This window comes from Eumetopias jubatus, unplaced genomic scaffold, assembly GCF_037043125.1.
Source record: "Eumetopias jubatus isolate StellerSeaLion01/CBP00866 unplaced genomic scaffold, mEumJub1_p1.0 scaffold_2, whole genome shotgun sequence".
Lineage (NCBI taxonomy): Eukaryota > Metazoa > Chordata > Mammalia > Carnivora > Otariidae > Eumetopias > Eumetopias jubatus.
The window spans coordinates 117,117,669-117,406,026 of NW_028274808.1; the positions used below are offsets into that span (position 1 = coordinate 117,117,669).

General features: G+C 36.9%; 1 protein-coding gene across 1 annotated transcript; it reads left to right on the forward strand.

Moving 5' to 3' along the window:
* The first annotated feature begins 80,784 nt into the window (after positions 1-80,784).
* CXXC4 (CXXC finger protein 4) lies at positions 80,785-188,777 on the forward strand. Its single transcript, XM_088021336.1, is given in 3 exon segments — positions 80,785-81,864; positions 82,465-82,572; positions 188,529-188,777. Coding segments are annotated over 3 exon segments (1,437 nt in total).
* Positions 188,778-288,358: the final 99,581 nt, after the last annotated feature.

Below are 288,358 nucleotides of genomic sequence, written 5' to 3' on the forward strand. Positions count from 1 at the left end.
ACTGGCACAAAAACAGACACATTGATCAATGGAACAAAATAGAGAGCCCAGAAATGGACCCTCAACTCTATGGTCAACTCATCTTTGACAAAGTAGGAAAGAATGTCCAATGGAAAAAAGACAGTCCCTTCACAAATGGTGTTGGAAAATTGGACAGCCACATGCAGAAAAATGAAACTGGACCATTTCCTTACACCACACACAAAAATAGACTCCAAATGGTTGAAAGACCTAAACGTGAGACAGGAGTCCATCAAAATCCTAAAGGAGAACCCAGGAAGCAACCTCTTCAACCTCAGCCGCAGCAACTTCTTCCTAGAAACATCGCCAAAGGCAAGGGAAGCAAGGGCAAAAATGAACTATTGGGATTTCATCAAGATAAAAAGCTTTTGCACAGCAAAAGAAACAGTCCACAAAACCAAAAGAAAACCGACAGAATGGGAGAAAATATTTGCAAATGACATAACAGATAAAGGGCTAGTATCCAAAATCTATAAAGAACTTATCAAACTCAACACCCAAAGAACAAATAATCCAATCAAGAAATGGGCAGAAGACATGAACAGACATTTTTCCAAAGAAGACATCCAAATGGCCAACAGATACATGAAAAAGTGCTCAACATCGCTCAGCATCAGGGAAATCCCAATCAAAACCTCAATGAGATACCACCTCACACCAGTTAGAATGGCTAAAATTAACAAGTCAGGAAACAGATGTTGGCTGGGATGTGGAGAAAGGGGAACCTTCCTACACTGTTGGTGGGAATGCAAGCTGGTGCAGCCACTCTGGAAAACAGTATGGAGGTTCCTCAAACATTTGAAAATAGAGCTACCCTACGATCCAGCAATTGCACTACTGGGTATTTACCCCAAAGATACAAATGTAGGGATCCGAAGGGTACATGCACCCCAATGTTTATAGCAGCAACGTCCACAATAGCCAAACTGTGGAAAGAGCCAAGATGTCCATCGACAGATGAATGGATAAAGAAGATGTGGTATATATACACAATGGGATATTATGCAGCCATCAAAAGGAATGAGATCTTGCCATTTGCCACGACATGGATGGAACTGGAGGGTGTTATGCTGAGTGAAATAAGTCAATCAGAGAAAGACATGTATCATATGGCCTCACTGATATGAGGAATTCTTAATCTCAGGAAACAAACAGTGTTGCTGGAGTGGTGAGGGGTGGGAGGGAGGGGGTGGCTGGGTGATAGACATTGGGGAGGGTATGTGCTATGGTGAGCGCTGTGAATTGTACAAGACTGTTGAATCACAGATCTGTACTTCTGAAACAAATAATGCAACATATGTTAAGAAAAAAGAAAAAGAAGAAGATAGCAGGAGGGGAAGAATGAACGGGAGTAAGTCGGAGGGGGAGACGAATCATGAGAGATGATGGACTCTGAAAAACAAACTGAGGGTTCTAGAGGGGAGGAGGGTGGGGGGTTGGGTTAGCCTGGTGATGGGTATTAAAGAGGGCACATTCTGCATGGAGCACTGGGTGTTATGCACAAACAATGAATCATGGAACACTACATCAAAAACAAATGATGTAATATATGGTGATTAACATAACAATAAAAAATTAAAATAAAATAAAAAAGTAATAAATGCAGACGCAACATACCAAAATGTAGGGGATGCAGCAAACGCAGTTTTAAGAGGGAATGGTGGTGCCTGGGTGGCTCAGTGGGTTAATCATCTGACTCTTGATTTCAGCCCAGTTATGATCTCAGGGTCATGAGATTGAGCTCCAAGTCGGGCTCTGTGCTCAACGGGAAGCCCGCTTAAGATCCTCTCCCTTTCCCTCTGCTCCTCCCCAAGCTCACACACTCTCTCTCTAAAATAAATAAGTAAATCTTTAAAAAAATTCAAGCACATTGAATTTTGACACATTTTAAATTATACAGAATCAAGTTTTATTTTTAGAGAACTAATATTACTATTTATGATAGCATGCTTTGGCATTTGGCCTTCAGGGGCAATTTTTCTTTTATCACACAACTAAAATATTTCTTATAGAGGGGCGCCTGGGTGGCTCAGATGGTTAAGCGTCTGCCTTCAGCTCAGGTCATGCCCTCAGGGTCCTGGGATGGAGCCCCACATCAGGCTCCCTGCTCCACGGGGAGCCTGATTCTCTCTCTCCCTCTACTGTTCCCCCTGCTTGTGCTCTCTCACTCTCTCTGTCAAATAAATGAATAAAATCTTTAAAACTAACTAACTAAATAAAATATTTCTTATAGAAATACATGATAATATTTCTTAATAGAAAATTAGTGTTATTACCTGGAAATATGTGTATGTTTGGAAAGCGTCAAATACATGAAAACATTAGCAGAATCCATCTATCTGTTTGGGGGTGAGACATTTAAGTTATTCATTACTAATAACTCAAGTCAGATTCTTTGGAGATTCTCATTCTCAGCCAATACTGGAAAAGTGTTGATGTATATTCACCAGAAATCTGTGCTTTAAATTGAAGCTATGGCAATCTGGCCACATTAGACCATGAAGCTGGACGTGCGTATCTGAAATGGATCCATTTAACTTTTTTAAAGGAAGAAGTTGAAATCCCCTGAGGGTGTTCTTACAAAATGTAAATTCACTGATACAAAGATTTCGGCATAAAACCCTTTATTTTACCTGATGGCTTTTTAACACCATCCTTTCCTAAAGAAAGGATAAAAAGCAGGGTGAAAGTAAACAGATAACTTGAGAAAAGAGGCAATGTTTATAGAAAATATAGTGTCATTTTAAGATCAACAGGTGACGGCTGGCCTTCAGAATTCTAGAAATTCTTTATGCTTCCATTTGAGGAAAAAGAAGCCCACATATTTATGTTGGATAAACTATGTGCTCTCTGTCTCTCTCTGACTCTCACACACACACCTGTGTGTGTGTGCAAGCACAGTGGTTACAAGACATAAATAATTCTGTTCTTCCCATTGAAATCTTTGGTTAAGTTTCTTTCAGCAGCCTGGACTGCAGTGACAGTTCTGTAGCTGTCCATGATAGGATATTTGGGGGATTATTTCACCAGGCTAAGACGGAAGGGAATAGAAGTGAAAAACTGAAGAGCATAGGCTGGGAGCTGAGCTGAGCTAGTTGGATTCTCTTTCCCAGAATCTTCACAGTCTGACTTAGAGGGGTCACTATTTCAACCAGATCTCAAGGACAATATAAGATTCCGTATCTCAGAACTATATCAGGGCCTCATCCTAGAAAAATTATTTCAATTCCAGATTGTTGAAAACAAGTCCTATGTTGTGCTGAAAGTGCCCCAAGATCCAAAAGTATGCCTAGGAAATGACAAAAGAGTGGGTTTTTGTGAGGGGGGGTGGTTAGAGAGGGAGCAGATTGGGGGGTGGTTTTAGCAGCCTAAATCCCCCATCAAACTATCCTTTCCTTTCCATTTCCATGACTACAGTTTTTGGCCAAGAACCTAGGTACACGATAATAAGCTCCTAATTAACCTTCCAATCCTGGTATTGTCTCTCTCTGGTCCCTATATCATGATTAGATTAATTACTAATTGATAATCCCAGATTAGATTAATTATTAAGTAATAGTCCCAGAAATCTGATTCAATAGGTCTGGGTCAGGCCTGGAAATTTGCATTTCTGACAAACTCCCAGGTGATGATGATGCTATTTGTCCATGGAACACACTTTGAGTACAACTGCCTTACTCTGCTCATCTTACAGCTACATGGGTTTGGACATGTGACTTAGTCTCTCACTGTAAAATGGGGATGCTAACAGTATTTCATTGAACTGTTATGCAACTTGCACAAATCAAAGTATATTCCATGTTTGTAAATACTGGCAATAAAAATTAATTGGTCCACTTCCCCTTTCTCTGATTTTTCTTAACTATTCAGTCAACAATATTAATTCAGAGTCTGTTTTATGGTACTTCCTTAAAATAAATTCAACGTGGATATAAATTTAGATGGTGGTATGTTGTGGCTCTCCAATTAGATTATAAGTCACTCAGGACAGGTGGCATAGCCCCCACAAGTGCTTTGGATACAGTATGCATGTCTGGCCCTCTGTGAAGAGGCAGTGGGGTGACAGGGTTAAGAACAGGGAAGCGTGGCACCCAAGTACCTCCATGTGAACTGCAGCTCTACAACCTGGACTCTGTGTGACCTCGGGCAAGGTATGTAGCCTCTTCCTCAGTTTCACACTCTGTAAACTGGGGATGATGATAGTAGCTTCGTCAAGGTTTGCTGTATTAAATGAGGCAATGTATGCAAACACTTGAAATCAAGTGCTTTACCCAAGGTAAGAATACAGTCTGTAGGTGTTGGTTGTTATTATTAAACTCATTTTTCAATTTCTCCCAGTAGAAAGACCAAACATTTTTAAAAAGTGAAACAATGTGGAAAGAGGAGGTAGTATAAAATGCACTAAAAATATATATATATATTTTTTTCATTTTGAAGTCTCACAAGGTAAAGTTCAGTTTTCAGGTTGTTCTGGATTCACAAATATAAGTTCACATACATAAACCCTCAGCTTATATGCTAACTATTGCCACATATTTGAAAATAATTCTAAACATTAAATCTCCTTCAAATTTATATCAGCTGCAAGTATCAAAGATGAGCTCATCATCTTCATTCATGGTACACAGCCACTTTGTTCAAGACCTTTCCTGAGCATCCGCTTCCTAGAAATTGTAAAAAGTGGCCTTGGGGTATGACTAAGAAAGAAAACTCGTGTGTAGAACTGTAAACCATTGAATTAGCTATTGTATAAACACAAGGGGTGGAGCATTAAAATATACCCATTGCCACAGTATTTCCTTCACTGCTTTATAACCGTTCACTTGTCCCCCACCTCCACCAAAATGTAACTGATTCAGTCACATGTATTGTACATTTGCCATAAGCCAGTAAGAGTGCAGATATCACAACAGAAAGAAACAAATTTTAGAGTCAGTCTGCTGTGACTTTAAGTCAGATCTTCTTCAAACCAGCTATGTATAAATGGGAAAGTACAAAAAGGAAATAAAACTTGTGGATAGTATCACTTACCATCGAAGTATCATAGTAAAGATAACATTTGATAATGTATGTAGAAGCACTTGGCTCAGAGTAGGTATTCAATTAATAGTAGTTACTATTCTTTCTTGTATTCTTGGCATCTACCATGGTGAGTAATATAGCGTAGGCACTTGAAAATGTTTCTTGAAATAATCAATGTATAATTTCAGCAGCTCAGTAGTGCTTCATTTTCAGTGTTGATTAATTCCAGATCACAAATCAGCATGTTCCATAGCACCAAGTCACTAAGTCACAGCTCCCCCCACATTTTCCCTAGAAAATTATGACAACTGCAGTTCCCTCAGTTCATTAAATGAATAACCTAATTATTTGTGGGCTAGTTCAACCCAAGGACTCAATCATATATGATAAGAAATTCTGACTGTACTCTTCTGCCTCTCTGCAAGATATTTTTCCTATTCTGTTTTGTCTCCATGGAAGGCAACAAAAGTTACTTCATCTCAATAGGATAAACACCATTTAAAAGTAACTTTATTGCAATAGGATGAACCCCATCTAAAAGCAACTTCTGAGGGAATTCCACACTAGAATGTGCTACAGTGACCATAATTATTGGTTGTGATTCTCTGGTCAAGTTACTTGAAATGTTTCCAGGCCTCAGATTTCACATTGGTCTAATCGTGATGGTAATATTCACTAAACTGTGCTATAATGAGGATTTATATGTCTATCTAGCTCTTTTCCTGGGTTTTTCTTTTTCTTTACAATAACTAGTGAAGAAATCTTGATTATCCTTTTTCCTTCTGTTTAGATAGCATACTTATCGGTATGGATTGCCTCTTATGTGAAGCTCCCATTCACAGTTGTATATACTGCCTTATAGCCAGACAGTGGGGATGTGGCAGTGTCAGCTGCCTGGACGTTGAAAGTCACGTGCTCTCCCTAGAATATATAATACCAGGGCCTGGAAACAGCCGCCCAGCCAAGGCGACATTCATTTATGTGTGGCCACATGGCTAGTTCTCCCCGAAGAAATGTAGGCCAGAATGGTTAGACAGTGGGCACACCTTCTCCACCCTCTCTTCCCCATCTGCCAGCTGGATGCAGAGGACTTGAAGGCCCCAAGAAATGGTGGGGCTCTAACCCTGGATCACTGAGTAGGGAAAAGCCTCTGCTGAAAGGGAACAAGGGTACCAAACCATTACGCGAATGAGAAAGACATTTTTATTGTGTTAAGACACTAAAATTTGGGGTTTAGAGCACCTAACATTACCTTAACAGTTTTTTTTTTTTTTCAGAATGGCCATGGTATTTCTTAGAGTGTACATAGACCTGGAAGAAGACCTGATACTGAGAAAGGAGTAACACACTGTTAGATAAGTAGTAATAAGTGGAAGTTACACATTTCCAACCTTCAAGTTATAGGGGGCCTGCAGAGGTGTTTAATTAGGACTGCAGTCTTTATAAATATTGAATTAGCTGCCAATGTGTTCTAAATAGCAGATTTTCCATAAAAATGTGAACGTTCAGCCTCTTTAAAAAATTCATAGGGTTTGACTACACTGTGCCCATGTTCCTGCAATGCACCAATCAGCCCACAGGTGAAGAACAGGTGACCAGAAGGTTCCGACCATTTCCTGGAATCTCATCAGTTATTCTTGTATTGAAGCTTATGGATTCCATGAGATAGAGTCTAAACAGGAATACGGAAACCCAAATTGTAACATAGGGAACTAGTGACACAGGTAATGGAGGAGAAGAGAGAATCAGAGATGGACACAGCAAGGAGCGACTACTACCACTTGGCCATAGAGAAAAAGGAGACAGGGTTGCAGGAGCCCAGGATCCTTTGGCTCCGTGAAGGGTACTGGAACCCACAGGAGATGTGGTGGCTGGAGAAACTATGAGAAGCAGAGAAAGGAAGGCAGGAAGAACTTGACTTCCTTCTTTATTTTGCACTCCAGTCTTCTACCGTTGACTTCACCCTGCAGAGAGCCAACTTACTCAAGAGCCTGGGAGTGTACCCTACAGGGGTGAACCCTCCCCTGACACAGAGCAGAGCAAGAAAAAGACCTAGGTATCTGAAGGCAAGCAAGCACAGAACCTGGATACTCATCTGCTTTCATCATTTATATTGTCTTCTCTGATCCCTGTAAAGATTTCAGCTTGACATGTCTGTTATGGGGTGAGAAGGTACCCCTTTTAATGTCTTTTCAGAGGAGTAGCAACTTTCCCACTTATTTCTCTTCTTGTTTCAGTGCAGTAGTATTGAGAAAACACTATTTGGTTTCTTAATTTAAATTGCATTTTCATATGACATGAGAATACTTTCTCTAACCTTAAGAGTTATGTCAGGTAAGATAGAAGAATACGTACAAGAGTAATAGCTACCGTTTACGGAATGCCTACTATGTATCAGGCCCTGTATTGTGTGGCTAATTATAACAACGATATTGCAAAGTCAGTATTATTCTCCTCATTTTACTGAAGAGAAACCTGAATCCCAGGTGGGTTAAGGAAATTTCCAAGGTCACATAACTGAGAAGGAGCAGAATAGAATTCCAACCCAGGTCAGCTAGACTAATTTAGACACTGCTTGATTATTATCATTCATTATTGATCATTATTCATTCTACCTCCTAGGGTAATCTTCTTATTTGTCTTCCTGTGGAATTCTTGGTGTATGGTTGTCCTGAATGCCTGATAACCACCTGCCTTATTGTTTAGATGCCAGAGTGATGTGATTGCATAATTTAACTCTGGTTGTATGTACAATAGCAAATAAATGCTTTGACTAAGAGACTTCGCTGATAAGGCCAACACACTTCTATGAAAGAAAAGTTTGGTTGTTAAAGGAAACTGGGATTCTAGTTCAGGATATACCAATAGATGCCTTCCAACATGTATATTGTTACTGTACTGACAAAGATATAAATACAGATACTGGGAGACAGAGGAAGGTTCCAAGAGAACATATCGTTTTTGGAGAATACATAGAGAAGTTTTAGGGATGAAAAAGATTCCATATTGGGGTTGTGATATAGGTAAAATCATAACTATTATTATTATAACAAACACAACAACCACAGTTTTAGTTACCTCAGAAATTAAGTATGTGATATTTTGTTTTTCCCCCCTCTCATTTATTATTTCAGTCGGTACCCAAGATGGATAATCCAGTGAGTACTAGAGTACCTGGCCTTTCAAAGCTCATAAATAAAATCCAACTCATATAAAGGCTGAATTTTCATTTTTCCTGCATTTGAACACATAATTTAAGCTTACAAAGTATATGCATAATGTCAAATCCTTTTTGGATAAGACATAAAGAAAGGGCATTTGTGTGTTTATAAATGAGCAAGTCTAGAGAGTTGTCTAGACTCTTTAGAGCAAGTCTGTGCTGTTGTTCCAGGTCGATCCTGGGTTTTTCACTGGTTCTGTGAGGCCGCAAGGACCAGGTTCTTTCTATCTACTTGGCTGCCCACACTCAGATTCCATTCTCAGGTGGTTTCCCTATTGTGGCAAATTTGCTGCTAGTGGTAATCTGGGTTTTCTGCCTATTCATGTGGCTTGGGGCAGGGGGAGTGTCGGGGGGGTGAGGAGAGGTCAAGAGTGAAGAGAGGAGATCCTGAATTCCTGACAGGGACTACTTTCCCGGAACCTGCAGCAAGTCTCTCCTGCTCTCTCACTAGTCACCGTTGCCTTAGTCCTCCCCGTCTCTAGGAAGGGGAAAAATTAGCATGATTGGTTAGCCTGATCAGCCTGAGGAGGAGGAAAATAACTACCACAGGGCCAAACGTTTTCATGTGTAATGGTAAGACTTCCTGACGACGTGAGAGTATTTAGTTAAAAAAAATATATTTTGTTATTATAAAAATTACTTCCAATCATGTGACTCAATTTATGATTTAAAACTTCTCGGCAGCTTTAAACGAGACATTTTCATTTAAATTATCATTTTTATGTGGCCTATGATTTGGACAATTTTAATTTCTCGACTACAAGGGAGATGGGGAAAAAAAAGATCAATTACCATTCTGTGTGCAACTAACGAAAATGGAGGCCAACTGAAAAAAAAAAAACAAAAACAAAGGCTATACTAGAGATTACTGTCTGAATATCAATTCTGTTATGGAAAAAAATATACTGTGAATAACTAATACACATTTCCCTTTTTACATCTGCCTCAACCAGAAAAAAACATTTCCCATAATCATTCAAAGTAGAAGGCACATAAAATTAGAATGAATTGGAAAGCCAACTGAATTCTACTGAGGTATCTTCATATTCATATCACACACACAAAAACACAAGTATGACTTAGTTGCCTAGGAATTAATATTGGAAAATGAAATATAAATGGCACTTCTCAGGCTGACTTTTAGAAGACCAGCAGTGTTATAAAGCTCTAGAACTACTTCGTAGACTTCTAAACCCCTCCAAGATGACAGTTTCATGTTCCAAGGATAACTTGGATTTGTAAATTAATTTTACAGGCCAATGAGGGTGTCTACAGTTTTTACAGAATTATTTATGAATGTGAGAAATGCAGCAGGCAGAACATATTTGATTTTAGTAATCTGAGATAGAATCTTAAAATTAAGTTGTGTTGAATATTCTGGTGCCACCAGAAAAGAAAATTGATAGAAGAACTGTAAATGAGGAGTAATGATGAATAATATTTTATTTTGAAGAAATATCCAACCAAGTCACGAAAGGATTGATGTTAGGTATAGTCATGTTTTATATCTACATTAATCACCTGGAAATGGGAGTAAACAATATGTTCATGAAATTTGCAGATGATACTTAAATTGAAGGGTGCCGTTAGCATGCAGAATGACAACATGGGTAAATGATTTTGAAAGAGTATATATGAGTAAAAATGACCTTTTACTTTGAAAAATCAGATGAATGAAATGGCATAATTTTTTAAGAAAGTCATTCTATGAAAGGAAACATAAGGCATAGATAACATATAGAAAGAATTTAACATCTATTTACAAAAGATTTGACTTTGGTAATAATGTAATGGGGGCAAAAGCTAATATAATATTTGAGGACTAGCTCTGTTAAATGTTCTCTTTACAATTGGAGGAAAACACTGTTTCTCTCTATATTTCTGATGAGACCAATATTTAAATATTGAAAACAATCTGGTGTTTATCAATACACCCAAATATAAGAAAACAATTAAATACCTCCGAAATGAGATGGGCAATAAAAATAATTAAGGAGTTAGCCTGATGAACTTCTGAGAAAAGATTAAAATAATTAATCTTATAGTCTGCAAACCCAAGAAAAGTAAGTGCAAAGGACAGTATGTAATAAATTTCTTCACTAAAGAATAGGACAGTAAAACCCCATTCATTCAAAGTGCTAGGCATAAAACAAAAACCAAACAAAACAGTAAACAAAAACAAAGTGCTAGGCATTCCTTGGAATACTCCAGATTATCTAGTATTTCATAAAAACAACAACTATGATGATATCTGTGACAGAAGGGTAAAAAAGTAGCTGTAACATGTTATATAGCTATTTACTATGTATTCCAGGGGTCGTGTGGCAAAAGGAAGGTAATGTAGTAAGAATCAGTTATAATACCAGTAACTGCTGAACAGCTGGATAAATAGTTGTCCAAAAGGAGTTTGGACAGTGCTACCTTGGCCATGAGAGGAGGTGATGTTTTTCTCACCGGCTTTTAGGTATGGCTACAAAACCAGTGCTGTTGAGATTATCCCTCTGATGAAAGCTCAAAATTTTTCCACTCCTTCATTCTTTGAAAAACTTATATGCTTATTTTACTCAACGTTGTTTCCAAAAGTTAGTATCTTACTCATGTATTTCTTTTTTGGCATGCTATTTGTTTTGTTTTAATCCTGGGAAATACAGATGTCAAGTGTGTGCAACAGTTACAGAGGCAGGAGTCTTACCCTACTCAGGAAGAATTAATTTTAATAACCAGGCACTTGAGTGGTTCAGTCCATTAAGCATCTGCCTTTGGCTCAGGTCATGATCCCAGGGTCCTGGGATACAGCCCAGACATTGGGCTCCCTGCTCGGCGGGAAGCTTGCTTCTCTGCCTCCCTCTACCCCTCCCGCCCTTCTCCTGCATTCTCTTGTGCTCTCTCTCTCTCAAATAAATAAATAAATAAATAAAATCTTTTAAAAAATATTTTAACAACAACCAAAAAATGGGTTCTTATCCAATTTGAGGACATTGAGGTTTTGACATTTATGTCTGAGTCAAAAGTAGGGTGATCAGTAAAGACCACAGTTGCAACAAGTAACTAAAGGGAACATTCTTGAAACATTTGTTCTTTATCACCCACCTCTGTAGCTGGCTGATTTGTTCAATGAGCTGTAGTAGGTAGAGAGGAACATTTCATAACTCTGGGTAAAATGGAACAAAGTCTTCCCAATCCCAGAACACCGTATTCCTATGTTGTGGAGCAGTTTTAACATGTCTTAAAAATATTTAGGAGGAAGAAAAGACAACACACTATTAAAAAAATAGTTTAGGGGCGCCTGGGTGGCTCAGCCGTTAAGCGTCTGCCTTCGGCTCAGGTCGTGATCCCCGGGTCCTGGGATCGAGCCCCGCATCGGGCTCCCTGCTCCGCGGGAAGCCTGCTTCTCCCTCTCCCTCTCCCCTTGCTTGTGTTCCCTCTCTCACTGTGTCTCTCTCTGGCAAATAAATAAATAAAATCTTTAAAAAAAAATAGTTTAGGGGGATCTAGGAAACTGCTGAGTTAATTCTCATACAACCTTCAGGGTTTTGTGGCTTTGGGGCTAAATTCAATGATTTACAAGGCCTTTTGTGATTTGTGTCTTCCAAATCTTTCATGTCGTCTCCAGCCACTCTCTCCCAATACACACAGACACACACACAGACACACAGACACACACACACACACATATACACATACACACAGACCATAAATTACCCACACGCAAAAACTTGATATTCTCCACACATGTTATACACATGTTGTTCCCTCTGATTAGAATGCTTTTCTTCCCTTTATCTGCCTAGAACATTTCTGCTGATCCTTCAAGACGCAGTTCAAATGCCACCTCCCTTGGCAAACCTCACAGGTTTGCCTTGAAACCACCTTCCCTGCTCACTCAGGCAGAGTCAGTCGTTATTTCTTTTGTGTACCCACAATGCGTTCATACCTCATCACACTGATAACAAAACCACGACCACCACCACCACAATTGCAAGCATCACTGCTTGGGACCTAATATGCGCCAGGGACTGTGGTAGGTATTTTCAGTGTCTTATTATCTTTACAATAACACCCAAAAGTAGGTATCATTCTCTCAACGAATAACTTGAGACCCAGAGAAATTGAGGAATGCGTCCAAAGACATACAACAACTAAGAAAGCCCCACCTAAGCCACTTGCTCCAAATCTGCGTTTTTCACTTAATCGGCTTGCCTCTTCCGCAGGTCTTCCTTCTTGCCCTTATAACTGAATTTGGTAATTTTTTGTTTGTAAGAAGACAGTCATTATCTTTCAAGACCAGGCTCTGGAGCCATATTGTTTGCTTTCAAATCATGCTTCTGACTCTTACTAGTTGAGTGACCTTGACTGATTTATTTCCCCCCTCCATGCCTGTTTCTTTATCTGTAAAGTGAGGATAAAACAGCTCCTGCCTCATAGGGTGGCTTTGAGGATTAAATGAGTCAGTACTTCCAATAAATGTAATAGCACCCGCCCTGTTATAAGTACTCCATACCTCATTACAGTACTCCATACCTGTTAGCTATGATTATTGGCTTATGTATCTCTCTTTCATAGAGACTATGAACTCCTCAGAGGTAGAAATAATATCTCATTTATCTTTTCATATCCTCCACCTACCACAGTGTCTTGCAAATAGCAGCGACTTGCAATGTAGAATTACAAAAGTAGATTTACGCCAACAGTAAGTGTGTGTGGGGAGGGGTCAGAGGAGCAGGGAGGAGAGAGTCATGTGTATGACACCAATATATGGTTGCTATGAGTCACTTTTTCCTGACAGGGGAAAAAAAGAAAAAAAAGAGCCTGTCAGCTGTGGTAGACTCCAGTATTCCATAATTGCACTCTTCCAGCTGGGAAGCTACGATATATGCTGCAAAACCAATTCCCCCTCCCAAAAGGTACTGAACAGATAGTGAAAAACTCTCAAGAGCTAAAGAAGGCATGCTAAGGTGTCAGGAGCTGCTCACCAGCAGCTGCTACTGATCCCCTGTCCCCATCGCACAGAGCTGCCAATTCTGCTTCTTCGTGCTGTGCCTAGACCAGCAATCCCGAATTCGTGCCTACTACATGCAACAGTAGTAAAAAAATCTCAGAGGAGGGATATGCTTCAGTGATTAAGGTCGACGGACTCTATACGATGCTCTGCTCTCCTGCTTGTTGTCATGACCCTTTCTACTTTGATATATTCTCTGATTTCTGCCCACTTCTCCAGGATTTCAAACTGTCTTCCTCCTCAATCCCTCCAAAATGCCTTATATTCTTAGGGCCTTGTGTCCTATTATCTGTCTCCTTTCCTCATGGCTGGCTGACTCCTGAACACACTGACACAGGATATTTATCCTTGCCGTGTTTCATGCTTGATGGCACTTTCTGGTCCTAATCCTGTGCCCAGCACAGCAGCAACACTGATGACCTCCTTAGCTGTAAGGAAGCAAATTTGCATCTGTTCCCAAGTAATGGACACTTCAAACAAAAAAACATTCTTATGAAAGAAGCTGTGTAGAATAACAAATAGACAACAGTTAAGGACCTTGGAATCAGAATCAGACAGATGTGATCCAGAGTCCCAGGTCTGTTATGCACTCCTCTATAACACTGGGCAAATTACTTACATGCTACCTCAGTTTCCTCATCTGTATAATGAGGCACATAATGATGCTTATCATGTGGAATTGTTAAATCCAAATATCTAATTAATATTTACAGTAAGTTAAAATTAATATTAAAAATAGATTCCCAAATTACTGGTTCAGAGATGAACTGTGGCTGAATATATGGCTCAAAAACTTAAAAATCATCATTGTTACGAAAGTATTTTAGACCTAGAAATGATCTTAAATATCGTCACCTTCTTAAAGAGATGAGGATGTTATGAATCAGAGAGCAAGATTCATAGCTCTGTCACTAACTAATTAAAGGAAAAGTCCACATCCTAAATCCCAAATGAAGATTTTTGACCTGGATTTCATCACTGCAATTTTCAATGTCTTCATTCAGTGTATTCACATCTTCATCTATCCATTCATCCATCCACCCATCCATCCATCCATTCTTCTAGGAAATATTTACTATAGAGCATCTGCTACAATGTTAATGACATGTGTCAATCTCCATTCTGAATCCTGGGAATTTACAATCATAATCCCTACCTTCATGTGCTCTTATTCTTCCTCCTTCTACTGCTTCTTATATCACTCTTTGCTTCTGTTTCTGCCATTAGAAAATGCATTAATGGCATTTCTGCATATCAAAAGTAACCTTTTTAGAAAGACATAAGCAGCAACAAATTTCAAAGAAAAGTTCTCACTCGTAGTTAAGTGAGATAAATAGATAAACCATTTTCATCAAAACATCACTTAGAAGCCTTTAGGTAAACATTTCTTCATGCAAATATAGTGAACGGTCTTTTCATCTGTTTTTCCTATCTTGCCTTTGGTTTCCTTTCTCTCCCCTTATTACAGTTAGGTACACACCAGAACCTTAAACAAGTGTTTAGAAACCTGAAAATTTTATGTGTGTTTTAGTGGATTGTAATCCAAGCAACAGCAGTGGCTGAGTTTTATACCATTTTCGGACCCTTAGCACTTGGTAGGTGCTCAGTAAATGTATTGGTAATAACAATAAAGATTCAATGAATAGTTAGATCTTCTGCAAAATGGTTAATTAATGACTATTGTTAGCAGCTGAAACTGTCAGCCTTTTGAGTTTAATTTTTGCCTTTGTCTAGGATAAGTGTGCTTTGGGATTGGTTAGCAGATAGGGAAAGCAACTGTATGGCAACTGATAGTAATCAATGCAATTAAAGAGGAGTTGTCCCTTTCAGCATTTATACCTCAAAGTGTCCCATTTATGGCAATGCTATGTTCGCTGAGAAAGCTTTTTGACATCTTAAGAACCCTAGCTGTTTGGAAGCTGAAAATATTCAAGGTAAAAAGGATGGGAGTCTAGGTGGAAATTTTAGCTATGTGGAAGCCATTCACAAGGGAATTGTTGAAGTTTTGGAAAGACATAATCTGTCTGAATCACTCCTGAGCAGTCTTGTTTGATATAGCACTGAGTGACAAGAAGGTTTCCCCTTTTGTCACAGGATAGAATTCATTTATGTATGTCTTTGATTGTTAAACAAACAACTCACAGGTATTCTTGGTCTGGCAAAGAAGAACCAATTTGTGAGTCAGATGCTCCTCTTAAACCCCAGCAGAATATTCAGGCACCTAGCTTTCTTCCCCTCTCATACTTTCCCAGCTTCTCTCCCCAGTAAATCCACCCCATTGTTCAAGCCAAGAATCTTGGCATTATCCTCAATGTTTTCTTATACTCCACGTTCACTGCCTCATCAGGTCCTGTTGTCCCTACCTTCAAACTATATGCAGAATCAGACAACAACTCACCACCACCACTACCACTTTAGCCCATTAATCTGTGTTAATTCCACAGTTTCCTAACCAATTTTCCTGCTCTGTTCTTGCCTTCTTTAATCTATTTTCAACAAAGGAGCCAGAGTGATTCTGATAAAAGGGAGTTTGTTCATTTCATTCATGAGCTACAAATCCATTATTGTTTCTCATCTCTCTTGGAGTAAATGTCTGATTACTCACAATAGCCAATAGGCCCCTACATGACCTGGCCCACATTACTGATGTGACCTCATTTTCAACCCCTTGCTCACTCTATTGCTATTCCTTCAACACTTAGCAGGCACACTACTGCTTTAGAAACTTTGCACCTACTATACCTTCTACCTGCAGGCCTCTTTCCTCAATATCCTTATTGCTCACTGTCTGACCTCCTTTAAGTCTTTACTCAGAGATTAGCTTCTCAATGTGACCTTCCCTGGTATTTCTATATAAACTTGTAATCCATGACATGTACTTTCTATCTCCCTACACTTTTTTCTTCTTCCTCTTTGAATGCACCACTATCTAATATACTATGTATTATGCTTATTATTTATTGTCTGACCCTCAATGAAAATGTGAAGAGCTATGATGGTAGAATATCTGTTTTGTTCATTGTTAATGCTCAGAAATGCACCCAAAACATAGAAGATACTTTAAATATTTGTCCAAAAACTGGATGAATAACTTTATAGGCAGGGTCTGGTAGATTAATTACATTGATATCCCATCCAGTTAATGACCTCCTGGTATCCCTTTCATGGCAGGTTCTGGTTTCCAAAGATGGTTGCAACAATATCTCCTCTATCATTTGTTCTTCTATAATGTAATCTCACCACTCTTTCATCAAGAGGTACACTGGGCTCATAACTGTTTCAACTAGTAGGGTCAAGATAAATCCAAGGGTTGATGATAAAACCCTTTATTAAGACCTCAGGAAGATTAACAGTCACACTTCATAGGCCTTTCTAACAGAAATAAATCTTTCCATGGACTTAAGGGCATGCCTACCAGAAGGTTTCTATTAAAAATTAGGGTTCCTATGAATGTTAAGAGCATTGTTCCACAGTAGCCTGAGTGGGAGCCTCTTTAGTTGAAAGATTTTCAGAATTAGAGAGAACTAGAGAAACTGTATTTTAGGAGCTGTACTCAAGGGATTACACTTAAGAAGCCTCATCCATAGTGGGACCTGATTTAGATAATGAGCCACTGGATTTCAAGCTAATGCCATAATGCAGGTTTTGGGGTAAGGGGTGAGTGTATTTTGCTCGTTGGGGGAATGTGAATTGATGTAGCTAAAATGCAGATTTCAGCAGAGTGCATTTTTCTAAGGTGACTAAAACAGTATCTCTTATCCTACATAATCATCTACAATGGGGTCTTGGTGTACTCTCTTATCAAGAGTTGGATGCTAATTCCTCTCCCCTTGAGTCAGGGAAGGCTTGTGATTGCCCTGACTAATAAAGTATGGTGGGATATTTTCTGTATGACTTCCAGGGCTGTGTCCTAAAAGGCAATGCAGCCTCTGCCTTGTAGCTCTGGGTCTGGAGCCCTGAACTACCATGTAAAGAGATTACCTTTTGACTGCCATACTCTGAGGAAAACAAACCACATAGAGGCACCACACACAGGCTCCCCATTTAGCCCTCTTAGTCTTCAAGTCACCTTAGCTCAGGTCCCAGACATGTGAGTGATGAACCTTCAGGTGACTCCAGCCTCCAGGTGCCAAATCCCTTCTAGGTTTCAAGTCTTTCTAGACATAATGGAGTAGAGATGAGCCACCTACATTCCATCTAAATTCTTGATGCATAAAATTTGTGAGAAACATCAAATGGTTGTTTTAAGCAACTGTGTTTTGGGGGATGTTGTTATGCTACAGTAATACCTGGAACAAATCTCTTTACAATGTGACTTTGCAACTCCTAAGTGGGGTCTATTTTCCATCCCTTGAATCTGGTCTAAGAATGAGGCAGAAATGAAGGTGTATCTTTTCTAAGCCTAGACTTCAGGGGACTTGTATACACTTCTGCTCTTGGAACCCTGACTGCACCCTAAGTTTGGCCTAGCCTGATGGAAGATCAATGACCTAGACTAGCTTACAGACAATCGATTATGTGAGAGAGCCCAGCCTTGACCACCGGAGCTATGTCCTTGACCTGCGGCTGACCACAGGTGCACGGGGGAGCCCAACTAAGGCCAGAAAAACCAGCCTGCTGACTTATAGACTCATGAAAAATAATAAATGTTTATTGTTTTAAGCTATTGAGTTTCTTTTTTTTTTTTCTTTTGGAGTGGGGAGGAATAGGGAGGGTCACTACACAGCAATAGCTAAATGATATAAGAGGAGAAAGACTTTCGGGTAACTGAACTCATGCATATTTTTGAGTGGGAAAAACTATGGCTAGAACATTGAAAATAAGGGTTACTGTTTATTTGTGGTCAACAAATTATTCCCAGTCTTCTTATATCTATGCTTCTACGCTCATAGTATATAGGCCAAGAGAACCCACAGGAGGAACTATTTCTTCTATATCATCCATGAATGGGATAAAATAATTTTTCTTCTTCTTGCTCTGCTATTCTACTCCTTGTATCAAATCCAATGAACCTTGGGGGACTTTATAACAACCCGCTTCCTCTGTAGGATCAGACTTAACACATATAATGACATAAAGTGCTATACAAACAAGCAGTGTTACCATGTTCCTGAGCCTAGAACTAGAAAGAAGGAATAACTTTTAAAGTGCAGCTGAAGAATTCAAATTTTTTCAAAGCCAAATTGGAATATGGAAAAAGATTTTTAAAAATTCTAAATTTAGGTGCAATGGTTTTCATGTGTTTGGAATCTGGCAAACCAGCTTCTTCTCTGTCCTACTTTAAAAGGTTTGCATACAAGAGGAAAAAGGAGGTTTTGTTTAGTTGTAGAGGAACATTTTATGGTCCCCCCAAAATAATAATGCATGTATGTTCATATCATCCAAATGTCAGGAGGAAGAATTAAATGTATCATTTTAAGAGCATCTATTTTTAAATTAAGATACATTGTTTTCCTTGAAAAACTAAACATGCAATTTTTTTTATGTAGAAATAATTTGTACTTTTCTAATACAGGAAGGTGTCTTTTATAGAATACAGACTTTCTATCCTTGGAGTAAGAATGATACAATGGGGAAAGATAAGTTTGTGACATAATGAAAGTAAGAATAATGCAAATAATGCACTAAGAATTTGGAGTGGGTATTTTACGTTTCTTCAAAATGATGATATTTTAACGATGACTTTATAAGAATAAAAGTAACCTGCAATCAATAACTTGCCTTTTTTGTTGGCTACACATATGATAGCTGGTTAAGCCCATAGTCAACTAACTCCTACCCCATCACAGGACATAGAACATGAAGTTAGTATATGTGTAACTGTGTGTTTTCTCATTCTTTTTTTCTGAGTCAGTGCCTTCTGGAGGAGAGGGTTAGGCTTCATGTAGAAGGAAATAATTAGTTTTATTGTATTAGTTTTGTTGAACTCTAGTTTCCTCTAGAGCGTTCAGAAGGAGATATTTGGCCTGAAACTCACAGTAGATAATTGCTACAGATATTTGTTTCAATCATGAAAGTATATGAGCTTGCCATCAGAGCAGCAGAATGTGAGAAGACAAAGGGAGACTGCAAGGAACGGCAGTGTTGGAAGGTGATCGGAGAAGGACCCAAAGGAGGTGACTAGAATATAACAAGGATCAATTTGTCCAAGGAGGTGAATACCAAAGAGGCTGATAAAGTCCATTATATCTGATGACTAGGACACCATTATAAGGACATTAGCAAGGATCGTTCTGGTGGGATCACAGAGGTGGTAATCAGAGATCTGAGATGTCAATACTGTTGAGGAAACATTGTCATGGGTATAAAAAATTGTTAGGAATTTTGTATGGAAAGGAAGAAAAGAAGAAATATAGGAAGATCAAGATAAGTAGTGAGAGAAAAATGAGGGACAAGTTGCAGAACTGAAAAATTGATAAACCAGTTATTGGGATCCTTGCCTACTTTGTTCTTACTGCAGATATATCCACTTGTCATTTATGGTCTCTTCCAAATCACTGATAAAAATGTCCATCAGAACAGAGACAATAAAAGGATTCCTGAAACATGCTACTGAAATCCTCCGCCCAAAGTTCCTCTACCATTAGCTAAAACATATTCATATATCTTGTTTCAACATTTTTTTTTCACTCTGTGACATTTTCTAGTCTCAACTGGGTGACCTATAGTATACTTACATTCATGTCTCCTTTGTCTTTCATTTAAATTCTCCCATAGCTTCCCATGGGCCTCTCTACAGTTATAGAGGCCCTTGGTATTCTATGCCACTGTGCTCCCCCCACCCCCATCTTTATCTTTTAAGCCAAGAATCATTCTACTTCCACTTTCCACATATGGCCTTATCTCACAAAAGTTCAGTTCTGTTTTTCACTTCCTTAGTTTAAAATCTCAAGTTAACTAAGTTTATATACCAGACATACATGAGACGGCAAGTTTTGTTTCTCATATTGTCCCCAGTGTATGTTCTGGTGAATTATAAGTCACTTTCACCACCAATAATCCTTATCCGATATTTTATCCAACAAAGGCCATAGTACACACAGAGATTATATTTGGAAATGTTCCTCTCTCTTCCTCAAATTTTAGATTAGAATTTCCCTCTTCTCCCTCTTTCAGTTTTTAAACATATTACCTGATTTCTCAGAACTGTATCACTAGTAGATTAATTCTGATTTTTCACTTAATTATGAAAACTGGTTTATTTCTGGCAAGCAGTGGGACGTGGAACAGGAGGGACAGCAGGCAGGACCCCAGGAGCAGGTGTACAGAGCAAGAGGAGGGGAAAGAATCAGAGTTTAACATTTCTCCGCAGCCGCCTGACTGAGTCGGTACTCCCTTGACCCCTGTACCTTGTGACAAAATCTCTCTGGAATTGGTTTATCAAGAATAAGTCATCAAAAACTAAGACTTGGGGCGCCTGGGTGGCTCAGTCGTTAAGCGCCTGCCTTCGGCTCCAGTCATGGTCCCAGGGTCCTGGGATCGAGCCCCACATTGGGCTCCCTGCTCCGCGGGAAGCCGGCTTCTCCCTCTGACCATTTCCCCTCTCATGCTGTTTCTCTCTCTCTCTCTCTCTCTCTCAAATAAATAAAATCTTAAAAAAAAAACAACTCAAAAACTAAGGCTTGCCTAATCGGTTCTGAGCCCCTCTGTAATAGGACCCATATCCTCATGATTTCTATATAATTTAAAATTACTCTGCTTACCTCATTCCCAAAGCTGGCTTCCCCATAGTCTTCTATGGAAATATTCTAATTTGACTAAAGGATTACCATAAGATTCTGTGACATTCTGGCTTATTCACTTCTTTGGGTTTTAATCAATAAAGCTCTAGGATTTTTTTATTCTTTTTCTTTTATCCTATACAATTAGAATGGAAAATACTTTTTCCATATTTTGAAATTCCCCTACCCATTTTTAAAAATGTTTTTACTCGTTACACATTTGAAGAAGGCCATGAGTGTTTACACACCTCGGAGTCAGTCCTACACCAAATGAATCCCTGGACCCTGCTTGCTCTCAGTTGTTCAAGCTTCAAAAATTTTAAATCACATTTGTTTTATTGAGCCCAGAAGTGAGTGATATCGTTTTAACAGAAGCCTCTGAGAAGTATAATTGTGTCTGAGTTAAACTGGGAAAGTTGTCTGTATTGACTGAAAGAAGAAACTTGGAAAAGGCTAAAGTTTGGAAAGACTTCTGAATAATTAAGAAGAATGATTGCTAAGCCAAGTACCATATTCTTAGTTGTATAGTCTATAGAAATTGAGAGTGGGAAACAGATGGAAGTTGAGGTGTAGACTCAATATCACTGGGAATGTCAGATCAGAAATTATTTTTGGAAGTGTAAAAGGAGCTTTGTGTGTAGGAGGAGCTCCAGAGGTAGGATATGAATCCCGGGAGGTACTAGACAAAGAATGAAAAACCAAGGCTTGGGCGGTAAGTTGGGTTTATCTGCTTTGTGGAGGAGCTATTCGATATTTCTCTAAGTACTGATGACACATTTTTTCAAATCCCATAGCTTTTGAATTTTTAAATTTGAGTGCAAACTCAGATGATTTATAACTATTTCGTAGCAAGAGCAGGGAGTTTTTTATGTGATTTCCTTCACTTACGCTTTCCTCCCCACCTCTCTGGTGTTCTAGAGGTGTCACATTTATCTAGATTTAATTCTCATGTGGATTTTTGGTTCCTGAAGATCACAAAGTAGATGGAACAGCTATATGGGAAAGGCAAAATAATAAAAGGATTTACCAGACTTAAGGACCAGAGGAAGAGGTTGAACGCAAGGGGAGCTGCTGTGTGTGCATGCTTGACAGGACTTGCAGTACTCATTCAATCTTGGGGAGGAACAAAGGGCTGGGCTAGCAGGTGAAAGAGAGCAGCAAACACTGTCAGGCCAGGTGTTCGGCATTAAAACTCAGCTGTACCAGGGATCCCAGATGGCTTGAAAGAGAGGTGTGAATGAAATGACCCAGAGAAGTCAGGAGATGGGGGAGGAAGGCAATAAGCTACATTTAGGGTCCTTGCAATTAGAGGGATTTCAATCGCTTGGCAGGTATCTAAGCGATAACGAGCATTTGCATCATTCTTGAAGAGTGGATAGATCTATTTTTTGAGGAAGGATTGTCTAGCCTCTCGTCTGCAGCTTTCCACAAGCCCCTCTCAAATGTTTTCATTTTAACAGAACATGAATGTATTTAATGACTCTTAAAAGCAGAATGAAAAGCAGGATTTTTCAATTAAACATATGCTACATAATCATATGTATTATCAAAATATGAGAATCTAAAATACTAAAAACAAGTTGTCCATACTAAAATTTTACATATAACCTATTTATTATGTGTACTATAGATATAATATACTATGTATTTTAGAGAGAGAGAGAGATAGAGGGGCCACATTTGTTTCATAATGGTATGATGGTGGGTTTTTTTTATTTTTCTTTTTTGGAGATGTAAACATCCTAAATAATCATACCTATTATGTGTGTATGTGTGTGCATATCAGTAGCAAACTGATTTATTTATTGCATATGAATTTTAATTTTGCTTAACAAACAATATTGTCCATGATTTTCAAAAAGCATAAGGTAATATTGCGTATGTTTTCATATAATGAGAATGTGTGAATTTCAAAAAAATTTGATATAAATTTCATGAATATAATTCTAATTCTTCCATTCTTCCAAGTGCTATTTTCTTATCTTGACTTTTTTTTTTTTTTTTTTTGCATTTTGACTGAGATAGATGCTTGACCTATTTATTTGGAGATTGATTCTTTAAAAACACTAAACTATTTTTTGCAAGACTCCATGGCAAGAACAAAATACAGCACAAGGTAGCTCTAAAAATGCCAAAAATTGGCTTCATTTACTTATATGCTTTATGTATTTGGAAAGCTAAAAAACTGGTTCAAAATCTTAAAACATAGGCAGGTATTGTCACTAGACATAAAATATTAAAGCTGTAAGAGAAAAGGGAGGTCGTGTATCCCAATAAGGTTAACGTGAATATGTAGTTTAGTATTTATTTTATTTTATTTTATTTTATTTTTAAAGATTTTATTTATTTATTTGAGAGAGAGAGAATGAGAGATAGAGAGCATGAGAGGGAAGAGGGTCCGAGGGAGAAGCAGACTCCCTGCTGAGCAGGGAGCCCGAGACTCGATCCCGGGACTCCAGGATCATGACCTGAGCTGAAGGCAGTCGCTTAACCAACTGAGCCACCCAGGCGCCCTAGTATTTATTTTATATACTCAGAAATTATCACAAAGTACTAAACATATTGCAAATGATTATTGGGTGTCTTGAGCGTCTTGCATTTCTGCACATCTTGGGAGTAAAGTACTAACTACCCTTTGTTCTGGACCACCTTTTAAGGATTTTTTGTATAGCAAACATCCTTGGGAATTAGATATAATGCCTTCCTCCAGAGTAGAGGGCAGACATGATATCTTCCCATCATAAAGCATTCAGGACCTCTAAGTTCAAAGTTCTTCTGTAATGTAACCTATTGAGTATGAAGTTGTCACCTGGCCCCATTAGCATTATCCTGTGGCAAATGGAGCTTGAAGAACCAGGACAAGAAAATGTTGTTACTCTGACTGTTGCTATTGCTATGAGTAAGAAAGTCCTTTATCTCTATCCCAGAACTGCATGAGTGTGGGACAGCATTCATGGAACTATGGCAAGCTAGCTTGTTACCCTGAAAAGTACAGCGGAGTCTCAGATCCTTCAAAGTCCTTGAAAATTATCATTAGGAAGAAAGTACAAGTAAAGTAACCTGAAAGTGAAGAAACCCTTTACTACACCACAACTTAAATAAAATGTGTACCTCACAGTAATAAAGTAGCAGATGTATTAACTTTCAGGTGGTACAAAATTTACATAGTTGTTATAATATAATGTGCCCTACTTTTAAATAATTTTAAAGTTCTAAATAATGTGTACACTATATATGTGCACATATATACTAATTTTTAGTGATGTTACAGATTTTAATAGAAAAATCTGCTGAAATATATATTTTAGGGTTTATATTACAATGCCTATGAAATTAGAAATATATTTAAATGTGAAGGACATACTTCATATGAGTTGATAATTGCAAAATATGTGAGTTATAAGACATTTAGAATATTATAGTACTTTCAAACAGAAGTATTACCAGGTTATATAGTGAAATGAATAAAGTGTGTTAGCCTGTTCTTTTTTGATGAGCACCTCTTTCCTTTTTAGCTTCATCATCGTACATTTCTCACACTCGTTGTTCTTTTCTTCTGTATGTTCTAGTACATGCTCAAGATTTGTCCTTAAGGAAAATTATGGCTTGACTTTTCTTGGAAATCTTATATTTCAAATGGGTTTCCTGAAGAAAGGAAAATTCCTTATGGGCCAGTTTAATCAATCCAAGATGGTAGACTCTCAGATGGATAGAATGAAACTTTTCCACATATACTGACACTGACACCAGTGTCTTACTCCAGCTCATGGAGGCTGTTCCTCCATCTCTTGGGTTCATAATTACATAAATTCTGTAAAAAAATTCAACATAATAGGCATAACAAACAGTATTTGGAATCAGAAGACCTGGCCTACAAATCTTACTCCAGGACTTAATAGTTGGATAAACTGGGGAGTTTCTGAACTGCTCTGAGCATCTTTTCCCTGATCCATAAGATAGGAAAATAATAACCAAACTTCCTTCTCATAGTTGTGATGGGGATCAAATTGAATGATGTGCCTAAATGTTCTTCTAAATCATTCTGTCACATACAAATATATTAAACTAGGAAACATAAAAATGAGCAAATAACTCCTGGGGCAGAATTGAATGATGTACCTATCTAAATACTTGCCAAAATCTCTATAAGTTTATATTGCTACATAAGTCTAAAAGTTTATCAGCATCACACATTTAATACTACTGTTCTATAGTTGAGCAGTTCTGCACTAAGAATGTGTTGAAAATTCTTGTTTTATATCTTAAGAAAAAGATGCCAATGTGTGATTACTTTTCACTGCTGGCCCTTGATGAAGTTATTCTACCAAAGTACTCAACTGAAGTTAATCCTGAACAATCAATCCTAGACATAGTTTAGTAAAAATTGCTAAGTTTGTGGATAAGGAAAAATCCTTGTAAACAACAGATGAGGGAAAAAAAGACACCTGTAAAAAATAAAACATGGTGGCTGGATATTTCTGTTTCACAGTACTAAATTCCAGAACATAATCTGAAATATTCAGTTTCATAGGGCAAAAATATGACTTAAGAATTCTATGGCAAGTCAAATAGTTAACTATTTGTGAGGAATACAGCAGTTACACATTCTCTAATATGTAAGTGCTTAGAAAAACCACTCTTACCTTTATTGAAAAAAATGTTATTAGTTATGACAGTAAAGGTGAATAAATTAAACTTTAACAGAAAGTTAAAATTCTTATTTGGAGTTAAAATATGTTTATATAAACAAGCAAGTTAAATGTCAAATAATGGGGGAAGTAAAATGCTTAAATGAACCAACACAAATCCATATATTTTAATGTTATCCAACAATTTAAAAAATCACATTTAAAAATACTTAACACTACCAGTTAGAAAATGTATAAAATAATATTTAATGAAAATGTAGAAAAAATAAAATGTGGCTATCATTTCACTTCTGTCAAATCTATTAGGCACAGAGAAGGCAGGAAAAAATATCAGTATGATGGCAGTAGTAATTGCTAGGTGCCATAATTATCCATGATTGTAAATTTTATGTTACTTTCAAGGTAATGTTTAATATCTAATATGCTATCATGGCCATATTTTACTTTTATAATCAAAAATTAAAGAAAGGGACATGAGAGAACCATTGACAAATCCTATAAGAAGTAAGCATATGAAAAGCAGACCTGCAAAAGAGAATGAGAAAAAACAGATAGAGGAGGAATTGCCAAGAAAGGAGATAATATGAAGATGAAGGGAACAGCTAATAGTTTCAAATACTCTGGTGCAATCAAATAAGACAGGGGATGAAAAGAATCCACTGGGAAAGTCTAATTGAAAGGGTCTTGGGTGGACCTTTCAACAGCAGCCCCAGGCTTTTACCAGAGTTGTTTGCCAGATCCTTGGCTGCTGTAGCTTGAGGAGTGCGTGGAGTGGAGGAAGAAATCATCGTTCATTCTGTTGAGGAACTTGGCTTTGAAAAGGAGAAATACTGGGTTTTGGCTATAAGGTAATTACAAAACTAAAGGTTTTTTTTGATTTTATCCTTTGTTTGAAGATATGAAAAGTTACGCAAGAGTTGAATAATGTTACCATAGTTGTTAAAAACAAAGGATTTGGAATCAGATGAAGCAGATTTGAATTTTGGTTTCAGGAAGACTATAGTATAGAGGGGAATGTAGAGTAGACACCATCCTATCCAATGTTATTAGAAACTTTAGTTGATCTCATTTCAAATATAGACTGAAATGGGGATTCATGAAGTATGACACATAGTTTTCAAGTTTATTTTAAGGTAAAGCATATAAGGGCACACTTTTCCATTACACTTGCATATAGGTCAAAGAGTTTAGTTCAATAAATTACACTCATGAGACATCATTTATAATCTCTCAGTTGTGAATTCTATAAAGTGGAATTAAACTTAAAGCCCTTAGAAAATAAAAGTTTTCTCAAACTTTTACAGACTGTTTCTGTCCACATCTAATTCAACTATAATTTATAACTTAACTTTACCAAAACTTTCAAAGCATTCAATTTAATTTTCATAGAAATAAATTGGGGTTTTTCATTTATTTCTCTCACACATACTTAAATGGTTTACAAAATATTTATTTAAATTTAAAGTGACAAGTGAAACGTAATAAAAATAACTTTGGCGGCAAACTCAACTAACTCCTGGTAAACCTGTAACTCAGTTGGAGGGTATAGGAGCGCTCAAGGCTATGGGATGGTGGCTGATCAGTCAAGAACATTGGTTGTTTTATAGAGGAATGGAATGTTGGTTACCAGTGTTTTGGTAAGTGGAGATAGGACAAGAGAGTCTACTGTATAGAAACCAAAGTGAATAAATATCAGAGCAAGGTATGTGACAAAGGTATGTATGTGACAGAGAAGATATGTTTCTTATCCAGAGCCCAATAGTAAAAGAGCATTGTAATTAACTGTAAATCATATACCTTAATGATATATGGGACTTTCTGAAGTATAAAAATGATAAAAAACAAACAAACAAAAAATCTGGAACCACATTGACTAGATATTGAAATATTAAATATCTTTATAATATCTCTAATAAATATAAATATCTATTACATAATAAATGAGATTTTGAATGCTTCCTTTGGCTTGAAGTTGAAGAGACATAATTTGAGCAGGAATCTTTAAAGCAATTGATTGAAAATCAGAGTCCAGTGATTTTTATTTTTGAGAAACCAGTGTAGAATTTTAGTTTTTTGCTATTTCCTCACTGCAAAATTTTATGAGGCAAATGGACAGTAGATCAACTTATATAATTTTCTACTGTGATTGAAATCAGGATCATTTTATTAAAATTGCCCCATTAGTGTGCTTTCTTGCTAGCTGTATTTAAACAGAGGAGAGTGGTGTACGTCCCATGATTCCTGCATACATCCTACAGGACTACTGAGGCACATACACGAAGCAGGTCTCTGAGCCAAGGCAAAGAAGCATTTTCCAAAACAAGTGGTAGGCCAGAGGGGAAATTAAGCCATCAGCTGGGAAATGAAGAGAAACAGTAGAGAGCCAGAGAAACTGAACGATTGGTTTGCCAAGCTGGAAAATCTAGAGCAGACAGCAGATTGCAGAGACAAAAAGAGATCAGGATGAGACAGATGGTAGCTATGGGAGCTCAAGGGCCAGTTTCCAGTGTTATGAACATTGAATACTACTGCTACGTTTCTGTTTTCAGTGGGCTGTACTTCCTTTTTTTGGGATCAACCTACTGGGTCTAAAGGTGGAGTTCCTCCTTCTTGCTGCTCCCCTTCTTTCTGAGTTAACACAGGTCATCACAGCACATCATCCTCTATCCCTCATTTTACTGCTATTCTTCAGGACATTCTTTCTACCTTTCAACAATCTATCTCAGTTTATTATTCTAGCCAATAACATCTTCTTATTTTTAGACCATTTCAGTATTTCAGCAAGGATGAGATTAAGGTGAGGCAAGTACAAAATTTAAGGAGGCATGCACTCTCAGGGTCATGCCAGTTTCCCTTCACTGCCAATAACTGCAACCCCTTGATAACCTCCATGTCTTACATTTCCAACTCTTCCAGTACCCCAGTCCAACTGACTGATCCTGTTACTTTAATAGCCCTTTGTTCCCTTGAATCCTTCACTTTCCTTTTTAGTATCTTCAATTCCATCATCATCATCCCCTTATATATACACCTTCTGCTCCCTCACCCCTTTTTGGCTTTCCTTGTGAGGAAAAAAACACAGACCTGAATAAATTCAACCCTGCCTGCTTTACACTTGCACCTATGCAGTTGAATGTGGTTGGAGAAAAGCTTAAAATCATGCTGAATGCTTTTTCTTCACATTAATTTTTACTAAGCTCAAGTAGGATCTCCAGACTGCTAGGAAATCATACAGTACTTACCTAGTTTCTTTACTCTGCCACCCACCCCATGTGACAATTCCCTACCTTCTTGTCTCCTCTAGAACGCCCAGGCCATCCTTCTGCATCTAATACTAGTTGTTGATTTCGCTTTCTACTTCCTACTTCATAGCATTAAACATTGAGGAACAAAAATTACATAGATGATAGAGAGATAGATAGATGATAGATAGATAGATAGATGATAGATAATGTGTATATATATATTATATTTATATTTATATAAAGAGATTATATGTATCTCCACCCCCTGACTAGAATGTAAGCTCCCTTAGGGCAAAGATCATTGTCTCTTTTGTTCACTGATATCCTAAGAGTTTAACTATAGAGCCTGACACCCTTTCACTTTATTTAGTTTTTTAAGGTTTTATTTATTTATTTGACAGGGAGAGACACAGCTAGAAAGGGAACACAAGCAGAGGGAGTGGGAGCGGGAGAAGCAGGCTCCCCGTGGAGCAGGGAGCGTGATGCAGGGCTCAATCCCAGGACCCTGGGATCATGACCTGAGCCAAAGGCAGATGCTTAATGACTGAGCCACCCAGGCACCACCCCATTCACTTCAAATAAATATTTGTAAATGAATGAACAGAAAATATAAAAAATATTTTAAATTATGGTTTATACCATAATACATTTTAGTTTTCCATAGTTAAATATTTTTTTAAAAAATCAGAGAATTGAAATTCATAAGAAAAGGCACCTAGGTGGCTCAGCCAGTTAAGTGTCTGACTCTTGATTTCAGCTCAGGTCATGATCTCAGGGTTGTGGGATCGAGCCCCGCATTGGGCTCTGCACTGGGTGAAGAGCCTGCTTAAGATTCTCTCTCTCCTTCTGTCCCTCCCCCCTTTCTCCCTCTCTTAAAAAAAGGGGGGGAAAGAAAAAAGAAAATGAAATTCGTAAGAAAATATAAGTGTATATTTTTTTACCGTGGGTCTGAGTGATGATTTTCTAAATTCAAAATTTCTAAATTTAAAAACAATGGGGAAAAAGCACAAGGAAACCAGACCAGATCACATAAAAATTTAAATTTCTCAATGGTATAAAACTATAAATACAATTTAAAAAGAGACACACATGGTAAATATTATTTATCATGAATAGAGCTTGAAGGAATTAATGTCCTTACCATGTAATAATAAAGTAACTAAACAGCACACAAAAAAATAATTAAAAAGCTCATAAACTTAGAGAAAATATTCAATTTTATTAAGCAATACAGATTTACCATTAGAATTTAATATCTTTCAAACTGTCAAAGTAAAATAAAAATAAATGTAAATTTAATAATTTTATTAAATTTAATAATAATTAAATACTTGAATAAACTATTAATAGGTTTAATATGATTGATTAGAATAATAATAATTTTAAAACGAGGGCTATAGTGAACTAGAAACTGATTTTCCTCCCAAGACAATTTGAAAATGTATTTTAAATTTTAAAAAATTTCCTCTTTTTGATGCAATAATTTAACATCTGAGAATCATTTGGAATTCAAAAGAAAGTTATAGTTTGAAATATACATATACGAAATGATTTTATAGTAGTAACTTTCCTAAAAGCAAAAATTGGTGGGGTTGAGCTTAGCTTTACAAAAAGAAAAAGAAAAAGAAAATTTTGTGTATCCATAGCATGAAGAATCATGATCCATTAGAAAAATTTTTAAAAGAGGCTATTTTTAAAAAGAGGCTTTGATAACATGAGAAATTCATTATATAATAATTTTAAAAAAGAATATAAACTTGTAATCAGTATGCTCTCAATTCAGAAAAAAAAAGTATAAAAAAAGATAGGAAGGAAATATAGCAAAATGCATACAGCCTTTATATCTGAATAGTATACCAGTGTTCCAGGCAAGTTTGATTTTTTTTTAAGTGTTTACATATTTTTCAAAGTTTTTCCAATGAACATATTTTTTTTAAAGATTTTATTTATTTATTTGAGAGAAAGAATGAGAGAGAGAGAGAGCACATGAAAGGGGGGAGGGTCAGAGGGAGAAGCAGACTCCCTGCCGAGCAGGGAGCCCGATGCGGGACTCGATCCCGGGACTCCAGGATCATGACCTGAGCCGAAGGCAGTCGCTTAACCAACTGAGCCACTCAGGCGCCCTCCAATGAACATATTTTACTTTCATAATCAAAAAGAGACTTCATTTTTTGACAAAGAAAAGCTATAGATATAATTAGCATAACATCATAAGCAAATCACCATACCTTGGTCATATCCTATAGAGAGTTAAGTAAAATTCTATCTTTATAATTATATCCATATCCATATTCTCAGGGTAATCATTTCTGTTGACCTATATTTATTAAATATATTCCAGACTCTTTCCCTGTATTCTTGCTCTTTCCTAATTTACTTTACTTCTATTTCTAGACCCAGTCTGACAACTCGATCTCCTTCTGTCACTACCTTTGTAACAAATGATATGGGTAATTGCTTGAAAGGGCTCCTGGCAGCCGCTTTTTCTGCCTACTCTTGAGTCTCCTTCCTTCACGAAGTAAGCTTATCTGGTTCTTATGTTGCATGTCCAAGGTTTCTGCCTCTGTCCAGTTCCCACATCATAGAAATATAAGAGCCTTTTTTGGAGAGAGACTGTGGCAATTCAGGTTAGACTTTCCCCACTTCTGTTCTGTCTGGGTACTACACGCTCCCCCTCTCGACCACTTCAGGTCTATAATGATCTATTTCTAACCACTTAACATCTGAGCCATTGCAATTTTCAGGGCTTTGCCAACTGAATGCCTGATTAGCTTCACTTACGCTACTGAGCATCTTCCTCTGCCCCCCTAACTAGAATGCCCCAATATAGCCAACATCTGGATACTTCCTTCTTCCCCACCTCCCCTTTTCCTCCTGACTGTCCCTCTTTTCTCTTAAGGGGATCCTTCTGTCATTTGTTATTATCACCAGACTACCTGAGCCTCCAACCTCATCAGGCATCTCTTTTCTTAGGTATGTCTTCATCTCTGGGAATTGTTCCTTCACAATAACATTTACACAGATCACAAAAACGTTAGAATTTAATTACAGCTCAATTCTGCTTTTCTTCAAATCAGAGGATGGCTTTTGAGGTTTTGAGGCAAGGAATAGTTAACTCAGGAGAATTTTCACATTCACATTGCATGTATATGTTAACAGGAAATTATGTTATAATCAAGTATTTAAAGATCCCTGGGAAAAAGTGATGATAGGATCTTTGTTACTGTTACTGATATTGTTGTTGTTATATTTGAAACTCAGATAAGCATTCATCTTCATACATTTAACAAGTTGCATTAATTAATTGCATGAGTATAATCTATCACTGAGATTATTGTCCCATTCGTGTGAACAGAAATGCCAATTTCTGAATTTATGTCATGGCCAATGAAACCCCAGTTCCTTATGTATGTAGAACTTAATCATCAGAAGCATAAATGGCTTTACTGTGCTTCCCTCAAAACTTCATTTGTTTTATTCTTCTTCCAATCCCAAATACTTATTCATATTCTGTACACACATCCTTGAGATATTTCTGCTTAATGAAACAGCAATATCAATAAGCTCTACCACTCTATTGAGTGTAGCGGAATATCTAATATATTAACAACAATATGCTGGTTGTTATCAAACCTCTGTCAATATATCTTATAGCTACTATTTCAACAATTCTAAGTTTACACTTATATTATACTTATACATATTTGCCTACCAACTTTCCAATTAGGATGCAACCATACAACCTTAGGAAAATCATAAAAATTCACCAGTGCTTTCTTGTATAATATAAGCAACTATAGTTTCTATCATCCAATTATATATTTTAATGCCTAGTTTTTTATTTTACCTACTTCAATTGTGCTTACTATCATTTATGTTTCCAAACAATCTATCCTAAATTGCCACAATCTTTCTCAAAAAAGTACTCTTACATCTTCCATGAGAGGGGAACTGGGCAGAGGCAGAAATCTGTGTAGTGTGAAATGTAAGAAGCAGATGAGCCACAGGCAAAAGAGCTCAATTCATGACACAAGGAGACTCAAGAGTAGGCAGAAAGAAGACACTGTCAAGAGCCATTTTAAAGCAATCCCCCCACCCCAAACCATTTGATACAGGAGGAAACTAAGATGAATGCCTAAAGAAGAAAATAATCATAGGGTTCTATATATCATTCCTCTAGATAGGGTTCTAGATACCATTCTTCTCGCCCTAACATGATTTTGATGTTCCACAGCATTTCTTTTTCATGTGTATTTTTGAGGTACCTCTCTGCTTCTAGCATAGCTTCTCTCTCCTAGTCATCAGGAGGCAGTGCTAGAAGTAAACAGTGAGTCAGGGATGGTACCCAGAACTGAAGCCAGGTCCCAGGTCCACTTGTTGGTAAGTATATCCCTTAAGTTCGCTAGGTGCTAGAAGAATCTGTCTCAGCATTGGCTGCCATAAATCATAGTACTTAGATGTATGAAACTTTATTAAATTCTTTTTGGAACAAGATGGAAAACACTTTTCTATCAAGGTAATATTCAATGCTCATAGTTATTAGGTGAGGGGCTCCCCATGGAGTACAGAATCCTGCCTGGTCCTATGTAGACCAATGGGGGAAAAAAATCCTTCCAGGTGGCAGGAATTGTAGGTGAAAACCACAAAATTAATACTTTTCTGTCATCAGTGTTTTTAATATGGCTGAGTAAGCTAGAGGAGATCCAGGAAAATTTCTCACTAAGACAAGCTCTCCAGGAGTTCAACTCCTATTAATGGTTCTTTAAGATAGTCTGTAGTATGACCTGACCATTGATCTGAACCATGTTCCCATAGATAATTTTTTATTGTAAATTTGCAGATGTGGGTAGGGTAAAATACAAGGTCTGAAAACTATAGAAACAATAGCATGGGATATTCTGAGTTGAAGTGTAGAATGCATTGATTAAATAAAACCATGGTAGTTGGCAAAGTACTCTAGCCATTCTGTCATTATGAAATATAGCACCATAGGAACTGCTTTTGCATGCTATTTATACAGTGAAGCTGGCCTTTAGGTGAGGATTGTTATTTAAATAGGCAGAAGTACCTTGATATGAGGCTTGTGAAAAAATAGAGATCACTAGAGGTCCAAGGTTCAGGATACTTGGTCTTGTCAGCTAATGTTGGGAAGAAATGAATTTTTTAAAGTGATATCCTTCCATGTTAGACAGTGTTCCTATAAACAGCCCTCCTCTGTTTCACCACACTCAGGCTACACTCTCTTCCTTTGCCCCACCCTGCTCTGTGCTGGCTCTGTCTTTTGAAATGTTCAGCCAAAGCCGCACCTCCACCTTTTCTACTTTGTCCTGTTTCTTAGTTCTCCAACCATCATCTCTTTCCTGTTCAACCTCTGTCTTGTCTTTCAAATCCATTGCTTTTCTATTTTATAAACTTTGTTCTACAGAATACAACTTTTTGTCCAAAATGAAGGACTAAAGTACCTTCTTAGTGATAGGAAAAGGCACTGGTGAGAAAAAGGGTAGACTTGCACTGTTGCATTACTGCTCAGAGAGGTAAGAGCTGTTACTAGAAGCTCTGATAGAAATAGGGATATGGAAAATAAATGTAACAAATGAAAGTGTGAGAAGCTAGACTAGCTGAAACTTTCTTTTCTTTCTTTCTTTCTTTCTTTCTTTCTTTCTTTCTTTCTTTCTTTCTTTCTTTTCTTTCTTTCTTTCTTTCTTTCTTTCTTTCTTTCTTTCTTTCTTTCTTTCTTTCTTTCTTTCTTTCTTCTTTCTTTCATTTCTTTTTCTTTCTTTCATTTCTTTTTCTTTCTTTCTTTCTTTTCTTACTTTCTCTCTCTCTCTTTCTTTCTTTCATGTATGCGTATTTGTATGTATGTATCTATGTTTCTATCTATATAAATTTTGAACCAGTTCAGTTTCTTACATTCTTACTCATTACATTTATTTTCTGTACAGGCAGACATAGATAGATATAGAGACACTACTCTCTACAGTAGTGGGTTGACTATTTAAGCATCAAAATTTGTTCAGTAAATGAAAATTCACCAGTTGGCTTTATGATGTGTACATGACCAAAATTTTCTACAATATGTTGTTGTATTGGGATTTGGCCATACAAAGAAGTTTTTACATTTCAAAAACCACCTTATGGGGCACCTGGGTGGCTCAGTCGGTTAAGCATCTGACTCTTGATTTCTGCTCAGATCAGGATCTCAGGGTCCATGAGATTGAACCCACCATGTGTGGAGCCTGCTTAAGATTCTCCCTCTCCCTCTGCTCCTCCCCGCCCTTTCTACTCACCCTCTCTCTCTCTAATGCAAACAAACAAACCACCTTGATACATTTGTATTCATACCATTCATTTGAAGTTTTCACCAATGTTCTGAATTTGGGTATTCAACAGATGTCAATTTGGGAAAATTTGAGCACTTCGGTTAAATTAGTACCAAAGGTATTCTTCTGAATAAATTTTCTCAGTGTTCACTTGCCAGAAAGGATTTAGATATTTTCCTCTCAGTTCAGACTCAGATTAATCTAAGAAACATCATTGGCAAATCAATTTAATTAATTTGGACTCAGAAATTATTCTTTCTTTCCCATTATGCTTTTTGCTTATTTACAGCTATATCTCAGAGATATAGTGGATTTAGTTCCAGGCCACCACAATAAAGCAAATATTGGAATAAAGAGAGTCAAATTAATTTTTTTTGGTTTTCCAGTACATATAAAAGTTATGTGTATATTATACTGTAGCTTATTAAGTGTGCAATATTATTATGTCTAAAAAAACCAACATACATACCTTAATTTTAAAATAACTTCATTGTAAAGAAATGCTAACCATCATCTAAGCTTTCAATGCATTGTAATCTTTTTGCTTGCAGAGAATCTTGCTGCTATGGTATTGGGGGTTCACTGATCAGGGTGGAGGTTGCTGAAGGAGGGGTGGCTGTGGCAATTTCTTAAAATAAGATAACAGTGAAGCTTGTTGCATCAATTGACTTTTCCTTTCATGAACACTTTCTCTGTAAGATGCGGTACTGTTTGATAGCACTTTACCCAAGGTAGAATTGCTTCCAAAATTGAAGTCCTTTTAAACCCTACTGCTCTTTTATTGACTAAGTTAATATAATATTCTAAATTCTTTGTTGTCATTTCAACAATCTTTGTACATCTTCACCAGGAGTAGTCTCCTTCTCAAGAAACCACTTGCTTTGCTCATACATAAGAAACAACTCCTTGTCCATTTAATTTTATCATAAGATTGCAGCAATTCAGTCATATCTTCAAGTTCTACATTTTTTATCATTTCTTTTTCTTTTATTTTTATTTAAATTCCAGTTAGTTAATATAGAGTGTATTATTAGTTTCAGTAGTATGATTTTGTGATTTATCACTTACATACAACACCCAGTGCTCATCACAAGTGCCCTACTTAATACCCATCACCCATTTAACCCATCCCTCTGCCCACCTCCCCTCCAACAACCCTCAGTTTGTTCTCTATAGTTAAGAGTCTGTTTTAGATTTGTCTCCTTTTTCCCCCCATGTTCATCTGTTTTGTTTCTTAAATTCCACATATGAGTGAAATCATATGGTATTTGTCTCTCTGACTTATTTTGCTTAGCATAATACTCTCTAGCTCCATCCATGTCACTGGAAATGACAAGATTTCATCTTTTTGATGGATAATATTCCATTGTATATACACCACCTCTTCTATATCCATTCATCAATGAATGGAGACTTGGGCTCTTTCCATAGTTTGGCTCTTGTTGATAATGCCGCTATAAACATCAGGGTGCATATGCCCCTTCAAATCAATATTTTTGTATCCCTTGGGTAAATAAATACCTGGTAGTACAAATGCTGGATCATAGGGTAGTTCTATTTTTAGCTTTTTGTGGAACCTCCATACTGATTTCCAGAGTGGCTGCACCAGTTTACATTCCCACCAACAGTGTAAGAGGGTTGCTCTTCCTCCGCATCCTCATCAATATCTGTTGGTTCCCGTGTTGTTGATTTTAGCCATTCTGACATGTGTGAGGTGATATCTCATTGTAGTTTTGATTTGTTATTTCCCTGATGATGAGTGATGTTGAGCATCTTTTCATGTGTCTGTTAGCTATCTGTATGTCTTTTTTGGAAAAATGTCTACTCATGTCTTCTGCTCATTTCTTAACTGGATTATTTGTTTTGGGGTATTGAGTTTGATGAGTTCTTTATAGATTTTGGATATTAGTATCCCTTTATCGGATATGTCATTTGCAAACATCTCCCATTCCAAGGCTGTCTTTTGATTTTGTTGATTGTTTCCTTCATTCTGCAGAAGGTTTTTATCTTGATGAAGTCCTGATAGCTCATTTTTGTTTTTGTACCCCTTGCCTCCATAGACATATCTAGTAAGAAGTTGTTATGGCCAATGTCAAAGAAATTGCTGCCTGTGTTCTCTAGGATTTTGATGGTTTCCTGTCTCACATTTAGGTCTTTCAACCATTTTGAATTTATTTTTATGCATGGTGTAAGAAAGTGGTCCAGTTTCATTCTTCTGCATGTGGCGGTCCAGTTTTCCCAATACCATTTGTTGAAGAGACTACCTTTTTCCATTGGATATTCTTTCCTGCTTTATTGAAGATTACTTGACCATGTAATTTTGGGTCATTTTCAGGTTTTTTACTCTGTTCCATTGATCTATGTGTCTGTTTTGTGCCAGTACCATACTGTCTTGATCACTACAGCTTTGTAATATAGCTTGAGGTCCAGAACTATGATGCCTACAGCTTTGCATTGCTTTTTCGGGGTTGCTTTGGCTATTCTTTGTGTTTTGTGGTTCCATACAAATTTTAGGATTGTTTGTTCTAGTGTTGTGAAAAATGTTGGTAGTATTTTGAGAGGGATTGCATTAAATGTGTAGATTGCTTTGGGTAAAATAGACATTTTAACGATGTTTTTTTCTTCCAATCCATGAGCATGGAATGTTTTTCCATTTCTTTGTGTCATCTACAATTTCTTTCATATGGGTTCTATAGTTTTCAGAGTAGCGATCTTTTACCTCTTTGGTTCAGTTTATTCCTAGGACTCTTATGGTTTTTGGTGCAATTGTAAATGGGATTGATTCCTTGATTTCTCTTTCTCCTCTTTCATTATCGGTGTATAGAAATACAACAGATTTCTGTACATTGATTTTGTATCTTGTGACTTTACTGAATTTGTGTATCAGTTGTAGCAATTTTTTGGTGGATTCTTTATGGTTTTCTACATAGAATATCATGTTGTCTGCAAATAGTGAAAGTTTTACTTTTTTCCTGTCAATTTGGATGTCTTCTATTTCTTTTTGTTGTCTGATTGCTGAGCCTAAGACTTCCACTATTATGTTAAATAACATTGGTAAGAGTGGATATCCCTATTCTTGTTCCTGAGCCTAGAGGAAAAGCTCTGTTTTTCACCATTGAAGATGATATTAGCTGTGGGTGTTTTGTATATGGCCTTGATGATGTTGAGATATGTTACCTCTATCCCTACTTTGTGGAGGGTTTTTATCAAAAATGGATGCTGTACTTTGTTAAATGCTTTTTCTGCATCTATTGAGAGAATCATATAGTTCTTATTCTTTCTTTTACTAATGTGATGTATCATATTGATTGATTTACAAATATCGGACCACCCTTGCAGCCCAGGAATAAATCACACTTGATCGTAGTGAATGATTCTTTCAATGTACTGTTGGATCCTATTGGCTAGTATTTTGGTGAGAATTTTTGCATCCATGTTCATCAAGGATATTGGCCTGTAATTCTTTTTTAGCGAGGTCTTTGTCTGGTTTTGGAATTAAGGTAATGCTGGCCTTGTAAAATGAGTTTGGAAGTTTTCCTTCCATTTCTAATTTTTGGGAACAATTTGAGAAGACTAGGTATTAACTTTTCTTTAAATGCTTGGTAGAATTCCCCTGGGAAGCCATCTCACCCTGGAGTTCTGTTTGTTGGGAGATTTTTGATTACTGATTCAATTTCTTTGCTGGTTATCTATTCAGTCTGTTCACGTTTTCTATTTCTTCCTGTTTCAGTTTTGGTATTTTATATGTCTCTAGGAATTTATCCATTTCTTCCAGATTGCCCAATTCATTGGCATATAATTGCTCATAATACTCTATAATTATTTTTATTTCTGTGGTGTATGTTGTGATCTCTCCTCTTTCATTTGTGATTTTATTTATTGGGGTCCTTTCTCTTTTCTTTTTAATAAGTCTGGCTATGGGTTTATCAATTGTGTCAATTCTTTCAAAGAGACAGATCCTGGTTTCATTGATCTGTTCTACTGGGTTTTTTGTTTGTTTGTTTGTTTCTATATCATTTACTTCTGCTCTAATCTTTATTATTTCCCTACTTCTGGTTTTAGGCTTCATTTATTGTTCTTTTTCTAGTTCCTTTATGTGTAAGGTTAGGTTGGATATTTGAGATTTTTCTTGCTTCTTGAGATAGGACTTTATTGATATAAAATTCCCTCTTATGACTGCTTTTGCTGCATCCCAAAGGTTTTAGACCATCAGGTTTTCATTATCATTTGTTTCCATGCATTTTGTTTTTAATTTCTTCTTTAATTTCCACATTGTCCTTCTTTGGTAGAATGTTCCTTAACCTCCATGTATTTGCAGTCTTTTCAAATTTTTTCTTATGGTTGATTTGAAGTTTCATAGCATTGTGGTCAGAAAATATGCATGGTATGATCTCAATCTTTGTGTACTTGTTGAGGCCTGATTTGTTACCTGTATGTGATCTTCTCTAGAGAATGTACCATGTACACTTGAAAAGAATGTGTTCTCTGCTGTTTTAGGGTGAAATGTTCTGAATATATCTGTTAAGTCCACCTGGCCCAGTGTGTCATTCAAAGCCATTGTTTCCTTGTTGATTTTCTGCTTAGATGATATGTCCATTGAGGTAAGTTGGGTATTAAAGTTCCCTACTATCATTGCATTGTTATCAATGAGTTCCTTTATGTTTGTTATTAATTGTTTTATATATTTGGATGCTCCCAAGTTGGGGGCATAAATATTTACAATTGTTAGATCTTCTTGTTGGGTGGACCCCTTTATTATGATATAGTCCCCTTCTTCATCTCTCTCTCTTTTTTTAAAGATTTTATTTATTTATTCATGAGAGACAGAGAGAGAGAGAGACAGAGAGAGAGAGAGAGAGAGAGAGAGAGAAGCAGGCTCCCAAGGAGCAGGGAGCCTGATGTGGGACTCGATCCCAGGACCCTGGGATCATGACTTGAGCCAAAGGCAGACACTTAACCATCTGAGCCATCCAGGCGCCCTTCTTCATCTCTTGTTAAAGTTTTTTGGTTTAAAACCTAGTTTGTCTGATACAAGTATGGCTACTCTGGCTTTCATTAGTGTGATAAATGGTTCTTCATCCCGTCATTTCAATCTGCAGGTGTCTTTAGGTCTAAAATGAGTCTCTTGGGGCATCTGGGTGGCTCAGATCATTAAGCGTCTGCTTTCGGCTCAGGTCATGATCCCAGAGTCCTGGGATCGAGTCCCGCATTGGGCTCCCTGCTCCTTGGGAGCCTGCTTCTCCCTCTGCCTCTCTCTCTCTCTCTCTGTCTCTCATGAATAAATAAATAAAAATCTTTAAAATAAAATAAATAAAATAAAACAAAATGAGTCTCTTATAGGCAGCATATAGATGGGTCTTGTTGTTGTTGTTGTTTTATCCATTCTGACACACTATGTATTTGATTGGTACGTTTAGTCCACTTACATTCAGAGTGATTATTGATAGATATGACTCTAGTGCCATTGTATTACCTGTTAAGTTGTGGTTTCTGGAGATTTTCTCTGTTCCTTTCTAGTCTTTGTTGCTTTTGGTCTTTCTTTCCCACTCAGAGAATCCCTTTAATATTTCTTTCAGGGCTGGTTTAATGATCACAAACTCCTTTAGTTTCTATTTGTCTGGGAAACTCTTTATCTCTCCTTCTATTCTGAATGACAGCCTTGCTGGATATTTTTCCCATTCAGCACATTGAATATATTATGCCACTTTCTTCTGACCTTCCAAGTTTCTGTGGAGAGATCTGCTGCTAACCTTTGTCTTCCCTTGTAAGTTAGGGACTTCTTTTGTCTTGCTGCTTTTAGGATTGTTTATCTCTGTATTCTGCAAATTTAACTACAATGTGTCTTAATGTTGGCCTGCTTTTGTTGATTTTGATGGGAGTTCTCTGTGCCTCCTGCATTTGGATGTCTGTTTCCTCTCCCAGATTAGGTAAGTTTTCATTTATAATTTTCTCAAATAAACCTTCTGCTCCTTTTCTCTCTCTTCTTCTGGGACTCCTATGATACAAATGTTATTATGCTTTATGGAGTCACTGAGTTCCCTAAGTCTGTATTTGTGATCTAATATTTTTCTTTCCCTCTTCTTTTCAGCTTCATTATTTTCCATAATTTTATCTTCTATATCACTTATTCATTCCTCTACTTCTTCCATACTTGTAGTCATTACATCCAGTGGGTTTCACATCTCAGTTGTAGCACTTTTTTTCCATCTGACTAGTTCTTAGGTCTTTTATCTCTGCAGTAAGGGACTCCCTGGTGTCTTCTGTGCTTTTCTCAAGCCCAGCTAGTCTCCTTATGATTGTTGCTTTAAATTCTGGATCAAGCATATTACTTGTATCTGTTTCAATTAGATCCCGTGAACTTTTCTTGTTCTTTCTTTTGGGATGAATTCTTTTATCTTGGTATTTTGTCTAGGTCTTTGTCTTCTTCTCTGTGTTAGGAAAGCCCATTATGTTTCCTGCTCCTGAGAGTAATGGCTTTATAAAGAAGAGGTCATATACTGTCCACGGCCTGACACTTCAGGAAGTGTCTCTGGTATATGCTGTGTGCACTCTGCTGCTGTGTTTTGGCTGCTCTTTTCCTCAGATCAGTCCTCTGTAGAGTTTCTCCTTGCCTGCAGTGGGGAGTGTTTGGACCTTGGCCAGAGTGTGGCATGTTTTAACTAGGTGTGCTCCGGCCTGCTTGATAAAAGAGACCTTTTGTGGGGTGCATGGGTGGTTCAGTCAGTTAAGCATCTAACTCTTGACTTTTGCTCAGATCATCATCTCAGGATCATGAGATTGAACTCTGTGTCCAGCTCTGTGCTTAACATGGAGTCTGCTTGTCCCTCTCCCCCTGCTCCTCCTCATATTCTCTCTCTCTCTCAAATAAATAAATAAAATCTTTTTTTTAAAAAATGAGTTTTTTAATTCAAAAATAAAATAAAATAATAAATCTGATGCTGTTTCCACTAGAGCTGAAGCTTTGCAGCACTCTATGGTCAGTAGATGTGGTGCATTTTACGGGGGGGATGTTTGTGCTGGTCTTCTAGGGGAGGGGCCTGCTGCACTGATTCTCAGGCACACTTGCCTGAGAAAGGCAGCACCTGCAGAATGCAGTGGGGTGGGGCTTAGGGTAAGGGATTTAGGCCACCATTCTTGGTACTGTGCTACTTACTGAAGTTAGTTTATGCTGAGGGATGGAGGAGAGAAATGGCACCCACTGGCTCCTTTGTCCCCAGAGAGGCAATGCCACCTTTCCCAGATGCACTTTAAGAAGGGGGAACTGTCTCTCCCAGTGCATCCCAGGGAATCCTCAGATTGTGCCATCTGCTCACTGGTCCTTTGCCCTCCTTTTCCACAGGAGTACTGCAGCACCTGCAGGGATCCACACCAGCCATGCTGTAGACCTCTAAACTCCAGTCTTGGAGCCTTGCTGGTTGTAAAAACTCACAAAAATCAGCCCCAGTGGTTTTCCCAGTCAGTGGCTTTTGGGAAGTGTTTTCCTTGTTCAATCCCCTATGCACTGCACTCTCTCATCTCTCCATGACCAGGGCTCCATCCCTATCGCAGCACCCGTGATCTGCCTCTCCCCCAAATCACTTCTCCATACCTCCTAACTTCCATAATGTGGCCTCTTCTCTCCCTCTAGTTGTGCAGTTTGTTCTGTCAGTCCTTGGATTGATTTCTTGGGTGTTCAGAATGATTTGATATTTATCTAGCTGAGTTTGAGGGACCAGGCAACCATAGGGTCCTCCTACTACTCTGCCATCTTAGCTCCTCTTCAAGCTCCACTTCTAATTCTAGTTCTCCTGCTATTTCCACCACATCTGCAGTTACTTGTTCCAGTCTTAAAACCCTCAAAACCACCATGAGGGTTGGAATTAAAGTTTCTAAATTCCTGTTTGTGTTAATATTATGACTTCTTCCCATGAATCACAAAATCTTAATGGCATATAATAGTGAATCCTTTCCAGAGGTTTTCAATTTGCTTTGTATGGATCCATCAGAGAAATCACTATCAATGGCAGCTATGCCCTTATGAACTGTATTTCTTCAATAAGAAGACTTGAAATTTGAAATTACTCCTTGATCCCTGGGCTGCAGAATGGATGTGTTAGCAGTCATGAAAACAACATGAATCTTGTTGTACACCTTCATCAGAACTCTTGGGTGAACAGGTGCATTGTCAATGAGCAGTAATATTTTGAAATGATTTTTTTTTTTTGGTCTAAGCAATAGGTCTGAAAGGGGCTTAAAATAGTCAGTAAATCATATTGTAAACAGATGCGTTGTTATCCAGACTTTGTTGTTCCATTTATAGAGCACAGACAGAGTAGATTTAGCATAATTCTTAAGGGCCCAAGGATTTTCATAATGGCAAATGAGCATCAGTGGTAAATAAGCATATATGAACATAAATTGTCAATGAGCATAAAGTTGCCAGCTGCACTAGCCACTAATAAGAATCAACCTGCTCTTTGAAGCTTTGAAGCCAGGACTTGACTTCTCCTGTCTAGCTATGAAAGCCTTAACTGACATCTTCTATCTACTAGAAGTCTGTTTTGTCTGCATTGAAATCTGTTGTTTAGTGTAGCCACCTTCATTAATTACCTTAGCTAGATCTTCTGAATAACTTGATGCAGCTTCTACATCAGTACTTGCTGCTTCACCTTGTACTTTTATGTTATGGAGAGTCTTCTTTCCTTAAACTTCATGAACTAACCTCTGCTAGCTTCCAACTTGTCTTCTGCAACCTCCTCACCTCTCACAGCCTTCACAGATTGAAGAGAGTTAGGGCTTTGCTCTGGATTTGGCTTTGATTTAAGGGAATGTTGTGGCTGATTTGATCTTCTATTCAGACCACTGAAATTTTCTCCATATCATCAATAAGCCTCTTTTACTTTCTTATCCTTCCTCTGTTCACTGGAATAGCACTTTTAATTTCCTTCAAGAACATTTCCTTTGCCTTCACTAACTTATTTGGCTGTTTGGTGCAAGAGGTCTTGTCTTAGCTTTGACATGCCTTCTTCACTAAACTTAATCATTTTTGGTTTTTGATTTAAAGTGAGGGACATGTAACTCTTTCACTTGAACACGTAGGGTTATTAATTGGTCTAATTTTAATATTGTTGTGACTCAGGGAATAGAGAGGCCCAAGGAGAGGGAGAGAGATGGGGGAATGGATGGTCTGGGGAGTAGTCAGAACACACTCAACATTTATTAAGTTTGCTATCTATGTGGGTTCAGTTGGTGGCACCCAAAACAATAATAGTAACATCAAAGATCACTCAACACTGATCACCATAACAAATATAATAATAATGAAAAAGTTTGAAATATTGTGAGAATTACCAAAATGTGACAGAGAAAGGAACTGAGTGAATGCTCTTGGAAAAATTGCACAAATAGACTTGCTTTATGTAGGGTTGCCACATACCTTTGATTTGTAAAATATGCATTATCTGTGAAGCACATTAAAGCAGAGCTCAATAAAGCAAGGTGTGTCTGTATAATTTGAATAATAAATGTCTATGATGTAATAAATTTAGAATAACAATTAATTTAAGAATACTAGAAGGAGAATATCCAGGATACTGAAACAATAAGATCTGGTGCTTAAAGTTGCATTGTTTCAGTGTTTCCTAAAGCATGAATAGAATGTGTATATGCATGGCCTTTAACGGTGTAACAGAATGAAACATCACTTTCAAAACAGATTTGATAAAAATGAAGTAATTTCAAAGTACAGAATGACTAAAAACTCCCTGCTAATACCTTGTGATTCCACACTCAAGCACCATAGTACAGCCTGTAAGACCATGAGCATCAGGCCATGCTGAGCAATGTATAAGATTTGCTGGAAACACAGCTCTTTCAGAGATGTCTGAAGATGTAAGCACAAAATCCTTGCTCCACTAGAGAGCACTAATGACCAAACTTATTGCTGAAACTTTGGCAGAGATAATTTCACTTTTTTTAACTCTCCTCAATACAACTTAACCGTTTGAACTAATTTCCATGAAGGAGAAAAGTTCGAAGATATGTATGATGAAAATAACATCTTTAATAGAGAAGAGCTTTAGTATTCTGTGTCACATTATAGTATCTGACAAAAAGAATATAGAAATAGATCACAAAATCATTAATATTACCCCTCCCTCTTTTTTAATTTCTAAACTCCAACAGAGCACCATAGGACTTAAAAATTGCAAACAATGTCAACAGCAGATAAGGAAAGTGATAAATATGCCTGTGTGGAATGTGGCATCATTATACTGCCGAAAATGCTGATGTGATATTGGCCAATTATGTTATGCTCTCTCCTTTACCAAATAGCAAATATGTATTTTCTGTGGTTCATAGTATATCTTAAAGCCCTCCCTTAGTTTTTAGATACCAAAATAATCCAAGAACAATACCCAGATTATTATGTCATTATAGAACTACAAAACCCCTGGGTACAAGTGATGCTGGTGGGTATTAAAGACATCACATTTCATCAACACAAAACTAAAATAAAATAGTGAAAAAAATTGAAAAAAGTAGCAAAAAATAGCAAAAAAAATTGTTAACTAAAATAATTTTTACCTTTATTTGCATTTATTTCATGTTGAATTTATTCACAGGATGTAAGCTTTTGTTTCTTCAGTTTCTTCAGGGATATCTTCTTCTGTGCAATCTGTTCCTGTGACTTGGAAACCATTTGTTCTTTTTCATAAGATTACCTCAATGTGTCAGGGCAAGATCATATATGGGTTAATCTGCCCATGATGTCTGAGTGGGCGGCACATCATGGGAGTTTTAGTTCACTTACAAGTGCTCAGTGATCAGAGAATCTACATCTAAACCATCAAGTTCAGTATTCCTCTGCATGTGTAAATTCACTCTCCTGGGGCCTCTGACCCTGTGCCCACCTGACTGGTTGCATGGGCATACATACCAACTCCACCATTATAATGATGGGTTAGCTTCTGTAAAATGATACTTTTCAGATACTTGGCAGCTTTTCAGATGCATACCCTCAATGGCCTGGGCAATTTCACAGATGCTCTTAAAGTGAACACAAAGACTTGAAACTCTTGATTTGCATGATTTTGTGCAGTTTTCTGGGTTAAGTGAATAGCAAAGTGTTTTTAGGAATCACCTTAGGCCACTTGTGGGAAGAGCAAAATGAAATATTTTTGAAGAATATATTTTTTATTTCATCATGGGAAACTTTGAGAAATAGTGTTCTGTTGAGAAGTCTTGTATAGAAATTTGTTTGGTTGCCAAACAGAGTCAAAATCCACAGATAATAATGTGGAACTAAAACTTTCTATAGATAAATGAGTATTGGATATAGAATTTCTCAGGCTTGGTTGTATTTCTACTCAGGATCTTGGTTGTGTTCTCCTTCCCTCTCCTCCATGTCTCACACATATTTCATAGTTGGCTCCACACTTCCTCCTCAAATCTGTTCTCTCTTCTATATTTCCATTTTCATTGAGATACATCAATCCATTCAATCTATTCAATCCATTCAGCTAGAAAAATGTGTCATCACTCTGTCTCCAACCAACTAGCCAAGTCCTAGTGATTTTGCTTCTTAAAACCTCCGTCAATCTTTTCGTCTCACTTCTAGCCTCCCTATGATACCTTTAGTTAGGTCCTCACTTCTCTCATTTGGATTTAGATATTATTACTCAGTTTATCTGTCTGCTTCCAGTCTCTTCCTTTCCAAATTTACCCTCCCTATTAGCATAAGTGTTTCCCCTCACAACTAAGTGTCAGTCATTCTCTACTTAAATAGTCAAAATCTTGTATGGCTCCTTGCTGCCTGTGACAGTGCTCTTTATAATTTTTAATATTACAATATGTTGTAATAACTGCTAGAGTTGACATATGCAAGATATGTCAGTGTTGCAAAAGTGGGTGAAATCAACATTAATCTGTTATGATGCAAAACCTCCTGTGTGCCCTACTGCTTGTAGGAGAGATCACACCCCTGGGACAGAGGATGTTTTACAAAGGAGTGGGTGCTTAATTAAGCTGAGACTAGCACACAGGCTTTAGAGTCAAACAGTCAAAAATTCAAATTTCTGACTTACTATATACAAGACGTATATTTGAGCAATTACACCTTTCTAAGTCCAGCTTTTCACCTATAAAATGGAGATTATTATGCCAATATTACAGAGTTTCTGTGATGATTCATTAAGGCAATTGATTTAATGCCCTGAACACAGTGCTTAGCTCATAGTAGGTATTCATAACTGTTTTGCTTATCTCTGTAAAGACAAGCAGGAATACAAGAGAATGCCTTACCATGAAAAGTTATTTCAAGCAGGAAAAACACACAAAATGGTTTATCCAAGTAAAAAAAACTATGACCCATTTGAGAAATTTCAAGTGACTAAGGAACTTAAAAGGGGGAAAAAGAAGAATATAGGAGTTGAAAAGAAAGCAATGGCCTGTTTATGGAGGGCTTTATGTTCTATTTTACCCTTTGTCTCTTTCTCTCTATTGATATCTTCAAGCCTTTTCAGCTTTCTTGTCATTTTCATTCCCTTCATAACTAAGCCTAGGAACTTAGGAGACCATATTCACCATTTCTACTTCCTCAAGTCACTTCAATCTAGCATCTGGCTTCACCACCCACTGACATCATCATCATCAACACCACTAACAACTTAATGGCCACATCAAGTGGACACTTGTCAGCCCACAGCCTTCCTGAACTCTTTGAAGGATTTTGCTTTATTACTCACCTTCTGGAAGGTCACTTCCTTCTTGGTTTCACTTACTTCTTTCAGTTTTATTTTTATCTCCCTGGACCTTCCTTTTCAATCTCTTTCAAGAGATGTTAATCCTCTGTTATCTCTTGAATATGAGATTCTGTCCTTGGATCTCTCCTTTCTTCATTCTGGTTCTCTCTTGTAAAACTTATCCTCAAAGCGATTTCAGGTATCCACTAAGTACTTAAGATTCTCAAATCTAATATATATCTATAGCCCACACTTCTCTACTTGTAATTTCTGTCTCCCCAGTAGACTACTTTCTGTAACGGCCCAGATCATATCATTCTTGTTCACTCCTCTGAATTCCTGTCTAACTGTGATAGACTGCCTTTCTGTTCTCAATTATTTGCATCTTGATATATTCACACCCTTTACCATATGACTTTATAGTGCCTTCTTTAAAGACAGTACACGTTTGGGGCCCCTTGGTGACCCAGTCAGTGAGCATCAGACTCTTGGTTTCAATTCAAGTCATGATCTCAGGGTCATGAGATCAAACCCTGCATTGGGCTCCGACCTCAGCAAAAAGTCTGCTAAAGTTTCTCTCTCTCTCTCCTTCTCTCTAAAGTGAATAAATAAATCTTAAAAAAAAAAAAAAGACACCACACTTTCCCTAATACATTTATATTAGACTTAGAGAAGTGACTTGTGTTGACCAATATGGGCAGAAGTAACAGTATATTTGTTCAAACCTAGTCATAAGAGGTGTCATGTATTCCCACTCTCCCCTCTGTAAGCTTTCAGATTCTGTCATTAAGTGTTTCTACTGAGAAACCAATGTCCTTCCACACTCAGACCCAGAATGAATCTGGTGAAGCAGCGCCATCCCAGCCACCCTACAGATGTGCAGAGTGAGGCAGAACAGCTCCAGCCAAACAACAGTCTTGTGAATGATATAACAAATAAGTATTTTTTTAAGCTGTTGAATTTCAGGGTGATTTGTTATGCAGTATCTTTGTAACTACAGCTAAGAAAGAGGCTAGCTACAGTTCAATCCTTGTGATGGGAAGATAGAGAACATAGGAATAAATGCAGATAGGTTTATAGATTTGATGCTGTAGTGTTGAGGGAGTTTTTGCCTGATTACTTCTATTTCCTCAATGGAGAGTGAAGAGACATAATTAATTGAGAAGTGGACTGGGTACAGGAGGAAGGGTGAGAAGAAATTGAAATTATAGAAGTCTTGAAAGATGGGGATGCATGGTATGGGAAAACAGTTGGCTTTTCAGGCAGCCTAGTACATTTATTCATAAGTTTATCAACCATATGAATTTTGACTTTTGTGACTCATTTTTATGTTAGCTACTTACTTTTTAAAATGTGAATTTTATAATTTTCTTTTGTATTTGTGTAAGGTTTTTTCATATGTGAAGATACTATGCTTTAGCATGTTCCTTATAAATATTTTTCCTTTGGGGAGCTTGCCTTATACTTTTGTTCATAATCTTTGGCATAGAAAATATTTTATCTTATTTATATAACATAGAGGATGTTTGATTTAAATGGTTAAATCTATCCATCTCTCCCTGTGTTTTATTTTCTATGCTTCCATTGGAACTTCTGTAGAAAGTTCAGGAAAGTAAAGATTTTTTTAGCACTAGAGAATTTTAGAATTAGAAGCCATCATTTTCACATGATGAATTTCATTGAAAAAGATGAGGTTTAGAAAGGTGAGGAGAGTAACTCAGCAAGTGGTACAGCCTAGGGGAGAGAGCAGTTCTGCCTGACTCCCGGGCAGCATATGATATTAACTGATGGTCCCAGTCCCATCTCTTTTGATAATATCTAATATTCCAAAACTAGGAAGGCTCAAATTTCACACACGCTTTGTATGGCATATAGATTGTGAGAATAGAAAGATACCTTTGCTCGATGGATGATCTAGAGAATTAGATTTTGGGGACCAGTGCCTTTCTCCTGGTGCTATTGGACTACAATTCCTATCCATGATCCCTGCCCCTTATTATTACTTTCTGTGTCTCTGCAAAAGTGTTTCATGGATTCTTTTTAAATTGAACCTCAAACTGGACCAAAGATATTAGGCATTTATTTAAACATGGGGTAGAATTCAAATATCATTAAAAGTTTAAAACATAACAGTAAGAGTGGGATTATCTGCTGTGAACCTGATTATAATATTGTTGGCTATATTAATGAAATTCTATGCAGGTTGTACTTTTGCAAAGAAACTCACCTATATAACAGTATTTCCTTTCAGTTATTAGTGCAAAGAGGGGGGAAAGGGAAATAATTTTTGAGAGTTTTAGCATGTAGAAACTAATACAGAGAGATTAGAATATGGTCCTAGGAGCAAGGAGACACTTTTGTCTATTTATGTGGACTTGAAAGTAAGAGTTGCCCCTCAAAATCTTTCTTGATGAGAATTAGTCAGATATTAAGTAAACTTTCTAATTCACTAGTCACTTTGCAATAAGATCTTTAAGAAAACTGTTGAATCAGATGTTATAAAGAAAAACTTTTGTACTCTTACTCAAATATGTACCTCAAAAACAGGGGATCGTCCTGATTGTCCTCAGTTGTTACATTTCAAAAATTTACCCAGTGCTAGTCAGAAAAATTACAGCTGTTTATCCAGGCAGGTATAACTTTCTGCACATGATATAAATCTCTAAACCTCTATCCCACTAACAAGAGCACAGTAGCACTTTTACAAATGGCTCAAAACATTTTCAGCTGGCAGAGGTTCTTACCAGGTAGGAAATCTTCACTAGTCCTAATATTTACACTGCTATGATGATTATGCTTTTTTAGCTGTCAGTATCTGTATCCTGACAATAACATTCCTATGGATTATCACTTCCATTTTTATTAAAACTCTCCTTGTCAGAGAATTTTCCCTTTAATAAACATAATCTGTCTTGACCTTTGCTAATTAGCATAATGACTTGTGTGTAGCTACCTGTATGTTTGTATGCACATGTGGATCCATGTGTACTTAAAAACCTTTGGTCTAGGTGAGCTCTGTTCTCTGAATCTGAGCAGCTGTTTTTCTTAGTTGTGTATACTTTTGTAAAAACAAGCGTCTTCAGCTGATAAGAAATATATCCCAGAAAGGAGCAAGACCCCATCTGCTAAGCTTTTTATTTTTTTCTGATTTTTCCTAGCAAGAGTCTATTTTTACTTTCTATCCCTGATACTGAATAGAGCAGCTTGAATTCTATACAATGTATTTATGTAGCCAAAAGTAGAGGTGATAGGTGCAGGGGTAACTATGTGTTTTACTAGGTAACATGTAAAACAGTGAGGTTATGATTAGCCTAGCAGCATATCTGTATCTATGCAGGGTTTCTTAGTTGGGGTATGAATGACATTTTGCAAAAACTGATTCATTATTGGGCTTAATTTGTAGGAATATCCACAGGTATAATACCATCCTCGATCACTGCCAACAATATGCAAGTAATAACCCCCAGTCATTGTGAGAATCCAAAATGCCCCCACATATTTTTACATGTTTCAAAGGGGGACAGGTAACACCCCAGGTTGTTAAATAGAAGATTTCATAAAGATGTTATAGATATATTTAATAAAATTTTCCTAAGCAAATTCTTATTTTATTATTAGATCTTCTAATAACTCATCCTAAAATGTTATTTTGTTATAATACCTAAAGCATAGGACAGCAACAGCTTTTGCTCGAATGTTTCAAAAAGTGCTATATCAAAATGGGGCTTGAGCCTTTTCTCAGTGTTGGTTCCACCATGGATTTGCTCTTTGCTGCCACAAACTTTGGGTAAAAATGTAGAAAGATTATCTTTGAAAGAGAATTTTTTGCTCCTCTTTTGTTTTCACTTGAAGATTTTCTGCTTCTAACACTATCCACTACTCTCCAACTCATGGTTTAAGCACCTAATCTCCAACAGGTGAGAGAGTCTGGGTTCAGTTGAATCACCTTTCACCTGAAGAAGAGATGAAAGATCATGAGCAATGTTCCTAAATACCTGGATTAGTAGACTTGCTAGACAGGATGGAAGAAATAATCCAAGAAGAAAGCTAGAAGGTCAGAGGGAATAAAAATCAAGAATAAAATTTTGCCAATTAAGGAATATGTTATAAAATAGGAGGTAAAAGAAAATTTGAACTACTTGTGCTATATAAACAGAAGGATCATCCGGGAAGAAAAGCAGCACCATGTTCTTTGTGCAGCACTAAGGAGGGCTCATGGGCATCCCCAGCTGAGGAAACAAGCTCCTAATGCAGGAACAGAAAGGCGAACTGACACTGGTTGACTCCATGCTGAGGCTTCTGCATTAGCTCTCATTCAGATAGGACCTGGTTCCTTGAATCTATAATGGTTTATGTTTTGTTTTGTTGCTGTTTTGAAACTGAAAGTGTGGCTCAATTTATAAAGTCCATAAACTTGTTCTATCCATTTCTGCTTTTTCATGTGGCCAATGAACTACACTCTGATTACCTGGGAAATACAGAGAACCTGGAATTTTAAAAGGAGGTAACTTCATCTAATTAGATATCACAAAGTCCACATGAAATGTATTCTTTAGTTTCATTAGGCAAAACAAAGGTGGATTTCTTTCAAAGATAACTTGTACAAAAAATGTGAGTATAGCATTTATGTACACATGTCTGCATGGAAACCCAAGAATATGAGGAAAATTATTATAATGATTTATAGACTATCTTCTCCATGCAAACACTTTGCCAGAGGTGGACCTCTGGAATCTTCAGTTCTGTAAAGATTACAGATCACTAGAACACAATAGGGCAGGTACCTTTTACAAATGAGGAGAGCTGAGAGAGTTTGAATACTTAGATATCAGATGGAGTATTTTGTATAGCCAGTATTCCAACCTAGTCTGCGGATTTATAGGTCTTAATATTTTCTTCAGTTCATGTAGATTAGATTAAGACAAGAGTAAGGTTGGCATTATTACTTTTGTGGGAGTATAGATGGTATTGTTTTCATATATTTCATAAAGTTAGAAAAAGACTGGTTGAGAAATTTTGAAGACTTTAATTCTATAGATATAAGCCATGAATTCCTTAAATTATTGACCTGTGTTGATAATATTAGAACTCTCAGAAAACAAGTAGACCACTGTGGGCTTCATTAAAGAAATAAAGGAGAAATGATTAGTGAAGGAAAGTAATAGGAACTTTGCAAGTAATCATGTAATTTTGAGTTTAAATTGGTCTGTGACAGGGACATTTATTTCAGTACTTTACGTATGGTTAAAAATAAAATTTGGAAACTACTAGAATGTTCCCTTGTGTGGAGACTTGAATAAATTGTGATACATGAAAACCCTGGAAAATTACATAGTCATTCAAAAGAGAGCATTTGATGTATGTCAATTGTCTGGGACAGAATCCATGATTAGAGTGAGGGAGAAAAGCAAGATGCAGAGATGAATACATAATAGGATCTGTTACTCAGGTTGGATTCTCCAGGAAACAAAATCTCAGATAGAGTTTAGACTTTAGGGTACTTATTAGGAAGTGGTTTAGAATCAACACCTGTGGAAGAGAAGGGGAAAAGAAGACTGGGCAGAAGATGAAACTGAACTGAAAGATAGGCCTGATGAGAATCTCAGCTGATCCAGCAGGGAGGTCTGGAACTAAAATGGGCCATCAGAATGTCCCTGCATTGGGCCAGAATGGCCCATAAGTCATACTCAGTCACTTGGTGGGCTCAGAAAATGGTGTGATTTTGGTTGAGGCAGCTCTCTGCCCCTGGGGCAATCCCTGGAGGAACTGAGTGCTGAGGGCATCCAATGGCAGCATTCCCAGCGTCTAGCTCTTGGTTGAAGGGGGATCTCAGGGACTGCTTCTTGCCACCACAATACCTGAAACAAATCGTGCCTAAACTCAAAGGTGTAAGCATTTTATAAATGATTATACACACAAGGAGAAAAGTAGAATACAAACCTTGGTGCTGAGGAAAGGGATTGAACTGGGGGTGGTGCAAGTAATCAAATCTAAACAAAAGGTAAAAATATTAATAATAAAAAAAAGAAGAGACAATATCTTAGTTAGGTAAACTTAAAATATTTGTAGTGCTTAGCAGTATTAAAGGATGGTCATCTAATAGTATTTATCTCTGGGTTATAACATTACCTTTCCATTGTGCTTCTCTATGCTTTTGGAGTAAAAATAAATAGTAAAAAAAATTGCTATTTAAAAGCTAATAGCAAATTATGATCATTGGATATACTTAAAATAAGGCCTTAAGTTTTCAGAAAATAGATTTCAAAAAATTTAGGTCAAATAGCAAGATGCTCTAAAAGACAGGATGGTTTTAGAAGCCTTGGAGTTGTAAAACCAGTCACACTCTCCACAAGTTAAAGTTAATGAATTAAGTCTTCATATACAACATGCATTATTCAAATATTTCTTGGATGCTTTCAATGAGCCAGGATCTGTACTAGGTTGTTGAGTTGTGTCTAAAAGGAAAGCAAACAAAAATTCCTACCCTCAGGATGCCTGGGTGGCCCAGTCAGTTAGGCATCTGATTCTTGATTTAGGTTCAGGTTGTGATCTCAGGGTTGTGAGATTGAGTTCGATGTCAAGCCCATGCTGAGTGCGGAGTCTGTTTGAGATTCTCTCTCCTTTCTCCCTCTGTTCCTCACACTTGTGCTTTCACTTTCTCTCTGTCTCTCAAATAACTAAATAAATCTTAAAAAAAAAATACAAAAAACAAAACCCGGCCTTCATGGATCTCACATTCTATAAGAATGAGAGAAAATAAGCAATAAGAACAATAAATGAGTAAATTCTATGGTAGTTTTGAAGTTGTTGAAGGCCAGTTATCAGGGAAACAGAGACTATCAGATTCTGTGATTTTCATTCAGGGGTGTCTTGGAGAAACTCTTGGAAAGAACAGTTAAGAGAGGAGAAGGGAATTGGCACAAGTAGCCCAAAGTGACCTACTGACAACCCTAGCTTAAAGATGGAGAACACTCACTGGGCTTTTTTGGAGGCATTCTCCCTCTGGGAACATGTCTACAAGGCTAGTAGAATCTATAGCTGAGGTACCTTCAGACTGTATCTTGATTTAGGGCAGGAGAATTAACACAGTGCTAAATTAAGACTATGAAAGTATACTTTGCCCATTTGAAGTGAATAAAAATGGTTTCTTGGCCTCTTTTCTGAAGATACAGAAAAGGATTTTCTGGCCAGATTACATACTATATAATAACATGTGCCTGACATGTTATTAACTAACTTGGGCAGAGATGCCACATCTAGCAAAGAAACTGCACTTGAGATTTTTTCTAGGCTGACTTTTCAGTAAGTAGTCCACTGCAAACCCAGGATCTATCTGGTTTTGTAGGGGCCCAACTGGTGAGTTAAGTGGAGATATAATGTGGGTCACTAATCCTGAACTCATTACATCTTTAGTAATGGAAATAATCTGCTTATTCTCCCCTGGTTTCAATATAAATACATCCAAGACCATTGTGAGGGGCAAGTTTCAGACACTTTGCCTTTGTCTTTCCCACTATGATGGTTTTTAACCTATAAGCCAAGCAGCCAGTGTGGGGTATTTTCAAATGCTAAGTATGACTATTTCAATAGTGCATTCAGAGGCCAAGTGAGTCTATAAACCCAGTAGTTCCTGTGAACCCGCTGTGAGCCATGCTAGGGACTTGACTCCTGCCCCAAACAGGAGGCCACAATGATGCTGTGGTCTTCCAGGTAGCTATAGCAACTTGGACCCTGTGTCAAGAGATCTTGAAAGGTTTGGGCTCTTACCTCTCACTTCAGTGTAAAATTACCCAAGTAAGTGGCATGGTCCTTCAGGGAGGGACTGGAGAGTTGTTACTGTATACCCTTGCCATGGTTTGGAAGTTTTTTCCCCTCTGAGGTATAAGTCTCTCCTATAATCAATAATTTTTAGGTCTGAAAACTGGCTCACATCTGGAATCTGGGTAAAAGATTAACACATTTTTTATTAAGGTAACTGCATTCAGCCTCCTGATCATCCATCCTTTATTTCGGCTATACACGTTGAGCAGTACCTTTATTGGTTGTGTATATATCTTACCCAGAGACCCACCTCTGTAGCTCTCTGCAGGTCCTCTCCTGGCCACCAGTCTGATGTTGCCGTTCGTTATAATAATTGTCCCAATTAGTTTCTGACAGTTTCGGCACTGCCACCTTGCCTCTATTAACTAGAAATCCTTTGAGTATCATTGCTGTCAGTGAGCCCAGTTATTAACAGCATCTCCTACTGTCATCCCTGGCCTCTAGAGGACAGGTACCACTGAACATCTATCTCAGCAATGCCCATGCTTCTCTCACTAGCACATTCCTTACTCCTTTAGTTAGTGGAATTTTCTCCCATGAATCATAGTGATCTAGTAGGTTTTCTGACCTATTTAGTGTAACCACTCGGGCATGCCTACTTCTGTAAACCCTTTGATCCCTCTACAACTCTAAGCTACAGTAATTCTAGCACTTCTACCTGCACAGTATAATCCATCACTTTCTCTAAGCTTCTGGGAGCCCTCCCACTACTTTGTTTGCCCCTCTCCCAGGGACTTTGCATGTGTTTTAAATCCTGTAACCTGGGAGAGTGCTCTCACATCAATAAACTCTCTTTTATCCAGCATCCTCTGAATGTAATCCCACATGTACCCTCTGGGATCCAGCCAGTATATATTGGCTAGCTTTTCCTTCAGCTCACAATCCTCTTGCTGTGTTAGCCAACTCAGCACTTCCTCAAATGGGTTAGGTTGTATTTAACCATCGTTATTGGCTTAGTGATAGGAGAGGGTGGGGGTGAGGTAGGAGCATATCCTGAGAAGAGCACATTTGGTCTTGCAGGGAAGACAGCTCAAGCAACTTAGGCTAGACCATCAATTCATAAGGAGCAGTATATCATTTTAATAGTCTAAAAGGGTTCAGGAGTATCTGGAAATTGGAAAAAATTTTACAACCCAGATATCCACATCCCAGGTTCCACAGTTCTACTCCTTCTGAATCCAGGACCTGACCTGACATAACAGATCTCCTGGAGCAGAGGAATGTACTTTCTAGGAAGCTCTACTCCTCTTTAATTAGATACTGAATCTTCAGTTTTCACTCTTCACTGGCCACAGGACACCCTCTGAATTTCATACTGTTACTTATAATCACCCTCAGATTTTCCATGCTTCCAATCTATCAATGACCCCCAGACATAACCATCAAATTCCAAAGTCTTTAAAATTATTATTTTTGAGATTCTCAAACTCCTAAGAAATTATATCTGCCAGTGAATTCCATTCAATATCTATCTCTTCCCAGTTATGTACCATTGAACTTAACAATGTTTAATCAACTCCTACTGAGGAAGTTGTTATTGCAACCCACTTGCTGGTGATCCAATTCTAAACATCTCATTTTAGACTTTGCCCCTTAGAATCAATTCCAGTACAATTGATTGGCTCAATTTTATGAGACTCTGGCATTGTGTGCAGAGGAATATTGGGTCCCAGGAATGACCACTGTGAGAGATGAGAAAAGGACTGAGCAGAAGAGGAAGCTGAACTGTGATGTAGTTGCTGCAAGGAACTCAGCTAGCCTAACTTACAGGGAGTTGTAGAGTTTGGCTGACCCTTTACAGTTGTCCCAATCTGAGACATGGGGTACAGATCATTAGGCTTCTTGAACTGACCGGTCAAGTTCAGTGCACTGCCCCCTAGCAAGGACATAACCCTAAGTGAAGCTGCTTTCTTAGCTGAGAGTGACTGTGGAAGAGGAATTCAGCTTAGGATTATAGCCATACTCTCACTAGAGGAATGAAGATAAAATTTAGGCAATGTAACACATTTCAATAGGAAAGTTTTTGATAAATTTTATAGGGGAAAACAAAGTAATTATGAGAAAAAAATCAAAGTGGCAAAATCAATAACAGATAACTGGAAAATACCAGAGTACATGGAGATTAAATGGCATCTGTCTAAATAACACCCCAGTCAAAGAAATCTCAAGAGGACATTAAAAAATATTTTTAACTAAATGAAAATGAAAGCACAAATTATCAAAATTTGTGGAATGCAGCAAAAGCAGTGCTTAGAGGGAAATTTATAGCATTGAATGCATATGTAAGACAAGAAGAAATATCTATAACCCATAACCTAAGTTTCCACCTTAGAAAACTGGGGAAAGAAAAGCACATTAAACCCAAAGTAAGCAGAATAAAAGAAATACAGGCATACCTCATTTTATTGTGCTTCACTTAATTGTGCTTCACAGATACTACATTTTTTACAAATTGAAGGTTTGTGACAACTCTGAGTCAAGTAAGTTCATTGGTGCCATTTTTCCAACAGCATTTGCTCACTTCATGTATCTCTGTCAGATTTTGGTAATTCTCACAATATTTCAAACTTACTATATTTGTTACAGTGATTTTTAATCAGTGATTTTTGATGTTACTATTGTCATTGTCTCGAGGCACACAAACCTCACCCATTCATTACAGCAAACTTAATAAATTTTGAGTATGTTCTGATTGTTCTGCAGACCAGCTGTTCCCTTGTCTCTTTCCCTCTCCTCAGGGCTCCCTATTCCCAGAGACACAGTAATATTGAAATTAGGCCAATTAAGAACCTACAGTGGGCCTCTAAGTGTTCAAATGAAAGAGTCAATCAACACAATAAACTTCATTGTTGTCTTATTTTAAGGAATTTCCACAGCCACTCCAACCTTTGGCAACCGCCACCCTAATAAGCCAGCAGCCAACAACATAGAAGGAAGAGTCTCCACAAGCAAAAAGATTATGTATGACTTGCTGAAAGCTCAGATGATGGTTAGCATTTTTTAGCAGTGAAATATTTTTTAATTAAGGTATGTACATTGTTTTTTAGACAATGCTATTGCACTCTTAATAGACTACAGTATAGTGTAAACATAACTTTTATGGGCAGTGTAAGTCAAAAAATTGACTTGCTGTATTGTGATATTGGCTTTATTGTGGTGGTCTGGAACTACCCTGCAATATCTCCAAAGTATGCCAGTAATAAGAATTAGTGCAAAAATCAATGAAAATAAAAACAGGAAATCAATAGAGAAAAATCAGTAAAACCAAAATTTGGTTCTTTGAAAAGATCAGTAAAATTGATAAGCCTCCAGTTAGGCCAAGAGAAAAAGAAAGGACACTAATATCAGGACTAAAATCAGAAATGAAAGAGGGAGCATTACCACAGATCCTATGGACATTAAAGGATAATAAAGAAATACTAGGAACAATTCTATGCTTGTTTCTACTATTTGTTAAAATATAAAAACCGTCTCATGTACATTCTTTGTAGGACTCTTAATTCTATCATCTTCACTAAATTTAGCCACACTCACCATGGCAATCATTTATTCTATATCAATCCAAACACACATTCCCTCTATTCTCCTCCTGAGAAGCTAAAAATCCACTGCAAAGGTATGATCTTATTCATTTCAGGGTCAAGTGTTAATATTGCTATTAACCAATTTACTCTTCTTTAGCTTACTTAATTGAAGTCAACTGATATTCACTGAACATTTAATATATTCTAGATACTCTGTTAAATCTTGGACTCTACTCCATGCTTCCTGGAGTTAATGTTGCAAATATTACCACTGATTTTACGCATTGCATCTACCTTCACTCCCTCATTTTTACTAGATGATTACTGCATTAATGAAAACTAGAGGTAGTCAAAATTGAAATCTCTTTAATCCCCTACACTGCCTTTATAGTCCCTTATTTCTTCTCTTTACTTCTTCCCTCTTTGCTCCTTTTTTTCAGAAGACTATTGTTTCTACTTTTTCCCAAGGCTGGTTCTATCATTTGGTTTTCTGATCCAATTCTTAAATTTCCATTGTTAACTTTATAATTATTCCTTCTCTTGTATATTTTATATTACTCTCTTCTATTCATACTTTTAAAAATTGAGTTACTATTGGGGCACCTGGGTGGCTCAGTCAGTTAAACATCCAACTCTTTTTATTATTATTATTATTATTATTATTATTATTATGTTCAATTAACCAACATATAATACATCATTAGTTTTTTATGTAGTGTGATGTGGTTCATATATATAAGCATCCAACTCTTAATTTTGGCTCAGGTCATGACCTCAGTGTCATGAGATGGAGCCCTGTGTTGGGCTCTGTGCTGGGTGTGGAGCATGCTTAGGATTCTCTCTCTTCTTCTCCCTCTGCTCCTTCCCCCACCCTGCTCACTCACACACACACACACACACACACTCTCTCTCAAAACAAAAACAAAAACAAAAAACAAACAAAAACAAAAAAAACTGAGTTACTATTGCATGCCCTACATTATTCACAGCATTGAACAATTTCCCTCTTCCCATATAGCTTACCTTCTGTGAGGAGAGACAGTTTTTGAGTATATGTTGTTTATATACTGTTAAGGGGTGATAAATACTATCACAGAAAATCAAGTAGTGTATTAGTCAGAATTCTCCAGAGAAATGGACAGATATAGATATAATAAAGAATTGGCTCACACTATTATGGAGGCTGAGAAGTCCCACAATCTGCCATCTGCAAGCTAGAGACCCAGGACAGCAAGTAGTATAGTTCCAGCCCAGGTCTGAAGGCCTGTGAACCATGAAAACTAATGGGGTAAATTCATAGTCTGAGTCTAAAGGGTGATGTCCCCACTTGAAAACAATCTGGCAGAGAGCCAATTTTCTATTCCTCTGCCTTTTTGTTCTATACAGGACTTCAGTGGATTGAATGAGGTCCACTCATATTAGGGAGCGCAATATGTTTTACTCAGCATAAAGATTCAAACGCTAATTTCATCCAGAAACACTCTCACAGACACACCAAGAAATGACATTTAACCATGTATCTAGGCATATACCATATACATATGGATCTGCCAGGTTGACACATAAAATTATTTTATTTTTATTTTTTTTAAGATTTTATTTATTTATTTGAGAGAGAGAGAATGAGAGATAGAGAGCACGAGAGGGAAGAGGGTCAGAGGGAGAAGCAGACTCCCTGCCGAGCAGGGAGCCCGATGCGGGACTCCATCCCGGGACTCCAGGATCATGACCTGAGCCGAAGGCAGTCGCTTAACCAACTGAGCCACCCAGGCACCCTGACACATAAAATTAACCATCACAAGTAGGAAAGGAGAATAGGGAGTGTCAGGGTGTAGGATGATATTTTTAAAGAGTAGCCAGGTAAGTCCTTACTGAGAAGGAGTCATCTGAGTAAAAGCAGGAAGGAAGAAAGGAAATGAACAATCCACATGGATGCTAGAGAAGAGTAAGCCAAGCAAAGGGAACACTGCCTGGTCTCAAGGCAGAGCAAACCTGAGCTGATCCAGGAATAGCAAGGAGACTGGAGTAATTAAACACGGAGGAGGGGGCACCTGGGTGGCTCAGTCAGTTAAGCGGCTGCCTTCAGCTCAGGTCATGATCCCAGGGTCCTGCGATTGAGTCCCTCATCGGGCTCCCTGCTCAGCGGGGAGCCTGCCTCTCCCTCTGCCTGCCTCTCTGCCTACCAGTGCCTTCATCTCTCTGTCAAATAAATAAATAAATAATCTTTAAAAAAATAAATAAAAAAAAAAAAAACATGGAGGAAATGAGGTAGAAAGGTAAAAAGGAGCCAGATTACATAGGCCCTTTTTAGCCACTATAAGGACTTTGGCCTTTACTCTGAGGGAAGTAGGAAGCCACTGAGATTTTCACACAGTGGTATGAAAAAATTTGGCTTTTGTTTTAATAAGATCACTGTAGCTACAGTATTGATTAATAGACTGTAGGAGAGAAGGAGGAAACGAGAAGACCAGTCATGAGGGTCTCTGGCTGAGAGATGCTAGCGGTAGGAACCAGAGTGTTAGCCATTGAGGTGGTAAGAAGTGGTATGTTGTTGTTGTTGTTGCTTAATATATTTTGATAGTAGGGATGTATGACAGATAAAGAGGAGTCAAGAATGACACCAGATTTCTGATCTGAGCAACTGGAGTGATGTAGTTGCCATTAACTGACTGAGGGTCAGTTTTGGTGGCATTAGAGAGAGGTGTTCAATTTTAGAAATTTAGATGGACTTTTCAAAAAATTAGATATAAAAGTCCATCATGACTATGCCTGTTGGAGATTTACATAGTAGAGTCTTTGGGATATAGATGAAATTTAAAACCATGAGGTTGGCTGGGATAAGCAAGGGTGTGAGTGTACATAGATAAGCAAAGCATTCTAAAGAGTAGACCTTGGGTCACTTCAGGGCTAAGAGGTTATCAAGGTAGAAGGTAAACCAGGAGACTGGTTTCCTAAAAGCCATGTGAAGAAAATACCAAATGCTTTTGATGGGTCAAAAAAGAGGAAGACTGAAACTGATCTTGGATTTAACAAGGCACAAGTCATTGGAAATCTTGACAAAAGACTGACTGGAGTCAGTTTCACAGGTAAAAGAAAGAGGGAATCTGTAACATTGTATATATGTGATTCTTTCAAGAAATTTTCTATCAAAAGATGAATGAGCTCTAGGTAGAACGAGGAATGGGGTTAAAATGGGAATATACACATATACATATATGTACTATATATACATATTAAATATGTATATATGTGTATACTAATGGTAATAGTACAATTGAGAGAAATAATTTAATGATTCAAGAGAGGGGAAAACTTCAGGAATGAGGTTCTGAGGTGGGGCCAGAGCAAATAGATTAGTGAAAATGCAGAGGGTTTGACTTCAAATAGGAACACTTAGAGTTTATTCCACTAAGAGGAAAGGAAAAATGTCTGTGTACTCTTTCTAGAAGATGAGTAGATGTGATGGTGGGAGCTCATAGATTTTTATTCTTATAGTTTTCATGAACTCAATGAAAGCAGAGAACTGAAATAAAAAATAGGGAGTTGGTGTTCAGGGTTTGAGAAGAATATGAAACAGAGGAAAGAGGAAGAGTAAAAGTAGCATAATTGTTTTGCAACATTAAATGCCCACTTATGACTAATTGCCATGAAGTTAAAGTGAGACAGAGATTTGTACATTTTTTTTCCCAGCCTCTACTGACACCAACTCTTCCCAATTTCAGTTCAAGTTTTGGGGTAGGGGGGTTGTCCCCTGGCAACACAATACAAAGCAATTCTTGGACATCACCAGGGTGTCTGAGAATTAAATTCCACTTAATACTAACACTTTCTGCTTGGAGATAGCATCAGATTCCATAGGTTAAGGGTCCAGTTGTACAAATCTGCCCCCCCTACCACCACTTCACAAGCCCCAGGCCGTTACCTGAGCCTCAGATAGGAGGTTCCAGTGACTTCCTCCTGAGGTTCTTTTAATTTGCTGAAGTGGCTTACAGAATTCAGGGAAACACTTATGTGTACCAGTTTGTTAAAGAATATAATAAAGGACACAAATCAACAGCCAAATGAAAAGATATATAGGGTCAAGTATAAAGCAAGGGCCTTCATACCCTCTGAGGGCACACCACTTGTCCCAATCTCCATGTGTTCACCAACCCAGAAGCTTTCTGAACCATTTTGGGTTTTTATGAAGGCTTCATTGCATAGTCATGATTGACTAAGTCATTGACCATTGGCTGATTCAACCTCCAGCCCCTCTCACCTCCCCAGAGGTCAGAATTGTCTTGGGGGTGGGGGACTAAATGTTCCAAACTTCTAATCATGTGGTTGGTCCTCCTGGCAACCAGCCTCCACCCTTGGATGGGGTCTAAAAGTCACCTTCATTAATATAACAAAAGACACATTTATCACTCTCAATACTTAGGAAATTCCAAGGGTTTTAGGACCGGTGAGCCAGGAACTGTATGTAGACAAAGACCAAATACATATGAGAAATATATTCTTGTTGTTCACATGAGAAATATATATTTCTTATCAATCATGGTATCAAACAGCCACATTCAGCTATTCAGGTACAGGAACGAAGGAGTTACAGAGCTGTGTTTAACAAGGGTAAGGATTTTGCTTAGCAAGTTTCGCAAGAAGAAAGCCAGTGGATTAAGATATATGAAAGAGTATTCAAAATGATTGCTCATGGAAAGTTGAGAACGTTCACAAGGGAGTGCTTATAATGATTGACTAAGCTGAGTATGGAAGGAAGTGAAGGCCATGATGGGTAAGGGAAATGGTGGTAGTAGGATCAATAGATTGGAGGTCTGATGAGAAGGAGGTTGAAAGATATTTGGGAACCGAGGATTTGAGGATCTAGAAAGTCAGAAGGTGACAAGTAGACAGTGGATCTAGGGTCTGTGTGACCATAGAGGTCAGTGACTGAGGTAAGGTGAAAGAAACCATCATTGGAGGGGGATGGCGAGGCAGAAAGAGTCCTTGGAGAATTATATACCTGAATACTGAAATCCCTCAGAATCAAGGAAAGACCTGTGGTAGAGTGAGCCAGGAGCTAAAGATAAATTTGTCAAAGATTGAGGTGAACCTCAAAGTCCTTAAGATGATTTTTATTTTTTTAGATTTTATTTATTTATTTGAGAGAGAGAGAATGAGAGATAGAGAGCACGAGAGGGAAGAGGGTCCGAGGGAGAAGCAGACTCCCTGCTGAGCAGGGAGCCCGATGTGGGACTCAATCCCGGGACTCCAGGATCATGACCTGAGCTGAAGGCAGTTGCTTAACCAACTGAGCCACTTAAAAAGAACCAGAAGTAGATGGTGTGGTGTGATGGCATTAATATTAAAGCAGGGAAGGGAGGCATTGGAGAGCATAGACTAGTAGTCCATAAGTGGCAATGAAGAGCAAGGATGAACCTTCCCTAGTTCACCATGTGTGAGAGCTGCAGGGCCTGCAGTGTCTCTAAAGGAACCACATTTCAGCAGGAGCAAGAAAATGACGGGAGCTTTCAGAGAGGTTGTTGAGGACATGAGGGTGGGGGTTTGCTAATAGACAATCAGTCTCAGGAGACAGACAGACAGCTACTGAAATGTGGATGTGCAGAGCTATATGGAAATGAGAATGTGGAAAATGAACTCTCCTGGGAATCAGGGTTTCTCATTGTGACTGACCAAAGTAGTGATAAAGTGCATTGGATATGAGTCCTGATGATCCTGATAAGTTCTGACAAGGAGGCGAATATTAGGAAGGACACAAAGGTTGGAATCTATGAACCTCTCTTCATTATCTTGATGAAGGTGTGGAGACTAGAAAACAGATGGTCCTTTTTTTTTTTAATTTTATTTATTTGTTGGAGAGAGAGAGAGAGAGGGAAAGGGAGAGGGAGAAGCAGACTCCCCTCTGAAGGCAGAGCCCGACTCCCGACTCGGGGCTCGATCCCAGGACCCCGAGACTATGACCTGAGCCGAAGGCCAACACTTAACCGACTGAGCCACCCAGGTGTCCCTAGAAAAAAGATGGTCTTAACTACATGGTTATCATGTAACCACAAAGCCTTTGAAACTCTTCTCTCAAATGCAAAAAGTCCTTCTTATTGCCAAATTTGTTGGCCTCTGTATGGGACAAGCTCCAATATATTAGCAGGCACCTCTAGTTTCTGTTTTTCCATATCATATAAATAATAGTTTCCCATAAAATAAATTATAAAATAACCATGATTTTGGCACATGAGTGAGCAGACACCAATTGTGGGGTTGCGCTCAGAGCAGTAATAGTAAAAGGAATCTGCCTTCTCTTCCCAAACCAATTAATGATGAAAATAAAACTGCTCTGAATACAACCCTTGGATTGCTCCTTGGCCACTTCTTTCAAGGTTTTTTGGATTATTCAGCATCATTATTTCTGTGGACCACTTAGCAATTTAGGAATACCCTTCCTTTTGGGATTTCCTGTTACTATCTCCTTTCCTGATGACTCTTTCTGAGTCACCTTACTTGTCTTCTGAAACTTATCTGTCCCTTAAATAAAATCTAGGCATTCCAAAAATTTTATACGTGGTCTCCTTCCTGTTCTATTCTGTGGCAGGAATCTGAATCTAAAATGCCCTCAAAGGGGGCACCTGGGTGACTCAGTGGGTTAATGGGCCCACTCTTGATTTCAGCTCAGGTCATGATCTCAGGGTCCTGGGATCCAGCTGTGTGTTGGGCTCCATGGTCAGCAGGGGGTCTGCTTGGGGCTTTCTCTGCCTTTCACTGCCCCTCCCCCTGCTCTCTCTCTCTCCCTCTCACTCTCTCTCTCAAATAAATAAATAAATCTTAAAAATAAATAAAATAAATAAAATGCCCTCAAGGGACACGATATCTCTCCTCACTCCAAATCATCTTCTCCAATGGAAGTCAGAGGGACGTTAAAAACAAACTAACAAACTGCTAATAGTAAATGTCCTGTACTCAAAACATTTAGTGGCTTTTTTTTTACCATGAGAAAAATCTTTTTTCCTCAGGATAACGTTAAAGATTTTATGCCATTTGACCCTATTCTTCTTCCAGGGTTTCATTACCCATCACTTTTTCTCTTCTTGGGAGACCCTTTATGTAAGCCACATTCAACAACATGCCATTTGTGGGCTCTGATTATGTGCTGTGTTCCCTCAGCTTTTGCTTACACTATTTCCTTTACACTGAATGTTCTTTCTCCTCTTCTCCATTTGTTAGTCATTTCAATTCAGAGAAGACTTCTTTGTGAGGTCTTTCTGAAGAGCATCCCAACCCTCAAATTGTCCAGTCATTCCTGTTTGCTGCCATTGCCCTCTATTTACCTTTCCAATATAGAAGTTGTCAGAATCTGTTTTACATTTTACCTGTTCACTTAAATTCTTCTTGCGAAAAAAGAAGTGGGATGATCGTCATTAGATGTGTGTGTGTGTGTGTGTGTGTGTGTGTGTGTGTGTGTGTGTGTGTTTTCTCCTTGTCTAAGTATTCTCTGTTAGACTATTAGTTTCTCCAGGGCTGTTTTTCATTCCCTCAGTACTTCACACGACACTGGTCACATAACTGGTGGTTAAGGAATGTTTATTCAATGAAAATACGATAGGGAATAATTCAGGCTGGAAAGGAAGAGTGAATAACCATCAGCTGAATACGGAGACAACAGTAGAACTGAGTTCCACAAGGTTAAGTATTTTAAAGTGTTTTGTCTTTTGGGAGTATCGTAAAAGTTCATTGAATGAAAAATACTAATATAGGAGAGTTCACACTTATATTTCAATACTTTACCTGGAGCAGCATTCAAGTGTTATATGAAGGGTGGAGTTTGTCACTCCCAATTTATATGCACTATTGAGAAATGGTGGCTATCTTTCTCACAATCATCCTTTTAAAAAACTCTGAACAGACGTAAAGGGGAAAAATGTTTTCCCAAGTATAATATTACAAGAACTAGTCAGTCTTCCTTTTCCAAACTTTTAGGTTTAAGGGATGCTTAGACTCCTTAATTCTATTCAATTTTTTAAATCAATCACTCTTGTGCTGAATATTTTTAAATGAATATGACACTTTGCATGGATCCCATAAATAAACAAAACGTGCACAGCTTTGTTTATGTTAGGAACCTTCTGCTAAGTGTTGCTTCTATTTATTTACTTTTAAATTATGCCAGATTTTTGCAAATTTGAGTCAGTTTGGGGATCAACTTGAAATTTTAAAGACTGGCTATTTATTTTGCTTCTTATACCTTGCAAATATGTTAAAGAAACGGTTTTAATGGCCAGCAGAAGGTAAAAAAGGAAATTATTTATGATGGATTTAGTTATGGAAATTGATGTGCTGTACCTTAAAAATGTTACCACTTCTCTTAATTTATTTTAACTTCTTCACTTTCTCTGCTTTCTCCGCATATCCAGAGTTTTAAACCCTACCCGTTGTATCTGAAGATTCGATATGCCCTGATTTGTATAGGACAGCACAGAAGTTCTGAGACAAAGATGAGAGTAGCGATAGGTTGACAAAACTTTGCTAAGAAAGCCGTGTTGTTAAGAACAAGCTCTACTTACAGACAGTCATAACTGGAATTATAATTCACTTATTCACTCATGATAAAATGCTGACATCCATAAACTGACTTCTTCTTATCATCTATAATCTGGCATGATTCATGAGATTTAGGGATGGTTAGCTTTTCCAAGAGAACAGAAACGAAGTGATGGCGTTATATAAGGGCAACAGCAGACGCTGATACTCGTCACACCAGCATCTACCCAGGCCCCACCTCCTTCTTCCTCTTTCTCAATTGAACCATGATTATGTTTAGATATTTCTTATCCTCCACACGGTCATGTGCTTCAGGATGATATCGCTAGCTCCAGGGATCGTAGGTACTTGTAAGACTGAGTCAATCTCATTCTTTTTGAGAGTGTTTGGTGTAGGTGTGGGCATGTGACCTAATTTGGGCTAATGAGATTTTAGCAGAAGTCAGCCTTAGTGCTTCTAGATTTTATTGCTCTGAAGATGTAGACACAAAAAGACAGTCCTTTTCTTTCCTTGAAATCTTTTAATGCCTGGAAATGATGATTGGAACTGCTGTAGCAGTAACTGTGAGGGAAACCTGCCTGAGGGAAGAGCCAAGGTGATGGGGATGATTGAGGGAAGAGATGGAAAGAAGCTGAACCACCCATAACACACTGATTGTTCCACGCCTGAAGCCTGCCCTATCTGGGACCTCATCATTCAAACCAGTATGAGTAATTTTCTCTTACATTTAGTGAGTAGAAATCTGAAAACCTTGCTTCTCTCTACGGTGGAAGAATAAAGTTCTATTATGTTGTGTATAAAGGAAGGATATACATATCTGGGTTTCTTTTGCAAATAGATTAGTGGACAGGAAAATATCTAGAGGTTAGCTATCATTGGACCTTGTTCAAATTTTGGACTCCTGAAATTTGGTAAAGAAAGGAGTGCAAATCAATTAGTGCTGCCATTGGCTAACATTTCTTTTTCACTAATATAGGGTAGCAAACATTGCAGGGAATAGAATAAGCTCTAAAATTAGAAACTTTCAAAAGGAAATGCCATCAAATCATCATCATTTTAAGAGAGTCAAGTTACTAATAGTTAAAAACAGCTGCTCTTTCAAGCACTGCTACCATTACAAAATGTTAGCAATTAACAGAGAATAGGGTGTAAACAAGTGGTCCCTCTTTCAAAGAGCGGTTGTCCCCAAAGAAAGAAATATCATTATTACCACTATCCAATATATATTACACTTTTAATCATTTTCTTAATTTTTATTTAAATATAATTCCTATTTCAGCCAGAGTGAGTTAACACAACTAAAATTTTCATTCTGTTTACATCCCATTTTAAAAGTAGTTCATGATGGAATGTGTTTTAGGTACAAATGAGTCCACAAAAGAAGCGGGGCAGGGGTGAAAGATAAAACTGAATATGATTTTAAGCTTCATATAGTCTTGCGGGGTATAATTTCAGACGGGATGTTAATTTTTTAATACTAATTAAGGTCACTGTGGCAGTCTGGCAGTTGCTGGGTATTTTTTTTGGGGGGGGAGGAGTGGCAAGAGAGGGAGAGAGAGAATCCCAAGCAGACTCCCCACTAAGCACAGAGCCAGACGAAGGGCTCAATCCCACAACCCTGAGATCATGACCTGAGCCGAAATCGAGTCAGACGCTCAACTGACTGACCTACCCAGGCGCCCCTGTCACTGTTGTAATTTAATTGACTTATAGCTGGGAAACTGACAAGGCCACTTCTGGTCCCTAGAATGCCTTTGTGCAAATTAGACCCACTAGAACATGGCTTGGCAAGCAGCACAATGGGCTGGATTCCAGCCCCTACTTGTCCATTTGGCCAGGCATTGTTGTGCAGTGAACAGCTAGCACAAATGTACTCCAAGGCCCTGAGTTGCACATTCCAATGTTTAGCGGGGCAAGTGTTAGAGAATAGGGAGACAAACTAGAGACCCCATATCTAATCACAGCTCCAGATACTATTTCCAGAAGGAAATGTAGACACGGGGTTTTCAGATCTCCCAATATTTGGAAAAAGATTGGAGGTCTAACTTGGCTAAGACCATGAATCCAAGCAAAAGGTGTTTGAGGCCCAAATTCAAATTGTTGGGGGGGGGGTGTCTGTGACTCTGACTTGAGGCCAGTGCACAGCCACAGCTGCTTACTCACTTACTGCAGTTCTCCTGATCCTGTTGGGCTCAGGGATGTCTCAGCTCTTGGAGGAGATAGACAACAGAGAGAAAGGGAACAGAGACCATGTGCTTCATCCAAGGCAAGTCCCAAGTAGGAAAGACCATTGATAGAGATAGGGAGGGGAGGGAAAAAACAATAATGTGATATTAAGTCTGAAGAAAAAAGAAAAAAGAGTGTAGAAAATTAAGTACCATGTGGGGAGGAGGGAGTTGTGATTTTCAGGTAGTTTGCCTTTTATAGTACTGTTCTACTAAATAGCTCCAACACTCTGCTAACATTAATTAAACCTCACAAACCCTGTGAGATAGGTAATTACTATAATTAAACTGATATTTCAGATCAGTAAAATGAGACTTAGAATGGCCAAGGTCATAGTGAGATTGTGTGGCCCAGTTTGGCAGACAAACCACATGTTCTCACAACACATTACTCCCCTAAGGATGGCTTCCCTAGCTCTCTCTTCCAATCTCTCTTTCTCTTTCTCCATGTTTACATTAAGGATATAATGATAGGATAAATAAACTTGATCTTTGAGAAGTTAAACTGCAAGCTGATGAAGGAAGCTTAAAGACAAAATGGAAAAATATCTAAATGAATGAGCCAAACCCCACAAATATATATAATATGCAAATTCCATTTCAATTAATTTCATTTATTTAAAATATTGCCATTTGAATTCCTGGTTTCACTAAACACATCAATAAATCAAGAAATTGATGCACATAAAGCATTCTCCATACTATACAACAGCATAGAAAAGACTGTCATTAGTTTGGAAAGAGAACACCACAGACAGACAGAAGGAACTCTTCTTGTTGCTATAACTACGGCATAACAAAGATCAGCATTGGAAAAAACAAAAAACAAAAAACGAAAAACAAAAAAACCCTTCCTGGACTAAACATTAACAACTCAGGGACATTATCCTGAATTCTTCCTCTCAACAAAGAAAGATAATAATCCTTTATTTTGAAAAGGGTTAACTGAAGATAAACTAAACAATGGAAACAGACATTTTAAAAAATCAAGAATAAAAAATGGTTTTAATTTAAAATATAATAGTGACAGCAATATCAGACGCCTGTGTTTTTGCAAGTAGGGATATCCAGGTTACACTGGAAGTCAAAATTTCTGAGTTCAGGAGAAAAAAAATCAAAAACTTGTTATGAAAAATGTCTTTATTGTATTTAAAACTGTCACATTCAAAAATGGTGATTTCAATGAACATTGTTTAATAGAAAATGGTTTAAAATAAACTTAATTTCAAGATGTGATAGAGCTTAAGAAGCATGACTGTCCTAAGCTTAATTGTATGTCTGTAAAAAGTAAATTTTAGAAATAGCTTTATTATTAAAATTCTTGGAGATTTTTTTGTTTTAAATAATTGGGCAAGTCCTGTCAGGTAACTTGAAGATTCACAAGCCTATTTACAACATGTCCAGCTTCTGCAAATAAATTCATTTTAAACAAAAGCCCACCTCTTGTCTTCGAGCTAAGGAGAACGTTGGTCATCCGAGGTACTGGGTTTGAGGTTTGGGGTGAGAGTCAGGAGAGGAGTAAGAGAAAGGAGACTCTGTTACTTGTTTTCCGGTGTCCTGTAAATCCTGGCAGGTGAGACTCGAGTGCAGAAGAGAATGGCTGAAAGCAGAAGGAGCCCACGCTGCCACGTTGTGGACCCCCTGTCAGGAAGCATGGACTGCTGTGACACAGAGTGCTTGTTGACAGAGGTGCGGGAAGTGTTTTCTGGTCAGCTCACACTTGCCAATTTCACAAGATTTCCAGACTTCATGTGACTTTATCATTACTCATCTATCTGGAGAAATACGCTTTCAAGAAAGCACACAGCTCCATGTCTAAAGCAAATTTTCCTGGGAGAAAGGCCAATGAAGGGGGCCTTGAGACTGCCAGACAGAAAAAGAGAGACCCTGCTGAGCAACTTGGGGCTCAAATTGCAAATCTACATTTAGATCTGTTAGCATCCGTAAGCTACTTACCAGGACTTGGTGTTTTGTACCAAAATTGATCCATTATTTCCTTCACAAGTGAATACTTTGAAAAAATGTCTGTGACATTATTGCTCGTGTTTTTTTTTAATAATCCAATGAAGAAAACACACGAAATAGTCATGGCAAAGTACAAGGAAGCCGATACCTTAGCAAAACCAAGCCAGTTAGGGAGGCTACAGAGGAAGTGTTCTTCTGGAGACTTCCCTTCCTAGCCTATTATTATTTCATTTGTACAGGATTCTGTGTGTGTGGATAACTATTATACTACAGGGGCATATCAAAGATGTAATTTTATAGAAATGAGAATTTACATAACGAGAAGGAGTGCCATGAAGAAATAAGAATGGGCCTAGACCAAATTAGGCCTCGTGAAGAACAATTCTAAAAATGAACAACCAGAATAGTATTTGGTACATATCTGTCTAGTGTCCAGACTGTATGTAAAAATAGGTGAATGTGTGTCCTTGATTAGTGTGGTTGATTTGAATATGGTGCTAATGAGGCCAACGTAATGGGCTTAACCCTGTGAACCCATTATTTTCATTATCCTCAACAGTCACAGATTTTATCCTTAACAGTGGCCAGCCATTTCATAAATTCATCCTGTTAGTCATTAGAAAGACAAGGCCAGAGAGTGTAGATAGCTTGAGACAAATTTATTATTGCTGGAAAACAGCTTAAAGCACATGACCTGTTGTTGGCAGGTTAAGAGTATCAGCTTCAAATATGAAGGTCAGCATTGTGATAATGATGTATCGATATTTAATTAAAAGTGAAAGAAAATACCAGGTGTGCAGAATATTGATTTTAAGAGCTAACATTATCAAATTCCACTTGTTGAGTCACCAAGAACATCTCTAAAAATTTTCTGGAAAATGTTCACTACAGGATTTAAAAATGTTATTTCATTATAGTATAGTAATTCACTACAAGGAAAAGTCTCTTTTATGTAAATGACAGTACTTCCTCTTAGCTTATGATTCTTTAAGTAAAGATTTTTGTTTTGGTTTTTGATTTTTTAAGGTCATGGTAAAGTGAACAACACTGTCTGGGAGAAGTGGATATGCTGGGGTAGGGAGTTCTTGCAACTTATAATAAGTGATGAGATTCAAAAGGTAGGGCAAGGGCACCTGGGTGGCTCAGTTGGTTAGGCGACTGCCTTCGGCTCAGGTCATGATCCTGGAGTTCCTGGATCAAGTCCCGTGTTGGGCTCCCTGCTCAGCGGGGAGTCTGCTTCTCCCTCTGGTCCTCCCCCCTCTCATGCTCTCTCTCTCTATCTCATTCTCTGTCTCAAATAAATAAAAAATCTTAAAAAAAAAAAAGTAGGGCAAATTGGAGAAGGGCTCTGAATGCCATTGTATGAAACCTGCATTTTTATCCTACAAAGAGTGGGGAACTTACTTCCATGTTTTCTGTATGCCGCTTTCCTTCAGAGTGCATAAACAGAATGTTAGGAACCTACCATGTGTCAAGCTTGTACGAGCTAGGACACAAAACTGAACTAGACACAATTCCTGATATCAAGGATCTCAACTTTTGGTAAAGGAGACAGATAAATAAAATTCCCAGGTAGCTCCAAAGAAGAGTTAAAGAAATTATTCCCTATTTGTGTTATTGGTATATTTCTTCTATGAAGGATGTGACTATTGTATTATTATTACTTACAGTGTGAATTACTATGGAAAGAGGCAGTCCTCAGAGACTGCTAACACCATTTGGGAAGGTGGGTCCTAGAATGTTAGGTGAGAGAGCTCCACATAACTTTCCTAACCTGGATGGTGGGTATTTTTTGTGGTTCATGGGGAACACATTACTGGTTGGGGGGTTAAATGTTACTTCCAGGTTTTGAAAACACCAGCAAGTGAGCTGCTAATGCCTAAGATTTATCTCTAAGTCGGTTTATTTTATATTTATGGTATTTCTTCTGCTTGTGTTACTTAAGCTTTCTTTATTCTTTGGTGAATTCTTGTTTGAATATTCTAACCATGCTTTGGCTGTCCTACAGGTATTTAAGCAATGCAATTTATTCGTAGTTGCCAAACTTTCCCCAAAGTCATTAAGACTGCTCTTAATGGTAATCTCTAGGGGTGGTAATCAGCAAAAATGCTCTTAGGGGAAGAGGAATCTTAAGGTCAGTTCAGGGCTGTGTGGTCTATTTAACCTCTCCAGCAGGTTATTCTCTGTCCACTGTTACTCTGTGGGGGAAACTGCCAGCTATCCACCAAAATTGTTTCTCTACTCCACAGTAATAGAGTTACATCTAGGAAGTGACTGCCCAGCAGTCTTTGCAGCTGGTTGTGATATGTGACAATTCTTGACAATTGCCTGTGAACTGCAGCTCTGTGGGTCACTTCAAGACCAAGGGCTTTAAGAAGGGATTGGGCCTCCTCCATGCCCTTCTGCTTGCTTGATGTAGTTGATGAGCGGTCCTTTGGGGACCGCAAAGTCCCAAGATGGAAGCAAACTGGAACCATGAATCACTCATAGAGGAGAGTGGTCTTCTGATCTGAAATTCCCATCCTGGGCTGTTTCATGAGCAAAAAATAGACTCCTATGGTCTTTGTGCTGATACATTTTGGAATCTATTTTGTCACAACAGATAAGCTACCTTTTTAGAGATTCTGGGATAATGATGATGATACTGATCATGAGCATGATGGAAAGCAGCAATGCTTTAAAGACATTTCATAGCACATTACAAAATGTTTGAAGAGTAGAGGATACTTTTTCAGGTGATACTCAAGGTGGAATTTTGCATTTTCCCATGAAGATATAAATGAAGCCCCTGTACTCCTACTTCAGATCACAAAACACATAAAGCAGAGTAAAGGCACAAACCACTTCCAGGTAATTGCAAGCTGTAGCAGACATTTTGCAGAGGGAACAAACCTTAAGTTTTAGTACTTACAGAACCGTGGATTCTGAAGGAGAGTTAACATAGAATCAAGTGTTCTCAGCAATTGTTGCAAAAACCCTGACACATCATCTGGAGCAGGCAACATAGGACAAGGAGTAGTGTGAAACATGGCAGATATGCAAGTGGCAAAACTATTATTATTGTTATTAACAATAATAATAATAATGGATAAGAGGTAGACCAGAAAAGAGATATTTCTCTTTATCACATTTGGCTAAGGATGTAATCAATTCCCTAAGGAAAGAAAATGATGTACCATTAGGGCCATGAGGTATATTTTATAATTTGTTCTATACGTGCAATTAATGTCATATTAATAAGGGACCTATGCTCATAATTAAAGCTAAGTTTCTAGTATGCAGAGAGGGTTTATTGATTAATTAATTCCCAATCATGAAACTAGGATAAAGGTTAGAAGCATAAGGCTTTGGAAATAGACCGGACTGGGTACAAATTTTAGCCTTGTTACATACTAACATTATTTATTTATTTATTCATTTATTTATTTATTTTAAAGACTTTATTTATTTGACAGAGAGACACACAGCGAGAGAGGGAACACAAGCAGGGGGAGTGGGAGAGGGAGAAGCAGGCTTCCCGAGCAGAGAGCCCGATGCGGGGCTGGATCCCAGGACCCTGGGATCATGACCTGAGCCAAAGGCAGACGATTAACGACTGAGCCACCCAGGCGCCCATACTAACTCTATGACTCGATCTAGGTTGTCTAATTTCTATGGGCCTCAATTTACTTATTTGTAAAAATGGAAATAATTACTTCAGAGAGTCATTGCAAGGACAAAATAAAATATCTGCAGATCAGTAAAGATCTGATATAAATGGGTCATTAATAGTATCTCTTATTAATTAAGACTAAATATTCTGGAGTTTCTCCTTGGTGAGTTAGAAAAAAAAATTCTTTGGAACTTAAAGCTTATTTCCTCTCATTTGCTTAGGTTTTCATTTTGAAAGTGAGCTTGGTGTATTCTGAAAAGGAAAGCAAATTTGGCATGAGAAAGCATGGTGTTTTGATTTTAAAAATTGTTCATTTACAAACTTCAAAACTTCTATCATTGGACTGGCATTATAAATATCTTGAAAAGATGTTTAAGAATCTATCAGCTTTACGGTATGTTTTCACTCATTAAAAAGCGCCTACATTTTGCTGATCAATTTCCTATGATGCTCAGCTCAAAAAAGAAAAAAGATTAGGAAAAAAAAGACACAATCTTGATATGGTCAAGGTCAATCTTTTGAAAATTCAAATACAAAATGGTTTAAAATGTCTTTTCAGCATTTTGTCATAATAAAAGAGACAACTCATTATACTTTTCCTCCTTCTCTGGAACTACTGCATTATTCTAGAATATAGTTTTAATTTTAATACAAGACTTTATATTACCAATTTAATCAGTCTAATTTCTTTTCTACTTCTGTAGCTTCTAAGCCACTCTTAGGAAATTATTATCAAAAAAGATACCCATTTTATATATTATTTCATAACCATTTCCACTAGAGCGTACTTCATTTCAATAGTAGGATAGTATGAATCCAGGAATATCTCATTTTCTTGAAGGCAGCAGTGAAAAAGTTAATTCACAGCTGCATTTATGAGTTTTATTTATACGTGACCTGTAGTAAAAGATTTATCTGTCAATTATTAAACTATTTTTCTCAAGCGTCAAGAATTCATACTAGTATGAAATCAATTAATGCAGATATAAGAGTAGTTTTTAAGTAAAGTTTGAAATTAAAAATAGGGCAGAACGTTAAAAATCTGAGTTAATACTTGAAAATACCAGATGGCACAGAAAAGAAGGGGATTGGAAGAGAGAGAGAGAAGAGAAATGAAGAGAAGAAGAGAGGAGGGAGGGGAGAAAGAGAAGAGAGAGAGAGAGAGGGATTGAGATTGATTTTGAGATCGGTCAAGCAACACATCCCCAATTTTTTCACATTCTGGCATAATAATATTTAAAAGATCCGGACAACCAGAACACTGATCCGTTTTCCCTTACTTTAAAGACCCAAGTGATATGATTTTTTTTTTTAAGTCTTTCTGGGTACACCAGGAAAATTACTTAAAAGCCATGCGATAGGGTACGAACTAAGAGCATTCTTCAAACAAACGCGACCTTTTCTGTTTCTTGTACTCCTTTTCTCAACCCAGCCAGAAAACCCAGACAAGTTTATTTACACACACACCCGCACACCCGCGGGCGCGCGCACACACACACACACACACACACACACACACACACACGCAGAGAGAGAGAGTGGCGGAAACGCCCTCTTTCCATCCCTTCCAAACAATTATCTCTGAGAGCAAAAGAAAATAATCAACGGCCCTCTGTGCTGGGCGGCTGAGCAGGAGAGCCGGGCGCCGGGAGGGAGGGCGAACGGCAGGCCAGCAGGGAAACGTGGCTCCTCCGCCGAGGAGAGGATTTGTGAAGGGGAGCGCTGGCCCGCGTGCGCCTCTTGTTCCCCGTGTAATTTGCAGCCAATCATCAGTAGGTGTCCACGTCCCTGCGTCCTCCTCACCTCGGCGCCAATCACCCCCCCCGCCCCCGCCCCCAGCCTCTACACCTCCTCCCTCGCCTTTCTCTCGCGCTCCCCTCCCCCAGCAACCACACACACGCACACACACAAACAGAGAGGGAAGGGGGGAGGGTGAGAGAGAGAGAGAGGGGAGAGAGAGAGAGAGAGAGAGAGAGAGACTCCCCGGCTCCCTCCCTCCCTCGCACACAGCGACTGGAGACGGACGGAGAGCAACGCGCTGGGAGAGGAGAGACCACCGAGAACAGCCCCGCGCTCTCACACATACACTCACACTCGGCTCTTTCCTCTCCCCCCTCCTCCTCCTTCCACCCCCACCACTAACACCATCTCCTCCTCCTTCTCTCTGCAACAAGAAAAAAAAAAAGCCATTTACAGGTATTTTTTTTTGATCCGCATATTTATTTATCCCCCCCCCAACAGTTTGTTTACAAGTATTAAAGTTGTAATTGGGAGCTGCCAAGACACATCTGGATTTGTGTTTCTTTGTGTTAGGGGGTGATGTGCAACTAATTAAAGGCAGACTAGCAGCGTCTGCAAATTCTAAGGCTCCCCAAATAAAAAGAGACTGGTAAGTGATTGTTCTTTCTCTTTCTCTGGCTTTTTTTCTCTTAAATGTTTGCTGTCCGTTGGGATTGTAAAAGTAGATTATTAATGCTGGACTCCAGCAATAAAAGGCGTCGCTGTATTAATTTATTAATTAATCTGCACCCGCCCCTCCTCCTGAATGTTAAATATGACCTTTGATCTCTATGTCTCTGGTAGACCAGACATACAATATTAGGCATGTACAGTCACATTGTTTAAAGGCAAAACAGGATCATGAAGTATGGTTGTCTAATTTAGCTTCGGAATAGGACTACAGTTATTTGTGTGTGTTTTATTTTGTTTTTTAAAGAAAATCCAAACAATAGCTGTGGCTTAGGTACCTTTTTCATGCTCCAGAGATGCATTGATTAAACAATAATGACCTGGATACTGGGCACAATCATTTTCTACAGTTTCTGGTGGCATTAAACCTTGAGGGAGGAAGGGGGAGGTGATGGCAATAAGAAAAGCAAGGAAAGCTTCTGTTTGCAAACAGCACTCTAATACTCTGGAAAAGGGACATTAAATTATTTATTTATTTGGAACAAGGTCAAAAGACTAAAATACTGAATTTTTTCCCCCTCCACTCAATGTGGTAGCTAATGCATGGTTGGCATAACTAGTTTTTACTGAGTAGCAGTTATTATGGTCTTGCAGTTACAATGTGATTCGCAGAAACTGAAGCTATATGCATATTCTTGCCGTGTCTTCCCCTACCCCCTTCCAAGCATCAAGAATATTTAGCCAGGAGCATTTTGGGGGCACCCTTTGTATTGCCATCAGACCTCTGAAGGGAGCAGTTTTCCTTAATGCGAAACCACAGAGGTGGTTCCTGAGTGATTAGGGACTTGCTGTGATTGAAAGATGCCTGCTAGCTTCTAATCCAGCCTGGGGTGAGGTTCCTTATCTTGATTTAGTTTGCCTAATAGGGATTTGTTTACGTAAACCCCTCTTTTTAGGGCACCTCATCAGCAGGTCTTGAAGTTTTTGCACTTGGAGTTTGGGCATACATGGTTCATTAATCTAATTATAAGCATAATTACTATAATTGATATCCATTTCGAACTGAATATTTGAGACTGAGACTACTGGGCCCCCATTTAGAATTCCCTGAACTCCATATTCCAGACCAATATGTGGGCTTCAAAAGATGTCACAAAAAGATATTCTACCCCCCAAAAAACCTGGAAACAAAGAAACTGGTTTTTTTAGGTTAATATACACTTTATGTCTTTGCGTTACTTCTTAAAAGGCTGAGATGTACCTCTTCCTCTGTGATAAACAACTAAAATACCTCTTCCCAAAGCATAATAATGGCCTGTAAGCAAAGGGATGAATGCAAATACCCAGTTAACATGAAACTTTCCTTTTAAAAAGAGCAAAAGAAAGAAAATCTTTTTAATGGTTATTTCTTCAGGTAAACAACACCTTAAGGGATCTCCCTTCCTCCCCCCATCTTTTACTCAATGTAAAAACCGGTGACTATGAGAGAGCCTTAAAAAAAAAAAAAAAGAAAGAAAGAAAAAGAAAGAAAGAAAAGAAAAAAGTCCCATGCTTTCCTCTTGTCTTGGGAAGAGACAGGAGTCTCCATTAGGAATTATTGGGAATATTCTTACAGAGGCTGCAGGCACTTGGTTTAAAACCGGTGACATTGTTTGTATTATTTTAAAAAATTTGTAACTAGTCCATCTTTCTTTTCTTTCTTTCTTTCTTTTAAACAAGTAGAACACCACCCTCTTACTCCCACCAAGCCCCACCACCAAATGGCTTGTACAATTGAGACCTGTCCTTGGTCCATTGAATTAAGACCCTAACAGAGCCAGCTGTGCTGGGATTCAAACTAATGACCGCAGACACAGAAGGACACTGTGGCAGCTGGTAGTTCTTTTTTCCCTGCCTCTTTAGTTCAGATTGTATGTGGGCAGTCTCTTAGCTCTCAGTTGTATTGTGTTTGCTTACAGTTTATACTCGGATGTATTGTAGACTTTCTCAGTACTTCATTTGCTAATTTCCTGTTCATTTTCCTCATAGGGCCATTGCTGTTTTCTACTTTACAGCATTTGCATGCCCAGGCAGCACTTGTTCACACATTTCATAATGTTTAAATGCCCTCTGCTTATAGGTAGTATCGCCCTCCCACCCCTGATTTGCATGTCTTTAGCACTCCAATTGCCCTTTTCCCTCGGCATTTGTCACCCCCGTCTTTCCTCTTTCCCCGGGTATCCTGGCTATTAATACATTTTCTCTGGAGGGTTATGAGAATAGGGGGGAGGAGCTGTGGTGTGCTGTGGGGAGGGAGGGAGTGGGTTGAGAGCGTGGGGGGGGCGTGGGGGGAATGGGGGGGTCACGTCTTGATGATTGTCATGCAAACGACCTGACGAAGAATGTGGGAGCTCTCAGTGTCTGCGGTGGGGTAGTGAGGGAGGCTGTTTATTTATTTTTCATCTTTTTCCTCGTGCAGCTCGTTGGAATGACTTTCTTTATTTTAGTTGTAACAGTTGGAGGATAATGCTAAGGAAGACGCTGCCTGGGAATTCACCGTCCGTGGAAATGCGCCCCAGAGAGGAATAAAGCAGTCCTCACCTTGCTCTCCCCGTCCGGACCCACTTTCCCCTCCCGCCTCGGCCCCCACCCCAACACCACCATCACCCCCTTCCCTCCCCCCCACCTTCCCCCCTTTCCCACCCAGGTGTCGGACCAGGCGGTCCCCACTTCCACCCTGCACCCCTTCTTCCCCCCCTGCACCATGAACACCAATGTCTGCGTGGAGCCCGGGCCGAGCCCGGAGGCCCCGGGCTTGCCCAAGGAAAGCCACCTGCCCGAGGGGGCCCTGAACAGCCTTGTGGATTACAACTCGGAGATGGAGCGCTACCGCTCCTTTGCCACCTCCTTCTACAAGACCAACGGGGGCGCCTTCCCGCAGGCGGCCAAGATCGCGCGCATCACCACCCCCATCTTCCCCAGCAGCGCCGCCGCCGCCGCGGCCGCCGCGCGCATCGGCATGTCCCCCTGGAACTGCGACAACGCGGCCACCGCCGCCGCCGCCACCGCCATGCTCTGGGGCAGCGGCGGGGGCGGGGGCGGCGGCGGGGGCGGCGGCGGCGGCGGGGGCGGCGGGGGCGGTGGCGGGGGCGGCGGGGGCGGCAGGAAATCCTCCTCCGCCGCCGCCTCCTCCTCCGCCTCCTCCTCGGCAATCCTCCCCGCCGGCGGTGGTGGCGGCGGCGGCGGCGGCGGCGGCGGCGGCGGCGGCGGCGGCGGCGGCAGCAGGACCAGCATGCACCACCGAAACGACTCCCAGAGGCTGGGGAAAGCTGGCTGCCCGCCAGAGCCGTCGTTGCAAATGGCAAATACTAATTTCCTCTCCACCTTATCCCCTGAACACTGCAGACCTTTGGCGGGGGAATGCATGAACAAGCTCAAATGCGGCGCTGCTGAAGCAGAGATAATGAATCTCCCCGAGCGCGTGGGGACTTTTTCCGCTATCCCGGCTTTAGGGGGCATCTCATTACCTCCAGGGGTCATCGTCATGACAGCCCTTCACTCCCCCGCAGCAGCCTCAGCAGCCGTCACAGACAGTGCGTTTCAAATTGCCAATCTGGCAGACTGCCCGCAGAATCATTCCTCCTCCTCCTCGTCCTCCTCAGGGGGAGCTAGCGGAGCCAACCCGGCCAAGAAGAAGAGGAAAAGGTGTGGGGTCTGCGTGCCCTGCAAGAGGCTCATCAACTGTGGCGTCTGCAGCAGTTGCAGGAACCGCAAAACGGGACACCAGATCTGCAAATTTAGAAAATGTGAAGAGCTAAAGAAAAAACCTGGCACTTCGCTAGAGGTCAGAGGAGATGATTTCTTGTTTCCCAGTCTCCCCCCTTCCCTCCTCACTCCCCTCTCTTCTCCCCTTCAGGGCTTCTTGTCTGGCTTGAAGATGCAGTACCCCTTTCCTGAAGCTTCATTCAGGCTGTAAGATACAGTTGCAGGTGGTTGCGAGGGCTCGGCCTCTCAACCACCCTCCCCAGCTGCACTTCGCGTGGAACTGGCCTCCAGATGGGGGGTGCGCTCCTCCTATCTGCGGTGGTAAACTAATGTAATTGGTTTAAAAAATCAGAAGTTTCACATTCAGTATGCTCAAAAATGCCCCTTCGCGGTTTAATATGCCCCCTCCCTCTTAGTATTAGTTTTAAAAGCATCTCTGCCCAAAGGATTGGACACATCACATTTTATATAGTTTTATTGGCTAAGAGACTTATTAGTGGCCCAGTTATAACAGTGAGAACACCATTTGTGGCACACAAGCCTGTTTCCATTAAAACACCCACACAGAGTTATCTTTGAAGCTGAAATAACATGGATTCAAAAGGGTGTTCTACCCCCTTCTAGAATAATTTTTCTCTTCACCATGATAAAAATGTTTCTGTTTCCCATTTCTGCATATCTGGTATTTTTTGAGAAAGCAGAAATAATATAGAAAGCTGAACACCACCTGCAATTTTTAAGGGGATGTGACTTAGAATCAAGGGACAAATTAGTTCATTTCAGACAGGTGATGGCAATTTTATTTAAGAATTGTTTTACATAGTCTCACAAATGATTACTAAAATTTGGTTACCAAAGAATATTTCCTTTGGGCTCTGCATTTGACAAAGTAATCATTTTGTGGTCACAAAATTCTTCTATAAACCAAACACAGTTTTGATTGATACCCTAGATGGTCAATAATAATTTCTTTTTCCTATATGTCCTTAAATCAGACAGTGTACTGATTGTCACTAAAGTAATTGTCAAATTAGGCTTTTAATTATGTTAAATACAAAGAGTGATGTGTTTGATGGAAATTTCATATGGTAACGTGATCAAAACAAAAAGGGAAAAATGTACAATCATAGGTAAATGATTTTAGTGGCATGTTCAGCAAAGATGTATGGACAAGTAATCATATTTAGTCCCTTGATATCATTTACAGAGTAGGTGGCAGGATGTTCATATATACTTGAGAATTGAAGTGGTGGATTTAGCATTTGGGAGTATTCTATGGGCTGGATGATAGAATGAGACTGGCCCTCACAAGTTATCATCAGAGGGGCACTTGCACATTCTTTTTAAAAATTGTGAGCACTGCTTAAAGGAGTTTCCTCCCCGAAGGACTGGTCTTTGAAAGGATGAAAAAAAAAAAAGGAAAGTTAAAGAATTTTGTTGGAGGTTTGAACACAAATAAGATAATAGATTTGTTTAAGTTTTATTAATATACAAAGCAAAAAGCATTTTGGGATTCAAAAAAAACAGTATTATATTGATATCATTATTGATTATGATCAGTTCCATCAAAATATTACATATATTCCTCTTTTTAAGAAAACCCATCTCTTTGTCCAAAGTTTGACTTTACTCCAGGGTTGTTTATTACATGTCTTTTGACAACTCTGCTTGAACAAAGATAACAGCAATTATAAAAATGCAGGTCCCTGTTTTTTGTTAGGTGGCAAAAATTCGTTTTTAGTTTTTGAATTCTGTTTTCTGGATTGGTTTGTTGTAACTTACCTCTAGGTCTCTAAGGCCCATGGGAAATTAAAATTCAGTTCATACTAAAATTTCCTGTTAATGCCCAGTTGATAAGGAGTAGATGGCTTTTATTTTTCCACTTGAACTATATAGTATCTAGAATTACAGATTTCTTATTGCTAGTAGGCCACATCTTCAGCTAGATCCATGGCACTCCTCTGCATCTTGATTTAGGTTATGTAGTGGGTAAGACCACTGAATAATTCTGATTTATTTAGTAAATAACCCCTCTGAAGGAGCTTAGTGTGGGTACCAATAGGTTTTCTGCACAAGTTTCTATGCTGATTTATCAGTCTAGACAAACTTCACAAATTTCCTTTTTTTTCCTCCTTTGGATAGTTTTCCCACAAACTTGTTGTGATGCTTAAATTCCTTAGACATTTTGATCACATATGATCCCATAGTATTACCTTTTCTTCTTCTTTTTTTTTAATCCAAGTGCATAAAATTTCTGTTGATCTTCAGAAAATGGGGTGTGGGTGAGAAGGGAAACACATTTCTGTCTTTGTAGAGCTCTTTGAAGATGTTTTCCTAGAAACATACCCCTTCCTACCAGAGAATGGGTCATGGCTCAAGGCTAAGATTGTTAGTAGAATGCTATTTGGTGGAAAGAAAAAGTTTTTTTTTGGGGGGGGGTGGTTTTGTTTCATTTTTTTAATTGGCTAAGATTCTCTCTAGGTTATTTTAGAAAGGCAATGGCAGCCTTAACCACATGTGCAACCACACAGTTGTGGTTGTAGGGAAGCAGCTGGATGCATGTCAGAGTGACAGGGTTTACATGACTGAACCAAAGCTGGAGCAGTGTTTGCTGGTTGGTGAAAAGTCCCCTGCTGACCTGCTTCCTTCTCTAATTTGGTTCCTTGTAAGTTATCATCATCTGTGGAGATGTTTTAGAGATTGGATAGACTCCCTAGCTGAGGATAATGATTTGGGGATTCATTTTGGATAATACCTGTGGACTTCAGGTTTAAGGTCAGCAATAGTATTTGTTGGCATTAAATTGTGGATACTGATTAATATTTGCATTATAATCATTAGTTATATTCTTATTTATCATTTCAAACCTCATGTGTCCTTCTTTCCTTTGACTTATTCTCATCCCAAAGGCTGGAGGTTTAATCAGATTTTCAGGGTGAGTAAACTGAAATTAAGACAGACTCACATGGATGTGTTGGGATTCTTGCCCACATTTTTTTTGAAGCCTCCCCTCTGGCATTCCTTTTAAAACAGCCTTACTTATTTTCACATTTTCCTGCTTAGTCTCATGTTAAGAGCATCTTAATGCCTTGGAAATATATTTATAAAATCAGCCCCTTGATAATATTCCATAAGATAACAATGCACATAAAACAAATTTAGTTTTTCTGATACTGTGCACTGTATATTTGCATAGAACACTGTTCATTTAATCAATTACTACATTAAAAGTGTCACTAATTATTCAAAGCAGTTATTACAAATACTGTATGCCCTTTCTGCAACAAAACTTATTTTAAAAACTTGCATCCTAAATGATCAATATTGAACTGAGAGATTTTAATAAACATGTGCTTATGCATTATGATAATAAGTTACATAATAGCACTTTGTCTCATGCATAGGTAATCAATCCTTAGTTTTCATATTCGCAGCAGTTACATTTCTGATATGAAGATCTGACTTTTTAAAATATCCCAACCCGGTATGGCTCAAGGGATAGAATTGTCCCACGGGCAACCCCAGCCTCTTAGTCCCTGAACATTGTTCAGGTGACATGATTGATCTCTGTGGGACAGCATTAGAGACCACACAGATCTGGTTTCTCTCCCATTAGCTGATTTATGGAATTACATTAGTAAGCAGCACCTCAGGAGATTTCCCTGCCCCCACCCTTGGCTCTCAGCTCTAAGTTACACGCTGCCACCACAAGCTGGAGGGAAGGACTTTAAAAGGATACCTTATAGTGAAGGGGCTATAGTGAAGAGAAACTGAAACCTCAAGGAAGAGAACAATCTCAATCTCTTTCTTTTCTTTTCAAACTTTTCTCTCATTCAAAACATTTATCTACTGAATATACAGGCCAACAAGTTAGGTTGAGCTACTAAGGGGTTTGGTGGGAAACACCCAAATATTGCCCCAAACTTGATAACTTGATTTTTTGAAAAGTGTTTTGGGGAAGGAGGGACACATTTCTTTATATATGCTATTAAGTTCTAAGGGCCCCCACCACACAAAGGGCAGTCGTAAAATTCTGGACACAGCATTGTCTACAAGGAAGATGGTACCTGCTTCCAAAGAAATTTATTTGTAGACCCATATGTAAAATAGATGTGTCCTTCAAACTTAGCATCTATATAGTTAATGAAACCGGTCAATAATTGAACATGTTGTAAGTTTTTGAAGTTTGGTGACTTTAAAAAAAAAATGTAAAGGTAAACACAGATGTTTCATATCTTAAATTGAAACATCCACCAGTTTGTCATTTTATATCACGATTTAAAAATGAGTTCTCAATTTTTAGTTTTAAAACTCAAAAACATGCCAGTATAAAAATGTAAATTTTTGTTTTATTCTCAAAATGCAAATATGTAACTCTCAAAGGGAAAGAGGAAAGTTGTCAATCAATTCAAACAAAATCATAGTATATTAACACTAGAGTGTAGTATAGAAATAATGTAGGAAAAAAGATCCTGAGTTTCATAAATGATAAAAAAGTTCAGAAAAGTTTAGCTTTGACTAAAATCAAGTAGATTTGTAGTCAAGACATCAAGCTGTAATACAAGTCCAGAGAGATTTTCCTTCTATCACTACATTTAATACAAGGTAGTCAAAGTTGTTTTTATTTTTTATTTTTTTTAAGATTTTATTTTTTTATTTGATAGAGAGAGAATGAGAGATAGAGAGCACAAGAGGGAAGAGGGTCAGAGGGAGAAGCAGACTCCCTGCCGAGCAGGGAGCCTGACACGGGACTCGATCCCGCAACTCCAGGATCATGACCTGAGCCGAAGGCAGTCGCTTAACCAACTGAGCCACCCAGGCGCCCTAGTCAAAGTTGTTTTTAAAAGGACCATACATTTTTAATAATTCCTAAATGAAAATAATACCCCCACCCATGCAAATATCATGTAAATTCTAAGCAATCTTTTGCATGGCAATTAGGAATAGTAAAATAAAGGTAATTAAAATCCATATGTAAGTTATCCTCTAAGAATGTTTGTTTGAAATTCAACTGTCATTCAAACAAAATACAAACAAATAATCAGCCAATCAGAACAAATCAACAATAACAACTTTTAGACTAATCAGAGAAAAATATCGTACATTTTAAATAAGAATGAAAGGTGTGTCTAGTGATTAGGAAAATAAAAGTTACTTGACTTTTTAGACTTTTTGCTGAATTGATGACTGCAATATTGCTGCCTATTTTGGTTAGTCCCTTGATTCCCTGGGTGAACAGTTAGGGGTTTTCTATAGTCAGACTTGCAGATTGGCAAATACAGAACAAATTAATCAACTAGTCTGTAAGACTAAAACTGGAAAGGAGTGGAAGAAGGGTGGGTGTTTCATCCACATTGGCTCTAGTTTGCCAGGTTGGAGACTGAGGATCTATGGGGAGGGTGATCCTGGCAACCCTGTGGAATATTCTTTCTGGATACACGAGTAAAACATGAAATTATTTGCATCTGTAGAAGTGTGTTTTTAAAAACTCTTTTGAAGTAGTTGTTGCTTAGAACTGTTTGAACTCAGTTGGTTAGATTATCTGAATACATAGTTCATTTTTACCAGGAAACAACTCAGCTTTTAATTTTGCTTTGAAAAAGCGTAACAAAATGTCCCACTATCCAATAAATTTCACGAGTGGATATGCTTCCATTTTTTTACATGTATTTTTCCTCACATTATACAGAATGTTAATCTAATGTGTTCATTGCATAAAAATATCTAATCAAATTAATAAGTTAAATTCAACATTTGTTGAAAGGAAGCCCCACGTAAATATCTAAGTTGGATAAAGGACTACTTCTCTTTTAGCTTTCCTTTATTTTTAAGTTAATCTTTAAAAAGCAAAACTGAACCCAAAATAATGGTAAAATTTTTCATTTTTATGTATGATTTTCAGTCACTGATTAGACTGTAGATGATCTTGGTAGGGGCCATAGAACACTCTAGAAAATACCATTTTTTACAAAAACTTGTTTTCAAGGATATTTTTTATTGTCATCAGTGTAAATTTTGAAGATTCTACATATGCATTAATTTTGTTCCTTGTGTTGCAGTGTTTCTGCTCATTCTTAACGTAGTTCTTCATCTGGCATTATGCTATTATCCTTAAGAGTTTCAAAATTTTAGGGGAGGGGCACAGGGATGGTTTATGCTTCAGTCATATCTTGTTCCATCGCATACAAACACCTGTCCTGATATTGAATTATTCTGCCCAGTAATCGAAAAGCCTCCCTCAATTCAGCATCATATGTTTTCTGTTGTTTATTGAGTTATGTTGCACCATACTTCAGATGCGACAGCCATTTAATAATGTTGAAGACTTAGCTCTGCAGGGGCTAAAAGGATCCCAGCAGGCTTGTTAACTTCTACTCTAAAACATTATGAGAAATATTTTTTTCCTCTGTGAAACTTCAGGGCTTTCTCTTAATTTATTTTAACAGCATAAGAATCCAAAGCCAGGTATGAGAGCGAGCCTGTTAAATTTGTTCTGTTTTACTTTTTCTTAATATTTAATGCATTTATTTCACATTACATTTCTTAATAGCAAATGGCAAAGCAAAAATTCTTTTTTAAAAAAAAGTAACACTAAAGATGTATTTCTTTGGCTGATATAAAACCAAATATAAATTATATTAGGAAAGTACTCCTAGTTTCTTGACTTTTCATTTCTTTTATAATTAATTACATTTAGGCCATATGGCCACATTCTGATGATGGGTTATGGGAAGAGCTAAGAGTATCAGGTAACTTACAGTTGAAATTAGGTACATCAGCATAACTTCTCTGAACTTTGTTTCCTCATCTATAGAATGGGGATAATAGTATCCGTTAGCTTACAACTTTTTGATATTGTATGTAGGTGAGTGTACTTTGTATAATGAAAGAGGCTATGCAATTTCTCATTCCTATGTTAAAGTCCTCGATGAAAAGTAGAGAATAAGACAATTATGTTTACAGATAATTCCGTCCACCAACAGGTTACTTACAGTTTTCAGAAATTAAAGCACAGGTAGACTATGTTGTGGTTTGTGTTTTCTGAATTTTTGCTTAATCATCCAGTTCACCAAATATCTGCCTTGATTTCACTTGGAAAGAGATAAACCTGATAAACGAGTTTTCCTTGTTCTTGTACTTGCATTGTCAAATGCCCAGGAAAAGTGCACAAATTACCTAATCAAGTCAGTCAGTGTGGTGAGCCAGGTTAAATAAATTAATGCTCTTCCTCCTTCCTCACCAAAGACACACCACTGCCATTAATTTCTATAACATTTGAGAGAAAGAGAGAGATTGACTTTAACACAACACCTTCCTTTGGCTACTATTTTCTTATTTGGACAGACATGGGGAGTTATTCTAAATGTGAATTAGTTTAAGAAAATCATTGTAAGAAAGAAATGGTTAAATGTATATGAATTCTAGTTGGAGAACATATTTAATAAATATTGGAAAATTTTAGAGTTACTTTTGTTTTGGAAGATAGGTGTGTGGGGAATAAAACAGGTAGATACACATTTTGAGATAAAAAGTAAAGTAACTATGCAGAGCTTTCTTTTTTTAATAAGGAGAGGGTATTTATGAAATGAAGAAAGTTAGTGAGCAATAATAGAAAAGGCTAATGGTTTTTTGGGAAAAAAAAAAAAAAAACAGTGATAAGCCCTAAAAGATTTAGCATACTAATCCAGAAAGAATTAAAAACCAAGGAGAAAGGAATATTCAAGTCAGGATGCAATGCAGTATCTAGAAGGAACTTTGTCAAGACAGGATATGGATGTCTGCTTTCCTTCAGCAGATACAGAAGTTTTGCAGAGAGTGGAAACTATAAAAAGAGGGAAGATAATATTTTTATGACTTCACTCAATGTATCTGGTTCGGGAGTCAGAGCTGAAGCTCAAGTTCAGTGGAGTGGCAGCTGAATCAGAGACAGGGAAAACAGATTGTGTTATAGCTGATGTTATTATTTTTACTTATGTCTTTGAAACATTTGGTAGAATAATTCCAAAGTGTAACTAAAAGAGAATGCTTCCAAGATGGGTGGAAAATGGGATCCCATTTGGATCTCCTTTGCATCTAAATTCATCCTTTAGAGGACATTCTTGAGAACGTGAACAAGTATCAAACTGGGGAAACCTCTGCTGAAAGTGCTGTTTCTTGCCCAAAGACTTAAAAAAAACAAAAAAACAATAAAACCCAAAACTTAGATGATTGACAGACTCAAAAGGAGGACCAGAGGGAAAAGGGGCATATGTTTATAGATCATGAAGACTCATGGGCATCTCTGTGTATTTCAGCAAATCCAGCAAATTCCAGAGAAGATATATTTTCTCCAAAACCTTACAGAGTGAAAAGAGATGAAATACATTTTAAAAGAAAGATAGACTATATAAATTTAATTGTGTGGAAATGATGATTATGGGTGCTGGTGAATCAGTGGCAGGAACGTAACTGGTGGGGAAAGATTTGTCTATGGGAAGTGTTCTTGTGTGTAGGTTAAATGAGACCAGTGATGGTTTTAATGGAGTCAAGAATAAGGAAAGAGCTAAAATTCTCAGTTGTATGTAGAGGGATGAGAAGTGAGAAGATGTGGAATCTTCTAGTAAACATTAAATACATTGTGTGCTCTAATTTTCATCCATGAAAAACAAAATAGAGAACACTGACCTTTTCTGTCCCAAAGAGAATACAGATTGGATCTTTTAAGTAGGGCTGCTATATAGAGTTAAATTCATTATGAAGTGGAGTGGTTTTTGGATTTTCCTCATGTGATTCTCTTCACATGAATATGTTATTTGTGTGGCGTAGAGCTGTGTTTTTCAAACTGCACGTGACAGAACATTAGTGGTCCATGTGTTGGCTTACCACAAGGATTTTCAGAAAGTAGAACAGAACAGAGTAGAATATAAAATATATGAGTGCAGCACATATAGTAAGAGTGCATATTGTTAAACTTCTGTTTCAGTTTGTATGTATACATAAATGTATGTGTATGCATGTACTAGGCTGCTATGTAAAATGTATTTCTAAGTGTTGGTTGCAGTCAAAAAAGTTTGAAAAACACTAGTTTAGTGACAGCAACAACACTATTGAATGAGTCTGTAGTGAGGAAAGAAATCATATTTGTAAATGGAACAATGTTAACAAGATAAAGAGTAAAATTTAAATGTATTTCTATAAATAGTGTGTCTTTACTTCTAGGCAGGTCTGTACCTATGCTGTATGTTCATGAATACATGGTATGTTACTAAGCACATAACCCTTGATAAATTCAATTCAGTTTGACTAATCTTTAGGTAGAAACCGTTATTTTCTAAGATTTGTGGTAAGCTCTGTAGATATATACATACATATATGTTTACACACACACACAGACACTTGTTTAAGAAACTTAAACTTTTCTTCATTTTCTGCCTTTTGCAATACCCATCTAAATCCCTAACTCTATATCTTAGTCCTTCATCCAAGATACTTAGTTCCCTACTTACATTTTTAACTTTCAATCCAAGAAGTGGACACATGTAAAATGACATAATTGAATTAAAATGATATAATTGCTCTGGGAGCAGTCTCATTAAAAGCCCTGGGATTCCTTGATGCATCCTTGGCTTAGTTCTTCCCAGACCTAGATAAGAAATACAGGTTGCTTTTGATGATCTCTACCTGGTTACCCCATGTGATTATGTGGTAAGTTTTTTCTGTTAGTAGAATTGTTCACGGAATAAGAAAAAAAAAAGAATACTTGCCTTGAACATTTGAACATACTGAGAATCTACAGTATGACTTGTTATTTCAAGTATATTTTTACAGAGTAGTGGAAATCCTTGTTTGACCTGAATAAGAAAGAAGGAAGAGAGGGAGGGAAGAAGGTCAGGCAGAGTGTAATGTTACAGATCCAAGAGAAATGAGAAAGGAGCATATTGGTAGAAAGGATTGTCATGTGCTAGGTCATCTTCTTGAGTCTGGTTTAAATAAGAAATTGGTAGAAACAAAGGCTCAAAATTTTTGGCAAGATGCCATGTGTCTGGGTTTAGACCTACTAGAACTCTTCAACATTGTTTCTTTTCATTTACCATAGTGGAAAAAGTAGTTTCATGGAAACTAGTTCCCACCCCTACCCCCTTCTCATTTCTCTTTAAGAGTAATTCACTCGGGTCTTCAGTTAGAAACATAGAAAAGCCAAGGTGAGAAAACTAATGCTCCAAATTAGCGATGGTGTTTAGGGAGATAGAGGCCGTCCTATAAACAACTAATTGTTCCAAAATATCTCTACTTTTTAAGTGGTTATATAATTTCCTGGAAAATACAGAATGCACTTACAGAAAAGACTTCAGAAAAATGGAAGAAAGATGATTAATCACTACATCTTATAAATTCTATGCTTGAAAAGTTAGGCTTATTAATTGACTCTGCTAGTTAGTTAACTTTGGGAAGGTGGCTATGTTTGCACAAAGATGGGGTACAAAATACTCATAGAAAAAGAAGTAGTATGTGGAAATTCTCTGAGGAGAAATTTGAATCTAAATATTTGAGAACTTGCTCTAGCACAAGATATGCTGATATCATGGTAGCATAGAATGCTTAAGAGTATATATCCTCTTAATGAGGGAAATTAACCAAAATATATTTCTAAAGAGCTAGGTGACATGTAATAACTTGATAAAGTTAAATTATAATAATTGTTGATTATATACCTTTTAATTTTATTATTTAAAAAGAAAAAAAAAATGAGGGCGCCGGGGTGGCTCAGATGGTTAAGTGTCTGCCTTCGGCTCAGGTCATGATCCCAGGGTCCTGGGATCAAGTCCCGCATCGGGCTCCCTGCTCCTTGGGAGCCTGCTTCTCCCTCTGCTTCTCTCTCTCTCTCTTTCTCTCTCATGCATAAATAAATAAAATCTTAAAAAAAATTTTAAAAAAGAAAAAAAAATGAGAGAGACCAAAAACTCAGAGTGATTGTGAATTTGAACATTTGGTGTAATGGCAATTACATTGAATTACAATTATTTTTAAAAAAAAATTTAAGAAATACTGCAAAAGCTACATGTTATTTTCAGAAGTAAAGTTTTTAATGAAGTACATTATTTTGATGATAACATCTTAATGACTGAAATGTTTGGAATTTACTCTAAATTCCTCTAAGAAATTCATGAACATAAAACCTGCTTTGGTTTCTGAGCTGGGTCTATGGAAGTGGTTGGAATTTTGTCATAGAGGATTCTAAACCAAATGAAGTCCAGTGACTACATCCAAGATGCTAAGGAACTTAGCCTAAGAGAAAAATTTTTATTTAAGTTATTTTCACTTTTTATATAATATAAAAAATGAATATTTCTCAAATTCTCAGATCTATAATAATGCAAAGAGAAGCACTGTAATTTGAATTTCTTATGGAGGTTTGGTCTAACTATTGTATTTAATTTGAATACATGTTAGAGACTGTCCAAATCATAGCTTTGATAATTTTAAAATGTCATCTCTTAATATTTGTTATGACCTCCCATTTCCTCACATTTTACAAGAATATTTCTTCTTCTCTTCAGTTAAAAGAACAAGACAGTTCACTGTCTGCTTTAAAATTAACCAAAATTTTCCCAAAATTGTCCAACAACTTTATCACAAAAAGAATGCTGGTGGTTTTTCAATAGCTGATTAGCAATGATCTCACCTAAAGGCATTGTTGCATTAAACAGGATTAGTGGAGTGACTTTGAGGGGAGATAGAATTATCTAACTTCTGTCTCTGCCAGATAGGTAATAGGTAGGTAGGTAGGTAGATTGATGAAGATTCATTTATCATAAAACCATATATATTTGTGTATATAGTCATAAATTAAATATAAACATATGGAACATATAAATAGAATTGACTCTGTTCTAATCATTCTTGACAGTATTGACGTTATTAATCTAATTTTTGCCTTTTAATCTCAATTTAACTTCCTTTCACACTCCCTCCAAGAACTTTAACATAGGGTTAAAAATATTGTATAAAATAATTTTTCAAAAACACCTTTTTAATTGGTGGATCATTGAACAATTTTCCTCTTTCTGCTTAGCCGGTATCATCCCATTACAGTTTATTTCTATATGTCCAAGAACATTTTAATCACTAAACAACTCATTTATCATACAATAAATTTACTTATTTGTTAGAATGATGTGATTTGAAGTGTTCTTACCAAAATTAGTTGAAATATAATCCTACATAGCATTAATAACAAGAATTGCCTAAATAAAGTAGTTCATTAGATACTAGGGACAAAGGTGGGCACATTTTTTGGCCACTTTCGGACTCAGGTAAATCACGGTGGCGGCGGTAAGCTATTACTTTCCTTCCTACCAACCCATTCCTACCCTTTAGACACACACATTCTCCTTTAGACAGTTGTTTTCCTAACTGGCTCTACCAGCACATTGACCTGACTTAGCATCTGTATAACGTAATATATAAACTCATCTTTCTGTCAGTAAATGTTAGCTAGGTTTATCGTCTCAAGTCATGCTATCATCGCCTAAAATCATGCCATCACAGTAGTGATGGTGAGGGGGGTGGTATTCATCTAGGAGGGGGAGGAGGAGGAGGAGCTCTCTATTGGCAAAGTGGGAAGAGTAGCAGGAGGAACAGCCCACAGAGAATGGATACTAATGAGAAAGCCATTGCCAGTTCTCCACCATTAATCAGAGAAATCCTGGCCATACATGTCAATTTGAAAACCCAAAAAGTAGAGTTCTTATAATCTTAATATTTAAGGCCTCCAAAAAACTGGGTCGTAAAAGTTATGCAGTTACCTATTTGGTACTTTCTGTCTTTTAGAGAGGGGTCTAATATTCCAGTTAGTGGTAATTTTGATAGATATTTTTAGTTTACATCTGGATAATGGCCAAAATAAAATGTGAGTATCCAAATACTTATACAATTATATGATTAATGAATCTGAATTATGAGAAGAATTAATCTGATACATATCACATATGTGATATATGTGCAATATATATGTGACATATGTGATATCTGCACACATGTTATATATTACATAATGTATATGACATATATATTACAATAGGACAGAAAAAGAAAGTAAGTTGTAATCTAAAAAGTGGAAAGTGTTTATATTAATTTATATATTTTTAATTGAGGTATTAAAATATAAAGTTGTTTTTTATTATAATAAATTATTGGACTGTGAGATCATCATATATCATAAATTAATTGTTCTCTCGGATTTACTGATCTATTCTATACTTGTGCTTGCTAATAATTCTAGTAAAATTAGTGGAGTACCGATCTATGGTTTCTAAAGTATATTAATTATAAATAGGATATAGTAAATATTTCTGCTAAAAGCATTTTGGGGTGTCTCTAACATTTCCTAGGTATCATTTTAGATCATAATTATTAATCATCCAAAGATTTGTATTAATGTGTGTATTCACAGTCACAATATTGTATATATAATACAATTTTCCATTTCTCCAAGTAGGTTTTGAAGTTTTGTCAGTAAAAATATTGAGAACCTATATAACTTGATGTTTTAGCATTCTTTGGGAATCAAATCAGGAAAAAAAACAAGTAGTTTTTTTCACCATCAAGAATCTTTTGTTGTTGTTGTTCATGCAAAATACTCCAAATTTTTAAAGTTTCATGTGAAGCCAAAACAAAATATAATCAATTATCTAAAGGCAAACAATGATACCTACTATTATCTTTTGTAATACTCACGTACTTTCTATTGTGAAATTTCAGTGGTTCATTGAGGTTTTCAAGTTCTAGCGTGAAGAGGTCAATCAAATGCTGTGAGGTGCTCCAATTTCAAGGTCTTAGATGATTGGAGCCTAAGAAACTTATAGGGGACTCCTCACAGGAAAACACTATTTCAGAAGAGTTTGAAAGAAGCTGTATTGGCTAACTACAGATTGACATTGCTTTGCTTTTGATTGGAAAAAGCATACCTCACATCATTACATGAGAATCAGAAAATGATTGGATGACTTCCGTTTCTTTAATAGTAAAGGGGAAAACCGGAAATTATTTTTGATTAGCTTAAGAATAATGGTAGCCCAAAGTACTGACTGCAGCTTGGAAATCATTGTATTAGAAGCATCCTGTTTCACAGTAGAATTCTGAAGGCCTAGGGGAAATCACCACGACTTTTGGATTAGAAAGTATATGAAGAAATATTGGAAAGATATATTTAACTTTAGTTACAGAATTTTCTAATGTCATCATTATCTCAATTTGCATAGCCTTATACTTTCTGAAGAAGATTTCAGCATCGAGTTGTCTTTAATTTGCCCTTTGAAAGTTCATGTCTGGCTTTATTAAAATGAGTTTTGTTTAGTGCCACGCTTTACATATTGTATCTAAATATGAATAGCCAATCCCACCTATCTTTATATAGAGGGAAATGTAGATATCGTTTTGCAGCCTTCAGAAGGTGAATTTTTATTCGACTTGCCATATTTTACACAAGAGTGTGTAGATGCATCCTCAACCTGAAGATACCACCTGCTTGGCAGGCACCAAAAAAGAAAAATACCCAAATTCTTTAGGTGGCAGCTTTGGGGATTTTTATTTATTTTAGGTTGTTTAATTATTTCTTCATTGTTGATTTAACAAAAATTAAATATACCTCTGCTGGAGACATATTGATAACTTTTGTCTTCATTTTTTAAAAAGTATGTGTAAACTGTACTTGGGCTTGGATTATATCATTCTTATATACCTTATACAAAATTCTTGTATATCTTATACAGGGAAATGTCATTGCTTTTTAAAGTTATTTAGGAGGAAAACAGAAGTCATGCTTTTAAGCTCATTAGTTTAAGGTCTTCCTTATACAGCTCTGGCTTTTGTAGGGATGAATGCTCTGGAAAACCATGCTTTACAGCAATACGGGAAGGAGAACTGAGGGCTGCGGGGTTTCTCCACAGGTCTCCTGGGAGCAGGCTGCTGTATGTCAGTGTTTGCACCTGCATGAGCAGTGAAGGCTGCCTTCAACAATGCTGATCAACTCCATTCTATTCTTTACCTCCCCGCCCCCTTCTCTTCCTGGGGAATCTGGCTTTCCTGTCACTCAGGATAATGATTTCCTGCAAGCATCATGGAGATCCAGAAAGTCACTGTAATCTCATCAAGAGTGTGATTCCCCAGCTGGGACTGTTGAATTTATATAACCCTAAGGTAGCTGGTCAGGGTGCTTAATCCTCCACGTTGGTGTGCTGAGCCCCCACACCATTTGAAATAAAAGTCCTCTAACAAAGATGACCTCATTAGTTGGCAGGGATAGAGAAGATATGTCCCCAAATTAGTACAGACTTAATAAAAAAACCTATTATTTAACCAGTATTTTATGGGTGAACGCAAACAATGTTGTTTTCCCCATCTTGACCAAAAAGAACTCAGTCCAGGCGTAAAGTAAATTTCCACTGAGCCCAGTGAAAATTGGGCAGGAGGTTGGGCATACATCTTCTGTTTTGTGTGGCCTATGGAACACTAAGGAGTTTTGTTACTTTTTTAACCCTGGAATAAAATTTAGAGAAACCTGACTTCAAGCTTCTGGTGAATGCCTTGATAATTTGTTCTAATTAATGCACTAGTGGTTTTCCTGTTTTCTCACACATTTTAGGTGATTTCCCAACAAATCATCTCTAGGCTTCATGTCCTCAAAAATCTTGATATAAGGGAGAAATATTTTTTAAAAGATGCTTCCCTGCTTATCTTCACCCTTCCCCTGCAGCGGTAGACTGTATCTTTATATATGGAGCTACATACTGGCCTCAATGTATGCATAATAATACACACACATCACAGTGCTATATTTTGTCACAGGTTGTATTAGTAAAGAAAACCAGTTCTCTGCTTTTCTCATATTTGCACTATCTAATTAATTTTTGGTGCTAACAAGCATTGAGAAGTGTTTTTCTTTCTCCTCACAACAGTCACCTTTGCTCTCAGGTGGCATTTTATGAAGCTTGCTTTTTCTAAATATTGCAAATAAAATTGAGTAATGGAAAGGGGCACAGGAAGAGCAAAGAGTTGGAAAAGAGATTTCAAAATGTATCCAAGACATAAGGAGTTCACCTCATTTAAAAAATGTACTCCATACATTTTTCTGTTTATCTTCATAAACATATATGTTTATCAAGATACAAGATTATCTAAGTATATACTTACAGTCTTGTTTCCAGTTGGCATCTGAAAGTAAATTGGCATCTCTATGTCATATTCTATACATGTAAATGTGAATATATATGAATATATATGCACATGTTTATTTTTCATATGTGAATCTGTAATTGCATGGATATGTTTGGATCTAACTTATCTTGTTAAAAATGACTACATTTATATAAGTATGCATACTTATATAAAATTTATTCTTAGTTGGCATCAGGCAGCAAGCTTAGCATCTGGTATAAACGTCTAAGTTTTCATTTACTGCTTGTGTGTGTGTGTGTGTGTGTGTGTGTGTGTGTGTAAAGCATGAATATTAGAATGAATATGTTGTTTATTACTTCATATACTTCCTTTAATAATGACTAAATAAATGTAATGAGCATATACAATTACATTTATCATTCAAAAGTTAATTTTGGAAAATGCTAAAGGGGTTTTTCTCATCAACCAAATCAAATGATGGGACTTCAGGTATTCATAGTGAGCTGGAGAGAAGAAAACATTGTACCATGAGGAGTAAAGAGTAAAATATTAATAAGTACTATTTATGCAGGAATAATGGACTTTCTTGTTTGCATTTTTAGAGAATACTTCACAAGTTAAATATTTTTGTATATACATTATACAAACTTGCATTAGAATCATTGGTTTCAGGTGCCTGGCTGCCTCAGTTGGGAGAGCATGAAACTCTTCATCTCGGGGTCATGAGTTTGAGACTTACACTGGAAGTAGATTTTACTTTAAAAAAAAATCATTAGTTTGTTCTTACACATTCTTTTGAAATTTATTGACTGCGAGGACAAGTTTTTAAAAATTCTTTTTAGTGCAAATAATGAAAAGTAGCTTTGCTTTCCAAAATGGTTATTTTTTTCCATTTAAATTTCATGGACATTTTTAACCAACTAATACACTTTTATTTTTAGATGACATTGTTACACTAGGACTGTGTGAACCAAATAAGTCAAATGTGAGAAAGGAAATAAAGCTAACCTCAATCATTAAAGAGTACTTAGAGTAGAATTTTTCATATATTTTCTGAAATATGAAATTCAAGTGCTATAACACTGTCTTAAGATGTGTTTATAAGAGGTATGTGTGTGTGTTCGTGCTCTCTACCTACCCAGTAATTTAGTAACATTCAATATACCAACTTACTTACTTATTCTTGGCAGACATCTTTATTCTACACAGGATTGTTGGACTGGTCTAAGGAAATAAAATCAACCCTCTTTCATTTGCCCCTATAGGAAAATTTAGCTTATTGTTTTTTATGTACCTTCAATATGTTCTCATGTGATTCTGTTTTTTAAAGAATACAAGTATAGTATAATATTCAATACTTTACCGTTTTTCTGACCAAAAAACAACCACCAAAAAAAAAAAAAACAAAAAAAAAACACCCCACCGTAACTAAGCATTTAGTTAAAATGGTTGCTCATACTTCTGGTGCTAACTTACTACTCCTTTAGAAAACTACAGTCTTTTTATGGCGTAAAAAGATAGTTATGCTCCACTGAGTATAATTGGCTAGTATAAGTTTGTTTCATACATATGACATTAATTTGTTGAAAATGCAGACTTTCAAATAGTAGCATATATTGTCAGTATAGTTCTCATTAGATTATTTGTAGGAATGTTTAGCATTAGGAGTTGTTAAATGATAGAATTAATATCAATGTAATATTTGTTGTCCTGTCATAAATGAAATTCCCCAGAATAAAGAAATTACCTCTCTGAATTCTCTAAATATCCACCTTATATAGGATGCATATGTATGCAGCAGATACAGATTTTCTGGCTGGACTTGCTACTACTGGCTAATAGTTTGAACCTCCCCCTTTATTCTGATGGTTATCCATGTTCTAGGCTTTGTTCCCTGTATTTTTTAGACTAATGTGTTTTAATCATTATATTCAGTAAATTAGCGTTAAAGTCAACATCCTAATTTTTGTAATGTTCTAAGACTGAACATTTCTTTTTTTTATTAAATGTTGAAATATACAAGTCATTATGTTGTGTATTGCTGACTAAAAATATTGCTGAAGTGTAAAGGAGAAAAATCTAATTTTATATTGGCATAGAAAGAAAGCTTAACTTGTTTTCTTGCTCTTTTTTTATAGAGAACACCTGTTCCCAGCGCTGAAGCATTCCGATGGTTCTTTTAAAGCAGTAGTGTATCTTATTTTCAAGGCATTTGGAAGTGAAGGGCAAACTAATGTCTTGTTTTAAGAAACTGCTTAGTCCACCACTGAAGAAAATATCCAGATATTATTTTCATTTTATGTATAGGGGTTTCTTCCAAAAAAAAAAAAGGAAAAGAAAAGAAAAAAGACATATAAAAATAATCCAGGAGCTTGGGGAATTGGCCAGTCTATTTACTTTCAATACACTGATTCTTTCTTTGATGTAATTTAGCTATACTAGTGAAGTTGTTGTCTATTTTGAAAGTGGCTGTAAAAAATAAGTTTGGGTAAACCCCTGCTGTAAAATCATGTATCTTTACAAAGTACATATCTATACTTCATTTTCAAATATATGTGTTTCAGTACTGTAAACTGTACAGATAGCAGCTTGTATTTTGTGTGTTTAGACACAAGGAGACAATCATGTCTGAGCATCTATGGAGATTAACAGTTTGTACACAACAGTATGGTTCTGCGAGTTAAATCTGGAGCAATAAATTTTAGCTTTAAATATTTTTTGCCAGTTGTTTCTAGAAGCAGCAACAGCAGGGGCATGTTTTGCCATGCATCTTTCCGTAGAGACTTGATGCCAAGTTTTACAAGACTAAAATATTATGATGCATCTAGCAATTACCTTCAGTTGTATTGTTATAAGAGGGGAAGATGTTATGAAAGTTTCAATTAATCTTTTGAGCACTATATTAGAGTAGTGGTTATGCACTTGCATTGCTTACAAACAAGCTGTACAGAAGGGTATACCTCCCAAATACTTAGTGTAGTTGACTTGTCTTGGGTTGCACTGTAAGGCGGAGTACTCAGAGTAGTTGGGAACATGCAGAATCAGTTGTATAAATTAAAAAAAAAAAAACAGTGTTTTCTAGGATACAGAGAAAAGTATCATATCTTAGGGGGAGAAATTCATGATTGACTTTTTTTTTTCTCAGCTCAACATGGGGTATATGTATTTTTTGTTTGTTTATATTTTGCTTTTTTTTTGGTAGGAAAAAAAACACTTAATAAAATGTACCCAAATGTTTTAATTCAATGTATGTTATGAAATGGGTAGTTTGTTTTAAAATTTGAATACATAAAGACCTCCCGCATTGAGGCATGACTAGATATATTTTTAAGTTAAAAAGAATTAAACACATTCATAAAGGTGAGGCTTTTAAATCTCTTTTTCGCTTCCTTTCTCATAGCCTCCCAGTTGGACCAGTGGCCTTCCCCTAGGCCCTCAGTGGAATGTTCCGTTGCTCCCGTTCCCATTTTTGTCACTTGACGCTTTCATTCCTGAGAAGGCAGGGCCACATTCTGTGGAATTCCATAAGTGCAAACAGCCCCAAACACAAAGGAGCTAATGCTTCATAGGATCTGTGCTATATTTTCATGTAGGATTTGGTTTTCTTATGGCAGTCAAGGTTCCTAAGGCTGTCCCAATAGGACAGATATTATCTGTGATAACATGATACCTAGGAAGTTTATATCATTTTCTTTTTCTTGCCAGATCATAAAGACAGTTTTCATCTTCAGGAATAAAATAGAGTTTAGCAAAAATACATGGAGTATCGAAGTTGCCATGTTACTGTAACTTTTGTTTTTTATCCACTAGCCAGCTCTTTTAGCCTGTGACATCCACTAGTCTGCTGAAAAATGTTAGCAAGATGGATTATGCAAAGAAAAATAACTTGAGAAAGGGTGATGAAAAGGGCTGTAAAGTTTTAGAAAGACTAGCAGATTAATAATTTTAAAAGGCTAGTTGTAGTTGTGAATGGGAAATAATATGACAGGAGATTTTAAAAAACACGGAAGGAGCATTTCATCATGAGTCCGGGTGGGAGGGTGGAGAAGGTACCTGCAAACTCCAATGTGAAAAGCAAGTGACTGAACCTGGCTAGAGTGGGAACGCAAGGCCTCCAGTTACAGTCAAATGGGCTTTTTAAGGAAAACTGATTCTATATTACACCTATCCATGTTTCAAGAAGATCATTAAATAATCGCAAGCTAAAATGTGCTGTATGTTAATTCTGAGATAGCTTTCTGCTTGATGTATAATTCCTTTGAGGGTTTCTAGTTAGAATTTCTGTTTCTGCTGTGGGACCAATGAGAACTATATGAGTTCTTTCTTGTCCACTTTGATTTGATTTGACTTATTTTTTAAGCCAGTGTGCTAATTAATTACAAGTAAGCGAAAACTTACTTTCACACTTGAATGGTAAGTTTGCCTTGCTTTTTGGAAAATGATGATTGTTACTACAGAATTGAAGCAAACGTCAATTCAAGCTGCATTAGGCATACAGTAACATGTAAAGATCTCATGACAATGTACTGAGAGTCTAAAATACATGCTAGTATTGCGTGTCTTGATGTGTTTTTGTTTGTTTTCTTAAAGAACTAATGAACCTGTATATTGTAAAATGTGGTGTTTTACATGTCAATTCAATTTTTTTTAATGAAAGAAAATCTGTTGATTATTGAAATGGAAAAGTACAGCTTTTCTTTAATTCTTTTATATGTTTTTGTTCTTGACATTGTTCTTTTACACCACCCAATTTTTATGTTTTTGGTAAAACTCTTTATATAATGTAGGGTACATATAAAGTTCTCGTTGGTGATGTTGAAGAAAGATGTTACTCTTCCAGTCTCCCTTTGGTTCTCTTCTCCGTAAGTCCGTATACTGAGAACTTGTAAAGCATATCATTATAACCTCGAGGGAGTGATTTAAAGGTTTACATTTTTCATGATTCTAAAATACCAATGCAATGTAACTTTTGAAAATTGTTCACTGTACGCATCACATTCAGTACCAAGAAAAATCAGAAGATAACAATCAGAATATAGATGGTGGCGGACTATACAACTTAAAAATTACATATCAGAGAAGCCACATTAAAAGCTTTGTAAGGGAGGTCAACATACACAGGATTCTTACCTTCTCGAGGCGTAGACAAGGAGATGCCACATTCTGTCAGCAGCTGGGGAGAGCTGGAAAATACGAGGGGTGTTAGTACGAAGTGCAGTGAACCAATTTCCTTGTCAGCTGTCACTCAGCACCCTAAACATTACAAGACCCTCATAATGCAAACCTCCCTCTTTCCAGGCCTTCAGACCAAAGTGGCTTTCTGATGGATTTTGCCTGCCTGTGTACAAGAGGAGGCATATTTACAAACAAGAAAAGTATCCATCCTTAGGAAAGAAAACAGTAAAATCTTTCTCCAGTGTAAGAGTATACAAAAACATCTCCTGGTTGCTTGATTCCCCAACACCCAACTTCCTACTTCTAAACACATTTATAGGGAGCAAGAGATGATGGGCTTCCCGTGAATTAGTATTAAGCAGTCACTAACAGAAAGGAATATTCCCTTCCTTTCATTTAGAACCCCTGGCATGTAAGTTGTACAATTAATGCTAAAGCATATAAAGTCTTTAAGCCGATAGTATCTGTAATCAAATAATGAAAAAAAGGAAAGCAGTTAAATGAGCACACTATTCAGGGTCAAACACGTTCAGCAAAAAGCTGTAGTGGGTCTTTGATCATGGTTAGATTCACAGTGATATCAAACAGTTGGTTCTCATGTAACAGCTAAATGTTTCAGATTTTGTTTTTATTAAATTTGGCAGTTTCACACTGAGATCTGTATTCCTAGTGAATAAAAGACAGCTACTATGTGAGGAGGGATTCCATTTTCACAATGACAAGGAAGTCAGATAGTTCAGGAACATGGGCCACAAAATGTACTCCTTTCACAACGTTCTCCTATTCTGAACTGTGCAGTCATCTATTAAATTTTCTAATAGATATTTGTGTAAAGGTGTATGTATGCTTGTGCAATTATAAAAAAGCAGTTTTGGAAAACAGTGTATTTATTAAAGAAAATTACTTATGGGGCATGTACAAAACTGTAAAAAAAAAAAAACCCTAAAAAAAAAAACACATTCAATTTGCCCAGTAAAGTTGTTTTTGTGAAATTTCTGTGATGTTGAATAAAGGACTTTAGTATTCAAAATATCTCTATTTTTCCATGAACAAATTTTTATTTGTGGGAATTGAAGTTATGAACATATCCTGAAAATCTAATTTTGTTTATGATTAAAAAAAGTTTATAATTCTACACTTGCCCTTATGTCAGCAGAATGAATACTGTATATAAATCTTTCATAAAATATGCCAGTTTTGTTCATTTTGTTTTTCTCATAGATTTTGTCTTTCTCATATATTTAAAGACAAGAAAAAAAGAAGAACACGGTTCTTTTCACATTTCTAAAGGATATATTCTTTGTTGAAAGCTTTAAAAGGTCACCAAAATAGAGGAAGAAATGAATGTATCCAAACTTGTCTCCTTCCTTCTCCATCTTAAGTGTGCCAGGAGAAAGCATCCCATGAAAGCCTTGTTCCATGAATGAAACGTCCTGGTGGTAATACTTGAAAGCCTTCAAGTGCATGAAGAAATGAGCAACACCGGAATTCTATCTTCAGCCCCTCCCAGCAATTCTCTGAGATTAAATTTTTATTGTGTCACTTTTTTTATTATGGAATACTGTGGTCCAACCATGCCGCTTATTACTTGGTGGTGAAAGTGCTTAACCCTTACTTACTTCACTGCTTCTCAGAACAAAGCTCTCATTTTGTTTGATGCCTCATAACCTACAAGAAACGTAGAACATAATTTTATATCTTGGAAATCTTTAATATGATTGCAAACCCAGGACTTCAGACAATTGAGAGAGTCCATGTCCACAGAAAATCATACCACATTAGAAGATTTTTATAAATTTTAGAAATTTCAGGATGTGTTCTCTTAGTATAATATCACAAACATAAAATGTCTTGGCCATGGCAACAGAATTAGATTACATAGTCTGAGAAAGAAGAATTAGGTAACTTGAATTATGGGAGTTCCTGGATCCTCAGCAATTTTTTCAGGTGAGTTGCTATGTTTATTATATTGTGGTATAAGCAACAATAGGGCAAAAATACAGAATTGGATTTTCATAGAAGTTAACTTTCCTTATTTGAAATCTTCAAGTATACAAGTACTTGGAGGTTCATTTGTAGTGATAAGAATAATTCAGAATAGTTTGAATTAACCAAGAAGGGAGAGGGGATGAGTTCTATACCTTATTTAGACATTGAGTCTGATAATTTCATATGGTTTCTGCAAAAATCATGTATTTTTTCAATTTGTTTATTGGCAAGAGTTTTTATTCGCATGTTTTATGCAGAAGCTATTCTCCATTTTATTTCTACTCGTCTTTATTTTGTCTCTTTTTAGTGGTGAAAAAATGTTGTTTGAAGTAAACACAATGAACACAAATTTAAGGTTTTATTTGCATACACTATATAAGTAGCATAGTTACCTAAGAAATTTATTCGTATTTGGAGATTTTATTTCTAATCTTTCTTTTAATATCTTGGCTTAAGATCTGTCTTGTGTCCTTCGCAATTCAGTTTTTGGGCCAATTTTAAGGCATATATATATATTTAAACATCAACCAAACTATCTTTTTAGTCTAAATCAATGCTCTGTTTATAAATACTATTTATGACAAAAATCATTCTGGTTAACAGGTGTTATAATATCACAAATTGGAAACAGTATACAGACCTCTTTCCAAGAACAGTACTTTTAAATGCTACTCTTAATCCTGTATAAATACTGCATGTAAAGCATTTTTAATAGAGGACTGCATGACATGACCTCTTCAGTAGTTAGGTGGTAGGAGAATCTGATTGCCTGGTTTGAATTATGATCTGCTTATGACTTTTCTAAAAAGTGATCTATCTAAAATCATATGGCTTCAGGAAAACCGCACAAGTGGAAGGGAAGGTGGAAAAGCATACAGTTAAACCGTAGTGTTTTGATACCATCATAAAACATGTAGCTGAAAGTCTGTATCCATTGTATCCTTTGAGAGCTTGTCTCATGTTTGCATGAACTGCTTTATGATTTTATTTATAAATTTTATTGATATTTGTAATTTTATTTATTAATATTGAATTAATATGTGTGTGTGGGTGTAGCTAGATTGATCTCAGTGTGTGTGTGTGTGTGTGTGTGTGTGTTTAGTCAGCAGAGTTTAAATCATGCCCCACAATAACTAAGGATCAGTGTGGGGTTATTAAACATTTTTCGTGGCTAAGATTTGGTCACTGTTGTGCCGTTGCAATTGAATTTGATGACTGAGCATCTTATAATATTTAACCTATTGTCTGGGAATTGGAAAGTTCGGAGAACCTACGTGGAATCTTTTGGGCTTTTTAGGTTCTCTTCCTTCAGTTCACTATGTCCTACTTTGAGTCATTTAAGGGACCATATGGAAAATTATGTATACAGTTTGCTCCCCAAATGCATTATTAATCTTTACATAATTTTAACATTGTAGGTATATTTGTATACTATTCAGTTACTTATATGTATGTATATTTGAGGATGAAGTGCACATCCAACAGCTAATGGATGACTTAATCCATAGCTTATATATTTTGACCATATGGAAATGCCTTTATCCACCCCAAAATTCATGATGTCTACAGAGCGGCAGTAAGAAGAATATTGGGAATATTTTTTTGTGTTGGCAAACCAGCAATTGATTTAATTCCTCATCTATTCAACAAGTATTATTGTGTATCTTCAATGTGCCAGCTACTGGGAATATCAAGATGAATAAAACATGATTCCTGACACATTTACCATCACCATGGAACTCAATCAAATGGTTGAAATAAATATACAAATAAGTAAAAACAGTGGAAAATGTGAATGGAGCAGGCATCATGTAGAGGAGTGGCAAGAAGAGATAGAGTGAAGCTCTTGAACTTCACATTCTTCCCAGTTGAGAAGGGGCAAGGCTCGAACATCCTTGGGATGTAAAACCCGAGGGTACAGTAGTGAGCCAAAGAGATTGGAATTGAAAGAAAGAAAAAGACAAAGTTCAAAAGACCTGAGAGATACTACCAACCTAGTCCAAGTTGCTGTCATTTCTCATTGGGATGGCAGGAATACCTTGAAGGTATTGTGGGTTTAGTTCCAGACCACCATAAAGCAAATATCGCAATAAGTCGAGCCAAACAAATTTGGTTTCTCAGTGCATTTAAAAGATGTTTAGACTGTGCTGTGGTCTGTTAAGTGTGGGATAGCAATACGTCAAAAAAAATGTTCATTCCTTAATTAAAAAATAGTTTATTGCTAAAATATGCTAACCATCATCTGAGCTTTCAACGAGTTGTAATCTTTTTGCTGGTGGAGGGTCTTGCCTCCATATTGATGGCTGCTGACTGATCAGGGTGGTGGTTGCCAAAGGTCGGGGTGGCTATGGCAATTTCTTAAAATAAGACAACAATGAAGTTTGCTGAATGGATTCTTCTTTCATGAACAATTTCTCTGTAGCAAACAATGGTGTATGAAACATTTTACCTACAGTAGACCTCTGTATTAGAGACAGTTGTCTCAAATCCTGCTGCCGCTTTATCAGCAAGGTTTATGTACTATTCTAAATCCTTTGTTGTCATTTCAACAGTCTTCACAGCATCTTCACCAGAAATAGATTCCATCTCAAGAGACCACTTTCTTTGTTCATCCATAAGAAGCAGCTCCTCATCCATTTTTATCCTGAGATTGCAGCAATTTAATCCCATCTTCAGGCTCTACTTCTAACTCTAGTTCTCTTGCTGTTTCCCCTACATCTGCAGTTACTTTTTCCTGCTGACGTTTTGAACCCCTTAAAGTCATCTATTGGGGTTAGGATCAACTTCTTCTAAACTCCTGTTTATGTTAATATTTAACCTCTTCCCATAAATCACAACTGTTCTTAATGGCATCTAGAATGGTGAATCCTCTCCAGAAGGTTTTCAGTTTGCTTTGCTCCGTTCCATCAGAGGAATCACTATCTATCTGTGGCAGCTATGCCCTCACAAACTGTATTTCTTCAATAAAAAGACTTGAAAGTTGAAATTACTCCTTGATCCCTGGGCTACAGGATGCATGTTGTGTTAAAAGGCATGAAAAGAACATGAATCTCATCGTACATCTCCGTCAGAACTCTCGAGTGACAAGGTACATTGTCACTGAGCAGTAATATTTTTAAAGGAAACTTCTTCCTGAGTAAGTGTGGGCTTAAAACAATGTTGTAAACAGATGTGCTTTCATCCAGGCTTTATTGTTCCATTTATAGAACACAAATAGAGTAGATTTAGCATAATTTTTAAGAGCCCAAGGATTTCAGGGATGGTAAATGAGCATTGGCTTCAACCTATAGTCACCAGCTGCATTAGACCCTAATAAGGAAGTTAGTCTGTCCTTTAAAGCCTTGAAGTCAGGCATTGACTTCTCCTCTCTAGCTATGAAATTCCTAGATGGCATCTTCTTCCAACAGAATACTGTTTCATCTACATTGAAAATCTGCTGTTTAGTGTAGCCACCTTCTTTAATGATCATAGCTAGATCTTCCAGATAACTTACTGCAGCTTCTACGTCAGCACTTGCTGCTTTACTTTACTTTGATGTTATGGAAATGGCTTCTTTCCTTAAATCCCATGACCCAACCTCTGCTAGCTTCCAACTTCTGCAGTTTCCTCACATCTTTCAGTCTTTATAGAATTGAAGAGAGTGAGAGCTGTGCTCTGGATTAGGTTTTGGCTTAAGGGAATGTTGTAGCTGGTTTGATCTATCCAGACCATTCAAACTTTCTCCATATCAACAATAAGAATGTTTCACTTTCTTAGCATTCATGTGTTCACTGGAATAGCACTTTTAATTTTCTTCAAGAATATTTCCTTTGAATTCTTAATATCAGGAAACAAACTGAGGGTTGCTGGAGTGGGGGCGGTGAGAGGGATGGGGTGGTTGGGTGATAGATATTGGGGAGGGTATGTGCTATGGTGACTGCTGTGAATTGTGCAAGACTATTGAATCACAGAACTGTACCTCTGAAACAAGTAATGCAATATATGTTAAGAAAAAAAAAAGAAGATAGCAGGAGGGGAAGAATGAAGGGGGGAATCGGAGGGGGAGACAAACCATGAGAGACGATGGACTCTGAAAAACAAACTGAGGGTTCTAGAGGGGAGGGGGTGGGGGGATGGGTTAGCCTGGTGATGGGTATCAAGGAGGGCACATTCTGCACGGAGCACTGGGTGTTATGCACAAACAATGAATCATGGAACATTACATCAAAAACTAATGATGTAATGTATGGTGATTAACATAACAATAAAAAATTTAAAAAAAGAATATTTCCTTTGCCTTCACTAACTTATTTGACTGGTGCAAGAGGTCCAGCTTTCAGCCTGTCTCAGCTTTTGATAGGCCTTCCTCACTAAGCTTAATCATTTTTAGTTCTTGACTTAAAGTGAGAGACATGTGACTCTTCCTTTCAGTTGAACACTTAGAGGCCATTGTAGGGTTATTGACTGGCCTAATTTCAATATGTCTCGGGGAATAGGGAGACCCAAGGAGAGGGAGAGAGATGCGGGGATGGGTGGCAAATGGAGGGGTCAGAACACACTCAACATTCATCTATTAAGTTCACTGTCCTATATGGGTGTGGTTTGTGGCACCCAGAGAAATTGCACTAGTAATAAACAAAGATCACTGACTACCATAGCAAATATAATAATAATAGAAGAGTCTGAAATACTCTGAGGATTACCAAATATGACATGGAAACATGAAGTGAGTAAATCACACACAGAGTTCATGTGATTCCATGCTATTGTCAGTAATTTCTCATTACTCTTAGAATAAAAACCTAAATGTCATCTGTGAGGATCTTGTGATCTGGCTCTGCAATCTCATGTCATCTCTTTTTCTCTTTATACTCCAGCTGCTTCAACTTTTTATTTTAATCCTTACACTTGCAAGATGGGTTTTTCTTCCCACCTCAAGACATTTTGTCCACATTGTTTTTTTTTTAATAGTTTTTTATTATGTTTATCACCATACATTACATCATTAGTTTTTGATGTGTTCCATGATTCATTCTTTGTGCATAACACCCAGTGCTCCACGCAGAATGTGCCCTCTTTAATACCCATCACCAGGCTAACCCATCCCCCCACCCCCCTCCCCTCTAGAACCCTCAGTTTCTTTCTCAGAGTCCATCATCTCTACTGGTTCGTCTCCCCCTCCGACTTACTCCACTTCATTCTTCCCCTCCTGCTATCTTTTCTTCTTTTTTTTTTCTTAACATATATTACATTAATTGTTTCAGAAATACAGATCTGTGATTCATCAGTCTTGTACAATTCACAGTGCTCACCATAGCACATACCCTCCCCAATGTATATCACCCAGCCACCCCATCCCTCCCACCCCCCACCACTCCAGCAACCCTCAGTTTATTTCCTGAGATTAAGAATTCCTCATATCAGTGAGGTCATATGATACATGTCTTTCTCTGATTGACTTATTTCACTCAGCACAACACCCTCCCGTTCCATCCACGTCGTTGCAAATGGCAAGATCTCATTCCTTTTGATGGCTGCATAATATTCCATTGTGTATATATACCACATCTTCTTTATCCATTCATCTGTCCATGGACATCTTGGCTCTTTCCACAGTTTGGCTATTGTGGACATTGCCGCTATAAACACTGGGGTGCACGTACCCCTTCGGATCCCTACATTTGTATCTTTCTGGTACATACCCTGTATTGCAATTGCTGGATCGTATGGTAGCTCTATTTTCAACTGTTTGAGGAACCTCCATACTGTTTTCCAGAGTGGTTGCACCAGCTTGCATTCCCACCAACAGTGTAGGACGGTTCCCCTTTCTCCACATCCCTGCCAACATCTGTCATTTCCTGACTTGTTAATTTTAGCCATTCGGATGGGTGTGAGGTGAGGTGGTATCTCATTGAGGTTTTGATTCGGATTTCCCTGATGCTGAGCGATGTTGAGCACTTTTTCATGTGTCTGTTGGCCATTTGGATGTCTTCTTTGGAAAAATGTCTGTTCATGTCTTCTGCCCATTTCTTGATTGGATTATTTGTTCTTTGGGTGTTGAGTTTGATAAGTTCTTTATAGATTTTGGATACTAGCCCTTTATCTGATATGTTATTTGCAAATATTTCCTCCCATTCTGTCGGTTGTCTTTTGGTTTTGTGGGCTGTTTCTTTTGCTGTGCAAGAGCATTTTATCTTCATGAAATCCCAATAGTTCATTTTTGCCCTGGCTTCCCTTGCCTTTGGCGACGTTTCTAGGAAGAAGTTGCTGCGGCTGAGGTCGAAGAGGTTGCTGCCTGTGTTCTCCGTTAGGATTTTGATGGACTCCTGTCTCCGTTTACGTCTTTCAACCATTTGGAGTCTATTTTTGTGTGTGGTGTAAGGAAATGGTCCAGTTTCATTCTTCTGCACGTGGCTGTCCAATTTTCCCAACAGCATTTGTTGAAGAGACTGTCTTTATTCCATTGGACATTCTTTCCTGCTTTGTCAGAGATGAGTTGACCATAGAGTTGAGGGTCCATTTCTGGGCTCTCTATTCTGTTCCATTGATCTATGTGTCTGCTTTTGTGCCAGTACCATACTGTCTTGATGATGACAGCTTTGTAATAGAGCTGGAAGTCCGGAATTGTGATGCCACCAGCTTTGCTTTTCTTTTTCAAGATTCCTCTGGCTATTCGGGGTCTCTTCTGGTTCCATACAAATTTGAGGATTATTTGTTCCATTTCTTTGAAAAAGGTGGATGGTATTTTGATGGGGATTGCATTGAATGTGTGGATTGCTCTAGTTAGCATTGACATCTTCACAATGTTTGTTCTTCCAATCCATGAGCATGGACCGATTTTCCATTTCTTTGTGTCTTCTTCAATTTCTTTCATGAGTATTTTATAGTTTTCTGAGTACAGATCCTTTGCCTCTTTGCTTAAATTTATTCCTAGGTATCTTATGGTTTTGGGTGCAATTGTAAATGGGATCGACTCCTTGATTTGTCTCTCTTCTGTCTTGGTGGTGTATAGGAATGCCACTGATTTCTGTGCATTGATTTTATATCCTGCTACTTTACTGAATTCCTGTATGAGTTCTAGCAGTTTTGGGGTGGAGTCTTTTGGGTTTTCCACATACAGTATCATATCATCTGCAAAGAGTGAGAGTTTGACTTCCTCTTTGCCAATTTGGATGCCTTTGATTTCTTTTTGTTGTCTGATTGCTGTGGCTAGGACTTCTAATACTATGTTGAATAGCAGTGGTGAGAGTGGACATCCCTGCCGCGTTCCTGACCTTAGGGGAAAAGCTCTCAGCTTTTCCCCATTGAGAATGATATTCGCTGTAGGTTTTTCATAGATGGCTTTTATGATATTGAGGGATGTATCCTCTATCCCTGTCCTCTGAAGAGTTTCAATCAAGAAAGGATGCTGTACTTTGTCAAATGCTTTTTCTGCATCTATTGAGAGGATCATATGATTCTTGTTCTTTCTTTTGTTAATGTATTGTATCATGTTAATTGATTTGCGGATGTTGAACCAGCCTTGCAGCCCAGGGATAAATCCCACTTGGTCATGGTGAATAATCCTTTTAATGTACTGTTGGATCCTATTGTCTAGGATTTTGGTGAGAATTTTTGCATCCATGTTCATCAAGGATATTGGTCTTTAATTCTCCTTTTTGATGGGGTCTTTGTCTGGTTTGGGGATCAAGGTAATGCTGGCCTCATAAAATGAGTTTGGAAGTTTTCCTTCCATTTCTATTTTTTGGCACAGTTTCAGGAGAATAGGTATTAATTCTTCTTTAAATGTCTGATAGAATTCCCCTGGGAAGCCATCTGGCCCTGGGCTTTTGTTTGTTGGGAGATTTTTGATGACTGCTTCAATTCCCTTAGTGGTTATAGGTCTGTTCAGGTTTTCTATTTCTTCCTGGTTCAATTTTGGTAGTTGATACATCTCTAGGAATGCACCCATTTCTTCCAGGTTATCTAATTTGCTGGCATAGAGTTGCTCATAATATGTTCTTATAATTGTGTGTATTTCTTTGGTGTTGGTTGTAAGCTCTCCTCTTTCATTCATGATTTTGTTGATTTGGGTCATTTCTCTTTTCTTTTTGATAAGTCTGGTCAGGGGTTTATCAATCTTGTTAATTCTTTCAAAGAACCAGCTCCTAGTTTCGTTGATCTGTTCTACTGTTCTTTTGGTTTCTATTTCATTGATTTCTGCTCTGATCTTTATTCTTTCTCTTCTCCTGCTGCGTTTAGGTTTTATTTGTTGTTTTTTCTGCAGCTCCTTTAGGTGTAGGGTTAGGTTGTGTATTTGAGACCTTTCTTGTTTCTTGAGAAAGGCTTGTATTGCTATATACTTTCCTCTCAGGACTGCCTTTGCTGGTATCCCAAAGATTTTGAACAGTTGTGTTTTCATTTTCATTGGTTTCCATGAATTTGTTTAATTCTTCTTTAATTTCCTGGTGGACCCATTCTTTCTTTAGTAGGATGCTCTTTAGCCTCCATGTATTTGAGTTCTTTCCGACTTTCCTCTTGTGATTGAGTTCTAGTTTCAAAGCACTGTGCTCTGAAAATATGCAGGGAATGTTCCCAATCTTTTGGTACCGGTTGAGACCTGATTTGTGACCTAGGATGTGATCAATTCTGGAGAATGTTCCATGGGCACTAGAGAAGAATGTGTATTCCGTTGCTTTGGGATGGAATGTTCTGCATATGTCTGTAAAGTCCATTTGGTCCAGTGTTTCATTTAAAGTCTTTATTTCCTTGTTGATCTTTTGGTCAGATGATCTGTCCATTTCAGTTAGGGGGGTGTTAAAGTCCCCCACTATTATTGTATTGTTGTCAATGTGTTTCTTTGCTTTTGCTATTAATTGCCTTATATAATTGGCTGCTCCCATGTTCGGGGCATAGATATTTACAATCGTTAGACCTTCTTGTTGGATAGACCCTTTAAGTAGGATATAGTGTCCTTCTTCATCTCTTATTACAGTCTTTGTTTTAAAATCTAATTTGTCTGATGTAAGGATTGCCACCCCAGCTTTCTTTTGGTGTCCATTAGCATGGTAAATGGTTTTCCACCCCCTCACTTTCAGTCTGGGGGTGTCTTTGGGTCTAAAATGAGTCTCTTGCAGACAGCATATTGATGGGTCTTGTTTTTTAATCCAATCTGATAGCCTGTGTCTTTTGATTGGGGCATTGAGCCCATTTACATTCAGGGTAACTATTGAAAGGTATGAATTTAGTGCCATTGTATTGCCTGTAAGGTGAGTGTTATTGTATATTGTCTGTGTTCCTTTCTGATCTATGCTGCTTTTAGGCTCTCTTTTTGCTTAGAGGACCTCTTTCAATATTTCTTGTAGGGCTGGTTTTGTGTTTGCAAATTCGCTTAGTTTTTGTTTGTCCTGGAAGCTTTTTATCTCTCCTTCTATTTTCAATGAGAGCCTAGCTGCATATAGTATTCTTGGCTGCATATTTTTCTCATTTAGTGCTCTGAAGATCTCATGCCAGTCCTTTCTGGCCTGCCAGGTCTCTGTGGATAGGTCTGTTGCCAATCTAATGTTTCTACCATTGTAGGTTACAAATCTCTTCTCCCGAGCTGCTTTCAGGATTTTCTCATTGTTTCTGAGACTCGTAAGTTTTGTTTATTTTTTTTTTAAGATTTTATTTATTTATTTGAGAGAGAGAATGAGAGATAGAGAGCACGAGAGGGAAGAGGGTCAGAGGGAGAAGCAGACTCCCCGCTGAGCAGGGAGCCCGATGCGGGACTCGATCCCGGGACTCCAGGATCATGACCTGAGCCAAAGGCAGTCGCTTAACCAACTGAGCCACCCAGGCGCCCCATCGTAAGTTTTACTATTAGATGTCGGGGTGTTGACCTATTTTTATTGATTTTGAGAGGGGTTCTCTGTGCCTCCTCGATTTTGATGCCTGTTTCTTTCCCCACATTAGGGAAGTTCTCTGCTATTATTTGCTCCAATATGCCTTCTGCCCCTCTCTCTCTTCTTCTTCTGGGATCCCAATTATTCTAATATTGTTTCATCTTCTCATATCGCTTCTCTCTCGAATTCTGCCCTCGTGATCCTGTAGTTGTTTCTCTCTCTTTTTCTCAGCCTCTTTATTTTCCATTATTTGGTCTTCTACATCACTGATTCTTTCTTCTGCCTCATTTATCCTAGCAGTTAGTGCCCCCATTTTTGATTGCACCTCATTAATAGCCTTTTTGCTTTTGACTTGGTTAGATTTTAGTTCTTTTATTTCTCCAGAAAGGGTTTCTCTAATAACTTCCACGCTTTTTTCAAGCCCAGCTAGTATCTTTAAAGTCATGATTCTGAGCTCTAGGTCTGACATCGTACTAATGTCCTATTGAGTAGGTCCCTGGCAGACGGTACTACCTCTTGTTCTTTTTGCTGAGGTGATTTTTTTTTTTTTTTGTCTTGTCATTTTGTCCACAGGAGAATAGATGAATGAGACAACAGAATGCTAACAGGTTAACAATGTCTCCAGCAAATATACTCTATACAAATCAGAAAAGACCTGAAACCAGGGGACAAGAAAGGGAAAGAAAGAAGAGGAAAAAAAAGGGAAAAGAAAAAGATAAAAACAAACAAAAACAGAACAAAACAAAAAAAAAACAGAATATGATCAAATACGATCAGGCTAGTGCATAGATCAGTGCCACACACTAGCTTTTGGGCATGTTTTAGTCTGTTAGAAGAAAGTGCCTGCTAAAATTTTAAAGGAAGAAAGACTTATATATGTACAAAATAAGGGTTGATACAATGAAGGAATGGAAGATGACTGTAAAGATGAAAATTATAAGAAATTTTATAAAAGGAATTGATAAGAAGTTGTTTTTTAAAAAGAAAGAAGATTTAAAAAGAAAAAAAAAAAGAAAAAAAAGGGAGAGAATGTGATCAGGCAGGAGAATAGAACAAAGCCATACACTAGTGATTTAGGGTATATTTTGATCTGTTAGAAGAAATTTATCTCAAAATTTTAAAGAGAGAACCACTTATATATATATATGCCAAAAATAAGGGTAACTACTATGAAGGGATAAAAATATGACTCTAAAAATGAAAAATAAAAAATGTTTTTTAAGAAAAGTGATTGATAAGATGTTGTTTGAAAAAGGGAAAAAGAAAAATTCAAAAAAAAAACAGTTAAAAAAATTAACTTTGAAAAACTAATGAATTATGGTAAAAAAGTCATGAATTCTATGTGCAGTATTCCCCAAGCGCTGGAGTTCTCCCATTCTCCTTGATGGGTAAACTTGGTCTTGGCTTGCTGGCTGTTCGTGCTGATCTTCTGGGGGAGGGGCCTGTTGCCATGGTTCCCAAATGTCTTTGCCGGAGGCTGAATTGCCCTGCCCTTGTGAGTCCAGGCTATGCAAGCTGCTCCGATTTGCTCTCAGGAGCTTTTGTTCCCTGCAAGCTCTCAGTACTGCTTTGGAGGACCAGGGTGAAAATGATGGCCTCCCAATCTCCGCCCGGAGGAGCTGAGAACTCGGGGAACCGCTCCTCGGTGCACCCCCAGAGAAAAGCAGTCACTCTCATGACCCCGGTCTCCGGCCGCACTCCATGCTCACCCGGCCTGTGATCGAGCATTTCTATGTCTGGCACCCGACCCCGTGTGGTGTCTCCAAACCCAGCAGATCCCTGCGGTGCGCTCCCGCGCCGCTCCTCCCGGGGGAGGAAGGGGAGTCTCCCCGGATCTGCCGCCTGTTGGGTCCCTGCTGGAGGAGCAGTGGCCCAACTGGGCCGCGGATCACAGTTTATGGCAACCCCGAGCTGAGAGCCCGCGCCTCGGCTCCGTCTCTGCAGCCGGCTTCCCCGCTCCGATACCTGGGAGCTCTGCCGCACTCAGGCACCCCCGGTCTTTCTGTGACCCCGAGGGTCCTGAGACCACACTGTGCTGCGAGGGTTCCACCCCCAGCTTAGCCACTGGAGCCACGTCCCTCAGTGGGGCCGGCTTCTAAAAGTTACGATTTTGTGCTCCGCGGCTCTAGCACTTGCCAGAAGCGGCCGACGGAGGCCCCCTCCCCCGCCGTCTATCCTCCCGAATATCGCCTCGGATTCACTTCTCTGCGCGTCCTACCTTCCAGAAAATGGTCGCTTTTCTGTTCAGAGAGTTGTTACTATTCTTATCTTCGATCTCCTGTTGAGTTGTAGGTGTTCAGAATGGTTTGATCCCTATTCAGCAGAATTCCTGAGACCAGACAAAATCCAGGGCTCCTACTCCTCCGCCATCTTGCTCCGCTCCTCCCCACATTGTTTTTAATATTTAGAATGTTCTTTCTTCTTTATTCTCCTGGATAATGCCTCTCCATTACTCAGAACTTAACTAAAGCTTCACTTTTAAAAAGGAAGTTCTAATTCTTGTGACTATGTCAAATTCACCTATTATAGGTCCTTAAAGTAACTTGTAACTCTTCCTAGGAATTATTAATGAATTAATTCATTCAGTAAATATACATTACACATTTACCATGTGCTCGTCACTCATTCAGGCAACTAGAATATATGCATATGCAAATAAGACAAAAATCCCTGTCCTCATAGAATTTATTTACATTCTGTCAAAACAAAGAAGTAAACAGGTTGTAAAATAGGTTGTAAAAAGCAGTTGAATTCAGCATTTAGTTTGGATTATAGGAAATAGAATTTGTAGACAGGTAGGGCTTTAGGTATGTAAATAAGAAAAATTAATAATAACGCCAGGGCTTCTGATGTGAATAACTGGAAAAGTGAAGTTGCAATTTACTGAGATGGGGAAGACTGAATTTTGGTTTTGGTCCTATTAAGTTTAAGCCGTTTCTCAAGACATTCAAATAAAGGTGTCAAGCATACAACTGGCATGGGCTTGGAGTTCAAGGTAGGGTTATAGGATGGGCTTCTAGGTGGTATTTAAAAGTAATGACCCTCGGGACACCTGCGTGGCTCTGTCGGTTAAGCATCTGACCCTTGATTTCAGCTGAGGTCATGATCTCCGGGTCCTGGGAATGAGCCCTGCTTCAGGCTCCACACTCAGCAGGGAGTCTGCTGATTCTCTCCCTCTCCCTCTGCCCCTCCGCGTGCGTGCACATATGTGTGCATGCGCTTTCTGTCTCTATCAAGTAAATAAATCGTTAAAGGGAAATAATGAGCCTAAATGAGATTATTAAACTCCGGGTAGGTAAGGGAAGGTAAGGACAAGGACGGAGATCTTGGACTCACCTGTCACAGTGGTACTTGACCTGTATTGTAGCCATGATTGGATTGGTGCCAATCTCCCACACTGACCGAGGTAGAGAAGAAATGGAAACCCAAGGACAAATTCTGCAGATACATTCTTTCATTTCCCCCTCTTCCCGGTGACCCATGTTCTTTTAACCTTGAATTAGCCCAGTCTTTAGCCTTCATCCCCCTCAATTTATGCCATCTCCATCGCACACAGAAGCTTGCACTCACTGGTTATGTTTATCTGTACACATTCTAATGCCATCATTACATTATGACTTTTCTCATAACACAAAGAGAAATACATCAAGTTCAGAGTTTGATGTTGACCAGAATTAGTGCAATAAAAAAATAAGCACAGTTTTACTATACTTGGTCGAACGTAATTTATCTTTGTGTTCTTAAATTTTTGTTAGTGATTCCATTAAAGGAGATGAAATTAGGATCTCTTATTTAACACCTCAGGGACCAAAATGTTTGAACAGAAAGTGCATAGATGTTAAAACCACAAACTGAGAATTGAGATTGTTTGGTTGACTCCTAGTCATGAGACAGAAATAAGATTTTCAAATTTGCCCAAACTTTCCTTCACAAGGGAAGAAGTCGGCTCATTAGTACAAAAATATTAGAATGGAAATTTCAAATACGTACTATTTTTGTTATTTACCATTGATTAATCACAGAGTTAGTCATGCATGTTTTCATTCATAGCCTAAATGAATTGCAGGGAGAGTGGTTAAGAGAGAAGTGTGTCTTTGTATTTTGTATGCAAGAGAAAGCATTTTGTACCAGGATCTCCTTAGACTAGAGTTTCAGTTTCAAACCTACCATTTGACAGAAATTTCTACATACCAGAAGTTTTCCATTGAATCCTTTCTGCCAGAGTTCTGAGGACTAAACAATGAGTAGCTCCAAATCTGAAAGAACTGAATGGTAATTATTTCAGTCCATTAAAGTCCTGAGGAACCTCAATATATCCAGAACAAAAAAAGAAATGAGCAATGACTACAACAAAAACTGAAATGCTTGATTTCACAGTTTGGTAGAGAATGTTGAGGCTTTTATGAAATGTCATGAATAAAAAAAAAAATTGAAAATAATTCAGCAATACGACCACAATCTATACTTTCTTTAGGGAGCGTGGGCAACATTGTCACTGAGGATATAGAATTTCCGAGGTTTACCAACCGATTTCATCACTAAGAGAAACATCACATAAAGATCCACATCACTCTATCTGTTGTATCAAGTACGGGCTAATTTACAGGCTGAATTATTAAATGTATTTCCCACACCATAACAAAACTGTGGACCTGAGAAGATGTAGTGCTTTCCAGTTTATAAAGTCTGTCAGAGACTGAGTTCTTAAATGGCCAATTTGAAGTAAGCTGGCACACAATTTAAAGATGTAATTTGAGTCATGGCTGATGATATACTTTTACTTGTTTAGCCTTTTATGCAGCTTGTTTGCATTACTTGAACAGATTTGCTGTTTCTATTCTAACTGCATTGTGTATGGCATGAGGAATGCTGATTAATTCTTGTCAGTAATCATCATGCATGCTGCCAATGTTGTACATTTCCATCCTCCATTACATAATCTATGTATGCATTCCTTATGTTATTAGTGGAAGTGGCTTGTAATAGGTAAATAAACCTGCTCCTGATTTAGATTTAAAATGACTGTTGATCCTTTTCTGTCGTTAAGAGTTAGAAACTGCATCAGATGGAAGAATCTGGTATAGGCTTCATCCGCTTCAACTAACTTTAATTAGAATTCTTTAATTGTCCCTACAGCTGCCACCAATAGTAAACTCTAGAATATCAATTGGAATTGGAAGATAAATTTGCATTTTATTCACGGCATGAGGTTACTATGTCTTATTCTGTGAACTTTAAGGCAGTGAAGCTCTTTGGTGCCATCGGGGTGTCCCTGAATAGCCCTTTTTGATCATTTTGCTACTTGTATAGTAGGCGATTGTCTTATCTACTTACTTCTAAAAAGAAAGGTAAGTAAAAAATGACTTCTTCTACACTACTTACTGGTTAAATTCAGAGACTAGCGGGTAGACAGGTTTTTAAATAATGGGTTATAATTTGAGAAGACATTTCAATGGAAATCCTAAGGCATTAAGAGGAAGTAAACTGTGTCACTTCTTGCTTTATGCTCACAGTCAAATTAGAATGTACAGCAGAGCTGGATAGGAAAAGGAGAGACAAATAAATAACAGATAATATAACAAAACTAACGTATGCATGTCTGCATAACCTTATTCCCAACTTTCTCAGTCTTTGCTTGAGTTGCTTAGAACCACCAAATCAGGTGATTAGATTCAATATAATTAGCCTTCCTGTTTTCTAGAAGAGTAAATGAAGTTCCAGTTTCTGAGAATGGCACTGTTCATAATCTTTTATTTCAGAGTCATCTACTCCTTAAAGAAAGTAGAAAGTGTAACTGCTCACAATGGCTTAAATAATAAGGAATATATTATCTCAGCAAATTGAAAGGTCCTGAGAAGACTAAAGCAAGGATCACACTGTTTTATCTTATTCTCTCTTCCTCCATAGTACTCCTTTCTTCTGTCAGCTTTCTTCTGAGGCCTCATCTGTTTTTGTGGCCTCTACTACCTCTAAATGTTTATTTTTCGTTGCTAGGAATTCTTGCATAGGGAAAACTTTTCTTTCCAGACATGTCCAGCAAAAACCCAAGAATTTCTTGGCAGATTCAGTTGGCCTAAGTTAGATTATGTGCCCCACACTTAGCCCGTCACTGTGAAACAGAGAAGTTTTGGTAACCTTATGCAAATGCAATATACAAGTTTTGCTTAACCTTAGGCTATGCTTAAGATCTCAAATGAATGGAGATAGACTTTTCTAACTACATTTACTGAGAATAAAAGAATAGCAGTTCTCCAGGGCAAATCAGAGCGTGACTGCCATAAACAAAAAGGTGACATTGGACAAGGAAAAGAAAATGAATGAAAGAAGAGTAGCAAGGAAGGACTAAATAAGGGGAAAGAGAAGGAAGAGAAAGTAAGAGAAAGAGAGGAAAGGAGAGAGAAAAGAAAAGGAAATGATGACTAGTGTCTGCCAAATGATGTTTTATCGAAGGGTTAATGGGCAAGGAAGAAGCAGGAGGGAAGAGGCAGAGAAACAGAGATGTTCACTGGAATCCTAATAGGATAATTAATTTCTGTATAATTGTGTGATAACTCTATTTGGTTAACTTGAAAGATCCATTTTTATTAATTAGTCATGTATATGCACAAACACACACATACAACACACAGGCACACGCAACAACATTATGTCTGTGGGTCTCCATGAGTAACCCCATTGCTTTACAGAAATGTGTGCAAATATTGATTAGCTATAGGCTTATGTATGAGATGATTTGTTTCAGAGAAGTCAGACAAGATCACAAAATCTCAAAATACAGATCAGATTTTAGCCACCAACTTTAACGTGCATTTCACACAAATTCCTTAATTGTATTTGCTGCCTCATCACTGAAGCTACATCTCAACTAGATTTGGCCCAATGAGTACAATGAGTATGACTGAAGCCAAAGGTGTACTAGTTTCAGCCTACTAAATGTTTTTCATCTCGGACTCAATTACTTTACGCTCATGACAAAAGTCATATTTGCTGTTCCTAGGAACAGCAGAGCCACATTTCCCATTTTGTGCTATTATTTTATCAAATAGTAAAACCATACATCATAAAACACTTAAATGATTGTAAGAACATTGGTATGAAAACAAAGATGGCACATTTGAAGAAACTGTACCATGAGTCGTAGTGACAGCTTCATATGCTTGCTCTCTGTTGAAAAAGAAAGTGTAAATCCTGCATACAGGACTTTCCACTTAGGAATACGGAGAACTAGGAAATGTAGCACTCTAAACTTTACTGAGAGGAGAGGAGGATCTGTGTCAGAGGAAAAGTGGAGTCAAAACCACAAAATGGGGGAGTAAATGCAGGGCAGGTAAATGAAATAACTGTCCACTACATGGAGAAATAGAAACTCTCATCATTGCCTGCACTTTAATCTCTTAGCTAGAGAAGGAAGAAGTACACAGTAAGAGAGAGGGGCCTATAATCTTGTGAGAGAAACAGGCAGTATTCCTAAGTGTTCGAATCCATACTCTCTTTGTTGCCAACACGTGAGAGATCCTCCTCTCCTCTCTGTCTCTGTGGTTCAGGTAGACTGACTCCACACTTGTAGCTTTGGGGCTGAGGAAGGGAGTACACGAGCCCATCTTGATTAATAAACATATGGACTGGTGATTCAGGGATAGTGACAAGACACATGTCTAGTAAAACCAGGATTCTCTCTGGGCCTCTCTTTCTCTCTCTCAGAAACCACTGCAGAAAGTGAAATATTTTTTTCTGCTAAGGTTGCCAAAATGGGATATGGTATGACTGAAACTGCTGGTGACCATGTTGCTCCTTCCCAAGAGTGGGAATCTTCCTGAAAATGAAGCTAAACAGATTCAAGCCTAGATTGGAGACAGAGAAAAAGACATCTAACAAGATCTCCTAAACACACAGATTCAGCTATGCCTGTTACTAGGTTTTTAGTTACAATCAATTCTCATTATTCATTAACAGGGAAACATGAAACATTCAACATGGAAAAAAATCTTCGCGTAATTAAATATATGTTTGCTTTATACAGCCTATATTTGATTCTTATACATATATGTTTTTCTTCTTGCTCTCCAATCTGGAATAGAAGAAAAGAATGATAAAATTTTGGATAATTTGACCTTCTATGTTGATATAAACATGTAGAGATTAAAATATAGGTGTGTAAATATCAAACACCTAAAATAGCTAATGTTAAGAAAGAATAATTTATAAAATCCTGAATTAGGGTTCTCTTTATATTTGACTAGTAAGATAATTTTTTGGACTAAAAATTGATATTTATTTGTGAAAAAAATCTTTATTACAGATATCAACATGAAAAGTTTGATCCAGGAGCACTGCTGTAAAATCTGAGAAGTGTGACATTTAAATATGCTTGTAGGAAATTTAATTATGCTTTCTTTTATTTATGACAATGAATGCTTTCAATCTAATTGGAACATCTTATTTAAAATAAATGGTTAGGCTTAATAATGAGTCTTTATCCATATTTATGAATTTTCAAATTATTTATTATTCTTGAGTCATTAGTAGAATACATGCTCACATATAATAAACACCATTTTTTTAAAATGGTGGTATTCATCCTAAAAGCAAGACATTTATGTCTACAACATTGATAGCATTGGTAAATTCACATATTTCAAAGTCTAACTGATTAGTTGACAGAAAGTATTCTTATGTCATTTGATAGTAGATAGTTCAAATATAACTACTACCATTTTTATTGTTCTATAATATTTACCATATGTTTATGTTCAATCACGTATTTGCATATCTCTTCTTTAGGGTGAGAAAGTCAACTTCTCTAAATGGATCCTCTTCTCAGGTCATTCATAAAAAGGTAACTCTTTAGAGTTAATGTCACCAATAGGTCACAAACGTATGCAGTTACATAAAATACTACATTTTTCAAAAGCTTCCAACTGAAAAAAAGTATACAGTTAAAGTAGACTCCAAACATACATTTCAATAAGCCTCAAGTATATTAGATGCTGACAATATCAGCATGACATTTATTTTAGTTCTTTTTGCTTTTTTAAAAAAATTTAATTTAATTTTATTATGTTACACCACACAGAAAAAATAGACTCAAAATGGTTGAAAGACCTAAATGTGAGACAGGAGTCCATTAAAATCTTTTTACTTTTTTAAAGGAATGACTGATATCCTTACAAATTATTTTCTGTTTTCTAAGAAGAAAGTATTTCAAAAAGCGGGAAGTACTGAGAACAAAACTAAACAATCCTGAGCAACTTTGACAGAAACCTACTCTGTTGAGGTCTCCCTCCTCCCCCACCTCAGTCCTGGAAGCACTGTTTCATCTGGTGACAGAGTTCTTTTTAATAACTTAATGATTTTTTTATCAGATGTCAATAGTACATGTGATGATTCATTTGTAAATGAAATGCATTCATTTGTAAAGATAGTAACCTTTCATATTTAATCAGGTAGCACTTTCTTAAATGGACGCTGTCCTGTCTCTTATTTTACCAGAGATCTGCTAAGGGTGAATGACAGAGCCTCCTAACCCGGCCTTTGGGTTTCTAGGATAGCTCCAAGGCAAAATGAAAAGGGGAACCTACTGATCTTCTATTATTTGCCTTTTTCTTAGTCAAGCATTTTAATATAATTACCCCACCCATCCACACAAAGCATAGATGCATTATGACCTCACATTTAAAAAAACATTAAATGATTTTTCAAATGTTTGATTCCTAATCCTTTTTTCTTTTCTCACCCTAAGTCCCGAATTATTATACCCACAAACCCATTGGTTTATGTTAAATGCTTACTATAAATCTTCATCAGTTTACTTACTATGGCACTTCACTGGGGGATTAAGACACGATTTCTCAGCCTGGTTTTTTAGGTGCATGATCCGATCCAGACCTTAGTTTTCAACCTCGTTTTCTATTTTTGCTCCAATAAAACCTATGGCTGTGTTTCCTTTTTGTGTTAGTCTAAGTCTGTCCAGAAGCAGACAATACAACAGGATTATAGGTGCAAGAAATTTATTATGGGAAGGAGCAGGAGAAGGTGAGAGAACCTTCAGGACACAAAGGGTGTGTGATGCTTGTGTGAGACAGTGCAGGACTGAAGGCTGGGTGGAATGAATGTTGGATGGCCACACAGTTCCAAGAAAGATCTACTTAGGCTGATCCATGCAAGCAGTGAATTTGCCCATTCCCTGAGGGCCTTTGTCAGAATGCTAAATCTGGAGAAAGTTAAGTCTGAAGAAAGCATCCCTTTCCCCAAGTCAATGAACTCTTCCTTATCCAGTCTTATATTCTGGCCCTCTTGATCAAGCACTTTCTAAATGCAACCCCAGGGCTACTTTCCGGGCTCTTGCTGGTACCTGCTAATTCTTACAAATACATTTGAATATAGTCTTTTTCCTCCCTTATCAAGCAACACTCAGCTGGGTAATTCTGGGTTTTAACCTTAGTCATGGTCCTAGAAGCCAGGAGAAGTGCTGACACTAGGTCCTTAGGAGACACCTGCTACCTTGCCGAATAGTGGCCTCTGTAGCCTCTTCTACCATGGCGGGGGTGGGGGGGGGTGGGGGGCAGAGCTGTCGGCCACCTCTGCAAGCTCTAAGGGTCCATGCAAAGCCAACATGCTCAAGAACATCCATCTGTGTGCTCTCATCCCATATTTCAAGATCCCTGGTTTTCCCAACCAGGACCCTGAATTTGGTATTACAGATCTGCTTTTTCTGAGCATTCTAAGGTCTCTGGAACTCTGTGACTCTATCAAATGTTTGATCTGCTGTTTAGTGTTCTGCTCTTCCATTCCAGGAGTCAAAAGCTTTTTGTTGATTACCAAGAGTCTCTCTGGCTTTCATACTTATTAACTACTTGTTAATTGTCCTTGGTGCCTCACCATTTGTAGGGTGTCAATGTCAATACAATTTAGCAGTAACCAGCCAACTCTACCGTCTTTCAAATTCCTGAACCATTATACCTGAAAGACAGATCATCACCCAGTGAAATCTTTAGCAATTGGGCCTTGTACCAGGGACTTTCTCTTAACCACCTTCCATTCAGACTCAGTGGTTAAGATAAGCTGTATCTAAATCCCCATCTTACCACTCATTTTATTGGACCCTCTCAGTACAGTAGATCTACACTTGTACAGCTGGGATCTGCAGAGAAGCAGATGTCAAAAGAAGGTTAGAGATGCAAGAGACATTGGGGAAAGGAGCAGCAATCAGTGAGGGTAAGCATTGCCTCATGATACAGGTTTAACAGCTGTGGCAGAACACAGGCAGGATGGGGAATTAGGTAGGAAGAATCTCAGACCACAGGACAGTTCTAATAAAGATTTGGTTAGGCCAGTGGTAGTTCTTGAACCAAAGTCCACATTGGAGAAGTCCCACGTGTTACCTTGCCATGCTCGGTCACGGATAAGAGCAACCAGCAGGTGTAACATTAGAGTGAATGTGGAGGAAGACCTAGAGGGACGGCGTTGGGGCCTCGGTCATTCACGTATCCTATAGCAGGAGATCTAAGCATTTTCATGAGCATCACAGTAGCCATTTCCTGAATAAATGGATGGCATGATTGGGAACATGGATTTGGGAGTCAGACTGCATGAGTTCAAATACTGATGGGCCACCTACTAACTATGGTAACTTGGCCAAGTTAATATATATAATTGCCCACTTGTTCATCTTTAAATTGGTAATAATGGTTGCACTCATATAGCCACTGGAAGAATTAAAAGAGATCATTCACATGAAAGCTGCCATTATGATGATAATGATGTTCACAGTTCAGTCATTCCAGAAAATGCAACTTTCTTTCTTTTTCTGTAACTGAACTTGTTGTTTTCAAGTCCATCCCTAATCCTAGCTGGTGTTAGAAACTAAATCTTAGGTAATTCTGTGTCTCCCTAGATAGCATGATGGTTATAAGCACTATTTAGAATCAGACTGCGGGGATTCAAACACCAACTCTGCCATTTCCAATTGCATGAACTTGGATAAATTACTTAAACTCTCTGTGACCTGGTTGTGCCATCTGTAAAATGGTGATACTATAATGGCAAATCCCTCTTAAGCTGGTTATGACTCAAAATTTGGTAAGAATAATGCCTGGCCCTATTAAGTGCCTGATCAAGGCTGGCTCTTACTGTTCCTATCCTTGGGTTTGATTATATCCAATCCTGTTTCTGGTATCTCAATCCTACGTGTTTAATTATACCTTCCAACGTTGAAGCGGGGGGCGGTGGTGGTGGTGGCAGAGTTCAGGGCCCTTTCCAGGAACCTAACATGTTGAATTTAAGCCCGAGCTTCCTTTCGGGTTATCTTCCATTTTTCTCACTCTGTGGAATCTTTATGTAGTCTGAGTGGGGAGGTCTGGTTCTTTATTCCTTGTTTATGACATAAACTTTATGCCTTAAAAGGTTCAGGGCTTAGTTTCTTTCACTGCAAAAAGGCTTGCCTTTTGAGATTAAAAGGTTTTTTTGTTTTTTGTTTTGGTTTTGGTTTTGGTTTTTTTTTTTTTAAATCAAAGGTTTTTCTTTGTATATTGTGATATCCTATCTCTCCCCTAATAAGAGAGGAGGAATAAAGAAGGAGTCAAAGAGTCAAAGGAAATACAATTTCAAGAGGCAAATCTTAGGTAATATCTCAAAATATTATTCCTCTACAATGTTTCTGTTTAGGATCTTCTTGCTATTAATTGGAATTCTGTATAATTCAAGTTGTAATTTGGATGCCTTCTCTTCTTGGGAGCACTCCTTATCATTCCAGTCCAAAGTGCTTTCTTTTTCTAACTTTATTAAAGCTGTCATTATCACATTCATTTTAAATGCCCTGGTCCATACTCTATCCTTTCCCAGTAGACCATGTGCTTCTTGTGAGCTGGCAATAAACCTTATTCTTTTTTGATATACATATTCTTTTCAGTACCTAACACAGGGCTTGACACATAGAAGCACTTAAAAATGTTGAACATGTTAGTGGAACAAATTATTGGAAGCTGGTTATAGCAAAGGTTTGCAATCCTGTCTGAATCTCTACTTACATTTTCTTCGTCTTCAACAAGCCTTATCTGTTGTTATGGATCATTGATATTGATGTAACTAAATACAGCATATTAATCTTTATTTTGGTTAAAAAAATATTAAGCACTCTATGTGCCATCCATTTTACCAGGCTCGGGAGATGCAAAATTGAATAAGGCTTGCCTTCAAAGATAGAGATTCTTAAAACAACCAGTTTTAAATGATACATATACCCAGCACAGAGCCTGACACAAGGTAGCCGTGAGAACTGTCAGAGAAGCAATGAATAAAGAATTCTAGTGCAGTTATGCAATGGTTTACTTGGGAGCACAGAGCAGATGCCTTTTGTTTGTCCCAAGGAAGTCTTAAAGGAGGCTGTGACCAAGCTGAGTCTGGGAGGATGAACAGCAGTCAGACAAGGAAAGAAAACAGAGGGACAGGCTTGGCAGCATAAGCAAGAACATGGTGGTGTAAAGCAACAGAATTATGTACTTTAGGTTTAAAAAAAAAATCAGATTTGTTTATATTTTAGCCAGAATACATTTTCTGTGCAACACAGGATTGTGGTTTAGAGTATGGACTCTGGAGCAAGACAGCCTAGGTGTAAATCTTGGTTCTATCACTTAGTAACTGGCTATATGATCCTAGTCAAGGATTTCATCCTTTCTGTGCCTAGGCACTCCACATGTAAGCTTGGAAATCTCTTACGGTTGTTATGAACTTCAAAAGAAGCCATATAGGGGCACCTGAGTGGCTCAGTCAGTTAAGCGTCTGACTCTTGGTTTAAGCTCAGGTCATGATCTCATGGGTCATGGGATCGAGCCCCGCCCTGGGCTCTGAGCTCAATGCTGGGTCTGCTTGAAAGATTCTCTTCCTCTGCCCCTCTTCCTGGCTAGCTTGCTCTTTCTCTCTCAGATAAATAAGTAAATCTTCAAAAAAAATGAAGCCATACATGTAAAGCATTCAAAAATATCTAACAGAGAGGGGGAAAAGTATCTAACAGAGTAGTAAGTCCTCAACAAATTTTAGGTTAATGAAAATTAAATATCATATTCTTCTTCTTACAACTTTTCACAAGAACTAGTTCGCAGTTCTGGGCACACTACAGTCTCCATGACTTCTAGGAAGGACTCCATCATCAATCCATTCCTTTGCTTTTTCTCCTAGTGAAAAACATGTTGTTTTTAAACTGTTTTTCTACAATGAATCAAGAGAAAATAGAAATGAATAAGGGAAAAAAAACAATGTTTCAACTCAAAAATCATCATTTTTAAGTTATGGCAAATAAATTCCACAATGATAAATAAAACCAGCGAGAATGGACTTTGGCTTCCCTGCAATTTTCATTCATGGGAGGAAGTGGTTGGGAAGTGTGGTGAGCGAATAGGGAGGGTGTTACAATGTTTTTCTTGGCTCAAACTCATTAATTCACTATTTAAAACCTGTTCATGTTTTAGCTAGATATATTGGTTATATTTATAAAGACTTTCATTTTACTAAAAATGATTAACCATTAGGATTTTATTTCATGTGTTTGACTCCTGACTTATACCATAATTTTGATCAAACCCCGTCTCATTTAGTCAGGAAAATTTCAATATGAAGCACCCACTATGTGTTAAACGCACATAGTTGCTTTATTTGTAAAGTGGAATAACTCTTGAGACTAGGATTTAGATGATAGGAATATGGTATGTTTCTCTGTGTTATTTGTTAAAACCATATAAATCAAGAAAAATATGATTTAAAAAACTGGGACACTATGGCATTATAGTGATTAACATATAGTTAATTCATAAAATAATATTTTGCATGAATCTATCACTATAACTGTAAAGCTATGTTATATCCAACAATCCAATATAGGTGTGGCATTTTGAGGTACTACAAATTGCTACTTTCAAAATCTATTTTAGAGCAACTCCCCGAAGCTGTAAATAATTATATGTAATAATGATGGCATCTTAAACTTGTGTGCTATTTTACAATCTTCAAAATGTAATAATTTTTATAAGTTTCCTTTCAACCTCATGCAAATCGAGTAAAAGTCGGCTCCATTAGACGTAATAATGGTTTAGGATTTGAACATACAATACGTTCCAGGCATTGTGTTAACGTCCATTAGCTATGTATAACTTAAAATGCCGTAACTCTTCTAATCTCCATAAGAAACCTGTAGAGAAGGGTCTAGCACTATCCTCATTGTACAGAAGAGGAAACTAAGACCGAAACCAAGTTAACATAACTGTTCGTTGGTAGAGCAAGAATTAGCCTAAAGATCTGCCTGATGTGAAGTCCACGTCCTTAAGTATTGTGTCACACTGCCTCATAGAATTTCTCCTTGCTGGCCGCTATGAAGTCATGCATTTCTGTCATACACCAATACCTGGGCAGGATATTTTGACATCATATGACTAGATCCTTAATCACCTGAGGTGTTTGAAACTGGTTCCATATACACAGAATGTAAAAATGATAGTTCAGCAAAGAATTAATCTGTACGTGTACAGTCAATGAAAAATATCTCTAACTGTTGAAAATGCACCAGTTCATATTTGGACGGCCCGGGTCCAGAGCTTCTCCTCTTTTGATCTGATTTCCTTGTCTTCTTGAAGAGCCTCCACTGTCCTTGCAGATCCTGCTGGCTGAGCAGGCTGAGCAGGCTGTCATTTCTTGGACAATCTTTCCCAGCTAGCAGACATGCTATTCCAAGGCTCTCACAGTTGTTATGAGTTTTGTGGGAGATTTACAGATTCCTTCGGCAGATACCTCATTTTCCTGCTGGTACCACTGCCCACTTTCCTTGCAGTAAATCCTTATTATCTCACTTCATTTCTCTGTTTTCTCCTTCCTTTCTAGTCACATGGCTGCCTTTTCTCTCCACCTATCACCAAAACTCACTTCTCTTTATCCCCGTGCTGATGGCAGTCTCATTCAGACATCACTCTTGTTATGTCGCTTGTTTATTTGCGGTGATATGCAGGCTTTCCTAATTTTTTTGCACCTATGCTCCATAAACATCCCCATTTTGCCCGAAAGGACCACCTTCTGGGTAACACCCCCAGGAATACATTTCTCCCCCCAGGAAATAGGACAAAACCTTTCTCTCCAGTGCTTCCTGTTCTTTCCCTTTAAAGCATTTCTCTGCTGAAGCAGCTAAGTGGCTGCACAACATAATCCTGTATAAAGCTGGCAGAATTGCTATTTCGGAGCATTCGTGTTTAACTCTTCACTGTCCGTTGCGTGCAAGTTGTACAAAGGCACATGAATTTTCACTCAAGATACACTTTTTCAAGCAATTCGCATCTGTCAACCTCTTTAAACCCTGCACTATATACTTTTTCTCAGTTGTTCTAGTGTGCTCCGAGCCGCCGCAAAAGCTAACTGTACAGACTTCATCAATGGGCTTCATTTCCCTCCGGCTTCGGGGTTGGGTTCAGAATATAGGAGACACAGGCAGGTAGGAAGGACACTGAAGAGGAAGGATTTATTACCGCAGTCCTCTCCCTGTGGGATTTGCTTCTGACTGACGGTATCCCTGTAGCCAAGGCCACAGGTCTTGGGCCAGGAGACCTCTCCAGAGAACTACCCACTCTGGGTTCTGTAATTGCTACCCCGCCCCCGTCCTCCAGTCTGGCTTTCGTCTAAGTTAGCTTCCCAGTCCTGAAGTAGCCATTATCGGTCCTCCAGGTTCCTGCCACACCCCTTGAAATAAGTCTCATTACTGGGCACTCCTCAAATTACAAACTTGGAGTGTAGCATCTGTGTTCCGAGCTGACCGACATAGACTTCGAGTACACCACAAGGAATTAGATACAGTTGTTGCCTTTAAGGAACGAGAACTGTAGAAACGGAGCCAACCCTGTAAACACATGAATTGGGAATTATAGGACATGTGATAGAAGTCGATATAAGATACAGAAGAGAAAGTGATTGGTACTGTCTGGGAAGAGGGTATCGGAAAGGGCTTTTTGAAGTAATGCTTGAGTGGTACCCGGAAAGATGAGCTGGTTATCAACGGGTTGATGAAAGGGCTGGGCTGTGGCTGGGGCAGAAAGGCCATTCTCGGATGAAGGAACAGAGCTAGCGAAGCAGGAAAGCCTGGGAAGTTATCCTGTGCACACCACTGCAAACTCCTGATCACCAGAGCTCACAGGAGCATGAGAGTCTAGAAGAGTCTGAGGATCTTAGAGGAGCTAATACACCACACTAAGGAATTTGGACCTCATCGTGTATGTCATAGGGAGCCACAGAAGTTTGTATCCTACAAAGTGGAAAAATGAATTTTGTCTTCAGACAGAGCGCTTCGGTGATAGTGAAACTCATTTGAAGGAGAACACAACTAGAGACGCAGAGAGGGATAGAAGCAGGGAAGAAGCAAGAGACTAATTCAAACACTAACAACACAAAGAAATGTTAAATAGATAGTACTGATAAAACTGGCCCATGTATTGGGAATGGAGGCGGAAGAAAAAGAGAACCCTAGGGGTGCCTAGGTGGTGCAGTCGGTTAAGCGAAAGACTCTTGATTTCCGCTTGGGTCATGATCTCAGAGTCGTGATCTCGGTGTCCTTAGATGGAGCTCCCATCAGGCTCAGTGCCAAGTCAGCTTAAGATTCTCTCTCCCTTTGCCCCTCCGCGGGGCCCTCTCTAAAATAAATAAATAAATAAATAAATAAATAAATAAATAAATCTTAAAAAAATAAAGAGTCCTTGGATGATCACCAGGCTTCTGGCTTGGTGGTTGGTAGCACCGTTTCGTGAGACTTGCAGTGAAAGGGAAAGGTATGCTTTGGGATAAAATAATAAAGAAAGCTCGCTTTGCGGTTGAGCTTTTTGTGGGACACACATGTAGAAACTGGAGTGTGCACAAGAGGGCTCTGGACCCACGATAGAGATTTAAGCATCAACGCAAGAAATGTAGCTGCTGCTACAGTAATGGTTGGGAACACTCGGGAGAAGGAGCTTGACAGAATGAGCAACGTTTATGTAATGACTTAAAAATAGAGGTATATAGTCTTCAGAGTAGGCTAAGCATATCTGTAGTCAATTTCTCATATAACTTATTAGATGTGTACCACATAGCGAGGTTATAGACATCTTATTTTCCTAATTTCACAAATGAAGAAACTCTGTCTTAGATAGTTAAGCTAAGGGTCACAACACCACACACTAGTACCAATGAGGCTAGAATCCAAACCTTTTTTTTTCTCTTTTCCAGCATATCCTACCGCCTTCTTATTGTTTTATTTTAGCAATATTTATAAACATAAGGCAAGAAATAAATAGGAGAAAATATAGACAAAGGACTCTGGGGAGCCATAAAAAATGGCTCTAGTGATGAAAATGTCTGTCTGTCCTTTATAATGTGCCCTTGTTGAAGACATTTTATGTTGAGGAATGCCACTTTATTTATTTTACATGGTTGAAGCTGTGTTTCAAATTTCATCTGTTTAACCTGTTTATGCTTTTATTTTCCTCACCTGAACTTACTTTATATTTTCTCTACTTACCCTGACTGCCACGGGAGGCTTTCCTCAACTCTCCTGTGACTGTCTCCCACATGCACTACATGCGGGCGGCGCTGAAAGCACCAGGGCTCTAAAGACTGGTCTATCCTGCCACAGCTTCACAGTTAAGCATTACATAAGGGTATAGATTTTGAAACTAATTTGGAAACCGAAGAGGGCATTTGTACCAGGTTCCTGCTTCACATCTCTCTAGTAGTTTCCTGAATCATAATCTAAGGCTATGAATTGGAAAGACTTTGTGAAGGAAAAATGCAGAGATAAGAGTCCTTAGATTAATGTTAATGCTATGCATTATGCAACATGACCCATACACTCGAATATTCGTATTAGGTAGATGGTACCGTGATATAATACTTTATGGCTGACTTTCACAGAAACCATTGGATAGATTCATGATTTACTAAAGGAAACGAGTTAATCAGGAAAGCATTTATACTAATGCCATGTCCTAATGCCAATTTCTGAGTATTTTGCCGAAGACTTGAAGTAAACTTTAAGAAAACAGATTGAATAAAAGTAGACTCATCATGTGGGCCTGCTCCACTCTGCTGCTGAGGAAAAAAAATGAATCCTTCATCATCAAATTAGTTGCAGATTTAGTAGGGGGAGGATAAGGAAGCTCTTTTCCAACTGCTTCTATTTTCTTAGTATAGGGAACAAAGTCATAATCTGAAATTCAGGGAGTGAAGAGGTGTTGATGATTGGAAGAAAAAGGAGGGAAAATGAAGACAAGTAGTTTCAGAGAAAAGGAATGTAAATTGACTGGGAAAATGTACTAGGCTTTTCAGGCAAGGTGAAGCCTCACTTGAAGTCTGTGGTCATTGATCAAAAGTAAAACCTGTCAAGATGGCTGTGAGTTTTCTACCATCCATGTTCACCAGAGGTGTGGAATCTAATGTAAACAGGGAGTTAGATTTAGCAGGAAAGAACTGTGAAGAGATAGATGGAGCAAGGGAGTTTATGTAACGTAGTGTTTTTAATGATGTAACATGGAATCTAAGCTCGTTGAGGGGAAAGGGAACGTGAGTGGATTATGGGTAGTAAAAATTCAGTAGATCAAACTGGTAATGGATTCAAAGAACTCTTGGAATGGGGCTACCCTAGAAAATGAGATGGATTAGCAAGATAATTGGCTTAAAATTTTAAATCACTGAAAGAAAAATTGAAAAAAAAGTGGAAGTAAAAGAATAGCAAACATTCTAGATGTTAAAAGTTTGAGAATATTGCAGCAAAAAAGGTGTGAGGGCAGACATAAGGGACATTTTCTTCTTTTGTTACACATCTGGTAACCTAGCTTAAAGTACATATTTGAACAGTATTCTCTTGATTATCTGCTAAACAAAGTGAGTTTGTTTCATGCATATAAATGCATGAACATCTCATAGTTAGATTCTAATTGATTTGTACATAGTAAACCTATCACATAAAGTGGGACCAAGGCATGCTGTCTATTTAAAATGCTCTCATTTTCAAAGGGTACTAGCCAAGAAATTATTTTAGCTATATGACCCCATATATCATAATTTCTTGGCAAGATTGCCCTATATTTTATTTTATGTTTTCTCCCAGGAAAAGAGAATTCTAAGAATGCCAGTGGTATGAACTTTCTGGAAAGGTATTTACTAAGTCAAAATTTTAGAAAAGCAAATGCTCTGATAAATTTTGCAAAAATGATTTCAAGACAGTGTGTACTAATTAAACTCCTAATAGTTAAGGTCTCTGCTTAACAGACCTTTATCACAATATTGGGTTTTCTTATTTTATTCTTCACTGATTTTATAATAAAATAGTATCTCATAGATATTTTATTGGCATGTGTCTGGTTATTAGTATGATTTCCCTAATTTTAGTATCTTCTATTTAGTCTTTTAGGTATCAATTCATATCTTCTATTTTTCTACTGAGCATTCAGCCAATTTCTTTTTTTTTTTTTAAGATTTTATTTATTTATTAGAGAGAGAGAATGAGAGATAGAGAGCACGAGAGGGAAGAGGGTCAGAGGGAGAAGCAGACTCCCTGCTGAGCAGGGAGCCCGATGTGGGACTCGATCCCGGGACTCCAGGATCATGACCTGAGCCGAAGGCAGTCGCTTAACCAACTGAGCCACCCAGGCGCCCCGAGCATTCAGCCAATTTCTTAACAGCTTGTTTTTAAATATAATATTAAGTCTTTATTTTTTTAGCAAAGACTTGTCCAATTATTTTTAATCTGATTATTTAAGGTTTTTAACATGTGCATTTTAATGTATATGTAGTCATTCAAATATCATAAGAATTGCGCACTATATGCATTATTATTCCCACTCTGCATATGAGAAAATAGAGATTCAGACAGGTCGAATAATCTGCCATAGGTCCCACAAAGCAAAGTTTTGCTGCAGGACTGTCTGGCCCCAGAACTCATTCATTTTCCTGTGTTACACTGTAACTGGACACACAAAGTCTGATGATGAGAGGATTTTAATAGGAAACATGTAATAAGGGACTAAAGTAAAAGCAGAGTGAAGAACCATATTTGGGGAGTATAAGTACAATTACAGCAAGAGCTGGAGAAAATGGATCTTATAGAACAAAGGACAATGATGAGTTGACAATTACTCCAAGATTTCCTGCATGGCTGGCTGCTGATATAGTGGCATTACCCAGTGTGACAAAGAAACCAGGCACAGAGCTCTGCCACTGCAAGATGATAAGCTGAATTGTCTTCTCCATATTTCATTTCTGTTAGTGACAGTACATACAGTTTGAAATGTCTTGTACAGAAAACTCTTACCAAGTTGGGTGGAGAGGCCAAGTTCACAGTTAGGCAAGTAGATTTGGACAGGTTTTCTGTACACAGATGGAACCAAATGACAAGCCCAATGTTTGGTGTATGGCAAGAAGAGCAGAGCACCTATTAACTTCCAGAGGAAGCTCCACAGAAGCAGTTTAAGAAGGAAGGGAGGTAGGGGGATTTCTGCTGGAACACAGTACATAGAAAAACCCATGTGAAAAACCCATCTCTGAAAACCCATGTGTTTCATAACATTCACAGAAGATTAGCAGGGTGCACAGGAGGATGGGTTTGGGATAGACCACTTAAAACTTTGGTAGTTCCATGAAATTAAGAAATTTCGAAAGTCAGAGGCTTACAAGAAAGGATTTTAACAAAATGTCGAGGTTGCTGAGTTATAGAGAGAATGAGAAAATGCACACCCATCAGGGAGAACATACAATACTATTTCCAAGACAGAACATGTGGCCAGACTGAGCTAAGAGCAAGAGCATGGGGTGAATGGCCATCATGCTCTGTTTGATACTCCTGTGCACTCCTGCTGGGTTCAGCTGTGCGAGAACTTGGAGGAACAAAATATCAACACACTAGGGAAAAAAACTGTGCCTGAACCAATGCAACTTCTGTGTCATACTGACATTGTTCTCTCACTCACAAATCATAATGGAGGCAATTTGCCCACAGAATAAGAGCAAACTGTATTTCAGAATTCAAGGCCATGGAAGGTCTACTATATAAGCCAAATTAGTCCTCCCACCCTTGACACTCCTATTGGCTGTATAATTTTCCTACTTGGCATTTCTCACAATTGGTATCTTCTGCCCACTATCCATTAAGCTCTATGAGGGCAGGGACTTTAATTATTTTGTTCACCACTATATCCACTTTGTCTAGTATAGAGCCTAGCATATAAGGTGTCAATGCATTTTTGTGAACTGAATGAAAACAAACAGGATAATCATTTATTGATTCAAAGATAAATGCTTACTATATCAGACCCTATGTAAGCTGCTAAATACACAACAGTGAACAAGTCACAGACCTGCTTTTTGAGAAGGTACCTCGCTAGATCTAGTGGAAGAGAGAGATAAAAAGTCAATTACAATACCATGTGTTTAGTAAGTGCTTAAATAAGGTAGGTACGAGATGTTATGAGATCACACTTTAGTACAGATATGGCCTCTGGGAGAGGTAGCTTTCAGAAGTGGAGTTTAATCTGAAAACTGACAGATGATCAGGAGTGAGAGAAATGTAAGGAGCAGGGAGGGCAGAGATTTCTAGATGCTCAATAGCATGTGCCAAACCTGGAACTGAGTGAGCACCTGAAACATTTCCAGGAGAAGTAGGTAGCTGGGGTCAGTTGATGGAATTACGTGGAAACTGAGAGGATGCTAATTGCCATTAAAGAGAAACCACAATTTCTAATTCACTTCCAGTGTTCCTGGTTGGGCAGTTTCCAATGTAATAATTCAGGGATCCACGCTTCCCTTGTCTTATATGCCTACCTTTTTCTAAGTCCTCACTTAGCAGACAGAGGGAAAAAAGACACCATGGGAAAGACACACCCATGTCTTAACTACTCTGATGCAGAAGAGACATATCATTCCTACTCACATTCCACTGGTCAGACTTTGGTCATATGGGTACCACTAATTGTAAAAGATGTTGGGACATGTAGTCTAGCTCTGCGAACAGTTGAAACCTAAATGGGTTTTCATGAACATAGGGCAGCCTTTGCCATCCGTGGGGGTAGTACAATAAAAAATGACAAGGTTGGAGAGTCAAAATAGGACATAATGAAGGACATTTTATTCCATGTTTACACTTCACCCTAAAGAAAATGCAATGCTAGAGAAAAATTTCGAGGTGAAGTATGGCAATATCATATTTGGACTTTGAGTTGACATCTTAGTATACAGCTATTAAGATGGATTGGAAAGAGGTGAGGCAGCTTAAAGCTAAACAATTCAGATTCTAATGTAGACAATGGCAAATGTGGGTAATGGCAGTAAGGTTGATTCCAGAACTGATAAAGAGGCATCATAATTAGGACTTTACCATGTGTGAGGGACCATGAGGAAGAGAGGGAGTCACTAGTTTCAAGCTTGAGCCAACTGAATAGGTAATGATAATAGTATTTGTTAAGACAAGGAGCAGAGATAGGTTGAAAAGTGGAGATATAGATGATGAACTCAAGATTCAAACTCTTTGATGGCTGTAGTACATTGTATCCCTCAACTTCTGGTCCCCATGTTGTACTTATTACAGAGCCCAGTTGATGCATATTCATTACTCGTCCAAATGGAGTGATTCACTCACTTAGATCTGATTGACTATTTCAGTGGAGTGGGAAAAAAAAATTAAGTGTACTAGAGGGTATCTAGGGAAGTTAATACACACGGTGCAGGAATTTGGTTAAAGCTCACTTCTTCCATTTTATAGTTGTGCCATAGCCAATATTCTAATAATATGGTTCATAACCTTAGCAAGTAAGCTCAGACACATATTCTATCTCTCTATGGGCCTGCGTGGGATTCTTCCTTATGGTATGTTTCCAGTGTTTTCTCTCTCTATATATACACATATAGATATAGATAGATAGATGATATAGATATAGATCTCTCTCTCTCCCCATATATATGTATGCATATATAATACATATATATAAATTAAAACATATTTAGATAGAGATATAGATCTCTCCCTCTCTCTCTCTCTCTATATATATATATATATAAAACTTTGGAAACATATTTATTTCCTGATATTATATTTCTGAATATTTATGAATCTGTCAGAAAGTTTTTTCCCTGATATTGAGCTTAACTAATGAAGTAAAGAGACTGTATCAAGTATAAAGATTAATTACAGATGAAAATATGTCTCAAAATGTTTGAATCACCCAAGAGAAGTCATCTCGAGGACTGAGCAGTTATCTGGTAAATTCATGTAGATAAATAGCCAGTTTGATATTGACTTGTTGCTACTTATCTCACTTTATTTGGTAAAAAGCTAGGCCAAAGTAGCTAGTTAATTCAAATTATTCTTGCTGGAATTATCCTGGTTGAGGGTATATTATAATTCCTAGATAAAGGTAATTCCTAGAGAATTAAGATAAAGATAATTCCCAGAGAATTGGTCCACTTCCTGTTTAATTTTGACTGTTGACAATACATTTATATGAGAACCTATGGAGTCATTAACAGAGGTAAGAGGAAAAAGAAACCATTAGAAATCTTGGTTTATGAACTCAGTTGCATGGCTTAACACTTGACAACCTGTTCCCAGGTCTTGTATTGGTTGACGGACCAGCTCCCCAGCTCCCACAGCCCTTTGTGAAGTTAATGAGGTAGTATGTATAAACCTCTTTGAACTGAAATGGGAAAGGGATTATCTAGCTACAAGAAGATATGATAGAAAAAACAGCCACGATGAATGAGAGTTTGCTGGAAGGATCCTGGCTGGATTCATCTTGATACTTTAACTGCTATCAAATTCATTATTTCTACGAAGGAAAGAATATTGGAGAAACATTCTGTTCCACACTCGTAAGTCAACCCTTTTCTTCCAGGTTTTTTTTTTTTTTTTTTTTTTGAGACAGCCTGGAAAGATGATTCAAAAGAAGGATTGGATTTTTTTCTAAGAGAGTTGTGCCATTTCCAGTGCATATGGGAATAGAGTTCTTCGGTCATAGTGCCCTGCTATTGTCTTGTGGTTCCTGCAAAAATGGGGGAGTCCTAGATGCAAAGCTAAACGATAGTGTTTTGTTTGGTGACAGTGTGATTGGGTTTGTACCAGTCATACCCAATCCTATGTCTGATCTTTGTGAGTAAAAGGCAGGAAAACTTCATATCACTCTCCCCTGCCTCACTGTTTATATTAATAATTAGTTATAGCTTAGTTTGATGAAGGCTTATCTTTATAAGCCTGATTTTTATAAGGCTGATCACATCATCAGCTGCAAGACTGGGCAACATGTGTGTGACTTTTGCAGGAAAAGAATGCTGTCTTTCACTGCTACGTTTTATCCACATGGAAAGAAATCTCAAACTGTAGAATAGCTTAGAGGTAAAGGGGGAGGAGCAGCGGGAGAGTTTACGACCATTCCAAATGGGCTTATATTTGACTATGATCCTCAGGAGGTTTGTGTCAGGAATTTCAACTGAACATGCTCTATAGAAGCCACACATTCAGTAATGGGAACATTTTTAACATAATTTTTAGCCTCTCCTGAGCACCCTCATGGGTATGGTAACATTGTAGAAATGAATCAGAATACCTTGGAATTTCTAACAAATTTTATTTTATTTTTTTAAGATTATTTATTTATTTGACAGAGCGAGAGAGACAGCGAGAGAGGGAACACAAGCAGGGGGAGCAGGAGAGGGAGAAGCAGGCCTCCCGCTGAGCAGGGAGCCCGATGTGGGGCTTGATCTGAGCTGAAGGCAGACGCCTAATGACAGAGCCACCCAGGCACCCCTCTAACAAATTTTAAACAAATATTTATTTACCAGTATGTGTGGAGCCCTGCGTAGGCTGGGGAGATGGATTTGGTCCTTGTCTTCACAGAAATTATAGTCCAGTTGGTGGGCAAAATGTTAAACTAACATTAAGTGTTAAATGAAAACATTAATTGCCATACCAGAAGACCAACTGGGTGTCAATAGGTAGCAAATAATTATCTCCTGTCCCATTCTGATGGTGAATAATGGTAGCTTGGAGCTACTGTGTTGAGGAGGTTTACGAAAGTAATCCTGAATTCAGTGTAAAAAAAGTGTCTTGATTAGTTTTTGTTGTCTGTCCATGGTGAGGGAGAGAGACACAGAGGCCCATCCATGTAGAGTAATTACAAGTTATAAATTTTAGAAAGTCTGGAACTTAAGAAAAAAATTCATTTTATTAATTCAAATACTAAGTAGTAAACTATGTAATCGGTGCTTGTGAGTGAAATAGACACCATGATTGCCTTTATGGCTTCATGGCTTTGTCATTGTATGAGTGAGTGTGTGTGAGTGTGTGTGAGTGTGTGTGTGTGTGTGTGTTTTAAAGTTGACTTGAATTTGAATTTTGGTAAAAAGTACTCTCAAATCCAATTCAAATTTTTTTAAAAACACACACAAGTTAGATGACAAATTCCAGTGAAAGCCCCCACAGTCTATTTAGGTGTGGATTTTTGGGGGGTGTTCTGGTAAATAAGGAGAACACTTTGCTAAAAAGAATGACTTAATTGAAGGAGAAAAGGAAAACAATGTGAATAACAGGCAGAGACCAATAACTTGGAGTAGAGGATTCAAGTAAATAAATCTTGACAGATTGGATTGGAATATGACTTCATTTCAGACACTAGAAGTTCTTGAATTCTAGGCCAGCTGGGCATTTATTGCTTTATCTTGTGGAAAAATATTGGAATTATTTGAGCAGAGGAGTGATGTGGGCAAAGCCAGACTCTTTATCTTATCAGGTCCTATAAAGAGAGATGAAGTATTCTAAATGTTGTAGATAAATAAAATTTATTGACTCCCTACTATGGGACTTTTTATTTCAAAGCTTTTACTGCATGCAATCATTAAGTTTTAACAAACTAAATATCATCTGGGTATAAATATATTTGTTTTGATGAAATATATTAAAATTCAGATTCACTTTAGTGAAATAGTGTTAGTGCTATGGGCTTTTTAATAACTTTTAATTTGGGAATATCTATCAAATGTACAGTTTTGATTAAAACAGAGATTTTTAAATGTTCTTTGAAACTCTAGACTTCTGTAGAGATGCTTCAGAAAATCTCCTAAAATTGATCTGGCAGTGTTTGGATTCTGACGGCAAGTGTCATCTAGAATCCCTTGTATGAAAAGTTTTTCTTTATCAAAACAGCTTTAGTTATTCTCAACACCTTCTTAGTAACTTGTATTATAATGTCTACGGAGCTTGTAAATGACGTGCCTGCTTTGGACACTTCATGTATATTCGTGCTTCTTTAAAATTTCATTAAAAAAAAATAATGGTTTTGCTGCCAAAAACATGTGGAAATTGCTGGAGTCAAACAGGATTCTAGGCTGAGTTACCAGTCTTTTCTCTATCACGTTTGCACATTTCATATATGTCTATTGTGCATTCGACAAATGTTATTTGCAAGGCTTCTGTGCCAATTACTCGCCTCGTGCTTCTCAGCTTCATTTCCACCCTTCCTGTTCTCCTTTGTATCCCAGCAGGCTAAAAGCCTACAAACTGCTCTTCTAGACTCCCTTGTCAGTCGCTTCTAGTTAGGTTCTGCCAATGGGAGACCTTAGTAGGAATTTGGAAGACAAAAGAAAAAAGGAAGCTTGCCCCCTCCATTCCCAGCCCCAGGAGCCAGCTCCCACGGTGGTGGCGCACAGCAGAGGACACAAGCACCTGCTCCAACAATGGCTTCTTACAGCAGAAGCCGCAGCACCCCCAGGGGCATGAGCACACGTGCATGCTCCTGGGCCTCTTGCTGCAGATGGGATGCAGCTCCAACAGGGTCAGAGCAGTGGTGAGCACAGGCTCCTGGCTTCAGCCTGGGGGCAAGGGCAGCTCCCTGGTGTCTGGGTAATCCTCTTCTCTGTATTCTTTCACCAGCCCCAACTTTCTTCTTTTAGCTCTTACAGCTCTTCTAACTCCCTTTAATGAGTTCCTGACATTAAATTCCTCTCTCCAGGAAATACCTTCTTCTTCCTGACTGGACATTGACTGATTGACTAATTATATGTTCCAGCAAGACTGTGCACGGGGGCCGTTGGTGAGTCAAACACGCTGAAAGCCAGACTTCATAGAACGAGAGGAAACGTTGAACTTCACATGTAATATTTTATTTCGTTATTTTTTAAAGATTTTATTTTTAAGTTATCTCTACACCCAACATGGCGCTCGAACTTAAAACCCCAGCCAGGTGCCTCCCCCTGCGCCCCCATTCTCCCCGGCCCCTGCCCTTAAAATTTTAAATATTGTTTGCAGGTCACTGTCCTCTTTTAGAGTATAAACTCTATGTGGGCAATGAACCCTACTAGTCATTTTATTTGTAGAGCCTGTCACACTGACAGAGACTTAAAGGTACCCAAAGAGCTTTCTAGTTGGATCCATGGAAATGGTCAAGATGCTGGGCTCAATGTCCTCAAGCAGTTTATATTTTCATAGGGAGAGGCAACCCATTTACCTTTTACTTCTCTTTCTTCTACTCTTCCTTCTTCCTTGTGCTTGTGATCTATTTAGTCTCATACTGTATTCTTATGAACCAAAATACTGAGAAAAATGGGAAAGAAATAAACAGAACTATTGCAGACCAGAATAAATAACTTTGCATTTTAAATCTCTAGGTAGGATATTTCTATCTCATTGGAAGGAAAAGCATAAAACTTGTGGAACAAAGCCCTTTTTCTAGATTTGCACAAAATGTCAAGATACGAAATTTCCCTTTTATGAGGTGAACTCAAACTTCTTGTATATTGGTCTGACAGTATGTTTTGAATTGTCTCTAGTCCCAGGAGGAGCAGGGACGGTTGAATGTATATTATTCTTATTTGGCTGGGTGGCGAAATTTATATCAGTGATGTTGACTGTAAAATAAAGGTTTGGGTATTTTAACTACTATGTAGGAGAATCTATGAAAGGAAAAATTCTTCATTTTCTTGGCTAGATGGACAGATCCATGAGAGATTTCACTAGTTATTTCACATTGAGTTCTAGCTGTTGTAGAAATAATTGATATTTAATGAGGATAAGGATGTTATACAGTATAACCCTACAGGTATTCCACGTTAGGTATAATTGTGGTGACATACCAAAAAAAAAAAAAAAAAAGATGATGCAAATTCATCAGCAGGGTGTTTTTTTCCAACTACAGGGCAAGAATATGAACCAAGAAATATTATCACTTGTTCTTCTTGTCATAAACATTCTTATGCCTCTGCTCATTTTTATCACATGTTTGGTTATTACTTGTTGTTATTCTGTGTTCTTTTATCAAATATTGGTTATTGGCTATCGTTTATTTTACTATGTGCTTCACTTGGCTTAGGTTTAGAAGCCAATAATATATCGATAGGAAGTTGCCTTCAAAAATGATTCTTTTTTACCCTGACTTTACCTTTAGTGAAATTTCTTAGGGATCGTTACTCTTAATTCAGCCAGTTTAGAAACAGACAGTTCAACACTACTGCCTGGGTGGTTGGTTTTATCCTCCTGCCCCACCTTTTAAAAAAATTGTTAGAAGTCCTCATTTCTAAAACTCCGTCATAATTCCCCTTACTCTTGCTGAATGCTTATAGCCACCACTTCACCACATTACACCTCCCTGGGAGATGCAGAAAACACATAAGATTGTTTGTTTTCACAATCTGTAATTGAAGGGTCGAGAGGGAGGGATTTGGAGGGGGAAGGACTTAAGACAGATTAAACTGCTGGGGATTTCTCACGTTAGATCACAACTGTTGTGTTATATACCCAGCTGAAATCTAAGTTGGTTGCCTTGGCTTCTCCACGCTGGATGATGGAGAAAAAAGAAGTGGCTCTAAATGGGACTACACTTTATAAACATTTACATTTTATTTCTGGGTTCTAGGGATATTTTAAATACAGTTAGTACATAGGATTCCATTTCTTCAACAAAGAAATCAAAGAGTGGTTTGGTTTCTTGTGCTTTGGACTTTTTTCTTCAATAATTCTGAAGTGCAGTTACAGGTCACATAAAAATGTACCTGTCGGTTGGCATCTCTAAAACAAAATAAGCGTGCAAGAGAAACTGTCTCAAAGAGAGTTTTCTTATATGCTGCCTAGGAAACTTGTGCTGAGGAGTATATTCAGAGCTTAATAAATTCAATTTCTACTAAAATATTTTAGTTCAATAGATAAGTAGAAAGATTATTATTTTTTTAAAGATTTTATTTATTTGACAGAGAGAGACACAGCGAGAGAGGGGAACACAAGCAGGGGGAGTGGGAGAGGGAGAAGCAGGCTCCCCTCTGAGCAGGGAGCCCGATGCGGGGCTCGATCCCAGGACCCCGGCATCATGACCTGAGCCGAAGGCAGACGCTTAACGACTGAGCCACCCAGGAGCCCTGAAAAAAAAATTTTTTTAAGGAGAGTGGGTCACATGCGCCTCCACACCCCATTTTTTTTCCAAACAATTGCTTCAATATGACTATAAATAAAGCGTAACCAGATTGGGACATTTTTTTAAAGGCAGCTTCCTAATGACCTGAGGGTTACCAGCCTTATGCTTCCTTTTTGGTATTTCCAGTGTGGAGCCACACATCCCTGATCCTACGCTATGGCCTCACACACAATCCAGAGAAAGGCCCGACAAGCAGTCAGAGCGGTTGTGGAGGGTTGTCAGGTGGATTGTGCTGTGTGAAGTGAACTGTGCAGGAAAAGAAGAAAAGAAAAGAAAAAAAAAGAGTTCTACCAGTTCCTCAACCTTTGGTAGGCTGACAACCTCACAAGGCAACAGAGCTAAAGGTGGCCAAAAAAACGATGCGCTTGGGTGAGGCCTCTCTTGGTGCCACACCTCACAGGGATTTGAACCCAGCCTTGCGGTGTGAACTGCCAGAGGAATGTATATGTGGGTTACAGACCACCTCCCTCTTCCCCATTCATGCTAATAACGATACTACTACTAATAATAATGATGAAGCACCTTAGCTCCTTGCTTCTGTGTGTTGCATCTCTGTGCATTGAGCTGGAACAGCTTCCTCTGAGCACTAGCCTGAAAACAAAGAGGGAAACTACCAGAATCAAGAGACTGGCGCTGTGTGCCCCATGCACAGCTCAGACCTAAGCCTCTTTGCACTGTGCTAAGGCCGCTGTGTCTGAAGAAAGGAAGATATTCATCAATGAGGGTGGGGACCGTGGAACTTTAATGAACCACTTTCTTGCCCACTTTTATCTCCAAATACCTGTACAGATGTAAATATGAATAATGGCATGATATCACTGCACGATGGTGACAACATTAATTTGTGCAGTTATCCGAAAGAAAGAAAAATCACTCATGCAATAATTTTAGTGTGAATAAATTATATGGAAAAGGACTATATCCAAATGTGCTCTCATCTAATGCAGGAAAAATGACTTGGCCTTCAATATATTATGACTCTTGTGTTTTCTCTTTTACGTATAGTAAAGAAATAAACACAATCGGGTTACAGAACTCTGAGCTTTCTCAAGTTCATTTGTGACCTGCTACCCTTCCCCAAATAACACATCCTTAGCCTTTAAATACAATACCTTTCTCCCAACTCTAAATCGAAGTTAAAAAGAACATTTCGCTCCTGAAAGCCTTACATTCCATCTTGTTTCTCATCAGCCTTCTGGAGTGACTACACAAGGTTCCACAGCCCTGAAGGATTTATGAATATAATTTTTGTTTTAATTGCAACGGCAACATTTAGGTTCCACCTTAACAGTGCACCTTAAAAGATTATCTCGGTTATTTCACGGGCGCCGAGCCGGCACTAATAGTCCAAGGCAGATATTGAAAAGCAGCACAGGGCCAGGCAGATCTATTAGAAATTCCCATCCACGCGCCTCATACATATTGATTTCTGACACCAAGCAGCAGTGAAAGCCCCCGTGGGAATAATATATTTAGCAGGGTTCGCTGCGAGGAGGTCACAGAGTGCATACAGATTAGCTTCCGAGGACCAAGGCACTAGTGTTGGAGCCAAATGCTAGATTTTATATCATTTTAATCTGAACTTTTATAATCCTTTTAGTTCTTCTTTCTCTGGATGGCAGAGAGAAGGCTCCTTCACATGTATCATGCATCTTTTTCTTTATTCCTCCTATAAATGTGCAAATGCCGTTGTAATGGGGAGGAATGTTCCTTGAGCATAAGCAGCAGAGCACCGACCAGATTTGCTTTTATAAACGGTGGTCAATTCAGATGAAGACATCTTTATTTAAAGATTTCTTTCCGTGGGGGAGGGAAGATCACAAACCTGTATCTCCAGTTTTAAGATATAAGCATAAAACCTGGTCTTATTAAAACAACCATCCCTCCCTCTCCCCGCCCCCTCCCCCCCAGTCTCTGACACTGGGGCTTAATTGAGCAGAAGTTGCATTTATACTGTTACGTCTATGAAAACAAAAATCTAAACATTTTTTTAATTACCTTTCTGATGGGTAGGGAATGCCTGCTCATTATGCAAAGAAGTGTTGTGACTGTATCCGATGAAGGTGTCAGAGGAGAGTCAAACGGGCATTTTGGAGACTGGAGAGATGCCAGCAGTGGGAAAGGCAAGGTTAGAGGGGACACACTTTGACAGAAGGGTGAAATACATCAGACAACAAAGGGAAATAGGAGGTTTCACTCAACAGACACAAAGGCGTATTGTCTTCCTCTAGACTGCATTTAAATTGTAGGTGTTCTATAAAAAGTTCCCATGATTACTAATAATCGGGGGAAAAAATAACTACATCTGTGAAGCGCCTTTTGAATCCAACTTATTTTCTCTGGCATCCCAAACAAGCATAAAAGACTGAAAAAAAAAAAAAGGAAAAGAAGAAAAGTGTGGGGATGAGCAATCATGACTTATCCTTGAAAATATAACAATAATTACAAGGAAAATGTGAATTTGAGTTTTGTTTTTAGTAATAAAGATTTGTTTTACCAATAAGGAATAATTAAAGTATCAAATTAAAACCTGAAATTTTGCCTGTCAGATTATCTAACTAAAATGTGTCAAACGTTCAGATTCATTTTGCAGGACTGTCTCCAATGATATACGTTAATTTTTATTTTATTTTCTGATATGTTCAAGCTGAGCGCAAGCCGTAAAAGAGAGCCACTAAGTTTGGAAAGGGAGAGAAATAAGAGAAATGAAATCTCAAACACAATTTTAAAAACTTGGGAAGTTGCATGAAGATCTGCTGTGGGCAAATGCCCCCTGTCAGAAATGCTTGGCTATCTTGTTGCCTCAAAACCCAGACTTAGCCGAAAACATTTTACTTCCTACTTTAGTTTCTTTGTGGAATTACAAGTATACTGAAAGAACAAACAATGCTTCCTCTTAGCTACTAGAGAAATTATAAGATTAAGAAGTACCTGGGTGCTGAAAAACCCGAGAGCCTCTCACTCAAACCACTATGGTCTGAAGAGATTGTACCAAAACACTCAGATTAAAGGAAACAGGTGTAGAAATTCCAGAGGGAACTGGATCAGCTAGCTAGTTGACAAAACAAAAGGAATGGTACTCTATATAAAGTTACAAGTTCCTTCCTTCGGAAAACAAGAGAGTGTGTGTGTGCGTATTCACTCCACGAAGTTGGTTGAATTTTAAACTGCTATCACACAAAAATAGCACGTTTGGTATAATTAAGTTATTTTTGCAGGTGCTGATGACAGGGTACATGATCACCGATTAAAAAAGTCCAAGGTAGACTTTGACCAAAGAAAGACTAAATCAGGTCTTCGGTCAAGTATCCCTCTTCCTTGGCGGCAGTGGCCACTCCCTTATTCAGGAACTCTGCAGGCTCTACCAACTTCTAGAATAAATGACTGTCAGTCTGGGCATGCGCTTGGGCTGAGGGAGAGGTCTCCTGGTTAGAAAAAGAGAAGCAGGCAATCTTGAACCTAGGAGCCTGAAAGAAGCCTGAAATAAAGCAAGGACACACTCAGGACTGGATGCATATCTGCGGAGAAACCCAGAGACCTGTGTGGGAGTGAGCACCTTTATCACAGCGCTGGGTAAAATCCAACCCCCCACGTGGATGACCAGGAGACCCAGCCTATGGTATCACCCACCATTCCCAGTTGTCAGCACGTTTCTTAAGTTCCTTGTACATGGATGTGAGTCCATAAATATCAGGTGACTTGAAGGCATGATATTAGATAGAAATTATACTTGGGGCACAGAGACCAAAACATGTTTGGCAAAAAAAAAAGCAAAAACGAAACAAAAATAACCAGTCATTCATCCAGCAGCTCTGTCTTTAAGGTGTCCCTCCATTCTGCCTTGCGCTCTGTTCTGAACTGCCCCTGCGTCTGTGTGTGAGGTAGGCAGTCGGAGACTGATGAAGCTGTTCATTTTTGCCTGCAGGGGGAGGGGCACATTTTCCCTCAGAAACAAGCTAACATTAGTCCAGGGCCAGGAAAGTACAAGTATCGATGGTTGATCTCCGGAATTGGACTGGAGTTCCACTGCCCAGGTGTCACTTAACAATTTACATTCCATTTTTCACCCTGAGTCCACAGTACATATCTCTCTGTCATATAATCCCATCTGGCACCCAGCCCTGCTAGCTATCTGTCCTGATGAAAGTTTAAAAATTGAACATTTCTTCCACTTGCAGCTCTGAGCTTGTTTTAGTAGACGAATTGCTCATGGGAGAGGTTACCTGTTAAATTCCTGGGAACGACCACAACAAAAGAATCACCTAAAAAAATGAAAACGAGAAACCCTGACGCAGCCTCCCTCCACCAGTTTCCTAAAGCTTCCTCCTATTAAAGCCGTCACTATGTTGCATTTATTTTTATTACAAATGTTGGTGAAACTCTGCCAGCAGGGGAGGGGCCTCGGCCACTGGCAGGGTTTGTGAGCTCCTTTGGTTTCCGACCAGCATTTAACCCCTGTTCAGACCAAAGGCTTCATTCTGCTGGCCATCATTTGTAGTGTCTGCTGGGTGACTCAGAAACTATCCTTAGGCTTAGCAACAGCGGAATGCAGGTGTTTGGAAAGCATTTTCCCAGGGGGAGAAAATTCAGAGTTTTTATTCACTTAATATTCTATGTAATCTTGGCAATCCTGAAGGAACAGGCACCCTAATTTTAATCATGTATATGAAAACTTCACCTAAGTCAAAAGAAGCAGGGTGGTAGAATTCTTTGGATGATTTTTTGAGAGTGTAATCCCTGATCCTTACATAGCTAAGGGTATAAAAATAAAATAGAAATTAAGTGATGTGGTTATTCCTAAAATTAAGTTGGGCTTCCCGTTTGCCTGCCTGGGTTAAATAGTTTCTTTATCTCCATGAAGAGCTTAAAAATAATGGGCAATTGCGTAAGGAAATAAAATGTGAAGGTATTATAAACCAAGAGCATAAACTATGTGTGTGTGGTCTACAATTCCAAATTCTGACAATGTCCACAGTGTAAGGGTAAGATGCAGAGAGAATATACAGATGCCTTTGTGAGCAGGAAAGGGGGGAAAAAGTCCCTTTTAGTTGGGGGCAAAAATATGCATTTACTTTCAGTAGAAGTAGACACACTTAAATCCCTGCTGAGCGCTGGGGAGGGGTTGGATGAGCTGTCTAGAAAGCATTTTCTCTCTCTTTATAATGTTAGAAATCCTTGGACTGCATTGTGCATTGCAATGCAAGGATTCTGCAGTGTAAGAGCACATCAGGGCATTGAGAAAGGCTTAATGTGTTCTCATTAGAGAAGGATGGGGGAAGGGGGAGGGAGAGGCGCCTTGGGGGATGGAGCTGAGCTCGACCACTCTGGGAAGCATTACAATTTTGTGCCTTCTCACTTCAACTCCCTCAATCCCCTAGCTTTACATAGCTCTTTCACAGACAGTTCAGTAAAATGTCTCCCAAGCCTCGTGTAAAGAGAGCAGTGTTGTATATCGTTGCTTACAGTTTAACAGTTTGTTTGCTTGAGGCTTTTAAATTTTTTTTGCCCCCTTTCTGGGCTGCCTCCATAAAACTTCTTTTTTACATTCACTTCTAATCAGATGAAAACTAGAAAGGAAAAGAGGGCAATCTGATCGATGAAAGAAAATCTAGATGCTTTTAGAGTAACCTAAGCTCCACAGAGCTGCCAGCATGGGAAGTCCAGGAGGAGCAAAGTGGGCTTTATAATTGAGAGTCTTCATAGCTTGTTTGATAACTGTCATCTTCCAGACTAATTTATTTCATTTTCCCCCTCCAGTTTGCTTCTTTTCTAGAAGAAATTAAACACATGCTTTCCTTTCTTGCTTTCTTTCTTTCTTTTTTTCTTTCTTTCTTTTCTTTTTCTTTCTTTCTTTCTTTCTTTCTTTCTTTCTTTCTTTCTTTCTTTCTTCTTTCTTCTTTCCTTCAGAACATTTTATATGCAATTTGGGGATTTTAAGTTGGAAACAAAAATTTCCACGTGGGAAGACTCCTTCTTAGTAGCATTTCATCTTGTGATGAGCAAGATCATGCATCCCAGAGTCAAGGAATAAGTTGAAGGTAAGGTCCCTCAGTCATAAAATGTTGAAAAAGGCTGGGGACCCCTTGTATTCATTCATTACTGTGCCTCCTAGATGGACCGTTGGAATTTCGTGCTACAGACACAGCTAGCCTACTCAGTTTTATGTCATGGGTTTCCCCAAATAGACTAATAACCACAGGAAAGTGTACAGTCTACTCTAAGCCAGTTCCTATTTCAATTTTGAAATCTTAACTTACTCTAAAAATTTCCTTCTTGTAACTACAGAAATACAAATAATATGTATTCTAACAGAGAAAGCCACCAGACCAGCTAGACCTTAGTCATTATACCGAATTTGAGATCTTTGCCACCTGACTTTGATGAGGTTTGCTTTGATGAGTTTCCTAAGTACAATCACATAAGAATTATAGTTATTATTATTGCTTATACTGAAAAATAAATAGTTCCTTGCATTTACTTCTTATAAAAAGACCTAGAAAACTATCAATCAACGCATATTTCACATTCAATACCCTGGGATTTTCTTCTTGCAATTCATCTAAGATTTTGGTTTGGGGAGAATTAACTAAGAAATGTTTGGTTTGCTTTGGTTTGGTTTGGGGGGATGGGAAAGGGGTGGCAATTGATTCCAAGCTGAAAAAGAGAGAGTTCAGAAAATTGTCAGACAAAATTCTAGTCCTATTATATAGGATTGGACAACTGCTCAATTAGATGTTTATGGAAAAGAATACAAGCAGTTGGTAACACAGATTAGAAAAGAACCTCCAAGTCTGTTGGCTATTGGCCATAGAAGCGTAATTTCTATGTTTTCTGAACATTACATTATTATTAATAATAATAGCTATTAAATGTTATTATTAAAACAGCTAAATAGTATCACAGTATGTCACTTTACTTAGATGGGGTAACTAATACTTTATACAAAGTGTGTACCCCATTTATATGACTGCAATGTCACCAAAACAATGCCATACATACAGTTGCCATTAAATCGACAAATAGAATTGGGGTGCATGACATTAGTATTATACATTGTGTATTGCCTCTTGTATTTTTATAATTGTGTATTGTTGTGTTAAATATGTCAAATAGGAATATGTTGGAAATTTTATAAAATGGATTTCATAGTTTTTGCCAAAATAAAATGTTGGCTAATTTTTACATATTTACTGCTAACTGAAAATAAAAATAAATAAATAAATTTATTTTCCTTCTCATTTTAACATTGCCCAAAAAATTATAATCTGGTTAGATTATAATTCTCATTATTTGAAATTAAGCAATTATTTTTTTCATTCCTATTCCACATTTTCAGAGAAGGTGTCAAGTGATAGTGTGGCAAAACACTTTTTTTCCTTTATCTTAACCAAAATAATTAATAAATAATATTTTAGACAAATAAGTGAACGACTCAGGTATATATGTATTCTTACTTTGAAATCTTCAGTGCTGGTTGTTTATTTTTTATTCATTGATTCAATGTGAAAGGGAGATTTTTTATTTTAATATCTTTATAATGGTAATAATAAGAGTTAACATGTATTGAGTACCAGGTTTTATGGTAAGAGTTTTATATATGTGATTTTATTTAGACTACATACAGTGCTATGTGGTAATACTATGACTATTCTAGTTTTAAATTTGAGGAAACTACGGCATAACTAGATCAAATCATTTACCCAAGTTCATAAAGCTTGTAATTAAAGATGTCGGGATTCTAAGCAGGTCCGTTTGACTTCAAAGTTCTGTGCATTATGTTATATTGGTTCGCTAAAGATTAGGAAATCTCATAAATCACTGATTTTTGCTAGCCATTAGACTGGCTTTTTCTTCAGAAGGTAAACAGAATTTTATAACTGACTGAATGGAAGCTTTTAGCTCATCTATTTTCTTGGATAATCCATTTATTTATTTATTTATTCAAAATGTACAGAGCACCAGTTATCTGGGTAATGCCATACTGTTTCAGATATCTGCATGCCTCAAACTGAAGTGAACAGCATGAAAAGTGCCTGTCTTCATTGTGGTAATATTCTACTAGGACATGGGAGATAGTAATAAAATTAAACAAATAAAAAAAGAGATTTTTTTGTGGATGGTCCAGTTTGAAGGCAATAAAACAAGATGACACCACAAAAGGTCTGGGCAGGATCTACCTTAGATGGAGTGGTCAAGGAATAGTTCTCTGAGGAAAGTCATGAGAGGAGTGATCTGAATGATAAGGAGCCAATCACCAGAGTCTGGAGAAGAAAGAAAACAAGTGAACAGGAGGGCTTTGAGTCATAAAAGGAGAGTTATAGGATGGGAGGTAGAGTTTGGGATGGGAGGATTATTTTGTAAGCCACCATAGCAACTGTGGATTTTATTTTAAGGGCAGTGGGAAACCGCAGAAGGATTTCATGCGAGGTAATGCGTGATCTGTATTATTATTATTATTATTGTTGTTGTTGTTATTTATTATTATTATTATTATTATTATTTTAGGACATTTTCTCTATTGCTATGTAAAAATTCATTTTGGGGAGCAAAAAGATGGAATCAACACCGGAAAACAAAAGCTATATAGATTTTGTACACCTAAACATATGTGTGTCGAATTATATATGATGTTATCATGATGGTATGTTATGACATGTTATGTTACAATCACAGATTATAGTCAGTGAAGCTCTAAGAGCTAACAACTAAGAGCTTAGTTGTTAAGAATTTGGAGCCAAATTGGGGGGTGGAATCTTTAACACTTTATAGCAGTGTGATCTTGGAACTGTTTTTTAAAGATTTATTTATTTATTTTATAGAGAGATAACATGAGCAGGAGGGGCAGAGGGGAAGAGAGAGAGAGAATCTCAAGCAGACTCTGCACTGAGTGTGGAGCCCAACGTGGGGATGGATCTCACAATCCCTAGATCATGATCTGAGTGGAAACCAAGAGTTGGACACTTAACCAACTGTGCCACCCAGGTGCCCTGGGTCCAAAAGATCCAAAAGATCTTGGAACTTTTATTAACCTCTCTGAATTCTAGTTTCTTCATTTGTAAAATCAGGATAACTGTAGACTCTATTGGTCCTACCTCACACTGGGTTGTTTTGAGGTGTAAATAAATTTGTAAAATAAACAAAAACGAAAACTTAAAACAGCTTTTGGAACCTTGTAAATACTATAAAAGTGTTTGTTAACTCACATTAATTGAATACAATATGAATACACAGTTACTCACCCCTGAGAACTGAAGAAAGCCTTTGAGAGATCTGAGAGATGGGTTTCTGTCCTGGCTCATCTAGATTTCTCCTTTCCTCAAGCTCTCTGAGTCCTCCGGGGCCTCTTCTGATTGCACCATGCTGATTTGTGCTGGGATGATCTTTGTTATTTCATGCCCCTCATTGCTATTTCTTAGCAGATGCATTTGTTCTAAGTTCCCATTGAATGCCCAGTTCTTATGAGAGGCATTGCCACGGAGGCCTTGCTACCTTCCAATGGGCTGTGCAGAATTCTGGTTGCCAGCTTCCGTCATTACCCCAGAGATGGCTGTGTGGCCTTGCAGCCGTGGAGTTCCTGGGCACAGACTGAATCCTCAGCCAGCGTCCGTGTTCTGCTGCCCCTGCGTTCTCTCTAGCAACAGGGAGAGATTTAGTCCTCGGCTAGTAGGGAGAGTATTTCTCTGAGCAGAAAGGTCTGATTAAAACAGATTTACCTCTTGGCAGGAACTATTTAAAGCCTAGGATTATAGTGAGATTCCTAACTTTTACATGTCACAATGTTACAGGAAATGATCATTTTTATAGAATATAGTGAGAAAAATAGGCATAGCAGTTCAAGGTCTGAGGTGACTCATGCCGAGCAGCTGGCTAACTCAGGTCCCTCCCGCCATGTGGAAGCTGGAATGATCACAGGTGTAACCGATTGGCAGCTCGTCCATGTATCTGAGCACAAGGGATGGAAAACTGCCCCCTCCAGGATAAAATCCAAATCCTCTGGAATTTGATCTGTCTACCCTTCCAGGTTAATTCCTAACTGTTCGATCATTTAGGCATTTAAAGCCCTCGCTTTTTAATAACCTCTGAGCCTCTACTTTTTTAATTCCCTTTACTAGAATGCACTTCATTTCTTCTGAGTCGGCCCTTATCAACCTTATGTCTCCTTCCCAGGGCCACTGTTTCCAGGAAGTGTCATGAAAGTCTTCTTTTCACTCCCACATGATCAAGCTGACTTGGTGCCTTCATTTCATACCCTCCAGCACCCTCCCTATTTGTCATAGCTTTTAACACGCTGTCTTAAAACAACTATACCCCCTGGTATGTGATTCTTATTTATGAGTAGGGATTCATTTTTGGACCCCTTGAAAAACTGACACGGTAATTAGTAAACAATAAGTGCTCAAATTCTATTTGTTGAATGGAAACTTGGATGCCTTACCCTTTCTTTGTAGATTTATTAAATCACTTCCTGTCTGTATAAACTACATTTTATGTTTTGTCTTTGTTTTTTTGTTATTTCATATTTTTAAAGATTTTATTTATTTATTTGACAGAAAGAGACACAGAGAGAGAGGGAACACACGCAGGGGGAGTGGGAGAGGGAGAAGCCTCCCTGCTGAGCAGGGAGCCCGATGTGGGACTCGATCCCAGGACTCTGGAATCATGACCTGAGCCCAAGGCAGACGCTTAATGACTGAGCCACCCAGGTGCCCCATGTTTTTTTGTTATTTTATAAGTAAAGAAGCAGAGAGGTTGATGATGTGCCCCAGGTCATGTAGAACAGGTGGGGTAAGGCCTGGGCCCCAGAAATTACATCCTCAGATCTAGCAAAACCAGGAATCCTCAAAGCCTTAGTTATAATGGTTTCACACATACACACAACAGTTATAGAACTATCCTTTCAAATTACATTAAAGCACACTTTTATATTGGGCAATAAAAGGAAACAGAGAAATGATGAGTATTTTAGTATATTCTTACCTGTTATCTGTTATTCCATTTTTTTCATTCATTTTTTTATTGTTATGTTAATCACCATATATTACATAATTTGTTTTGGTTGTTATTCCATTTTTAACATACTAATTAATGTAACTTTAATAATTAGTTTAAAATGATGATCATCCTTTGGATAGCTTATAATTGGATTTGAGTATTTTATTTAATATTGGGAAATGCTTTTGGAACCCTATTAGTAATACGTTTCACTTTTAAAATTCACAACCCTCCAAATTTTAAGAAACCTATTTTTATCATTAGAAACATGTGGAAATTGATTTTTTTGAATCAAAGAACCTATAATTTTAAAGGATACCCCAGACAGCAGTGATTAGTAACTTTGCTTTTTAAAGTCTGTTTTCTAATAAGTGATTGTCTTAGTCAAGACATGTTCTGCTTAATTTTATGACTTACTGAAACATTGGCCAAGATTTTTCTCATCCTTTCCTTTTCTCAAATCTATTCATAGATACTAAAATGCTGAGTATAGCCTTTGTGAAGATGAGAATTTCATATTTGGAGTCCAGATTTGAAACATTTATAGAATTAACTTTTTCAGACTTAGGAAATGTTTGATTTTGATATTATCTTTAGAGTGTAGGAATCAATAGTGGCATCAGTAGAATTTATAATTGGCCTGAAAATAAATTTGACTTAGATGAAAATGTCAAATTAGATATCATTATTTTTGGTTTATTTCTTGGCCAAAAAATAAATGTCACTTGCGGTTTAAGAAGCATCTGTATACAAATATATTGAAAATATTTTTAATTTCTTAAGTAAATAACATTCTACTTTAGGTAGAAAAAAATTAACATAATTCTCTTTATATGTTTATTTACTATTGTGCTGTCATTGAAGACTGGAATATAATCTTTTTTTTTAAGATTTGATTTATTTATTTGACAGAGAGAGACACAGCGAGAGAGGGAACACAAGCAGGGGGAGTGGGAGAGGGAGAAGCAGGCTTCCTGCATATGTGGGACTCGATCCCAGGACCTTGGGATCATGACCTGAGCCGAAGGCAGACGCTTAACCACTGAGCCACCCAGGCGCCCCGTAGACTGGAACATAATCTTATTCATATCATAAGTTATTGCTTTTTGAGGTATGTGCTGATAAAATAAAAGCACAAAATATGGACGGAATTATTTTAATAATATCAATTTACCAGACTAATCGTCATAATAACTAGTTTTATTTTTACCCATTCTATTTTTCTTTACTTGTATTCTTGAGTTAAAAATAACCATCAAATAATAATAATAAAAATCAACCTGTTTGGAGAGTACATCCAGACTGGGATGTGAAGCATGTGATGCTTATGGAACAAAGACATGAAAATGACTTCAGATGGTGTGAGTCTGTATCAGGAAAAGGTGAGCCTAAATGAGTTGGTCAGTCATTCTCTAGTTACCAATATCATTTGCCATGGGAATAACCATGTAACCCAGTCCCCACTTATTTATTTTACAAGTGAAGCAAATATATTCATAAATACTCAAATATTTGCTTTAATTTCCTCTTTTGTTTGCTTGTAAGTTGACTTCTTTTTTTTACATTCCCCATCTATTCTCTCAGAAAGTCTGTCAGTTTAACTTCAAAATATATCTAGAATCTGATGCGACTACTTTTCCATCTCCACTGCTATCACCATAAACCATCCCATTATCATCCGTATCCTGGCCTATTGCAGTAGCCCCTAACTGCTCTCCCCTTGTCCCACATTTCCTTCCTTGCCTATAGACATGTCTGCATGGCATCCAGAATAATCCTTTCAAAACAGAAGTCGGTTCATATTATTCCTCTGTTTTCCTTCCCAGTCCTTCCTACTTGCTCAAAGTAAAATCCAAAATACTTCCAATGGTCTACAAGGTCCTGTATGTTCTTTTTGTTAACTGACACCTGCATACACACATCTTCCCCACCTTTCCCCCTGCTCACTCTCTTATAGTCACATGGACCTCATTCTTTCTAGATCATAGTAGTTACATTGAAACCTCATGGTCTCCTCTTTGCACATGCTGTTTCCTGAGATACACACACAGCTGTCTCCCTCACCTCCTTCCAGGTTTGTCCAAATGTCTCATTCTCAGTAAGGCTTTTATCAAGTACCTTACTTAATATTAAAAATATTTCCATCCCAATTAGGAGCTCTTATTCCATGCTTTATTTTGGTGTATGTCACATGTCATATTCTAAGCTACTATATTATGGGGCACCTGAGTGGCTCAGTTAAGTGTCTGCTTTCATCTGAGGTCATAATTTTGGGGTCCTGGGATCGAGCCCCGAGCCAGCCTCCCTGCTCAGCAGGGAGTCTGCTTCTCCCTCTCCCTCTGCACCTCACCACCCATCCCATTCATGCTCTCTAGTGCTCTCTTTCTCAAATAAATAAAAAAAAATCTTTAAAAAAATCTACTATATTATTTGCTTTGCTTACTTGTTTTGTTTATGGTTTGTCTTTCCGCATAGAATGCAAACTTTATGAAGACAGGGATTTTGATCTGTTTTATATTTGCCTGAAACAAATTTAGTGCTTAACACATATTTGTTGAATAAATGAATGGATGAGTCAATGTAAAAGAGAAGACTTCAGAAAGTGAAAATGTCAGGGCGCCTGGGTGGCTCAGTTGGTTAAGTGTCTGCCTTCGGCTCAGGTCATGATCCCAGGGTCCTGGGATGGAACCCCACGTTGGGCTCCCTGAAGGGAGCCTGCTTCTCCCTCTGCCTCCCCCCCAACCCCTTGTGCTCTCTCTCTCTCAAATAAATAAATAAAAATCTTAAAAAAAAAAAAAGTGAAAATGCCTGACGTAGTTAGAACCCAGTGATGTTTGTTAAATGAATGGGTTCCATGAACATTCTTTTGAAAGAATGGTTTGTGGAGAATTTTCTGTAAGTTGTTTCAATATGATTTTTAAATAATAATTATTTTTAAAAACTGATTATTTGAAATGAAAGTTTAGTTGTTGCCTGTCTTTCTGTAAAAGTCTGTTTGTTATGGCTTGAATCAGGGTACATCAGGAAGATGGAAATGTGATTAATAATGCCTGAATTTTTTTTTTCAGAGAAAACTGAAATGAGGGACTCTGATTCCCTAATCTGCTGCTGAAATTTGCTTTTTCTCAGATCTAGGGAAAAAAAGAAACGGGCATACTTGCCTCCCTGCTGCTGCCGAGTTAAGCATGCTCACTTCACAAGCTCCTGCAGATGGAAGTGTAATTGTGTGGAAGGTGAATTGATTGCAATTAACCTCAGGACTTACCCTCAGGCTGGGGTATTCTACCTTCTTTTCTAGGAATGTGCCACCAGGGCCATAATACATAGCTGATGAATGCATATATCATACAGGGAAACACATATATTATGGGATAAAGTACATAAATCATGTAGAAAAACATGCATTATACTGAGATGATCAAATTATAAATGAAGCACATAAATCATAAGATTACACTGTTGAATTGTATCAGGAAACATAAATTATATAGTGAAATCCCAGGGTCACTGGAGGGTTCACTGAATAATGAAATGAGCTCCTATAACTTAAGGAAAAGTAGAGTAACTCGGTGAAAAATCCATTGTGCATTACGTTGAATATTCCATTTAACCCAATTTTATCTCCTACACCTCTTGTGCCCAAGGAATCGAGGTGGCACACTAGGAAGCAAGGGGACTAAACAAACAAACAAATAATAAATGCGATATTGAATGATAATGTACTCTAACTACATTCAAAAATAAAAACTTTCAAGTACAGTGCACATCTACAGCTGAATTCTCAAGTCAATGTTGGAAAGGATGTCAGTTCTAAAGCCAGCTACAAATAGCAAAAGGGCAACGTCTCGTTCTAAAATGAAGATTGTCCTGACTCTCAAGAAGATCCTAAAAAGAAAGAGATGAAATTAAGATTGGTTCGCTCTAAATGTAGATAAGCAATTGAAATTGGGATTGATTCATTGCACTGAATAATGAAAAACAAAAATATTTATTTTAAATTATGCATATATAAAGACTTTGCTTACCTTCCCTTGGGGATCATTTTTCACATTTGACTTTTTTTTTCCCCTCTACTTCTCTGTACCTTTGTTCACGCATGTATTAATAGGATGAAAGAGAAGCAAAATGGAGAAGAGAATTCTTTAACTTAGTTTTGCTTTTTAAAGGAAAGTCACGAGCTGGTAGAGGCCATTCTGTGAGGTTTTAACAGAAGCTCAAGCAAAGACAGACTTTCACACACAATACAGAACAATGATACAAATCAGATCAATTTCACAAGGTTTCTCAGTGCAATGTTCATCCACATGAATTATGTTCTCACTAAAGCAAGGGCCTGGAATTCACATCCATTTGTAGCACTGGTGAGTTAGGGTTATGGTCAAAGCCCGGTGTACTGAGGGATTCCTTAGTCATAAACAAAGTGTTTGACCCACTCTATTCCTCAGGGCAATGGAGAGCCTGAGCTAACTGAATTTATACAGTGGGAATTGATAGTTTATTGCTGACCCTGGAGGGGCAGGGGCACTGACTCACATCCTATTTCTGGCTTTTCTTGGCATTTGTTACTGCAGATAAAGGTAGATTGTGTCGAGATGTGCTGCTCGTCCTGGAATACAATTGTGTCAAAATGCAAGTGCTCAATTTTATTTGAACGGGAGCAATAAATTGGCACCCCCAAATACCCCCTGCCTTCCCTAAACATCATATTTCAATTTCTCACTGTTACTCATGTTTAGTACTGGTTAACATACCAAAGGATGTTAAAAGATATAAATCCTGTTAATTGTACATTAGTAATTGTGGAAGAAACTGAAGAGCTAAAAGACTCATAGAATTCCTTTGTTTTCAATGGCAGGTGAAATACAAAATATTAATAAAAATGTAATCCATAAAAATGTTTAGTTTGTTATTTGTACATTCAGCTCTGGCCTGCTAACCCAAACTGTTTGGTCCCCAAAACATCCATAAATGGTTAAATCTTCTCAATATACGTATAATCATTTTACTCTATGATCTATGTGTTTCATTAGTTGAGGTACACATTTTGCTATAATAAATGTGCTTCAGTAAATGATCTATGCATTTCTTTCTGAAATGTATGTGTTTCACTAGAAAAGGTATGTGTTCATCAACTATGAATAATGTTCCTAACGGCACCACATTATATTACTTGGCTGGTATCAGCACAGCATTACACATCCATTCCCTCATGACCATGAGCACTGCATCCGCGAGAAGACACACATCAGCCCCTGTCACTCTCAGGTGTCGATGCTCATGTGCATGAACTCTGCCATCTTGGGAAACACAAATGGCGGGGGGGGGGATGGAGTCATTTTCGAGGTGAATATGTTTGTTAAATGAACAGGAAACAAGGGATTTTTCTAGGCCTGCCCTTTTATAAGCCAGAGGAGGAAAAAACAATGTGACAAAACACAGTTGAGATTTTACTGTTTTTCATAGGCAAACTTCCTTCCATTTGCTTCAATTAAACGTTACTTGGGTAACAAAGGAAAGAGTGTAATTCCAAGTGAAACATTAAAACCATTTTTTTTTGTACTTACGTGACTCCTCTATCAAAATTCCACCCAATTCCTGATTTTAGTGAATTGGCTTCCAAAAATGAAGTGAAATGGTCTTTATAGAGTGAAACGAATTAATTACTTTAAAAGTTAAAGACCTTATCTTTCTGTAAAAGGTGTTGTTGATCACTGATTGATGAGAGGTTCGTGTTAGTTTATAATCCAAATGGAAAAAAAAAGATTTTTGGAGGTATAACAAAACATACAGTGATTTACTTCTCAACATATTGAAATTCAAACGAAGCAATTACCCAATTAAACCCACAATCAATTATTTGTGGCCTCCAAGCTATCTGGGAGTACTAACAAACAAACCTTTAGATTATCTATAGAAATCCTTTCTTCCCCCAGGTATATGAGTTTCTTCTGTCCAGCTGTCTATGTTTTGAAATGTGCCTGATTCTTAGAAATGTGCCTTTCTTCATTATGATATATAGCCTGTAATTCAATGCACACGATATTTGTGAATAGTCATGCCCACCAAATGACTTATAATCTGCTCTTCATGTAAATGTGTTAATTATGACAGAATCACTTACTTTTCACAGATGAAAACTAATGCTTTGTATATGAACTTTCCATTTAAAAATCATTTTTCAGTAAACACTGAATCTCTTCTACATATGACATCACATGATTTATTACACGTCTCTATTTAGTGACCTAATTTTCTCTCTACTTTACATCTATCACTGCAGATATTTCTTTCATTTATACCTGCCTTTTACATTTTTTATTTACTGAAGTGACTGAAACCTGGTGGTTATTTTTTACTATTATGGGGATTAGGAATTTCTATAGGTCTTATCAGCTGGCAAGTCATTCATCTTATATTTGAGACACTCTCTATGTAGCAATAGTCTATATTAAATAGTTCTGAAATAATTAATTCAGTGCTTTTAGGGAATTGCTACAATTTTTCTACAGTAGAATGTTTTGATGATACCGCCATTCTCATCTTCTGAAGACTGCAAGCATGCACATGTGAAAAAAAGAGAAGATTCTTGACAAAAGCGATCTTTCTGACAAAAAATTAGTTTGGCATTAATAGCAGTTGAATTCCACCTATGTATAAAACTGGATCAGCCAGTAATATTTTAGGGACACCCAGAAACCATTATTTAGGGACACCTAGAAATAAAAAAAAATGTTGGTTTATACATATAGGTCGGACATAATACTTTTCTTTAATGCATGTTGCACTAAATATTGCTTAGTGATTTTGTGAATTAAGTGTTAGTAATACTCTAATGACCTTGTCTTATATTTTCGGTAGTTAATAGTTAAATTCTTTATGGTAGCCTATAAATTGTTGCCTAAAAACAGAAGCAGGAAATTGTAGTAAATGTTATTGAAAACTCTCGCAGAGAGATTTTGATGTCTATATTGAATTTCCCTCTTACCAAGTTGGATTAATATCTTCAGTTACATGTTACATCTTACTTAGAAAGTCCTCATTGGACCCAAATCAGTCATATGTGAATAGTTCATAAACAAGTTCCTTGAGACCTGAAATGGTCTAAGTGATAAACATTTAATCAATTTGATTCCACTTTGCACGTGATTGTGTATATGAGAAAAATCTCTTCAGTAAAGATTCCTTAAGACCCATATACTGAGATCAACCTGAGCTGAAAGTATTCTACTTTGTGAGAAATGAAAAAAATAATATATATGTTCATACTTTCAAAAATACCAGTTTGTTCATAAATTTCCACCACCACTCACCTCTTGTACACACAGGTCTGTGATATATTTGTAATGTTTAAAGTTTATAAAGAATAGTTACATAATTTTTGTTTTGCTTTAGTCCAGATTCATTGTGATTAGCCTATTTTACTGGTACTGTGAGGACCTTTGTGATGCTTGCTAAGTCTCAAATGTGATCTGAATTGGTGTTCTCTGCCAAAATCTAGCTCTGGCATTGTCTATAACCTGGATGTTTTCGGCTCCAGACACCATGGTATCTTTCTTGTGGTTTCTATAGTCTTCGAGGGCTATGTCATAAGCTTTGCTAAAAGAAAAAACAAAAAGAAAAACTTCCAGCCACTCTTAGGTGAAAAAAAATAAGTTGAATATTAAATACAACTTGAACATTCCCTTAAGAATCTGTGTAGATATTAATACATTTAAAAGTAGGGTTAAAATCAGGTTATATTAGGCCAAACACACCTTAAATTGCTAAAGAGTTTCACAGTGACATTTTGGTCATCAGTGGCAGCCATTATCTGGGGATAAATCAATTTGCAGCAGCTGTGGACAGCTATTTGAGTGTAGAGCAGAGCAGCTTAACTGCAGAAGCATGTTAAAAGTTAAAAGGCCAGAGTCCTGCTGACTACACATAAGAAAAATTTTTAAGGTAAAACCATAACACAACATTGCCTGACTCAGAACACATCAGGCCTTTCGTGTTAATTCCTGCTACCTAATAACTGATTCGATATGCTTTCTTTTCTAGCTCCCTTGTTAAGGATGGTGCATATTATAGAAACTTGTCTAGATCCATTTTTTGTTCTTCCTTTTGGCAAATAATTCTCTTTAGAGGTTCGGTTAGTGCTTCTGGCAATGGCAGAACTAGCACTTTTATGGTCTTTTAATCTGTGAAAAAGACTGTCCTTGGTTTCTTTAAAAGGTCAATATCAGGTACAGAATTTTCTTCAACTGTAAGCAGAATGGTGCCGCACTAGATAAGGCATCTCGCAGCAAAGTAGAATAAAGAAGGTGCACCATTTGCCACAGTTATACATTTGCTTATTTATAACCTAGAAGTTACCATCTTTTTACCTTTGCATTTCTCACTTGCTGTAATAGTTTGTTTTCTGAGTTTGAGACCTGGATTTAGAAAGTAAAATACTCTGCTGTGTTGGGTTTTCCTTTAAGTTCCTATATTGGCATCTCTAGAAAATGGATGATGGACTGAGAGGGAAGGACGGGTCTTTACAGGAAAAAAAAAGCAGCTTTCTGAATTAAGTTGGAAATTATATATACAAATTCAAGTGTGTATCAATTGTGGTTTATTTCATAGATTTACTTTTCACAATGGAACCTCAATATACTTTTCAGTAAAACCACAAAGGCCTGAGACAATGTACAAAGATGGCTTATATTCTGTACAGTGATGCAATCGAATATGGACCAGTTATTATTGGTTAGAGTAATGAATTCTGTCAGAGCGCAGGGAATATTTGTAAGTGAATCGTTGTCACTGAAGACATGACATTGTTGTGATTTGAGGCTTGTATTGGGATAATTTTAATAGTCATCACTCAAGTAAAAATTGTATTTGAAATACTTGGCATATTTTTAGTGTCCTATGCAAATCTTAAATGAGAAAATAAAATGAATGGTAATTAAACATGATTATAATTTCCCAAAGAAAGAAAACTTATTTCTATGGGCTAAATATGCTTGTTGGAAATTGTGATTTAACTGATCTCAATGCTGAATTAAAAATTTTAAAATATATAAATATAATAGCTTCAGCTTCCATAGTTTGGTCATGTTAATTTTTTTTTTTTTTTTTAGTGTCGAGTTACATTAGTGTAAATTCTTGGCATAGGGATTATTTGGTGGGTCCACACAAATATTTTTCTAGGAACATGTAAGAATCTGAGAGAGGCTGGATCTAAATGCTATTATCCTTAAATCATAGGTAAAAAAAGAAGAACCTACAGATTCATTTTTAAAAGTATGAATGAAAGTATTTTAGCCAATAAAAATCAGCAGAAACAGTGATGTCAATGGGAAATGTCACCTGGGAAAACATTTGTCCTTATATTAGTAGTGGAGGATGGAGGGAAATGTCCACTGAGGCTTCTATTAACTGTTCGAATGAAGCCTACAAATGAATATTAATAACCAACATCCTCTGGCACCCAACCCATTGCCAGACACCTCCTCAGTGTTTAGTAAAACTCTGTGGTGTGTGTTTGATCAGAATTCCTATTCTACAGATGAGGAAACTGAGTCAAGAGGTTAAATGTTATACTTATTGTCATACAATAAGTTAAGTGGTGTTTTGGAGACTGCGAGTTTGCTCCCCATTATTCTGTCTTCCCTTCTCCGTTTGGTAATAAAAAACCTAAGTTTGAATTAGCTACAGGGTTTTAAATGCCAGCAAGGTACCACATTTCCCATCCTCTCTTGCAGTTAGTGATGCCATGATAATACATTTTTGTTAATAGTTTTGTGTCAAACTGTGTTGTTTGCAACTTCTGGGTCTTATCTATAAAGGGACTGGAACTTACTTGCCACATGTTTGAAAGCTCTGCGCTCAGTGTGACAAAGCAACATGACGCAGGGAGGCTGAAAGCCCAACAGTATCAGCCTGCAATGCTAGACCGGGACGGCTTGCCCAGACTTTCCCATGAAAGAGAACTAAGCTGTCTAAACTGCCTGCTTATGCTTTTGTATTCAGAGTTCCCCCTCTTTCTTACTCTCTCAGCGATCCAATAAGTATCCCAACTAATATAGTGTGAGAACTGAGTTTCACATCCAGAATCCAGAGCCAAAGCTCTTAAACATTAGAACATGTCCAACTGAACTTGCTGTTTGGTAGAATTGTCAAGGTCATTTTTGATTCAGGAATTTTTCCAGTTAGTAATTTATGTCTCTAAAACTGTTGGGTCAGCTGTCTTTGACAAAAAGAACAAGTAAGAGAGACATATTGTAGGAAAACTATAGGTGCCACTACTTTTTTCTGAATTAATAGTCCTTAAATACACCGCAAACATAGATGTTCTCTTTTTTCACCAGTAATTTATTCCTTTAACTTTACACCTGTGGCTTACATTTTTCCTTCAAATCTTTCCGTATTGTCTCCTGATTGTGGATCTCCACTTGCTCCTTTATGTATTTCTTTCATGGGGCGCCTGAGTGGCTCAGTCGTTAAGCATCTGCCTTCGGCTCAGGTCATGATGCTGGGGTCCTGGGATCGAGCCCCACATCGAGCCCCACATCGAGCCCCACATCGAGCCCCACATCGGGCTACCTGCTCCGCAGGAGGCCGGCTTCTCCCTCTCCCACTCCCCCTGCTTGTGTTCCCTCTCTCACTGTGTCTCTCCCTGTCAAATAAATAAAATCTTTAAAAAAATTTCTATATATTTCTTTCATGATTTCTGATTTTTCAGAGTTCTTGTGTTTTTTCCTCTTGCTGTCTAATCAATATTAGGTAACTTCAAGCCCTCAAATGACTCCAATAATTTACAAATCACTCTTGTAAATATATTTAATATAATTAGCTGGTAGTATTCTCCTGTGAAGCTATCTGGCCCTGGACTTCGGTTTGTTGGGAGATTTTTGATTACTGATTTTTGATTACAATTTCTTTGCTGGTTATCAGTCTGTTCAATTTTCTATTTCTTCCTGTTTCAGTTTTGGTAGTTTATTTATTTCTAGGAATTTGTCCATCTCTTCCAGGTTGTCCAATTTGTTGGCATATAGTTTTCTATATGTGTGATTATTTATTTATTTGGGTCCTTTCTCTTTTTTTGTGATAAGTCTGGCTAAAGTTTATCAATTTTATTAAATTTTTTCAAAGAATCAGTTCCTGGTTTCATTGATCTGCTCAATTTTTTTAAAAGTTTATATCATTTATTTTTGCTCTAATCTCTATCATTACCTTCCCTCTGCTGGTTTTAGGCTTCATTTGTTGTTCTTCTTCTAGCTCTTTAGGTGTAAGGTTAGGCTGCTTATTTGAGATTTTTCTTGCTTCTTGAGATAGGCCTGTATTGCTATATACTTCCTTCTTAGGACCACTTTTGCTGCATCCCAGAGGTTTTAGATCATCGTGTTTTCATTATCATTTGTTTCCATGTATTTTTAAAAGTTTTCCTTTAATTTCCTGGGTGACCCATTCATAGTTTACTAACATGTTGTTTAACCTCTATGTATTTGTGAGCTTTCCAAATTTTTTCTTGTGATTGACTTCTAGTTTCCTAGTGTTGTGAGCAGAAAAGGTGCTTGGTATGATTTTAACCTTTTTCTATTTGTTCAGGTCTGTTTTGTGACCTAATATGTGCTCTATTCTAGAGAATGTTCCATGTGCACTTGAAAAGAATGTGTATTCTGCTGTTTTAGGATGAAATGTTCTAAATATATCTGTTAAGTCCATCTGGTCCAGTGTGTTATTCAAAGCCATTGTTTCCTTGTTGATTTTTCTGCTTAGATGATCTGTCCATTGATATAAGTAGGGTGTTAAAGTCTACTATTATTATGTTATTATCAATCAGTTCCTTTATGTTTGCTATTAATTGTTTTATGTATTTGGGGCACTCCTATGTTGGGAGTTGGATAATTGGAATATCTTCTCATTGGATTGTCTCCTTTATGATTATATAATGCCCTTCTTTGTCTCTTTTCACAGTCTTTGTTTTAAAGCCCCGTTTGTCCCGTAGAAGTTCTGCTACTTCAGCTTTCTTTTGACATCTATTTGCATGATAAATGTTTCTCCATCCCCTCACTTTCAATCTGCAGGTGACTTTAGATCTAAAATAAGTCTCTTGTAAGCAGCATATAGATGGCTCTTGTTTTATTTATCCATTCTGACACCCTATGCCTTTTGATTGGAGCATTTAGTCCATTTACATTCAAAGTAATTATTGATAGATATATATTTATTGCCATTTTTCTACCAAACATTTAAAGAAGAATTAATACCTATTCTTCTCAAACTATTATAAAACTAGAAGGGAAAGAAAAACTTTCAAATTCATCCATTCTATGAGGACAGTGTTACTCTGATTCCAAAACCAGATAAAGACTACTAAAAAAGGCCAATATCCCTGTGGAACACAGATGCAAAATTCTGAATAAAATATTAGCAAACCTGGGGTGCCTGGGTGGCTCAGTTGGTTAAGCATCTGCCTTCGGCTCAGGTCATGATTCCAGGGCCCTGGGATGGAGTCCCACTGCTCGGCGGGGAGCCTGCCTCTCCCTCTGCCCCTCCCCCACTCATGCTTTCTTTCTCTCTGTGTGTCAAATAAATAAATAAATAAAAATCTTTAAAAAAATATTAGCAAACCAAACCCAGCACTACATTTAAAAAATCACTCACCACGGGGGCGCCTGGGTGGCTCAGTTGGTTAAGCGACTGCCTTTGGCTCAGGTCATGATCCTGGAGTCCCGGGATCGAGTCCCGCATCGGGCTCCCTGCTCAGCAGGGAGTCTGCTTCTACCTCTGACCCTCTTCCCTCTCGTGCTCTCTATCTCTCATCCTCTCTCTCTCAAATAAATAAATAAAATCTTAAAAAAAAAAAAACACTCACCACGATAAAGTGGAATTTGTTCCTGTGTTGCAAGTGTGGTTCAATAGTCACAAATCAATCAACGTGATATACCACATTAATAAAAGAAAGTATAAGAACCATATGATCCTTTCAGTAGATGAAGAGAAAGCATTTGACAAAACACCACATACATTCATGATAAAAACCCTCAACAAAGGAGGTTTAGAGGGAACATACCTCAACATAACAAAGGCCATATATGACAAGCTTACAGCTAATATCATCCTCAATAGGGAAAAACTGAGAGCTTTTCCTCTATGGTCAGGAACAAGATGGGGCTGTCCACTCTCACCTTTGTTATTTAACATAGTACTGGAAGTCCTAGTCTCAGTAATCAGACAAAAAAAGATATAAAAGACATTCAAATCAACAAGGAAGAAGTAACATTTCACTATTTGGAGATGACCTGATACTCTATATAGGAAACCTGAAAGACTCTACCAAAAAACTGCTGGAAAGGTTACACAAATTCAGTGAAGTTGCAGGAGACAAAACCAATATACAGAAATCTGTTGCATTTCCATACACCAATAATGAAGCAGCAGAAAGGCAAATTAAGGAATCAATTCCCTTTGCAATTGCACAAAAATCATGAGATACCTAGGAATAAACCTAACCAAAGAGGTAAAAGACTGGTACTCTGAAAATCATAAAACATTGATGAAAGAAATTGAAGATGACACAAAGAAATGGAAAGACAATTGCTGGATCATATGGTAGCTCTATTTTCAACTGTTTGAGGAACCTCCATACTGTTTTCCAGAGTGGTTGCACCAGCTTGCATTCCCACCAACAGTGTAGGAGGGTTCCCCTTTCTCCGCATCCCCGCCAACATCTGTCATTTCCTGACTTGTTAATTTTAGCCATTCTGACGGGTGTGAGGTGGTATCACATTGAGGTTTTGATTTGTATTCCCCTGATGCCGAGCGATGTTGAGCACTTTTTCATGTATCTGTTGGCCATTTGGATGTCTTCTTTGGAAAGATGTCTGTTCATGTCTTCTGCCCATTTCTTGATTGGATTATTTGTTCTTTGGGTGTTGAGTTTGATAAGTTCTTTATAGATTTTGGATACTAGCCCTTTATCTGATATTTCATTTGCAAATATTTCCTCCCATTCTGTCGGTTGTCTTTTGGTTTTGTGGACTGCTTCTTTTGCTGTGCAAAAGCTTTTTATCTTCATGAAATCCCAATAGTTCATTTTTGCCCTTGCTTCCCTTGCCTTTGGCGACATTTCTAGGAAGAAGTTGCTGCGGCTGAGGTCAAAGAGGTTGTTGCCTGTGTTCTCCTTTAGGATTTTGATGGACTCCTGTCTCCGTTTAGGTCTTTCAACCATTTGGAGTCTATTTTTGTGTGTGGTGTAAGGAAATGGTCCAGTTTCATTCTTCTGCACATGGCTGTCCAATTTTCCCAAAAGCATTTGTTGAAGAGACTGTCTTTTTTCCGTTGGACATTCTTTCCTGCTTTGTCAAAGATGAGTTGACCATAGGGTTGAGGGTCCATTTCTGGGCTCTCTATTCTGTTCCATTGATCTATGTGTCTGCTTTTGTGCCAGTACCATACTGTCTTGATGATGACAGCTTTGTAATAGAGCTGGAAGTCCGGAATTGTGATGCCGCCAGCTTTGCTTTTCTTTTTCAATATTCCTCTGGCTATTCGGGGTCTGTTCTGGTTCCATACAAATTTTAGGATTATTTGTTCCATTTCTTTGAAAAAGGTGGATGGTATTTTGATGGGGATTGCATTGAATGTGTAGATTGCTCTAGGTAGCACTGGCATCTTCACAATGTTTGTTCTTCCAATCCATGAGCATGGAACGTTTTTCCAATTCTTTGTGTCTTCTTCAATTTCTTTCATGAGTATTTTATAGTTTTCTGAGTACAGATCCTTTGCCTCTTTGGTTAAATTTATTCCTAGGTATCTTATGGTTTTGGGTGCAATTATTTACCACAAAGATACAAATGTAGGGATCCGAAGGGTATGTGCACCCCAATGTTTATAGCAGCAATGTCCACAATAGCCAAACTGTGGAAAGAGCCAAGATGTCCATCGACAGATGAATGGATAAAGAAGATGTGGTATATATACACAATGGAATATTATGCAGCCATCAAAAGGAATGAGATCTTGCCATTTGCAATGATGTGGATGGAACTGGAGGGTGTTATGCTGAGTGAAATAAGTCAATCAGAGAAAAGCACGTATCATATGACCTCACTGATATGAGGAATTCTTAATCTCAGGAAACAAACTGAGTGTTGCTGAGTGGTGGGGGTGGGAGGGATGGGGTGGCTGGGTGATAGACATTGGGGAGGGTATGTGCTATGGTGAGCGCTGTGAATTGTGCAAGACTGTTGAATCACAAATCTGTACTTCTGAAACAATGCAAGATATGTTAAGAAAAAAGAAAAAGAAGAAGATAGTAGGAGGGGAAGAATGAAGGGGGGTAAGTCGGAGGGGGAGATGAACCATGAGAGACGATGGACTCTCAAAAACAAACTGAGGGTTCTAGAGGGGAGGAGGTGGGGGGATGGGCTAGCCTTGTGATGGGTATTAAAGAGGGCACGTTCTGCGTGGAGCACTGGGTGTTATGCACAAACAATGAATCATGGAACACTACATCAAGAACTAATGATGTAATGTATGGTGATTAACATAACAATAAAAAATTAAAAAAAAGAAATGGAAAGACATTGTTAAATGTGTATAATACTCAAAACAATCTACATATATAATGTAACTCCTATCAAAATACCACCAGTGGGGCGCCTGGGTGGCTCAGTTGGTTAAGGAACTGCCTTCGGCTCAGGTCATGATCCCAGGGTTGTGGGCTCAAGCCCCGCATCAGGCTCCCTGCTCGGTAGGAAGCCTGCTTCTTCCTCTCCCACTCCCCCTGCTTGTGTTCCCTCTCTCGCTGTCTCTCTCTCTCTCTCTGTGTCAATTAAGTAAGTAAATAAATTCTTTTTTAAAAAAAGATTTATTTCTTAAAAAAAAAACCAGCATTTTTCAGAGAGCTAGAACAAACAATCCTAAAATTTGTATGGAACTACAAAAGACCCCAAATAGCCAAAGCAACCTTGAAAAAGAAAGCAAAGATGGAAGGATCATAATTCTGGACTTCAAGTTATATTACAAAGCTGTAGTGATCAAAACAGTATGGTACTGGCACAAAAATTGACAAGTAGATCAATAGACCAGAATAGAAAACCCAGAAATAAAACCAGAAATATATGGTCAACTAATCTTCAACAAAGCAGGGAAGAATATTAAATCAGAAAAAGACAGTCTCTTCAACAAATTCTGTTGGGAAAACTGGACAGCAACATGCAAAAGAATGAAACAACCACTGCCTTACACCAAACACAAAAATAAATTCAAAATGGATGAAAGATCTAAATGTGAGACCTGAAACCATAGAAATCCTAGAGGAGAACACAGGGAGTAACTTCTTTGATATCAGTCATACCAACTTCCTTCTAAATATGTCTCTTGAGGCAAGGGAAACAAAAGCAAAAATAAGCTATTGGGACTTCATCAAAATAAAAATCTTACACACAGTGAAGGAAATAGGCAATAAAACTAAAAGGCAACCTGTGGAATGGGAGAAGATATTTGCAAATGACTTATCCAATAAAGGGTTAGTATCCAACATATATAAAGAACTTATAGGGCACCTGGGTGGCTCAGTTGGTTAAGCGACTGCCTTCGGCTCAGGTCATGATCCTGGAGTCCCGGGATCGAGTCCCATTTTGGGGTCCCTGCTCAGTGGGGAGTCTGCTTCTCCCTCTGACCCTCCCCCCTCTCATGCTCTCTCTCTCTCATTCTCTCTCTCAAATAAATAAGTAAATAAATAAAATCTTTAAAAAAAAAGAACTTATAAAACCCCACATCTAGAAAATGAATAATCCCATTAAAAAATGGGCAGAAGACACGAACATTTTTTCAAGAAGACATCCATGTGGTCACAGACACATGAAAAGATGCTCAACATCACTCATCATCAGGGAAATACAAAACAAAACTACAATGAGATATCATCTCATACCAGTCCGGATGGCTAAAATCAACAACAAAGAAACAACAGGTGTTGGCGAGGACCTGGAGAAAAAGGAACCCTCTTGCACTATTGGTGGGAATACAAATTGGGGCAGCCACTCTGGAAAACATATGGAGGTTTTTCCAAAAGTTAGAAATAGAACTACCCTACAATCCAGCAATTGCAATATTAAGTATTTACACAAAGAATAAAAAATACAATTTGAAAGGATACATACACTCTGATTTACAGCAGCATTATCTATAATAGCCAAATTATGAAACAGCTCAAGAGTCCATTGACTGATAAATGGATGAAGAAGATGTGGTGTATGTATATATATATATAAATACACACACACACACACAGACACACACACACACACAGGCACACACACACACACACACTGGAGTATTACTCAGCCATCACAAAGAATGAAATCTTGCAATTTGCAACAACATGCATGAAGCTAAAGAGTATAATGCTAAGGGAAATAGAGAAAGACAAATACCATATGATTCAACTCATATGTGGAATTTAAGAAACAAAACAAATGAGCAAAGAGGGAAAAAGAGAAGCAAAACAAACAAACAAAAAAAACCCAGACTCTTAACAATAGAGAACAAACTGTTGGTTACAGGGTGGAGGTGGGTGGTGGAATGGGTTAAATAGGTCATGGGGATTAATGACTGCATTTTGTTGTGATGAGCACTGGGTATTGTGCTGAATTGTTGAATCACTATATTGTATACCTGAAAGTAATATTACACTGTATGCTAACTACCTAGAATTTAAATAAAAACTTTAAAAAATACAATTAGATGGTTCTAAAAGTTTAAAGTTGAAAAAGTACATCAAAAAAGATATGTGGGAAGGGCAACCTATGGAATGGAAAAAATATTTGCAAACCACATATCCAATAAGGAGTTAGTACCAAGTATACAAGAAACCCATTCAACTCAACAGCAAAAAAATTAATAATCTAATTTAAAAATGGACACAAGGTTTTCCTAAAGACATACAAATGGCCAACAAGTGCATGAAAAGATTTTCAATATCACTAATTATTAAAAAGATACAAATCAAAACCATAATGAGATATCACCTTATTCTTGTTAGAATTGTTATTATTAAACACACACACACACACACACACACACACACACACACAAGAAATAACAAGTGCTGGTGAGGACCTGGAGAAAAGGGAACACTTGTGCACTGTTGGTGAGAATGTAAACTTGTACAGCTACTATGGAAAAAATAGGGAGGTTTTTAAAGAGATTAAAAATACAACTACTATATGATCCAGCAATCCCACTTCTGAGTACATATTCAAAGAAAAGGAAATCATTATTTTGAGGAGATATCAGTACTCTCAAGTTTGTAGCAGCATTATTCACAATAGCCATGGAATGGAAATACCCTAAGTGTCCATCAGTGGATAGGTGGATGGATGGATGGATGAATAAAATGTGTCTTATATATATACTGTCTTTATATATGCCATGGGATATTATTCAACCATAAAAATGAAGGAAAATCTGCCATTATGTAAACACATGGATGAATCTGGAGGGCAATAAGGTATGTGAAATAAGCCAGACACAGACAGCTATTTCATAGTGTCATTTATATGTGGAATCTAAAATATTAATGAAGGAAGTCAGACTCATAAAAACAGAAAGTAGAATGCTGGTTACCAGGAGCTGGGAGTGGGAGAAATAGGGAGAGGTTGGTAAGAGGATACAAGCTTTCAGTTTTAAAATGAGTATAACGTCTGAAGATATAACATATAACATGTATGGTAATAAAGGAAATTTCCAACTTTTAATGTTTGTGGGCCCTGCTCCTGGGCTCCAAGAGAAACTATACTTCAATATTTACCAAGGTCAAAATGACTCCACAAAACCTCTAAGTACGGGCTCCATTTCTGCTCTGGACATTATATGTCTGCTTTGTTAAAAAAATAAATAAATAACCAAAAAGGAGCATTGCAAACATAAAGATGAGAAAAATGAAAAAGAAACTCCCTGGTTTCCATAAGCTTAAGTTGTACAGCCTTGCACATACTAATATCATACAATAAAGTCTGTGACTTTCTGGAATGTCCTTTGTCATGATGACTTGTAACTCTTTATGTATAAATCATATCTGCCTTGCACTAAACGTTCCTTCCCTGGAGCACTCTCTTCTTTGTGAAGATTATGTATTCCAAACAGCTGTCCTAACCTGGCTCAAATCAAACTTTTTTCCTTTCTCTTTAAAGTTTTAAAAGGTTTGTTCATTTTGCACTGACAATAGTATAGTCAATAACACCGTATTGTGTAATTGACATTTTCTAAGAGAGTAGAACTTAAGTGCTCTCTCACACACTCAAAGGGAAACATGTGAGGTGATGGATATGTTTGCTAATTCTATTGGGGAAATCCTTTCACAATATGTATGTATATTGAATCATCATTTGCATACTCTATATATCTTATAATTTTATTTGTCAATTATACCCCAGTAAAGCTGAAAAAGAGTAAATGATATGTAGAGACTTCTGGTTTCTGGTCCAACATACAAAAAGTTTGGCAGTAGTTATTCCATCCTACTAGTAAGAAAATCGAGACAATCTACACATTGGGAGAATATTAAAAACACTTATCTGATAAATAACTGCTGTATAAAATCTGCAAGGAACATTTAAAAATCAACAATAAGAAATCAATCAACTGAATTAATAAATGGGCAAAATTCTGAACAGACATCTCATCAAAGAAGATATACATAGGACAGACATATGACAAGGTGCTCAACATCCTACGTCATTAGGGAGATATAAAATAAAACATCAATGAGATACCAATACCATACATACATATCAAGTTGGCTAAAATCCAAAACATCAACACCACCAAATGCTACCTAGAATGTGGAGCAAAAGGAACTCTCATTCATTGTTGGTAAGATTGCCAAATGGTGTAACCATTTTGAAAGACTGGCTGCCTTTTACAAAGTTGAAGATGGCCTTACTATATGACTCAGCAATCATACTTCTTGGTATTCACCCAATTAAGTTGACAATGTATGTCTACACAAAAACTTAAACATGAATGTTTAGAATAGCTTTATTTATAATTGCCAAAATATTAGAATATGTCCTTAAATAAGTGAGTGGATGAACTATAGGATATCTATGAAATTGAATATTGTTGAGTGATAGAAAGAAATGAACTGCTAACAGACACATGAAAGGATACACAACATCACTCATCATCAGAGAAATGCAAATCAAAACCATGATGAGATACTGCCTCACACCTGTCAGAATGGCTAAAATTAACAACATAAGAAAAACAGGTGTTGGAGAGTTTGCAGAGAAGGGGGAGGCCTCTTGCACTGTTGGTGGGAATGCAAACTGGCACAGCCTCTCTGGAAAACAGTTTGCAGTTTCCTCAAAATGTTAAAAATAGAACTATCCCATGATCTAGGAATTTCACTACTAGGTATTTATCCAAAGGATACAAAAATACAGATTTGAAGGGGTACATGCACCCCGATGTTTATAGCAGCATTATCAACAATAACCAAACTATGGAAAGAGTCCAAATGTCCATTGACTGATGAATGGATAAAGATTTGGTACACACACACACACACATATATATATTAAATTTAAAATGTTTTAAAAATTAAGAAAATAAAAAAATGAGCTATTAAGCTACAAAAAGACATGGAAGAACTTTGAATGCATATTGCTAAATGAAAGAAGCCAGTCCAAAAAAGGTACATACTATATGATTCCAAATCGTACAGTATGTACCAGTCCAAAAAAGGTACATACTGTATGATTCCAAATTGTACAGTATGTACCAGTCCAAAAAAGGTACATACTGTATGATTCCAAATTGTACACATATATATATGTATGTATATTTGGAATACGATTCAGCCATCAAAAAGAATGAAATCACCATTTGCAACAGAGTGCATGGATTTAGAATGTATTATGAAGTGAAATAAATCAGAGAAAGAAAAACACTGTATGATTTCACTCATATGTGGAATTTAAAAAACAAAACAGATGAACATATAAGAGGGGGGAAAAAGAAAGAGCAAAACAAACCATAAGAGACTCTTAACAATAGAGAATAAACTGAGGAGTGATAGGGGGAGGTGGGTGGGGGATGGGCTAAATGGGTGAATGCGTTTTAAAGAGGGCAATTGATGCGATGAGCACTGGGTGTTGTGTGTAAGTGATGAAACGCTGAATTCCACTCCTGAAACCAATATGGCGCTGTATGTTAACTAACTGGAACTTAAATAAAAATTAAAAAAAAAAAAATGAGCTACTAAGCTACAAAAAGACATGGGGGAACTTTAAATGGATATTGCTAAATGAAAATAAGCAGGTCTGAAAAAGCTACATATAGTATGATTCCAAATATATAATATTCCAGAAAAAGAAAAACTATAGAAATAGTGAAAAGGTTAGTGGTTGCTAGGGCTTAGAGTAGAAGACTAAAAGGGGCAGAGATAGGTAGAGCACAGGAAATTTTTAGGGCAGTGAAACTATTCTGTGTGATACTGTAATGGTGGGCATATGATATTATGCATTTGTCAAAATCAATAGAACTATATAACTCAAAAAGTGAACTTTAATGTCAACTATGGACTTTAGTCAATAATAATTTACGATATTGGTTCATCAACAGTAAGAAATGTACCACTCTAATGAAAGATGTTAATAACAGGGAATAACAGGGAAACTGTGTGTAGGAGGGTGGGTGAGAGGTTCTATCAAAATCTGTGTACTTTCTGCTTAATTTTTCTGCAACCTAAAACTTACCTTAAAAAAAGTCAATTAATTAAGGTGAAAGATATGGAAAGGTATATTTTGTGTAGGTATATTTCTATTTTAAATAGCTCAAAGAAATATTAAAATTGCTATATTTTAATCCAGATCTCTTTAAAATAAAAAAAAAGTTACTGTCTTGTTGAACTCTATTGCTTATTTCCTCTCTGTAGATATAATTTATTTTATTTTTGTTTATTTATTTTACTTTTTTAAAATTTAAATTCAATTAGCCAACATATAGTACATCATTAGTTTTAAATGTAGAGTTCAGTTAATCATCAGTGCATATAACACCCAGTGCTCATCATATCACGTGCCTTCCTTAATGCCCATCACCCTATTACCCCATCCCCCCTCCCCTCCAGCAACTCTGTTTGTTTCCTATACTTAAGTCTTTCATGGTTTGTCTCCCTCTCTGATTTCTTCCCATTCTGTTTTCCTTCCCTTCCCTTATGATCCTCTGCACTGTTTCTTATATTCCACATATGAGTGAAACCATATAATTGTCTTTCTCTGATTGACTAATTTTGCTCAGCATAATGCCCTCTAGTTCCATCCATGTCAATGTAAATGGTAAGATTTCATCCTTTCTGATGGCTGAGTAATATTCCATTGTGTGTGTGTGTGTGTGTGTATGTGTATTCCATTGTAATATTCCATTGTGTATGAACAGATGAACACACACATATATATATATACCACATCTTCTTCATCCATTCTTCTGTCGATGGACATCTGGGTTCTTTCCATAGTTTGGCTATTGTGGACATTGCTGCTATAAACATTGGGGTGCAAGTACCCCTTCGGATCACACATTTGTATCTTTGGGGTAAAGACCCAGTAGGGCAATTGCTGGGTTATAGGGTAGCTCTATCTTTAACTTCTTAAGGAACTTCCATACTGTTTTCCAGAGTGGCTATACCAGCTTACATTTGTAGATATAGTTTAAGTTTTGTTTGGTAATAACAAAAAATACTGATCTGTAAATTGTTTTAAATATGCATATTTTTAAGACTTTAACTCTTTCTTGAAAAATACTATTATATCTTTATACCATAATGTGTTTGATATATCTTTATCTCTTTTCAAAAATTCTTATTACACTTTAACAAGTATTCTTTTCAATATTTGTGTTTAGCAGTGAGTCCAAGAATTAATCAGGTTGTTTTTCACAGGAGAGTAGCAAGGATATTTTTTGATTTATGTGACAATAACATGGTTGAGGTAGAGGTTATAAAATGTTTGGTTTCCGGTCAGTCGGTATGAACATAGTCCTTGAATCTCTGTCAAGTAGCTGCGCGTACAGCCATTGCTAAGTCAGTTAGGCAAAACAGCATTTATAAATAATTGTCAGCTTTAATGCTACAACTGAGCTCTTTGCAAACCAGCTAATACCATTTCTTCATTTATTGCAATTCTGAGATAACCAAAGTAAAAGTATTTTAAAACCAAACATTGACAACTTTTAGGACTTATAGTAAATATTTATCTGCCTCTTTTCCTTCCCTCCTCCTTTCTCTCTTATATTTATATTTATTTCTCTGATTATAATACTATTTAATTTCATTCAATTAATCATAAATGTCTACTCTGTGTTCTAGTAAGAAGAGAAAAACGAGTGAAATCTTAATCAAAATATCCATCATGTATAGATTCATTTCCAATGGTGACACTGTAGAGAATTTTCTTCCCAAACAAGATATCTTTTATTTATTTTATAAATATCACTTGTACAGTGATATTTCTGGTGTACATATTTAATATGTACATCAGAAAAGCAAAACAAATAAGTGTTATGGCTAGGGTGTTTAAGCGGTTTGTTATTTTTAAAAAGTTGATATTGTAATTGTATTCATTTAAACAGGATTCTATTGCAACTCTTAGGTGTTATGATTGTTACTATGTAAAATGATGTCTTACTGCTATGTTCATAACAGTCACAGTCTTGTTAACAGGCCAGTCAGCAAAATACTATATCCGTACGATAGAGTAGAGCAAATCAACAGCAATTTATTGACCAGCACTCAGTAACCAGAAAGAGTTAATTGCTTTGTCCAAAGTGCCTGATTGTATTCAGGGGAACATTTAAAACTCCAGGAAGAAGTAGACTCATTATCTATTACATATATGTGACAGAGACTTTCTAATTAACAATGGCCCTGTTTAAGCCCTGATTTATAATTTGAGGTAAAATTTATACACTGTGAAATACATAGATCTTAAGGGTATGATTCAGTGAGGTTTTACAAACTTCTGTGACTACCATTCTAATAAAGGTAAACTTTTATAATATCCAGTTCACTGATGTCCCATTCCATTTAATTTGCACCCCTATCTCAAAGGTAACTACTCTTTTGTTTTCTAACATCAAAGCTATATTTTGCCTGTTTTTGCCTTCTAAAAATTAGAATCAAATAGCATGCAATTTTTTTGAGGGAGGGGAACTTCTTTTGTGCAACATAATCTTTTTGAAATACATAAATGATTTTGTACATATCAGTAGTACTTTTTAATTATTGATTGGTATTCCAACATATAAATACACCACATTTTGGTTTTTTAATTCCTCTATGATAGACATTTGGATTTTTGGTTTTTTTGTTTGTTTGTTTAGTTTCCTAATACTATGAATGAAGCTGTTCTAAACATTATAAATCTTTTTGCGAGTATAAGTTCACTTCTTTTGTGTAATTACTCAGGAATGGAATTTCTGGGTAATGAAGTAGGTATGTATTTAACTATATAAGAAACCACCAGTTTCCACATTCCCAGAATCAATGACTGAGAGTTCCAGTTGCACTATATTCTCACCAAAATTAAGTTTGTCAGTCTACTTTCATATTGGTCGATCTAATGAGTGTGGAATATATCTTATTTTGTCCTTAACTAAGGACAGCTGATGATGCTGAGCATCTTTTTCATGTACTAATAGTCATTCTTATCTCTTCTGTTTAGAAATGTCTGTTCAAAATCAGTTTTCTATTTTTTAATGGATGGTCTGTCCTTTTTATTATTCGTTTGTAAAAGTTTGTTATATATTCTGGACAAAAATCTCTTGTCAGGTTTATATTTTACAAATATTTTATTTTTCGTAACGGTGATTTTTTTTTCAATGAGCACATGTTTTAATTTTTGATGAAGTCCATTTCATCAATTTTTCAATTGATAGTAAGAAGTCTTTGTCCTATTTAAGAAATCACAAAGATATTCTCCAATGAGTTTCAGCATTTATATACAGGCCTATGATAACTTGAATTAATTTTTGTCTGTGGGATGAGGTAGGTGTGGATACTCATTCTTTTCAATATGTTAATCTATTTCTTTTCCATCACCCTTTGTTGAAAAGACTTTCCTTTTCTCGTTGAATTACCTTGGGACCTTGTGAATCTAATTCTATATATGTGAATCTAATTCTGTTCTCTATATTCCGTTCAGTTGATCTAGTTTATATATTGTCACATCAGTATCATGTTGGTTGATAACTGTAGCTCTATAATAAGACTTGGAATTAGACAGTGTGTGTACTCCAACTTTGTTCTTCTTTTCAAGATTTTCCAGGCTACTTCAGGAACTTTGTATTTCTTTGTGAATCTTAGAAATAACTTGTCAGTTTACACACACACATTAACAAACTTTTTGGGACTTTGATGGAGATTGCATTTAATCTACAAATCTACTTAGAGAAAATTGTTATCTTAACAATATTAAGTCTTCGGGGCACCTGGGTGGCTCAGTCGTTGCGCGTCTGCCTTCGGCTCAGGTCATGATCCCAGAGTCCTGGGATTGAGCCCCGCATCGGCCTCCCTGCTCAGCGGGAAGCCTGTTTCTCCCTCCTCCACTCCCCCTGCTGTGTTCCTGCTCTCGCGCGTGCGCCCGCTCTCTCTCTCTGTCAAATAAATAAATAAAATCTTAAAAAAAATTAAAAAAACACTTATGTTAAAAAAAAACAATATTAAGTCTTCCAATTCATAAAAATGGTTTATCTCTCCATTAGTTTAGGTCTCACAGGATTTTCAGTAGAGGGGTTATACATATATCTTTTGATTTTATAAGAAATCACAAAATTTAAAATTTAATTCTCCAAATACAATTTTGAAATCTTGATCTTGCATTTCCAACCTTGCAAAACTTACTTATTAGTTCTAGCAGTATTTTTGTGTGTTTCTTAGCATTTCCTACAAAACTAATGTACGTTGTTTCTTGCAATGACCATCTTGTGTGTGAATAAAAAATGTTTAGGGGAGTCTGGGTGGCTCAGTTGTTAAGTGTCTGCCTTCGGCTCAGGTCATGATCCCAGGATCCTGGGATCGAGCCCCGCATCAGGCTCCCTGCTTGGCGGGGAATTCTCCCTCTCCCACTCTCCCTGCTTGTATTCCCTCTCTTGCTGTCTCTCTCTCTCTGTGTGTCAAATAAATAAATAAAATCTTAAAAAAAAGTTTAACTTTTTCTTTTCTAGTATTTATGATTTTTATTTATTTTTCTTGCATTTTTGCCCTGGTTAGGATCTTCATGTTGAATTGGAAGTGACAAAACAAAAATCCAGGCCTTTTTACTGATCTTGGGGGAATGTTTTTTTTTTTGATTACTTCTTTGATTCATTTATTTATTAATATGTGATTTAATTTCTAAATATTGAAGTTTTTCCAAATATCTTGTTGTTACTTGTTTCTGATTTAATTCTATTTTGCATAAAGGACATATTTACTATTTTATTCAATGGAATTGAATAAAAGCAGTTCAATGTTTTGAAATTTGCTAATATTTGTTTTGTGAGCCAGCACAGGATCTACCAGTTAGAACATTCCATACACACTTAAAAATATATGTATTCTGCAGTTACTGGTTGTAATGTAATGTAATATCAATTAGGTCAAGTTGCTGGTAGTATTGTCCAAATTTCCAATATTGTTAATAATGTTTAACTTGTTCTATCAATTACAAAGACAATGGTGTTAAATTCTCCAACTATGTTATTGGGTTTCATACACAGTTAGAAATGTTATGTTCTTTCTCATGGACTGCTCTTTAATGAGATGTTTGATCTCTCCCTTTGATAATAACTTCCTGTTTTAAAGTGTATTTTACATGTATTAATATAGCAACCCTAGTTTTTCTTTTGCTTATTATCCTCATAGTAATGTTTCCACTATTTTGCTTCCAACCTATCTTTGTATTTGTATTTAAGCTTCATTTCTTATAAAAAACAAACAAACAAACAAATTAGGTCTGACAATCTTTGCCTTTGAATTGAAGGCTCTAATCCATTTATATTTAATATAATTGTTCATCTGTTTGGATTCAGGTCTATTTTCTTGATATTTTATTTTTTTAAGATTTTATTTATTTATTTGACAGAAAGAGAGAGACAGCTAGAGAGGGAACACAAGCAGGGGGAGTGGGATAGGGAGAGGCAGGCTTCCCACGGAGCAGGGAGCCCGATGCACGGCTCGATCCCAGGACCCTGGGATCATGACCTGAGCTGAAGGCAGACGCTTAATAACTGAGCCGCCCAGGCACCCCAATTTTCTTGCTATTTCTAGTTGTCCATTTCACTTCCTGTTTTCTTTTTTAGTTAATAAAATCTTTCCAGGTTTTTCTTTTAATTTCTCCTTTGTTTTTATTTTTGCATTATCTTTTTACTTTTACCCTAGAAATTAAAACTGATTTATCACAGTATTCTTCATGGTAAGAAAATTTTATTATATTTTTATATACTATATAACAATATGCATTATGATTTCATTTCTCCTTCATCCTTTGACTATCACATGTCTGTATATTTTACTATTATCAAAATGCAAGATGGGGTTCCTAGCTGGCTCAGTCAGAAGGGCTTGTGACTCTTGATCTCAGGGTCATGAGTTCGAGCCCCAGTTGGGTGTAGAGATTACTAAAGAAAAAAAAAGATTATTAGTTTTAAAAAATGCAGTGTTATACATTTTACTTTTTTAAAAAGATTTATTTATTTATTTGAGAGAGAGAGACAGAGATAGTGAGAGAGAGAACAAGAGCAGGGAGGAGAGGGAGAAGCAGGCTCCCCACTGAGCAAGGAGCTCCCTCCGATCATGACGTGAGCCAAAGGCAGACGCTTAACTGACTGAGCCACATAGGTGCCCTATATATTTTTTTAATTAAAGATTTTATTTATTTATTTATTTAAGAGAGAGTGGGGGAGGGTCAGAGGGAGAGAGAGAATCCTCAAGCCGACTCCCTCCTGCTGAGAGTGGAACCCGATGCAGGACTTGATCCCACGACCCTAAGATTATGACCTGAGCAGAAACCAAGAGTTAGAAGCTTAACCAACTGAGCCACCCAGGCACCCCAAATACTTTCTTTTATATTTCTAACAGTGCAGTTCTCCTAGTCACTGATGCTCTCAGTTCTTGTTTCTGTGAAAAATCTGACCTGAGTTTTTGAATATTTTGCTGAATATAAAATATGGCCTCAAAATTATTTTTCATTTCAGTACTTTGAAGCTCTTCTTTCAGGGTGCCTGGGTGGCTCAGTTGGTTAAGCATCTGCCTATAGCTCAGGTCATGATCTCAAGGTCCTGGGATCAAACCCCATGTTAAGCTCCGTGCTCAGAAGGGAGCCTGCTTCTCCCTCTCCCTCTATCTCCCTCTCCCTCTGCCTGCTTGTACTCTCTCTCTCTCTCTGTCAAATAAATAAATAAAATCTTTAAAAATAATAAATAAATAAAGCTCCTCTTTCATTGTCTTTGATTTTCTATTGTCTCTAGTCAAGTTAATCCATCAAGACTGAAAGTGGAAATTCATTAACATTTTCCCAAAGTAGTCTGTTGAGAAAACATGTATATCTCCTGGGTTTCTCCTTTACTCTTACATGACTACTACATTCACAACAATTCTGACACCAGATCTGTGTGGGTTTTTCCCACATCAAGTAATTCTGCAATACCAGCTAGGTGTCCCACAATTTAACTCAACTCAGATGCTATCTACCTAGGACTGAGCCCTTAACCTGTGGGATTTGACACTATACAGGTTAAGACTCAGTGCATAAGATTGCACTCCCCACTTCAGATATCAATCACAGGTTTGGGTCATTACCTGTGCTTCTGACTGACTGGTTGTAGATTGGAGGTTGCAACAGCCCCTTTCTTGACTTTGATTACTTTGCTGCGGTGGCTCAAAGAACTCAGCAAAAAGTTTTTACTATTTATCACTTTGTTATAAAAGCATATGATAAAGGATACAGTTGAACATCCAGATGGAAGAGATCTTGGGCATCTCTTCCTAGGGCAAGGTGTGTGGGTAAGAGCACAAAGCTTCCATGCCCTCTCTGGGCATGGCTCTCTCCTGGCATCTCCACACGTTCACCAGTCCATGAACTCTCTGAACCCTATATCTTGGAGATTTTTTTTTAATGGAGGCCTTATCATATAGGCATGATAGATCATTAACTCCATTTCCAGCCCTTTGTCCCGCTCTGGAAAATGGGGGGTGGGACTAAAAATTCCAAGCTTCTACTCATGGCTTGATATTTCTGGTAACTAGCCTCCATCCAGAAGCCCATCAAGAGTCACTACATTAGAACAAAAGATACTGGTATCACCCAGGAAATTCTAAGGGATTTAGGAACTGTGTCAGGAACCAGGGTCAAAGAACAAATATTAGAACAAAAATTCTCCTAATATTTTCAACACTTAGAAAATTATAAGAATTTTAGGAGCTCTGTGGCAGAATCCAGGGACAGAGACTAATACTTATATATTTTTTGTATTATGTATTATGTATATTATGTATTATATAATTTTGTATTATTTGTATTATACTCTTTAAATTTTAAATAAGGCTCTAGTCAGATATCCTGAGATTAGATTTGTGGAATGTTTTACCATGTTTATGTCATTGACTATTGGCCACTGAATAATTTTTCACCATGACACTCAGAATGTGTTCAGCGTGCATTTATATCTAAAGTATCATTACCTGAATGTATAACTGTTAAATATGCAACTGTACCAAAATTTGTACAGGGAAAGTTTAAAAATTAAAAGGGTTTAATATTTCAGGAAAACCGTGTATTTGAATGAATATATTATGAACTATAGATACTCTTGACCTAATTCTTAGTAAAATTTCCTTACATAATTCCATATTTCACTACTCTTCAGTATTCCATATAGACTAAAATTAGCGCTGTGCTTATGACTCTTAATATGTGTTTCTAAATTGCTAAAGCCCTAACATTGAAACCTATAGGGAAAATAATGTACAATAATCATCATTGTCAAATCTTCCTAATTTCAAGCATAGAATTGAACTTAGAAATTAGGAACATGATTTGGTCACTTTAATTTATATATTAGTAACTTGTTCAAGAATATAATTTCAATATAATTTCATAAAGGAGGTTGATAGGAGATCAGAAAACCGGTCTCTATTGCCAGCTATCTTGTTCTAGTATTCACTCTGGTGCTAAGAACTTTCCTGGGCCTAAGCAACATAGAAGCTTTCTGTCAGAGTCCAAGTTCACATGAAAGCTACATGAGATGCTTGTCCAAAATGCAGGTTTCTGTGCCCACCCACCCCAAGCTTATGTGTACCATAGGTTGAGAATCTTCTGAAAAGTGTTCTCCATATGCAAAGTATATATTAAATCAACATGTCCTTTGCCAATCAAATAATTTCCATATCCTCTTATGGTTATTAAAGTCTTCTTTTTGGAAAGTTAACTGATGTGGCAAATATGAGGATTTAACCTGTTATTTAAAAAAATCATAATATCCAGGAACCAACTTTATATACCACATTATTTCATGGAAGAAGTTTGTGCTCTACTATTAACTTCAAAGCTATTCAGCTTTAGTAGAATGTAAAAAATGTATCTTAAATATAAGTTAAATGTGGAACATTATATAGCTGGAAAATGATTTCTTTTTTTTTCTTTTAAGGATTTTATTTATTTGACAGAGAGAGAGACACAGCAAGGGAGGGAACACAAGCAGGGGGAGCGGGAGAGGGAGAAGCAGGCCTCCCGCAGAGCAGGGAGCCCGATGTGGGGCTTGATCCCAGGACCCACGGATCATGACCTGAGCCGAAGGCAGACGCTTAATGGCTGAGCCACCCAGGCACCCCTGGAAAATGATTTCTAATACTCATATTTGCTTGTCTCTATATTTACAAAATACCAAATATGAGGACTAATGTCATTATCCATTCAACTTTTATTATATAGATTATTAATTAATCTATTAAGTTGTTTATAATAAATATCTAACGATATTTTTGCCCGATTATATTTTATGAACATTTTTCTCTGGTTAGAGTAAAAGTCCAAGATTTTTTCTGGCTACTCTCCTATATTCATGTTTCCATAAAAGAACTCTTATTTCTAGAAGGAAACAGAATTGAAGCAACAATTACAATTCATTTTTTTCTCACCCCTTACTTTTCAAAAGAAGGAAGAATTGAAACTCAGCCCTTAATTTGTTCCATATTTAAACCCTTCTGAAGTTCTGGCATGCAGTGTCAGAGACTTCTTAATCCAAACTGTACTAAGAATATAATAAATGAACACATTAGGCTCTATTACTTGTGAAGCATACACATGACTACAAATAAATTGCTTTTAAAATAAACCTTGTCAAATTACAGAAGTGTGGTGTGGGATCATACCCCTGTCTAAGAAAGAGGGAGGGTGGGATTGTGTTGGGCAGCTTTTCTACAAGAAAAACCTCATGTAATTAACATGACTCTGGCCCTTTAACTTTTAACATATTTCCCCAATTAAGCTCTCAAGGCCTTGAACTACAATATCTGGCCACAGCAGTTAGAGATTGATTTATTCCGGAAGATCACTGGACCCTCTGACCTCTCTGTTGGAGAATTTTATTTAGCTTTTTGGATATTTGTCTCCTTTTTTGCCCTAGAAGGAGGGTGAGAAAGAAATGATGTAAATATTTGCATTTGTTCTAAGAGGAGCTTTCATTATTTCAATCTTCCTTTTCAGACACTAGATAATTGTACTTAGTCATTGTTCTGTGAGTGTAGAACTATAACTATTTCGTGTTACAAGCACTTTCAAAAACATCACTAATGCACAGAAAATTCAGAGTTATCTTATAAATAACATGTGGCGGATGTTTCACTTACATGTTAAAAAATTTAATTCAATCCAAATCCTCATGTAAATTACTACTACTATTAATACTATTAATGTCGTTGCATTTCTAAAATTAATGCGTAAGTTCTCACTAAATAATAGGGAACTGATCATCAAATGAAATTGCATCTGCTTTGAGATATGCTAAATAATCAAAGACTGTCCCCTTGGGTACAGGACCTGTATGACCCTTTCCATGGGCATGCTCGGCCCCCGTCCCACCTTTTTTATAGTTTGTAAGGATGATATAACTCTCCAACATGTCTGCTTTTTTAGGAGTTGAAGACTAGTCTACGTTGTCTTCACTCTGCTGAAGATCAGCTCCTTGCACACGGCCCCTCATGTTTACATGCGAGATTTGCCTTTGTGACGATGTCTTCCTCAGCCGTGTCTTGGCACGTAGAGGCCCCGTGGGACGATGAGCCATCTCCAGGGCTTCCTGCGCCAGCTCTGCACTTTTGCTTCTGTCAGTCCCTTGCCTTGGTCCTGGCGGTGGTAACAAACCACAGGTGTTACAAACTCTAAATTGGAATTGGACGTTGGATTCAAAAAACTCATGATAATTACACAGCTGTTTTAAATTGTGGTTAAGTGGCCGAAAACTGCCAAGAAACCCCACCCACATTCATTACTGTCTAAACGAAAAGGACGTGTATACAGTGATTATGAGGTTTCATGCGAATCCCCCAAGCCATAAAGCAGACTTTCCTAATTGTCAGCTGGACTGTGCAGTGCTTGTTTAAAATAATTAGAGCACGGCAGCACATTCAGCAGCAAGCCTCATTTTTTTTTTAAACCTCAGTGCAGGTTTTTATATCAGATACTATCAGCTTCCTGTTCATTCTGACACTATCATTCTGCCAGTCTGGAAAATGGGGAAGAGGAAAGAAAAGAATTATCCTTAATGTACACAAATAATGCAGCCCCAAAGTCAGGAAGATCCAGCCCCATGTGTGAGATGGATGGAAACAATTCAACCAACAAACCTAAACTGGGGGGGGGGGGGAATGTGATTCTCTCTTATTTTTTTTTTTTCAAGAGGGAGAGCTGAAATCTTTCTTAATTATCGCTTATTCCAATGACAGAATTGTAATTTATCATTTAGTTGTAATTTGACATATGTTCACACCTTTGCCATTTCCAATTTCCTCCTTCATTCTAATTGTCTGCTTCACTCGCCTGTCATGCGCTCCTCTTGGGATTAATTCAAGCTGTCTGTCTGCACCAGGCTACCAGCACACTTGGGGCTGCCGAGAGCGTGACAGTGTCAATGTGCACACAGTTTATCTGAGGCATTACCCAGCCGTCACATTCCCCAATCCTCGCCTCCCTCACTGTTTACTGTTTATTCCACTTTGCATTTGTGACTTTTCCGTGTTTTATTAGACTCTAATTATGCTCTTGGCTGTCAGCTGTAAAGAGAGAAAACGTTACATTAATTACACTGGAGGGGGAGGTGCTTGGGATTGGTAATAAATGGACCAGTAGATGTCTCTCTCTGTCTCTAAGATCCATGCATGATTTAAATACTCTTCTTGTTCCACTTTGGTTTGAATCCTTGATAGATGCCTATACTCAGACATAAACATGCAAATGTTCTAGCTAATGTAGCTTTTATATGCAAAGCCAGTTTTTCCCCCTATCTCATCTAAGATTAGGTAAATTGGCATTAATAAGACAGAAACCTCAGCTTTCAAATAACCATGGGTTTTCAAAGGTCAATCGTTTAATCCATGGCTGGTGTCAAAACAAGCGTAATGGTGAGTGGTGATGGAGAGGAGCATACTCAGTGAACACTTACATAGTTCAGCTTTTTAGAGGTAGATGTTCTTTGGGTCCCGGAAACTGTTAATTTCTCCTTCCTAAGGTCATCTCAGCTCATTAAATCCAACAATAATTTTGCATCTGACATCACTTTTTTGCCTTCAGAAAAAAAATTCTTGTTGCCTCCAGCCTACCTAAAACATAATGATACAAGTTTTCTGTTCTGAATAGATTTGTACTCTAGCTAAAACTTCCTGGTAATACAAAGCAGAGGAAATATAACCTCCCCCCTGCCCATTTAGTCCATTAGGATGGACAGTAATTCCTTGAATTAGTTGCATCATTCCCCCATTGGCCTGAAAGAGTGAATGTGACTCCTTTGAATATCTAATTAACTATGGAGATGGACTTGTATGTTGTTTTCTCCTCTTAGAATTTCGTCAGTCGTGCTTTAGGTAATTGTGGGGCTGAGGATATTCTGTAGCACAGATTTCTTCTCTTTCTTTTACAATCCCAGCAATTAAAATTCTGCTAATTATGGTATTTTAGCTTCAGACTCTGTATACTATAAATATTGCCTAACTGTATGGTCATTATTTCACATATTCTCAGCTTATGAAATAACCTGTATTTCTGAAAATGCACACATAAATCACATTGCTAAGTTAGAGTTTTTATGAAAAACTAAAAGGAGATTGGTAAAGAAAGTAACAGTCAATAAAATATGATATCTGAAGACAAAAGTTGTAAAATACTGTTCAGACTTCTTAAAAAATAGTTTAAAATAACAGACCATAAATTTCTGGCATTTACCCAAACTACCTTTTTTTAAATTAAAGATCTTATTTATTTATTTGAGAGAGAGAGAGACAGAGATAGTGACAGAGCATGAGCAGGGAGGAGAGGGAGAAGCAGGCTTTCCCCTGGGCAAGGAGCCTGACACTGGGCTCGATCCCAGGACCCTGGGATCATAACCTGAGCCGAAGGCAGACACTCGACCCACTGTGCCACCCAGGCGCCCCATACCTGAACTATCTTAACTATATATATTATACACTAAAAGAATATCTAAGAACATTATCATCTCTTGTCTTCTTTTAAAGCAAAATTTGATGTTTCATTTTTATTCCTCTATCCTCACTTTGGGTAAATCAGTTCTAAAATATTGAAGCCTAAATTGAGTTTTTAAATATGCGAATAGAATATAGCCAATTATAATAAAAATTTCAGCAACCCGAATTTTCTAGTATTTAATGGTTTTAGCTAAATATATTTAAGAAGAAAAAGTTCAAGAATGAGGAGATAGGTATGAGAGGATAGAGAAAACAGAAGGATGAGAATGACTCAGGACAATTACAATGTAAAGGCAACAAATCATTGCATTAGCTAACATGCAGTATTAAACTGAACAATCAGACCGTGTCATATAATAGTTGACATCAGCTTTGAAGGACTTTTTTTAGCATTGCATATGCCCTCTTTATTTGCTAGGTGTGCTTTATTTTTATTTTATGGAAATAATGCAAGACTTGATTAGTACACATCTGCATCTTTGTGGCACATTTTCAGCTGGCTTCTTTTCAAGGGTGGCATCCTTCTAGTGCATGTTTTGGTAATCTTGTAATGAATCTAGCTCAAATAATTTATTTTTATTTATCAGTCTCTATTTTAACTCCTTTGCTTGGCTTTCAAGGTCATCCATTGTGCATAACTATTTCCCACTATTCTATCACAAGAATAATGCCACTCTTTTTTTTTTAAGATTTTTGTTTTATTTATTTGACAGAGAGAGACACCCCGAGAGAGGGAACACAAGCAGGGGGAGTGGGAGAGGGAGAAGCAGGCTCCCCGCAGAGCAGGGAGCCTGATGAGTGGCTTGATACCAGGACCCTGGGATCATGACCTGAGCTGAAGGCAGATGCTTAATGACTGAGCCACCCGGGTGCCCCAAGAATCTGCCAATCTTATTAACTGATAGGTTGATTGGTTCACTCATCTATTCACATGTTTGTTCAACAGGTGACACTATTGTATATAAAGCAGTGAACAAGACAGAAACTGTTTCTTTGAGGTAACTATCTTGTTCTTTGCCCTGATTCCCAGTGATTATTTCTACCTCTGTGCTCTTGCTCATATTATATATTTTTTCCTTTCCATGTATTTCTAACAGCTCTGCAAATCTTGAAGGTATAGATCAATTTTAATCTTCCTAATGAAGTCTTTCTAACTCACCTGTGGCAGAAAATTCAATTTTTAATTACATGGTATTTTATATATTTTTAAGTGTTTCTTTTATTTTGTTCAACTTCCCTGAGTCAATGCCCATTTATTCTTTATCTTTCAATGCTAAAGCATGTCTTTAATAAAGACTGTGCATCTCAATCATTTGTGGAGCTCCTTAATAATCCACAGGTTTCAAATTGCTGTACCTTAGGGATTAGGACCTTAGATGCATTTCTTTTTTTTAAACCATCACAGGAGAATCTGATGCATTCTCCTGGTTAAGATTCACTGTTCCAACCAACACTGAGCACAGTACACATTGATTAACAGATGAATTGATTGATCTGGGCACTAACCATATCACATTGCCTGCCCTACCTGGCCCTAAGCAAGTTAAATTCCCTTGCTTGTGCCTCTGTTTACACATTTACTATGTAAATGATATACGAAAAAGTAAAGGACTTTGAGATATTGTGTGAAAGGTAATAACATTCATGCAATGTTCTATTTCATTTCTTTTTATTTATTTAAATTTTTATTTAATTTTTCAGATAAAATTGATCATAGTTAACTTTAAAACTATTAAATGATGAGATGAAAATTACAAAGAAATTTATTATTTCTTTTTTTTTACTATATAAGAAGGAAATTTTCATGGCAATAAGATTTTGCAATTAAAGAGTAAAATAAGAGCTAGGAAGTATCTTCATTGTCCCATTAGATAAAAAATGTCCCATTAGATAAAAAAATATCAAGATACTTTACGGAAAGCATGAGATACAAAAAGGAGTTATTTCTTAATGTCTTGTAGTTGAAAGGCTTCCTAGCAGATTATGTGGACTTACTCTGATAAACTGTAGTTGAAGTAATTTGGTCTGTCTTTCAAAGTGAAGTTACAGGCATTTGAAATTATGACTGACCAGATAAGCAATTCAGTAACCCATTAAAAAGGTATATGGTCGGGTGCCTGGGTGGCTCAGTTGGTTAAGCGACTGCCTTCGGCTCAGGTCATGATCCTGGAGTCCCGGGATCAAGTCCCACATCGGGCTCCCTGCTCAGCGGGGAGTCTGCTTCTCCCTCTGACCTTCTTCCCTCTCGTGCTCTCTATCTCTCATCTCTCTTTCTCTGAAATAAATAAATAAAATCTTAAAAAAAATAAAAATAAAAAAATAAAAAGGTATATGGTCAAGGTGCCTGCTCATTTGAATGGGCGTGACTGTGGGAAGGGAACTTTAATGCATATCAATCTAAAAGATTATAATAGGAGAGGATCAGGAGAGTTTACATGAAAACTACAAACCTAAACCTAAATAGAATTCCAGGATCCTGCTGGTATGAAAAAACAAACAAGAAATAACCTAAAATATATATTCTTTTCTGTCAATTTCAGTGGTTTTAGGATATAGAACAGAATATGTTGCTGTGAATATCCTTTCCCCTCTCTTTGCTTAATGTAAAAAAGGAGATTATATGGACATACACACACACACAAAAGATTCTTTTGGTTATGCCACATTAGCTTGGTGCAGATCACACTCCTGGAAAAAATATATATACTATAATATATAATATCATATAGAGAGAATATATAAAATTTGAGCACAATTTAAAATACAAAATCTCTTTGAAGCCATCAGTAGCCAGAAATTGAGAGATAATGATCCTAAAGAGAAGGAAAATTAACAGAAGTAGTTCTCGTGATATTTATTTATTTATTTATTTATTTATTTATTTTAGCTCTCATGATTTTAGATTAATGACCAAAAAAAAGAAGAAAAATTTCAATATCAGATACTACCCCTCTCCATCCTTCCAGCAACATGCACTCAGGATGAAAGGAAATTTTGGGGGCAAAAAGAAATTTTTCCAATATGGAAGCTTGGAATTTTATAAAAGAATGTAGAAAAGAGCTATGGAATGAGAAATGTGATTAAATCTAAATTATGGATGCATAAAAAAATAATTATGTCTTATGGAGAAAAATATATAAAATTAATATATGACAATAAACAACACAAGAAGGAAGAGGGGGGTAAAGGGAGTTTTAAGATTATCTAGGAAGTAACAAAGGGCTAATTTACAGAAGATCATAGTAAATCTAAAGGATGCATGCTATAATTTCCAGCAAAATCATTTAAAGACTAGTAAAAGAATGTATAATGTAAAAACTGAATGATGGGAAAAAATCCTTAGTTAATGAAATAAAGAAAAAAAAGAAAAAGAAATGTATCACAAGTAGGACAAAGAAAAAAAAATAAGATGTTAGATTTGACCCCCAACATATGAGATAAAACAATATAAACTTAATACTTTTTTTTTTTTTTTTTTTTTTTTTTAGAGAGGGAGTGGGGAGAGGCACAGGGAGAGAGGGAATCTTAAGCAGGCTCCATGCCTAGCATGGAGCTGCCATGGGGCTCATTCTCACAACCCTGAGATCATGACCTGAGTCGAAATCAAGAGTTGGATGCTTAACCAACTTAGCCACCCAGGCATCCCAAACTTAATTAATACTTTTAAAAAGGGCTGGAAAATTACACTCCACAGACAGAAATAGGCTTGCTGTCCCCTTTTTTTTTATAGATAAAGTTTTGTTGGAACACAGCTACTTTCATTCATTTATGTATTATCTATGGCTGCTTTTGCATGGTAATAGCAGGGTTGAAGAATTGTGATACACACTAGATGTGACCCACACAGTCTAAAATATTTATTCTCTGGGGGCGCCTGGGTGGCTCAGTCAGTTGAGCATCTGCCTCTTGGTTTTGGCTGGGGTCATGATCTTGGGGTCATGAGCTTGAGCCCCACACGGGGCTCCATGCTAAACATGGAGTCTGCTTGGGATTCACTCTCTCCCCCTCCCTTTGCCCCTCCCCTCTGCTCAGGTGCCTTCTTTCTCACTCTTGCAAATAAATAAATAAAATCTTAAGAATAATAAAATAAAAATAAATAAAATAAAATAAATAAAAATAAAATAATATTTACTCTCTGACCTTGTGCAGAAAAAGTTTCCCAACCCTTGTCCTAAAAGACAGAGATGAGGTGCCTGGGTGGCTCAGTCGATTGAGCATCTGACCCTTGATTTTGGCTCAGGTCATGATTTCAGGGTCATGGGATTGAGCCCCATGTCAGGCTCCCCACTCAGTGGGGAGTCTGCTTGTCCCTCTCCCTCTCTTTCTCTCTCTCGTAAATAAATAAAATCTTAAAAGAAAAAAACAGAGATGATCAAACTAGATTTAGGAGAAGCGGGGAGAAAACAACTTATGGCACTTAAAAGTGCTATAAATAAATATATAAATAAAATATAAATGTCACTAAATTAAAATTTATAAAATATTGAATATTTTATAAATATAAATATACAGGAAAATGGAAAATAAGATGGAAAAAAGACATATCATGCAAATTCTAATCAGAAGAAAGCTGGTGGAGCTACACAAATATCAAACAAAATAGATATTAAGGTAAGAGGCATTATTTGAGATAAAAGGGGATATTTCATAACAATAAAGGAAAAACTTGAAGAGGAAATAATAGTTACAAATTTTATGCAACCAATAGTATAGTTTAACATGTATAAAGCCCAAATTTATAAAATTAAAAGAGCTTTATACTCATTTATTGCCTCTATCATTAACTGATAGAACAAACATTTCTATCAGTAAATTAGTAAGAAAGGAAGAACTGAGCCACACAATTACAAACAACCTAATTAATATTTGTTGTCTATCATCTATTTATCTACTCTGTCTTTCTAATTCACTTACAACCTTACGTATATATTGTTTTCAAATGCATATGTCATAACAAATATCGAAGAATGGAAATCATACAGAATGTGTTCTTTCTATAGTAAAATTAATCCAAAAATCAAAAGCAAAGTTAAAATGAATTATCACCAGATGTTTTTTAAAATTATACAACAAACTTGCCCATAGATCAAAGAAGAAATCAAAATGTAGATTAGAAAATAGTTTGAGCTGATGGATCATGAAAATAAGACTTATTAAAACCAGTAGGATGTAGGTAAAATCATACTTAATGGAAATATATTGCATATATTTTGCTATAATAATAAAATGATTTTATTATAAAAGAAAAAGACTAACATCAATATCCTAAAATCAATTATTTCTAGCAGAAAACAGCCGCAGATGAACCACAAAAGTAGTAGAAAGAAGGAAATAATGACAATTAGTGAAAGTTAATAATATAGAAGAAAAACAATACAGAGAGGGTGAAGAACATCTAAATTGGTTCTATGAAAATACCAGTAAAACACTGATAATAAACTTGTTAACCTGACCAAGAAGGTTGGGGAAGGGGGCTGAGAACAAATTAGCCTGTCAGAAATGGAAAAAGGGGAAAACCACTAAGACACTAACTGTAGGTACTAAAATGATAGTAAGAGCAAGTTGAAAAGAACCGTATTCCAAAGAAATGGAACATTTAGATGAAATTGACAAAGTCTCCTCACTAAAGAAACCCTGAAAATATACCAAAACACAAGAATTGAAAAAATGAAAGCAATGATCCTATATCTATTAGTCAACTCTCTAAATAAGAGCTGTCTTCCAAAAAAAAAGCTACAGATTGTTTTTGGTTCAATAGTAAATTCTGCAAATGATTTAGAGGAAGTAACATAATTGTATGTGAACTATTCCAGAGAAAAGCAAAGAGGGCGCAATTTCCAATTTGTTTTACAAGGTCAGTAATTTTTTACAAGAATGGGAAAAGATACACCAATCTCAAGTCCTTAAAATAAAAGGAAAAAAAGTAAATCAAATCTAGTGATCTGTAGAAAACAAAGACATTATAACCAAGTTGGATTTATTCTAAGAATGCTGATGTGGGTAGGTAGCTCATGCATCACAGTAACAATAAAAATAAAATATTGTAACAATAAAAAATAAAAATTGTATGATTATCTCAAAGAAACAGAAAAAGGTAGCTGTCATAAAAACTATTAGTAAACCAGGGATAGAAAAAAATTTTCCTTTAGATAAATGGTACCTACAAAAAATACTTATGCTAAGATTTCCATCTGAAACCAACTGGGTAAATATACCTTCTATCACTACCTCTATTCAAATATGTACTTGAGATTGTAGACAGTGCGAAGTATCATGGAAAAATGATAAAAGAACCCAAAAGGAAAAAACAAAAATGTCTTTTCCAGATTTAATTGTATGTTTGTAAAAATCCCAAAGAATCTATGGAGAAACTTTATTATTTTATTATTATTATTAAATTATTATTTATTATTATATATTATTATTATTTATAATTATTTATTAATATAATAATATATTATTATTATATTATTATCCTTTATTAGGATTAATATCTAAACGTAAAATGGTCTTTGGATAAAAAGTCAGTAAATAAAATCAATTGCATTTCTGTATATCGACCATAAACACTTATAGAGTGAAACTAAGAAAATTGCTATTATTTGCAGTAGCATCAAAAACCATTGAATACCTAAAATCTCACAAAAGTTATACAAAAATTTTACACAAAAAAGTACACAACATTTTTGTGAGATTAAAGAAAGCCTTAATATGAGGAAGGGCATATTACGTTCATAAACCAAAATGTCACTTTTCTCCAAACCAAGCCATAAATTCATTATAATATCAATGAAGATTTCAGAAGTTTTAGTTTGTAGAAACTGGCAAGATTCTAAAATTTATAGGCAAGTGCAAACAGACAACAATAGCCAAGATAAGCTTCAAGTAGAAGAGTTTTAAGGCTTGGAGTAGGGGTGTCTGGGTGGCTCAGTCAGTTAAGCATTTGCTTTTGGCTAAGGTCATGATCCCAGGGTCCTGGGATCAAGCCCCACCTTGGGCTCCCTGCTCAGTGGGGAGTCTGCCTCTCCCTCTTCCTGACACTCCCCCTGCTTGTGCTCTCTCTCTCTCTTTCTCTCTGTCAAATAAATAAATAAATAAAATCTTTTTAAAAAAAGATTTGGAGTAAAGATTGTAAAAATTATTATTAAGCCATAGTGATTAAAACAATTGGAAATATGAGTGGAAATATGAGTAAATAGCCCATTGACATAGATTAAGGTGTCCAAAAATAAACCAAAATATAAAGCCATTTTATTCATAAAAAAAGGATGTTTTAAGAGCAGTGCAAAAAAAATAGTCCATTCAATAAATGATGTTGGTTCATTTGGACATCCCTTTGAGAAAACTAAATTTTAACCTTCTCTCATACCATGAACAAAAACCAATTCCAAGTAGATGATATTATTATTATGTTTATTATAATAAATTATTATTATTATAAAGTTTTATTTTTATATGAAAGCTAAAGCATAAAGCTCTTAGCAAATAACATATGGAACTTTATGATTTTGGGGTGGGGAAATATTTCTTAGATAGGAAACAATTATTCCTAACTATAAAAGAAAAGATTGATAAGTTAGATCTATTAAAATAAGGTGTTCTCTTTATTAAATGTTACTATTAAGGCAGTGAAAAATAAGCCACAGGGCAGAAGAACATATTTTCAACATATTTAACTGACAAATTACATATATGCAGGATATATAAAGAACTTCTAAAAATGAGTAAAAAAAAAATCCCCAGATAATCAAATACAAAATTGGCCAAACACACACAAACACACACACACACACACACACACACACACACACACACTAAAAACTATTTAGGAAAATGCAAATTAAAATCACAGTTAGATACTATTGAACACATACAGAACGATTAGGATGAATTGGACTAACACCACCATATATTGGCAAGAATGTAGCACAACTGGGACTCTCATACATCATTGTGGGGGTTTAAATTTGTCGCACCACTTTAGAAAACTGTGGGGTGGTATCTACAAATCTGAATGCCCACATCCACTCTGACCCAACAGTTCCACGGCTGGTATATACCTACCAGAAATGTGCATGTCTGCATTTCAAGGCATATACACAAAAATGTCCACACGTTGCATTATGTATAAAGGTTCAAAAGTAGGGAAAAAAATGGGTGACCACCAAAAATAAAATGGGTACATAAATTGTGTAATTTTCACACAACAGACTACTGTACATCTATAAAAATCGAAAAAATAGCGCTATGCCAATTGTACAGACTAATCTCAGGCTATTACTGTGAATGAAGAAAAGCCAGACACAAAATAATATGTACTATATAATTCTGTTATATAAATGCTCAAAATAGGCAAAACTAATTAACATTAAAAACGACTGAATGCTGTTAGACACTAGGATAATGGTTGCCTTTGGATGAGCAGTGTGGTTGGGCCTGGAAGGGACAAGTTGCGGTTACTGAGATTTTTGCAGTATTTTATTTCTTGACCTAGGAGTTTTTGCTAGTTTGTCCACTTTGTGAAGATTCTCCAATCGGTGAATTCACTATCTTTATCTTCTTTAGCCCATGCTATGGACTGATTTCAGTCCCCCACCTCCACCCCCCCACCCCCATTCATATGCTGAAACCCAAATGCCCAGTAGGATGGTATTTGGACATAATAAGTTAGATGAGGTCGTGAGAGTGGGGCCCTAGTCCAATGGGATTAGTGTCTTTATAAGAAGAAACACCGGAGAGCTTGGTCTCTCTCTCTCTCTCTGCATGCACACAGAAGACAGGTCATGTGAGGACACAGAGGGAAGGTGACCATCTGCAAGCCAGGAAGAAAGCTCTCACCAGGAACCCAACTGACTGGCACCTTGACCTTGGACTTCACAGCATCCAGAACTGTGAGGAATGAATTTCTGTTGTTTAAGCCACTCTGTGGTATTTTATTATGGCAGTCTGAACAGACGAAGACAACCCAGAAGTTCCAGGAGGATAAATACTGTTTTGCAAATCTTGGATCTCCCGCCTGAATCGTTGTGCCTGTCTAAAAGTAGGTTTGCAAGAGATATTTAAATACTTACTTCCTTACAACATGCCCCTTCGGTGAAAGTAAAAATCTCACATCCTTTCCTTAGTTTGACTTACAAACATGAAATATCACTTTATCTACTGTACATAAAAATTACAAGTGATATTAAATATACTTTTCAAATACACTCCCTTGCAATTGTACTACATCCCTTTACTGTCACTCCCACCCTCCACTCTTTGGGACTCTTGTACCACTGGTTTACAGTCCTTCATAGAATGATTCACCTCACCTTCCAAATTAGTACTGCAACTTGGGTACATCTGTTAGGATTAAATCATAACTAAAAAGTAATGTATGTTCTTAGTGTTGTATAATGAACATTCTTCTGTGGACCAAAGGTATTATCGGGGATCCATTGTGTAATACAGGTGGTATATAAAGTATATGTGATCATGGATTATTGAAAAATTCAATCCCACATTTTCTGAGGCATTCTATAACCTATAATCTATAATAATCTGTATGCTTTTGGTTTTAATTCAATAGTGTATATGATGCATTGCAAATCTTTCTAATTCATGTCTTTTATTCATTGACTTTTTTTTTTTAGGTTTTCACCCCCTTTGAAGTCTTTCTCGATCATGTGTTTTTTGCCATTTTTGAACAATGATGCTCAAAAGTATATACTCAGGTATGAACTATATTTTAATTTATTTATTTCATTTTAATTCTCTCAAATACCACTCCTCCACCCTCAAAAAAGAGGGGAAAAAAGGAAAAAATAGTCAAAACAAGACACCAGTTCTCTACATATGGACAATCATCTTGAAATACAAGGACTTCAAAGAGGAATAAAATAGTGTTTTATATTTTGGTAGTGCTTGGCTTTCCAGAGAGCTTCACATACTTGTCCTCCTTGTATCTACATATATATTTTATTAGTATATTTTTCTGATGCAACATATAAAAGCATAAAACCTTTCTATTACCTATTCTTTTAATACCCATGTTTCATTCTGGTTTTTACATTATCAGTGTTAATGGTCAGTTATCTGCTATTTGTCCTTTCAAACATTTCATTGCAAAACCAGTGTTAAAAAGTACTCATAAACAAAGTGTGCCCTCCTCCTGAATTACTTCATACTCAACTTTGTGTCTCAATTGCATTTTTTGTTTTTTTTTTCTGGCATTTTTGTAACAGTGTTCATTCAGTTTTTAAAATAATCATAGTGTGTTTATTCTACAGAGCCTTACTTGATTACTGCCCTATTGATCACAGTCAATTTTTTATCCTCTGTTGCTAAGTAGCTTAAAATCTTAAATTGTAGATTTCCAATATTTTTTATACCTTTTCATGCCTTGATCCTCCCAGCCTCCTACCCTTGAGCAGCAACCTCATATGAAGGGCTTTTGCATTTCTCTTGTTCCATTTTCCCCCCCACATTTTGACCTTGGCAAGATTTTACCCTGAAATATCGTATCTCCTGTGAGCAGCATTCACAATCCCTGCTCCAAGATTGAATCTTCTCCATATGACTTCAAATGCTGCCTTTCAATTGTGTGAGCTTGCTGTTCCATAAGCAATAATAATAGTAATAAAAACCTCTCCACAAAGATATCCTACCTCCAGGTGGCAGTTGACAAACATAATTAACGCATAAAAGGTAAAGGAAATAAGTTGCTTTATAGTACTCTATGTTTCTGTGAAAATTCGTAGAAGTTTCTTCACTAAACCATCATCAACAAACATGTATTGAGCACCTTAATAAGGGTGTTGATTGATAAGAATCTGACAGTCCCTCTTTACAAGTTGAGTATATAGACTATTCCTAAAAAAAATACGTAATATATACTAGCCAAGTTTTTCATTCCCATTACATTTTTTTAAATTTCTTATTCACTCTAAACCAGTTATTTTTATTGATTGTGGATATTGACTTTTTGCATTTATTTTGTTCCCGAGAATTCTTCTCTTCTGACATCATCTCTGTGATTCTGTTCTTGCAGTAGTTAACTAGCAGACCCGGCATCAATATTTATAAATTAATTTCTTTAATTCATTATTTACTACACTGGCGTTAAGTTGCGCCCTTGTTTCCCATTAGAAAATCCATTGTTTAAAATACACATAATAGAGGTCTTCGTGGGCTTTTTATATATATATATATGCAGTTTTTCACATCAGAACTTATTCAGCAAGGTGGAATAGCCTTGAAAAGTACCAGGACAAGAAATCTGATTAGGCCAGAGGGTTGGAAAGAACATGGCAAATGTGGACAAAAAAGAGGTACAATTGGTTAAAAATGGGCATGGACCTATCATCGATCTAGATAGAGAATAAAATCCAGAGTCTAAGTAATCACAATCAGGTTTTCAGATCAGTAATTTAACCAAAAATGCTTTGGCTTCAATTGACAAAAATCCTACTCGATCTAAGTTAAAAAAAAAAAAAAAAAAAAAAAACAAAGTGCTGACATAAACACAGTGTTACTAGCTTCAGGATTGTATAGAACCAGGGGCTCAAGTGATGTCTCTAGTTTCCTCATCCCCTAGGTGATTGGTGGGCAGGAAGGCATTGGCAGTCCAAGAACTCCCTCAGAAGAAAGAGAAACCCTTTAGAGAGCTCAGAGTAACATGTCTCACTGAGATCCATCCTGAATCATGAGGCTTTTTCTGAAACAAGTGTAGTACATGTAAAGCGAATAGTGCAGCATTCACGCTTACCCCAAACTGTATGACATGCCTTTCCCCACAAGGAATGAGAGGCTTTGTTACCTGAAGAGGGTAAGGGCACCAGGCAGGAAAAACAAACCTCTGGCCAAAGTCAAGATGGCTATGACCAAGCTGGAGGAAGTAGGAACCAATCCCATAAACATACATAACTTCTAGTGGTGGGGGGCAGAGACAAACGCTGGCTATGAAGGGCTCAGACCAAAATAAGAAGGAGGGCCTGGCTAATATCTCTGGAACCCAAAGTCAGAGGAATTGGCTAACAGGGGTCAGCATAGTGGCAGAAGTCTGTGCAATGGGTGTGGAAACAACTGTGAAATTGACACTGATAATGAACCAGTATCTTTGGAGGCATGGGCTCCTCTTGCACTTCCTTCTCCAAGTCTGAGTTGATAAGTATGGATTGAAACAAAGTGCAGGAGGAATTAATTGCAGGCCAAGCAAGTAGGGGTCCATTCCTCAAATGCAGAAAATCATAAGCCTCCTTTAACTTGTATCCCCCTTTTCTAATTATTTGGTTACAGCCAAGGAATTAGATGAACCTGTCAGATAAGCAAATACTGTACCATTGCTCAAAATAAATGTCAGTTTTCATTTCCTTCTTTTTTTTCCCCCCAAACTGATGTTTTCTATAGAGGAGTTTGTTCTATAAAAGTCCATATATCCCCACCTAGTTAAGAAGCCTATGTTCTTTTTTTTAATTTTTATTTAAATTTCAGTTAGTTAAAACAGTTTAATATTAGTTTCAGGTGTACAATATAGGGATTTAACACTTCCATACAACACCCTGTGCTCGTCACAGCAAGTGCGCTCCTTAATCCCCATCAGCAGTTTAACCCATCTTCCCCGCCTGCTTCCCCCCTGGTAACCATCAGTTTTTTTCTCTATAGTTAAGAGTCTGTTTCTTGAAGAAACCTATATTCTTGCATCAACTTTTAAACATTCATTTTGCACCTTGTTTATGTCTTACTTTCTCTTGTTCCTGTTTTTCTAGGCAACACTGATTATTGCAGCCCGGCTAATCACTGGTTGAGAGCCCTTAGTCAAGTTCCTGGAGTTCTCCACGTATCAGTACCCTCATCTGTAAAATGGAAATCATGTCCATGGCCTTCGCATAAAGTGCCTTGAGGATTTTTTTTTTAAGATTTTATTTATTTATTCATGAGAGAGAGAGAGAGAGGCAGAGGGAGAAGCAGGCTTCCCGCGGAGCGGGGAGCCCGATGCGGGACTCGATCCCAGGATGCTGGGATCATGACCTGAGCCAAAGGCAGACGCTTAACCATCTGAGCCACCCAGGTGCCCGTGCCTTGAGGATTTAAGAAGCTGATCTAGGTAAAGCATTCATCCCAGAGCTTGGCCATTAGTAAACACACATTCCAGTTCTTTTCTGCATAGGAAAGAGTGACAAAATCGCTCACAGTCTATTTTTCCACACAGTGGCTGACTGAATTACTATACACTGAATTGGAATCGTATGAAGACAAAGCCTCAGCCGAAAACAAAATTCTGATAAACCGATGGGTCAGTGACTCCCATGTTATTTATTTTCATGAGTTCATAAATGAGGGAAGCCTAATCCTCTGGGGGGGGGGGGGAAGTGTCTCAGAAAAAGACAAGGAGAGAGACAGAAGAATCAGGAATAAAAACATGGTGACTTTTCTCAGCTGGGCCCTATATTCCAGGACTAAGTCCGTGGAAGAAGGAGAAATAGTTTAAATGAGAATTTCTTCATAAGGGACTTTGTGAGACTCATGCACAGATAATGTGATTTCTAGGGCCCAAATGACAAAAGTGCCACACAGAGTTGGAGACCTGAGCTTTCTACTAACCTTTGCACGATATGCACTCTGGCTGAAAATCGAAAGGCAATAGTTTCTGTGAAGATGCAGCAACTTGAGGAGCAGAAGACCACAGTCAAGGGAGCGCTACTTAAAGTGTGGTCTACCTTTGGTTCCCAGTCCATGAACTATTAATATATCAATACAGAGACTGAAAGTAAGCATTCAGAAACTCAGATAGCTCTTTGACATCACTGTGACACTCTAGAATATGTTATTTCTCTGGAAATTCTTTTTCATTGTATTTTACAATGTATTGGCTTTGTGTCAGAGTATAGGAGAAAACTCTTCTTCCAACACAGGTAGTGTGAGAAAAACTGCTCTAGGGAATGTTCTGTGTATTTCTGTAGATCGCTGTCAGCTCCGGAGGGGGCAAGTCACCTCCGTTAGGTGGGTTTTGGGTAGTGAACATCAGTGAACACTGAAGTGGGAAAGCTTAAATGAATTGATCCTTGAACATATGAACACAAGGGTTTTGGTTACTTACTGTGTGCAAACAGAAGTAAAATACGTATTTGTCTTCACTGTGTATGTGATACCCACTAGCCTTTGAGAAAGAACTGGGAGAGGTTTTGTCCCGGGAATTGATATCCTGCATCATGATGTGGGAAGAAATGAATCAATAAAATTTGGGTTATTAACATCACTGTTAGATCATAAGGTCCTGCCTAGAAACTTTTGGGTTAATGTATTACTTTCTATATATGTCCATTAATAGTAAAACAATAAGTAATAAACTGATTGTTACAGGAGAAGTGGAAACAAAACAAAACATGATAGTTGCTCAGTCATGCTGATGAGCAAAGGGTAATCTAAGCACCTCAGTAGGTCCAGAGGAAAATTTGAATAGGAGGAAATCCGTTAGTGCCGAGGAAGAAGGACGTCAGGAAAGAGCTCTGGTTATGTTTATTTGAGGATACAAACCAGATCTGAGAAAAGAAACCAGAGACCAGAAATAATTTATATATTTCTGTCAATTAACTGTCTTCAAGTACTCAGGGAAGGGGATTGCAACTAGAAGGACAGACTTTCACAAGCTAAAGAAAGAAGATTCTGGGTCAGAAGTAGGCACAACTTGGGAACTTAGATCCTGGTATCCAAAATATACAAATCTTAAACATTGAATTAAGTGCTCTTCCTACATGAGATGGTAATTTCACAGAAGTATCAAGTGCTTTCAAAGTAAACAGAGAGAAGAAATGAATTCTGACTTGGTGGACTGCAAGAATTCCATTGTTTGATGGTAAATATCATGTGCCTTGAAGGATTAAAACAAGATTTTCCATAGACCGAGTTGAGTTAGTGCGAAAGAGAGTATTCGACACATTACTGACCTTGTGACCTTGAGTGAGCTACTTCAACTCTCTGTGCCACAGTTTCTGTATCTCGAGGAGATGGCTACTGATAGTGATTTTATAGGTTTAGTGACAGAAAGAAGGGAGTAGATAGTGAGAAAGTAAAACTTCGTCCTGCTGGTGATCACATGTTGCTCGCAGAACATCAATGATATTGGCAATGAGAAGCGATGAGGTCAAGAGAACAAAATAATTTCAACAGGACACACACAAGGCCACATTTAGCCATGCAATAATTAAAATCCTCTCTTTCTGAGTGACTGCTGCTTTTCACCAATGACATTCTAGGTCTCCTTTTTCCCTCCCTCCAGAAAAAGACCATGTAGATATCTGATGGCTAGACTGGTCCTCACAACACACCTCACCAGCACAAACAATCTCTGTAAAAAAACTCTCTTTCTTCTAGCACTGAGATGCATCCAGGGTATCTGAGGAGTGCGTTTCCCCCTCACTGCAGCAAACCCAGTAGACTTCTTTTCTTTCCTACAAGGTGTTCCACTGGCCTTCGGTGGTATTTAACACTAGAAATCATTTACAACAGAGGATGCAAGGAATAGAAATACTGCAGGGGGACATGTAAGAAGGCCAACCAGTATTCTTCTATTTCACAAATGAAAAAGCCAGAGTGGAGTTAGTAAAGTCACTTTCTTCAGGACCCAGAATACCACTTAGGTGGTAAATCTGAGGACTAACCAAGTATCCAAATCTGATGTTTGACATTATTGTAAAATTTTTGTGAAGAGACTCAATTTGGGGAGAATAACGGAAGAGATGATAAAAGACCAGAGTGGACAACAACAAATCCTAAAAATGGCAAAGCATCAGTAAACATGGGATGGCTGGCCAGGCTGCTCGTCTAAATCTATTACTCTGTCGTTACCATGCTAACATTTACCCCAGTCACTCCATAGTTTCTCACCTATACTCAGTGGTAGATGACCTCACTTCCTGAAGTCATTCTTCTGGAAAGGGTGCTCGCAGGGCCACAGAACTGGATCATCTAGCACTTTATCCTCTTCTACATACACAAGAGGAGAGAGAAGTCTAAGTAGTTAGTGGGGAAGCCAAAAGTATAGATTTCCTTATTATATAATACTCTTCCATGAGAAAAAGTGTTTAAATTGGCTCTTGTAATGCAGAAATTGCAACATTCTCTTCATTCACAAACATGTATTCTGCGTTCCTACAGTGGCAGTGCATACTTTTGCCAAAGGTGGACCAAAACAGACAATCATTTATAAAACCTTATTTGCAGACCCTGTGTCTCAAGCCATTTAGCTTTTTTCAGTAGCTTCACTGTACCATCTTAAACTCTAAGTATTCTGTAACTTCTCATATCTTAAGGAAAATACCACACTCTTGACCCAGCTGTTTTCTCTTCAATTAATAATTTTAAAAATCAAGTAAAGTTATTGTATTTTTACTGATTTATTTAGATTATTTAATCACTTTCTTTAAGTTTTAAAATATTTTAGTATATCCACTAGGAGCACGTTATTTTGACCATCTTTGCTCTCCTTCTTAAGTTATGTGGACTTCTGTGTGCACATCCTTTTTATTAGTTCCTGGACCTTTCCTACTTTTCTCATTGTCCCTCATAGTTCATCTGTGAATGTTTCCACTCACCATTTCTCTAGTTATATGATGGTGTAGACTGTATATTTTTTTTAACCCTCTTCAGTGACTCCAGTAATCTGCTAAATGAAATGCAGTACTCCTCATCCCTTGAGTTCATGCAGTAGGTATTGACTTTAACTCACACAGTTATAATCTACTGAAGCCAAATAATAGCCTCCCAGGTATTCTTTCCCAGTTTAACTACAATGTTAATCTCTTTTTTGTATTTATCCTAAATTGTATAGCTGTAAAGCAGGGATGGCAAATACTTGGCAACAGGAGATAGCCCTCCTTTCCTATTGTAGTACTTATGGCAAGGCTCTTAGGAAAATCCTGCAGCTTCTTCCTTACCTTTCAATCAGCCTTCAACCTACTTCTCAGAAGTCACAAAGTTCAGCTCTTTCAGGTGTTTCTTCTGATATTTTCCTTTGTATTTTTAAATAATACATGCTTACTGACTTTAGTTTTTAGCTGTGATGATTTAGCTCTCTTAAACATCTCCTCATGCATGTGCATATTCTTCCTCCTGTCCACCATGCTGTGGTTATGTCATAATGTGTGCTTCTACCAATGCTGAGTGTTGAACTCTTACGAGTGTACAATTTTAATTCATAGCTAAGCCATATATTTTACCATAATTGTACTTTTCTGCACAACTCTTTTTTTGTACAATTAATATTGATCCTCTTTTTTGTTTGCTTCGTTTTCATGGTGAGAACATCACCAATATACTCTCAAACTCTGCCCACAGGAAAAAAAATTCCCTGTCAAGAAGTTTAAATACTTGCCTAATCTTTCAATTTTATCTTCTAATTCAGATACATCCCTCCTTAAGCCTTCTGCTCTGTATTTACGGGTTGCTCTGTAAGCCTGACACATGTCGGTCATCTTGAGATTTCCTATCCCTGTGAGTCTAGGGCTTCTTTTCAATATTCATCTTTAAACACTCTGATTTCTATTTTTTTATTAATTTGTTCATTTTGCTGGACTATCTTTCCCTCGTTTTTTGAGAAATTTTACAAAGACGTTAAGTTTGAGATCTTGCATCTTGATATAAAGAACTCTTTCATCTACCTTCAGACTTGGTTGTTAGATGGTGGATTCTAGTTGGAAATCATACTCCCTTAGAATTGTGGAAGGATTATATAGCAGAACTCTTTCATCTACCTTCAGACTTGGTTGTTAGATGGTGGATTCTAGTTGGAAATCATGCTCCCTTAGAATTGTGGAAGGATTATATGGCAATGACATGCACGGTTTCATTTTCTTCTGGGCCTCTGCATTTAGGAGGGGCCATGCCTGGGATTAAGTGGTGTATGCCCTTTTCATCCCTGGCCCCTTCAACCTCTCACGGGTTGCTACTCTCCCTCTATTCCCTTAGATTGTGGCTGATGCTGGGGTTGGGGGGGGGCGTGTCCAGTGCAGAATTCCGAGTCCCTAAATGATGGCAGAGGCACTACATGATCAGACCTAGGCTCCTGAGTATGACCATCACAAGTAGGGCTGAGTTAGGAAAGAGAATTCAAAATTCCTCTGTTGAGCCACTGGCATGAGAGTTGTTGGTTACAGAAATCAGTCTATCTTGACTAATACACCCATTCCATTGTCTTTTAGCTCCAAGATTTATTGGTAAGAGATCTAATGCAACTCTGGTACTGGTGTTTTATAAAAGACTTAATTGGTTTTCATTTTTTCCTTTGCTACATATTTTTTTATGGATCTTTTATATTCCTTACTCTAGGCAATCTGCGGGCCAGTTCATTTGAAGGTTAGTGTCTTTCAACTCATGCTTATTCTTTGTTTTCTTTCACATCTTTTTGTGTGCACTATTTATTAGATGTTAGACTTCCTAGAATGATTTTCTTTGCAATTTTTATATCTCTTAGTTTTTGTTCAATACCTTGCAAGATATCCTCAAATTTATCTTCCACACTTTAGACTGCTTTTAAGATTTAGGTCATATTTTTATTTCTCCATAATTTCTTTTTGCCTCTGAATTTTACTTTTTAAACTATCTCCTCGTCTTATTTCTCAGGGTTTATTTTTTTCAAAACCTGACTCTTTTATTTACTATAAAAGCCAAATTATTTGCATTTTTCCGAGGTCCTTCTAAGACCCCATGCTATCTGACCATTTTCCCTCTCTGACTTCATGTCCCATTGGCATTCCTGTGCTCACTGCATTTCATCTGTACTGCCTTCCTTAGTGTTCCTTGAAACCTCCACTCATGTTCCTACCTGAATTCTTTGCATTTGCCATTTCCTCTCCCCCCAGAAATCCATGACTCACTCCTTCACGTTCAGTAGGACTTTATTCAAATATCACTTCCTCATCGAAGCTTTTCAAAGCAAACTAATTTAAAATTATACCCTCCACACCCCAGTTTCCCTTCTCTGCTTTATTGTTCTCCATAGCACTTGTTAATTTTTACTTTTATCTTATTCATAGTCTTATTGTCCCCAGTAGAATACAAGCGCTAATAGGATCATTTTTGTTTTTGTTTTTTTAACTGCTAGCTCTCTAGTTTACAGAATTTTCTTGGAAAATATTGGTAGTTATCAGATATTTTTGAATGGATCTTGAAATCGTGTCTGTCTCTAATGCACATTAGGAAAGCTGTAAGTTAAATCAAAGCAAATAAACAAAAACCTGTTTTGCTGAAAAAACTGCAAACCTTAAGGAGAACAATCAGTCTCTCTTTAGGACTCCTTCAACAGAGAGAACACAAATTCTTTCCCATAACATTTTCTAGCTCTAAAGTTTGTTTATTTTGATCCTTATCTTCCAACACTGACTTTCTGCAGTCATCCTCAAGAGTACAATGTCATCTGACCTAGCATAGCATTCAGTCTTCCTTTGTTGTTAAGATGCCCTATCAAGAGATTAGCAAAATATTTCTCTCTTCATCCTTTTATTTTCGCTACTCTTTACATCCCTTTAATCATATAATTTTGCCTTTTTCTTTTGTCTTGCAGTTCTTTCTCAGTTATTCAGTCTCCATTCATGAGGGTTTATTGTTTAATAAATTCTGAGTTAGAAATTGTGGGAGGAAGGAGTGGAAATACAGAAGCAGCCAAAGAAACAATGTTTATTTCTTATGTTCCTTTCCTTGACTAGGTTTTTTGTTTGTTTGTTTGTTTTTTAACAATCAGCCTAACTTCTCCGTGTCTAGAGGAATTTATTTATATTGTTGTTTTGTGTATTTGATTTCATTTACCTGTTTTGCTATAACTATAGACAATTGAATTAAATATTTCCTTTTACATGTATGTTGCAAAACAGACTTTTCTTAATCATGTCATATTAATCCTTCATTCCCCTGAGGTGTAAAGTAGGACAAGACTGGAACATGTATAAAGGTCATGTGGTATCAACGCAATGCACATTTTTGGAATTGAGGAAAGATCGCTGCCATGAAAACTGTGGTGTGTGATCTTGATCTCCATTCAAGAGCAATCTTGTCCAGTTTCTGAGAAGGTTGTCAGCAGACTGGCTATATCTGTCAGCCCTTTTAGGGATTGCCTCATCTGTAGGAAACCATCTTGACCAAGGCCAAATTCTTTCCTTGGATAGCCTGCATCCAATCACTGATGAGTTTAAACGTCTGTTCGTTTTGGTCCAACTCAAGACAATTCTGAAGAATCTTGGAGTCAAGACAATTCTGAAGGGTCATGGAGTCAGTGAAAACTGCCATTGAGCCTGCATTATATCTTGACTTCTCCTGCCCAATCTCACTTACTTCCCATTCCTTCCACAGTTTTTGATGCAGAAAGGCACAGAAGTCTTCAGAAGTATTCAGCTGAGAGATATAAACTGAGAAGTTGGAGGTATATCAGGAAAAGCTTCCATAAGGAAGAGATGCTTGATTTAAACACTTAAGATTTAGAATACTAGTCAGATGTCATTAGTCAGAGCAGGTTATGCTGTGCTGTGGTAACAAACTGTCTCAGTGCAATAAAGGTGTGTTTCTTTTTCACGTTGCATTATGATGTGGGGTGATGGCTCTTCAGGACAACTCTCCTCTGAGGAATCTAGTTTCCTTCAGTAATGTGGCTTCACTGTTTGAGAATCCATCCTTTCTAGCTGTGCAAGTGGGGAAGAACAAGAAAGATAGGGCAGTGTGTTTTCACCTAGACTTGAAAGTTGTGTATGTCACTTTGACCAAAATTCTTTGTCCTAAAGTAGTCACATGATCCAATCCTCATGCAGAAGAGGAGGCTGAGAAATATTTAGAAGGAAGAGGAAGTGGAATTGAGGACTGAATAACCATTCTCTGCAACATGGTTGTAAAAGTGTAAAGTATTTCCAATGGAAGGAAAAGCATGTACAAACACACAGTGTTAAGAGACAGTATGGCACATATAGCATAAGATGAGGTAAGGAGGGACAGGGAATGAGGTTAAAGAGGTAATATAAGTTCAGCTCATTAAGGAAATTGGCATACTGAAGGGTTTTGACCTTATCCTAGACATAAGATTTTCCATTAAATATTTGACACAAGAGATTAGGTGATCAGTGTGATTTTTGTTAGTCAGGTTGCTCCATGCCTTTTCGAGGACAGAGTAGGAAAAGACAGGACAGGTCAGCAAGCCTGGAGGCAGGGACGTTGATAACGGTATATACTATGCTTTCTATCATATACTTTGTTACCTGATATTAAATATGCAGCCAGATAATTGGTTTTTTAATGGACACATTAAGCTGTCCTATAACTTGTATTATATACAGAGACATGGTGTAGAACTACTTTAACCTGTCAACTCATGATTTCTCCCATTGGAATGATTTGTTACATACTGAACTTGATCAGTTTTGTTTAAGTTCAGCTTCATAAAAAATCATCATGAGTAACAATGACTTAAATAAGGCAGATGTCTATTTCTCCCTTACGTGAAATAATTCTGTAGATTATTACAGCACTGGCATGATGGTTCTATAGGTATCGGGAACCTATAGATATTGGGAACCTTCTTCCATGCTTGCAAGAAGACTTCTTGGAAGTTCCACATCACATATCCACTTACACCTCAGTGACCAGACTTACTCACTTACTCAAACCTAGTTGAGAGGGAAGTTGGTCCTTTAGTTGTGTGGCTGTGTGCCCAACCAATTCAAAACTATTTTAATTTTTGGGGTGCCTGGGTGGCTCAGTCATTAAGTGTCTGCCTTTGGCTCAGGTCATGATCCCAGGGTCCTGGGATCGAGCCCCGCATCGGGCTCCCCGCTCCGCGGGAAGCCTGCTTCTCCCTCTCCCTCTCCCACTCCCCCTGCTTGTGTTCCTGCTCTCGTTAACTCTCTCTCTCTCTCTCTGTCAAATAAATAAATAAAATCTTAAAAAAAAATTTTTTTAATTCGTTAGAGAATTGGAAAAGGATATTTGACTGGCATCCAGAAGTCTCTACCACTACCTTCTCAAGTTACTAGCATTATCCTTTCAAGTTTATTTCACTCACTACCCACTATTATAGTCTCTTTATAAAAAGTCATATCCCATTTATTGTTTTACTAGGGAATACTAATTTTAGGAAAGAAACCATCTCCTTGACTCGTGTTTCCATATGGAGAACCCTCCCCACATGGCCTCTCTTCACACCATTCCCACTCTTTGGGGAAGGAATGAATTGCTAATTGTCCAAGTTTCTTTTTTGGACAGAGCTAATCTAAAAAGAAAATGAAAACCCTGGAGATTAGCATTCTTTTCTCTTCTCTCTGCCTGAGACCAACATGAGGCAAGGATCTTATGTGGATCTGCTCCTTAGACCCTTGAGTGGGCTATCCCATGGTCTACTTGGAGATGGGGTTAATGATGGTGGGGACATTTGCCAACACATTTGGGCACACATTTAAGGTCACACCTTTTAACTCAGTTTTTGTTAAAACTAAAGCTGGTATTTTGATCTTTTGTTTCTGGATTTATTTTTTTCTCTTTCTCAATGGATTGTGAGTTCAGGAGGGGAATTAGCCCCTGACTTATGAGCTCTCTAATCCTCCATCATCCTGAAGACTCTCTCTAGGAATTCCAAAAAGCATAGCCATATAGGGATCAGGCAAAAAGTACAATGAATGAAGCTGCTTCATGAAAGAAGATAGACAAACTAGAGAGTCTCACCTATATAAAGAGGGAAGACTAGAGAGTCTTACTTATATAATGATTGCCAGGTAGGAATTCAGACTTATAATTGTGATATTTCCAGTTTTTGAGGAAAAACTATAGATTGGATTTTCATATTAAATCATCTGTTTTTAAAATATTGGCTAAATTTAATGAACAAAAAAAACACTAAGTCAATCAAACAAGCCCTGTCTTCAGACCCATGAACTGTCAGTTTATTCTAAAATCCTGTCATTATCTACAGATCCCAGTATTTTCGTTCAAAAGAGCAGGTTGCTATTGTTCTAGGTTAAAAGAGTTCAAATAACTGGGCCTGGCCATGTTATATGAGAATAAAATATGACTGTAGGGAGAATGTCTCCCAACAACGTGAAAATATTCAGGGCTAAAAGTAAGGGCTATTTAGGGTGGTCTGTATTTAATGCCACACAGTAGCTAGATAAATGATTTGCCTTTGAAGATATTTTGTTTGTTTGGAAGTAGTGATGAATTTTGTAAAACTGAAACTAAGAAAGTGTTAATCTTTACAAATTGTCTAAAGCTTGCATACCATGGATGTCCAGAAGTAGAGAAGAGGTAATAAGAATATTCTTACAGATGAAGAAGCCAGCCGGCATAGTAGGACTTTAAAAATAGAAACCAGCTAAGGTATTGTCATAGGGAGCATTGCTATGACTCTGCTGTGCATTGACAACTCACAGAAGCAAAAAGAGGGATTTTTGGCTTTCTCTCTCCCATTTCTTTTAACAGAAAGACTATATTTCCCAAGAGTCATTTCATACTGTTTAAATTTCACTACACATTCATGCATCAATGTCTTTTTTTTTTTTTTTTCGACTTCAGGACATAGGGCTGTTTATTTTTTCAAATAAAGGAGGTCAGGGGTAAGCCACAGAGGTTGCAGACTTCCTCTGGGAGGACTGCTCACACTTCATTACCAGGTGACTTCATTAACAAAGTACCAAATTCAAGATTTTATATAAAATCTAGAATATTAATTTTATTCCATTTTTTTATACTTTATACTATATGTAACAATCCTGAAATGTAGAAGTTTTTTAAAAAATAAATGTGAGAATAAATCTGTATTTAATTGGTAGAATTATAATCATTTTACCTTGAATTGTATAGAAAGCTAATATTATTCTAGAACCAAACTTGCATCATTATTTATTAAATTAAGTCCATTATATATTGCTAATACTTTTAAAAAAAGACTTTCTGCTGATCCCATGTGACCTAATGTTGAAAATAGTACCAACAAGTATTTAACATTTTCTTTTGTTCCTATTTCATGAATAAGCACTTTGCTTTCAATTATTATTATTCCTAAATTTTACATAGACATAGGAAGGATTAATTTCCTGTTATCTTTAAGATCATTGTTTTGTTCTATGTGTCACCTGGACAACTAAAGAACAATAAGCCATTTAATAACTGAAAACCTTGTCATGCACTACAAACAAAGGGCTGATATCTAAGATCTATAAAGAACTTCTCAAACTCAACACCCAAAAAACAAATAATCAAGTCAAAAAATGGGCAGAAGACATGAACAGACACTTCTCCAAAGAAGACATACAAGTGGCTAACAGACGCATGAAAAAATGTTCAGCATCGTTAGCCATGAGGGAAATTCAAAGCAAAACCACATTGAGATACCACCTTACACCAGTTAGAATGGTAAAAATTGACAAGGCAAGAAACAACAAATGTTGGAGGGGTTGTGGAGAAAGGGGAACCCTCTTACACTGTTGGTGGGAATGCAAGTTGGTACAGCCTCTTTGGAAAACAGTGTGGAGGTGCCTCAAAAAATTAAAAATAGAGCTATTGCACTCCTGGGTATTTACCCCAAAGACACAGATGTAGTGAAAAGAAGGGCCATATGCACCCCAATGTTCATAGCAATAATGTCCACTATAGCCAAACTGTGGAAAGAGCTGAGATGCCCTTCAACAGATGAGTGGATAAAGATGTGGACCATATATGCAATGGAATATTACTCAGCCAACAGAAAAGATGAATACTCAACTTTTGCATCAACATGGATAGGACTGGAGGAGATTATGCTAAGTGAAATAAGTCAAGCAGAGAAAGTCAGGTATCATATGGTTTCACTTATTTGTGAAACATAAGGAATAGCATGGAGGACGTTAGGAGAAGGAAGGGAAGAATGAAGGGGGTGGAAATCGGAGGGGGAGATGAACCATGAGAGACTATGGACTCTGAGAAACAAACTGAGAGTTTTAGAGGGGAGTGGGGTGGGGGGAAGGATTAGCCCGGTGATGGGTATTAAGGAGGGCACGTACTGCATGGAGCACTGGGTGTTAAATGCAAACAATGAATTGTGGAACATTACATCAAAAACTGATGATGTACTGTATGGTGACTAACATAACATAATAAAAAAAATAAAATATATAACTCATCTTAAAAAAAAGAAAAGCGGGGTGCCTGGGTGGCTCAGTCATTAAGCATCTGCCTTAGGCTCAGGTCATGATCTCAGGGTCCTGGGATCGAGCCCCACATCGGGCTCCCTGCTCAGTGGGAAGCCTGCTTCTCCCTCTCCCGCTCCCCCTGCTTGTGTTCCCTCTCTCGCTGTCTCTCTCTCTGTCAAATAGAAAAATAAAATCTTAAAAAAAAAAGCTTGTCATGTTGAATAAAAAAGTAAAGGACTCTATTTTTTTGGAGGGAGAGCAGGACATTTTATGCTCACACCCTCCTGAGGTATAACATAATGAGGAAATTCAGGCACCCTATGCCGTAGTACTAGGCAGTAAGGTCAATTTCACTGCAAGATGCAACCTCTCAGCATAGATTCGGGGATTGTCGGACATTTTTAAAGCAGACATTCATTCATTCATGTATCTGGTCAGTACTTATTCCCAGCAGATAGGACGGTCATATTCAGCAGCTCCCAAGAAATACCTACCAGATGGTCTATTAAATTTATCCTGCCCTAGCATGTCAGGACATCAGGAAAGATCTTTAGGTTCTATTTCCAGCCACCTGCGTCAGAATTTGCATGCTACCTGAACCAATAAGAACAACCTTTGAAATGATAATTCACTGGACATCTTTCACAATTTCTCCTTCAGCCTGGGATGCATCTTGGTACCATATTTATACCTTCTCAGATGGGCCAAATCTTTCATATTTGTTCATATAAGTGTAGGTCTAGTTCTTTTTTCTTTTATTGAACTATTTGTCTATCTGTATACCAATAACATATTATCTTGGTCACCATAGCTGTATAATAAAGTCTTCCAACATTGTTAATTTTTTTCAAAGTTATGCATTTCATGGTCCAATGCATGTCCATATGTATTTTGGAAGTAGTTAGTCATTATGTACAGAAAAACTCACTGAGATTTTGATCAGCATTGCATTCAAGGTATAGATCAATTTAGGGAGAGTTCATATCTTAAAAATATTGAGTCCTCTAACCCATAAACATGATATGTCTCTGTTTATTTATGCCTTCCTTAATTACTCTCAGCAATGTACAGGTTTTCAACACCTTTTGTCACAACTTTTTCTTTTCTTTTTTTTTTAAGTAAGCTCTAAACCCAGCATGGGGCTTGCACTTACAACCCTGAGATCAAGAGTCACATGCTCTACTGATTGAGCCAACCAGGCGGTCCATCACAATTTTTTCTACTTGATATTTCTGATACTATTGTACATGATATGTCTATGTTTCCCTGTCTTTCTCTCTCTCTCTCTGTACTCTTTCTCTCAAAGCCCTTGTTCTGAAAGAATCAAGCTCTGCATAGATGGAAGGGCCTCTGTGGCAAGGATTTGTTCTCAGGCCAACGGTCAGTGAGAACTTGAAACCTGACAATATTTACATGAGTGGGCTTAAAGTAGATTTTTTTCTAGTCAAGAATCAAAATGACTACTATCTTAAGCAACACCTTGATGTAGCCTTGTGAGTGACCCAGAGTTAGGGGCACCCAGCTAAGCCACACCCCCTTACATGGTCCACAGAAACTATGAAATAGTAAGTATCTATTATTTTAATCCACTAAATTTTAGAGTACCTTGTTATGCAATAATGCATACCTAATACAATGGTTTGCATTTACACAAGTTATCACTATAGTTTATATTGTTTGCATAACATTAAAATAAACATATTACCTTTTACTATTTTAATGCAGATTTAAATTAATTAAAATTAATATTTAAGTTGATCAGTCTCGTGTTCCACATTTTAAGTGGTCTATCACCACATGTGGCTAGTGGTGATCAGTGCACTGAGCAGCGCAGTTTAAGAGTGTGTTCTGCCAGAATGAACTACCACATTGAGAGATGGTTAGGTATGTTGATAGAAATTTTTAAGATCACAAAGCAAAGCAAAGACAGATTCAGAGACTGAAGTCAGATCTCCTTTTTCCTGCTCCGTATTATTATGCATTAGTTTAGCCAGCTAGTATGCTATTGTATGTGTGTGCACGTGCACGCGTGCGTGTGTGAGATGATAATAAAGTAGAACCTCTGCCACATATAGTAAAGAAGAATTTCTAATTCTCCTCAACTGCAAAAAGGGAAACTGCTCAAGGCTAGGGAGGCTCAAAGACAATGATGGGCAGATGTAATTTTCAAGAATTTTCTTGTTTGGGAAGAACATAAGCAGATGTTATAGGGCTCACAAAGGCTAATATTCCATGGCAAAAAGACAATTTGTCTTATTCCTCATGCTCTGCACTGCCCTTTCTGAGCAAAGATTTCTTGCACAGGTTATGTGTCTCTCTTGTTCAGGTCAGACTTTGTAGTGCTTGTGGCATTAATTTAATAGTAAGAGAACATGCTGGAATTCTCTAATGCTATTCTCCTCTAGAGAAAAAAAAAAGGCAATGCATCACAGTTTAGTGCTTTTATGGTACTGTTTTATTTGGTCAGATAATCATTGTTTAAAGAGTACCCTGACACTTTTTATGTGAAATCTGTCAACGTACTCTATTTGGGTCATATCCACATGGGAAATATGAAGTTAAAAGTTGCACAATTATTTTAAAATTTTAGGACATAGTAATTTTTTTTCTTTACTTTAGCTATCATAAATTTAATCAAAATTGCCTCAATGTTTCTTCTTTAATTTCACATACACAAATACAGGTAAAATTCTCTGTGTGTGGAAACAAATGATGTTAGGTTAAATACAAATGACATGGAGGTACAAAAATGTGAATTAATTTTATTTAACTGAACTGAGTTGGCTCATGAAATCCCCCATTGTAGTTCAATATTTAGGAATTCAAGATTTAAACTTAGTCATTGTGCAATTCAGAAAATAATCTCTTCTAAGTCATTTCAGACCATTAAAGATTTCCCTTCTTCTACCCTGTTTTCTTCAGGGCTCCCCAGCTGTCATCTGAGCATGGGATGATGGACGGGTTTCCCTGAGGATATGAGGACAGATATCTCTGCCCCACTTCTTTCTGCTACCTCCTCACAGTGAAATCCTTCCTGGCCTCCCTGATATATAGCTGGCTTCCTCCTCACTCAAGAATGTTTGGTGGGATCTGCTGTTGATGACCTCCTTCCCTCGCAGGGTCTCCACCTGCAAGGAGCACACAGTGCCTTCCTTGCCTTGAAACCTCACCCACCTTGTCTCTTTCAGCAGTGCTGTCAGCGCTTTTGAATCCTTCATAAGATCTTTTTGAAAATTCTAGATCTTCCTTAATGCCATATGACTTTGATGAGGAATTCTGGAGGGTGATATGTGTGAAGTACGTTTCAGACATTTCTTTAATATATCATGCTACTATTTTTATTCTACTCTCTCCACTCAATTTTTTGGCAAATGACAACCTGCAAGGCATGTCTTTCCAGAGTTCCAAACCAGAAGAATATCAACCTCTCTGCTCTTATCTTTCCCCTCAACTTATTTCAGATTTCTGTCATCTTGCTCTTCCCCTGACCTTAGGTTTATAGGATTGAAAGCACTAGCTCCTTTCCCGGTGACTTCACAGCATTTTGACTCTAATCTTATCTATTAAATATTAACCCAATTACTCCCTAATAGGCCACAAAGGGTTTTCTCCTTCCTAGATTTCAGACTGTTCTCTAGAGTTGATCTCTTTGTCTTATGTTATATCTTCAATCTGACAAAATAAATGTCATTGCTCAAATATGCAGAGAGCTCCAGGATGAGTAGACAGTAGGGATAATGTCAAGAAATAAAAGGAATAATAATAATAATAATAATAATAATAAAAAGCCAGACAAAACAAAACCTTTGTACTAGATCTCCAAGTAGCTGATTGCTTAGAAGTGGAAGGACACTTAGGAGAGTGGATATTCTTTGCAAAATGCAAAGATTTCCAAAGGTGGGAGGGTAGAGAACACAACAGATAAAATCTGGAGCGGTACACAGAAGGGCGTCAAGAGGTCATTAGAGCAATCTGACAGAGTATGTTATAGGGACTTGTCTGGAGCCTCTGGGAGGAAGAACTATGAGTTTTTTCTAAAGAAACAGGAGAACTTTCATTATACCAGCCAAGAGAGAAACTGAAATTAATCAGGAGAAGAAAGACACATCAAACAGAGGCCAATGAATATATTCCTTCCCCCATGCCACAAAACACATAATCCATCCAAGAAATTATTCCCCGATAATTAGGGCAGGAAATACGGGAATAAGAAAACACTGTTGTGAATTAACCTTGATAACCAACCAAAGTTTTCATTTCTTTTTCCTTAGTTTTGCTTTTGTTTTTGTTTTTATCTTTGTCTTCATGTGACTAAATTTTAAGGACAAGAAAACGAGGTACCTTTTTTAAGGGCAGGATTTGTTCTCACCAGCCCAGTACCCAACAAATGAAATAGAAAGTTTAGAATCTATTGAGGTCAATTATAGAATATAATGTCATAATTGTAAAAATATAAAGTTACATGCATTTTACACAGATTTAAAACACTCAAATCTTAGCATATTAATATAAATTCTATGGATGCTGCCAAAGCAGTCTAACATCATGTTGTAGAAACATGGTTCCTTACCCTAGAGATAAGGGTCTAAGGATCAGGCTTACTCTGGCGCCTAGACTTTCCCTTTTGACTTTTTTCCTGTTGGACCCTATAATTTAAAGTAAGTATTATACTAAGTGAGTAATAGAAAATGTGGACTTATCCCAAACAAATGAACACTGAAAATAGATAGCCAGGTTTGGGGAGCTTTAGAGAGACTGAGAGCCCATGGTTTAATATCACTAACTGAACGCTGGCTTCCACTGAGATTTTTCACTTGAACGGACTTTCCAATGCTGTTCCCACCTCCACTTAACAGAGAACCATTTTGGGATCTAGGCCTCTTTTCCTAGATTTTCTCAATCCCTCACTCAAGGTATTTGTATACATAGAGTTTGTTGAGAGTTTGCAGAGGGGATTTAATCATAAAAAAACTCCTTAATATTAAATAGCAGATATCTTTGTTCTTAAAAATTCTCTGAGTATAGATCACTAGCAAATTTTTCCTGCATTCTAGCCACATTATTATTTAGTTTCCTTCCACTCTCCCCTCTCCTCAATTTTGGTTTCATCAGGTGTTTTGTTTCTGTTGTAATTCATGGCATTCATGATGTATTAGAGGTTTCTATGACAACTGGGTTTGTAATGTGCCCTTCCCAGGATGATATTCTTATGGTAGATGTTGAGGGGCTATCAACCCATGACCATTTTAAATTAAATCTTAAGTGGACTTTTCCAGGTCATGTTATTTGTAAGAATTTGAAACCCATACCTATAAGATATCGGAAGATACCTTATTTTTCTGCGCTCAAATGTAAGGCTGAGCTAGTCAGTTTCCCATGTGTCCACCTTTGTGTGCAGATAAATTTTCTCATCGATCCTTTTGCTTTTAACACTTTGACTTTTTATGAGAATCTTTGACCCAATTCCTCACTGTACGCAGATTAAAGTCATGTGTCCTTTTTTTCATGTGTGCTTGTAAAACCCAAGACTCTGAATTATAAGAATTGGCAAACTCTGTTAGGGTAGTCACCAGCTTTAGCACTTGCTTTTATGTCTGGATTCAAATTCATTTCATTTTTGTCTTCTGTGGAAATTCCCTTCTTTCTTGCCAGCTCAGACATGAATTTAAGAAAATTAAAAATACATATTTCAGCCAATTTTGTTTTGCATTTAATGTTTTGTAGACAGGAATTTTTCAGGACATCTGGTCTACTATATAACCAGAAGTGCAAGGCTCTCCTTTCTTTGCTCACTCATTACCAATTTCTGTTCATTTCGTAGGCAGAGCCATTCATTCGTATTTTTGTGGGGGGATCATTTTGTAAATATTTCTTCTGGTCTCACCTTCGTTGCACAAAGAAGCCTAGCAAGGTATTGTTTTTATTTTATTTTACTTGAGAGAGAGAGAAAGAGCATGCACAACTGTGGGGGTGGTGAGGAGCACAGGGAGAGGGAGAGAGAGAATCTTAAGCAGCCTGTTGCAGGGCTCAATCTCACAACCCTGAGATCATGACCTTAGCTGAAATCAAGAATAGGTCACTCAACTGACGGAGCCACCCTGGCACTCCTAACAAGGTATTGTTTTAAGCAAAGATAACTTTGGCTCTAAAATAGATGTCTGTGCCATCTATTAAAATACTATTTCTTCATACTACTATGTTGCATTTACTACAATTTTACGCATAAATCATTAACATTGGTAAATATTAGTAATTTTGTTGTTTGGTCCTTCATTTGCAAGGATTTTTTAAAAGTATGTTAATAGACCACATCATAGTTGGGCCTTATTTAATTTTCAATGTCAGTGTTCACCAGACTTTGCTGGGACTTATGCTTTGCTCTCTAAATCAGTGCCACTCAAAGTGTGGTCTACGGCATGATGATGGTCCATAAACTGTTTGTTATTGGTCTCTGGTAAGTACAGCACAGAAATGGAGTGTTTAGAAATCTTCACAATTTGACATTGCAAAGATATCCAAGCATGTAGTAATGTAATGAACTAATGTAAATGAACTAATCTTACTGAGCAGGACATAGTTTGGTTATGCTGATGGCAAACTCATGTGATGATTTCTGTTTGGCGGACCTGTGTGATAGTTGAGTGACAGTTGTGTGACAGTAGTACATAGAAGAAATTTATTTCACTCCACGTAAGATGCCAGTGATGAGAGAGGAACTGTCCCTTTAGACTGTTCCTGAAGAGACTGTTTGAGAAGGATTGGTCTAAATAATAATGTATATTTTATAACTTCAAATGAATTCAAATAGTTTTTTCTAGGAGTATATTCAGTTATTTCAAATAAGGCCCAATTTTAGATTTTTAATTTTTTTTCTGGGTAGCCAGTGCCTTTAATCTGAGTATACCCACATCTCTTCCATGGGTACCACAGGTCATATGAACGAATGAACAAAAATTCAAGCTACAAACATAGATGTTTCACTTGTGTTAGAAACAAACTCAAAGTACCTGTACCACCATCAGTTGGTAATTGATGTTATTACACTATGTCAGCGTAGCATAAAGGTTGTCACTATTCAAGAGACCATGTAGTTGAAGAGTTGAGAACCCAAACTCTGAAACAAGAATGCCTGGTTTCAGTTCCAAGCTCCACTGGTAGTAGCTGTGTAATATTGGGGAAGTTACTTAAACTTTCTGAGCCTCACTTTTCTTACTTATATAATGAGGATCATGGCAATGGCCCCATGTCATAAATTTGTTTGGAAAAAAACTCAATAAAGATTGTCATCATTATTTTTGGTACTATTTCATGTACTTAGAGCAGAGAAGAAGGCTATGGTAATCCACATTTCTATCCAACACACACATGGTTGTTTTGAGCCTTACTTGTGGATGAGAAAATGCAAGTATACAAGTTTCAACTGTATTTTTACTCTCCTCTTAATCTTCCTAACCCAATAGATTTTTCTTTTCTTTTTTTTTTCTCCTGGTTCCCACTTCTTCAGGAAGCTCTGTATCTTTATTTACCCCAATTTTCAAATATTCTCTCTTGTCATCGGTCTTTACACAACAAACAGTGATTAAGCATTTTCTAGGTGCCAGGCAGTATTCTTAGCTCTTGAGATAAAGAAAGGAATCAAATACTGTTTCTGTTTTTAAGAAGTTTACAATTTCATTTAGGCTACTGCATATGTAATAAAGATGAGTATTGTAAATGTTAGGATAAATACATGAATGAGGTATACAGGAGATTTAAAAAGTGAAGTCTCAAAATTCCGTGTGGGAGGGTTATGAGATATTCTATAAGTGATGCTTCAGCTGATCATAAAAAATGAATGTGTTCTTCAGGAGGACTGGGCAAAGGTGATCAGGTGAAATATTTGTTAGGTGAAGCTACTGTAAATAGGAATTATTCTGTACAGGCACATAAAGAAAATTTTTCTTTTTAGAAGAGGAGGTTGGTGGCAAAAATATGTCCTCACAATTAGATCCAAAGCCCTGCCAAAATGACACCCCCTAACTTTTATAAGGCAGAAGAGAGATCAACGTTTGCACTCAGTATTTCTACCAGAACTTTCTTTTTCAGAAAATCTTTGATTCTCTTCATTCTATTTTCTCCACTTTGCTGTGGCCAAAGAAACAATCAGAAAAAAATATACTCAATTTGTTAAATATCACGGAGTGAAAATAAGATGGTTTGCTTGCTCAGAGTAGGGAAGCAAAGTGAAGAAATATACCTAGCCAGGGAAAGCAGAGAAAAAGTCAATAACTGTTGAGCAAGAAGGGCCAGCCCAGGTCTGCAGCAAGCCAGGGGATTGCAGAACATAGCCTTAGACGTGTGAAGTACAGAAGGCAGCCTGGAATAGATGAGCCAGGGGAGAATTTCTGGACTTAGGAATTAAGTGACAGGAAAATGCAAAACTGTAGGAATAATTCTTAGTGAAACGAATACTCCAGCAGCAAGTTATAAATTAAATATATTTAAATCGATGACTGTTTTCAAAATTTAGTTATGATTTCCTTGCATGTATTTTTGAGAGAGAAATGTTAAAAGCTAGAATTTCCATGATTCACTTTATCTTTTCCTAAATTTTAGTCTCTTAAAGAAATACAGACAATGCTTTTATTTCTAGTCTATTTGCTAAGGCTAAATAAAGAGAGAAGACAAAATTGTTTCCCTTATGTGCTCACTTACTAACATTAACTCACCTTCATATTCAACCCACACGTTAAACACATAGAGATACACACACCCACACACATGCAATTCAGCCCATAGAAAGAGGATATTTTAGATACTCTTGAGTAATATACTACAACGAAGTACCTAATTTAAATCTTTGCCAGGAAGTTGGAAAGAGAAAGAAGGGCATATAATGGATTTTAGCTTTAATTTGTGAAAAATGTCTCTGCCTATTGTAAGTCACAGTGGAGAATGGAAAAAGATCCCTCTATGAAAACTGGGTTTTGTGTGACTGACACATCCTGCATTTTTAATAACACAGACTGAAATGCATTATTCAGAATTCACTGTTGTCCGGCAATTCAGCTCTGCTGTAGATCTTCCGACTTCTCGTAAGTCTGTTGTCTGCAAAAATTCAAATTCTTTTTGTAATTAATACTAGGAGCCAAGATAGTACTTGTCTACTTAAGTAGAATGTAGTGAACTATCACAAGAAATTATCATATTTCAATGGATCAGGTAATTCTGAATCAATATTTAGTGTGAAATATCTCAATGAATATCTAAAAATATCTAGCCATTTAGATTTTGATTTTCCTTTGACTGGTGAGAATAGCATCACATTTACACAAAGGAAACATTCCATTTCAGGGGACAAAACATAGGTAGAGATGCTACTTCTTAATTGTTGCACTGGAGCCTTTATAAAGTTTCAGAAATTCTTGAAGTGTGGGATGGTATATTTAAAGATGATGTTATCTATTGTATTTATCCAATAAAGGAATATAGTCTCAACTTTTTAAAATCAAGTATATATATTCTATAGCAACCTAAACATATGTTATTAGGAGCTCAAAGATTAGAACCAGTTCAAAAACCCTTCTACAGTTTATATACATACAATAAAACAATCATATAAAATTAGGAGTCAGAAAAATTTTATTCAAAATCCAACTCAGCTACTTGGTACTTACTAAGTGGGTTTCAGTCATGTATCTGATCTGAACATCATTTTCTTTATCTGTGAAAGAGAAGTTATAGTAATCCCTATTTCAAAGATCCTGAGATTCAAATGAGACACTGTAATACATAGGCTTTGTAAGTGATATTTTAAAGTCTTATACAAGGGTAAGTTTTATAATTACTGTTATTGCTTATGTTTCCATTTTTATCTCAAAATATTTGCCCCCATTGCTTTAAAGCATACTCTCAAGATCAAAGTTTGCAATGATTAAGTGTTAGTGACTTAGACTTCCACCTGCCTTGTGTTTGACAAGTTGTTCAATCTAAACTTATATAGGAACAATGTATTAACAATTAAAAAATAATCAGCACAATTTAAGGTAAGTTATCTTATATAGGCACAGCTCTTCCACCAAGATGATATGATCTGTAAACTGTATGCCTTTGGTATTTGATATTTAGTATTCCCGCTTATTCTTATTCAAGAGTGACTCCTGTAAATTCAAGATCTGGAGTAATGTAATTATTATTCTAATTCACCACAGGGTTTTGGTGAAGAATTAATGAAGTAACAAATGCAAACTGCTTAGTGCACATCTCAAGGAATCCTGATAACATATGTCTAGAATGTGGGAATACAATCTCATGAAGTAAATGATCATAGGCTAAAACCAAGCAACTGGTCTCAAGAAATGCTAGGGAAAAAAAAGACAAAGACTTACGAAATTTACAGGAATGTTTAAATTGATTGACAGAGGTCTTATGTATTTTTCTCCTTTGTATGGGACATGCCACAACAAAGAATATCTTTTCCAGGAAAATAACTCCCTTCAACCATGAGGAACAACTTCCTCTAATTTCTAATATTATTAATAATTAGACATCACTAGATGAGGATGAGGAAGCAGTCAACATGACAAAGAACAGAAGAGTGAGATGGATGGGGGAATGAAGAGACAAAGAGAAGTGGGATATAACGAGGCTGTTAGAAGAGGGGCAGTGATGTTGAGCGTGTGGACACTGCACCTCTTCTCTCCATCTTCTCCTCCAGGTGTGAAGGATACAAAAACAAAAGTTTCTCAAAATACCAATGCACTTTTTTTAATGTTTAATTCCTGTATATACCAATGCCCATCTCTTCACTCAGTCCATCCTTCAAAGAGCGTAGACACACACCCCCCCACACACACACACCCCACATTTCCACACACTGGACTAATCTAATCTAATATTTTCAATCAAATCTTATTGAAAATTTATAGCTAAAAATTGAAGTTTGTGGGAAATAGAACACGACGTTTACTGTCCTTAGTATATTTCTTTTATTTGAGCAAGCTTATATGTTTTGGACATAAATAACTATGTACATTCATAGCTAAATAAGTAATAATAAACAAAAATATTAAATAACTGCATTCATATATAACATAAAAATTATAATTACTTTTTTATTCCAAGTGATTGAAAGATCAAAAAATAGTAAAAAAATAAGTTTAAAATTTTGAGCATAAGCGGTAGTATTTTTTGCCAGTGTACATCAAAAATATTCTCAGATTTTTAACATTTCTTGGCCATGGATGCTTTGTTTATTTATTCATTTTTACTTCCTTATTTTTGGCATATGCCAGGTTTAAACAGCAATTTGGCTTGTCACTTCATGGTAGGAAACAAAAATTATGGGATGTTCAAAGGTAAGTAGAGCAGTTATTGGTCCCTGAGAAAATCAATGTTACAAATATACTGAGCTAAAAGAATGACGTGATTTTTTTTTTTTTTTGTACCAGTTAGTAAATACTGAGATAGTTCTCTTTCTCCACCATCATGGTGTCTTCTCACAAGACTTTCCGGATCAAACAATGCCTGGCCAAGAAACAAAAGCAGAATCGACTCACTCCCCAGTGGATTTGGATGAAAACGGGTAATAAAATCAGGTACAACTCCAAGAGGAGGCACTGGAGATGTATCCAGCTGTGTGTGTATAAGAGATCACGCATGAGATGGCACACATATTTATGCTGTATGATGGTCACTTGCTCATATTTTACCATTCTGTAAACATCACTAGACAATGGACATGTTTTATTGGGAAATGATCTTTCTCTGTTACTATGCTTCTGAACCAAATATGTGAGAACTTTTGTTTGAAAAAGAAAAGAAAAGAAAAGAAAATACTGAGATAAATCTTCTGTTATCAAAAAAAAACAATTAGGGAGATAAATTTGTAAGTTAGATTTCCTGTCCTTCTTAACTCCAGAATAATAACATAGCACTGAATGCAGTTGCTTCCTTGGAGTTACTAAAGATCGCTTTTCCCTGGGGAATTTATTTTGAAATCTTCCTAGTTCATAATTCACCCTTTAGTTGCATTTGCACAGGAAATCAAAATGTGTCATGCACTATATCAGTAGTGATGTGAAGAGTGTAATTAATTTAGAAAGTTCTCCCAGAGACTTTTTCTTCTTAGTTATAATTTCTATTTTCCCTCTACCCCTCAAATTATTTGGATTCATTTTCCCACCCCACTCTGTAGATCATGACAAGAGTTCAATAAAATTTGTAAATTTTAGGCAGAGGATATGGAAGAAACAGCAAAAGTTTTCCCATTTATGGTAAATGTTGTATCTTGTGATATGGTCCTTATTTTTTAAACCGGAAAAAGAAGGCAAAACAAAAGAACTTTATACTAAATTCTTCTGTCCCTAAAAGACTTTTAGTTCATTTACATTTAGTGTAATTACTGAGAGTTCTTATATTTACTCAACACAATTGACTTGCAGTTATTTTTTCTTTTGCCTTTCTCTTGATTAATCAGGTACTTTTTATTCCATTTCCCATAATTAACTTGATAGTTATACATCCTCTTTTTTTAGTGGTCACACTAGAAATTATAATGCACATTTCTGAGTTCTTATAGTCTAATACAAGTTATTTTTATCACATATCGATAATGCTAAAACTTTATAATACTTTAATTTCATTTATACTCCTCTCACCTATTTGCATTATTTTATCTTGCATTTTAAATCTACATATAATTACAATTCCACAAGATAGTCATTATTCATTTATATTACCTATATATGTACCATTTCCAGTGTTTTTCATTGCCATTTTAATTTCCACGATTCTATTTGGGATTATTTTTCTTCTGACTGAAGAAATATTTTTTCTCAGTATGTAAATAATATTTGCTGAGATGTAACTTACTACGTTAAAATACATAGGTCTTATGTACACACCAATGAGTTTATTTAATGTTTTTTAAACTTTCTCTTTGAAGTAATTATAAATTCCCTAGAATTTGCATAGATAATGCAGAAATTTCTGTGTACTCTTTGAAAGTTTTCCCAAAGGTTATAATCTATACAATTATAGTACACTATCAGCATCAAGAAATTGACATTGGTATAAAATATGTGTATAGTTCTATATCATTAATCATAAGTACAGATTTGTGTAGCCAGCTCCACAATCAAGATACAGAACTACCCATCACCACGGAGATCTCTTTATAGTGACATTCACTTCTCTCCCTAACCTCTGACAACTACTAATCTGTTCTCTATCTCTATAATTTTGTCATTTTGAGAATACTGCATAATGGAATCATTGTAAGACCTCTGATATTGGCTTTTATCACTCAGAGTAATGCTGTTGAGATGTCTTCAAGTTTTTGTATGTATCAACAGTTTATTTCTTTTTATTGCTAAATAATATTTCACAAAATGGATTTATCACAGTTTCTTTAACCATTTCTTTATTGTAGGAGATTTTGGTTGTTTCTATGTTTGTCAATAACAAATAGTGCTGCCATAAACAATTGCATACTTTTTTTTTTTTGGCATAGACGTAAGTTTTTGTATCTCTAGGGTAATTGTGATTGCTGGGTTCCATGAAAAGTATAGGTTTAGTTCTTTAAGAAAGTGCCAAAACTATTTTCCAGAGTGGTTCCACAATATTGCATTCCCACCAGCAATATGTGAAAGATCCAGTTTCTCCATATCCTTCAGCATTTGATATTTTTTAATTTTTATTTATTTATTTGAGAGAGAGAGAAAGAGAAAGCACAAGCAGGGGGAGGGGCAGAAGGAAAAGCAGGCTCCTAGCTGAGTGGGGAGCCTGACACTGTACTCCATCCCAGGGCTCTGGGATCATGACCTCAGCCAAGGCAGAAGCTTAACCTGCTGAACCACCAGGCGCCCCAGCACTTGATATTTTAATGTAAAAATCTTTTTTAGTTGTTTAAATAGGTACATAATGATAGCTTATCATGGTCTTAATTTGCATATTCCCGGTGGTTTGTGATGATAAACATATTTTTATGTGTTTATTGGCCATCTATGGCCTCTTTGGTAAAGATATGTTCATGTCTTTGTTTTCAAACTGGAATTTTTCTTAATACTGAGTTTTGGGAATTCCTTATCATCTAGACATGAGTCTTTTCATAGGTATGTTATTTGCAAATATTTCTCCCAGTCTGTAGGTGGTCTTTTAACCTTCTTTATAAGATTTTCCACAGAGAAAAAGGCTTTATTTTGACACAGTCTAATTTTTCCCTTTTTCTCTTTACTGGATTATGTTTTGGTGTCATCTCTAAAATATCTTCACCAACTAACCACCACTATAATAAGCAGCAAATCTCACTTCCGAAGTTGTTACATTATATTATTTGAAATTTCCAGTTTTCAATAAAGTAATGAGATATGCAAAGAAAGAAGAAAGTATGGACCTATATAAAAGGGGGGAAAAATCAACCAATAAGAACTGTCCCTAAGTAAGCTCAGATGACCCAGAAAGCTAAGGCAATATTCAAGAACATAAAGTTAAAAGACTTACAGTAACACATATCAGATCTTACTAAAAAAAACTAGAATAATTAATATCAGCATGGCATTGGTGCAAAGATAGGAAGTCACAAAATGTGGGCGCCTGGGTGGCTCAGTTGGTTAAGCGACTGCCTTCGGCTCAGGTCATGATCCTGGAGTCCCGGGATCGAGTCCCACATCGGGCTCCCTGCTCGGCAGGGAGTCTGCTTCTCCCTCTGACCCTCTTCCCTCTCGTGCTCTCTATCTCTCATTCTCTCTCTCAAATAAATAAATAAAATCTTTAAAAAAAAAAAAAAGGAAGTCACAAAATGAAATACAATAATCTAGAAATGGACCCAAAGATAATCACTCCTTGGCATATAACACACACCACTGGGGCTGCGTAAGGAAAAGAGGATTTTTCTAAATGGTGCTGGGTGAATTAAATATTCATAAGGGAATAAATGAACCTTGACACTATGTAAATATACAAAATAAATTTGGGATGGATCATAAACCTAAAAATGAAAACTAAGCAAACTTCAAGAGATCTTTAAGACAGGTAAAGATCACTTAAACCAAAAAAAGAAAGATTGATATTAAAGAATTTCTGTTTATCAAGAGACACCATTAAGAAAGTGAAAGCATCATGTAGACTAGTAGAGGTATCTGATATACTTATGAATTCAATAAATGGTTCATTCCATTATATGTAAAACACTCTAAGAACAAAAAAAAATTCAGATAACACCACTAAAAGATTAGCAAGAATGAACACATACTTCACAGAAGAAAAGGATAGAGAAATGGTCAATTGACATATGTAGAGTTGCTTGACATCATTATCAGCAGATTATTGCAAATTTAATTTGCAGACCAGAAAGGCTAAAATGAAAAAGACTGAAAATACTAAGTTTTGACAAGTATATAAAGCAATTGCAACTATACCTATTGTTAATCTGAGGATAAATTTATTCAGTAACTTAGAAAAATATTTTGGCATTTCTTAATGAAACTAAACATGCAAGGGCCTGGATGCCTCATTTGGCAAAGCGGCTGTCTTCAGCTCAGGTCGTGATCCCAGGGTCCTGGGACCCGAGTCCCCCATCGGGCTTCCTGCTCAACAGGGAGCCTCCTTCTCCCTCTCCCTTTGCTCCTCCCCCTTGCTCATGCTCTCTCTCTCTCTGTCAAATAAATAAATAAAATCTTAAAAAAAAAGTAAACATATGCATATGCTTCATGACTTAGCAGTTTCACTCTTGGATATATAATACCACAGAATGAGTTCTTGTAACCACAAAGGACACATTCAGATAAAATCATAGTACCTTTACTCAGAATAGCCCACAACTTGAGAGAACAAAATGTAAGAATATATAAATATATTATGATTCATTCATACAGTGGGCATCAGAAAGCATGGAAAACATAGTACTGAAATGTGCAAGAATGTGATAATCTTGCAGAAATAATAAGTGAATTAAGTCAGGAACAAAAGATTGCACACAGTATAATTTTCTTTATAAGAAAGCAAAATTAATCTATGGTCATAAAGGTCAGAATAATGGTTAACATCAGGGGATTACTGACAGGGAAACATAGAGGACTCTTGGAAATATATTGTTTTGGGTTATAGTTATATAGGTGTACACCTATATAAAAATGTAACTGATCTGTGCAATTTAGATTTATTCAACTTACTGTATGTGTTGTAGCTTAATAAAAAAACATTTAAAAACTTTTTTTTTAGGGCGCCTGGGTGGCTCAGTTGGTTAAGCGACTGCCTTGGGCTCAGGTCATGATCCTGGAGTGCCGGGATCGAGTCCCACATCGGGCTCCCTGCTCGGCAGGGAGTCTGCTTCTCCCTCTGACCCTCTTCTCTCTTGTGCTCTCTATCTCTCATTCTCTCTCTCTCAAATAAATAAATAAAATCTTTAAAAAAAACTTTTTTTAATATAGAGCGGAAAGGATTTGCTAATAAATTGAATTGTGGGTTCTGAGTAATAAAGCAAAGATAATTTCATAGTTTTTCCTGGTAAATGAAAAAATGGAGTCACCATTTATTGAGATGGAGAATATTGGAGGAGGAGCAGGTTGAATCTGGGAAGAGAGATTTAATCATATCTGGAGATACCTATTACACGCTCAGATGTAGACAAGTTAACAGCTAAGATATGTAAGTTTGGGGTTTGTTGAGAAGTCCAGACTTAAGATAAAATTTTGGGAGACATCACTGTATTAGAGTTCTCCAGAGATTCAGAACCAACAGAATGTGTGTGTGTGTGTGTGTGTGTGTGTGTGTGTATCCTATATATGTATTTCTGTGCATGTACATATATAGAGAGATTTATTGTAAGGAATTGGTTCACATGATTATGGAGGCTGAGAAGTCCCAAAATCTGAAGTCGGGAAGCTGGAGACCCAGGAGAGTCAATACCTGGCTCCAAGTCTGAATCCAAAGGCTTGAGAACCAAGAGAGCCAATGATGTAAATTCCAGTCTGAAAGCAGACTTGAGACAAAGGAAGAGACAATGTTCTAATCCATGTCCAAAGGCCAGAAAAGACCAGGATTCCAGCTCAAACAGTTATGCAGGAGGCCTAACTAACACTCTCACTCAGCCTATTGTTCTATTCAGGCAGGTCTTCAACTGAATGGGTGAGGGATACACACATTAGGGAAGTCAATATGCTTTACTCAATCTATGGATCCAAATGTTAATTTGAACCAAAAACACTTTCACGGATAAACCCAGAGTGTTTGACCAAATATCTGGGCACTTTGTGGCTCATTCAAGTTGATAAATGAAATTCACTGTCATAATCACCAAAGATTCAAAGCCATATTAGATGAGGTCTCCAAAGAAGTGATGTAAGAACTAAACTCTGGAAAATTTAATGTTTGAAGGCTCTAAAGATTAGTGATATCCAACTAAAGAGGATTAGAATGTGTCTAGTAAACCAAGGGGAAACCAAGAGACCATGGTATCGAAAAGGCCAAGTGAAGTGTTTCACAAAGTTGAGACTTAGCAACTATGTCAAAAACAGTGAAATATAATGAGGGCAGAGACTTACCACTCAGGACACTGAGATTTGATTCAAGAGAGGACTGAAGTTCTACTTTTGACCATAATAGACTAAAAGGGGGGAACCTAACAAGACTTAACCTCTCCGCCATAAACAACTAAAAACCTGGATGAAATGTATTAAACAATTGTTTTCAAACATTTAACAACAGGTATCACAGGGCTGTGGTTCCTGAGAAAAGAGAAATAAACCAGTTAAGCCCTGCAATTTCATTGGCTTTCTGCCTTGAGACAGTTGTCAAACAGAAGTGCAAGGATGGAAATCCCAAACAGAGTTGGGAGCAATGAGATTCAGGAAGGTAGGTGCAGCTAGAACTATGGAGCAAATACCAGAGAAAAAGGTACAGGCACAGAGAAAGATCAAAAAATCTATGTAGGATCGAATCTGTTGCTGAGTATGAAGCTATACATAAGCAGTAGTAAGGAAGAATTACCAGAGAGCTGGAACCTGAACATTTACCCAGAGATTATACAAAGTTTGTAATTTTTGAGTCACAACAAGCCAGAATGAAGTTTTCATCGAACACCTAGAGCATTCAATATGACCTAATACATAATCATATGGTTATGTAACAGAATTCAGTCAGAAAAACCAACCCGTTATAAGAATAAAGGATCTAGAATAAGATCACACGAATGTGAGAGAAATGGGGGGGAATAAAGTTCTGGAAGGGGAGCTTGTGTATTGGAGATATAGTCACGAACCACATCGCTTTAGTGTAGGTGGAAAGTGTGGAGTTTTGGTGACCGGGCATGAAGTGGGAGACTTTAGTGTGAGGTTCTGGACAGGTCTATGGATACTACTCCATGCACGGAAACTGTTGCCTCTGAGGAACCTGCTGCCTGTACCCTGGAGTAAGCAAGGATGGTGGGCTTGGGGCACTATTGGTTGTCGAGGTGCCAACCTGGAAGATAAACTGGATGGGAGGAGGACAGAAGAAAACAGAGAGATAAGAGAAAATGAGGTCCTGCTGGATGCATCTGGGCCTGTGGTTATGTTTGTGGCTACCCAAAGGTCTGACAGTAATGGCTTCTGCTCCCCTTCCACCTTCCACATCTCATGGGAGTTGCTCTCTTGGCCAACTCTAACCTAAATCTATAGCACTGAACTTTAGACAGGAGCAGTGGCACTAAACTGACAACACTATTCAGCACAAGTGGCCAGAAGACCTTTTGAGTGGTATGGAAATCTTTGATGGAGTATTTGACAGGAGGCGGAACCATGATGCTAAGTGTATATGGAAATAACATGAAATAAAACTGGGGAAGGGTGCTGTCTATGTAGAAAAGTTATGTTACTTCTATAAGACCTCTGACAATGGACATGTGAGTTGGGCTTCTGTCTGTTTTGAAAGAGTGACAAAATAATAGAATAAAAAGTTAAGGTGATAATGATCTGGTCATTTATTATACTTACTACGCACCAGGCATTTTTAAAAAGATTTTATTTATGTATCTGACAGAGAGAGAGAGCACAAGCAGGAAGAGTGGAAGAGGAAGAAGCAGGCTCCCGGCTGAGCATGGAGCCCAATGCCGGCTCCATCCCGGGACCCCGAGATCATGACCTGAGCCAAAGGCAGTCACTTAACCAACTGAGCTACCTAGGCGCCCCACACCAGGCATTTTAAACACATTATGTATATTGACTTACTTAAGCATAACAACAAACTGTGGAGTATTACTATTCCTGTTAGACCCAGAGACAATGAAACATTAAGTAACTTGTCGAAAGTCACATAGTAAATGGCTAAGTCAGGATTTGAATCCAGGTAGCACAGCGTCAGGACTTACCTGTTAATAATGATGATAATCTGTCTGATGGAAAAAGGCAAATGATATTGCAAAAGAAGAAACTGTATGGGGTATCAGCTTAGATGTAAGCAGGTAAATCAGCCAGCAGGTTAATAAATGGACTGGTTTTGATTCATATTGAGAAATTCATAGACAACTTGAAGATAGAGAATTTCTATAAAATTTGGAAAGGGGTTAAACACACATAGATTTCTGAGCTTAAAATGTGTTTCTTGGGGCCTCTGGGTGGGTCAATCTGTTGAGTCCAGCCCTTGATTTCAGCTCAGGTCATGATCTCAGGGTCCTGGGATCAAGCCCCGTGTCAGGCTCTGCACTCAGCACAGAGTCTGTTTGTCCCTCTCCCTCTGCTCCTCCCTCCTCCTAAAATAAATGAATAAAATCTTTTTTAAAAATGTGGGTTTCTCATGATGAAATCATAGGAATTACTGTGATGTAAAGAAATAGAAAAACTTAGAAAATAACATTAGGGTCCAAGTTCATGTAAAATTCAGCAGAGAGAACATTAAGATGTATTCTTTAGGAAGAAGTAACAATATTTGATTACCTATTAAAGACCTAAGACTTTTCACATCTTTTAACCTTTGAAAATGTATGTGCATTCTAATCCTATTAACTAGAACCCATCCCCTATCCCTGGACTCAAAATCAACTTTAAATATGTACTCCTTCATGAAGTCTTTCCTTTCTCCATTCAGTGAATTCAGGCATTCTTTCCTCTGGGTTTTCACAGAAAGTACTTTGTTCACACTTCTAACTTAGTGGGTATCATTATATTGACATTATCTGTAAATGTGTGCAATGGATTCTGTAGTGCACTGTTTGGATATCCCTCCAGGACTGAGACATTTATTCTTCTAGCTGGGGGAAGGTTTGGCTGTTGACAATTTACAACTGTGTCCCTCTCCAAGAATTGCTCTCAGCTGAATGAAACTCTCTCACCCTTCCCCAAGGAATCTCACATTTAATAACTATTTGATGCCAAAGTACAAAGGCCTGGACCATTTGCTCCAATTGGGGATAATTCTGAAGGGGCATCAAAGCTTCAGGACACCCTGGAGACTGACTGAGTTTGCTGTCGCAACTGTACTATAGTTTGAGTTCACCTTCTGCCCAATGCTGCTTCCTAGTTGTTGCAACCAGAGGACTCTCTAATAAATCTGATGCATGCAAACCTCTAGGTTCCTGAGGAAACAAACTTAACCATGTGTCTGTCTATACCATTAGACTCTGTATTTTTTAGAAAGAAAAGACAATATCCTTTTTTCTATGGAATAACTCATATGTAGCTAACATTTTGAGTTCCTGCTATGGATTAGACACTATGATCTATTATTCTTATTAAAATTCTTGTGATAGGTAGCACCGTATTGCAGTGATGCTAAGACCTACTGAATATAAGATGCTTTATCAATTTGTAACAGCTATTAAGGATGAAACATGATTATATAACAGATCACAGCATATAATATCTCTATAAGTTACATAAAAATATGCACTTTTATTTTTTAATTTTGATTTTTTAAATTTGAAACCTTTATTATCAGTATAAAAAAATTTATGAATGTGTTCCACTCTTAGGAATCATCAGTGATACATTGCTTTTCATAATTCAGTCATATGATTTTGACAGATTTAGCACCTTTCAGATTAACACCAAATTCATAAGCATATTTAAAATACAGGGAGTTTTACTGCATTTTTTTATGTAGTAAGACTCATACAATTGGTTGTTAATAGAAATTGTGCTTTCCTGAATTTTAACACTGCATTGGGAAAGTCAGATTACTTATATTGGATCAATGAATGAATGAGCGAATGACTGAATCAATTAATATGTATAGGGATTCAAGACAAAATGTCCTGCAAACATATTTTAGACCAAGGCATGTGATGCTTAAATTCAAATCCCTATAATGTTAAAGGAAAATAAAGTCATGGATTGCTAGAAAATTGACACTATCCTGGTGATACAAAGAAGAAAACAAAGGGTGGTAAGTTAAATGTAGTTTTTGAAACATTGAGAAAAAATGGACTGAATCAAGAATAACTTGACAGGCTGAATAGAATTGTGTGGACTAAGGAATATTGAGATCAAGATTCAAGTTTATGTATATTAAATTCAAAACTATGAAAACTAGCATATTCACTTAGAAACTTTATAGGTCAGGGAACTTCTATGGGTATATTTTTAAAATGCATTGGTCATAGCTGAAAGAAAAACCAAACAAACAATCATTAGAGACTCCTATAGCTTCACCTCTGGGGATTAAAAAGTTAGCTATTCCAGCAAAAAATGAATGGACAAGGGTCCTTAGGCAATGACTTGTTTCAGACTGACAGATTATATTGCTGGCATGAATCAGGCATGTGTATCATGATGCCCTGCACAACCGCTTAAGGCCATGAAGCTTTATTTAGAAAACATAAATGTACATTTAGTTGGTGTATTTACTTTTTGCTTGTTTCAAATACTTATAACTAAAGGGGCATAGTCTCCTAGTGGAACCATTTTACTATTTAACATGAAGTTTAGTAATGATCTTTTTAGAAGATGATTTTAGAATTCCCGAGACTTCAATGAAAATAACACTGTACTCTTATTCAACCCTATTCATAAACTTTGGATCCAAAAATCAATCTAGACATTTCCTAGGTAAGAGTACTTGATAATATTTATCAGGAATCTTTGTATGGTCAGAAATATTGCACAAGAACTATGTGTGTCCTTGGTATGAGAAAAGATGTTGTGAAAAAAAATTAGCTAGAGATTATTATTTACCATTATTCACATCTTTAATTAATTAATTTACTTTTAAAATATTTTTTATTTATTTATTCGAGAGAGAGAGAGCATAATGGGGGGGAGGGACAGAGAGAGAGAGAGAGAGAAGCAGACTCCCTGCCGAGCAGGGAATCCCATGTGGGGCTCGATCCCAGGACTCCGAGATCATGACATGAGTCAAAGGCAGATGCTTAACCGACTGAGCCACCCAAGCACCCCTCACATCTTTAATTTAAATAAATTAAAATATGAACTCATGGAAAACAGAACTATTTTATATAATTACATATGAATTAATTCAGCAAAGTATAAAGTAGCTTAATCAATAAAACAATATCATTTCTAACTTTTATCAGGATACACACTCAGTAAAGTATGAGAGTTACATGAGTTGAATCTGCATTTCTGAAACTATCTGCTAGATTTCAGGAGATAGTTTAGTGAACAGACAAGTGCAAGCTAGTGAATAAGTGAAGAAAAAAAATGATATTCAATTCCAGTTAGACTTGGATAAGGAAGAACAACTATCTGATTTTGTGGCTTTAAGTAATGATTCAAAGTTCATTTTAATTTTTGTCAAAAAACTTTCTAGGGTATAAAATTAATATTTAAAAACAGACCCTGAACAAACATATTTGAATGAATTATTTCCCTAGAAATAATGGGAGTGGGACTCACTGCAGGGCATATAGTGGTCTTGCCATCCACATACCCCTTTATATCATGAGGAAGAAGCATGCTGCTTTGTATGCTTAATCATCGTGTCATACAAGTAAGGAAAACATCACATCATCATCAACGACGACATAGCAATAAAATCACTCCATAAAGAAGAATTCCCAAAAGTCAAATAATAACTTCCAGAGGCTCAAGAAAATATCTTGAATCTTGCAACTTTATTCTCCTTTAATGCTGACTTACAGACATGAGGAGACGCTCCTCCAGTATTATCTAGCGTCCATAAATAACCTCACTGCCCAGGAGAACCTCAAGGATATTGTAGGACCCATATGCAGTAGCACTATATGAGAAAGCACTGTCGTAATGATAACTGGGCAGGGGCTCCTGGGTGGCTCAGTCCATTAAGCGTCTGACTCTTGATTTCAGCTCAGGCATGATCTCAGGGTTGTGAGATCTAGCCTCACATTGGGCTCCATTGGGCTCCCTCAGGCTCAAGTCAGGCTCTGTCGGCTCCATTGGGTTCCATCGGGCAGGAGCCTGCTTAAGATTCTTTCTCTCTCTCTCCCTCTACCCCTACTCCATCTCTAAAAAAATGACAACTGGACAATCACAAACAATCTGCATATTAACCAATACACTTCTATATAATCTATTGCCCCCCAAAATTGAAACAGAAATTAAATAGCTCAATTCAACTTTTTATTTTGATGTAATTGTAGATTCACAGGCAGTTGCAAGAAATAATACAGAGGAACCTCATGTATCCTTTATTAGGTTTATCCCAATGGTAACATTTTGTAAACCTAATGTAAAATTTCACAACACTGACATTGATACAATCAAGATACAATTTATTTCTCTGAAAGGGCCCCACAGGTTGGCCTTTTAAAACTAAACCTACTTCTGTCCTATCCCTAACCCCTCATTAACCTTTGGCAACCAATAATCCGTTTTTTATTTCTATAATTTTGTCACTTAAAAAATGTCGTATAAATTAAATCATACAGTCTGCAATCTGTTGAGATTGGCTTCTCCACTCCCCACAGCCTAATCTCTGGAAATTCATCCAGGTTGTTGTGTATATCAATAGTTTGTTCCTTTTCATTTAGTATTCCATGGCATGGATAGACCACACTTGGTTTAACTACTCACCCACTGAAAGACATCTCTTTCTCTTACGCCCCCTTTTTTTTTGGCAATTATGAATAAAAATGCTATTAAACTTTCGTGTCCTGGTATTTGTGTGAACATCAGTTTTAATTTTCCTAGTATAAATGCCCAAGAGTGCAGTTGCTGGGTTGTATGGTAGTTGCTTGCTTTAAGAGAGAGTAAAAATGTTTTACAGAATGACTACCATTTTTATTCCCACCCGAAATGATCAAACTTTTCCATATCTTCACTAGCATTTGGTATTGTCACTACTTTTCATTGTAGTCATTTACAGGTGTGTAGTGATAGTTTACTTTTTAGTTTATAATTGTAGTTTATATTTGCATTTTTGTAATGGTTAATGATGTTGAATAACTTTTTTTTTCTTTTAAGTAATCTCCCCACACACCATGGAGCCCAACGCAGGACCTCAACTCATGACCCTGAGATCAAGACCCAAGCTGAGATCAAGAGTCTGACCCTCAACTGACAGAGCCACCCAGGTGCCCCTAATGGAGGATAGTCTAAAGAAAGGCAGACAGGAGCAAGGGTCCCCTGTCCTAAGAGGAAACTACTCTTAAAAGGAAAAAGATCCCATCCTGTTCTACACTACCCTGAAAGGAGCCCTCCACCCTTTCCCACATAAACAACTACCTGATAGGTAGATGAGCACATGGACAAAAACCTGATTGGGTGACAGGTGCGTGGAAGATTAATAAGATTAAAACAACAATCTCATAAAGAAAGCCCTAAATTTAAATTCCAAAATGGCAGCCTTCTCAGGTCCCCTCCTTCTTCAGGAGCTTTATACTATCACTCAATAAACTTTGCTTTGCTGCCCACCACTCTTCCTCTGGTCTACCTCTTCATTCTTCAAAGCGTGTTGACCAAGAACCACAGGCACTAAAAGAGAAATCCTGAAACACCCCAATGTTGAATAATTTTTTGTGTGACATCTGAACATTCTCTTTTTTAAAAGATTTATTTATGAGAGAGAGAGAGAGAGAGAGAGAGAGGTGAGGGGGGCCAGAGAGAGAGAGAGAATCCTGAGGTAGACTCCTCACTGAGCATGAAGCCCAATGTGGGTTAGATCTCACCACCCCAAGATCATGACCTGAGCTGAAATCAAGAGTTCGGTGCTGAACCAACTGAGCCACCCAGGTGCCCCCTGAATATTCTCTTTGTTAAAATGTTTTCACATCTCTTGCCTATTTTTAATTGAATTATTATTATCATTTTTTAATGTTGAGTTTTGAAAGTTCTTTATGTATTCTAGATCCTCAACCTTTATCGGATCGTAGTCTGCAAATATTTTCTTACATTTTATAGCTTATCTCTTCACCTTCTTAATAAGGTCTTTCTCAGAGTAAAAGTTTTTTATTTTGATGAGATCCAGTTGATCAATTTTTCCTTTATGGATTGTGTTTTTGGTGCATAAAGAAAACTTCATACTAGAGAATTCTGACATTATCTCAGCCAGTTTATCAAAGTCAGCATCAACATGTTGATAGTATGTACCCTTGATAATCATGTGATGAAAATTATACTTTATCACTGTGGTTCCTTTCCTCAAAAAAACCCACCCAACTCTTATCATGAGAAAAATAGTTGACACATCCCAGTTGAGGGACGTTCCATAAAATATCTATCAAGGTCATCCAAACGAGAGAAGTCTGAGAGATTGTCACTGCCAAGGGAAGCCTGAATAAACATGACTACTGAATGTATGGTATCCTGGATAGGACTATGGAACAGAAAAAGTACATTAGGTAAAAATGAAGAGATATTAATAAATATGAATAAAGTATGGACTTTGTTAATTATAGTTGATCAATATTGGCCCATTAACTATAGCAAATGTACCATACTAAGGTAAGATATTCATAATAGGGAATTTTAGGTATGGGTTATGAGAACCCCTGTATTGTCTTCACAATATATCGGTAAATCTAAAGCTTTCTAATATAAAAAACTTTATTTAAAAAAAATACACATTTTTTCCCTAACCTTGTCCACTGAAAATGCCTAGAAACAATGAACAACCCAATAACAAGAATCACCCTAGTGCCCAGTGAGGCAGAGGTTACAGATAGAAAAATGTGGTTTTTTTGGTTTGTTTGTTTTGTTTTGTTGGCTATGTTTTGATAATTCCTAAAGCTGTGTAATGAATAAATCAAATTCCCTGTATTATTTTGCCTGTTTTATATGTATTTGAAAATTGCAAATTTAAACATCCCTAAAAATAACAATATTGCTTAATGAGTATTGCCTTTTATGACCTGAGATTAGTTATAACTGGGCATAGCTGAACCGATATCATCCGCACATTAAACAGGCATAGCCACCAGCAACCACACATTCCCAAGCCTGTAGGAGAAACCAACCAGGCTCTCCTAGAGATGATGGATTGTGAATCAAATTCATTTTAGCTAATGAAATATCATAATCACAATAATTTTCAAGGAAACTATTATACGCAGGGAGATACTAAAGCCTGCTTCTCCTATCAGATGGTTTTCATGGTTAGTTTTTTATAGAAGAAGAATCTCCAAAACTGATCCCTACCTTTCTATTCTGTAGTCAAAAGTTTAGTTTCTGTAGACAAAATATGTAATTACAGCAAGCTGCCTATAAATATAAATGCAGATGGTTCCAGGCACAAGGTAGCCAAATTGTGTTTTGATTTTCGACATAGTAGCCAGGCACAGATATGTACATCGTGGTCAGAGACCATGCTGACCGAAGGCTGGAGTCAAGATGTAGTTGCTCAGCATCCTGTGAAAGTACTAATGGGCCCCTCACAGTTTCTTACTGACTCTTACTGAGGTCCCGGCCTCTTTCTGCTCCTGTTGCCTCCTATTTGACTCATATTTTAAGGTTGAGTTCTTAGTTTATTTTTGAATATCCATATATATGTATAAGCAGAGAGGGTATATTGATCCTTCAATTTTACATATTATCAATGCCAGTTAATCATTTTCATCTATAACCCCTGCCACCGTAGGCATTAAGGTACTTGTTGATATGATTTGGTCATTTAGATCTTTTCAGTGATCAGAGCTAGGAAATATGTTCAGTCCATTATGGAGTCAGACTAAAACTTCTACCCATAAGCCTGGGGGGAAAATTTTGTATGAGACTCTTGATGGGATTGGACGTCAGGAATATTTCATGAGAAAAGGAGCTCCCATTGCACACTATTAAATCCTATTCTTTTAAGGAAGTGCCACTCTGAAAAAAAGTCCTGTTTGTTACTTCACATTTAATGTCATGTTACTTCTGTTAGGTTTCCTACATAGTGCTTTCTGTTTTTTTAGTATTTATGCTCAAAATGCAATTTTCAAAAAAGAAAAAAGCAAACAAGAATACAAATGAATTTAAAATAAAATATCTGGGGCACCTGGGAGGCTCAGATGGTTAAGCGTCTGCCTTTGGCTCAGGTCATGATCCCAGGGTCCTGGGACCGAGCCCCACATTGGGCTTCCTGCTTGGCGAGGAGCCTGCTTCTTCCTCTCCCTCTGCCTGCCACTCCACCTGCTTTTGCTCTCTCTGTCTCTTTCTCTGGCAAATAAATAAATAAAATCTTCAAATAAATAAATAAATAAATAAATAAATAAAAATAGCTGACAAGAATACAAACAAATCCCTCCATCTCAACCAGCACATGCTTTCAATGTCAGATATGCCTTTTGCATGAGGTTCTTCGTATGTAGAGAAGACCTATGAGGTCAGATAGTACAGATTTTCTATTTTTCACATCACTGAACTAACAAAACTGCAGATTCCCATTTCATTAACATGTTAGAGAAAAAACACCCTCTCTTTTCTGTTCATTGTATTTTCAGAAGGATTGCCTTTTCTTTTGTATTTCACTGAAATATGAAAACAGTGTTCCTGCACCAAGTCACTATACTGTAGCACGCAAGCACACAAACCCTGGTATAGTGTGAAATGAAATGATGAAAATGCATTATAATCCCCTCATTGTAATGAGAACCTATAAATGATGATTACACAAACAAAACCTAACAAATTTGTAGAATAAGACTAGTTTGGCCAAGTCGTATGTATTTCTACATATTTTTCTTGTTTACATGCCTGACGATTTTTCCCCCATATGTTGTGACTAAAGTGTTTTATGCGTATAAAATTATTAGGCATCTATTATTCCAAATCCTGTCTTTGGAATGGAAGTCTTCAATTACATTAAATACTGTCGTTTCCTAAAACATTAATAATATACACATTAAAATTCACAAACAATGGCCCCACTGAATTGGAAGTTGAAAATTGGAAAATTAGCTATTGGAAGTCCTCAGGGCACCAAACCACCAGGCAGAGAAAGCGTTGCTGTGTTGTTTGCTGCAAGTTTTCTAATTACCAGGAAGAAATTTGATTGTGGCTATCTGATATGGATTTGGAGAAATCTGTCGATCTTTTCAGAATCCAGGAGTTTTTCTAGGGCAACTCTTGGATTTTCATTTTACAATAAAAATATTTAATGACAGGTCTTCCAAAGATGTAGGTTTGCGCGTTCACTAACCAGGTAAAAAATGTCAACCAGCTCCAGCTGAAAGCAAAGGGAACATGGAATTAGTAGTGGAAACAGAGTTTTTTAAAGACCAATGTGGCCTCATAATCAGTTACAGAAATGATGGCTAAAGCAGCAACAGATATTTTCTTTCTGTATTATCATGTACACATGCATACACTAAGCATGATCTCATCTATTTCTCTCCCATATTATTTTTTGGTGGTGAAAAACTAAAACTTAATTTTTCTATAATATAATGTTAACATTGAATTGTGACTGAACTAAAACAAGTGCTACTATCACAAACATGAATTTGGGGATTTTGTGCCTTCAGTTTTTGAGGAGAGATGAATGTCTTCATTTATATTAAAATTGGCTGTACCTTATCACCAAATTGATGCTGTTGTTGTTGTTGCTTATAAGGAAATAATTATTATCTATTTTTATTATTCTTAAGCTCAAATGTGAAAGAGGGTATCTTGACCTCTAAAAAGGGTGTCACATGGCTAAATATTAGCTTCGTGAAGATTCCTCTCAGAGGTCCACATGCTATCCACATGGCCCCTTTTCTCTAGTTTCCTCAGTGCCAGAAATGGTAACCCCTCACAGTAACTCATCTGAGTTTCTTCAGCCTCCATTTATGGTTCTTCCACCATCCAACACCTTGGCAACCAGTTTTCTATATTAAATCCCTTGTGTTTAAAATCCATGGCTGGTTTCTATTTTCTTAATTGGTTCCTGACAAATATACCCACATTGCTGAAAATTCTCTCTAAAATGTTATGGTAAAATTCCCTGCCTTTAACTATATCCCTAGGCATATTGATAAATTCTATTTTTAACAATGGCAGATACAAATGTATTAAATGAATATGTATCTTCTAGTCATCCAGTTATGTTAAAATTGTTCAGTATTCTAAGAAGATCCTTACGTGGAACTGCCCCTAGAATAACTCCTGGAGTTACAAAAACCATGTTTCCTTTTTAACCAAAAATTATGTTACCCAATTCATCCATCTTCCTTTATTGACTAGCTTGACTGCAAATCAGTTTTGTTACTTCCCCCATCCCCAAAATATCTCTCTGCAAAGGATAAAGGAAGAAATCATTTCATAGCATACCAAAGTTACCATTTTGAAGCTAACACAAGTTGTGCATTTGTGTGTGTGTATGCATCTCTATGCTCCTTCTCACTTATAATTGTAAATTAAAGTTGGAATTTAAGATCTAAATGTATTCTATATAACCTCCATTATTAGAGATCTCACTGTAAATATCCCCTTACATCCACACAAAGAGATCTTCAAAGCATTCAGACAACCTATATAACTCTTCTCTTCTTTAGATTAAGCATTTTTTAACTTTTTTTATTATGAAGAATTTTTTATTGTGGCAAAATATATATAACATAAAATTTGACCATTTTAAGTATACAATTCAATGGCACTAATTATATTTACAATATTGTGAAACCATCACCACTATTTCCAAACTTTTTCTTCATGCTAAACAGGAGCTACAACAATAAAGTAATAACTCTCCATTCCCTCCTCTTTCCAGATCTTGGTAATCTTCCTAATTTACTTTCTCTCTTATCTACCCCAAATCTACTTTCTGGCTTTATGAGTTTGCCTATTTCAGATACTTCGTTTAAGTGGAATCATACAGTATTTGTCCTTTTGTATCTGGCTAATTTCATTTTGCATAATGTTTCCAAGGTTCATCCATGTTGTGACATATATCAGTACTTCATACCTTTTTATGGCTGAAAAATATTCATACACACACACACACACACACACACACACACACACACACACACACCATACTTCTTGGTTCATGCATTTCATCCATTCATGTTTTGATGGACCTTGGGTTGTTTTTATTTTGTGGTTATTGTGAATAATGCTTCATTAGACTTGGATAACAAGAATCTTTTGAGTTCCTATTTTCAATTCTTTTAAGTATATTCCTATCTTAGAATGTAAACAGAATGAAAATAAAAGATGGAAACATTTATGTTTCCTATAAACATTAAAAGAAAGATTGTTTAGACATATTATTGTAAGAAAAGTAGATGTCAAGGCAAAAAAAAATTACATAGGGCGCCTGGGTGGCTCAGTTGGTTAAGCGACTGCCTTCGGCTCAGGTCATGATCCTGGAGTGCCGGGATCGAGTCCCACATCGGGCTTCCTGCTCAGCAGGGAGTCTGCTTCTCCCTCTGACCCTCTTCCCTCTCGTGCTTTCTATCTCTCATTCTCTCTCTCTCTCAAATAAATAAATAAAATCTTTAAAAAAATTATATAAAGACAGATGCTAAAAATTTTTAAAGTTAAAATTCACCAGAAAGATGTAATAATCCTAAATTTGTACAACCTGATAACACAATCCTTAAAAAGGTTTAAATCAATGTGACAAAGCTAAAAGGAAAAATAGACAAATCTACAATCATAGTGGGGGTTTTACCTGCAACTCTCAATGACATTGAGAATCTTTGCATGTAACTCTAATAAGCATTGAATCTTAATTGCTTTGGGTTTTTTATTTCATTTAACAATATTAAGTCTTCTGTTCTATGAACATGGGATGTCTTTCCATTCACTTAGGTTTCCTTTCATTTCTTTTAGCAGTATTGTGTACTTTTCAATGTAGTATTCAGTCTTTCACCTCCTTGGTTGAATTTATTGTTAGGTATTTTATTATTTTAAATGCTATTGTAAATAAAATAGGTTTTTTGAAAGACTCATTTATTTATTTAGAGAGAAAGAGCACATGTGAGCATGGGTTGGGGGAGGGGCACAGGGAGAGGGAGAGAGAGAGAATCTCAAGCAGACTCCTTGCTAAGCATGGAGCTCAATTCCCATGACCCCAAGATCATGATCTCAGATGAAATCACTGGACACTCAATGGACTGAGCCATCCAGGCACCCCTAAAAAAAATAGTTTTTAAATTTTTCTTCTTAGACTGTTTTTTGCCAGTGGTTAGGAACAGAACAGATTTTTGTGTGTTGATCTTGTATCCTGCAACTTTGCTGAACTTATTTTATCAGCTCTATTAGCTTTTTTCATGGATTATTTGGAATTTTCTATGTCTAGGGTCATGTCATCTTTGAATAGAGAGAGTGTGACTTCTTTTCCAATTTGGATGGCTTTTAAGTTCTTTTTCTTGCTCAAGTGTTCTGGCTAGAACTTCCAGTACATTGTTGAATAGCAGTGGTAAATGCAGACATCCTTGTCTTGCTCCAGAATTTAAGGAAAAGTGTTCAGTCTTTCATCATTTAGTATGACATTAACTATGGGTTTTTCATAAAGGTCCTATATTTATAATTTTGAGGAAATTCCCTTCTACCCCAGTGTTCTGAGTGTTTTGTAGCATTAATGTGTATTGGTTTTGCTGTGTTAATTGAGATTATCATGCAGTTTTTTCTTATGTTCTATTAATAATGTATATTACATTGATTTTTTTCTGTTGAAATATCTTGCATTCCTAGGATAAATCCCACTTAATGATAGTGTATAATCCTTTGGTTTCAGTCTGCTAGTGTTTTGTTTAGAAATTTTAATCTATATTCACAAGAGATACTGATTTGTATTTTCTTTATTTGTGGCGTCCTTGTCTAGCTTTGGTATCAGGGTAATGTTAGCCTCATCAAGTGAGTTATAAAGCGCTCCCAATCCCTTGTATTTTTTTTTTTTAAGAATTTGAGCATTGGTGTTAATTTTTTTATATAATGTTTCGTAGAATTTACCAATGACACCATCTGGTCCTGGAATTTTTTTCTTTGGGAGATTTTTTATTACTAATTCAATATTTTTAGTTGTCATAGGAAGCTTCAGATTTTCTATCTCTTATTCAGTCAGTTTTGGTAATTTGTGTGTTTCTAGGAATTTGGCCATTTTATCTAAATTATCTAATATATTGCTTTACAATTGTTCATAGCATTTCCTCATAACCTTTTTTTTATTTCTGACTTTAAGGTCAGTAATAATGTCCACACATTCATTTATAACATTAGTTATTTGTGTCTTCTTTCATTTTTTTCTTTTTTTCTTAGTCATTTTAGCTACAGATTTGTTGATTCTGTTGATCTTTTCAAAGAATCAACTTTTGGTGTTGCTGATTCTCTTTGTTTTTTGTTGTTGTGGTGGTGGTGGTTTTGTTTTTTAATTCTCTGTTTTGTTTGTCTCAGCTCAATTCTTTTTTATTCCCACCTTTCTGTAGTTACGGATTGATTTGTTCTTCTTTTTCTAATTTCTTAATGTGTGCTGTTAGATTATTGACTTGAAATCTTCCTTCTTTTTTAATGTAAGCATTTACAATACTCTGGGTTCTCTTCAGATCAAATAAATCTTTCACCTTTTTAACGTAAGCATTTACATCTATAAATTTCACTTTGAGCACTGCCTTTGCATCAATCTGTAGGTTTTGGTATGTTGTGTTTTCATTTCATTCATCCCAAAGTATTTTCTAAGTTTCTTATCACTTCTTCTTTGAACCATTAGTATTTAATTTTTCAATCTCCACATATTTGTGAATTTTCCAGTTTTACTTCTCTTATGGATTTTTAGTTTCATTGCATTTTTATCAAGGAAGATACTTTGTATTATTTCACTATTGTAATATCTATTGAGACTTATTTTATGGCCTAACCTATTTGTCCTAGGGAATGCTTAATGTGCATTTGAGAAAAACACGTGGTCCACTATTGTGCTGAGTGTTCTATATGGGTCTGTTAGGTCTATTTGGTTTATAGTGTTGTTTCCTCATTGGTTTTCTGTCTAAATGTTCTATTATTGAAAGGGATGCATTGAAGTCTCCAGCTATTATTGTAGATATATTTGTTATTTTCTTTCAATTCTATCAATGTTAGATTTATATATTTTGGGACCAGATTTTTTGTGCATAAATGTTCATAATTATATCTTCTTGATAAATTGACCCTTTTTTCTATAGAATGTCTTTTTCATCTCTTGTAAAAATTTGTGACTTAAGCTTTCTTTTGGTTACTATTTGCATAGAGTATATTTTTCCAATCTTTTTAATGTGAGTTTGTTGTAGATAGCATAGAATTAGATCGTGTTTTTTTTTTCTTTTTCTTTTGCCATTCTCTGCCTTTTTATAGGGAAGTTTAATCCATTTACATTTAAGTAATTACTGATAAGGAAGTACTTCTGTCATTTCACTGTTTTTTGTGTTCCTTATTGTTATTTTTTTGTCCTTCATTTTCTCCATCATCAGTTTGTTTTGTGTTTGTTTTGTTTTTATTATGATAAAATTTGCCATCTTAACTATAGTTAAATGCAGGGTTCAGTAGTGTTAAGTATTTTCATATTGTTGTGAAATATATTTCCAGAACTTTTTTATCTTGCAAATCTGAAACTGTACCTAGTACACAAAATTCCTTTTTACCTCTCCCGCTAGTCCCCGGTAACCTGCATTCTACTTTCTTTTTCTATGGATTTGATTATTTTAGATACCTCATATAAGTGAAATCATATAGTATTTGTCTTTTTGTGATTGAATCATTTCACATAGCATAATGTCCTAAAAGTTTATCCATACTATAGCCTTTTAAAGCCTGAATAATATTTCACTATATGTATATTTTTTACCACACTTTGTTTATCCATTCATCTGTTGGTGCACATTTGGGTTGCTTCCACCTCTTGGCTCGTGTGAACTATGTGAATTTAGTTCACAAGTGTGAACCTGTCTAGTGGCTGACATGAACATGAGCGCTGATTGATTTTTTTGTACTGTACCTTATCATTTCCTTTTGTGCATACTTTTTAGGTATTAGTGGCTAATACAATGATTACAATTAACATTTTCAATTTGTAACAATCTAATTTAAGTTGATACAAGTCAGCTTAAATAGCATACAAAAACTGCCACTGAACAGATCTTACATGCCCCTTTGTGTTGTTATTGTCACAAATTATGTCTTTATAGAGTTTACTGACTAATATGGACTTACAATTACTGTTTTTTTGGCATTTATCTTTCAAAATTTTAAGAAAGGAAGAGTTACAACCCAAAAATGCAAGGATCCTCGTTTTTGTATTTACCTCTTTTGTCGTCTTTACTGGAAATTTCTATTTCTTCATGTGGCTTCAAGGTATGGTCTATTGTCCTTTCATTCCAACCTGAAGAATTCCCTCTAGCATTCTCCTTCAGCTTTTAGTTTATCTGAGAATGTCTTATTTCTCACTTATTTTCAAAGAAAGTTTTGTCAGATACAGAAATCCTGATGGGCCTTTTTTCCTTTTCTGCACTTTAAAAATATTACCCTACTCCTTTTTGATCTGTACTGTTTATATGGAGAAGTCTGCTGTTTCCCTATTAAGGATACATTGTACACAACAAGACACTTCTCCCTTGCTGCTTTCAATACTATCTTTGTCTTTGTCTTTTAACATTGATTACAGTGTGTCTTGTGAAATTCTTAGTGTGTATCTTTTTTGGAGTTTGTTGAGCTCCTTGAATATGTAGATTTGTGTCTTTTATCAAAATTGGGAAGATTTGCCAGTATTTCTTTGAATATTTTTTCTGCCCCTTAGTCTCCTCTCCTTCTGGGATTCTTCTTATGCATACACATCCCAAAGGTCTCTTAGGCTCTGCTTATTTCTTTCCATTCTTTTTGTCCTTCTAGTTCACAGAGAGAATAATTTCAGTTGACCTATCTTTAAGTTTGCTGATTTGATTTGCTGCCTGCTCAAATCTTCTATTTAAATCCTCTAGCGAGTTTTTCATTTTAGTTATTGTACCTTGTGCATCAGCACAAGAATTTCTATTTAGTTTCCTTTTTAAATTTCTTTCTCTTTATTCTCTATATTTTCTATTCATTTTACTTTACCCATGGTTTCCTTTAACTCTTTAAGTGTCTTTAAGATAGCTCATTTTAGTTTTTGTTTAGTGAGTCCAATGTCTGTGCTTCTTCAGGTACATTTATCTGTGAATAGCCCACACTTCTTTTTTTCTTTGCATGGTTTATAATTTTTTGTTGAAAATAGAACAGGCTTGAGTACTATAGACGGTAACTCTGAAAATCAGATTATTCCCCTCCCTAGAGTTTGTTTTTGTTGCCTACTATGAGCTATGGCTGTTTGTTTAGTGTTTAGTGTTTTTTAATCTACTTTTGTAAAGCCCATATTGTTTTATGTATGGTCTCTAAAGCCTTTGTTTTTTCAGCCTGTGTTCTGTTTGTATTTTCACATAGCTCTATTTGCCCTGCAGGGAGGGGGGGGGGAGAGAGAATGCAAGGAAGTAAAGAAGGAAGGAAAAAACCTCTCAGAGTCTTAGTGTTTTGGCTCTGCACTGGATTAGTCCTTCAGTGCTTAGACACACTCTTAACAACTCTGCATTAGCCTTCACTTCCTGCTTGCAGTGAGCCTACAGATAAGCCAGAAGGAAAGTTTAGTGTCTTCTCAGTGTTTTTCTGAGCATTCATCCTGCCCTGGGCATGTGCATTGCTTTCTGTATCTCCAAAATATGCAGGCACTTTTGAATGCCCTAGTATCCCAAGAAATCCTCTCCCTAGCTTTTCTTCCCAAGATTTCAGCACTTCATTGTTTATAACAATTGTCATATTTTGCCTCAGGCAGCTGCTGAATATTTATTTGCCTTACATTGTTTTTGAGGAATGCTACTGCTTTTTTGCCCTTAGTGAGTTCTGAGTTAGGGTAAAAAAAAAAAAAAAAGTCAAGTGCCTTGCATCAGTCCTTCATGTAGCCTTCATAAAGGTTAAAAAGGATAAACACAGTTCTTTGGGAAAAAGACCAGTTCTGCTCCTTCTGGAATCAGGTACCAGGGTCACACACTGGTAACATGGGTTACCATCTTTGAGACTGCCATAGTACCAGGGAGGGGATGGGGAAAGGGCGCCTAGAAATGTCACAAAGTTTCCTAACATTTTTAAGTTGTCTCTTTCTTGATTAAGCATTTTCTTTGTTGCTATAAACTTTTGACTCTTTTCCAGAATTCTGACAATTTGATTCTGACAGTTATTTTACCTGATTTTTAAATTTTTTTCTGTGGAGAGATGGGCCCTTGGAGCTACCTACTCTGCCATTTTTTGGTGATGTCTGATTTATGTATTTTATTTTATTTATTTTTTTAAAGATTTATTTATTTATTTTAAGAGAACGAGAGAGAGAGAGTACATGAGAGGGGGTAGGGTCAGAGGGAGAAGCAGACTCCCCGCTGAGCAGGGAGCCCGATGTGGGACTTGATCCCGGGACTCCAGGATCATGACCTGAGCCAAAGGCAGTCGCTTAACCAACTGAGCCATCCAGGCACCCTGATTTATGTATTTTAAAAATGTATGTTATATTTGTAGTGAGTCTGCAGTTTGTTATATAAATACTCTCATCAGAATATTATTTCCCAGCTTCCAGGAATATTGGCTGCAGAGGGCTTGTAGTTAAATCTCTTCCCCAGAATTTTTGTCAGCTGAAAGGAGATGCCTTTCTCGATATACCTCTCTGGGGGCAGCTTCTATCTACTGACTGGTGAATAAAAAGGAACAAAGGATTGACCTTTTTGTCAGGACATCTGATGATTCAGAACAACTCTGAAAGTTCACTATACCTTAAAATCCTTATGAAATTGCTGAGCTTTTCTTACACCTTCATTGACATTATTCAGTCCCAATAATCTCCATACACAGAATCTGAGGAATAGGAAATAAAGTAATGCTTAAATTCAAGTGTTAAAGTTAAAAAAAAAAAAGAACCTGAAGAAAATGAATTTAGTTTGTGACAACTTGCATTTTTTATACCCTTCCTTGCTTCTGGCCATTACCAATTATTTTTCCTGATTTCTTGTAAATAATAAATAATGTTTTTATAAAAATTTCCTAGTTATTGAGTTCTGCAGTTTATGTTATTTACTTTCTCTTTTTGAAAATAAGGAAGAATTACCTATATTTGTTTTTTATAAATTCATTCCAAAATTCCTCAGTGATTACTGATACATGGAAGTCATCTAATTTCTGCCTTCTCTCAGGCCCTGGAAAGTAATTGGTCACTACATGAGATTTAATTTTCTTAGTGTTAGGGATTGCAAAGGTTGCAGTGAAATTGCTCTATTTTCCCCTAAATAAAATCTTATGCCAAACATCACTACATGAGAAAACAAGAAAAACAAAGTGTTACATCACTTTATTTTAAAAGTTCACATCATTTTCTCATCCTGCAGGCAATTGATGAAAAATATAAAGCTATTTTGATTAATACAAACACTTGAAGTAGGAACTTATTGGTGACAGTGGTAGACTTATTTCAGCCTTGGCATTCAATTTATTTCAACACTGCACAAACAAAGCCAAAGCACTGAAATAAAATATATCTTCCAACCACAGAATATTGAGCTAAAAAATTAAAATTAGATTTATATTTTTCTGATTCTGTTTCTAGATTTCATGTCAAGGCCCAGATAGGATTTTTACCAAATTGAAACATCTCATTGTGATGATCAAACTCAGTGGTCAGCAAATCAAGGCAGGTGGGCTGAGGGATCCAGCCCTGTATGGGCTGTAATGACAAAGTTGAATAGTTGTAACAAAGGACATATGGCCCCTAAAGCCAAATATATTTACTATCTGTCTCTTTACAGAAAATGTTTGCCAACCCTTGATATAACTTAAAATACAGGTTATGAAATATATGCAAAATTTGCTTCTGTGAAACCTAGAGCCTATCTCAAAATAATAGGCAGATATACACCAGACCAGGTGAAACTGAAATACAAAAGAAGAATGTACTACAGCCACCCAGGAGAAAGAGTCCATATTAAAGAAAGAAAAAAAAAAGGAAGAAATAAAGGAGTGTTTTAGTAAAGAGATCATGAGAATCCCAAATCAAAACTATAAAGACAAATACTTCAGACTGCAACATTTTTGGATCAAGCTGCTTTTGACTTGGGAAAATCCATGCACTAACAAAAATTGTATTAATTATTGTATAATGATTTTATTTGATATATAATGTGATAAGAGGAGAAGAGTAAATAAGAAAATTATAAAAGAGATGACCCAAAATATACACTAAGTGCTGAAATTGTCCCAGATGGCAATATAGAATAGCGAACATGAACTTGGGCTCTGGATTCAAACTGCATGGGTTTATCTTATGCTTCACCACTTATATATAACTTAAAACAGTGCCTAGTACAAAGTAAGCAGTCATAAATGTTTGCTTTTGCTATGATTTTCAGCATGATATACTAGCTTAGCTGATAATTTGCCTTAGTATCAGTATTATGCTATGATGTATCAAAATCTTGTGACTTTCCCTCATCTAGTAGTTAATTGAATGCCATAAAGTTATACTCTATGCTAAATTTACATGAATTAACATGTCTATAACTGGATTAAAATTATCATATATGTCATGTTCCATAGCCTAGACCCCATCACAACAAATTCTACAATGCTTTATCCCTTTCTGAACACAGCATCCAATTTTTCCAGCTCATTCCTATTAATACCCCAAACTCCACAACCCATGTTAGTTTAAAAATAAACACTTGATTTTAAAACAGTTTTAGATCTACAGAAAAATCTTGAAGGTGGTACAAAAAGCTATCACATACCATACAACCAGTTTCACCTACTTTAATGTTTTACATTAGTAAAGTATATTTCTCACAACTTTTGAACTAATATTGATTCACTACTAATTGTCACAACTTTTGAACTAATATTGATTCACTACTATTAACTAAAGTTCAAATTTTATTCAGAACTCTAAGGCTTCCTCCCAATGTCCTTTTCTGTTCCAGGATCCCATCCAAGATATCATATTACATTTAGTCATTATGTCTTCTTAGGCTCCTCTGGCCAGAGACAGTTGCTCAGACTTTCCTTGTTTTTGATGACTTTGACAGTTTTGAGAAGTACTGGACAGGTATTTTGTAGAATGGCTCTCAGTTGGGATTTGTCTGATGTTTTTCTTATGATTAGATGGGGGCTATGTGGTTTTAGAAGAAAGACCACAGAGTTGAAGTGTCAGTCTCATCACTTCATATCAAGGGTACATGCTGTAAACACATCATATCACAGTTGATGTTAACTTTGATCACCTGGCTTGAGGTAGTGTCTGTCAGGCTTCTCCACTATAAAGTTATTCTTTTTTCCCCCCTTTCCATACTGTACTCTTTGGAAGGAAATCACTATATACAGCCTGCATTTACAGAGGGAAAAGCTATGTGTCAACAGTGGAATATCCACACAAAGTGTCTGGAATTCTTCATGAGAAATTTATCAATTTTCTTCCTATTTATTTATTAGGGCAATCATTGCTTTCTATCTGTCAATATTGGCCCATGGATTGTATTCTAGACTTCAAGTTATGATTCAACTTATTTTGTTGAGCAATTTTTTTCAGTTTTAGCCATTGGGGTCATGTTCAATTGGGTTCTGTATCCCTTTGAGATACTCATCATTGTGGGCTTTGGGATTTTTTTTCCAGTTTTTTGGCATTATAAGATTATCCAGACTCATCTTATATATTTCCTCTGGCAGTCTTAGAATCAGCGTTTCTCCAAGAAATTTTAGTTCCTTTTTATTGGGGAATGGTATTAGAAATCGAGTTCTGAGAGCTAGGTGTGCTTGATGCTAAGGTGTTATTGCTTTTAGGCCTTATCAACGAACAGAATAATGAGATGATATTTATGTATACTAACCCTGGAAAGCGGGGGATTTTGTTGAATCGGTAGATGGCTTTAGATAGTATGTTCATTTTAATAATACTAATTCTTTAGATTCATGAAAAAGGGTGATCTTTCCATTTGTGTGTCTTCTTCAATTTCTGTCAGCAAAGTTATGTAGTTTTTACTATACAGATCTTTCACTTCCTTGGTTAACACATAGATCAATGTAACAGAATAGAGAGCCCAGAAATGGACCCTCAACTCTATGGTCAACTCATCTTTGACAAAGCAGGAAAGAATGTCCAATGGAAAAAAGACAGTCTCTTCAACAAATGCTGTTGGGAAAATTGGACAGCCACATGCAGAAGAATGAAACTGGACCATTTCCTTACACCACACACAAAAATAGACTCCAAATGGTTGAAAGACCTAAATGTGAGATAGGAGTCCATCAAAATCCTAAAGGAGAACACGGGCGGCAACCTCTTCGACCTCAGCCACAGCAACTTCTTCCTAGAAACATCACCAAAGGCAAGGGAAGCAAGGGCAAAAATGAACTAGTGGGACTTCATCAAGATAAAAAGCTTTTGCACAGCAAAAGAAACAGTCCACAAAAACAAAAGACAACCGAGAGAATGGGAGAAGATATTTGCAAATGACATATCAGATAAAGGGCTAGTATCCAAAATCTATAAAGAACTTAGCAAACTCAACACCCAAAGAACAAATGATCCAATCAAGAAATGGGCAGAAGACATGAACAGACATTTTTTCCAAAAAGACATCCAAATGGCCAACAGACACATGCAAAAGTGCTCAACATCGCTCAGTATCAGGGAAATCCAAATCAAAACCTCAATGAGATACCACCTCACACCCGTCAGAATGGCTAAAATTAACAACTCAGGAAACGACAGATGTTGGCAGGGATGTGGAGAAAGGGGAACACTCCTACACTGTTGTTGGGAATGCAAGCTGGTGCAGCCACTCTGGTAAACAATATGGAGGTTCCTCAAAAAGTTGAAAATAGAGCTACCATACAACCCAGCAATTGCACTACTGGGTATTTACTCCAAAGATACAAATGTAAGGATCCGAAGGGGTACATGCACCTTGATGTTTATAGCAGCAATGTCCACAATAGCCAAACTATGGAAAGAGCCAGTGTCCATCGACAGATGAATGGATAAAGAAGATGGGGTGTGTGTGTGTGTGTGTATAGATATATATATGGGTGTGTGTATATATATATATATACAGCCATCAAAAGGAATGAAATCTTGCCATTTGCAACGACATGGATGGAACTGGAGGGTATTATGCTGAGTGAAATAAGCCAATCAGAGAAAAACATGTATCATATGACCTCACTGATACAAGGAATTCTTAATCTCAGGAAACAAACTGAGGGTTGCTGGAGTGGTGGGGGGTGGGAGGGATGGGGTGGCTGGGTGATAGACTTTGGGGAGGATATGTGCTATGGTGAGTGCTGTGAATTGTGTAAGACTGTTAAATCACAGACCTGTACCTCTGAAACAAATAATACATTATATGTTAAAAAAAAAAAAGAAGAAGAAGAAGAAGAAGAAGCTAATAGGAAGAGAAAAATGAAGAGGGGGAGATCGGAGCGGGAGATGAACCATGAGAGACTATGGACTCTGAGAAACAAACTGAGGGTTCTAGAGGGGAGGGGGGTGGGAGGATGGGTTAGCCCGGTGATGGGTATTAAAGAGGGCACGTACTGAATGGAGCACTGGTGTTATATGCAAACAATGAATCATGGAACACTACATAAAAAAAAACTAATGATGTAATGTATGGTGATTAACATAACATAGTAAAAAATATAAAACAATTCATAAGTTTAAAAAATATTCCTAAGTATTTTATTATTTTTGATAATAAATTGTGACTGGGATAGTTTTCTTTCTTTTTCAGATGCTTTATCATTATGTAAGGAATCTAATTGATTTCTGTATGTTGATTTTGTAACCTTCAGTAAATCACTGATTTTCTAAAATCATTGATTAATGTAAACTTTTGTTTGATTCTTTGGGATATTCTATATATAGGATCATATCATCTGCAAATAATGACAATTTTACTTTCCTTTCCAATTTGGTTGCCTTTTATTTCTTCATCTTGCTTAATTGATCTAGCTAGGACTTCCAGTACTATGTTGAATAGGAGCTGTGGGAATGGGTATCTTTGCCTTATACCTGACCTTAAGGGAAACATTTTCAATTTCTCTTCATTGCGTATGTTAGCTGTGGGTTTGTCATATATGGTCTTTATTATGTTGAAGTATGTTCCTTCCATATCCATCCTGTTAAGGGTTTTTTTTATCATGAAAGCATGTTGTGTTTTTTCAAATATTTTTTCTGTGTCTATTAAGATGGTCATGTGATTTTTATCTTTCATCTTATTAATATAATATATTACATTCATTGATTTGCATATGTTGAACCATTACTGCATGCCAGGGATAAATTTCACTTGGTCATGGTGTATAATCCTTTTACTGTGTTCTTGAATTTGGTTTGCTAATACTTTGTTGAAAATTTTTCCATCTATATTCATTAGGGATATGAGTCTATAAGTTTTCTTTTTTGTGTGGCATCCTTATCTGGTTTGGGTATTAAAGTAATGCTGGCCAAGTAGAATGTTTGACAGTCCTCCCTCCTTGATATTTTGGAAGAGTTTGAGGAAGATTGGTGTTAATTGTTTAAATGTTTAGTAAAATTCTCCAGTGAGGCTATCTGGTCCTGAAGTTTTCTATGCTGGGAGTTTTTTTGATTACTGACTCAATCTCTTTACTTGTTATTGGTATATTCAGATTTTCTATTTCTTCCTGGTACAGTCTTGGAAGGTTGTGTGTTTCTAGAAATTTATCCAATTCTTTTAGGTTATGTAATTTTTTAGCATACAATTGTTCTTAAAATCTATTATGATTCTATGTATTTCTGTAGTATCAATTGCAATGTTTCCTCTTTTTAATTTTGAGTTCTTTGGATTTTTTTTTCTTAGTCTACCTAAACATTTATCAATTTTGTTTATCTTTTCAAAGAACCAGCTCTTAGTTTCATCTATCCTTTCTGCGTTTTTTCTGGTCTCTATTTCTTTTTTTTTTTCATTCTAATCCTTATTATTTCAACCAAACAACAAAGTTAGGTTGTTTATTTGAGATCTTCTAAATTCCTTAAAATATGCATTTATTGCTATAAACTCTCTAATGGTGTTAGATTTTTTTTTCACTTTTTAAGAATCTTAGTCCTGTCTCCTTTTCCACATGAATCATTTCTATATTCTTAAGCTCCAGCTTGTTAATTCTCTCTTTTATGTGAACTGTTCTATTTCTAATGCACTCTCATGCCTTCTTCATCTCATTTATTGAGTTCTTTAGCTCTAGAACTTTTGTTTGATGGAAAGTGCCACTGCCACTGCTTTTGAAGTAGCAAAAACCCTTCTTATTTAAGTGAGGTTTTATTTAGTCTGATTCTAATAATTCAAGCTGTTGTAATTAGAAGCTTCCTTTTGTTTTCCAGAAGGTAGCACTATAGCACAAATTTTTGTTGCTCTAGGGTTGAAAGTTGCTACTAAGGCTGAGAATATGCACATTAAAAAAAGGGGGGGAATGGGAGGAAGAGGGGAAGTATATACTTAGCACTAGAGAGCTTTGGGTGTGCCCATGGCTCAGTAGGGGGATCCTCAAGAGGTTCCTAGGGGTCCTCTTACTTCCGGGGCAGACAGCAGGAGACACTGCTTCAGTTCTCTTTGTTTGCCTACTTCTCTTTCCTTTCCCACTTCCCAGTCACTGTGGGCTCTCTTCAGAGAGATCAACTGGTCTTTCCACCTTTAGCACATGTGGCCAAGCAGACCCCCACTTGCTGCCTTAACCTTCTACCTCCTCCACCAGAAAGGTCTTGCTGGTTCTCTGCTGGACTGGTTTCTCTGCTATCACAACCTCTGCTGATGCAAGCTCCACCACAATTTCCCTCACTCTACCACCTCCTCCATGGTCCAGTCTACCCACTTTTGGGTGCACAGACTGTTGGATCTCTCAGGTGTCGTGGTATGCTGTGCAGAGGCATTGCCTCCACCCCCCATTTTGGTTATGGGTGTCCAATTAATGGTAAATCAAAAGGGAGAGAAAAAGGGAATAATTCATGCTACCATGATGTTGACATCACTCTCTATCCAACAAGCTTTTTATCATTGAAATAAATGTCATTGTTCCCTTGTTATAGATCGTTTAATTATATTTGTGTGAGTATACCTCTGGCTGCTCTATTCTGTTTCACTGACCTATGTATCTATTCTTTCACCAATACAATGCTGTCTTGATTACTATAACTTTATAATAAGTCTTGAAATTGGGTTAGGTAAGACCTCAAACTTTGTTCTTTTTCTTCCACTTTGCCTTGGCCATTTCAAACCTATTACTTCTCCATATTAAGTTTATCATTGTTACATTGATATCTGCAAAATAGCTTGCTGGCATTTTGGATGGGTTTGTGTTAAATCTCTATTTCAAATTAGGAAGAATTGACATTTGAACACTATTGATGCACAATACGGAATCTCTCTCCATTTATCTAGAATTTTTTTAAAAGAGTTTATTTATTTATTTGTTTATTTGAGAGAGAGAGAATGAGAGAGAGAGAGCACATGAGACGGGGGAGGGTCAGAGGGAGAAGCAGACTCCCTGCCAAGCAGGGAGCCTGATGCGGGACTTGATCCAGGGACTCCGGGATCATGACCTGAGCCGAAGGCAGTCGCTTAACCAACTGAGCCACCCAGGTGCCCTATTTAGAATTTTTGATTTATTTCATTAATATTGGATAGTTTTCTGCATTTAGATTCTTGTACATACTTTGGTAGACTTATACCTAGGTATTTCACTGTTTGGGGCATTATGCTAAATTGTATTTTTTAAAAGTCTTAAATATTTATTATTATTACATAATAAAGCAATTCATTTTTATGTACTTATTTTGTACCTTTTGGCCTTGCTATACTCACTTATTAGTTCCAGATTTTTGGGTCAATTTTTTTTTATTTTCTACATAAACAATTATGTCACTGTGAATAGAAACAATTTTATTTCTTCATTCCCAATTTTTATACCTTCCCCCCCTTTGTCTTGTCTTATTGCATTCACTAGAACTTCCAGTATAATGTTAAATGAGAGGCAAGACCATTCTTGCCTTGGTCCCGATTTTAGTTGGAAAGTGCCCAGTTTTCCACCATTAAGTATCCACTATTTAAAGCTGTTGAGTCTCTCCAGCCTCCAGAACTCTCTATATTTCTTGTTAAATTTTTCTTCATAAAAATATAACCATAATCATATGTATTTTATTTCATTTAGTATCTGTGTTCTTGAAGTAGAGTGTAAGCTCCACAAAGAGAGGATATTTTTAGGGAATATTCGTTTACTATATCCATACCACTAAACATAGTACACTTATGGATGTTTAATGGTATTTGTTGAATAAACGAACAAGTGAAAAAGTGAAGATAAATATGCACAGATACATTGAGTTTAAAGTTTAAATTTCAATTTTTGTTCATATACATGCATATATTTACATATATATAGAAATGGATTATCAAGGTCAGCAGGTCAGCAGTTTTGATATGTTTTAGTCAATTCTACATAAATTAAATTGGTTCCAATAATAATAATTCACATTCATATAGCAGTTTATGATTTTCAAAGCACTTTCATATAGTATTTCATATGATCCTCATCACCACTGGTATTATTACTGTAAGTCCTCTTTTCATGTAAAGAAACTGAAACCCAATTTCTTGCCAAAGGTATGCATCAAATGAGTGTCAAAGTCTAAAATTAACTCCAAGTCTTATTATTTTAAGTCTATTTTCCTTCCTTTCACACAGTGCCCCTGTGTTTTTCATTATTTATAATGATTATAATTATACAGTACCTTTCTATCAATTGCATAGGGCTTGTTGAAACCTGTCATATATGGAAATACAAAATGATCAGTGGGTGAATATAATTGACATGCTTAGTAACCAAAAGTTTTCAACAATTAAAAAGCTAAAAGAACCTTTATATACTCAAAAACTCAGTGCCTTAACGAGGAGCTTTGCTCAATGTCCTTAAGACTACAACCAGAGTCAATGATGCTGTATATCTCCTCCCTACACAGATTTTCATTGTTTCTAAACTTGACCGTGTTTGTTTTCCATGTTGTTGGCATCGGTTTCCACTAAAATAAGATACCTGAGAAATGTATTTAATTTTTACTTCTCCTAGCCTCACCATTATAACCAATTAATGATCAAATTCTGTCAATTTTACTTAGCAAATGTGTCTGGAATATGTGTATTTTCCACTTCTTCTTTCGCTATAGTAGTTCAGGCTCCCACCATCTTTCACCTGACCTCCAGTGACAGCATCTTAACTTTTCCCCCTTAAACAACCTCAGACAAGTCTTCTGTACATCCTCTGCATAATGGTACTTCTCTACCCCAACCCCATGTATACTCTTCTGTAAAGGGACAGATAATAAATATTTTAGGCTTTAGGGTATATGGTCTCGGGTTGCAACTACTAAATTCTGTTACTGTAGTACAAAAGTTGATATAAACAACATATAATTGAGCAGCTGTGTTTCAATAAACTGTTATTATAAAAACAGACTGTGAGTCAGATTTGGCCCACGGGTGTTTGTTGCTGATTCCTAGCCTTTGTCATCATCTATGCCATCAGCATCTAGGTGCTCAGCACTTAGTAGAACCTAAATAAAAATTGATTGGAAAATAAATGAATGACTTCAAAAAGGAATAGATAGTGGGTGACCAAAAGTCACACATCTACCCTAAGAAACTTTAGGTGGAACTGATTTAGCCACTTAGAAATTGTCCATGAGGGAAAAAATATATAATCTTACATTGCATATAATTAGTTTAAGGTCTTCATAAGTTAGCTAATGTATTTGGTTGGTTCTGGGCTGCAAATGTAAATTTTGGAGGTAGTAGCGTAGCAGTAGCATTTAAAGTCATAGCTACGAGGTAGCTGAGTGATTAAAGAAGAACCAAGGGTGCAACTAGGGAGGACCGAGGACACAAGTAAGGAGAACGTCAACTTTCAAAGAGCTAATAATGAGAGTAAATTCTACCTCGAGAGGTCTGAGATATAGCCAACACGAAAGAAACAATCCTGAAGATGACACTTTGATGATTCAGGGTGAAAAGAGTTTAAAAAGTAAAGAAGTAAGCAAGAGTGGTGAATGCCACCAAGATATTCAGTAAAGTTAATCCCTGAAAAATGCTCATGAATTTAGAATCAAGAGTCATGAATCACCTTATCAATTTAGAAGAGTGAAGGTAAAAGTCAAATATTGATGGGTTTATTAGTGGATGTGAGGTAAGAAAGTGAAGATAAGTTAGTGACTTTAAAACAAACAAGGGCACCGGGGTGGCTCAGTCAGTTAAGTGTTGGATTCCTGGTTTTGGCTCAGGTCCTGATCTCAGGGTCAAGAGACTGAGCCCTGCATCGGGCTCTGCACTCAGTGCTGAGTCTGCTTGAGATTCTCTCCCTCTCTTTCTCCCTCTCCCTCGGCTCTTCCCCCTGCTCACTCTCACTCTCTTTCTCTCTCAAATAAATAATTAATTAATTAAATAAAATGTTTAAAAACAAACAAACAAAAACCACTATAGAGCTGTTGAGTACGCCATATCATGGGAGAGTTTGTTTTAGGTTTATCTTGTTTATTTATGAGTTTCTGTAAGATGGAAAAGCACTGTGAATATCTAAGTGGCTAAAAGGAATCAATACATAAGACTATATTGAAGATTCACAAAAATCTCAAGAGAAATAATGGACAAAGTTTTTAAAACTGAAAATGAGAAAAATAGCTAGAATAGAGTTAGCCGAAGGGAGCAGAGGATACACATCTTCATTTGAAAGTATTGGAAGAAAATAAGGAAAGAAGTAAACAGAAACATTGTAGGCAGAGAAGAAGCTGAGAGTCAAAAAAACAGTTGACTTTTCATGTGGAAAAAACATAATAAAGTCCAATAGGTGAGAAGGAGACAGGAAGGAAGAATTGAGAGCTTAAGGAAGTTTCAGAAAGCTTTTGAGGGAAATGGGAGGTATTGATCATTAAGTACATGTAAAAAGATTCCATGTATGGAGGGCACAGCTATGAGTAAATTTTGAATCTCTAATGACAGAAATATGCACTGTTAGATTTTTTTTTTTTGGCATTATTCAACAGCACAGTATAGGTGCTGAGAAATGAGATGGCTGAAAATTATCCATCATTGGGCATTTGGATAATCCATGAAATCAAAGAACAATGTAGTAAAGGAAGGAGGGTGTTATCAATAAATAATAATTGAAATGATATCCCATAAATTGTCATGTTATAGTGGTAGGATCAAAGCTACAAGGGAGCTGGTAGAAATGGACATCTGTTTCTGCAGATCACTATGAAGTTAGCGATAGGTCTTCTGGAAATGAGTGAGAATACCAGAAGGATAAGAAATTATGCTCAGAAATGAGATCCTGGAATTATACCTCAAAAGCAGAAAAGTTCTGGACAATGAGAAGAACCAAATTGTTGCAACAGTTCTTGGAGCCTGATGTAGAGTACACGTAAAGGTAAATAGAACTCATGACGTCAGGGAATGTGACGGGAGGGTGTTGTAATTAGCCGTCTACTGGAGCTGACACTGCAATGCCCTGCCCCACTCCTTCACCTGTACCAATTACCAGGCTTACACTTTATTGCCAACCCCCATGCTTCCCCCACCCACCCCGAGGGTTTCCCTAACTTCTTGAGCCTGCTTTGCTATCTGTGAGACAGAATGGAAATGCTGGAAAATTAATGTCCTCCCTTCTCCCTGAAGCTCTTAACCAGTGATGGACGAGCTCCCTCACCCTTTGGATGGGATAGCACTCAATGTGTGTTTTGCACTAGTTCAAAGAATTCCTCCAGTGGAAATAAGTTTCAGTATTCAGTGGTAGGTAGTTTGAAAGCACTCTTTCCTGGTTCCATTTTCTTCCTTAGCTATCTTGTTACTTTAAACTCAAATTCTTACCTTTGGGTTCTTTTTCCACACATACTATGACATTTATATAGATCCTGAAGTTCCTTACAGTGATGTGGGCAGCGGAGGGTGGAAGCAGCAGATAAAACAAGAGTCAGAGGTGACTTCAATGAGAAGAATTAAATAATATGTATTTATACATATGGATTGAAATAGAACAACTTAAAAAGCAAATGAGGAGCTATAAAGAATGGCTGACAGAGTCTCTTGTCCAGTGACACCAATGCATGATAATCCTTCACAGAAAAGACCCCAAAACATGATTCAAGAACAAGTCCACAGTAATTTAACAAACATTTATTGAATATGTATCATGTGGTAGGAGTAAACTAGGTGCCAGAAACACAAAAATAAATAAGGTATCATTCATGACCTTAATGTGTTTGCACACCACTGTGGAGTAAATCTCTAATCAGAAAATTCTAACTCAGTGTAAAAGTAATGACTGAAATATACATTGTATGTTGTTGGCATAAATACAAAAGATACCTTAAAGTCTAGACACATCAGAGTAGACTTCATGGAAGAGATGACTTCTTTAAACTCAGTTTTAAAATTAAGTAGATGTTGGGACACCTGGCTGGTTTATTTGGTAGAGTATGCAACTCCATCTTTCAGGGTAGTGAGTTTGAGCCCCATGTTGGGCATAGAGATTACTTAAAAAATTAAGTAGATGCTAATAAGCAAAGGAGTAGAGGTAAAGAGATCGAGTATCTCAGGATGAGGGGATGAGCAATGTTATAGAGGGTAAAAATAGCATGATATGCGTAAAAAAATTACAAGAAGCTTAGTGCTTTTGGAACTAAGAAGGGGGAAAAAAAGGGTTGGAGAGCCAGGCAAGGGACAGGTCATTACTTGTATGTTGGCACTTGGAAATCTATTCTTACAAAATGAAGTGTCATTGAGGAATGTTCAGTAAGTGAAAGAGTTTGCCAACATTTCTATCAGAAATAGAATAGTGTGTGTGTGTGTGTGTGTGTGTGTGTGTGTGTGTGGTGTGAGATTGAGAGAAGTTAATTAACACAAAAATAAATTCAAAATCAGAAAAATATCAGAGATTGGTAGAGAATTTATCTTTGATGATGTAATAATGTATGGATAATTTCTGTAGATGCATTAGCTTAGTAAACAATCTCTGAAAAAGCAGAATTTATGGTAAGATTTAAATAATTAGGAGCCAGCTATGTGAAATTAGAGTCGGGCATACCATCAGGGAAAACAGCTAGGGTGGAGGGCCTATGGTGGATTTGGTTTGTCCTGATTGAGAATAGAATACTCTGGCTGGGAGAGTGGTATAAGAGATGGATCTGGAGATAGTAAGAAAAGGCTAGATAAAGTAGGGTTTTAGAAACCCCCCAAAAGAATTTGTGTTTTATTCTAATGTGATGTGGTGTGAAACAGAATAATGGACCTCCAAAGAGATCCACATCCTAATCCCTGGAACCTGTGAATAGATTGTATTACATGGTAAAGAGAATTAAGGTTGCAGGTGGAATTAAGGTTTATAATTGGCTGACCCAAGATAGGGAGATTATCCTGCATTATCTGGTTTAATCACAAGCATCCTTGAGAGTGGAAGAGGAAGCAGAAGAAAGAGTCAGAGGTAGGTAGGGCTATGGAAGAGAAGCACAAAGAGATGCAGCATGGATGGCTTTGAAGATGGAGAAAGGAACCTTGAGCCCCACAATATGAGTAACCCCTACAAGCTAGAAAAGGCAAGAAATGGAACTCTTTTAGATCCTCTAGAAAAGGTAGGCCTGCCAGTATTTTTATTTTATTTTTAATCCTCAGAGACTCAGGTTTCTCACCCAGAACTGTAAAATAGTACATTTGTATTATTTTAATCCACTCATTCTGTGATAATTTATTATAGCAATAGTAGAAAACTAATGCATGAGACATAGAGGCTTGGCAAACAAAGGGATTGCAATAACTGCATATGATTTTAAAACTTTCTGCCATTGTGTGGACGGTGGATTGTGGCGCAAGAACAATAAGGAAGTCAGTTATGAGTTGGCTACCGTAATTTAAGTGAAAAACGATGGTAGGTTGGACACAAGTACTAATGGTAAACATAAAGAGAAGTGAACAGGTGTGGGATATGTTTTGAAATTAGAATTGAAAGAAGTTGCTCATTGATTGGGTTTAGGAAGTGCAATAAAAGTGGCTATCAAGGAAAATGCATATAAGCACATCTCGGCTCTTACAGAGCAGAAGAACAGAGCAAAGGCAAGTTGGTAAGGTAAATGAGGAGTTCTGAGGCCTTAATGCTATGTTATATCCCTGTGGTTGTGTCAAGTAATCAGTCAGATACAAAAATCTGAGTTTTGGGGGAAGGTCAGACATGTACTTTTAGATTTGGGAATCATAAGCACAGGGGTGCTCTTTAAAGCCATCAGGGGAGGGGCGCCTGGGTGGCTCAGTCGTTAAGCAGCTGCCTTCGGCTCGGGTCATGATCCCAGGGTCCTGGGATCGAGCCCCGCATCGGGCTCCCCGCTCCGCGGGAAGCCTGCTTCTCCCTCTCCCACTCCCCCGGCTTGTGTTCCCTCTCTCGCTGTGTCTCTCTCTGTCAAATAAATAAATAAAATCTTTAAAAAAATAAAAAATAAATAAAATAAATAAATAAAGCCATCAGGGGAGTCAGCAAGGGAGAAGATATGTATCAAGAGAAAAGGAAATGAGAGACACAGCAATGGTGCCCTGCAAAACTGAAGGATAAACGAGAACACAAGAAAATGAAGAACCTAGAAAAAGTGGTCAGGGACATAGGAAGACATCAGAGCTACATGATATCACAAAAGTCAAGGGAGCAACGTGCTTTTAGAACAGGTCTCAGATACTGCTGTGAGGTTAAATAAGATGAGTTAAAACAAAACCAAAAGATGAGTTAAAACCATTAGATTTGGCAACATGGAGGTAAGTAGAAATCTTGACTAAGTCTCTGTGAAGTGCCAGTAGGAGCCCAACTGAAGTAAGTGGAGGTTAGATCGAATGACCAGGAAGCATAGACAGTGATTTCGTGGTAATCATTTCAATAAATTTTTCTGTAAAGGGAAGCATCCAAATGGGTTAGTGATTATAGTAAGGTGTTTTCCTTGTCAGCATAACTTCCCAATAAATTTACACAAAGTGAATGTTTTACATATCACTTTTCTTCCTCCCGTCTCATCCTTAAGCACAACCCTGAACTTACTTTCCACTTCAAGCACATTTATGCATTATTTAGTCATTTGTCTATTTCCTCATTAATTCTCAATAAATGTTTATTGAGCATCTACAAAGAAGACACTGAGATGCTATCTGAAGAGAGGTCAGATCTGCAAGTTTAGATCTGGAAGTCATAAGCATAGAGATGACATGTAGATATAGATGGCATCTGGAATCTAAGAATAATAATTTAGTAATGTCCCTTAAATTATGTTCTTCATATAATAAAAGTATATAGATTAGTTGTCCAAAACCACTGTCATGAACTATTAACGGCTCTATTTAAAATTGCCTATGGTCCTTAAAACCATTGCTTGTTTTAATGGACTATTATACCACTTTTAGCACATACTTTGTATTTTTATATCTCAGTGCTCTATATTTTCCTTAAGAATATTTTCTGTGTCAGGTCCACTCATGGAAATAGTAGCCATAGAAATGAGGACTTACTCAATATTTTACTTCTTCCAAGTCTTAGGAAAAATCGACTATCCAGCCATAGGGATCTTTTCGCTCTGAAGTATTGTATCAGTTGTCGTACACACTGTGTATATGGATTTATCATAGTGCTTTAATTTGCCTGTGGGAAAGGGGCTCTTATTTGCTTTCACTGTGTTCTCAAAAATATCTTTCCAGAGTGCTTAAACTTAGTAACTCTTAATGAATATACGTTGACTAGATAGCCTGCAGTGCTTCATGAAATAATTAGGGCAAAACGACACAAAACTGAGCTCTCAACATGCTAAAATGATTGATTCAGCCCATAGTGTAGCTGCTGTATTTACTAGTAGCTACATACAAGCAAATCCTTCCAAATCTAGCTTAATGAAACAAGATCCTACAAATTCTCTAAGGCATTTATTATTGATGTGTTATTCTGTGAATGCTACCTGCTTCTCTTTGGTATTCATTTGATAGAAGAAATAGTGAGTTCATTTTATAATGAATTCAGATAGTCCCATTCAAACCTTCTTTTAACCTCATTACGTCAAATGGCATGACAGATACTGAATGGTGAACTTAAAATTTGAGAACTTATGTTAAATAGATGAATGCTTCGTCAGCAAGGTCTTTCATCAGCAATTGATTATTTTAGGCATTGAAATATAAAAAGTACTCCTGAAAGTTAGAGGAAAAAAGATACAGCACCCCCCCCCAAATGATTTAAATTGAAATAATTCTGTGTTTCATTTTGGAGAAAATTGTAAAAGATCAGACTTTTCCCAGAGGAATTATAGTACTTCCAGGTTTGGGTTTAAGTTATAAATATCTCAGAAACTGCCTTACTCATGGTGTTTCAAATTATTTCCAGTTGTGTCTCTTACTGAAACAAAGACCCATGACTCTACCTGTGTACAGTGGAAGGAAAAAAAAGTTCCAACTCTTTGAAAAGGTTACGTCTAGTTCAAATTTGGATCTGGCCTTTCCATGAGCTAAACTAGTTTTTCAAAAATTGCAAAAAGAAAAGGACTCTATGATACCATGTGTGCATTTTATTTCATCTGAAACTGATCTCATAGGTTCTGGGCTTTTTTTGGTGGGTATCCTTCCACATGTACGAAAGTGTCATTAAGATGAATAACAAACATTCCTCCACTTTAGTATCTATCAAAAATTCAAACCACATTGTGACATTATATTAAAATAAAATTTTCTCTGTGTTCTGGCACATGATATGGAAACCTAATAGTTATTTCTCACTTTTAAATCCTTAAGTTGTATACTGTATGTTAACTTATATTATATACTATATATTAGTAAAAGCAAGGAGTCAAATAAGAGGATGACAAAAGTCAAACAATGACAGTCACAGAGAAAAAGGGGAAAAATATAGAATTTCCAGATAGTCCTTGAAAGAAGAATCATTCTTCTTGCATTTCATAGTAAATAGGCAACATGTTTGTAGCCTGAACCCCCCACAGGCACTGTCTCTGAGCTTTTGGCAGTAAATAAAATTGAATCAGCAATGGAAAATTCATCTGCTTGATGAGTAAGTTAATAGACAGTGTTTTAGCAAGATGTCAGAGAAAATAAAGCAGCTTTCTTTTTTAAGCATTAGAAAATCAAAATTTTAAATATCCAGCCTTTTTTATAAATTCTGAACTTCCTGTTTGTATAACTATTCATTATTTCATTTCCTTGATTTACAAACTGACACGTTTGTTTCCTTCTCAAAAAACTTCTTCCTACTAAAGTTATAATAAATAATTTCAAATGTAAGTGATCAAAAATTGAATATCTTGGAATGAGGAATAGGAATTGAACTTTTTCTTTTAAAGTCCAGCCTGAGAGAGATCAGAAGGTGTTAGCGGCATTCAGCCCTGCTGGTTGTTACATAGCAAGTAGCAGTTGGCCCATTCCCAATTCCACACAAATAAAAATGTAAGAACCTAAGTATTAGGGAACAAATTTGAGAAGTGCGATGATTTTAAAGACACAGAACGAGATAGGTGGCCTAAAGAGAAATTTTATGTTCCTAATTCACAGATTTATCTCCTATAGATTCTGGCACTTCCTTCCAGCAGTGATTCATACACGCCATAACATAGATGAACCCTGAAAACAGAACTGCCCAGAGTTTAACTAAGCTACTCCATGGTATTGCTGCCTCGACATCCATTTTGTGAGACCAAGCAGCCTGCAGGGACCTCACACGGACACCAGCCCCTCGTGTACACTCTAGATAATACCCCGCAGTCACACACAAATGTAAGTTCCTGGTGAGCAACAGTTCTGCCTCCAGGGTCTTCCCTTTATTCACTGCTTAGGAAAGCCCTCCTGGGGCCTCATCAAGACTCCATTCTTTTGGTTTGAATGGATCAATTCAGCCTCAGCCCAAGAACCCCCAGATACTCTCTCTGGACCCTAATAAAGGCATGGACCCCAGGTCCTCTTGTTCTCTCTGTCGGCACCCTGGTGGCTCCGTGAGGCCAGCCAGGCACTTCCTCCAAGACTGAGTAATAAACTTCTCTCTTTCAATTTCTCTTGTGGTGGGTTGTTGAATCAAGGCTCACCATTCCGCATCTGTGCTCCACTTAAGGAGTATGAATTTGACAGATTCATAACAACAATGAGAGGTGAAAGAAACTAGTCACAAAAGAGCACATATTGTATGATTCCACTTATATGAAATATCTAGAATAGGCAAATCCATACAGACCGAAAGAAAATGAGTAGTCACTGGTGGGGAATGGCGAATCACGGCTAACGAAAATGGATTCTCATTTGGGGAATGAAAGCTTTCTAAAATTAGATAGTGGTGATGGTAACATAATCCTAAGAATATGCTAAAAGTGAAAAAAACAGGATTGTACACTTAAAAAGGGGTGACCCCGATGTTTATAGCAGCAATGTCCACAATAGCCAAATTATGGAAAGAGCCAAGATGTCCATTGACGAATGGATAAAGAAGATGTGGTATATGTGTGCACACACACAATGGAATATTATGCAGCCATCAAAAGGAATGAAATCTTGCCATTTGCAACATGGATGGAACTGGAGGGTATTATGCTGAGTGAAATAAGTCAATCAGAGAAAGACATGTGTCATATGACCTCACTGATATGAGGAATTCTTAATCTCAGGAAACAAACTGAGGGTTGCTGGAGTGGTGGGGGGGTGGGAGGGATGGGGTGGCTGGGTGATAGACATTGGGGAAGGTAGGTGCTATGGTGAGCGCTGTGAATTGTGCAAGACTGATGAATCACAGATCTGTACTTCTGAAACAAATAATACATTATATGTTTAAAAAAAAAGAAGATAGGAAGGCAAAAATGAAGGGGGGATATCGGAGGGGGAGACTAACCATAAGAGACTATGGACTCTGAGAAACAAACTGAGGGTTCTGGGTGTGGATGGGGAGATGGGTTAGCCTGGTGATGGGTATTAAAGAGGGCACATTCTGCATGGAGCACTGGGTGTTATGAACAAACAATGAATCATGGAACACTACATCAAAAACTAATGATGTAATATATGGTGATTAACATAACAATAAAAAATTAAAAAAACTAATGATGCAATGTATGGTGATTAACATAACATAATAAAATAAAAAAGGTGAGTTTTATGATATATAAGTTATATTTCAATAAAACTGTTATAAAAATCAGTATGGGTATGCAGTCAATGATTTAAATATCATCTTTAATTGGCAAACTAGACTATACATACTTAATATTATCATGTATTTTAAAAACTGTCTACTTCTATGAAATGTTTTTACAGAATATAATTTTATAGACATTATCTTTCTTAAAGTCACAATAACTCTGTTATTGAAATAATTCTCATTTTAAGGAAGAGGACTTTAAGACTTAAAGAAATTGAATGATTTGGCCAGTGTTAAGGGATCTAGTGAGCTACATATTTAGGACTCTTCTCAGGTCAAGCTTTGCCGTCTTTCCTGACATTACAGATGAGTCTTTGAAGATTTACTGACAGCAACACATGAATGGATAAGCATGAAATGGGAGAGTCTGGATTCTGGAGAGGACTGCTTTAGTCATAACTACTCTCTCTAGAGAAAATGCGGATGGTGCAGAGTGGGAAGTCAGCAGTAATTTATTGTTTGATTTCCATGTTCCCAGCACTAATGTAAAAAGAAACCACTGAGTATGGGGTTATGGTTAGACAGGGGATGCTCTTTTATAGGAACATTGAATATAGAAATGACTCAATAAAGTTTAAAAGTAAGAACATGGAAATGCCTGGGAAGAAACAGAGCAGAACATTTCTAGAAAAATTATTATTATTAGAGATATGAAAAAAAGTTATTCGTGATCATCAAATATCCTGATATTTCTTTATAAGGGCCATTTGACTAGTTCTGGCAAAGGAATCGCGAACAGAAGTGAAGAATGCTCTACACAGAGGAAGTGAAAAACCCATGTCCCTCCTTTATCTCGCTCTCTTTTCAGTGGAGCTGTCATACTCCAGATTGCATAACCATAACACGGACTTACATAATGACTCACATTAGACCGTGAGGTAAGAGAGGGAAAAATTTCTTTTAAGCCACCCAAATTGTAAGGTTTGCTTGTTCTCGCAGTATAGCTCATTCCATCCTTGCTATCTTGAAGTTAAGTTCTCTCCTTTTTTTTTTCCTTTAAATATGTGGTGGCACTGATGTAGCACTTGGCAAAAGGAGGGGGAAAAATTATGTGGAAGTTCAAAAGTTAGGAATCTATATTATGCTCAGACCAAACAGTAAAACATTTTGGGATGTAATGTGAGAGGCAGACGGCTTTGTGTGTTTACTATTCACTGGGCTTGGTAAAATAGTCAAAATAAAAGAAACATCATTAAGGCAGGATTAACCAAGTTGTAAGCAGAAATAGAAAGAAATAGAGTCATTTAAGCTCAGAGGCTCGGCCAACTGGAAAATACTTCTAAAAATAGGATGAAAGAGCATTTGAGCACTAAAGACCTATTAGGCTTTCTCAGTTGATGTAGACCAAGTACCCAGATAAGGGGGTGTTTTTTTTTTTTCTTCCAAGCCTGATAACCTCAAAGCAGCCGTTGTTAAAGAGGTGGGGGTTTGAGAATGAGAAAGTGAGAGAAAGAAAAGGCAGCAGATCTGAAACACATGTCTCAAAAAGATGTGGGGTATGGATATTGACACATTGAACTGACTGGAAGAAAAATAGATTCAAACACTCATATTTGAAGAAAATGGTATTGATAAAATGAATTCGAGTATTTAAGACTTAAAACAAGCCTTAGGCCTTTAATCTTTCTTAAGCGGATATGGGACTTAGAAAAAGCAGTCTATTCCCCAAGCAGAACATATTCACCATCTCCAACCTTCAGATGGAGTCAAGAAAGATAATGGAAAGGAAGAAAGCTTTCCTAGGAGCTAAGGAAAACTGTGGACAAAAGTGTTCCTAGATAGCAGAATTACAGACTAATAAAAGAATTCCTCTACTCCCAGGGTTAGGGATTTCACAGTGTTTGCTATGCTTCCCATTATCTTGTTTTCTGATGAAGGGCCATGTGGACAAGCTTCCACCATTTGTTTAAGAAGGAAGTAGAGGACATTGGACATTGGGAGGCAAATTGTAGCGCCATCCCATTGTGTGACACCAAAAAATATGCCCCTGGCAGCAGTACCCAAGAAAATCATTCATTTATTTGCTATCTCATACTGAATTTCACATAAGCAAGAACAGTAACGGGATTAGATCCATATCCTGCCTTTTAACGAAAGAGATATTTATATATTCCTCTTTATATACTGTTCTTTATTGTTTTTTAATTAAGGTAGTATATAGGTAAATGGAGAACTTTAAAATGGTATAAAAAAACTAACATTTTCTCACTTTCAGCTCTGTTTAGATTATATGCATTATTTTTATTTGCTCAACATACCTCCTTTCCATCCCCTGGTGGCCGACCTCTCCTCCATGGCTATGTTTGTAGGCATAGCACCCAAACAATGTTGGACGTAGTAATTCAGCTTCTTTGGTCACAATGACTATTTCAAAGGCTGAGCACATGGTCCTATATCTTATATTTCGTGTGATTTTAAGCCAGTGGTCTTAAGTCCACACGGGAGTAAACTCAGATCTTTAGGTGATAAAGGTACCCTGCCTTCTGGGTAAAGTTGATTCGATATAATTATGTTAATATATGAGAAAGTGTCAGATTTTTTTTAAAAAGACAGGCAGAAGAAATTCTGGGTTCCTTTGAGTCTCTGTGATTTCAAACACTCCTGGGCCTAGCACCACATTTGCCTTTTCTACTGATAGATTTATACATTAAAGGGAGTAACATTCCTCTTTTCATTTAACTTAAGTAGATTTTTGTCACTGTAATTAAAATGACTTCTTATTAATTTACTTCTAGCCATACCCATAAGTGGTAAATAGCTAATACACTTCCTTGTGTATTGGCCCAGACAATTTCCATCACGTGTATACTTGACTATCTAGGTATAGCATGTTTTGCATACGGTTTTGTGAAACTTTATTTTCACTTGAGAGTAAATCATCATTCCATTAGACTTTTTTGCTTATTTATTCCATAATTTCATGTGGTGCCAGCCAAGTTGAGTGCAGTAGACAAACTAGAAAAAGCCCCTCTACTCAAGTAACTAAGATTATAATCAGACCTGGGAAAATGCTTTTTTTGGGTGGTCCAGAAATGAAGGATATCAAGGGGAAGTGCATTTGGAATGGTCAGTATAGAGCTCTAAGTTGAGTGTCCTGGAGTACTGGAGGACACAAGTGAACACAATAGAAAGTAATAAATTGGGGTCACAGGAGTTGTGGAGGTACTTATAGGTTAAGGGAACCCCCAGAGTGTTTTGAGCAGAGGACTGAAATGATCTCATCTAGGCATTAAAAAGAACACTCAGGGGCGCCTGGGTGGCTCAGTCCGGTGAGTGTCCCACTTTTGGTTTTGGCTCAGCTTGTGATCTTGCGGTTGTGGGATCAGCCCTGCGTGGGGCTCTGTCCTCCCTTCAGAGTCTGCTTCAGATTCTCTCTCCCTCTCCCTCTCCCTCTGTCCTCCCCACCGCTCTTGCGCGCTCTCACTCTAAAACAGATAAATAAAATCTAAAAAGAACACCACCACCACCACCACCACCACCACCACCACTCAGGCAGTTTTAAAGAAAACAAACCAGAGGAGAGCTACATGCAAAATGGAAACCAACTGAGAGGCTATCGCCACAGTCAAAGCAAGAGATGATAGTGGCAGTGTTGAGAGAGGGTTAAGTTCTGAATATATTTTTAGGGAAGTTGTGAGAAAATTTGCTGATGAAATGAATATAGAGAAGAAGAGAAGTCTGATTCTGAAATTATTGACCCAAGAATTAGAAGAATGGAGTTGCCATTTATTGAGAGGGAAAAGAAGGAGGAGGAGCAGGATTGTGCAGGTAGTGGGCAGCAATCAAAAAGGTCAGTTCTAGAAATGTTCATTTTGAGATATTCAAAATGTAAGTGCAATATTGGGGATCTGGCTACAGAAATGAGTTGTAGAATTGTAAAATGAGATTCCCTAGGTAATAAACACAAACAGAAAAAGGAAGATGTCCAAGAACTGAATTCAGGAAAATATCAATATCAGAGGCTAGAGGAATAAAAGAAGACAGACAAGGAGTATCCTTCCGGTTGGGGCAGAAATCCTAGAGAATAAATGAAACAAGTGTTTCAAGAAAGATTATTAAGAGCACCAAATACCACTAATAAGTTAAGTATGATCCGGAGTGAGAACTGACTTTAGGATTTGATAAGTGAAAGTCATGGGTGATCTTGTCATGAACAGTTTTAATGAAAATACACAAACAAAAGCCTGGTTGGAATAGATTCAGCAAACAAAAGAATGAGAGGAAATGGAACCATGAAGTATGGACAAAATTTCTCAAGATATATTCATATTTAGAAAAAAGTAAATGCAAAGAAAGCTTGCTGCAGAGCAATGAAATTCAAAAGTATTTTTTTTAAGATTGAGTATAACAGGAATGATTTGTTTTAAATGGGAAAATTGATAATACAGAAGACAGAAAGGAGGACAAATGTTTTTTAATAAATAAACCAAAGACAGTGTAATCCATTGTATAAATAAGTGAAGGGTTTGGCATCAGAAAGGAACAAAGTCTTAGAATAAAGAATAACATGGGTACAGAGGCTGGTAAGTTTGTGGATATTTGTGTGGGTGTGTAGGTGTTGTATTCCTCTTAAGATTATCACTTTTTCAAGCAAAATAAAAAGGGCATCATCCAAGAAAAAAAGAGGAAAGGGTGTTGGAGGTTTGGGAAGCAAGGCGAGAACAGATACAGTTGTTGAGAGTGTGGGAGAGAAAATGTACAAGGATCACCCAACAGCACTAATGGTCCACCCCAGGTTTGTGATAATAAACACAAGGTATAGCAATTTAGGATGATGGTTTTGAATTCTGTTTTAGGTACAATGAAGATTACAGGTGCTAGGTGAACAGAGTATTGGATTTCCCAAGATTTGAGGTTTTTCCGGCTAGGCGCACTGGATAAAAAAATGTGTCAGGGAAATAAAGGATGAAAGCAAAGGAGCAGTTCTAATGATGGATCGAGGCTGGGAAATTATGGGAAGAAGCACATGAAAGGGGTGAAGGACAGAAAAAAAAATGCAGCAGATCAGTGGAAGAGAGATTCTAGTGATGCAAAACAAAATTTTTTTTAAGTTTGAGTATTAAAGAATTGATCGGGAAGGCTAGGAAATTTGAAAGTGAGAAGATTGAAATTCTGAGGGCAAAGGGCTATGAGGTTACTGGAAATGTAGGTCAAGGATGATGAGAAATAGCTAATGAAACGGAGACCAGGTTACAGGAGGGAACATCACTGTGGATATTGAAATTATCAAGAATTATGGTAGAATTTTTGCGGAGAGAGAGAAAGGAAGAAAGAAGGGAGGCCAAAAGGTGGGAGGAAGAAAGAGAGTCCTCTGTATTAAGACACTGAAGGGACATACAAGGTCCTACAAGGTGGCTAACTGGCTGCTACAAGTAGAGATAGTTCATGGCCGTGTATGATGACAGATTAGTTTCAAAACTCCTTCCCCTTTCTTTGTGAATGGCTGCATAGGATACATTGTATAAATACGTAACAACGTATATTATCAGTACCTGATCGAAACAAGCAGAGCAGCTGCTAATTCAAAGTATTTTTCTTTGAATTGGGGTAATACTTTTTTTCAAATTGTCTCCCAAGTTTCTTGAATGTGTCTTTTTCACCATAGCTTTAAAGATTCTAGGGGCGCCTGGGTGGCTCAGTCGGTTAAGCGTCTGCCTTTGGCTCGGGTCATGATCCCAGGGTCCTGGGATCAAGCCCTGCGTTCCTCTCCTTGCTCAGCGGGGAGCCTGGTTCTCCCTCTCCCTCTGCTTACTGCTCCCCCTGCTTGTGCTCTCTTTCTCTGTCAAATAAATAAATAACATACTTTTTAAAAATAAATAAATAAAATATTTTCTAAAATGAATTGATCTTTGCCAATCTGATACGTAAGGAAAAAATATCTCGTTTCTTAAAAAAAAATTATGGAGATATAATTATATAACTTACAGCTCACCAGTTTAAAGTACACAATTCATTTGATTTTAATATATTCACAGACATGTACAACCATTCACCACAATGGATTTCAGAACATACGTATCACTTCACCAGAGAAAACCCATGCTCACCAGCACTCATTTTCTATTTGTCCCCAAACCCCACAGCCTAGGAAAAGATTAATATACTTTCTGTCTTTATAGATTTACTTGTTCTGGACCTTTCATATAAATCAATACAATATGTGGCCTCCCGTGACTGGCTTATTTCACTTCATGTAATGTTTCCAAGGATCACCCATGTTATAGTATGTATCATTTTATTTATTCTTGTGGCTTAATATTATTCCATTGTATGGATATATTTTACTTATCTATTCATCAGTTCATGGGCATTTAAGGTTGCCTCCACTTTTTGGTTATGAGTAATGCTACTAAGAACATTTATGTACAGACATTTTTGTGTTGACATGTTTTCATTTCTCTTGAGTAGAGATCTAGGAGTGGAATGACTGGCTCCTATGGCAATTCTTTGTTCAACATTTTGAGGAATTGCCAAACTGTTTTGAAAAGCAGCTGCACCATTTTACATTCCCAGCAGTAATGTATAAGGTCCTGATTTCTCTACATCCTTGCAAAGCTGGCTATGATCTATCTTTTTATTATATACATTCTAGTAAGTGTGAAGTATATATCATTGTGATTTTGATTTGTAGTCCCTAATGGCTAATAATGCTGAACCTTCTTTCATTCTATTATTGGTACTTTGCATCTTTGAAGAAACATCTATTCAAAACCTTTGCTCATTTTTTGATTGGGTTATCTATTATTGAGTTGTAAGTTTTTTACATATTCTAGGTATAATTTATATAATTTGCAAATATTTTCTTTCATTCTACAGGTTATCTTTTTACATTCTTGATAGTGTCTTTTAATGCACAAAAGTTTTCAATTTCTATGAAGTCTAATTTATTTTTTCCATTGCTTATACTTTGGTGTTGTATATGAGAAGAATTGCCTAACCCAAAGTCAAGAGTTATTCCTATGTCTTCTTAAGTGTTTCATAGCTTTAGGTCTTATATTTAGGCTTATAATCCATTTTGAATTAATTTTTGTGCAGGCTATAAAGAAGGGGTCCAAAATAATTCTGGTCAAAATAAAACTGGATAGCATGTGGCTATCCAGTTGTCCCAGTATTATTTATTGAAAAGACTATTCTTTTCCCATTGAATTGTCTTGGCATTTTTGATAAAAATCATTTGACTATTAAAAAAGAGAGAGAGAGAGAGAGAGAGAGAGAGAGAGAGACAAACCAAGAAACAGATTCTTAACTATAGAGAACAAACAGATGGTTACCAGAGGGGAGGTGGTTGGGGGGATGGGTGAAATAAGTAATGGTGATTGAGAGTACACTTTTCATGATGAGCACTGAGTAATATATGGAATTGTTGAATCACTGTACTGTAAGCCTGAAATGAACATAACACTGTATATTAACTACACTGGAATTAAAATTTTAAAAAATCATTTGACCAGAGATGTAAGGGTTTGTTTCTGAACTCTTAATTTTATTCCAATGACCCATGTCTGTTCTTATGCCAATACTATGCTGTCTCACTTATTTGTAGTAAGTTTTGAAAACTGTGCATTTTTCAATTTTTCCAAGAATGTATTTTTTTATACCTATTTGGTGCCACTTGCATAGGCACATGAATTTTATAATCAGCTTGGGAATTTGAAAGTGATTGCATTTAATGTACAGGTAAGTTTGAAGAATATTTCCATCTTAAAGATACTAAGTCTTCCAACCTGTGAACATGGTATATCTTTCCATTTATTCACATCTCCTTTAATTCCTTTCAACAATTTTTTGTATTTCCAGAGTATAGATTTTGTACATCTTTTGTTAAATTTATTCCTAAGTTTTATTCTTTTTATGCTATTGTAAATGAAATTCTTTTCTCAATTCCATTTTGAGGCTGTCAATTGCTGGTTTAAGGAAATGCAATTAGGGTTTGTATATCAATCTGTATCCTGAAATTAGTTATTTATCAGTTATTTTTTGTGGATTCCTTAGGATTTTCTATATGTAAGATCATATTCTCTTCAAATATAATTTTACTGCTTCCTTTCCAATCTGAATGCCTTTTTTTCTCCTCCCTCCCTCCCTTCAACCCTCCCTCTCTCCCTCCCTTCCTCCCTTCCTTTCATTTTTTTCCCTAATTGTCCTGGCTAGAACTTTCAGTGCTGAAAAGAAGTGTCAGGAGTGGATATCCTTGTCTTATTCCTGACCTTATAGGGATAACATACGGTCTTTCATCATTAAGTATGATAGCTGCTGTTTTTTTTAAAAAAGACTTATTTATTTATTTATTTATTTATTTATTTATTTATTTATTTGAGAGGGAAGAGAGAGCAGGGGCACAAGAGAAGGCAAGAGTGGGGGGGGAGAGGCAGAGGGAGAGGAAGAGAGAGAGAATCCTCTAGCAGACTCCCCACTGAGCATGGAGCCCAATGGACTTAAGGCTTAAACCAGGGTTTAATCCCAGGACCCTGAGATCATGACCTGAACCAAAACCAAGACTGAGATGCTTAAGGGACTGAGCCACCCAAGCACCCCTTATAGCTGCTGTTTTTTGTCCTCTGTAAATGCTATTTGTAAGGGTGAGAAAGTTCTCTTCTGGTCCTAGTCTTCTCAGTGTTTTTGTTTTTAACTATGACCGGTGTTGTACTTTTTAAATTTTTTTTAGTTTATTCAGACACTTTTATGTAATTTTGTCTACTATGTCTGTTCCAAATTCTTCCCTTGATAAATTGGTAAAAGAAATATATATATATATATATATATATATATATATATATATATACACACACACACACACATATAAAGACATATATTCTTCTTTATTGGTTCTTGATAAAAGTCTCTTTTCTTTCAGGCTACATTTTTTTTAATTCAAACATCCTTTCTTTTAGCACCAAATTTAAAATTTTGATCAGTTCCTTTCTTTTTTATTTTTTTCTTGGTGTGAGAACTCAAGGAAGGATTCAACTTTACTTGTTTTTCTAAATTGGCTACCACTTTCCCCAAACTAAAATTTGTTTTGTTTCCCACTCTTTTCACAGAACCTAAATCAAAACATGCCACATAGTAGACTCTCAATAGAGATTTGTTGAATCAGTGAAAGAAAACAGATTATTGTGTTTTGTTTAGACTAAATTTTACCTACAAATTTAATGAAATAGTAGTAATTAAAACCACTGGAACAAAACTTAGAAAATAATTTGATGTTCCCTAAAAATTTCGGAATGCTAGCTACCTAATGTCTGTGTGTGTGTGTTCGTGTGTGTGTGTGTGTGTGTGTTTGTGTGTATCAGAGAGAAAGAGAGAGAAAGTCTGTGTATTTTGGTTATTTTCATTGATTTCATAAATTTTTATTATTAATTTTGGGTAGTTTTACTAAAAAGTTTGCTTGCAAATAAATAGTGACATTTTTCAGGCATAAGTTGTAGAATATAAATAATCAATACATGAAAAAGCTTAAAGTAAACAAACTGCAAGGAAACATTGAAAGCATATAGCAAAATAGATGTGAAATGTGTTTGTAGCAAAATTTCAGAATAAAGAGATGTAAGAAGTTATTCATAGGAAGCTTTTAACTGAAGAATAGATGTTTTAACACAGTTCGAGTAGGAAATCAAAAGAGGCCTCTGAAAAGGAAGTAACATGTCTTTAACCGGCAAGAATTAAGAAAAGGATTTGGGAATATAAATAAGAGGGTATTAGAAATGATTAAAGGATTGGACATCAAGCCCTAAGAGGAACAGCTTATGGAATTATAAATCTTGAAATGAGAGAGAAAATATTCCTAGACTTCTTCCTCAAAGTCTAATTTCACCCTAATCTGAGTAGTTTGAAAAATTTTATAGAATGCTCTCTTTGTTTATATTTAATTTCGTTTGTTTTCTTAGTTTTCACTCACTTTTAAGATTAGAGCAATGCCAATTGTCTTAAAGGGAAATCATATATATATATATATATTAAACATCGAATCATTTACCAAGTTTTGTTCATGTGTTTTTAGTTACTACTGTTTAGTTTGAATGTAAAGTTTAGTCTAATACAAAACACAATAATCTCTTTTCTTTCACTAATTCAACAAATATTTACTGGGAATCACATAATATATAACATAATTTTTTAAATTATTCTTTTTCTTTAGAAATTGAAGATGGGGGCTTAGCTAATTCTGGGGCCAAGTTAAAAATTAGCTGGTCTTAAATAAATCCATCTCTTTGATACATCAAAATACAATGAAATCAGTAACAGAAAATGGATATAATCCTCTCAGATTACTTTCCATGGAATAAAGTTGGGAGCCCTATGGCCATTTACAATCTGTGAATGTTGTACTTTTGGTTTTAGAGAATTCAGCTCTAACTTAGATAATGCTTGTTTGGAAGTGTTTGTGTAAAATTTAGATCATTCAACTCTGGATAATAAGTATTAGATCATCTGCTAGACTATTCAATTTTGTTTTTGCTATTCTTTGGCTTTATTTGTTTCATGATTGTTTTTCAGTTCAGATAAAACTGAAATAAGAATTTAAAAGAAAATATAGGTTCTCCCTTCATTGTTCTGTCTCGCTGGCTTAGTGTAGCGGTTTAAAGCTCAAAAGACTCTGTAGTGAGAGCCATAGGGTTGGAAGCTGTATTTCCCCATAGCTAGGTGATTTGAGGAGGTTAATTAGTCAGTCTGTGCCTCATATAATTATACTAGCTATGGCATATGATTGTTATGAGGATAAAACTTGTTAATTTTTTAAAACATTTACAGTGGTATCTGACACACAGTAAACAAATAATAAATAATCCCTCTATGTCCATGGAGCTCTTCAGGAAATAACCTGTAGATTGCTTGCTAGCCATGAAAGAACACCTCCCTAGGATTAATGGAAAAACACCATGGTGCTTTTGAGGAACGGATGGTGCCCAGTTAAGCACCACATTTAAAAAATAATAAAACCAGATATAAGAAAATTGTCCTTTATTTCTCAAACAAGAGCATTAACAAATCACATATATAAAATGTATAAATATCAATGCCTTAGAAACATCTCCCATACCAAGCTGGTATACATTTACCTTGTGAAGCTTAAATAAACTGTATATTGTTGTAAAGATTTAGGTATTAGTACTCCAGTTTCTTTTGCACTTCTAACTTTGGATTTATATCTTTTCTTCTTATTATTCTTCATCTCAGAATGGAGTTATTTAATGATTTTTAAAAAGAGAAACTTTCAAAGGCTTTCTGTCTTTTGGAAATACTAGGTTTTAAAAAAAAAAATGTTAAGCATTTTATGTGATCTGTGGTAGTCTCTCTTTCTCCTCCCTCTTGACTACATCAATTTCCCCCCCATTTCTTTGGACATTTCTCCTTGCAAAAATTTAAACAATTCCATCTGTTTTCTGAAGGCTTTCTAAATGTTGTTATTTTAACATTTCCCAGGGACAAAGGCAGAGTGCTCTGTTCTAGTCCCCACCATGAAAGGAAGGATTTGTACTACTCTATTCTGACAGAAACTTTAACAATTTAAAGCCAAATGGCTTAGCTTCCCTTTTCTGTATCAACTCAAAAGCTGAGGCGATATTTCTTATTTCCAATGTTATACACCCCTTCAAAAACACTTGTTCTGAGATTTAAATATCCTGAGTGCAGTGAGATCTCAGTGGATCAGAGGAACTTTTGAGCTATAAAGGAACGGCAGTCCCACAGCCTCAAGGGTGAAGCCTCGGAGGGTGAACTAGATTTCCTCCAGGGTAGACTAAGATCTCCCCAGAAAGGCAGGCAATTCCAACTGCCCCCTGGCTATCAGGATGCTCATCACTGCTCTAATGCGGTCAGTGTAGCACATGAGAGACTCCTCACTGAATAATAGCTCCACTACATGCCATATATACATATATTTAAGTTATGGTCTTTTTCGTGGGGGTAAGAAAAGACTAGCATTTACACCTGGGACTGGTTGTAAATTATAATTTCTTGAACAGCAGTGTTGATGGTTATGCTAAAGTCCACAGCCACAGAGCCTATTCTGTTGACTCTAAGTCATGGCTCAGAAGGTTCTAAAAACAGAATCCGAAGATGCTCCTTTGGTAAAGATTTCTTTTTTCAAAAAAATTGTGTGAATGACGATAGCCTGTCATCCATACGACCCAAGTCTTATGACTTGGAACCAGCTGACTGAATTGTCTGTGATTTTGTGCTATTCTTTCTTTGTATAATGTTGCCCCTGAAATAACAGTACACTCAACAGTCTTTTCTAAGAACTCGTAAAACCAGTCTGGGTTTGAAAAATTTTAAAAGGGCAGTGAAGAAAGGACTTGTAAAGACCTGAAATAGCAGATGTGAGAAAGAAAATGGCTTGAAAGAAGTGGCATGAAAACCAAAGTATTTTTCTCTTCAAATTTTGTCTTGTTTCAAGTGTATAATTACCTTGATGGGCTCAAAACATTAAGAAAATTCCGGCAAAGAAGTTGTTAGTTGGAAATGAAGTGCCTGGGTACAATAATCATATTATGATTATAATATGTAAAACATATATAAAAACAAGAACGCTGCAGCAAAGGACCACCACAGGATGTTAAGGGGAAACTGTCGGTAATTTGGGGGCAAAAACGAATAATTTTAAATTTTTAGAATTCTAAGCAGCTACTAATATGAGGTTGGAAAACACAGTTACCTTTTTTTCTATACTCGCAAATAGTCAACATTTAACAACAGGGTGACTTCCATAGGTTGTAATTTGGAGAACAGAGAGCTACAACCTTGCTCCCATCTCTAGCATTAAACATAACAATTGCTAAGAGTGAATAATTTGTAGAATTTTTTCCTTCAGATCAGCAACTAGTTTTAATAATGTCACAGATTTCACCTATTGTTTAAGTGTCATTTACACATAGACTGGATATCTATAATTAATAATTTGAATTATAACATGCCTTACTCTTTCCTACATACTTAGTGATGTTGAAAGGTAAGTTTTAAACTTAAAAATTGTATCAAGATTATTGAGTGATGAGTTCTTTAATAATACATACAGTAAAATAATTGAAATGGAGTAATATATTTAATATGTGAGATGTATATATTTCTTTATGGACTTTTCATCACACTAAATATATTAATATAATTATAGTACAGTTAATTAACATATTACTCTATGCTGTTTATGATCCTAAAATTCCCAAGGATTTTATTTGGATTTGTACCCCCCAAAGAGCATTTTATTAGAACTATAATAATATCATAAATAATAATTGTTGACCTCTTTTATTTTACAACTTTAGTTTATTTCTAGGTAACATTAATGATGTGAAATTAAAGATACTATAAATTGGATATCAACCACTGGCCCGATAAGACCAGTATGGTCTGCCTGTCTCGTCTCTTCATTATCTATATAATTTATCCATGATTATAATACCAATATTTATTAGCTCTTCGTGGCCCAGGTATAATATACATGAACAGTAAGTCCAAAATAGCTTCTGACCATTATCTTGATATCTGTGAATTGAGGAAAGCCGGGAACCATTGTGTCACACAGACAGACAAACACATGGACATACCAACATTGATCCACGCCATTCTCCATGACTAAATCATACAGAGAATCCAGTTATGCCCAGAAAAAAAAAAAAACCTGAAAGTTTTATATTTAAAATTAGAGATCTGAGAGCATAAGTCTCTTATTGGGATACCAGAAATGTCACATTTAATGCATTAGATGATCATTAGAGAGATTTCAAATTAACAGAACAATTCGATTTACTAATTAATTTTTCATTCAATTCTAATCTTTCTCATTTAAACATTTTTTATTTAATTTAATTATTTTATTTATTATGCTTATTAACATCTTCATAATTGGGAGGAAAAATTAATGAGCGGTATCTTGTTCTCTTATATTTGAAATATTCAATTAAAGATTTTTAAAATATGAACTAAAATCACACTTAGTGTTTTAATCTATTTTTCCTCTCATTTTTAATAATCCAAATTGCAGAGATACTATTATTAAAAATATGTTTCTGGAAACTCTAGACTCCTTTCATATACCTGTGTTGAATTTACATGATTTAGTAGACTGTGCAGAAAGCCTAACAGTGAGAATATAACCTCTTTTCAGGAAATCTGAAGAACTAGAAACTCTGCAAATCCCTCCCACTGAAAGAAAACCAGATTCTGTATAAAATATGCTTTCTAATGCATTTCTGGGGTCATAAAAAATAAGGAAAATCTCCCAGATTCATAAATAAATGAAAAAATAAATCATTTAATAAGACAAAAATATTTGAGCAACGATCAGTGTGGGAGCCTTGAACCTTAGACAAACCTGAAAGATAGGCAAACTTGAGACAAAATATTATATTTGGTAAGCTTTGGTCTTTTGAAGCATGTGGGAACTAAAACTCTAACATTAAGTCTAAAAGTTGGAAGGGAGCTAAAATTAACCCAGATTGATAGTGTTTTTTGGCTTTTTGAATAAGCAAATATAAATCTTTTTTTTTTTGAAGAATGAATGTAATATAGCTCCTAAGATTCTTATTAGTTATGATCAATCAATATAAGCTTACAATCAAATATCACAATACATACAGAAACAAAGAAAAGATTAGAATCCAAAGATTTCAGGCATTGTAATTATTAGATAATATAATATAAAACAAAAATGTGTAAAATGCCAAGAGAAAAATAAAACTGGAATCACAAAATGAGAAAGGAAAATATGATTATGAAAGGCAATTTTATTAAGGCAGATTGAGAGAAAAAATAGAAATTTAGAATTAAAAATATAATCACTGAATTGTAAATTTATTGAATGTCTTAACATAAAGGTTAGAGACATTTGAAAAGAGCATTTTAAAGAATTGTTATTGCATTGTACTATACTGTGTTGTACAACGGAATAAACTTAGAAGTTACTGACAAAAGCAAAACTAAAATTTTATAAAATGATAGATTTTAGAATGTTACCCACATACCTTTAAGACAAACATGAATCATATTCAAGATTAAAAATAATTAGCATTAAAAAATAATAAAAAAGCTACATATCCAACTTTTGAAGAAACAAAAATAACAAATTGGAAGAAATTTAAACCATTACATGTCCTTATTAGAATATAAGAAAAGCTACACATGAATGAACACAGAAACCAACTCAAGATTTTAAAAATATTAGAATTAATCCAAAGAAATTAGAAAAAATGTAATAATAAAGATCTGATTTTTTTTAAGATTTAATTTATTTATTTGAGAGAGAGAGAGAGAGAGCACAAGCACGGAGAGGGATAGGGTAAGAAGCAGACCCCCTGCTCTGCTGAATGGGAGGTGGAGGTGGTGGGGGAAAGGGGGAGCCCAATGAGGGGCTCCCTCCCAGGACCCTGAGATCATGACCTGAGCAGCAGGCAGATGCTTAACCCACTGAGCCACCCAGGCGCCCCTGAAATTTTTGAAATAGTAAACAAAAAGCATAATTACTAAACAATACAAAGAGTCTATAAAACAAGAAAAGGACAGGGAAGAGCCAAAACAGAAAAAAGAAATAGACAAAATAATTTCAATAAGGACAGAAAGTGTCAGAGAATAATATGAGAAATTTTCTGCTAAAAATAAATGTGAAAAGC